The sequence below is a fragment of the Rousettus aegyptiacus genome, unplaced genomic scaffold (assembly GCF_014176215.1).
Source record: "Rousettus aegyptiacus isolate mRouAeg1 unplaced genomic scaffold, mRouAeg1.p scaffold_m13_p_12, whole genome shotgun sequence".
Taxonomy (NCBI): Eukaryota; Metazoa; Chordata; class Mammalia; order Chiroptera; family Pteropodidae; genus Rousettus; species Rousettus aegyptiacus.
In genome coordinates, this window is record NW_023416287.1 from 16,570,899 (window position 1) to 16,813,991 (window position 243,093).

General features: G+C 45.4%; 5 protein-coding genes and 3 pseudogenes across 14 annotated transcripts; 3 read left to right on the forward strand and 5 right to left on the reverse strand.

The window, feature by feature from the left end:
* Positions 1-19,619: 19,619 nt before the first annotated feature.
* SRC (SRC proto-oncogene, non-receptor tyrosine kinase) lies at positions 19,620-69,264 on the reverse strand. Of its 5 annotated transcripts, XM_016148296.2 has the most exons (17): positions 69,068-69,264; positions 50,273-50,341; positions 43,910-44,049; positions 40,610-40,771; positions 39,327-39,584; positions 37,901-38,000; positions 36,963-36,980; positions 31,440-31,472; positions 30,461-30,559; positions 30,188-30,291; positions 28,163-28,312; positions 26,438-26,593; positions 24,283-24,462; positions 23,334-23,410; positions 22,438-22,591; positions 22,145-22,276; positions 19,620-21,855 (listed from the first exon to the last, which is right to left on the reverse strand). In XM_016148296.2, the coding sequence occupies exons 5-17, from the start codon at positions 39,574-39,576 to the stop codon at positions 21,647-21,649; spliced, it is 1,662 nt and encodes a 553-aa protein (XP_016003782.2). In that variant the 5' UTR covers positions 39,577-39,584; positions 40,610-40,771; positions 43,910-44,049; positions 50,273-50,341; positions 69,068-69,264; the 3' UTR covers positions 19,620-21,646. The 5 variants fall into 5 exon arrangements, with proteins under 5 accessions (XP_016003782.2, XP_016003780.2, XP_016003781.2 ...); XM_016148294.2 differs by lacking the exon at positions 43,910-44,049; XM_016148295.2 differs by lacking the exon at positions 43,910-44,049 and having other exon boundaries at positions 39,327-39,603.
* A 13,962-nt stretch (positions 69,265-83,226) lies between these two features.
* Positions 83,227-108,782, reverse strand: MANBAL (mannosidase beta like). Its single transcript, XM_016148299.2, has 3 exons — positions 108,689-108,782; positions 99,423-99,631; positions 83,227-87,621 (listed from the first exon to the last, which is right to left on the reverse strand). The coding sequence occupies exons 2-3, from the start codon at positions 99,570-99,572 to the stop codon at positions 87,514-87,516; spliced, it is 258 nt and encodes an 85-aa protein (XP_016003785.1). The 5' UTR covers positions 99,573-99,631; positions 108,689-108,782; the 3' UTR covers positions 83,227-87,513.
* Positions 108,783-129,838: 21,056 nt separating this feature from the next.
* GHRH (growth hormone releasing hormone) lies at positions 129,839-132,888 on the forward strand. The gene is made up of 4 exons (XM_036229819.1): positions 129,839-129,940; positions 130,252-130,356; positions 131,796-131,915; positions 132,714-132,888. Exons 1-4 carry the CDS (start codon positions 129,861-129,863, stop codon positions 132,886-132,888), a joined length of 480 nt encoding a protein of 159 aa, XP_036085712.1. The 5' UTR covers positions 129,839-129,860.
* Positions 132,889-141,470: 8,582 nt separating this feature from the next.
* Positions 141,471-191,103, reverse strand: RPN2 (ribophorin II). 2 transcript variants are annotated; one of them, XM_016148305.2, is made up of 18 exons: positions 190,807-190,943; positions 188,097-188,290; positions 177,667-177,762; positions 176,931-177,106; positions 172,493-172,568; positions 171,468-171,602; positions 169,206-169,382; positions 167,587-167,705; positions 166,461-166,566; positions 156,759-156,850; positions 155,068-155,182; positions 152,596-152,790; positions 151,258-151,344; positions 149,235-149,330; positions 147,785-147,860; positions 146,067-146,196; positions 144,519-144,566; positions 141,471-141,811 (listed from the first exon to the last, which is right to left on the reverse strand). In XM_016148305.2, the coding sequence occupies exons 1-18, from the start codon at positions 190,817-190,819 to the stop codon at positions 141,799-141,801; spliced, it is 1,944 nt and encodes a 647-aa protein (XP_016003791.1). In that variant the 5' UTR covers positions 190,820-190,943; the 3' UTR covers positions 141,471-141,798. The 2 variants fall into 2 exon arrangements, with proteins under 2 accessions (XP_016003791.1, XP_016003792.1); XM_016148306.2 differs by lacking the exon at positions 144,519-144,566 and having other exon boundaries at positions 190,807-191,103.
* Positions 175,385-175,503, forward strand: LOC118610216 (annotated as a pseudogene).
* On the forward strand, positions 190,255-235,345 carry MROH8 (maestro heat like repeat family member 8). Of its 5 annotated transcripts, XM_036229431.1 has the most exons (24): positions 190,255-190,953; positions 193,093-193,214; positions 195,248-195,393; positions 197,603-197,725; positions 203,728-203,807; positions 204,558-204,702; positions 205,607-205,702; positions 207,577-207,681; positions 211,584-211,719; positions 213,170-213,288; positions 214,263-214,415; positions 216,039-216,199; positions 219,035-219,170; positions 221,237-221,436; positions 222,434-222,571; positions 222,851-222,965; positions 223,301-223,441; positions 224,444-224,608; positions 225,336-225,491; positions 227,745-227,867; positions 229,268-229,367; positions 229,622-229,687; positions 233,316-233,487; positions 235,007-235,345. In XM_036229431.1, the coding sequence occupies exons 1-23, from the start codon at positions 190,667-190,669 to the stop codon at positions 233,462-233,464; spliced, it is 3,162 nt and encodes a 1,053-aa protein (XP_036085324.1). In that variant the 5' UTR covers positions 190,255-190,666; the 3' UTR covers positions 233,465-233,487; positions 235,007-235,345. The 5 variants fall into 5 exon arrangements, 4 of the variants coding, with proteins under 4 accessions (XP_036085324.1, XP_016003786.2, XP_036085323.1 ...); XR_004953615.1 differs by lacking the exons at positions 190,255-190,953; positions 229,268-229,367 and having other exon boundaries at positions 191,222-195,393; XM_036229430.1 differs by lacking the exons at positions 190,255-190,953; positions 229,268-229,367; positions 233,316-233,487 and having other exon boundaries at positions 191,222-195,393.
* Positions 206,404-206,522, reverse strand: LOC118610552 (annotated as a pseudogene).
* On the reverse strand, positions 210,709-210,828 carry LOC118610479 (annotated as a pseudogene).
* Positions 235,346-243,093: the final 7,748 nt, after the last annotated feature.

The window sequence follows — 243,093 nt, forward strand, 5'->3', positions numbered from 1 at the left end:
GTTTGAGTAAGATAATGACTAACATTTAAATGTCCATTAAATCTGGTGGCTTGGAGGCCTCGCTGATGTCCTTGGCAGAGGAAAGGGACTTGTATGGGGGCAACTCTTACTCCAAACTTTTCTGAGAAGGGAGGCGAGAGATGGAGCTGTAGTTGGAGGAGAGATGGAGTCAAGCGAGGGACCTTTTCCTGAGATGGGAGAGACTTGCATGCTGGTGGAGGGATGGCTTTTCAAAGGGTAACCATCTTTCCAAGTGGGTAGAAAGTACTGCCTTTGAGACAGGAAGGTGGGAGGGGGCCGGCAGATACTAAGAGGAGGAAGAAAAAGAAAATAATGGCACTCCCACTGGGTCATTCATTCATTCATTCATTCAGAAAATCTTTAACAACCTACAGATTGCGAGCCTGGCCTTGCCATCACAGCTTTTCAAAATTCATCTCATCGTCATAACACCCCATGAAGAACATGCTGTCAGTGGCTTCGTTTACAGAAGAGGAGCGTTTGGAAGGTGACATGTGTTTGAGCCAGAAGTGGAAGGGTGAGCGCAAAGGTGGGGGCCAGAGAGGGGGCTTTGCCGAAGCAGGGGCTGCCGAGGGACCCCCAGCAGCAGAGTCAGGAGGAAGCAGGACAGATGGCTGTGGGTGGCAGGAGCTGAGGAGTCAGAGATGACTCTGGACTCCTGGCTGCAGCCCCGGTGGGCGCTAATGAGAACAGGAGAAAAAAAACATGTCGGGGGCTGTGGAAACAGGGTGGTGGGTTTAAGCCATCCGTGGGGAGGCCCAGCTGGTGCCAGTGTTGTGTCTTCATCCACGCGGACCGCAGGGAGGGACTGGGGGGGGCGGTCCAGTGCAGCGGGCAGGGGACGCGCTGCCCAGGTAGAAGGTGCGGAGTGAGGAGGTGAGGACTCAGGACAGGACAGGAGATGCAGAACAGAGAAAGACTCTGGGCCTTTTACATTTTGTGAGAAAAATACTTAACACACATCACCTTCTATCACTCAGAGGGTGAATCGGGAGCCAGACAGGTTGGTTTAAATCCTACCTCCACTCCTTACTTGGAGTGTGACCTGGGACAAGTCACTTAACCTCTCTGAGCCTTGGCTTCCCCATCTGTAAAATGAGGAGAGCAATAGTATCTATAATCGTAGTATAAGGATTACATGAAAACACAAGTAAGACACTTAGGATGGTTTCTGGCATATGATAAGCACTAAATAAAATGTAGTCATTGTCGTTACATTGTGTCTCACTCTGCTCTTTAGAACCTGTGGCTTTTAGGAAGGCAGACATTCAAACAGAGAACAATGATGTGATCCGAGATTTATTTTAAGTCATATCCATGAAAGAGCCCAGGGAGGGAGCCACTTACTAAGAGCGGGGTCAGGAAAGGCATAGTGAGGAAGGGTCATTTGAGCTGGGCCTTAAAGGATGCATACAAGTTGGTCAGGTGAAGAAGGAAGGTTCTTCATTGTTCTGGCCACTCTCCAGCACCCCTACACCCCACCCCACCCAAGAGTGCCTCATTCGTGCCTGGGCTTGTGCTGGATGCGTGAGGCCAAAGCTCCAGAGTGGAACTGAGCCCAAACTGGCCTTGTGTCACTTCCTAGAAGGCTGCTCAGAAGGCCGCTGTGGGGCCAGGGAAGCAGAGATGGAGGAGGGAGCCAGTGCAGAGCCCTTCCTGGGACTTGCTGAAACTTCAGTGGCTATGCACACACGTATGTATACATACCTGGGCCCAGCACAGAGCCCGGTCCCAGGGAAGGAGTTGTGTATGGAAGGAAGTAGAGAAAGGGGAGGGACGTAGGGACAGAGGGACAGAGGGACATAGGGAGGTGGAGATGAAAGGGACCCACAGAGTGAAGTGTGCTGTGATCCAGTCAGAAGGAAGAGAGCAGTAGCGACGCGGTGGCCGAGAGCTAGCCAGCACGCAGTGACACTTGCTGCATGCCTTTCACTGTGCCAAGCATTCTTTACGCGAGCCATCACATTTGAACCTCTAAACTCTTCTTATCCCCATTTTGCAGGCCAGGATACTGAGGCTCCAAGAAGTGTCACAATAAGATGTGAACAGGCATCAGTCACAAAAATCCAGAAGCTTATCTACTGTGTTATGGTGCAAGGCAGAGGCTAAGCAAAATGGAGAGGTGAGCCCCAGAGGCAAGCAAAGACAGAGAGTAAGACACAGAGGGGCCTGGATGGAGGCAGCTGAGTTCTCTGAGCTGGAGGTGGCCTGGGCCATGGGGAGAGGCTGCGGGGGTCAGCCTGCTCACTCCTACTGCCTGCGAACCCTGTGCCACCTCCCAGCCCACAGCTCTGCAAGGGTGAAACAAGGGTGAGGCCCCTCCATGCCCAGGCCCCTGGTCCTCTGCCACTCTCGTCTCCCGGTTGCACAAGGAAACCTTCCAGAAACACTGTTCGGTTTCCTGCTTTTGCTTGCTGGGGGAAGCTGCGCCCTCCACCTGCATGATCCACTCCCTACCCCAACCAGCTCTTCTTCATTCTTAAGAAACCTGAGAACAAAGTGACAGGGACAGACAAAGGGATGGAGGAACACAGACAAGGACCAGGCAGAGTCAGGTCCTTCATCCTGAGGTTGATAGGTAGGGAGGGAGAGAGAGGGGGTGGTGGGGAGGGAGGGAAGGAATGAAGGAGGGGAGGGGAAGAGATGCGGGGTCTCTTCCGGTCTCTGTCTCTCTCTCCCTCTCTGTTTCTCTCTCTGTCTCTCTCTCTCTCTCTGTCTCTCTCTCTCTCTCTCTCTCTGTCTCTCTCTCTCTCTCTCTCTCTCTTTCCATGGCTATTTCTTTCTGCTCATTTTCTCTGTCTAGCTTCCTCTCTCTCTCTCAAAAGACACACACACACACACACACACACACACACACAGAATTTGATAAAGCCCCAGAGAAAAAGAGGGAGGAAGGGAGCAAGGCAGGACACAGACAAACAGACAAACCAAGACATTCAGAACATTCAGACTTGGCTACAAAGACACGTGGGGTATCCCAAATGGGGACCCCAAATGCTTTTGAAGGAAGGAATAAGTGAGAATGAAGGGAAATCGAATCTGCAGAGAAAGGCACATGGAGAGAAAAGGAACCTTTCACGGATACAAGGAAAAGATTGTGAAAAGCCCCCCGAAACAACAGCGGCTCCTTTCTCTCTGGGAGGTGGGATTACAGGGGATTTTTATTTTATATTCTGCACATTCTTTCTGGTATTTTTCACCTTCTCTGCAGTGAGCACGTATCACTCCTGAAACCGAAGGAAAACAATAAATGTCATTCCTCAAAGAAAGAAAACATCCACAGAAGGGGAACAAAGCCTGCCAAACCTGCAGAGAAGCAACGGGAGGCGGGGGAGGCGAGTGAGCACGCACGCACTCACACGCACGCTCACACACTCCACACCTACACACGCGTTCACATGCTCGCAGGCTCCCACACACCTACACACACCTACACACACTCATACCTAACCCCGCACACAGGCGCACATGCGCAATCCCAATCCTTAGGCTCAAAGCACGAGCGGCCAGAATGAAACTCCAGGGATTCCCAAGGAAGGAAATGGATGGAAGGAAGGAGAAGAGAAGAAAGAGGAGGCAGACAAGGAAGACCAGAGACAGGTGGACAGACACACGCTCACAGCCCCCAGCACCGGGCATGACTCGGTGTGATGCTGGCCATGGGCTTTTAAAAACTCTCATTATTCTTACGGTGATTGCGGTTACAACTTTAATGGGTCTTCCTTATTACAAAGGTAATAATGCATTTTGCGTGCCTGGCAGACAATCTAGAAAATATAATGTTCTGCTTTTTGAATGAGCAAAAAAACTTATGAATGGGAGTGACCCTTAGAGACAGAGGGAGAGCAAGCCATGAGGAAACCACAGACTGGCAGCGAGGCCACACACATGCACACACACTCGTGCACACACACACACACACACACATTCACATACACACACACACTGCACAGGCAAAGCGCAAGATGGCGATTCAAAACAGCTGCAGAGAGGGAGGTGGCAAGCAGGTAGACAGGAAGATGGGTGTCCAGGGAGCCAGACACACAGACGCACACACACTTGCATACACCCCAGGAGCTCACAAAATCAGTGAGACCTGAGCCACAGGACGGGGCGCACTCTCCCACAGACACGTGCTCCTGGTCCCCTGTCTACAGAACAGGTTTTATGAATGAATAAAGGTGAGTGTGGGTGGGAGTCCCCAGGGTGAGAGCAGAACCCGTGAGGAGACAGGTGCCCAGAGACAGAGGAGCTCGGAGACAGACCAGAGACGGCGACAGGCACTGAGAGGAGTGGAGCGTGCAGGACAGAGGACGGTAGGGCGTGTGTGAGGACCATGCACGCGCACACACACACACGCACACACGCGCACACACACACACACACTTCACAACCCAGCCCAGGGTCCACCCCCCGACCCCTCCTCTCGGGAGCGGGACCAATGAGGACGTCCATTCTTCTCTCCCTGCTTCTCTGTATTTTCTAAATGTTCTGTCATGAAGATGAATGCCTTATTTTGGGGATAAGCAAAAAACATGTGCCTTGAAAGGAAAAGAAAAGAAAAATGGTACAGAGAGTGAATGGAAATGAGGCCACTGAGAGCAAGCCAGACACACTTGCATACACACACGTGCACGTGCACACGCGCGCACACACACACACACACACACACATACACAGGAGCACACCACAGACCCCAGGACTGAGGGGAGACTGGGGAGGGTGTAGAAATAGGCACACCGAAGCGCAGGGCCCCATACCTCCAAACGCACCCCACTCACACAGGGAGACCGAACTCCTGAAGGAGGCTGGGGGTGCTTTTACTGATCACCTACAGTGTACGGGCTCCTAGGGTTAGGTGGGGCTCCAACGTGGTCCCCTTAAGCCTACTGCAATCATAACGGCATGTCTGGGCTGAGAGGTGGAGTCTCCCAGACAAGGGTCCCAGAGCCCTAGAGCTCCTGGAGGAAGAAAAATTTACCAAACAGATGGAAAAGAGGGTGGCGTGGGGTGGGGGGGGGTTGCTCACCGGGCAGAGGCAAAGCCTGGGCACAAACACAAAGGCCTGGGGGAGCAGAAGTGTGTGCGTGAAAAAGAGAAAGACAGAGACAGAATAAAGGCGGAGACTGAGAGAGGAGCAAAGAGACAGACAGGGACGGGCAGGGCCTGAGTGCGAGAGCCTGAGGAGATTCTCAAATCGGCTTTGTTTTTTGCAACATAGGAAGTTGTTGGGTAGAGGGTTTGGGGGTGGAGCTTGATCCCTGATGGGAGCAGAAGCCGGGGAGCACAGAGGAAGCCATGAGAAGCCCTTCCCTCCTGCCAGGGAGAGATGGGGATGGCCTGACTAGGGAGGCCGAGAGGTAGGTGGACTGAGAGCTGTTTAGGGGACGGTCCAGGCACCTTCTTGGGAGTTCACTGTGGGGGTCGGGGGAGAGCTGGGCTGACCTGGGCAACTAGGGGAATGATGGGGATCCCTAGCTCAGGAGCCTGAGGAGGAGAGCGTGAGTTTAGCTTGATGGAGTCTGAAAAATACGGCTGTGTGAGGGTCCCTCAGCGCAGCACCCAGAATGGTGTGAGGCCACAGCTGAGAGTACTGGTGAGGGCACGAGACTCCCAGATAGTGCCCTCTCCCCCCGCCCACCCCCTCATCGGGTTAGGGGACAGGCAGAGGGAGAGACAGAGACCCAGATGTGGAGGCACACAGACACGCCGAGGGCCAGGAGGCAGGCGGAGAAGTCAGCCTGAGAGAGGAGGAGGGACGGCGGGGGGGGGGGGGGGACACGTGGCGTGAAATGCAGAGTCGGACCTGGGCACATCTGGAAAAATCGAGGAGGAAGGAGAGGGAGGCCAAGAGCAGGAGAAAGATGGAGAGAGTGGCGGGAGCAGCGAGACGGAGACGAGACAGCTATGGGGAGAGAGGGAAAGAGGGGCAGTCATTGACCGGAAGAGAGGAGTAGAAACCTGGAGAGTCAGAGAAAAGCCGAGAATCACACACAGAGAGGCGAGAGGTGAGGAGCTGAGACAGAGACAAGGAGAGGGAGAGGAAGCGGGGAGCAGTGAGCAAAGGGGGTCACACCTCCCCCTCTTCTCCCTTCGGGTCTCTCTCAGAGCCGGGGCAGATTTCAGTTCCCCTTTAGAGGCAGAGAGAGAATGGGCTAGAGGGATGGGGAGGAGGGAGAGAGTCGCTTGGACCCTGGGCACTTCAGGCAGAGGGGTGAGAAGGCCAGGGGAGGGCTGTGGGTGCTAACATAGGGGGTTATGGAGGAGGGAGCAGGCTTGAGAGGTGATGGGGGAGAGACCTGGACGTGGCCTGGGGGTGTCAGGGAGCCAAGGGCGTGACTGCAGCAGATAGGACAAATGGGGTCAGATGCATTTTTGAGAAGGAGCTGGTGTCTGGAGAGGGTAATCTTGGGGCAGCGACAATCGGGGATGGCCAGTCAGCCAAGGGGCAGCAGGAGGTGGGCTGGCAAAGGGGGAAAAGGCAGTGAGATTGAAGAGGTGGCCATGGTAGGTGGCTCAGGAAGGAGAGAGGAGAACAAGGCTTTGGGGTCAAGGGCACGCAGCCTGGCCAGGGTGGCCCAGATCGTCCCGGGAGCAGGAGGGCTGTGAAAGGAAGTCCAGCCTTCCCAAGAAAGGGGAACTTTTGAGACTCAAAAGGAGACACGATGGACAAACAAGGTGGGTCTAGGCATACAATGGAATATTATTCGGCCATAAAAAAGGAATGAGGGCCTGACAAATGCTACAGTGTGGATGAACCTCAGAAACATTACACTGGTCACCTATCCTGTGACTGTTTACGTGAAATATCTGGAATAGATAAATCCAGAGAGACAGGAAGCAAATCGGTAATTGCCATGGATGGGAAGGGGACATAGAAACGGGGGTAACTGCGTAGTACGTACTTAGTACATACAGGCATTTTATTTGAGGGCGATAAAGGAGTTATGGAATTAGAGGTTGCACAAAACTGTGAATGTACGAAATGTCACTAAGTCGTTCACTTTAAAATAGTAATTTTATACTGTTGAATTGTACACCTGAAACTTACTGGATTTCATTAATCAGTGTCACCCTAATAAAAATAAATAAGTTTAAAAAAAATTTTCAAAATAAAATAGCAATTTTATGTTATATGAATTTCACCTGAATTAAAAAAAAAAAAATTTTAGGCGTTCACCAAGTAGGCACGCGAGGAAAGGAATTTCCAGGTGGAGGAACGGAATTTCCAGGTGGAGGGACCAACGCACGTGCAAAGGCACAGAGGTTTACAGGCAGGCGATGGGGGGGGGGAGGGGTGCGGCTGAAGGGAGAGGGACCAGGAAGCTAGAGGAGAGGAGACTGGAGGAACGTGGACGAGAGCTCCTCTTGAAGGGCGGGGCGCACTGTGTTGCAGGGCTGTCGCTTGGGCTGTGTAGAGGATGGGTCCATGGAGCTAAGAGCAAAGACAGCGAACCAGAGGGAGGAAGGCATCTGAGCCACTCCAGTGGAGTCTGGTGAGGCGGAGGGGAACCAGTTAGCCAAGCAGGTGGGAAAACGGGCAGGATAGAACTAGGGAACTGGGTGGGCAAGAAGAGGCGCTTTCTTGCATCCCGACCAGGCGGGGCTGAGAAATTAGATGGTTCACTCAGTCAGCGAACGAGTACTGGGTGGGTGCCTTCTACATGCCGGGCAGTGTTCGAGAAGCTAAACACACAGCCCTGAACAGACAGACTCTCCCTGCCCTCCTGGGCCCCACAGCTCAGTGGCGGCGAGGGTGGCGTGATGAGAAATTAACCAGTAAATTAATATCTAAGACAATGGCTGGGGCGACGGGTGCGCGGAAGACAAGTACAGCAGGGCGGGTGTAAGGAGAGCGATGGAGGATCCTGTTTGAGATTAAGTGATCCTCTCTCTGAAGAGGGGACTTTGGACAAGCGGAGACCTGAAGGGGCTGAGTGAGCACAGAGATGCACTCCAGGCAGAGGGGACAACAAGTGTAAAGGCCCTGAGGTGACAGCAGCGTGTCACCTTTAAGGAAAGGCTGAGGGCAGGGTGGCCGGGGCAGAGGGAGTGGGGGGCGGGGTTCCAGAGGGGGCTGGAGGTGAGGAGGGAGCAGCAGAACATGGGAGCCAGAGATGTTTCTGTGAAGGTCCTGGTGGGTGCTTTTCCAGTTCTCTAGTAGGATGGCCCTGGAGAGAGATGGACCCTAGTGGGAACAGGAGGATGGAAGAAAAAGAGGAGGCATGTCAGGTCCCAGCCCTGCAGGGTTTGTTGATTGAAACTATGTAAACCCTGAAAGTTTCCCTAACGAACTCACTCGGCAGCAGAAAGGCCACAGGAGGGGCGAGAGTGAGGAGCTCTGACACAGTTGCAGGCATGACGCACGAAGGAAGGAGAAGAAAGCTCTGAGGAAGGCTCGGAGGGAGAGCAGGAGGGAGCTGGGGGGAGCGGGAGCGGAGAGGCGAGACCCCCACACCGCCGGATGACGCACACAGGCCTGCGCGGGCAGAGGGGTCTCAGCCGGGGCTCTGAGCAAGGTGTGACGCACGCTGCCTGCTTGCAGGCGTGCGGGGCCACCAGGCACAGACAGTGACGTGCAGACCCGACAAAGCCCCCAGGAAAGGGGACGCAGAGACAGAAGAGGAAGGGAGGGAGAGACGTGAGCTGGGTAGCAAGGGGCAGGAGGATGTGACCAGCCAGACAGACGGGGACGCTGTGACGCCTCCAGAGCCCCAGAAAGAGAAGGACACACAGACGAAATCGTCCAGACGGACCCCCACACTCAGAGAAACACAGTCAGAGACAATGTGATCCTCACGACACATGGGGATCCAGCCAGGACGGCCACCCCCGAGATGCACAGACCTCCCCGCACACACGCATTACTGCACGCAGACAGACAGATGCACAAAGAGACAGACAGACAGACCGCTGCCACACAGCAAAACACATACAGAGACCAGCAGAAACAGAAACCCAGGTCAGGACACACAGACCGTCAGATACACACACACACACACACACACACGCACACACACACACACACACACACGCACACACACACAATGGACGCACAGAGAAACAGACACACACGCAAATACAGACACTGGATACCCGGACAGTCAAAACACACACAAACACACCCACGAATACACAGAGAAGAAGGAAGACCAGTCTGGTGCGTAGGGAGAGAAGGACGGACCTCAAACCACCTGACGGGGACTGACGCACAGACCCTCGCTCTGAGACAGCCCAAAACACACGCACACTGACATGCGGAGAGAGGAGGGGTCGGCATGAAGGTGAGGAGTACCCGCGGCAGTGTGCCCGTACGCCAGCCCACCTGGGCTCCAGGCCACAGACATGTTCGTGCCCCTGAGCGCTACTCCACAGGGGGCGCTCCGGCGCTGTTTGTTGACCGAAAGCACAAACAAATTTGCCTGATGTAGGAGGGTCAGGGTCACTCTGGAAGACCCAGTGCAGACACTGCAACAGGTGACAAATGACAGGGAAGCAGGGAGGGGATTGGAGCATGGCCCAGGAGGAAAGACAAGGCCCAATCCAAGGCAAGGTGCTGGGGTGGACAGGAAGTGGGCAAGGAGGAGCAGAGGGAGCCTGGGGCGGGGCGTCGCCTGCCCTGGTGCCCAGTGGGCCGTGGTGCCTCTGGAATGTCCAGGGGGCGGGCGGGCTACAGGGGCTCCGCAGACTGGAGGTGGTCCACACAAAGGGAGAGGGGAAGCCCAGAGTGGGTGAGGTCTCCGGGCTCGGTGGGAAGGAAGGAGAGAGAAGGACTGGGAGAAGGGCCATCGGGGAGGGACAGGGAGGGTCGGGGGGAGGCTCAGGGAATGGCGTATCTGCAGAGTCAGAGCCCAGGCTTGCAGGAAGGTGGGAGAGGCCATGGTCAGAGCCATTTCAGTGGCCATGAACAAAATGCAACCAGACAGGGCGTAAGAGGGGGCTTTGGACTTGAAGATAGCCCTGGAATGGGGAGGGAGGGGACAGATTGGGGCCTGGAGTGGGAGGTGGCTCTGCAGTAAGAGAGGTGGACCTTGGCGGGTAGATGGATGGGGAGATGCCAGGGCAGGAAGAGGAGGTAAACAGGCCAGTGTGTGTGCACGTGCGTGTGCGTGCACACACAAACACACACCCCCCAAGAGCCAGCTCTCACCACCCCTCAGAGACAGCAGGGGAAGAAAGGAGAAGAAGGAGAGCCAGGGAGAGAAAGGAAGAAAGAGAGCCAGGCTCACCTGGAAAAATCTAGATGGAGCCCCAGGAGAAGGAGGTGGGGAGAGCGAGGCAGAAGTGGCGGAAGCAGGGATAAGGAAGAGGTGGGGGGCGAGCAGGACAAACTCTCTCTCTCTCTCTCTCTCTCTCCCCCCCCCTCCCTCCCCACCCCCCTTTCTCATGCAGTGACACACAGAATAGAGGCGGAATTCAATAATGACTTGGAGACAGAGCAGAGGAGCAGGAGAGAAGCAGCCAGGGGGAGAGGAAGAGAGAGAATTAGACACATATCCAGCCCTGTCTTAGGAGGTATTCAATAATTGTTGATTGAATGAAAGGACAAAGACAAGAAACTCTCAGAAGGGAAGCAATGAATAAAAAAGTTCCCAGACAGTCACATGTGTACGACGTGAAAAACATCTCTGCTGAGTTTTGGATTTAAAACAATGAGAGGAAATAGTAATAGTGGCAGAACAGCAGTTCCCTTGGGGGTGGGGGTGGTCATGAGCAAGAAGGAGGCTGTGTGGGGAAGGGAGCCGCTAGGATGGTCTCTTTCTTGCCCCGGGAGGTGGATACACAAGAGTAGACACATGTCAAATTCACTGCGATTTTTCCCTTAAGCTTCATGAATTCTATGGTATGCAAATTGTATCTCAGTTTTTAAAAATGAGAGGAAGAGGACAAGAGAGGGAAGAAAAGATGTATGTGTTAAGACAAGGAGACAGGAAGGGACAGACTCACTCGCACAAATGATGCCCAGGTAAGAACCATCTCTGACAAAGTCTGACGAAAAAGGAAACTAAAAAGTAACATGACCAAGAAAGGCTAACACCTAGATGCTCAAGTGGAAAAGGAAAGAGGTCCCAAAGAGACCTTCATGGAGAGGGGGCCCACGTGGAAGGGAGAAAATCTGCAACACCAGCCCCTGGACCTGGAGGTACCGGACAGTCGGGGCTCCTAGGGCAGGTGTCCACTGGCCACAGAATGGCCTGGCCAAGGCGGCTGGTTGGAGGTGGGGGCAAAGCAGGCACATGGGGGAGAAGGGGCCAGGGAAGGTGTTGAGTCTGGGGTGAGTCTAGAGGGGTACAGGGGTTGAAGGTTGGTGAATGACCAGGAGCAGCTGCATGGTCAGGTCTGGGGCTCACAACAGCTGGGCAGGGGGGAGATGGAATCCAGCCATGGGTAGGGAGACAGCCCAGCAGCAGCATGCAGGGGAGGTCAACAGTGGACCCAGGAAGGGAGGGTTAGGAAAGGACTCAGAAATAACTGTCAGACAGACAGATGATGCATAGATAAGTGGCCGGAAGGATGGACGGATGGAATGATGGATGGATGGGTGGGTGGATGGATGGATGGATGGATGGATGGATGGATGGGTGGATGGATGGATGGATGAATGGGTAGATGGGTGGGTGGATGGGTGGGTGGGTGGGTGGATGGATGGAAGGAAGGATGGATGGATGGATGGATGGATGAATGGATGGATGGGTGGATGGATGTGTGGGTGGATGGATGTGTGGGTGGATGGGTGGGTGGGTGGATGGATGGATGGATGGATGGGTAGATGGGTGGGTGGGTGGGAGGGTGGGTGGATGGATGGAAGGATGGATGGATGGATGGATGGATGGATGGATGGATGGATGGATGGATGGAAGGATGGATGGATGGATGGATGGAAGGATGGATGGATGGATGGATGGGTAGGTGGAGGGTGGGTGGATGGATGGAAGGATGGATGGATGGATGGATGGATGAATGGATGGATGGGTGGATGGATGTGTGGGTGGATGGATGTGTGGGTGGATGGGTGGGTGGGTGGATGGATGGATGGATGGATGGGTAGATGGGTGGGTGGGTGGGAGGGTGGGTGGATGGATGGAAGGATGGATGGATGGATGGATGGATGGATGGATGGATGGATGGATGGGTGGATGGATGGGTGGATGGGTGGGTGGATGGATGGATGGATGATGGATAGATGGATAGACAGATAGATTGCCATATGCTTATCTGCAGAGCAAAGGCAAACACTGGACAGAGTCTCAGAGATGAATGTAAAAGGAGAAAGAGAGAGACTGGGGGAAGTGGGGAGAGAGACACATACCAGCATGTCTGGAAAAATCAAGATGGAGCTAGAGAGAGGAGTGGAACAGAGAGCACAGGGGTGAGAGGAGATCCGTCTCTCACGCACACACTTACACGCCTACACACTCGCGGGAGGTGTGCTGACCAAAAGGAATTGCCCCCAGACTGGGAGCAGAGGATTAGGGTGAAGTGGCAGAGACGACACGCAGACAGCTTGCCACACACTGATTCCCACACGTACACACCAGCTCTCTCTGTGGACGCCGCACGCACAGAACCACGGCAGGTTTCAGAAATGCCTTAGAGACAGGGCAGCAACAGGCAGGAAGGAGAGAGGCAGAGTCACACACACACTCACACCCCAGCACACTAGGAGAGACTAGAGGGGTGCTGACTGAATGGAGGGACAAATGCAAGTGACTCACAGAATGAACACAAAGCCAGGAACCATGCAGAGAGGGGGGCCGGGCAGGGGGCTACTCTGTCCATCTCTGGCCCTCTGTGTCTCACACACACACACGCGCGCGCGCGCACACACACACACACACCCCACAGGCCGGTAGGAGCAGCTGCTCCTTCTCCATGAGTGCTCTAGGAAAAGCCAAGGAAGTAAAAGGAAACAAAACTCCAGACCACGGCGGTGACCCCCAAGGTGGAGCAAGGGAGACAGGGGCTGCCTACTGGAAATCCGACAAGCCAGCAGGGACTGGGAGGGCCAAGGTTCGGGGGGCAGATCAGGAGCTGGACCCCGGCTTGATCACACGCACATGCACACGCCTGACAAGCCCTGTACAGGTGTTGGGGGGTGAGCAAACAAATGGGGGACACGCCGTGGGACAGAGATACACATGCGCGCGCGCGCACACACACACACACACACACACACACACACACACATACAACTGTGCAGTCACGTCCTGCTGGGGAAAAAGCTAATTGATGTTGGGTAACACGCAGAGTAAAGCTAAAAGTGAGAGGCAGAGACGGTGACAAAGAAAGAACAAAACAAAAAGCAAAAGACAGAAACGCAGAAACAGAGGCAAAGAAAGACAGAACAAAGAAAGAGAAAAGGAGGAAGACAATGGGGGGTACGTGAAAAGGCGACGGATAGACACCGAGGCACGAGGCGCGCGGAAGTCCCCAGGCTACTCTGAGAGAGGGGTTTGGTAGGGAAAACAGAGATGGATACCAAATAAAGGATGAAGAGGACAGGTGTACTCCCCCCCCCCCCCGGCTGCCTCTGAAGAACGGCTCAGTTGCGATTTTAAGACAAAACAAGCCAATGAAGGAAAGGAAGGTACACAAATGGGTGGGAGGGACCCACAGGACCGCCCGGGCGGATTCAGGCAACAGCGAGGGGAGTCGGCAAGGGACCACGTGCCACAGACACACCACACATCACACTACGCACAAGCCACACACGACACGCACACCACACACACGCCACGTACACACCATACACGTCCCACACACGCGCATGCGCGATGAACAGACGCAGGAAGCCCGAAAGACAAATGTAGATCAGTCCCGGAGAGAAGAGGGAAGGCGAGAGATGGGAGGTAAACCCGGGAGAGTCAGGAGCCTTCTGCGCGCCTCTCTCGCCTTCTCTCGGTGTCTGTCTGTATGTCTGTCTGTCTCCCTCTCTCTTGCACACATCCACAATCACACCCCCCAGAAAAGGGGAGAACGAAGAGGCAGAGAAAGAGAGGATGTGATTACTCAATGACAGTCTCGCCCTGGCTCTGCCTAGTCCCCGCCTCCTGGCCTTCGCGTGGGGCCGTCCTGCTGCCTGGGGTGCCTCCTCCCCCTCCCCCTTCCGCACCTGTTGCTCCTACTCACCTGTGGGTCTCCCTCAGCTCCTCCTCATTAGGGGAGCTCTCCCTGACCCTCTATTCCCCCGACCCCGTCTCTATGTCTCTATGCTCCTGGCACAGTGGGCCTCTCTGCCTCTATTCTGCTCACCTGTCTTAGACAGTAAGTCAGGACCGTCCAGGACTGCTCCCCAGCAGGGTTTCCTCACCCCTGAACCTCTATCCCCAAGCTGGGGTCAGGCATACAGTAGGTGCTCAATGGAAACCTATTAAAGGAAGGAATGAATGAATCAGTGAGTGGATGACTGTTTACACAGCGAGAGAAAGTAAAGTTGGAGATCATCGAGGATGAACACGGAACGAAAAAGCAGAGGGTGAAAGAAGAGGGCGGAGGGAGGGAGGGAGAGACCTGGAGGGGACCGGAAGACAAGCGGACACATCTGGAATAATCAGGATGGAGGCCAGGGGGCGGGGACGAGCCCTGGAAGCCGGTGGGCAGAGGGTGAGTGATGAGCGTAGCACTCAGTGAGTGCACAGGCATGTGTGCACGCACACACACGCGCACACACACACACGCACGCGCGCGCGCATTCCATTAGGAGTGGCTGCTCCACAATGAGTGTTTTACAAAAAGCGTAAGGACTAAAAAGAAACACAAACCCCCCAGCCCATGGCTAGGGGAGGGGGCTGCAGGGAGCATGGCTCACACTGGAAATTCAACAAGCCTGCAGATTTGGGAGTGCAGAAAGTTTAGGGGATGGATGGGGAGCCAGACCCCTGCTCCCTGGCAGAGACAGACACCAGGCCCATGCGTGTTTCTTAGGAGAATGAATGAATGAACGGGGACCCCAGAGAAAGAGACAAGCCTGCCAGGGTGAGAAAGATGGACAGAGAGACGCAGATGGTGGGGAAAGGGGGTGACACACACATCATGGCTTCCATGCACTCACACGGAAGTCAAGGGCCAACTGCAGGGGGCAGAAGAGAGAAGAAAGGTACAGAGAGGGTAGAAGGCCCAGAGGGCACGTGCAGTCTGCTAGGAACAGCATTTACCCAGGCCTGGCACAGAAGTGCTCGGAAAATCTACAGCCCGCAGTACTTTCAGAAGCCCATGAAAATGTTTTAATTTATTTTAAAATCAGAAGAAAAATAAATGTTTAGCTCAAAGAAAATGTTTTAATATGTGATACTAATATATTTGACTTTATACCAATATCGTCATAAAATATAATTTTCAATATTGTTTATGGAAGAAGGGGTCCACAAAAGCAAAGCTAACTAGGGCCCACAAAAGTCATAACTGGGCCCTGGTTGGGTGCCAAGCCTGGGACTAGGTAACTCAAGGCCAAGTTTAGGACAGACCCTAATGCAGGGAGTGCCAAACCCAAAGGAACCCAGGAAGAAGCAATCAGGAAGCCTTCCCAGAGGAGATGGGATTTCCAGGCTGAGGGGGGAAAAAAAGACACGGCAGGCAGAAGAAGCCATGTGGGCAAAGCCTGCAGTCAGGGAGTCAGGGTGCCACGGGCAGCCGGAGCCAGCCTGGAAAGGCCTGGAATGGTGGGTGAAGGAGACGGGGCTTCTTCTACCAGAGAAAAAGGATTGTGAGCAGGGCCAGAAGTGGGAGACAAGAAGATAAAATGCCGTGACAGGGTGAGGGCGAGCGATGGCTGAGCCTCCCAAGGCCTGTGGTCCAGTGCTGGGGACTGAATGGTGAGCGGGAGGTACAGAAGGTGAGTTGAGTTTTGGGGGGCTGAGGAGGAGGTATCCAGGGGATGGTTACCAGGAAATGGCCCAGGAGGAAGGCCTGGGACCAAGGCTGGAGGGAGCATAGGGGCCAGGGTGGTTAGTGAGCAAAAAATCGCCCCAGAGCCAAGTCCCAAAAGCCCTGGGGAAGGGGACAGGGATTGGCAACAAGTTCCTGCACAGACACACACGTGCACAGATGCATACACACCAAGAGGGAAGGAAGAAGAGTACTTAATAAAGCTGCAGGGAGGTGGATGTGGGAGGTAAAGGCAGATCCACTGGCACCGAGACCCAGCCAAATACACACAGACACATGGATGCACACATGCTCCACCCTGGGGACAGGGCAATCGAAGAAAGAGATGGACATTTAATGAGACCACAGCGAGGGGGGAGGGGGCTGGACAGAGGCAGACAGACAGGCAGGTGGATGCACAGGCAGAGCTTGGCAGGGGACATAGGCCCAGGGTCCCATGAGCCACACACCCTGAGGTAAGCACAGGGCTAGGAACTGGGTAGGAAGACACCAGGGAGGGGAGGGCCGGGGAGAGCAAGAGCGAGTTGGAAGACAGATGCACAGAGGCCCTTTGTACCCCTACACCACCGCCCTGAGTCTGCGCCCCTTTCCTGGCTATTCCTGCTCTAGCTCTATGTTTCTGTCTATCTCAGTTTCTCTCTCTGCAAACCACAGCTTTTTGGAGCCCCCCCAGAGAAAAATGGGGGGGAAAAAGACAGAGATGAAAGAAAGGACAACAGAGTGTGTGTGTGTGTGTGTGTGTGTGTGTGCGCACGCGCGTGTGCATGCACACGCTGAACACAAGGTCTGGGGCAGAATTTTATGAGGGAGAAAGGAAGCGGGTGAAAAGACCGGAGGATGGAGGGACAGACAGACAGCAACAGGGGGCTGCAGCCTGGGAGGCGGGGGGAGCAGGGACACGCACACGCCCCACGCACGCACGCTGCACCTCACACACGCACATGGCTCACACACATACAACACATACTGCACACCCACACTTCATGCAACTGTAGAGAAAGGAAGGCAGGGAGGGGCCTGAGAAAGACGGACAGACCGGGTGAGAGGGCCTGAGACAGATACAAAGGCGAGCGCGTGCACTCACACATCCACGCAGGCCCACGGCAGGACTGGGCCCAGGGTACATCGTCACTGCAAATTTTACATATGAATGTATATAAGAATAAACGCGCCAGCAGCCGAAAGTGAGCGCCAGTAAATGTGGGCCGGAGGATGGAGAGACAGAAAGACAAGGAGACACAGAGGCCGATGTGCAGAGCACAGGTGACAGGCCTGGACAGACACACACTCAGGAACATGCCCCATCTGCTCTAGGTTAGAGGCATGAGGTAGGAAGCACAAATGACGGTCTTTGTGTGTGTGTGTGTGCTTTTCCGCATCTTTCTTGCTCCACTGTAAGAAATATATATTAGTTTTTCATGAGGGAAAATCTTATTTTTCTCAAAAAAAAAAAAAAATGCATGCAGAATAAATGAAAAAACACTGAAAGCAGGAAAGGCAGGAGGAGGGTATGCGGGACTTCCAGGTCTCCAATCCCCTGGAGCAGGCTGATAACTGGACAGGCTTGCACAAAGAGGGGCGGGCAGAGGGCCCACGAAACGGTGGTCTCTGCAGAGTGGATGTCTCTCGCCTTTCCCCTCTGTCTCTCATGAAGAATTGAGCAACAGCCAACTGAACAGAGGCCCAGAGTGAGAGTCAAAACCAGAGAAGGAGACGGAGACAAGAGGCGGGTGAGACAAAGCACGCTTTCTCGCCTTCCTTTCCTAACCAGACGTCACCCACGTGGGTCAGATCTGGGTGCACCAGAGAGAATTTCCCCAATCCTTCAAGCTCTTGTCCTAGAGGATGAACTGCATGAACCACTGTCACAACCCTATGAGTTCCAGGGGGTTGGGGAAAGCTCCATGACCTCTGAGGTGTGTTTTGAAGGATGAATAGGAGTTTGCCAGATTGCAGAGAGGAAAGAAGGGGCACCCCCAAAGGGCATTAATGCTGGGCAACGGCATGGCGGTGTGAGAGAGGGCCTGGGGAGGAGGCAGAGGCCTGGAGACATTCATCAATAAGGAGACAATCTGAGAGAGACAGAGACGGAGACAGAGAATAGAGAAATAGAGTCAGCAGCAAGGCACAGAGGAAAAAAAAAATTAACAACAGGGAGACACGGAGGGACACATATAGGAAGAGATAGAAGAATAGAAGCACACGGAGACACTGAAAGACCGAGAATTGGGGCAGGGAGGCAGGGCTGGGGCAGGGAATAGAAAGAAACACACTACTAAAAAGCCTGTCAAGACAGAGCCCGAGCCAGACAAAGAGAGGGCGGGAGAGAGCTGGAGAGGCACAAAGAACAGGGACGGAGGAAGATATGCAGAGAAATACGCGGCGACTCGGTGGAGAGAAAAGGGGTGCGGGGGCCTCTCTGGGGGCCGCCTCGGGACCCGAGTGCGACCCCGCCGACCAGCGTCGCGCAGGCTCAGGCTCGGGCTCACCCCGACGCGACGCGCCAGCGCGGGCGAGTGCTTTGTCCCCGCCTTTGTCCCTGCCGGGGCTGCGGCGCACCCCGCGCCGGCTCACACACTTCCCTGCGCCCCTGGTGCTGTGTGCGCGCTCCGAGCCCACACGCATCTGCACAGACACGTGCTGCCCCACGCTCGTCCGCGGAATGCAGTTACACACATCGGTGCTCATAGCCCTGGAGACCGTAGGGTCAGGCTCGAACGAGCTGGATTGTATCCGTGCAATACACACAAATCCATGCAACACGACCAGAAAAAAAAAAAAAAAAAAGACCCACTCACTTCATACCCTGTTAATACCCAGGTGCACATACAACACAGGAGCCCACAGGCTAGCATATTACCTGGATAGTGTGTATAGACAGACAGAGCCATGGGCAAGCAGGCCCACACACACCCACATGAACACAAAGGCACGCACATCCCAACGCACACACTCCCAAAAGCAAACAGAAGACTTGAACCACAAACTCACTTCCATGCTCCTTGAGAGATCCTGTTCATGCTCCCAACACATGCACACACCCATGGGTCAGGGTCTCAGGCTTGTGAAAATAATGCCGAACGGAGTAATATCCCAATTTTGACATTTTTTAATTAAAGTGTTTTCATGGCCAGAAGTGATTCACGGATTGGTGTGTGATCTGATGTAAAATAAATTTCTTCATATAGACTGTTGCAAATGAACTAACTTCCCAGGCTGTTCATTGGTTGGTGGTGGAGGAAAAGGGAGGAGAGGATGGGTCTTTGGATTTTTCTCCTAAGTGCCCAGGACTTATTGCTCCAGCTCCACCTCCCACCCAGCCCAGCACTCCTGGGAAACACGTGAGCATATCCGCAACTCTTCACAGGCCTGACCACTCCACTCAGCACCGAGTGTCAACCACCACCATCCACCCAGAGCATCTGAGTCCTTCAGTGCTCACACTTTGAGAGTTCTGGCCTTCACCTGGTATATCTCAGACATAAGCAAGGCTTCTGCCAGACGTACTCACTCCCCAAACGCAGGTGCAAATGTGCATGCACGGTCACATTTCCAAGTGGCTGTCTTCAATCCAATCATGTCATGCTGGAGCCCTCAGGCCACCAGTGCTGCCTGAACAAAGGCCCATCTGAAAGCAGTCTGGTCCTCAACCCCCCCCACCCCATCACTCTCTAGCACACAGTAGATGCTCAATAAACCACTGGCAAAACCACTGAGGTCTGTTTGTGTTTAATCAGACAATATGCAAAGTATTTACAACCAATTCTGGATCCCCCCACCCCCCAAGCCGGGGCCATGGAATGCGGGACCCCAGGCCCTGCCCAGAGCTGAGGATCCCCTAGGCCTCTGCATAGTCACCTGAAATCTACAAAACACTGTTAAAAAAAAAAAAAAAAAGACAGTATTAGGACACCTTATACAAAGGACCTTGGGCCGTTGGAAGGGGATTTGAGAGCCCGCTGTTGTAAGTGAGCCCACATTTGACTGGGACAAACAGGAGAAGACTTGGGTAATAGACATGTATGAAAGGAAAAGTTGAAATTTCATAGGCAGGCACCGCTTGGCCTCCTTCCCCACTGGCAGGGCCTGGCTGGCTCAAGAATCCCTGGCAGCAGGAATGTTATTGCTATGATGGGGGGCTGTGAGTGAAATGTACAATGTGTCTGGGGAACAGAGCAAGGGGCATTTTTACATGTTAAATATGGACACACATGGAAAAACACACATGCACACACGCACACATACAAACAGGGGCCCTTGGAAAGATGCCCACAAACTGTCAGCCACCTCTTTTAAGAGGGGCACACTGAGGCCCAGGGAAAAGTCACCACATACCCTAAGGCTGAACAGCAGACTTAGGGCCAAAACACAGTCTCCCGATGCCCTGGGCTGGGCTCACTACGTGATACCAGGCCACAGGGTCTGGACAGGAGTGGTGTAATTACAGAGGCCACAGCCACACATGGAGGCAGACACTGCAGCCCAGAAAGGAAGCAAGGGCCACTCAAGGTCACACAGCCAGTCCTGATGCATGGCAGGGGACACCCTCATCCCCTCTCACCCCAGGCTAGGCCCTCCTTTCTCTACACATAAGTTAAGGGGTGCCAACTTGGAGAGAACAGGGACCAGGCATTGAAATGACACAGGACAAAGAGGGCAAAGGAGGACCTGGGGTTCCCTCCTGAGGCTAGGGCCTCCCAACCACTTGGATCTTCTATTTCTCCTTGATTGCCTCTAGAGCCTGGGAGCTCACTCTTTTTCATGGCTGCCTAGCCTTGAAGGTCGACACTTACCCACATTCTGATTGAAGTCTGCCTCCCTACACCTTCAGCTTCACCCCTCATTCCTAGCTCAGCCTCACATCCACCTCCACTCTCTCCCGGCACAGCAGCCCCACGGAGCACGAAGTAGCAGCAGAACTCTCTGCTATCTCTAACCCATCCTCAGGCCCTTGTCCCCTGGGCTGCCACAGTCTGTCCATGATGGCTCCGAGGACACTCTTGTTGGTTCCTGAGGAAGACAGGGAGCACCGTGTTCTTTTCCCACTTCAACCCTGAATTGCTCTGTAGCCTTGGGCAAGTCAGTTTCCCCATGGGTAATATGAGAACAAAGAATTGATGCTCTCTAAGGGTCCCTCAGGTCTAAGAAGGGCAGGGTTTGAGGGGGGTGCCCACCCACCCACCACCATCAAGTCAATCTAGGCCTTGGACTGCCAAGCCTGGGAGCCATGACAGAGAGTTCTGGACCCAGTGGCTTTCCATCCACAGGTGTTTCAGAAGTGGACGGCAAGGGGCAGGGTGGCCGAGGGCCCATCACTCCTCTTTGGAAAGGCTCTTTGGCCAGCTCTGGAGACAGACCTGGGTGGCGTAGAAGTAGGAAGGAGCCAATACACGGAGTAGGTTGAGTCTGGGTAAAAAGAGCCAGCCCTCAGCCCCAGCCCTTCTTCCCGGTTCTTCTTGCCAAGACACACAGAGCTTCAGGAGGGGTACAGGGAGGAGGCATGTGGCTGGAGTGGGAGCTGGGACGCAGTCGCTGTGCCAGCCTTAGACCCCGCCCTCCAGGCTGTCCCAGGCCCTAAGCCTTTCCATGCCACGAAAGAGGGAGGGGCCTCGTCATGGGCAATTCAGCCCCCGCAGAGAGGATCAACGGCAGGCAGGCAGAGGGAGGCAGGACCCCACTTCGGGGGCCACCCAGCCCCAGATCCAAGCCAAGAAGCCAGTCTGGCCCTGTAGCCTGCTCCCTATAGGTTCTCTCCAGGCTGATACTGGGGCTCGGTGGATGTGAAATAGTCCTCCAGAAAGGCCTGTAGGTACTCGAAGGTGGGCCGTTCCTCTGGCTCCTTCCGCCAGCACTGGCACATGAGGTCGTGCAGGGACTCAGGACACTCAGGCGGGCAGGGCATCCGGTAGCCCCGCTCCACCTGATCCAGCACCTCTCGGTTTACCATCCCTGTGGGCAGAGGGAGGAGTGAGGCTGACTCTGGGGAAGAAAGTGGGGTGGGGGAAAGTGGATGGGGACAACAAAGAGGGCTTCCCACCTAGGACAGGGTGCGTGTGACCACGGATAAACCCCTCCCCCAGGCTGGAAGCCCAGCCTGGAGAGAGAACCTAAGATCAGACATTACACCTGTTTATTATAGAGACGGGGAAACTGGGGCCCAGGAGAGGGCATAGCTTGTCCAAGGTCACCAAGGCACAGAGGTTCAGGGACCAAAGATAGGTAATAAGAGTCCTCTTACCAGGGTAGGGCACTCGTCCCTTTGTTGTAAGCTCTGTCAGCAGGATCCCAAAGGACCACACGTCCGACTTGATGGTGAACCGGCCATAGAGGGCGGCTTCTGGAGCCGTCCACTTGATGGGGAATTTGGCACCTGCAGGCATGAGAAAGGTCAGGGGACACTCAGCAAAATGTCGTGAGCTCTCTGCCAGATAGGCACCATTCTCATACCCACTTGATAAATAAGGATATTGAGACTCAGAGAAGGGGTATGACTTCCCAAGGTCATAAGGCACCTGCCCAGTCCCTGCCCACCTTGCCGGGCTGTGTATTCATTGTCTTCGATGAGCCGAGCCAGCCCGAAGTCAGCTACTTTGCACACGAGGTTCTCTCCAACCAGGATGTTGGCAGCTCGGAGGTCCCGGTGGACGTAGTTCATCCGCTCCACGTATGCCATGCCTGAGGCAATCTGCAGGCGAAACCCAGAAGCCTGGCTCAGGGGCCACCCCATGCCCTTCCTAGGTCACAGGGCACATGCCCAGGGCTGGGGTCATCCCCAGGATGGAGAGTCAAACACCCTGCCCTTCCCAGTTCTTCAAGCAAGTGAAGTCAGTTAATAATACACTACTGCAACAAAAAGCAGGACTAGCGCTCAGCAGGAGGGAACAAAGAGCAAAGACAAAGAGCAAAGGGCAAAGGGAAAGCACTAGACAAGATGTAGCCAGGGAAGTGGGGTGACCCTGAAAAAGCCCCCAGATGCCCCAGACATAGATGAGTGCCAGGTCCTGCCTACTGTCCCGAGTCTCCTCTCTGAGCCTCAGTTTTCTTATCCATCAAGTGGAATAATAGCCATCCTTACCTCCTCAGATTGTAATATGTATTAGGTGAAAAAATGGTTGTCCTGTATTGTCTACAGCAAGTACTAATACATGTTTGTTGAATGACTGAATGACCTTCACAGACAAGAAAACTGAAGCCTGAGGTCCCACGGCAAGTCAATGACTCCTGAAGACCAGGTAAGGGCTCCTTCCTCTGCCTAAAACCACCACTCACAGCACCTAAAAGTGGTCCCAGTAATACAAGTGGCAAGATCGGTGAGAGTGGGGGCAATCAAGGCAAGCTTCCTGGAGGGGGCACTTAAGAAGACAGAATCAGCTGAGGTAGGTGGGACTGAGTGCTCAAAGCTAAGGGCAAAAAAGGGGCTGACTCACCTGAGCAGCCATGTCCACCAGCTGAGGCAGCCGCAGGTACTTGCCTGTCTCTCCCTTGAGAAAGTCCAGCAAACTCCCTGGGCAAAGAGAAAGCAGCTCTAGCCCCAACCCTGTCCTCCTGAGCCAGGAAGCAGTGATTACTACATCCTGTTCACCTGGGCGGGCAGGCCTCACTTTAACCAGCCCAGCAGATTTTATGTGAACCCACCTCTGAATAAAGTCTCACTCAGCATTTGTCACTCAAAAGGGAAGTAGGATGGGGAACAACTGAATGCCCACTTCCAGGTAAACAGAAACTATGACCCATCCACGTAGTGGACTACTATTCAGCAATAAAAAGGGAACAAAGTACTGACACATGTGACAAGAAAGGACCCCAGATATAAAAGATTACATGAATGAAGTTATAGAATAGACCAATCTAGGATTGCACGTCAGCGGCTGCCTAGGCTTGGGACTGGAGAGTCATCAAAAGGGGACAAGGCAGCTTTCTGGGGTGATGTAGATCTCTAATATTTTGATTGTAGTAAGGGATGCACAGACATTTGTTAAAATTCATTGAACTGGACACTTAAAATGGGGGTACTTTATTATATATAAATTATGCCTCCAAAAAAATAGAATTCTGAAAAATTAATTTTAAAATTAATAGGTCAAGCCAGGGACTTTGATATTGCCCAGCCTAGAGGATTGGGGGGATTCTCTTTCAGCCCCCAAATTGCAAATGGCTTTAGAAAACCAGCAAACTGGGGGAGACAAGATGCATTCCGGGAAACCAATAAAAACAAAATAAAGCAAGAAAGGCAACCTTTGGTTTAACTTTCCATTGACATGAAAAGTTGCCTCTATTTCATTCCACCTGTCAAGAGGTACATTCCAGATCGGAGGGCAGTGAGGCACACCCCCTGTGCCCCGCGGCGAGCAGCACCCTGACTCAGAGGGACCTCACCCTTGCTCATGTACTCCGTGACGATGTAGATGGGCTCCTCAGACACCACCGCGTACAGCTGCACCAGCTTCTCGTGCCTCAGTTTCTTCATCACCTGGGCCTCCTGCAGGAAGGCCTCTGGAGACATTGTGCCTGGCCTCAGGGTTTTGATGGCCACCCTGGTGGTGCCATTCCAGGTCCCTGTGTGGGGAGGGATGCCAGCTGCCTCAGTGGAGGCCCCCCATTCCCATCCCACAGGGACCCAGGATCCGCCTGGGTACCAATTTCAGCTTTGGCCTCCCTGGCCATGTGATAACCCGGCCAAGGCCCAGGCCCTTTCTGAGGCTCAGAGTTCCCACCTGTCAAATGGGGACAATGACAGGATGCTCCTTACAGGGCTGTTACAAGGATTAAATGAGTCTCTGCTACATGCTCAAGAAATAGTAGTTATCGTTAGGACTATGATTATTAAAAATGTCCCCAAAAGCAGCACATTCACCTGGGATGGGAGACCATGGTACAACTCATGTGCCTTCTGGTGCCTCAGGTGCTGGCAAATGAATGGGGCCCGGGCAAGGTGAAGCGGTCTCAGAACAGGCCACCCAAACAAGAGGGTGTCTCGAACCAAAAAGTAAGGCATCACACTAAGTACAAAGGCTTGGAGGTCAAACTGGCTAGTTTGACTCCGACCTCTGCCTCCTGCTGGCAGTGAGACGGTGAATGGGTCGATTTCCCTCTCTGAGCCTCCATCTCTTTGTCTGAAGAATGGCGATGCTATAGTGTCTCCCTGTGGGGCTATCTGAGCATTAGATGAGATTTTAGCCGCTGGGCCAGACCCGCTGCGAAAGCTCAATAAATGAGAGTCGCAGCTATCACTTTATTATTATCTGGTTTCTTGTGGAGCCTTGGGAGAAGCTGTGTTCTAGACCAGTGTGTTTAATTTGAGTTCTTGTCACTGCTGGGCTGAAGCTTCTCTGATAAGTGGCCTGGGGCCCACTCTTCCCAGTCTCTGGGCCTCCGTCTAAGGGTTGGGGCTCAGGCTTGTTTCTGTGGCCCTCCTGGCACAGCCCACCTGGAGATCTGTACCTGGCACTTCACAAGCCTACCTGGAGCACTGGGGAAGAAGTGAGAACCTCCCCCACTAACACTACCATATGCCTAAGCAGGGATGAGTCTTAGAGCCACCAGAACAGCAGATGCCGTGGACTTATTCGGGTTTTGCTCACGTCCTCATTTTGTGTCTGAGCCAGCTTCTCGACCTTCTCCCCTTTTCCCTCACTCAAAGCCAACATCGCCCCTTTCCTGACTTGGCCTGACCTCCGGCCTCCAGGCCTTTGCCCCCGCAGTGCCTTCCACCCAGGAAGCCTCTCTGTGCAGCTCCATCATCTCTTCCTCTGAAGGGAGGAAAATGGAAACAGTGATGCCCAGTGCATATCGCGGCTCCGATGAAAACCTTGAAGACAGCACACCGTGATCCTTCCACTGAAGCCACAAGCTTAGAACCATCATGCCTACCTCACCCCAACGTCCACGATTCCTCTGCGTCAGCAGAGACCAGTGAGCGGACGGGGGCCTGCGTTTCATCAGGGCTGCGTGGTATTTGTTTTCAAGGAAGGTTTTGCCATTCCTCCGGGGTTACACAGGAGACTGTTAACAGGCCCCAAACGTGCCAAACCTGCACTTCCCAGTGCTCCCTCCACGAGCTGGGGCTGCTCTTCCCAGGGCTAAGAGGTAATATGTGGATGCACGCTGGCCCAGTGTCCTCACAGCCCCACAGTGGGTCCTGTTATCACCAGCCCCACTTTACAGGTGGCAAAATCGAGGCTCAGAGTGAAGCCTCCTAGCCAAGACCACCCGGGCAAGCCACAAGGAATTGCAATGCCCAGCCCTGAGCAGTCCTTGGTAAACAGGTGCCATGGCCTGCAGAGGCGGGAGGTGGGGGCGGGGGGTGCCTGCACCCCATCTTTGTGCCACCCACCACTAGGGAAGCTTCATCTTTAGAAGGGCCCACTGTTCAGCAGAGGCAATGAAGTCCCAGGGAGGTAACAGGGAGGGACACATAGGGGGCTTTGAGCCGCCAGACAGGATGGACGTCTGTCTGGTTCTCAGGCGGGGACACAGAAGTGCCCCCAAGGGAACCGCGGTCTCCTCCGAGGGGGCAGGGGAGAGGCCTTACCCATCCACACCTCTCCAAAGCAGCCCTGGCCCAGCTTGACCTCCAGCCGCAGTGACTCCCGGGGGATCTCCCAGGCATCCTTGGCCAGCCCCTGAGTCTGCGGCTTGGATGTGGGGCACACAGTGGTGAGGCGGTGGCACAGGCCGTCGGCATGTTCTGAAGAGGGAGGCAGGGAGGGGGAGTTCAGGCCGGGGGTCCGCCCTGGGACCTCCCTGTCCCGCAGCGTGTGTGTACACAATGCACGCACACAGGCTTCAGGGACACACAGGATGCCCTTGAGGCCAGGTGTCCACACCTGTGTGTACGTACTTTCACCCCACACAGGTCCTCACTGCCTCATGCACCCGCTCATTCATCCATTCATTCATCAGACTTTAAGGGGTGGCCAGTTAAGTGGGTGCCAGGGACCCAGTGGGGGACAAGTTCAGTGGAACCAGGCTTCAGGGAGCTCATAGTCCAGGGGGAGCCCAACTTCCCTTAATCAACTCCCAGGACCCTGTGCATGCAGCAGCAGGTAGGCTGGTGGACTCTTGGAAGGCTTCCCAGAGGAAGTAGCACTTGGGCGTGGATCTGCAGGAGCAGGCGTGGTGAACTGGGGAACAGCCCTCCACACAGAGGGCACAGTGGCTCAGGCCTGCGCCAAGGCCCTGAGTTGGGGAGGAACAGCTGCTGAGTTAGAGGAGCTGATGGGAGGCCAGGGGGGCTTCAGGGAAGTGAATAGGGAAAGGGCAGCCCCAGGTTTAGACTACCCACGGCCATGCTTAGACTACCTGAGACAAGGTTTAGACTACCCAAGAGACCGCACTGGGGTCTTTATCCTAAGATTTCAAGATAGCTCCTGGTGGGCTTCGATTTGGGGAAACAGGGTTTTGAAGGGACAGCTGTGGTGGCCAAGGGGACAGAGAGAAGTGGCACATCCTAGAGTGCGGCAGGAAGCCCGCCTGACAGAGGAAGAGGAGGTGTGGAGCGGGGAATGGCTGGCATTCTCAGAACAGGCCACACCTGCACACAGAGGCCTCGACTACAAGCCACAGCCACACGGGCATCCACAGAGACCCACCCACAGGGGTTCACACAGGCCCATGACACTTCAGTCCACTGGGTAGCCCTGGACATCCAGATGGAGCAGTCACATTATTGCACACATGGCCTGCACATGTGAGCTCACTGCCTGCCGCTGGCTCGCTTTCTCTCCCTCTTTCCCTCTTTGCAGGCATCGATCTGGCCACCCCCTCCCTCCTCTCCCAGTAACTGGTTCAGACCGGTCCTAGGGCTGCAGAGACAACCAACACCAGACTGTGCCCCCTCCCTTCCCTGCTCACTTCTCCAGGCAGCCCCCGCCCACCCCCCCACCAGCCAGCTGCAGAGGAGGAGAAAAAGGAGGGAGCGCAGTGAGGGATGAGGAATGAGGGGAAACAGGGAAGAGACCACAGGAAGGGAAGAGGGAAAAGATGGGGAGGGAGAAGTGGAAAGGGAGGAGGGAAAGAGGGGGAAGGAAGAAGGGGCAGGAGAAATAAGGGGGGAGAAGAGCAGGAGCAGGAGATAACAGAAGCCCCAGCCCTCGCTGGGCTCTGCCCCCTCCTCGGGGTCTGCAGCTGGGCTGAGATAACTCCCCGCCACACGCCCTCATAGGGCCTAGCCCCAGGCCCAGGCAACCTGCTCGCCCCTGGCCCCAGCTGCCCAGCCCCCGGAGGCTTGCATCCAGGGCAGAGAAAGGGCACTCACTGGAGTAGTAGGCTACGAGCTGCTGCAGACTGTTGAACTGGGTGCGAGAGGTGATGTAGAAGCCGCCACTGTCCAGCTTGCGGATCTTGTAGTGCTTCACGTTGAGGCCCTTGGCATTGTCGAAGTCAGACACTGAGAGGCAGTAGGCACCTGCAAGGCAGAGCCAGGGAGGGGCCATGACCACCATGCCTGTCACCCCCACGGGCTATGGCACTAAGTGCAGTTCTGGGCCTATCCCACACAGAATGAGAGAGTGAGGCCAAGTCAGCATCCCCTGGCCCAGGGCAGAGCCAGGTCTGATCCAACCTGTCTCTGAGCACTCAGCTCTGGGGCAACCACCAAGACAGGGTCAAGTGAGCAAAGAGACACCTGAACAGAAAGCCTCACCATGCATCCTTGGCCCTGGCAAGGCCCCTGAAGCCTGAGTGAACATCCCACTTGTACAACCTGGAGAAGTTGCATGCCTTCTCTGGGCCTCAGTTTCCTCCTCTGTACAATGGGGCTACTCCCAGGGCTACTGCGAAGATTCAATGAGACCACATATAAGAAAGCCTTTGCACACGGGAGGTGCTTAACTGTTTGCTGGAGTGTAGGAATGGCCTCAAGTGGCTGTGTGTCCCCGGACTAACTGCTTTCCCTCTCTGGGTCTGCCCACGAGAGCATTATTGGTGCCCCACCACTTCCTAAAGACTCCAGGCTTGGGCAGGAGCTGGTGGTTGGCTGAGGCTGTGGCAGTTGTGGGCAGGAGATCATGTGCTGGGTAAGGCCTGAAGACTGCCAAGGCTCAGCTGTGCCAGCCATAATGGACCCCTCCCTGTTTTCCTTAAGCCTGGAAAAGCTTTGGGCTGAAAAAGCTTCTTCCTTCCCACCAGGCCTGGCTAGGAGCCTCTGCTAACCTGAGCTCAAGAGACACCTAGAGCAGCATCAGGGAACAAGGCTGAGCCCCAAAGGCAGGGGCAGTGGGAACAAAGGCTCCAGCAGCCAGAGAAAGCCCTTCTTGGGAAGTAGCAGTCAGGCTTCTAAGTGTACATACTAGAAGCCTACTGACACTCGGGCCGGTCCTCTGGTAGGGGTTAAGATCCTGTGTAAAGAAGAGGAAAGGAGGCCCAGAGAGGGAAAGCAGCTAGCCTCAGGGAACCCAGTAAGTCAGGCAGAGCTGGAACTTGAACCAGTACCCGGGTCTCTAAAGCCTACGTGAGGCAACCATGACTTGCTGCAGGTGACCCAGGCCATAGGCCTGAGCCCGAAGCCAGCCTCTGACCACATGTGCACACACGCAGGCATGTCTGTGCCCGGCGGCCTCATGCTAACACAGGCACACACTCCCCAGGCCCAAGGCGTGAAGACAAACCCACCACAATTCACTCCCACGCAGCAACACACAGATAATTCCATCCCCACGTGCCTGGACGCACACATAGCGTGCACACATAGTGTGCGCGGCCACACGACCGCTCATAAATGCACATGTGTGACATAGATGATCTGCTTTCCCATCTCCCGCTGAGCCCCAGGCCCACAGGAAGTGGCCCAGCTTTGTTGCCATGGTGATGGGGCGCCTGCAGCAGCCCACTTGCAGAGGGGCGGAAGGGAAAGTAAGCCAGTGATACACATTCTCTGGTTGGGGGAAGGGACAGGAGAGGAACAGGGGCCAGAACTGTCGGGGGAAAGGCAGAGCCAAGTCCCAGAACCCAGTCCAGCCCCAAAGCCCCCAGAAGAAGGGGAAGAATAGGGGCCCATTATATCAGCACCCATCCTGGGAACAAGTCTTTTGCTGTGTGACCCTCAGTCCTCCTGATAACCTATGTCCATTCCTCATCTGAAGAAACTGAGGCCAGGGAGGCTAAGTGTCATTTTTTGCTGCACCCAGTGTTCCTCAAATGTTCCTCCCTGCCTTTATTCTATCATGTTCTCTACCGCTCTTACCACTTCATTCCATATACCAAACTCCTATTCATTCTGCAACACTCAGCTGAAGCAAGCCACAAGAAGACCGCTCCCGCTGGCCAGCAGGAGTGCTCCTACCTTTCGTGGTCTCGCTTTCTCGCACTAGGAAGGTCCCTCTCGGGTTCTCCGTGTTGAGCAGTAACCGCTCTGACTCCCGTCTGGTGATCTTGCCAAAGTACCACCTGGGGCAGGAGGGAAGAGGATGCTGTTGGTGGTCCAGGCACTATCCACAGTGCCTCTTCCTGGGATGTGGCTCCGGCCCTGGGTAGCCAGACCTCCCACTTTGCCCAAGGTAGGGGCTCTGAATCGGCAGCAATGGTGAGCAAGCAAAAGGCCAGAGTTGATACTCACTCCTCGGCTTGGATGGAGTCAGAGGGCGCCACGTAGTTGCTGGGGATGTAGCCCGTCTGTCCGGTGCTGAGCGAGTGGGCAAGCCACCAGTCTCCCTCTCTGAGCACGGGGAGAAGGAAGGAGCAAAAACAAGGGTAGCCATCAGTGGGGGGCCCCGGTGCCTGCAATCTTCAGGGGCGCTGTGCTGGGGGCCCCTGAGGCCAAGAGGAGCAAGCGCAGGGAGCAGTGGGACCAGGCCACTTGCAGCCTGCCAGGCCAAGCTGGCCTGGAACTTTTCCTCTCTCTGGACCAGATGCCTCTTAGCCAAAGCTGACTCAGATAGGCTTTGTCCAGGATTGTGGAAGGACTGACCTTGGTCAGCCTGAGGCTCAAATTCACAGGGGCAGAGTCCTAGGAGAGGAAGTGATCTGCTTCCCTTCAGAGAGAACCAAGCCATCTCAAGATGCCAAGAGCTGCCTCAGGAATAAAGTAGGGAGCTCCTTGTCTCTGGGGAACAAGCAAGTTGCAACAGGAAAGACGATTCCTGCCTAAGATGGATGTCAAATCAGATCTTTGAAGCCTCCCTAAGCCCTGAGATTTGGAACCCCAATCCTGGGACCTGGTGAGACCTGGGTGGAGACAGGGAGTGGCCTTTTTGGGGCTTGGTGACAATCCAGGTGCCAACCCTGCAAACTAGAGCAGTACCAGCCTTTGTCACAAATCACAGGTCACACCTAAAGGGTTCCTTAGCTAAAACTGCAAGACTTCTCTTACAGCCTTCCCATCTACAGGGGAAACTGAGGCCAGAGGGGGCTGTGACTTGCCCAAAATCACACAGCGAGTCATGTCAGAGGGGCCGAGCTGGCAGAGCCCCAATGCCCGGGGTCACTTCTTTACTAACTGTCCCACAAGGAAGAGGAGATGGGGACCGGAGCAGAAGGAGCCCCCCACACTGTCGGGTCCCCTGGGCCTGTGTGGGAGTGGGGAGGGGGCAAAGTACCTTTGTAGCCATCTGAATGTGAACCAGGTCTGGCTGGAGCGGGGGTCCAGAGACACAGAGGAGAGAGGAGAAAGCGAGAGCCCAACAGGAAAGAAGAGGCAGAGATGGGGGTGGTGAGAGAGAGAGGCAGAAAGAGCCAGGAAGAGGGGGAGAGCCAGGCGGTGCTGGGGACCGGGGACAAGGCGGGGCAGCCACAGAGGCCTGACATCCAAAGCAATCAAAGGGGACAGGGAGAGGGTCAGGGTCCAGGCCTCTCCCATTCCTACTGTGTGGAGGGGAAGACTAGGGCCAGAAAAGCAAGGTCCCCACCGCCAGATAAGAAGGAACCCTCCCCCACAGGGGCCAAGAGGCTCGATGGCGTGCTGAGCTTCTCAGTCCAAGGCTGCCTTTGGACCTCGCCATGACCCTGAGAAGATACACAGCAAGCAGAATGTGCTCCCCTCACCATCGCTGGGGCCCAGAGGGAGAAAGGCCCTTGCCCACAGTCACACAGTCTGGACTTGAACCTGAATCCTGTCTCCTGGTTCTTCTGACCCACATTCTTCAGCCCATTTTGAATATAGAGAAGTTGAAGCCAGGAGAGAGTGGGGCTTGGGGAGCTCTCCAGACCCAGGGCTCAGCTGGGGAGCGGGGGGCGGTAGGAGGCAAGGCTCTACCGGAGGGGAGGGGGTCCCTTCCGGCCTGAGGCAAAGGCAGCGTGATGAGGGCCGTGCGGGCCGACTCGGCTGTGCCACACTGACACACACTCGGGCAGGGACGCAGCTCATGTGGGAGTCTGCAGGAAAAGGAGGGCCCAGAAATAAGGGGGCAAGGCCCACCTCAAGGAAAGAAGCCCTTGGATGCCCAGGACCTCCATCCACTTCCTGTTGTACGCCCACCAGGGGCTGTCCACAATGCCTGTCCCATTGACCCTCAAGGCCACCCTGTGAGGAAGGAAGGCAGCCTCACCCCAGATTAGAGAACCAGGACTCACAGATGTTGAGGGACCAGCCCAAGGACACACGGCACCCTGGCTGATGTAACCCAGCACTTTCTTTGTAGAATTGGGGAAACTGAGACACAGAGAGGAACAGAGACTTGCCCAAAACTATAAAGCAAGGACTCAAGTCACAGGGAACAACTGAGTCCAAAGCCTTCATTTCACCAATGGCGAAACTAAAGCAAAGAGAAGGGCAGGGATTTGCCCGAAGCCATACAGCAAATCAAGGGCAGAGCAAGGGTGAGAACCAGGACCCTTGAGTGCCCTCAGCCAGACACAACAGGCCTCCAGGACCCCTGCAGCCTCCCCAGGCCTTCGAGGGCTCGGATTCCCTCGGGGAGGCCAGGGGAAGAGGGAGGAGGAAGCAGCAGGCTTAGGGGTGGGGGACAGGCCTGAGGTCTCCACCGGAGGTTACAAAACAAAGCAGATTGACAAGGCCCGAGTCTGCAAGCTGGCCAGCTCCTGAGGAGCCCACAGCCACCAACTCAGAGTGGAAGGCCAGCGGGAGCATGTGCCCAAAAGCCAGCCAGAAGCAAGGGGGTTCGGCACTGCCGACGTTACCCAGACTTCAGCCAGCAGAGCCTCCAGGCCCCCAACATCAGCCCACGTGAGTCTGGGCTCCCGGTCCGGTTCGGAGGTTTTCGTTCACTAGGGCAGGGATGGTGGTGCACTGTAATCTCACTGAAGGACCCAACCAACGTCCATCTGTGGCCTGGGCCCGACTTGAGAGGTGTCCGAGGGCTTAAGCGTCAGAATCAGGCACCCCGGGCCCCATCTCAGCTCACCACTTGCAGTGCGACCATGGTACTGCCTCAGTTTCCTCATCTGTAAGATGGGGATACTCACGCCTCCCTCTGAGGAACGTACAGTACCAGCACAGGGTCTGGCACATAGTAGGTGCTCAATGTGCATGACCTGTTAGTGTAATGATTTGGTTACAAAAGAGAAACAGGTGAATCTGTATCTCAATGGTGGGTGCCCTTTCTCACTCTCCAAAGCAGCTCAGGGCCAGTCTCCAGGATGGATTTGCTGTGTGACCTTGGACAAGTATCTTACCCCCTCTGGGCCTTAGCGTCCTCATCTATAAAAAGAAGATAATAGTCACAGAATCTCCCTTGCAAGCAAAGTGTGTAAATCAGCACCAAGCTGACTCTGGGTTAGAATTACTGTGATTATTTCTGAGCTTCAGTTTGCCCACCTGTGAAATGGAGGTATCAAGCTCCATCTTCCCAAGTCGATGGTCTGGGAGGCTCAAACCTGCCACGGGTGGCTGCCAAAGGGCTGGGGCTGCTCCCGCAGGAGGGGCCCAACCAGGGACACCAACCCAAACCCAGCTTCAGAAGTAACAGCTGCGCTATCCTATCAGGTTGAGCAGAATTGTTTTGCATCTTCCCAGGTTGAGCAGAATTGTTTTGCATCTTCCCTGGAGCTAATCTATCAGGTTGAGCAGAATTGTTTTGCATCTTCCCAGGTTGAGCAGAATTGTTTTGCATCTTCCCTGGAGCCTGGTCCTTATCAGGGAATCGCACATTTCCTGCCTGACCTGTCATTTTCCCACCTGTGGCCAAAGGAGAAAGCACTGAACCAGGAGTCCCTGAGCTACGATACCACATCCTGCCTGCTGTCCACTGGCTGTGTGACCTCGGGCTACTGACCTCACCTCTCTGAGCCTCAGGATCCTCTTTTTGGACCCTAATCTTTGTGCCACCCAGACTGGTATGTGGATCAGGGGTGTGGCAACTTTGGAACCTGGAAAATGATGCCTGTTTGGGCACTTTCATTTAACTCACTTGGGTTGCTGGGACTGTCGGCAAAGCATTCTGGGGATTGCGGGCAAGCCGGGGCAGCCGAGCATGGCCCAGGCAGGCAAGTTTCCAAGCCCTGCGGCCTGGGCGCATGGTTGGTGGAGAGAGAGCAGGGTGAGGCCAGGGCAGGTCAGGTAAGGAGGGCAGGAAGGTGTCCCCTGCCCCATGGTAGATGGTGGAACTGGAGTGCCCAGGGCAAGGTGGCAGAGGTCAGTGCGGGATGGAGGGCTCCCCCACAAAAGCTGCTGGAATTGGGAGAAAGGGGTAGTTCAGGGAGTGATCCAGAGTCAGACCCAGAGGAGCCCTGTTCCTGGAGACTCGGACACCAGGGCCAAGGGCTTGGGGCAAAGAGGCTTCAGACCCTAGTGGGCTTCCTCAGACCCAGGCCCACAAGGCACCCAGGATTCTAGGACTCCGGGCTACGTGGCATGAAGATCTGGGGAGCAGGGTCTCCAGGCCTGCTACCGCGAGGACCCCGACCCAGCCAGCCCCAGCCAAACCCCAGTAACAGAGGCTCATCCTTAAACCCTCACTTCCCCTGCCACCAAGTTTATCCAGAGCTTAGACTCAGAAATTCCCACTTACAGGAGGCGGGTGTTGGGGTGAGCGACTGACTGGGGGATTAAGCAATAATGGTGGAAGGATAGGCAGGGTGGTCCCTGAGGTATGAGATCTGAACACCTCAAATTTGGGTGGCCCATCTTCCACTAAGCGCTCCCCCATTCCTGTATCCTTCCTGTTCCTCTAACGCCAGCCCCCAACTCTGCTGCCACCTGACTTCTCAGGTGAAGGAGCAGCTGAGCCTTATGGTGTGAGGACAGGCTCCCGATTCACCCCCACCTCCTGATCGGGCACCTCACTGCCACCGAGGGCTTCCCATGGACGGGGCTGCATCACTGCCTGGCAGCCCATCCCGGAAGGCCGGAAAAAGGAAGGGAAGGGACTGGACAAAGGAAGGAGTGAGGGCTGCCCTTGAACTCCGGGTGAAAGAGGCAGAATCAAAATTTCCGGAGCCTTTTCCGCCATCACACCTTGGCTCAAGCTGTGACCCCAGCTGAGGGGCCCTCCCCATCCCTGCCGGCTGAGATTCCCCAGCCCTTCAAAGGCTCCAACCTGATGCATCCTTGCTACACGGGGCTTTCCCTCCTCCTGTCCCCTCAGAGCCTCCCCTGAGTCCCCCTCCAAGGGCCATGGGTCAGGCCTGCTCCTCCCTGTTCTGCCACCATGAGCTGTGTGACCTCAAGCAAGTCATTTTACCTCTTTGGGCCTCAGTCTCCTCATCAGTAAAATGGAGCAAATACGAGTCTGCACTTCTCAAGGGCTGTGGTGATGTATAAATAAAATAATGCAATCGAAAGCGCTCAGCACGAAACCCAGCCCACACACGAAGCGCAGTGAACAGCGCTGTTTTATTACTATTCGTTCACCTTGTTCCCCAGCACCAGCGGGGCACGCCCCACCCCCACCCCCCACCCCACACCGGTGTGCTGAGCAACAGGTGATGGGGGGACGCAGAAATGTGGCAGACCTGAGAGCAGCCCTCACGGAGCTCCCAGTCTCAGAGAGGCAGATGCAAAAGGCTGGAACCATGAGAGAACTGAGGCGACCCTGGGACTAGGACATGTAAAGGGGTGGAAAGTTGGGGAAACCCCCTCCCCCAGGGAGAGCAGCTTGAAAAGGGAAGAGGACTGCTGCCCAAGTTCCAATCCTGGCTTTGCTATCTGGTAGCTGTGTGACCTTGGGCAAGGGCCTTCAGATCTCTGAGCCTCAGTTTCCTCGTTTGCAAAATGAAGACAGCCCTTCCCCTTGTCACTACAACCCTGGTGGGAATGTAGCAGGACACAGGTAAAAATGCCTGGCACAGCACCTGGCACCTCCTTTCCCTTTCGCCTCACAGGGAAGGCAGCCCTGAGCTGGATCTCGAGGGCCGAACAGGAGTTTGCCAGGCAGATGGGACAAAGGGTGTTTCGGGCGGAGGCAACAGCATGCGCGGGGCGGGGAGGCATGAACAAGCAAGACACGCTCGGAGATGGCGGCAATGTCCAACCTCCTCAGCCAGGCCTTCGAGGATGCTCAGGGATCAATTCTACTCTATCCTCTAGAAACTTCTTGCCCTTCCACGGCCCTGAGGCATTCAGCCCAGTCCAGTGCTGCGTCCTTCCACAAGCTGTCCCTCTGCAAGAGACTGACTTCCATCACCTCCCATGTCACATGACTTCACTGCTCTTCCTTCAAGGACCTGTCTGAACCTCCCAGGCCCTGTGGCCACCACCAGAGCGGGGCGCACAGCAGAGCTCTAATGCCTGGGTTGACCCTGGCCCCGCCCACTGCCTGCCACCCGGCCTGGCCTGGGGCTGGCTCCTGGCCACACTCTGGCTCCAGGAAGGCATGGACAAGGCCTTCTCCACCCAGGCCCCAGGCGGGCCCAGCACTGGACCCTGCATGCAGCTGGCACTCAGTGTGGGTCGAAATGGGGAATGAGTGAGTGAAGAAGGTGGATAGTGAAAAGAGGTGATGGGGAGTGACAGGGGGTGATGGGAGGACCCTCCCCATTCTCAGCCTGGGGTTGAGGGACACGGTCAAACTGCCTGGGAGTGGGGACATAAGCTTGGGAAGCTGGAGGGGGGCAGCCAAGGGAGCCCAAAACCACAGGCAGGAAACAAGGCCACATGCAGACTGCAGCCCCACCCCCGCCAGCAAAGCACCCCAACCCGGCCTGCCCACAAAGTGTGTACACACCTGACATCCACCTTCCTCCTAAGGGCCAGCGAGAGAGAAGCAGAGAGAGGGAGAAGCTGAGAGAGGGCTGGAGGGAGCAAGCGCGGGCCAGGAAGGGGGATCCCGAGGCTGCAAGCGGGCCGGGGGTCGGAGGGGTGGCAAGCGCTGCCAAGGGCAGCAGCAGCAGGGGCAGAGCTCTGCCCCGCCCTCTGTCAGCAGCTCCCGCAGGAGCGAACCCCACTCCACCCTCACCGCGAGGCCCCCCACTGCCCCCAATCCTGGACGTATGGCCCAAAGCCTGCACAGGACCCCCAGGACTGGCACTGTACCCCGTCACCACTATACTCTAGGCAAGGAAAGAGGAAGGAAAAGGAGGGGAGAGGACCCTGAGGCTGGAGTCCCTAAAGGTGAAACACACATCCACTAGGGCACCCTGCCCTCCACACCCTAACCCACATTTCATCCCCACGCCCAGTTCTGACCCTCTCACACTGGGTGCCCAACACGGGTCCCCCAACCTTTCCAGTGTGGGCTCCTCCCCCTACAGCTGGAGGCTCTGGCTTAACCAGCTGCCCCAGCCCCTCCAGCCCCAGGTCACTAATGAGGGCACGTCTGTGGGCACAGCCTCTGGCTGCAGTCTCTGCTTTTTGTCGTCCTGGCTCCTGGGCCCAGTACGGCCCCGACTGCGTGCCCCCCAGCAGGGTCTGGCGTCTGAGGCACTGTGCTCTGTGGACCACTTACTGAATCCACATCCCGAGGGCACAACCACCTCCGCCTGCCTCATCACTACTCCCTCGAGCCCCAGGATGGTTCCTGGGCCCTCAGCCAGCCTCGACACTCAGCTCTGCCTGCTGCTCATCGTGTTGCCTCCTGGCTCTGGGAAACTCAGAAGCAGCTCTGGCCCAAGACCAGACGAGGGGATAGGGTCCCAAGGGATGACAAAGAAGGACGGCACTCACGTGTTGTTGACAATCTGGAGCCGCTCCCCTTTCTTGAAGGATAGGTCGGTCTCTGTCCGCGACTCATAGTCATAGAGAGCCACAAAGGTGGTCACTCCCCCTGCAGAGAGGGGTGCTTTGTGTCAGAACAGCCAGGGCCATGGCTGGGGCGAGGGGTGGACAGGAGGGCCCTGTATCCTAGGAGGAGTGAGGGTCTCCCACACAGCTTCAGAGCTCAGGCCAGAGGCATGGCACATTCAGGGTGAGCAGCCCTGTGAGGGTGTGTAGGAGGCGTGTGCATCTCTTGATACGTGAGTGTTCCACTGGGCTGTGGGTGAAGCTGGCTGTGGGCTTATCTGTTTGGTATCTGTCATCCCCATAGAACCAGAAGCCCCCGCTAACAGGCATCTGTGTTCCCAGAGTCTGGCACATAATAGGTGCTCAAGAAACGACTGTGAAGTGAATGAAGGACATTGCACCAGGATAGGCCACTTCATTTCTCTCTCAGTGTGTGTGTGTGCACTTGTGCCTCTGTGAGTCTGTGATGGCATTTTATGAGTACGTGTCTGTATCCTGCATGTCTTTGAAGGGGTTCTGACCATATGTGGCTGTGTCTTCGTCTGGGAGCATGAGGTTGTTTGTGTGTATGTGTTTGTATTTGCGTACACCTGCACTGGACGTGAGTCTGTGCCTAAAAGGTGAACATTCACGTGTCTCTGAGTGTTTCTACCTGTGAGATGTGTCTGAGTATCTGATAGCTCAACACGTGTCTATGTGCTGCATGAATGTCTTTGAATGAGTTGCTGATCTATATGTGCAACCACGAGTGTGTGGCTCTGTGTGGGTGTGTCGGGTGAGAGTACACGTGTTTCTGTGTCTCACGTATGTCCATCTCCCAGACCATGTCTGCATCTCCTTAGCGTCCCTTGTCGGGGGTGCAGTACCTCACATCGCCAGCAGAGGGCGGAGGGGCGCATCTCGGCGTCGGACTGGCCTCTAGACCAGCGCAGGCTCTTCCTCCTAATCTGCCCAACCCCCTCTGTCAGACACCAGCCCCTGTCCCTGACCCATCTCTGGACTAACCAGAATAAAGAATAAAGTCTCAGACATGGTCCCAGTGCTGCCCTGAACGGCTCCCTGGCTCTCTGGACCTCAGTTTCCCCCTACAGTCCTATATCTCTAGACCCCTTTATACTCTGCGTCTGACTGAGTGTGCGCCACACTTTCCAGTGTACAAAGCCTTTCCCCACCCAGAGCCGCCAGGAAACTGCCAACAGTCCCCAAGATGATGTAACTCATAGACTCTTTCCCTTTAGTGAGCAAAAGAAACAGCAGCCCAGAGAGGCGGCTTCGCTGCCCCAGGGCACACAGCTCTCAGGCAGAGAACAGCCTGAGCTCCGCCAGGAAGGACAAAGGCATCGCAGCACCCACCCCCTGGCCCACTGACCAGCCAGCGGCCCCGCCCTCTGCGGGGAGGTGACTGTGTCCGAGGAGTTGAAGCCCCCGAAGAGCTTGGGCTCGGAGGCCGCGGGGCTGAAGGCCGTGTTGGGGCCGCGGTGGCCATCAGCGGAGGCCGGCTTGCTGGGGGTCTGTGAGGTGGGGAAGGCGCCCCCGCCCGCACCGTGGGCATTCTCGGCAGGCTCCAGGCTGCGGCGCCGCTGGCTGGCGTCCTTGGGCTTGCTCTTGTTGCTGCCCATGGTCCTGGCTGGAGATGAGAAAGGACCCTGGGGTGAAGGAGGGGTGAAGGAGGGGCTCTGGGAGCAGGCAGGGCTGCCTGAGCTCCTTAGACAACCCCCACCCCCACCCACTGTATAGATGGGTAAACTGAGGCCCAAGGAGGGGGTACCGGTTTCTTTACATAAGATAGCCTTTTGGAGCCTGTTTCATCTGTAAAATGGGAATAATGACGGCATCCACGGCCAAGCACAGAAGAGCTCATTTAGAAGCCCTAACCTCTCCCACCCGAGTCACTGTTTCTGTCCCTCATGGGCAGGGACAGTATCTGAGTCAGGTCTATATTCCGAGCACTTAGCACATAGGAGAGGGTTCACTGAGGGTTTGTTGAGTGAATACATGACTGACTGAAATTGTCTAACACCAGAGAAAAGGTGCTAAAAGTTGCAACCAAGGCAGGGATACAGCAAGAGGCTGGAAGAAGTGGTTGCTGGGAGCTCAACATTGTCACAGGGCCTTTGCACATGCTATTCCCGCTGCCAGAACGCTCTTCCCTAACCACTTCACCAGGGCGAATCATGCCTCCTGAGTTCTCAGCTGAAGCCGCCTCCTTGGGAAGTATTTCCTAAATCCTTTCACCGGTTTAAGTCTGCCTGACTTTTGTGCCTCTCCTTGATGCGACCTAGTTTTTATTTTTATTTTTTTATTTGTGTGATTATATGACTATTACCATGGGCTTTTATCTGTCTAGTTCACTGCTGTGCTACCAGTACCTAGCAAAGGGTGGCACACAGTAGGTAGTCAATAAACAGCTGAATGAATGAGTAACTATTCAAGAGTTGAGAATTCTGAACCAGAAATGTGTGAGATCTAGATATTGGAAAACACATAAAAAACCAAGCTGAAAACTCCCCAGTGACGTCTAAGGCCCCGCCACTCCCTTTTTGCCTCCCACTTCCCCATACTCAGGTCCTGGCTGGCCAAGGTCTCCCCGACCATCATGGCTGTTCCTCCCCACTCCCTCGTCTTGGCTTCCCTGATGAGTCATCACCTCACCTGTGGAAGGAGCTGTCCCAGAGGACCTGGGAAGCAGCCTGGGGTCTCAGCACGAACACCAGGTGTGGAGTCAGGGGTCGTGGACTCCAGGCCCTGCTGCACTTCTTCCACTGTGTGACCCTGGGCAAATCACTTCCCCTCTCTGGTCCTCAGCATCCTCATCTGCAAAGGAGGGATAAAACAGACTTCTGAGGGCTGTTGTGAGGATATGATTAGAAAGAGAAATCATAATGGCTCTGACTCTTAGATCATAATTTATCTGACTCTGACTCAAACAGGCCCAATGCTCAGAGCTTCCCAGATCTCCAACCTTCGCAAAGCGTTTTATAAGAGAGAGCAAGGCCGGGCAGGGCACAGCTGTTAAGGGTAGGCTCTGAAGCCAGACTCCCCAGCTCAGATCCTGGCTCTGTCCCTAATCAGCTATGACCTCAGGAAAGTGACTTAACTTTTCTCTGCACCCTGTTTCTTCATCTGGAAATGATGGGGTCATTGTGATAATTAAATGGGTCAAGGTAGAGTGCCAAGAACACAGCAGGTCACTCTGCCACAGCGGCTTTCACTGATCTTGTGTGACTCTGGACACACGGGGGAGGTGGGTTCTGACTATTCTCCAGGGGAGGCTGTAGGCCCCAGAATCAGTCCAGAATTTTCCCTGGGAACCTGCTGATGGGGAAAAGTCCCCTTGTGTGGTTGGAGCCTCAGGCAAGATTATTAGCCCTGAGCACCAAGCCCGGCTCTGTGACCCCACTCCCTATGTGAGCCTGAGGCAATCCCTGTACCCTCTGGGCCTCGGGCTACTGGAAACCACATGGGGGTGTGGCCTGCATGCTCCCTGGGAAAAATCCAGCTCAGACAATATGGGGCTGAGGAGGCCCTGGGGAGACCTGCTCAGTAGCCCAAAGGATCACTGGGGCCTCCCGAGGGACAGGCCAATGGGCCTAGGGACAAGGAAGGCCATGTCCTATGGCAACCCAATCATTGAGGTCACGGTGCACATCAGCACCCATATAACTGGTGTCCCATGGGACCTAATGACCTGGTTACCCACAGCCTGAGGCTTGATGGAGGCTGAGCCCCAAGAACTATACCCGCCACCTACTTGCTCCCTAGTACAGCATTCATAGCAGCAAGCCCTCTGCTAGTCACTACAGGGGGACAGAGAAGTGAACTGGCCAGGTCCTTCCTCAGAGGGCACATGCTTTAATAGGGGACTTGCTTGTGGAACTTCGAGAGGAAATAACAATTATAAATTTTTTTAATTTTTTAAAAATGTTTTCTAAGGCCTAAACTTTCTTTCGAATGACTCAGTGATGAAGAGTGAGCTCCCTGTCACTGGAGGTAACCAAGGATAGGAGAAATGGTACTTGGCTGATGTGCTATGGAGTGAGAGGGAGAGCCAGGGCTCAACCTTGAAGGCCCTTCCAGCACCAAGAGGATGTATGTGCTCTCTTTGGAATGGGGCAAAGGAAAAAAGATGGCTCCTGAACTCTTAAGTTTTTCCACTGACCAAGAAGACCACTCCCCACTTGGGCACTCAGAAAAAGCATAAGAGGGCCTTCAAGACCAGACCAACGTGGCCCAGGGCCTCTGATTGCAATGCTTGCCAGTTGAAGGGGTTCGATTTTTTGTGGGGATTTTTTGGTCCTTGCAGTTGATTTTAATTACATAAGTAACATGTGTCTGTGGAGAGGCAGGCAGGTCGCAATTGAGAGCCAGGGTCCAGGAACAGACTACCTGTGTCTGGATCCCAGCCCTCCCACCCTGGCATGGAACTCTGTGCCTCAGTTTCCTCCTCTGTCAGTTGGGGATATCAACAGTATCAGGCCATAGGGCTGCTGAGAGAATCAGCAAGGAGAGTGCACAGAATGCACTTAGGACAATGAGGCACATTGTCAGTCTGGCCTGTAGGGGACAAGCACCTGGCCGAGGTGCATTTCCTTCAGGCACTATATGAATGTAGGTAGGACTGTAAACCTGGATCCACTTAGTGCCCTGGATTGTGAGCTCCTTGCAGGCAGGACTGGATTGGATACATCTCCATATCCCAGTAAGCAGAACATGCCTGGCGCCTACAGGTGCTCTGGGAATACTTGCAGAAGAGACAAAAGACTAAATGAACACAGGCATATGATTTGCATTGGCTTTGTTCCTGCAATGCCGCATCATAGAGACCAAGTACCATTCAGCGATATTCAAACGCTCCCAGAGCCTGGACCTTGTACTGGGCCCTGCTCTAAGCACTTGGCAAATATTGACTCATCAAACCCCCATGATCATCTAGGAGGTCGATACTAATAGTGTCCCTATTTTACCAATGAGGAAACTGAGACACAGAGAGCTTAAGGAACTTGCCTGAGTCACACTCCCAGGGAGACAATGAAAGGAACTGGGGTCAGGGAACCACACTGGGCAGGCAGGAATTAGAGGCTGCTCTTCGGGGCTGCCTCCTGCCCTCAGGACCTCTCTCTCTTGGAACAGCCAGATGCCCTTGGTGGATGGGGCCTGAGTGGATAAAGCAGCCCAGCCCTATTCCTAGAGAAAGCCGAAAGTTTCAGGCTTTGACAAAGCAGAGTATGTCTGAGGAAGGACAGGCACATTTAGGGTGGGTCCCCCTGGTGCTGCTACCCTGCTGTGTGACCTTGGGAGAGCTGGCCTCCTGGCAGGACCTTGTCTCAGAGCCCAAACGCCAAGTCACCATGAGTTGCCCACTTGAGAGCAATAGACATCCCCACATCTCTTCCACCACTTGCACACTCCGAGGCAGAGATAGATCCTAGGGACTCATGGGGAAGTGGTGGGGGCTCTGTACTGGGGGTGCCAGAGGTTCCCAAAGGAAGGTGGCCCCTTTCCTCTGGGAAACCACCCCCACCACAGGCCCCGAAGAGAGGGCCCGCACTATCGCTACCTTTGAGAGGTACCAGGATACAGCCCAACGGCACTTCCCCCACAGTACCCCCCAACACGTCAGCCTCGGCAGGTCCCGACCTGACCTGGCATCCCCCCTTGAGGCCGCCCCCGCCCCTCGTCACTGCCTCGGGTCTGGTCCTCCCTTCCTCTCCCACCAATCTTCTTCCTCAAATGCATCCTCCCTGCACCCCATTTCCATTCCCTCAGCCCAGGCCCCTGCCATCCTGGCCTGGGGGTAGCAGGCGTGACCCCTCCAGTGCACCCTCCTCCCAGCAGAGGCATCATTTGTGAACCACCTCTATAAATGGGGGCCTCCTCTGCTCAACGCTCCCCCTGGAAACCCAGCAGTGCTCATCAGAGGGGTGCAGGACCTAGAAATGACGGTCCATTCACCAAGTGGACAGCTGTGCAGCTAAGCAAACAGAACGAGAGCCCCGTGCGGCCTGAGATGCTCATGACACACTGTTAAGTGAAAGGAGGAAGATGGCAGCCTAGACGGTCCTCTGGGCCTCTCAGGGCTTCCGTTTCCTCATCTGGAAAATGGGGGCAAAAATGCTGCTTTCGTCACAGGGTCAGCAGAAGGACTAAACGGGATAACGCATGCAAGAGGCTTAGTGTGGTACCTGGCATGCAGTACACATGAACTACAATTATTTCTGTGAAGAAAATTAGCACGTACATGAGTATGTGTATATGTGCCCATGTGCACACACGTGCTGTAGAGATTTAGAGAAAGTTCTGGAAGAATTCTAAATTCTTCACAATGTTACGCCCAAAAAGTGTGGAATAGGGAGAAGAAATTCCCTTTTTTTACATGCTCTATCACTTGACATTTAAAAATTACTTTGTCGTGACTTTTTTTTTTAATGAGAATTTTTTTTTTTAATATTCAGGAGCTTCCCCTGATCTCCGTCTGGAGGAGGCTGAAGCCCCTCACCTGGGTCCACCCAGCCCTGCAGAGCTGGTGCTACCGCCATCCCCATGGCTTCCCCCCGGAGGGCACCACCCTCGCTCCCCCCTCCTGGCCCCTGCACAGGCCGTGCCCCTCCTCCAGGCACACAGGTGCTCACAACATCCAGAAGAGTCCAGAAAAGGCTGTTGTTCAGTCATGACGCACCCCCATTCCTTCCTTCCAGACTCCGAAGAATGTCACTGCCACCTCTTCTAAGGGTGGAGGGGAGCCCAGGAGCTTAGGAGTTGAGAGTGAAGACTCCAGACAGGGTTCAAACCCTGACTCCAGTACTTACTAGTTAAATCTCCTTGGGCAAGTTAGTTCACCTTGCATGGTCCTTATCTTTAAAATGGGGATTATAGTAAAGCTAACATCTGAGAATTAAATAAAGATTAGAGCCATGTGCCAGGCACAGAGTAAGTGCTCAATAAACAGCACACAATGTTATTTGCTATTGCTATCATCGTGACAGGCATTAAGAGGGGCCATGCGAGAGGAAGCAGGAGTTAGGTGGCAGGGCTTTGGATGCTAAGCACAGAGCTGAGACCTTCACATGCAGTTGACACTCAATTGTTCTGCCAGCACAATGAAGAAGGGATTATAGCTGTGCCCACTTTCAGATGGGACCGAGGTTCAGAGAAGCCAGAACCTTGTCTGAAGCCACACAGCTAGTGAGGGCAGCAGAGCCGGGATGCTCGAGGTTCAGGAGAGGGGCATCAGAACACACCTCTGGTGCCCCCCACATTGTGCTAACAGCCCCCACTGCCCCAGGCACTTCCACCACTCCACTAACCCTGACATCATAATCCATAACTCTGGACCCTCCAACAGAAAAAAGGAAGTTAACAGGTAATCCCTCCAAATCAACAGTGTAGCTATAGCAGCAAAATAAAATCAAAGAAAGCCTTAACATCGTAAAAATATCAATTCTTCCTAAATAATTCTAAAAACTGAATGTGATCCCAATGTAGCCAGGGAGTAATGAGAGGGAAATAGCCCAACCCGATAGTAAAAATTACTATAAAATCACTGTACGTAAAACTGTATGATATCAGCACAAAAATAAAACAAATCAACAGAAGAGAACAGAGGGTCCAAAAATTGTCCTCAAACATACAGGAATTTAATATATAATGAAGGAAGCATTTCATACTAGAAAGGAAAAGGTAGACTATCTTTAAGATAGAGTTGGGACAAATGATCTACCAACAAGAAACCAATAAAGTTGGATCTCAATCCCACACTCCATGTGCCTATAAATTTCGTATGATCAGATTTAAATCACACAAAAATAAAACCATAAGCTCTAAGAAGGGGAGGAGAGAATAAATTTTCTAATCTCGGAATGGAAAAAGCATTTCTAAACATGTCACGAAACTTAAGAATCGTTCTTAAAATGATAAACAATCTACATAAAAATCTAAAATATCTGCATAGTTCAATAAATATCAGAAACAAATTCAAAAGGCAAACAATAAACTGAAAAAAAAAACTGTAACCCATATGATAGACAAGGGTTTTTTTTCTTTTACTACATAATGAGCTACCACAAAATAAGAAAAATAACCAGATAGTTTACAGCAAACCAAGTGGCTCTTAAACATGTAACAAGACGCTCAACCATACCTATAAGATTAATGCAGCTTAAAACTACACAATCTACCCAACCACAGCACACTACACATTCTTTGCAAGTGCACATGGAACATTCTCCAGGATAGGCCACGCTAACCCATAAAACGAGCCTCAATAAACTTAAAAGGAGTGAAATCAAAGTATGTTTCAGACCATCACAGAAAGAATTAAAAAATCAATAACAGAAAGAAATGTGGAAAATTACAAATGTGCAGAAATTAATACACTTCTCAATAACCAGTGAATCAAAGAAGAAATCACCAAAAAAAAAAGGAGAAAATATTTTGAGGTCAACAAAAATGAAGACAATTTATCAAAATGTTCGCATGAAAATTCTACAATTGTATTAACCAATGTTACCCCAATAAACTTAATAAAAATAAAAAAAATAAAAAAGAAATTTAAAAAAAGAAATGCTTATAAAAAATGTATGGGCTGCTGCAGAGGAGAGCTTAAAGGAAAATGTACAGCTATTAAATGCCTATATTAAAAAAGAAAGATCTCAAATTCTATCCTTCCATCTTAAGACACTGGCAAAAAAAGAGCAAACTAACCCTAAAGGAATAAAAGGAAAGGAAATAAAGATTAGAGCAGAAATCAATTAAATAGAAAAGAAAGAACAATAGAGAAAATCAACAAAACCAAAAGTTAGTTCTTTGAAAAGATCAACAAAATTGACAAAATCCTAGAAAGACTGACCAAGAGAAGACTCGAATTACTAAAACCAGAAAATAAAGAGAGGATAATAATACTAATCTTACAGAAATAAAGACTATAGTATAGGAGAATGCTAGGAACAATATTATGTCATCAAATCAGATAACTTGCATGAAACAAATAAATTCCTAGTAAAACACAAACTACCAAAACTAATAAGAAACAGAAAATCTGAGTAAAATTAAAACAAGAGATTGAATTAGTAAATTTAAAGTTCTCTCAAAGAAAATCCAGGCCTAGATGGCTACACCGGTGAATTCTACTGAACATTTAAAGAATTAATATCAATTCTTGGCTAGGGAACACTTCCCGACTCATTCCATAAAGCCAGTATTAACCTAAGACCCAAACCAGACAAAGATATCATAAAAAAAGAAAACTACAAAACTATATGTCTTAGGAATATAAGATGTAAAAATCCTCAACAAAATACTAGCAAACCGGATCCAGCAACATATAAAAAGAATTTTGCATCATGACCAAGTGAGATTTACCCCAAGAATACAAGGTTGGTTTACCTTCTGAAAATCAATTCATGTAACAGACCTTATCAATAGAATGAAGGACAAAAACCACATAATAATCTCAACAGATGCAAAAAAAAAAAAAAAGTATCTGACAAAATTTGACACCCTTTCATGACAAAACACTCAATGATCTAGAAGCATGAGAGAATTTCCTCAACCTGATAACAGGCATCTAACTCGGTGATGAAAGACTGAAAGCTTTACCCTAAGATCAGGAACAAGGCAATGATGTCTACTCTCGCCGCTTCTAAACAATACTGTACTGAAGGTTCCAGCCAGGATAATAAGGGAAGAAGATGAAATAAAAAGCACCTAGATTAGAAAGAAAGAAGTAAAACTATCTCTATTTGCAGATGACATGATTTTGTATATAGAAGTTCCTAGGGATTCCACTAAAAAATTATTAGAAACTAATAACAAATTCAGCAAGGCTGCAAGTTACAAGACCAATATATAAAAATATTTATAAATAAATTATTTTTCTATACACTTGCAATAAACAATCCAAAAATAAAATTAAGAAAACAACTTACAATATCAAAAGAATACTTATGAATAAGATTAACAAAGAAGTGAAAAACTTAAACTCTGGAAACTACAAAAATTGTTGAAAGAAATTAAAGATCTAAATAAAGGGGAAGACATCCCATGTTCATGGATTGGAAGACTAAACACTATTAAGATGGAAATACTCCCCAAATACAGATTCAACACAATCCCTATCAAAATCCCAGCTAGGCTCTTTGCAAAAATTGACAAAATGCTCCTAAAATTCATATGGCATGTCAAAGGACCCAGAATAGCCAAAGCAATCTTAAATAAGAAAAACAAAATTTGAGGGCTCACGCGTCTCAATTTGAAAACTTGCTGCAAAGCTCCAGTAATCAATACTGTGTGGTACTGGTATGAGGACAGAGTTACAAATCAGTGGGACAGAACTGAGAGTCCAGAAACAAATCCTCATGTTTATGGTCAGTTTATTTTCAACAAGGGTGCCAAAATAAGGGTGACTGTTCAGTGGAGAAAGAACAGTCTTTTCAGCAAATGGTACAGGAACAACTGGATGTACACATACAAACGAGGAAGTTGGACACCTTCCCCCATACCTTACACACACCTAAATATACAAGGTAAAACTTTTCAAATTTTTATAAGAAAACATAGGCATAAATTTCATGACCTTGGATCACAACAGTTTCTTAGATACGACACCTAGAGCACAAGCAAGGAAAGAAAAGATAAACCAGACTGCATCGACTTTTAAAACTTTTATGTTCCAGGGGATGCCAACAAGAATAAAAAGAATGCAGAGAACGGGAGAAAACATTTGCGTACCATATATCTGATAAGGGACTTGTATCCAGAACATACAAGAAACTCTTACAGCTCAATGACAAAAAGACAAGTCACCCAATTAAAAAAAAGGCAAAGTTAAAAAATAGATAAATAATAAATGGGCAAAGGCTCTGAATAGATACTTCTCCAGAAAAGATACAATGGCCAATAACTGCATTAGTCATCAGGGAAATGCCAATCAAAACCACAATGAGGTACCACTTCACGCCCACTAGGATAGCTACAATTAAGACATAAAACAAGAAGTTGTTGGCAAGGATGCAGAGAAACTGAAAACTTCATACCTTGCTGGTGAAAATGTAAAATTGGTGTAGCTGTTTTGGAAAACGGTCTGGCATTTCCTCAAAAGTTTAAACACAGAGTTACCATATGACCCAGACATTTCTGCTCTTAGGTATATACCCAAAAGAAAAAAAGAAGATATCCACATAAAAACTTGTACACGAATGAATGTTCATAGCAGCATTATTTATACTAGCCAAAAAGTGGAAACAACCATATGTCCATCGATTGATGAATAGGTAAATAAAATGTGATAAATCAATATACTAGAATATTTATTGGCAAGAAAAAGGAATGAAGTACTGATACATGCTACAGCACGGATGAACCTTGACAACATTATGCTAAGTGAAAGAAGCCAAACACAAATCACATATTGTCAGATTCCTTTGGTATGAAATGTCTAGAATAGGCAAATCTATAGAAACAGAAAGTAGATTAGTTGTTGCCTGAGGCTGAGGGAAGAAGGTTTCAAGGGGAAGTGGAGAGTGACTAATGGGTATACAGTTTCTTTTGGGGGTAATGCCAATGTTCTAAAATTGAGTGGTGATGGTTACAAAACTATGAATATACTAAAAGCTGTCAAATTGTATACTTTAAATGAGAGAATTATATGATATGTAAATTATATCTCGAGAAAACTGTGATCTTTTAAAAAAATAAATACGCCAAAGGCCACTGTTTACCTATTAGATTGGCAAAGATCCCAAAACTCTATAGCAACCTGTGTTGGTGAGAGTGAGGGGAAGCAGAGGGTGTGATATCAGGACATCTCGACACAACCTCCTGAACGACAATCTGGCAATGTCTATCAAACTTACGACAGCACACACCCTCTGATCCTGCAATTTGGGATTAATCCTACGAATATCCTCATACATGAACTCTAAGCATAGGTCTGAGGATAGTCCTTGTGGAATTGTCTCTAATAAGCAAAGACCGGAAACGACCAGAGTATTCTTCGCTAATCAAACAAAGCATGGTCTACACGTCCATACTGTGAATACTATGCAACCCTGAAAAAGAAAGCAGCAGCACAAAATATTCTCCAAGTACAGTGTCAGAGAAAACAGTCAGGTGTAGAACAGGGTATACCATGTGCCACCATATTTTTTTTTTAATATTTCTGACATACGTTTATATATGCCTATATTTCCCTGGGACACACCAGAAACACTCCTCAGTGGTTGCCTCTGTCAAAGAAATCTGGGAACAGGTTTGAATTATTTTTTACTGCGTGTGTGTTAATACGTTTTCTTTCCTTTTTAAGAAAAAACACAGGCTTACCTGATTTCAAATCCTAGCTCACTCTCTCATAGCTCGGCAAGTCACTTTGCTTCTCTGAGACTTTGAATTCTGTAAAGGGAAAAATAATAATAACATCTTCCGTACAAGGTTGTTGTGGAGGATTCAATAAGACAAGGCATGCATAGGACTCCCCACCACACCTGGCTCCTAGTAAATGCATGGTTCTTGCTGGTTATGAATATGTTACTATGCACACCAAAGTGGACTGGAACAGGTGCCACCAGAGAGCCCCAGACCAGATGTTCAGAGCACCAGAACCCCTCTGACTGGGAGAAACTGAGAAAGGCTTCCTGGGAGAGGCAGCATTTGTAAAGGGCTTTAAGGATAAGGAGTTCCACAAAGAGATGACTGGGGATGGTATTCCTGGCAAAGGGAGCTATGCAAGCAAAGGCCTGGGAGTAGGAAAGCCCTGCGTAGTTGCTCAATCACTGTGCATTTGTTGGCTCCTTTAACAAAGCGTAGCTGAGCACCTGTTACTACAGAGCACCAGGCACTGTAGTAGGAAAGGTGGACAAAAGCCAAAGTGGCTGGACCAGCCAAGGGAGAAATTACAGACAGTTCAGTGATGAGGACAACAAGGGTCTGGGGGGCAGAGCCTCACCCAGGTCCAAGTGTTCATTAAGCAAACCAGGAAAAGGAGACTCAGACAGGGCAAGGAGCTGCCTAAGGTCACATATCAGGTTCTTGACTTCTGAAAACAGCCTCTCTCAGCTCTGCCCTCTCCTCCCACAAGCCTGGAGAAGAGAAAGCCCACAGGGGCCCTCCTGGTGTGCATGTAGCAGAAGGTGGATACAGATGCTATCTAAACGGGAGACAAAGAGGAAGAACAAATGGTTTTCAGATAACAGTGGCTAGTTGATTGGTACAGAGACTCCTGTGTGCCAGGTACCATGCTAAGAAGTACACTACATGCACGAGCCCTGGTGAACCCACTGCAGCCCCTTTTTGCAAATGAGGAAACTGAGGCACAGAAGTCAAGCTGACTGCCTAAGGTCACACAGCTCATAAGAGACAGCATCAACAGGAAGACTCAGATTGTCTGGGCTCTGCAATCTCGTGCTCCAGGGCCCATCCCCCAAGGGAGCCACCTGCAGGGCCTAGATCAGCAATTGTACCCTTTCTCAGAAGGGCCTGAGGTAGAAGCTGTTCTCAGCCAGCAAAGGAATGTGTCCTGATAACAGTCGCCCAACCTGGAAGAGAAGGTGGTAGAGACTGTGGCTGGAATGTGTGGAGGTGAAGGAGGGAGGAGGCGGACAGGGCACGGCCCACTGGCAGCCATCCATCCTACCTCTGGAGAGAGAGGAGCAGAAAGGCCCCATCACCTGCCTGAGCCAAGTGGGGTACAGCATCGTGGTTAGGAGTACCCCACTGTGGCCCAGAGGAAAACTCTGGGCAAGTCGATCAAAGCCTCCTTCAGTACCATGGAGATATCCATAGTCATCTCCAGGCAGTTGCAAAGGGCAATGAGCTAACCCATGCCAAGCCCTGGGCACATAGGCCATGCTTGGTAAATGGGCCTTAACTATTGCTGCCACCATTATTATTTCCACTGTCACTGTTCGGCCCTCCAGTTCTCACCAGGACCCTGCTACACAGGGACGATCAGCCCCATCATTCAGAGGAGGAGACAGAGAGAGGCTCAAAGAAGCCAAGTCCAGTGCCCAGACCACTAACCAAGATGGCAGAGGGCCAGCTGGGGATCCTGGCTCTCCCAGCCCCAAGTTATTGTCAGGCCCTCTCCCCAAGGCAACTGGTCTCTCAGCTGGACTCTTGCTGAGAGTCCTCACACCAGGAACTATGCAGGGTCCCTTGGCCAGTCCATTTTCCACAAGGAGCAATGGAGGCCAGGACAGGGCGAGTGGCTGGCCCAAGGCCACGTAGCCCAGGAAGGACCACTGATAGAGTGAACACATGAAACCTCTGAACTTCCAAGACTGGGTCCCCTACCGATGTCCCCTTCCTCCCACCACAGCTCTGTGGGGCAGGTACCACCAGCACTGGCCCTGTCCACAGAGGATGAAGCTCGGACTGGAGCAGCGTGGGAGATGGTGCTGGTCCAACACACCCATCTCACAGGCAGGGCTGCGTCCTCTCCCTGTGACCTTCCACGCTAGAACGTGCGCTCTCCGTGGACAGGGATCTTGACCTGATTGCCTGTTTTTCCTTCAGAACCTCAAAAGAACTGCCTGCTCAACTAGGAAGTTTTTCTACAATGGCTTTTGAATATGGAAAGGATTCCTGCCTCAGAGTGAAAGAATATGAATAATGACGTTAGTAATATCTAATTATTTATTTAGCACCTACTGTGTGCCATTCCTATTACCCCATTTTATAGATGAGGAAACTGAAGTACAGACAGGTTAAATGATGTGATTAAAATACCACTTCTTGGCAGCTGAGTGACAAGTCCTTCCCACTCTGAGCTTTTCCCTAAAGAGGAGTTGCCAGCCAGGGCCACAGGGAAGGCCCCAAGGAAGAAGCCTGTGGCTGAGCTCTTCTTGGTAGTCTCCTCCCCAGAACTCAAAGCCATGGGCTGCTCTAGTGCAGGCGGGTGGATGGAATGGGGTATACCGATGAGGATGTGGAGACCCACACTTTTCTCCCTCACATCATCCTACCTGGGGTTCATGTCACCCCTTCAATGCTCCTGACATCCCTGGAGCAAGCTGTGGCCACATTCATTTTATACATGAGAATATGGGGGCTCCAGAAAGCTGCCCCAGCCAGGAAGTGGAGAGCCAGGATGCCAATCCAGATCCCAGAGGTACCAAAACCTATCCTCTCTCCACTGTACCTACAAGAAGGCTTAAAAAGCACAGCCCGAGAAGTGGGCATAGTACATGCAAAAGGCCCTGAGGCAGGAAGGTCAGTTTTATAGGAATTTATCAAGTGAGAGGTTTGGACTGAGTGGGTCCCAGTCTAACTGGGTCACTGCTGGCCTATGGTGCAGGCATGAGGTCTGAGAGCGGGGTGTCTAGCCCCAGGTCACATAGCAAGGCAGAAGCCAGCCCTCAAATGAGCGCATAGGCACTGGGAATCAAGATAAGATTCTTAGGGCACCAGGACCAAGAGTGCTGGGCTGAAATGGAGCAGGAAGAGAAGATGCTGGCCACAGACGACTCATAGATCAGGCAGGTCTCACCCTGCCAGGTACCACCTGGCCTGGCCTGATGAGGGCTGGCCACCACATGGCTGAGTGGAAGGCATCCATCGGAATCACTGTGTGACCTTGGATAAGTCATGCCTCCTCTTGCACCTCAGCATCTGGACAGAGGCCCTGGCATGCCAAGGACTCCTTAGCAGACCCCCCAATATCAGGGCATGACTACAGGGAACAATAAGGTGACAAGTGTCGCTCTCTCCCAACCTCTCCAAGGTCATCTCTCCCAGGCCCGCCTGGCTGCCCCACCCCCACTGGCTGATGGCTGATGGGCCCTGGGGGAGTAGTCACCAGCCGGCCCCTGCCCACGGCGCCCGTTGCCTGCCAGCAGCTCTGGCTGCTTCTCTGCTCTGAGAACACACAGTGCCCCCTCCTCCCCACCCACGTGCATACAGTAACTCCCTCTGGGGACACTGGTGGGCAGGAGCTCCTGCTGGCTAGGCCCCTCCACACAGTCAGCCTGAGCTCAAGCCCCCACACTCAAAGCCCACAGGTGGCCTACCCTGGATGTGTGACCTTGGGAAGGTCCAGCCCTCCCTTTACTCGTCCATGCAATGGGGCCTCTGGCAGATCTCTGAGAGAGAGGACATGTTATTCTGAGGTTGGGGACAGTGGTCAGCAAGATGGCCAAAACCCTTAAAGCTCCAGCCTGCTGCATGCTCCCTCCTCCGTACCCCATGATCCTCCCTTCGACTCATAATGACCCTCTGGCCTCGAGACCTTGGCACATGCTGTTCGCTCCCCTAAAGCTTCGCCACCAGCATCCCTGACTCCTGTGCCCCTCAGAAACTCCAGTGTACCCTTTGGGCCTGACCACAGGCAATACCTGACCTTGCCTGCCCCCCCAATGCCAAGAGGCACATCCCTCTTTTTCTGGGCTCACAAGGCTTCCACCACATGGGGATTAAAAGCTGGACTGCCTAGGTTTAAAACCCAGCTCTGACTGTTCCTAGCTGTGCGACCTTGGGAAAGTTACCCCACCTCTCCATGCCTCCATTTCCTCGCCAATAACATAGGGATAAAAATAATAACCTACCTCCGAGGATTGTTTTGTTACATCAAATGGATTCCTATTTGTGAAGTGCGTAGCACAGAGCCCAGACCCTAGCGAATGTGCCTTAGGTGTTTGCCATCAATCCATGACAGCAGCAGCTGTTATCTGTTGAACACCTACTGTGTGCCAGGCCCTGTGCTCAGCATCTTATCCGGATTCTCTCACAACAGCCTGGGAGGAGGAGCTGTTATAAGCCTCACTTTATGGCAAAGAGAGGGAAGCCCAGAGGGATCAGCTTCCCTTCAAAATATGTTAGGGAGGAGGGGACTTTTGCTGCTATTAGGAATTATTGCTCATTTCTTTTAGATGGATTATGGTTTTGTGGCTACTTTCTTAACACGAGTCCTTGTTTTTTAGAGATACACACTAAAAGATGTGCACAGGCTGCATGTCCTTTAAAATGACACAGGATTGCGGGGGGCGGGGGGGTGGAACAGGTATGGAGGGGGCGGGACAGGCCTTGAGTTGGCGGTGCTTGGGGTCCCGTGATGGGTTTGTGGAGATCGATTATACTAATATGCCTCCATAATAGAGCTTTAAAAGGAAGATTAAATGAATAATGCAAAAACAATGTTTGGCCCCCCTCCCCCTCCCACCAATTGCCCCAGCCTGGGCAAACCATTATCATTCCTCCCCCCTCGTTGGACTAATGCAGTAACCCACCTGCCTCCACCCTCATCCCAGCCTGTTCTGCACACAGCAGCCAGATGCACTCAGAACCCTCCCGCGGCGCCCATCTCACTCGGAGTTAAAAGCCAATATTAGAATGGTCCAGAGGCCCCCCCTTATCGGCCCCTCAATCTTTCTGCCCTTTTCGCTCTCCATTCTCCCCACAGCTCACGCAGTTCCCCTGGCCTCCCGACACCCCAGCACCTACTACCTTAAGGTCTTAGCACTGGCTGTTCCCTCCATCTGCATTCTCTTCCTCCCCCTCCCCCCAGCAACAAAACTCCTCCCTCCCTCCTCTGAGGTGAGCTTCTGGGAGAGGTCTTTCTTCCCCAGGCAACCTCTCTAATTACATTGCCACCCCTCCCCCGCTTTCCATTTGCTCCGAGGCACTTGTCACTCTCTCACAGACCACGTGCATATATTTTCCCTATTTGCTGGGATTTTGTTTCCCTGCCTAGAAAATGAGCTCTGTGAGAGCAGGGATTTTTGTCTGGTTGGTTCTTTGCTGTATCTCCGGCCTCTAGAACATAGCCTGGTATAGTGTCATAGTGCTCAGTAAATATTTGCGGAACGGAGGGAGGGAAGGATGGAGGGATGGAAGGATAGATGAATGAGTCCTACCCAGGGCCTCACAAAATGAAGGGGTACAGGCCTCAGCCCTGGGCCTGTCCAGCTCCACAGCTTACCCCCTGACCCCTGCACTTCCCTACCACTGCCTGGCATGTTGGGGTGGCAGAGCCTCTGACCACTCTGATATATATACGGGGCAGTGCGCGAGTCTGAGACAACTCCAGGCCCCAAGCCCGCCTGGCAGGGGCTTAGACACAGTCAAGGTACCAGGGGATGTTTGCTGAGTGAGCAAGGAGTGAGTGATGAGTGAGCCAGGGGCCGTGGCAGCCAGAACATGTCTGGTCCCGTGTTCACGCTGCAAACGTGCTAGGAATTGACAGTCCTCAAACCGGCTCTGCCAGTGTGGCTGCGGTGGGGTGGGGCACTGCAGGCTTGGGCTGGCACCAGCAGAGAGATGGAGGGGTGCTGCTGGGGACAGGACTCGAAGCCCCGGGAGGACAAAGGCTAAGCGAGTGGACTGTGGAGCTCCTACCAATCTCAGCCCTGCAGAGACGAGACTGTTCCAGCCCCTGTGGCTCCTGGGTTTCTTCATGAGCAGGAAGGGGACCCCTTTCCAGCCTTCACACTCTGACCTGCCCTGTAGAGGGAAAGATCCCTTCCTGCCAGGACCTGGCCTCTGCCTGGAAGCCCTAGAGGGAAGGGCAAGGCCCGGAAATGGATGGCGCTGATGCAGAGCGAGGCAGCAGGCGACCTGGGGTAAAAGCCTGCTCTGTCCTTAGCTGCTGCATAGCCGATCCTATGCCCTTTTCGGACTCAGTTCCCCCACATGGAAAGTGGTGTTGGGCATGGGTTCCAGGGACCGTCAATCCCAAGGGGCTGAGTTATCATTTGGCAACTCCGGCCCTGCTGCTCAGCTCTGGGGGTGGACGTGGCCAGAGCCCACACTTGCACACGTGTCCCTGCTCCCCACAGAAACAACAAGAAAGATATCCGCTGGTTACTGAACGCTTACTGCATCCCTGGCATCGGTGCTTCACATGCACCGTTTCATCTGATCCTCCCGACAGCACCGTACGGTAGGGACCATTCTGTGCCCATTTTCCAGCAGAGGCCCAGGTCCCATGGCAAGCCGGAGTCCAGGCCCTCAACCCCACCCCTGAGGTCACATTGGGCAGCCTCCATCTCCCCAAGACAGTTCAGGGCAGGAAAGAAATCTCATATACCTCGCAACTTTGGCTAGAATTTGGGGAGCAGGGTCTGTATTCCTTAAATCCAGAGACTCCCTAAGTCCTGAGCGGCCGAGACTCGACACTGTCCCGCTGTTACCAGGCTGTGGGTGTAACGCGCTGAGCCTCGGTTTTCTCGTCTGTGAAAAGGATCGGATCTTGCCAGTTTTGCCTAGGGTATGTCATTGTTTAAAGTCGCAGGAACTAGAGGACTCAGTCCAGCCCTCGGGACAAGGTGGAGAAGCTGTTGGACCTATGTGCCTCCAGATGGATTAGGGAAAGGGGGAGCGAACATGAACCTGAACCCCACTGTGGTCTACAGCAAAGCCTCATCACCAGCAGCTCAACAGAGGAAGGATAATTCCTCCTGACCCCCATGTAACCCAGTTCCAAGCCATGTCAATCCCACCTCTAAACACCTGAATCCACCTGAATCCACTTCCTTCCCTCCCACATAGCCACCTTCTAGTCTGAGCCCAGCCTTCTCCTCCAGCCTGGCTGATTGGAGGCAAAGAACCTTTCTGACATGTCTGAATCCTTCGCTCCTGCTTAACACCCCTCGTAGCCCCTGTACCTATACTCCAAGACTAAGGACAAAGTCCTCGCAGGGGCCTCCGAGGCCCTACAGTGGCCTCTACCAGCCCCACTTCACTCATTCTGCTTCCACACTAGCTGCTTCTCCCTCCTCCAGACTGCAGTATGCCTCTGCCTCAGGGCCTCTGCACTTGCGGTTCCCACCACCCAAAGCATACTTCCCCTAGACACCTATATGCCTCACTCCCTCATTTCCTTTAGGTGCTTTACTAAAATGTCACTTCCTCAGAGAGGCCCTCCCTGACTACCTGTTTAAATAGCAACACACCCAGCCAACTCTGTTCTCTCTTTGAGTCTCATTTCAAAAGCTGACTTCCCCCACCTCAAGTGAGGACGACCTTCAACTTCTTCCTAGGGTGGACTGCAGCTCTGATAACATAACTCACTGTATGAGTACATGTCTGATGAGAACAGCGGCCACTTCTGTCTCAGAGCTGAATACTCTGCAGTGGGTGCAATATTCAAAATAGTTAACAGCTGGATACCATGCAGTCAGAATGGACGCTGGGCAAAAGCACAGGGCCTAGCGTGGAGTGGGGACTTGGTAATGAATGAATGAATGAACGGATGGATGGATGGATGGATGGATGGATGGATGGATGGATGGATGCATGGATGCATGCATGGATGCATGGATAGATGCATGGATGCATGGATGGATGGATGGATGCATGCATGGATGAACAGGGCACACAAAGTGGGCTTGACACCTGCCAGGGATGCCCGGGGCCCTGAGAAGGTGGCACAGAGAAGTGAATGGCCTTCCCAAGTTCACCAGCCAGGCTCTGGCCTGAGCAGCTGCAGCCAGTCTGGCTACTCCTCCTGCACAACCCGACTTTCATTTCCCATCCTCTCAGTCTGAGGACGCTCCTTCCCCCAGGGGAACTGGGTGAAGAGGAGGGGCAGGCAGCCCTCTGGTCCCCAAAGAAGGGGGGGCTCCCAGGATCCATCTGTCCTACCACAAAGGGGCTTTGTCCTCAGTACTGAGAGCCTGAGGCGAACCGGAAGCCACCCTCAGCCGCCCAGCAGGTTCCAGCACCCCCCGTCAGCTGGGCCAGGGGCTGGCATGGTGCTGGGCACAGCTCTCTCGAATCTCACTAACTCTCCCTAGGAGCCCTGGGAGGGAGGCTCTGGCATAACCCCCTCGTTTCTACAGATGTGGAAACCGAGGTTCAGAAGGGTGAAATTACTTAGCCAAGATCTCCCAGCCAAAGAAGAACAAAGCTAGAGTTCAAATCTAGGCCCATCTGGCACTAGAGCCTTCGGCTATGGCTCTTAACTCATTGTGCTTAGAGAATTGACTGTCTGGGTTCAAGAGGGGAGAAGGGCCTTTCTAGAGACGTGAGTGTGCCCGGCCCTTCACCTGAACAGAGATATTTGCCCTGTTGAGGCTCCCCAATAAGGGAGGAAGGCTGAGCCCTAAACCCAGAACCCTTGCCCCAAACCCAGCTCATGTCCCAGGCTCCTTCGGAATCTGCCAGCTAGGCCCCAAAAAGTCACCACCACTTCCTGCCAGGTGGGCATCTACAGGGAAAGGATGTACAGGTAGGCAGACCAGGGGGAAGAGGGCCCCCCACCCTCACCCCGATGTTACCCTTTCAATCCCAGACCTGTCATATGCCTGGTCAGCACCCACCTTCTTTCTAGGCCCATCTGTTCTTGGCGCAGCCACCAGGGCCACCTCACCAAAGCCACACTGCCAATGGAGCATCTACCCTGAGCCGGGCACTACCTAGGGTGCCGGATAGAGCAGTCCCACCCTGTGGTCTCTCCTCACTGCCCAGGGACAGCATATAGACTTCCCGAGCAGGCACCCAAGGCCCTCCACTCACTGGCACCAGTCACCTCTCAGGTCAAAACTCTACCGCTCCTCTGAGCTCCAACAGGAGTTGCTGCTCAGGCCACACCTTCAGGCCCTTGCTTAAGCTCCACCTCCCCTCAGAGAACCATCTCATCCTTCCAGGTATGTCACATGTACCACTTCCTCCAGGAAGTCTTCCGTGATCCACCCCCTCCAAAGCCCCTAACCAGGCAGAGAATTCTTGATTACTATCTGGAACCTCAGTCTCTGTGGGCTGCCTTCAACTTGGCAATAGTAACTGAGCACCTGAGCTGGGTGAGATCCTTTTCTTTGTCCTCCCTTCACATCTTCAGGAGAAGGCCTCAGCAAGAGGCTTGCCCTGTTCCCAGCAGCCCCAGGCCAAAGGCAGAGCATCTTGGCAAGGGCTTGAGGCGTTGCTTGATCAACCTAGTCACCATCTAACTACCAACTACCCTGTATGTGACCTGCTGCTCCCCACCTCCCCAGGCTACACCTCCTCAAACTATTTCCCACCTCCAGATCTTTGCCCGCGCTGTCCCTTCTCCCAAGCGAGCCCGCACCATTCATTTTTCCTCCTGAGTTCCTGCTCACCCTTTAAGCCTTAGACCAGATATCATCTCCTCTGGGAAGCCCTCTTGGCATTGTAATGGGCTGCCACAGTTCACATGGCACTTACTCCGTGGCAGGGCAATGATCGGGGCCTGGGTCTGGCTCCCCCAGGGTGCAGGTTGCTCCCAGAATGCATCTTTGGAGTCCTAGCACCCAGCGCAAGGCCCAGACACCACCAACAGGTAATCAAGAGTCCAGCTGCCAGCTCCCTGCCCAGAGAACCCAGGGGCAGAAACCAGGAGCAACTGCCAATGGCAGTACCGAGTCCTGTTTTCCCCACGCTACCCACAGACCTAAGATATGGGCGGAATGGGGGGGGGGCCTTTCTGCAAATGGCCAACTGGTAACCAAACCCACGTCGTTTCTAAAACTAGGGCACAGGATAGAAACGGGAACAGCAGAATTGTCCCCAAATAGAACTGTGGCTCATCTGGTTCCTGGGCCTTTGGGAACACCTGGCAGGGGTGGGGGCGGGGCAGGCAGGTGGCCGCTCCCAAGGATCGAAAGGAAGTCTAAAGTTTGGAGGGTGGGCAGGGAAGTCAACAAACCACAATCAGCGCTGATACCCAGCCCCTTCCCTCAGGTTCGGTCCAAATCCTGGAAGGTGGAAGGTCCTCTCCTACTTACCCCCACCTAGCTCAGGGTGCTCCCTAAACTGTCCCACCTCTGAAGCTTTGCTCACACGGGTCCTCTGCCTGGAATGCCGTTCTCTTCCGAGAGTCAAAATCCTACCATCCTTGGGTACGTCCTACAAGCCTGGCATGGGCAGGCATTTGGGCAGAATGAGCTTATCAAGTCTTCCCAACAGCCCTATGAGGAAAATCCCCCTGCCCATATCTCATAGATGCGGAAACTAGGGCTCGAGAAGAGAAGCCATTTACCCAGGACACACAGCAGAGGAGGCGGGGGGGAACAGAGGGTGTGATGGTTCCTGGGATCCAGCAGTCACAGGGCACCCAGAAGGCCTGGTGGGGCCTTGGGAACTTGGCAGAACCCAGGGACAAAGTACATAGGGCATGATCCTACCCGCCCAAGCAGAACAGGAACCCCTACCAACCCCCCACCCTCACCCTCAGGTGGCTGCACACTGAGGAGCCACATTGGTACAAGATGATGGAACTGTTCCCCTCACAATATGCAGAGACCCGCTGCACAGATGAGAAACCTGAGTCCCGGGAGGGGACAGTTCCCCCACTGGAAAGTGGGATAAGCCCCAGGAAACTCTGGCTGTGACAACCCACTACAGCCTGGTAGACACTATTTCCTTTCTCTGAGTCTCAGTTTTTCTATCTGGAGAATGGGGTTGTCATTTTTTTCCTCTTCGGGTCAATACGAATCATAATAAAAGAGCAGCTACCATTTACTGAGTGCTTAACTACGTGCCGGCATCGCTGAGAGCGTCACGCACAATACCTCACTTGGTCCTTAGGGCAAGACCATGCTGTGGATGCTGCCTGCTTTTCAGATGGGGGAACTGAGGCACAGAAAGGTGAACTGACTTCCCTTTCTATCACACGGCTATTGGGTGACAACCGTTGGAGGCAGAGGAGAAGCCCCCGGGGTTGGAAGCCCGCGGAAGCTTCCCAGAGGAGCCCCCTGGCCTTCACGCTGCCCCTGACAGGGATGCTATGAGAGGCCGGAGGAGCAGTCAGGGGTCAGGCGGGAGGCAGAGAAGGGCTCAGGCCGGGTGAGGTGGGGTAGGCCTGCGGTGTTCAGAAGGCCTCGGGTCCAAATCCATGCACTGGGCGGCCTCGGGCAAGTCCCTTTGCTTCTCTGAGCCTCAGTTTCCTCTTTGGTGAAAGAGAGCCAAAAGCGCTGCCTCACAGGGGTGCGGTGAGGATCGGGCACAACCGTTCACCTGGCACTCAGCAAAGGCTCAACTATGTGCCGAAGAAACGAGTGACTATTGAAAGAATCCAAGGCTGGTCCTTGCAGCTTCACTGTTCTTTCAGGATCATGGTTGTACCTTATTCTGCACTCAGAAGGGGTAAGCATGTGGACACAAGCTGTCCCTTCTCTAATTCCTACAAGGAACCCTCCCAGCCGTCAGCCTTCCAGGCTATGTGACCTCAGACAAGTCATTTCATCTCTCTGAAACTCCAGACCCTCCTCTAGACAATAAGTCAAAGCTTTCATGGGACTCTGAGAGAGAGGTTCTTGCCTGGGGAGACAGGGGGCTCACGGGGGCGGGAGGGAGGGAAGTTCCTTCTGTCCACAGAGAGCAACTGGCATGACCCTGACTTGAAGCCTCAGTTTCCGCACCTGCCAAATAAAGAGTATTATGATTCTTCTGTCTCCTTCCCAGCCCTGCTTGAGGATGCTCAGAGGTGATTGTAAAAATTGCTTTATAAACTATAAAGTGTGGCACCCTTCGGAGTGATGATTATTACTGCACTCCCACAGTAGCAAAGAGAGTCACATGACTTGCCCTCTAAGGCAAAAGGTGTCAGAGCCATGACAGAGGGCAGAGAAGGAGCAATGGGGGTGCCAAGGAGGGAAGTATGGACTCAGGTTGGGGCAGAGAGAGTGGTCAGCAAAAGCTTTCTGGAAGCAGAGGCCACTCAGCCTCTCGAAGGGTACTGACAGAGAGAGCAGCAGGCCATGGGAACCCCAGAGGCAAAGGCCTGGAGGCTGGACATCCCAGGACAAGCAAGAAGACAGCCAGCAGTTCAGAAAGGCTAATGGGTCACCTGAGCAAAAGGGAAATATGGGAGACAATGTGGAGTGTGAACAGAGCTCTAGCCCAGACCAACAGCACCTCCAGGAGCCCTTGCTGTGGATCCTGGGCCCATTTGCCTCTCTCTGAGCTTTAGCTGCCTCTCAGGCCAAGCGGGCAAAGATATAAAGTATCCAATGCTCGATCAATGGCCACCTTCAGAGAGATGGACACATTCAGTGAGGGGGCCTTGAATGTCAGGAATGAAGGCATCAGGAGGCTGTGACAAGTCACAGGCAGGCAAGGGCTGAGGCGGGAGCTGGGCTCAGGGAGGCTGGATAGAGCCAGCCGCTTCCAATCAATCCGGCCATGGAACTTATCTGTCTCTAGTTAACCTTCACCCAGCCCCACCCCATAAGACAAGCCCACTATGGACACAGGTTCCAGGCTCAGCCCTTGGGATTCTCAGATCAGCTGGCCTGCAGAGGCCCAGAATTCCCATCTCATGAGGGAATTACCGTCATACTCACAGGCACTCAGAAAACATGAAGCAGGCTCTACACCAGCACAGACACACATTAGCTCATTTGATCCTCACGTCACCTTGTCCAAGCTGTCATTCCCATTTCACAAATGGGGAAACTAAGCCTTAGAACAATCATTTTGCCACAATCACACACAGCAAGCAAGTGGCAGAGTCAGGATTCTAACCCAGATCCATCTGGCTCCAAAGGCTTTGCTCCCCTTATGCCATGACCATCCATTGAGCACCCTGACATGCCACCACTCCTAGGAGCTGAGGGTTTCCTGCAAGATCATAGAACTCCAGATCCAAGTGGAGATCATCACCCAGAGCTGGAAGCCCAGAGAGTCAGCATACCTGCTCCTATCTAGGGGAAGATTTCAGCCAATCTGAGGCAGACTTAGTGGGAATTAGATGCCACAAATCACCCAGAAGCCAGAAGTCTGGGCTCACACTTCACCGTACTAGGTAACCATAGCCCTGGACCTTGGCCTCTCTGAGCCTCAGTTTCCTCTTCTATGAACAGAGCAAAAGTTCTGTCCACTCCATAATGGGTCCAGGAATGGAATAAGTGAACTTGCTATGACCGGCTAGAGAGGACACAATGCAAAGACATTGACATCAGACAAAGTCAAAGTCAAGGACACAAATCAGGACAAAGTAGACCAGAAGGTAATCAGCCCTTGATGGGAGAGGCCAAGATTCCCAACACTACCTCAACCTCGACTTCCAATCCCCAGCACCTGGAGCTTGAGGGTTCAAAGGGCCCTTCCCATAGTTTCTCAACATCTCCACAGCCCCTCTGACATCCTCAGCCACATACCGGCATCAAGGAAGACTCTGCCAGACCTGCCCCTGGAGAACTCCCCAGCCGAGATCCCCACCACAGAGTGAGAAGAGCCCTCACCATACGGGAAAGGAAACCAAAACCCAGAGCAGAAAGGGACTTGGCCAAGATCATCCGGTTCTCCTTCCCTCAGGCTTCTCGTTTTATTCTGGATCTTCTCTGGATAGTTCCAAGGGGAGGGGATGGACTGGAGCCCAGTTTCGAGGGAAGTCGCTTGCTCGCCACAGCAAGGAGTGGGGACATGGGGGGTCTGGCTTCCAGTTCTAGGATGCTCCCCAATCATTGACCCCTAGACTCGACCCACCCAGGCTGTACTGTGAAGAGGGGAGGTCTGCTAGGCAGGGAGAGCCCTGGATCAAAAGACAAGAGATGTTTATTTTTCTCCCAGTTTAGATAATGTATCCTGGGTCTTTCTGGCCTCATTTCCCCCATCTGTGAAGAAAAGGTCAGAATAAACCAGAAATAACAAACTCATGGCACACATAGGATGCTCTCTAATCCTCTGTCCAGGGCAGACATTACCAATTTATCACAGCGCTCTCTCTCATGAAAGCCAAGACTGGCATCAGAATGCTTTTCAACACACCAATTCAGATCTGGGGAATTTGAGCCCCAGGCCACCACAAGACTAGATAATATCTGAGCCCTCACAGGGAAGGAAAGGAGAAGAAAAATATAACATTTACTGAGCATCCAGGAGAATCGAGCTGCTGGGAGACATTAGCTGATTTAATCTTTACAAGGCAGGGATGCAGATGCTGAGGTTCAGAGAGACTAAGTGATTTGCTTTGGACATACAGCTGGGAATGGGGCCTTGAATACAGAGGAGGTATCTACTGGGCCACCCTCCCCCTGATGCAAAGCCAGCTACTAGGTAAGCCACTAAGGTACAGCCTCACCCCAATCACCCTGTGGTCCTACTAGGTGCATGCCCCATGCTCATTTTACAAGTTCAAAAACTGAGTCACAGGACGGGGGTGCCAGCTGCCAGAGGAGGAAGGACTTGAGTCCATGTCTGGTTCTTCCCTACCCCTATTTATCAAGTTAACAGGCGTGAGATGCTTTATTTCAGTCCTCTTGGGCATTCTGGGAGCCATGACTCATATTATCCCACTTCAGAGATGAGGAAACTGAGGTAACCCAGAGGAAGTACCTCCCCCAGGGGCTCAAATAGAAACCAGAACAGTTTACCACGGAGATAAGGGGAAGGGGGCAGTAGAAGGGAAGTAAAGAGCTATGGGAACCCAAAGGGAGATAGAGGTGTAAGATGGCCATACCACAGAGGCAGGAAATGAGGCTGGAGTCAAAAAGACCGGAGCAAGGGGGATGGAGGGCCTTTGCTATGGTTCTAAGGCCTTCAGACACATGGGAAGTCCTTAGTGGTGCCCAGCACTGGACTAGGCATACAGAGCCCTACAGCCGAGGTTCAGCCCTGTCACTTAGCAGCTGGGAAACTCTAGTCAAGTGGCTTCCTCTCTCTGGATCTTAATATTTACATCCGGAAAATGGGCCGATGCTGGGATTAGCGAGGCCCACCTCCCCAGTTTGGCCTCCTCACACAGAGAGGGCAGGGAGGGACTCAAGTTGCCCAGCACATGGGTGGTTTTGGCTGCCGACATCCTTTCCTAGGTCAGACCTGCCTGGACCAGCATCTTCAGACTCAGCGAGATCATTCTCTCAAAGCCTTCACCACACAGCTGTCAAGGCCAGACCCACTGAGCCACTCAACCCGCCCAGTGTAACAAACACCACACAAGGCCGGTCCCGTTTCCTCAGGACCTACTGGTGCCAGGCAGTGGCCATACAGCCCTCCTTTAACCCTCGCCTGATAGGGAGATATTTATTGTCCCCATTTTCAAGACAAAGAAAATTAAGTCTCAGATGGCTCTAGCGTATGACCCAAAGACACACAAGTGGAGAGAGTCAGAACTGGAACCCAGGCCTGTGTGACTCCTGAGCCCTTACCATACCTTTGGTCTCCAGCTGACCTCTCCCTGCTGCCCACCTCACTCCCAGCCTCCGGCCACCCTGCATTGCACTTCCCTAACCCCCGGCTCTCACCCTCTCCTACCTTCCTGCTAGTGAACTCCTACTCCACTTTTAAAGCCCAGCCTCCAATGCCTCCTCCTCTTGACACCTGATCTAGGCCCCCACAGAATACTTGCCCACAGAGCTAGTTCTACCAGGTGACTTGACCAGCTCTGTACCCTTGGCCTCCAGATTGGGGTTGTTCACAAAGGGGACACCACTCAGCCCCCTTGTGAAGGCCCACATGTCCCCACGTGATTCAGCTTTGCTAACATCCCCTCATGGCACCTCTTAACCCAATCCTCCTAATTCTCTGTGCTCCAAGCTCACAGGTTTTCCCATTGTTTCTCTGTAACAGCACACACTCCCCACCACCACAGGGCCTTTGCACATACAGTTTCCTCCACCCGGCAAGCCTTTTCCCTAGCTCCATGCCTGACCAACTCGCTTCCTTTAGGACCCCTCTGTACCCCATGCCTTTCTCTGGGCCTGTATCATATCTGTGATTATATATTCATTTGTTTGGTAACTTGTTTGCTATTTGTCTCACCCTCTATACTCAAATTTCTGGGAGGCCGGAGATCTAGTCACAAGTCCCCAATAAGGACTCACCCAGGCTGACTATGTCCATAACCCCAGAGACCCTGGGAAGTATCTGAGCAAGAGGGAAAAAAGAGCACCCTGCCCCCTTCTCTGATAAATGAACTGCTGCTCCTCCCAGCACCACCATCTCCTGGAAGCCTCCCAATGCCTCCCTACAGCTCCCACTGCCAACCCCACCACCACCACTGTTCAGCATGAGTTCAAAGCTCCTAGTACACAGTAAGTATTCAATACAGAGTCATGGATACTTGTATCTAGGCAGGTTTGGGAAAACAGGGTCAAGTGAGGACCTGGGGTATTGGTGGGGGGATCCTGTCAGCAGGTCACTGAGCCATCTCCTCCCTGGTTCCTGGGGCTTCAGAGAGCCAAACAGCCCTCCACCCCCAGGTCACAATCAGGGAAGAAGCAAAAGCAGGAATTGGCTGTAAGCTAGGGATAGTTCATGCTCCAAGAAGAGGCTAGGGGAGAGGAGAGAGCTGGGGGGCTTTCCTAGGAAAAGCAGGCCTTAAGCTAAGCCCTAAAGAGCAAGAGCAGATAAGCAGCTCACAGAAGAGAGGGCACTCTGGGCAGAGACACCTTCAGGAGCAAAGGTCCAAGGACCACACAGGAGGGCCTGGGCAGGCAGTCAGCTGAGAGAAGTGACACACTATAAATCATTTCCCTCAGTGGAAAGACCACATCACCAAGGCACACATCACCACATCACCCAAAAGGCCTCGTGGCTTCCATGCAATCACACTCACCAGTATAGGCTTTTCTGACACTTCCATGTGCCTGGTCCAGAACTGGGAAAATTCTGCTCCCATAACAATGGAGGGTTCAAGGGCAGTCAGAATGGGGTCTTTGAGATCTAGGTTTTAATTCCAGCTTCTGCGTAGCCTGGGGCAAGTCACTTCCCTTCTCTGAGCCTCAGTTTCTCCATCAGCAAAATGAGGACATACAAGGTTTCCCACCTCACAGGAGGTTCTCAGTAGATGTTAGCAGCTATCATTCTCAATGGCCCATTTTATATTCAAAGCCAAGGCCAGAGGGAACAATGAGTTGCCTAAGGTCACACAGCTGTTGGGTGGCAGGACTCTGCAGAAGCTGTTTCTTTCTCAAGGGGTTATGAGGCGGCTTTTCGGGTACCAATCCATCCTCTTCTGGAGATGAGCCCCACTAGGGCCAGCAACTCACCTCCCACCCAGTTTAAGCAATTCATCCAGTAAAGCACTCATTAAGCACCTACTAAATGCCAAGCCACTACTGCAGAAACACAGCTTCTTCCCCCGAGGATTCCCATTCCACATATGGGAACTGAGAGGGCAGTCCCCTGGCCCAGGTCAACCAGTGAGATGAGAAACCCGGGTGTCTTGCCTCCCCAGCCAGAAGGCTGAGAAAAGGATCAGCAACAAGACCAGCCTGGCCCATTCTTGAAATGAAGTGTGATCTCAGCTCACTGTGGCTGAGCCTGGACTCGCCCCAGGTCACCCAAAGACCACTGCCCCAACTATAGAGTCCTGGAAGCTCAGGAAGCCTCGCCCAGGGCCACACATGTTCTGTCACACTCGAGCCGGCCTGAAGACCCCAGGGGTTGAACTGATACCCCACGGGCTCACTCCTTTTGTTCCTTCCATCCTTCCATCAGCTCGGTAATCCTAGCCCGCCCACCTGCCACTGATGAAGACCCCCAGCTCAGAGAGGGCAGGCAGTTGTCTGAGGACACACAGCAGGGCAAGCGGTGGCCCTGTTGAGGCTCAAATCCACCCCCAATCCTAGCCCAGGCAGGCAGATGGACCCAGCCTAGTGGCGAAAACCCAAAACTTTCGGCAACTTCTGAGCAGGCAGAGGGCTGGGCCTGCCCAGCCGGGGGCTGTAGATAAGAGGTACCAACATAATCTGACCCCAGTCCCTTATAGGCCGGTGGCACCAGGCCCTACCCAAAGCCCCACGAGAACTGAGAGATCCCGGTGCTTGGCCAGGCGCCCCTAGCCCAGCGCCCCCAGACCCCTGATCCACCTCCCCTCCCAGGCCGGGGGCGCCAGGCCGGGCAGCCGCAGCCAGAGGTGGCGCCTACTGGCTCAGATTTCAGATTTGGCCTAGACCCGGCCTGGGGGCTCCAGCAGGGCTCTCTGCTCTAAGGGGGCTCGTAGGGGAGGAGGAACCGGAGGAGAACCTCGGGCAGGCAGGACCCCCGCGACCCCCGCCCAGCCCCCGCACCCCGCAGCATCATAACAAAAGGCCGCGCTGGCCAAATCCCCGTGCGCCCTCCCAGCGCTCCGGGATCGTGGCTCGGCCCGGGGGGTGGTGGAGGTTGGAGGGGTGGACAAGAGCCCCCAGCAGCCCGGCGATCGGACCCCAGGGTGGCCCCGGGCGGGGGCTTTCCCACGCCGGCCGGGGCAGGGGGCTCGCAGAGCGGAGGAGGGACGCTCACCTGGGCCGGCGGCTAGGCGAGCGCACCAGCAGACAGACGCACGGCAGGACCGACCGCCGGACCGCCAGGGGGTCGGGCAGACGGCTGCCAGGCCGCTTCGGCTCCCAGGCCGGAATGGATTCCCGGCCGGGAGAGACAGATCGAGAGAGAAAGGAAGGAGGAGGAGGAGGCGGCGGCCCGGGGAGGGAGAGAAGAGGGAGGGAGCGCGAGAGCAGGGAGGAGGGGCCCGGCAAGCCGCCGGGAGGAGGAGGAAGGAGGAAGCGCGCGGGGACGGATTCCCCGCCGGTGACTCGGAAAAGACCCATGCGCGGCCCCGCCACATTCGAGCCAGGGGGTCCAGACGCCGCAGGGGATTGGGGGGCGGAGGAACGGGGCACAAGAGCCCCGCCCCACACCCCGCCCCGTGAGAGGGCCCCACACAGGGGGACCCTTATCTGCCCTCCTGCCAAAATGCCCTTTCTAATTCCCCCCAACCCTCCCACCCTTCTCTATCCCAAATCCGCCTCTCCTGCAATTATTAGTAATAATAGTAACATCAGCACTAATGGAGAGCTCACTCGTTGCCAGTGGCTGGGTAGACTTTAGAATCTTTTCCTAACAACCATCTGGGGAGGATTATCACCGTTTTACAGATGAGGAAACTGAGGCACAGAGAAGGACTCACCTACAAGAACCTTGACTTTGGACCCTGGCCTTGACCTTAGTTTCCCAAAATGGGGACTAGGGCCTAAGGGACAGTGTGGGGAGAAGAAATATTGATTTTAATAGCTATGGGTTCGTTTTAATGTGCTTTAAAAAAAAGTAACTAAGGCAGCCCATAGAAGTCATCAAGATCTGAATATTCATGCTGAGCGGTGGGCCGAAGAAGGTATTTAGTGACAGTAGGCGTCTAAGTAAACAAAGAGGTGAAGTACGTCTGGATGCAGGGGACAGGGAGCAGAGCAGAGAAAGTGGACATGAAGGGACGCCACTTTAGCCACCGCAGGCCCCACTATCTGACCCCACAGTATCCCCACCATCTCCTGGTCCAGGCCTCAGGGCCGCCTTACTAGGGGCCGGCACCCCACCCTTGGCTCTTCACCTGTCCTCCTGGAATCACAGCACCAGGGAAGGCGGGCCTGAACCCAGCTTTAAATACCACAGCCACCTGCCTCCACCTTCCTTCTCTGAAATTTCACCGATGGGAAACCAAGGCCCAGCCAGGTCGAATGGCACCAGGCCTGGACTTCTCCGGAGAGGAGCTGGGAGGGGAACCCTAGGCTATGGGGGGCAAAGGCCTCAGGGTACAAAATAGCATCCAGGAGATCAGGAATGAGCAAGGCCTTAAGCCAGACTGATCTGGGTTCAAAACTAGGTTAGTTGCCCACCTGCTGCACCTTGTATTAAGTCACAGGAATGAACATAGTCACAGAGGACTCCTGGGAAGGTTAAAACTGGCAAGTGTGACTGTGGCTAAGGGTGTGCTGAACAAATGGTAGCTCTCATGCTTGGTAAACTGAAGCTTGAGGGGGAAGGGGCTACTTGAAGTCCCCAGTGAAATGGCTGTACTTGTTTGCAAGACTGGCTTAAAGATTAACCATAGCTCCCCAGGATTCTGGGCGGGCCCCTGGCCTGGAGGAGCAGGTTTCTCAGCCTTCCTTTACTCCTCAGATGTGTCTGAAGGTTTTTACTGGCCACACTGGGCTAGAGGTGGAATATTCATCCAGTGGTGTGCTGGAGCTGTCTCTTACCACTCCAGGTTCAATGATGTCAGGTTGGTAGCTTGATATCAGCCACTGTGAGAGTATTTACACCTTGGAAATTGGCAAATGCTGCAAATTAAGGCTTCTTTTTTTTTTCTCGTTCCAAAGAGCTGGTTGTTAACTATTTACTGGCACATCACTAGATTCATCAACTGAAAGTCCCGATCTCCTAGAGCTGGGATGACAGAGGCCTTAAAAGCGCACCGTGGACCTACAGATCTGGCTTCAAGTCCGAACTCTGCCACTTCTCGGATTTGTGACCTTGAGCATGCCGTTTCTCTGAGCTTCAGTATGCCAGCCTGCAAAATGGGCTCCTGATGGTGCTTCCCTCAGAAGACTCACACGAGGGTAAAATGAGGTGCTGTGAGCTCAGGACATGTGAACCCTCATTATCATTCACTCCCTACACACTCTCTCGGAACAGTGGGGAACATCTGGACAAGTCTTGGCTCTACAAGCACAGATGCAGCCTTCCACCTGAAACCACCACTGGCTCCAAGGGCTTGGCTCGGTGGTTGAGGATCTCAGGAGGCACTTTCAGGAGGATGTGGCCAGCACACTGGTTTCATTATCGAGCCTTGGAAATAACTATTATTTTCGACCATCCCTCTGGGCCTTTGCTCAGGCCGTAACCCCTGCCAGGAATGCTCACCCCACATCTCTAGCTTCGCAAACCTCCCTGTCCGCCAAGTTCCTGAGCAAATGCCACCTCCTCCAGGCCATGCTGCCTGACAAACCCCTAATGGAGGCGCACCCCATCTATTCAGGGTGTGTCTGTCCCCACCCTGAGGGCAGGGACTGTGGCCTGGCCCACGCCCAGCACAGAGCAGAGACTGCACAGTTGGCTAGGGAGAACACACTGATTAGGGATCCACGTACAAGAGTTCAAGTTCCAACTTCCTTTCATTGACTGTATGACTCTGCCCCCTCTGAGCCTCAGTTTACTCATCAATAAAGTGGGGTAAAAACCCCGCCAACTCCCAAGATAGTTTCTGGTCTGCCCTGGTAGATAGATATGCATTATTTTACTTAAAATATCATTAGTAAAACAGCAACTCGTTGCTTAATACCTACAAAACATTAATCATCATTAATGGACAGCAAACATTTATTGATCACCGACGGTATACATAGCCCTGGGCCAGGCCTAGAACACCAAGAAAGACAATTTCCCAAACCAGAGCACCCAGCAAATGACAGATATTAATGTCAAGCTTTATTGAGATGGTGAGCATCTGTTGTACACAGTCGTCTGTCTTTAAAAACTCTTCCCTCCTTCCCATCACATGGGTCAAAGCCACCCATAAGGGCAGGGTTGAGAGTGTAGAGCAGCAGTTCCCAACCTTTTTAGCACCAGGAACCGGTGCTCCTATGAGACTCTAAAGCCTGCTGATCTGAGGTGGAGCCGAGGCGGTGACGCCAGCACTGGAGAGCGGCTGCGAATACAGATGAAGCTTTGCTCCCTTGCACACAGCTCACCTCCTGCTGTGCAGCCTGGTTCCTAACAGACCACAGACTGGTACTAGTCTGCAGCCCAGAGGTTGGGGACCCCTCGTATAGAGTGAGGCCTGACCCCACACAACTGGCAGCAGACCCTTCCTTCAGCAAGAGCTTGCCCATAACGTGGGATCAGGGGTGCTGCCTGCACTTACCCCAGGGCGCTGGTGGCTCTGGCTTCATGGCGGCCTATTTGTAGCACTCACGCCAAGCCCCACTCACCCTTGGAGCAGTGACCAGAAAGCTGAACCTATCACAGGCACTCAGTGGGAAATTCCAGACCAGCCCTGTCATTCCCCACATGGTTTGCTATGAGTTGTCTATTCACCATCTCAGGGCTAAAGGATGGGGTGAAAAAAAGTGCAGGCTCTAGCTTGCGGCAGTGAAATGGGCTTGCCATCTCCCATAGCACTGCACTTCACAGTTTATACAGAGACGTCCAGTTCAAGTGCATCAACCACTATGGACCTCGGTTAGGCCTCCCTTGGGGGGTCCAGTCCCTTTCTCTCCTCTACCAAACCGGCCTCCGTGGGGTCACTCCATCCCATCAGCTCAGTACACCCTGAGGCTTCTGCACTTGCAGGTCCCTCTGCCTGGAATTCTCCCCGCCCCTCCCCCCGCCCAGCCTCTGACTAAGCTTCACTCTTTCTTCCTCTGGTCAGTCAATATTTACTGAGCATCTACTATGTTGCTAGGGTCTGTGCTAGGTGCTAAGGATACGGCAGTGAACAAACCAGGTGTGGTCCCTGCCTGGAGTTGCTCACAGCCTGGAGAAGCAGGAAAGCATGGCCAGTGTGTTAGGCACAGTGATGGGGCAGGTGCAGGGGGCTTGCAGGGCCCAGAGGAGGAGCCCCTAACCCAACGTGTGTGCTGGAGTGAGGGCTGGTGAGGAAAGGAAGCTGACTATGGAGAGTAAAGAAGCCTGAAGAGATGGTTTCAGGTGACAATGAGACAGAGGTGTTCCAGGCAGAGGGAACAGCATGAGCAAAGACACAGAGGCCAAAAACGCCACTGTGTTTGGAACTACGACCAGAGCAGTGTTTAATGGAGCACCACCTGATGGGCGGCTGGAATGGGGGAACTGAGGCGGGAAGGGTGGCTGGGGCGAGCCCTGAAGATCCTTAAATGCCAGGCTTGGCTTCAGTCCTGGAAGCAGTAGAGAGCCATGGAGGGTTGTGAGCAGAGAAGGGCCTGGGGAGGTGTATTGTCACTGAGTGGGAAGCAGACGCAGGGTCAGAGAAGAGCAGTCCGGAGGCCTCTACACTGATGGCAGCCGCAGCTGAGGCCCAGGTGAGGCGGAGCCCTGGCATATATCCATGTGTGTGTATGTGGGCACACACCTAGGTCCCAGGGAATAAGACCAAACTGGCCCAAAGGCTTAAAACATAGGACAGTAGAGAAACGGCCTGAGCCCCGTGAGAATCAGAAGCCCAGAGCAGCTAAGCATGTTCTCCCGCAGAGGCTGGCCGCCAGGAAGGGTGGCCAGCTGCCAGCGGGTTCCTCCAGTGCCCACCCACCTTCCAGGGAAAGGATGGAGACAGTGGGTACCTGAGCAGGTGGAGCCCGACTGCTGACTTACAAATGACAGTGTTAACCACTGAGTGCTGCCACACACCATCAAAATCCTCACGGCCTCCACTGCTGGGGGCTGTTCGGTCAATTCACAGATGGGAAGCCTAAGCCTCAAACACTTCTCTACCCAGCCTGGATTCTGGAGACAAAATGGGATGTCACAGGCAGAAAAAAAACCTGCCCATGTGGAAATAGGGGAGACACCTGGCTTCACCAGGCTCACATGAAGGCCAGGTGCAGGGAAACTCATCACGTCACTCCCCTCAGGCCATCATAGAGGCCCAGAGAGGGACCGTTTCCCAAGGTCACGCAGAGAGTCACTGGCAGACAGAGCCAGCCCCCCTTTAGCCTAGGCCTCCTTCCCGAATGTCTGTGAGAAAAGATAAAAGGAACCAGGGCCCTTGATCTGCCTGGCCTGGCAGGAGGGCAGAGGGCAGGACGGAAATCTGCAGCCAGAGCTGTGACCCCACAGATCGGAGGGGTTAGAACCCTCCGGAGGAGAGAGGAGGAGACCGCCTGCAACACGAGGGCTTCAAAGAATAACTGTAAAAATAACCATCACAGCAACAGCTCACAGCCACTGTGTGCAGAGTTCGACGAGTCATGCCCTGTTCTGGGAGCGCTGTGTGTAGTATCTCTTGTTCTTCATAGCACTATGAGGTCGGAGCTGTTGTTATCCCCATGAGGAAACTGAAGCAAGGCAAAGTGACATGCTAAGGTGAGGGAAGCAGGACCTCGGATTCGAACCCAGGCAGAATTCCAGCCCTCTTGAGTCTGAAACTCAGGCTCCCTGGTTCTGTCCTGCTTAGGCCTTCCATGAGCCTCAGCCCTTGGATAGTTCATGTCCAAGAGGGAGAGGTGGGACCCACAGAGCCCCACCCAATCACTGAGCCCCCCACCCTGAGCCTTGACTTTTACCTCAAGGAATGTCTCCATCTCTCACATTTCCCAGGCCTGTTGGGAAGATGGAATGTAGCAATGTTTTGTGGGAGTACTTTGAAAAGTAGATACTAAAGAAGAAAAAATGCTAATGTTACATTCTGCCCTCAGGAGAGGAGTTTAACTCCACACTATCTAGGCATGCTCACAGTGACTTCCTTCCAAAAAAAGAAGGTGTGGAAAAGGGGGGAGGGGGAGGTTGGGGTGGGGAAGAACTTTACAAAGTGGAGCAAACTGACAAACACTGCCTCAGCCCGGTGATCAAGGTCAGCATCAAGGTCAGCATCGATGGGGATAAGACATGGAGATAATAAGTCCCCTTGATGTGATGTGATGAGACTAGCACTTCACCTCTGCGATCTTCCTCCCCAGAACCCATTATCCCAGTGCAATCATGAGAAAACCTGACAAATTCCAATAGAGAGACTTTGTACAAAATAGCTGACCTGTTCTCAAAATGGTCAAGGTCATCAGAAACGAGGCAAGTCTCGGAAATTGTCACAGCCAAGAGGAGCCCAAGGAGATATGGTGATTAGATTAATGTGACATCCTGGAACAGAAAAAGGACTTTAGGGGAAAACTAAGGAACTCTGAATAAAGTATGGACTTTAGCTAATAATAATATATCAATATTGGTTCATTGGTTGCAGCAAATGTACCGTAGTGATGTAAGATGCTAATAATAGGGAAAACTGGTGTGGAGTGTATGCCATGCTACATTCGAGAACAAAAGACAGAATTTTAGGACAGGCAGAAAGCCAAGAGAGCTGTCTCTAAACATTGCCTTCTATAGCTGGGCAAACTGAGAACCGAAGAATGGAAGCGACTTGCCCAAGGTCATACTACAAGTTTATGAAAGCCTGGATTAAGATCAAGGTTCTTCAAGAATGTCACAAGAATTTATTAAACATTTATTGCATGCAAGGCACCAGCCTGGGGCCTCCTTAAGGCAAAGGCAAATGGAGAGATTCAAAGATTTGTCTATGAGTCAGCACCGCCAGGTGTCCAGGGACATAGACCCTGCCCATCGGAGGCTCTCAAGCCAGAAGGGGAAACAGATGTTGAAATGTCCTGAGCAGGAGGGACAGCGAGCCACAAGCTTCCATGTCCAGAAGACACAGCCCCACCACCTGCTCAGCCTCACTGTGGAATGGAGCTGGCGATGGTACCGACTCTCGGAGACACCGAGAGGATCCAGTAAGGTATCGAGGCTGTGGGACACCTAGCACAGAGCCTGGTGCACTGTCAGCGCTCAATAACGTAATTTACACTTATTCGTAAGTGCAGTCTGAGTGCTGGAGGAGCTCGGAGAGAGAGCCATTTGTCAGTCTGCCCTGGTAGGGGGTTTCTTGGGGAGCTTACCAGACAAGGGACATTTAGGTTGGGTCTTAAAGGCTGGGAAGGAGTTTGCCAAGCAAGGGAGATGTGGAAGCTACAGTCTCAGTCCCCAGAGTTCACAATCTAGCCCAGCGGAGAAAGAGACACATCAGGCCACTCTCCCTGGGCTTTCCCAAGCAACAAGACTTCCCTATTTCCTGGCCTCGATGCCTCCTTCCTGGCTGCCCTGGGCTTTGGGGTTCACCACTGCCTAAGCCAAGGGCCGAGGCAGGGATGGGCAAGGGTGGGGGAGGGCGGCAGAGCCGAACAATTTCAGGACTCATCTGGAAATGAAACCAAGCCCTGCCACCCACTCACCGGCTGAGTGTCACTTAGACAACTTCCTCCTTCTGTTCTCGTTCAGGAATTACCCAAGCAGGGCTCTGCGGTAGTTAAAGTACTGCCCCAAAGCCTGGGCCTGGAGTCTCCATGGGGCTACTCCGGCCACTCAGAGACTCCCAGCCTCTGAGTCTGCTCAGTCTTCTCATGGTCCCATTCCCATCCTCCGACATACCCTTCCTCCTTCCTGCCTCCACGCATCCGCCCATGCGGTATCGCCTGCCATCTCCTCTCTTTGCTTGTCCAAACGCACCTGCCCTCCTCAGCCCACCCCAGGCCCCTCTTAGAAGCCTTCAGCAGACATCCCTTCCTGTCCTGGTCCCTGTATCCCCTTTATCCACTCACACCTACTTCAGGAGTGAGGACAGATGCAACAGTGACCAAGACTGGCGCGGCCCGTGTTCTTTGGATCAGAAGCCAGGACCCCAGTCCAGTGCAGCCTCTGTGCAGTGTGGCCTTGGGCAAGTCTGTTCCCCTCTCTGGCTAGAGTTGCTTCCATAGCTTCTGAGGAAAGAGGTTCAACGACGTGTCCAAGTAATGGGCAGAAGGGCTGGTGAGGGTTGTCCCCACCCTACCCTGCCAACCCCAATCATCAGACTTTCTGGGTGGAAACTAATATCAGGGCCCAGGCAGGGGGACCCACCGGTGGCCCAACATCATGGTTAAGGGCTGCTACAGGGACCTGACTTTGGATCCTGCCTCAGTAGCTCTGTGACCTTGGGCAAGTAATTTGACCCCGCTCACCCTAACTTTTCTCACCTGTACACTGGGAAAGACTGTACACACCTCATATGACTATTTAGTGATTAGCATGACACACATGCGCTAGGTGTTCAGTAAATAGATATTATCATTATAATGATTTCTGGTATAGTAGATCTAAGATTTCATTAATAACGTGGAAAATGTTGACAGCCTTAAAATTAACAATGTAGATCTATATACATTTTGCCATGGAAAGAGTTCGTGCTATATTAGTAAATTAAAATGTTATAGTATTAATATTATCTCATCTCTCTTAAAAAAAATGAGTATAGGAAAAATAAAAGGGATAAACACTACCACGTTTTTAGCACTTGTTCCAAGAATGAGGGAAAGGGGGGGAGATCACAAATGAGCTTAATAATTTTTTTCTTTTGTGCTTGTCTTTATTTTTTAAGTTTTCTACAGTAAGGTCATGTTGCTGGGGCAAAAGAAAGTAATATTGATTCATTGTGGCTCTGGTCACAGTGGGTCTTTATTTCTCAAATGCTCTTTATGCCTAGTACAAGGCCTGGTCACAGAGCTCCGCAGCTCAGTGCTCCTGGGGGCCAAAGTCCACAAGGATGAGCTGATCACGCATTTGACCTTTTCCCACCTACTCTGGGATCCTGTTGCTCTTTTGGCCTCTGGCTTCACCTGATGAGAAAGAGAGAGATTTCAAAGGCAAGTATCCAGTTCTCTCCTTTGACATCCCAGGATTCCACTCTTCCCCTCCCCTGGCCTTGGCTTACTCTATTTACATCCACAAACCCTCCTAGGGAGGAAGAAGCAGATAATGAGAAGGGGGTGTTCCTCGGCCCTAGGCCAGGTTTGGGGGCTAAGGACATAGCCAGTGCTCCTCCAGGAGGAGCCCACAGTCTCATGGCTTCAACTGAACTTTATCTTAAGTGGGGTTCTTCTGAAGCAGAGCCCACGACAAGTACTCATTTGGGAAGTGATTCCAGACCCCAGGGAGGGAACAGGAAGGAACAGGGAAGGAGAGAAGCCAGTGTGAGGAGGGTTGTCCAGGTCACTGCTGTAGGCAACAGAAGCTCCTCTGAGACTTCAAATAAGTCTCAACATGTCTTCCAGAAAACATCCATCCTAAGGAGGGAGTCTGTGTCTCCCACTCCTATCTCCCGTGGGCTTCAGGATACTCCCAGGGCCATTAACTCCCTCGCTCTTCTAACCAAGCCTGCTGCCTGACTCCAGAGGGCCAGAGAGAAGACTTGAGATGGGACCCAGCTTCATTACACCTCCCCCCACCCAGCCCGGGCTTCTCTCCAGAGCTGGACCCATCTGTCCCTCATCCTCCAGAACTTTCCCTAGGACAGCCCCCAAACTCCACTGTGCTCCCCAAGATATTTTATTTATCCTAAGCAGAACATACCCTCTGTTCCCTGAAACTGGCCCTCCTCCTGAGTCTCCGCCTTAGGAATAGCTGCTCCAACCTCTCAGGCACTTCAGCCAGAAACATCTGCATCCCCAGCCTCCCCCTACCACCCCTAACCCAAGACCTGCTATCTCTACCAGCTCAAGCATCCCTCCCTACCTGTTGTTTCCTACCCCCACTCAGGTGGGGGCTGGTACATCGGGACCCCATCCTGCTCCCCTCACAATCTCCTGGCCTCTGGTTTTCCATCCCTGATTCATCCTTTAACAGCCCTCAAGCTTCTCTTTCCAAAACACATCTCTGCTCCTTCAGTTGTTACCCTGTGGCCCCTGGCCAAAGCCCATACTTAGGAGGCCACCTGGGGCCCTGACGGCCTCTCCAGTGCCATTTGCATCTTCCTCGAGGGCTGAACTGCTGCTCACTCCCCACCTGAGCCACTGTCTTACCTCTGGGCCTTTGCTCCTGCTTCCCCTCCACTTGAGATATCCTTTTTGCTGCCTCTCCTCCTTGGTTAACCCTATTCATTCTCTGGCCCCTCCCTTGATCTTCCGGCCTGGTCAAAGCCTCAAGGGCCCCATCTGCACGTCTTGGAAGGAATGCTCATTGTAACCCACCCGTCTTCACCAAAGGCCAAGAGGGCTACCAGGTTTGGGCCTGGGTCGTCTTTGTGACCCAGCACTGGCCACACTAGGGCTTGACATTGACCAGGCCCCATGCTTGTTAGAACAGGAATCTCAAGCCTGAATTCTCCAGATCCCCAAGAGCAGTGCCAGGCTTGTCCCAGCCTCTGTCTGAAGCTACCACATGACCTCAGGCTTCTAGACCAGTAACTCAGCCAGCTACCCTGTCCCAGGTCATGCCCTGAATCTGGCCTTCTCTCATACTCCTGCCAACTCAGGGAGGATCTGAGGGGGTTGGGGATCCCAGGAGGAACAAGGAAGAAGCCCGGCCCCAGGCCTCAGTCTCCCAGGGCCACGGTCTCTGACTGAGACTTCTCCCATCCAGATGGTTGAATTTGGGGCAGGCCCAGAGTTGGCAGGGAGATTCCTCCCCACAACCCAAATTTGAATCAGGCCTTTTGCCACTTGTGGTCTGTGTTCAACTTCCCACCACAGCTACCTCCCAATAATTAAACATACTTAATCATGCAATCATTAAATTCACTCCCTGGGCCTTGTTCTGGTCCCCCTGCAGCCTTCTCATTCCTGGTGGTGCTGGCATCTGTGTTTTCAGAGCCTTGGGGAAGGGCTGTTTGACTTGATTCAACTCAGCAAACACTTGCAGAGCACTTTGTGTCAACAAAAGGAAACTTGCTGTATACCTGGAGTATACAGCAGCAGAAGGGCCAGTCTGGGCAGCTTCCCTTCCCATTGCACCTTGGGCCAAGGAAAGGAAGGGGAGTCCATTGTCAGCCAGATCGCTCCATCTGCCAGGCACTGGAAATTCATGCCCAGAGAGGGTGAGAAACTCCCTCAAGGTCACGGAGCGCAGGTCTGGAGGTCTACTTGACGCCTCAGGAGTGGATGAAACATTTCCTATTTGGTAGGTGCACACTGGTTGAGAAAACACACATGGCTCCTGCCTTGGTGAAGTTCACAGGTTAGTGTGAGAGGTGGTTGAAAAACCAGAGAACGAAGATACTGATGCAGAAATACAGATTGCGCTACATGCTAGGATAGAAGTGGGGGACAGGATGGGGAGTGGGGGAGCACTGAGGTCAGGAGGTCAGGGAGGGCTTCTCAGAGAAGATGGAATTTAGCTGAAGCTTGAAGGATGATAGAGAGGCCATGGGAAGGTGGTGGGGGGGGGGGGGCGGGGAGAAGCATTCAGGCAAGGCCTCCAGGCGAGAACTGGCTTGCTTGCACGGGTCTAGGTGGAGCAGTAGGAGGCGAAGCTGGAGCCCATAGCAGGGCCTGGAGCCTCCTGGGTGGTAAACTTTATTTAAATGCACTGGGAGGCCTCCGAGGATGTTAAGTGATGAAGAGTGACAGGATCTAAGGTATAGATTTGGAAGATTACCACTGGCAAAGGCGTGGAGGAGGATTAAAGGGGGCAAGTGGAGGCAGGGAGGCCAGCAAGGAGGATGGGAAGTCCTCCAGGTGAAAGAGGCTCAGCCCAGGCAGGGAAGCTGGTGAGAAGTACATGATTCAAGTGCATTTGGAGGAAGCGCCCACAGTCCTTGCTTGGATCAGGAGGGTGGGTATGCCGAGAGGGCGGAATCAAGATTGATTCCCAGGCTTTCGGTTTGAGTGGATGGAGTTGTCATTTACTGAGATGGGGAAGCCTGGGTAGAAGCCTGCTGAGGGCAAAAAGTCAAGAGCTCAGTTTTGGCCAAATTATGTTGGAGAGACCCATTATGTATCCATGGAGATGTTGAAAAAACTAATACTTATTGAATACTCTGCACTAAATGCCTTATGTGTGGTTAACTCACTTAATCCCCTCATCAACCCCTCGGAAAACGTACTATTATTATGCCCACTTCACTCATGAGAAACTGAGGCTCAGAGGAGAATACTGTATATAGGATGAGAAGGAAGCTATGCAGAGCCCCTCAAAAGCCCTCATATCTAAAAGGCTACAGGAAGAGGCCTCCAAAGGAGGTTCTGAGCTTCCCATAAGGATTTCTCCTGGGTCAGCCAGGCCACATGAGAGAAGACAGGGATAACAAAGCGTCCAGGGGATTGAGCCACGAAGCAGCTATAGCTGACCTCGGGCAGTGCAGTTGCAGGGGTGTGGGGTGCATGAGCTGGACCATAGGAGGTCCCAGAGGGAATGGGAGGAGAGGAGGTAGAGAGAGCAAGGAGGCCTCACACTTTCCAGGAGCTAAGCCTGGCTCATAAGAACAAAGAGAGACTGGGGCAGCTAAGAGGAACTGAGGATCCCGGGACACTGCCTGCCCATCTGGGGTTAGGGACTCCAGCAATTTGCCAGAGAGATGCACGCTTCAGAATCATTTCCTTTTTGATATGGTCCAGCTGGCAATGTGCCTGAGTCATTTGTTAGCATTGAGAGCTCTCTCTCGCTTGCAACGATTCTCCAATGGACTGAGGACAGGGCACGGGGTCAGGAGAGGGAAGGGTGACTCACTCACCTCTCTAGCTCAGGGTGTTCTCACATGATCTGAGACTTGTTCAGAGCCGAAAGGCTGTGGGGCACTCTGATGTTCCTTGAGGACTGTGGCCTGTAGGAGATGAGGAGGGCCAAGGCCTCAAATGCCAGAACAAGGAGAGTCTTTCCTGGACACTGGACCAGGCACCCTCTGACCTCAAAAACTAACATCAATGTTTTCCCTACCTCAGAGGTCCAGAGTGGGGAGACCACAGCCATCATGTGAATCAGCCGTTCCCCACAAGCGTATTCTGGGCCCAGAGCAGGGAAAGGAGTTGCCCAAAGTCTCATTCCACTTGGTCATCGCCTCCTTTGATCAGTGCCATGGGATACTAACCCTTTGGCACTGTCACCTCCCCCAGGAAGCCTTCCCTGACTCTTCTCCAGGCTGAGTTAAGGCCCTCTCTACATTCTCAAAGCCCCTCAGGCATAATATCAACAGGTTCGCTACTGTCTCTTGTAAATTGCCAGCATCTACGTGGCCCCACAGAGCAAAGGCAGAGACCACATCTGATCCACCTTGGTGTCCCCAGTGCCTGGACTAAACAGGGGCTTGGATGTGTTTGTTGAACCAAACTCAACTGAACTGAACCATCTGGCACTTTGTGAAGGGCCATAGACCTAGGTCTTTCTCTGGCTTGGGAAGCAGAGAACCACATTTCAGATTCATGATTTCTACTAGGCAACCATATAAATGTATGGAGCCCCTAAATGACAGAAAACCAACAGGGACATCAGGCTTCCCGCCCTCATTCTCCAGAGGAGGAAGGTGAAGTTCAGACTGATAAAGGCACAATCCACGGGCACCTGATCAGTGGAAATGCATCACCCTCATGTGGCCTTGACCCTGTCCCACGGCTCTCCTTCTGTAAATGCTAAAGCCTAGGTTTCCTCACCTGCAAAACTGGGTTGGACCCAGGAGTCTCAGAAAGCTCAGCCACAGTCCAGTTCTATGAACTCATAGGCCCCAGGCGCCATGGTGGGGGATGGGGGGGACGGGTTGGGGAGCCATCACTCAAGAGGCTGTTTATCATCTTGTTGTACCCTCTCCACCCCCCTTGAGCTCTTGGAGCAAAACATTCCCAGAAGCAGGGTGATTCATTCACAGCACTGTTTGCCAGTTCCAGAGAAAAGGCAGACCATGAAACACATTCTGTGACTTTTAAAGCAGAGACAAAGAAATTTCAAGATGAAGTTTCTCTTTAGTGGACAGGGGCTGAGGGAGCTGGGACATACATATTTTTCCTTCCAGAGAACCAAGTGTTCCAGGTTGAACACATTCTGCATCGGATACTAAACAGTCACGGTTTGAGCCAAATTTTCTCTCAAACACAAAACACCAAAAGACAAACGCTGTTTTTTAAACAATTTGATGGGCTGAACCTGACAACCACCACTTTGAATGTTGACTGATAGGTTGTGAGCTAAAACCAAATTAGATTGGCTGTTTTTTTTGTTTTTGATGCTGATCCATGTCAGAACTCCTACTATTAAGGGGAGGATGAGAAACTCATGCTTGAGCCTCTTAAATTAGGCAAAGGGAAGCTTGCTGATTGTGTTGGATGTCTGGACATCCTACAACCTAAGAAGGCATGAAGAGAGGTAACAGGTGACTCTGTGGGGTCTTGCGGGTAGCATGGTTTAATTACAGGGAAAGTGAATGGTAAACTTCCATGATTCCCAGACAACTAACCCAAAACAACTCTAGCAGTACAAAGACAGATGAAAAGCTCAATCTCTAATTTTGAAGTCACAGGATATCTATGCCCAGAGTTTGGGATTCCAGTAAAACGAAGGTTATACTCAGCTCTTTAAAAATTGTACTTTTAGCTCCCAATCCCCAGCCAGGTAGAAGTGGGAGTAAACTCAACCTCTTTGCCCAAGTGAGAATATGTGATAGAATAAGAAAGCTCCAGGGATCTGGGTTCTAGTTTGATTCTGATTCCAAAAAGCTAAATGGCATTGAGCATGTCTCCAGTCCTTTCTGGGACTCAGTTTCTCCATCTGTAAAAATCTTAGAGAAAAAAATGGATGAGGAAAAAGAGGGAACCCTTGAGATTTTGGAGTCATACCCCCAGGGTTCTAATTTCATTTTTCTAGCTGTATCCTGGGGCAAGTTGCTTAACCTTTTTGAGTTTTCTCACCTGTAAAAGAGAGACTATAATACCTACCTCATGGGATTTGCTGACTAGTTAAATGACAATGTGTACAAAGCACATAGCTTAGTGCCTGGGCCACAAGAATAATTATTTTTAAGATGTAATTTACATGTAATGAAATGCTCAGATCTTAAACATCAATTTTGATGACTGCATATCAAGATACATAACATTTCGATTACCCCAGAAAGTTTCTCATACCCCTTCCTTCCTAGTCCATCCTCTCATGAATAACCCCTGAAATGATTTCTATCACCCTGGGTTAGTTTTGTCTATTTTAGATTCCATATGAATAGAACCAGACAGTATACATTGTATTTGTGTGTTTATGGGTATGTTTGGCTTCCTCTCCTCATCAGAATAGTTTTGGGATTCATTCATATTATCAGTGTAGACCATTGCTTTACAGTGTATAATATTTCATCGTATGAATACAGCAGTTTTTCCATTCTACTGTTGATCAGCATCTGAACTATTTCCGGTTTTTGCCTATTATGATGAAAGCTGCTATGCACATTCTATCTAAAATTTAGTACAAGACTTTCATGGATATTTCCATTTCTCTTGGGTAAATACCGAGGAGTGGAATGCTGGGTCATAGGGTATGTTAAACTTCGTAAAGAAACTCCCAAACGGTCTTCTAAAGTGGTTGTACCATAATACACTTCCCCAGCAACCTTCGAGAGTTCCAGTCAGTTCATACACTCCCCAAAAGTTGCTGTGGTCAGTCTTTTTGATTTCCGTCATTCTGGTTTTAATTTGCATTTCCCTGATGACTAGTAGTGAACTCTTTTCATGAGCTTATTTAGATTTTTTTTAAAAGGTAGCTCTTCTCCTCTTTGCTGCCATGTAGCTTTCAACCTCCTATGATATGAAGAACTGTTGAATAAATGAGAAAAACTGATAGCAAAATCTGATGAACTCTGCAAATACAAAAACCAACATGAACTCAGCCTTGGAACCCTTCCCTTAACTTTGGTTTGCCATGACTGGGGGGCTAAGGATTTGCTTGTCTTCTGAGAAAGCCACGATCATGGCTGACTTGGTCAGAATGTTTTCACAGTAAATTTTTCCCATATTGAATAATTGTTTTCACTGCTACCATTTATAAACTACCTACTATGCTCCAGGCACCTTATATACAGTATGTGTGATTTTTACAATAGCCCTGCAAGGTTGGTGTATGATCTCCATTTGGTGGACTCTGAAAATCAGAGACATGAATTCCTTTGCCTAACACCACACAGCTATATCTTCACAAGATCCGCATTCAAAATGTGACTGTCTGGCTCCAAAATCTCATTCACCAAGTTGCCTTCGAACACACACACACACATGCACACAAATATTACTCATCCATAAAAAAGGAATGAAGTGCTGATATGATACATGCTACAACATGGATAAACCTAAGAAACATCAGACAAAGTGAAAGAAACCAGATGTAAGGTCACATATTTTGAGTCCATTTACACAAAATATCCATAGATGTACACCTAGACAGACAGACGAGTGGTGGTCGCCGGGAGCTGGAGGGAGAGGGGCAGGGGGAGAAACTGCTTAATGGGTGCAGTTTTCTTTTGGGGTGACAAAAATGATTTGAAACTAGATGGTGATGGTGGTTGTATGACATTGTGAATGTACTAAATGTCACTGAATTGTACACTTTAGAAGTTAATTTGATGTTATGTGAATTTCACCTCAATATGATTAAAAACTCCACCCTACAGTCTCTTCCTCATCGATGAGCATAATTTTACCATTAGTGATTTAGCCCTCTGGGTAGTGAAACCTCCAGCAACTAGGCCCAACCTTTTCTCTCCCAGAGGACCCCTCTTGAGAATTCCAGGGCAGAATGTGAGGAAACGGTTAGCATGATTCGGAGACTGAGCACTGTAGTCAGGCTGCCTGAGTTCAGTTCCAGGTACCTCTACGTATGTCCTCATCTGTGAAACGGGACGGCAATGTTACGAGTCTCATGGGGTTGCGGTGAGGATGGGATGGAATCGTGCAAGTGAAGTGTCTGGGTACATGTCATGCTCATTCACTAAGCTGTGCTGTTGGTGCAGGCCACCTTCTCCTAACACCTGGAAGCCAAGAGCGCCAAATGCTACAAACTCCGTCCACAGTAAGTATGCAATGGGAGTGCTGGGTGGAGCAGAGGATGACCACCCTTGCTTGCCCAGGCCTGTTCTCAAGGTAGTCAGACCTCTCTAAAATGGAGATGATACACGCTCACCCCTTAAGTTCTTCCTCAGTCATGACAGTGGGGAAAAGTGTTTGGCAAACTATAAACCAGCAAGACAAATCAGAGTGACCGTAGGTCGAGACTTCTCCTTGGCAGCTGACTGAGAGCACGTGGCTGGACCTCTGTGACCCATCCCATGCCATGTGAGGCCTTTGACTTGTTTTTTTTCAAGCCACTTTGAGGACAAGGCGCTTCTTCCTCAGGCAACAGGAACTGGGGAAGGCGCGGGGCCTGGTCCCAGTGGAAACTCTAACACATGCAGGGACATTCTCAAGTGTTTCCAGTGACTAAGGGCCACAAGAAGCAGCTGGCTGGACCCTTCCTGAAAAAAGCTTGTCTCAGAATGGCTGGACAGCGACCAGGGCTGCCCCCCAGTTCTGGCCATCCTCGGTCACAATGTCCCACTTCTCTGGGGGTGAGCCTTTCCTTCACTCCCAGGGCAGGGACTAGGCACTTAATTTCCTCAGCAGCAGACAATACAGACGCTTCATATGCAGGGCAGTTTAATGACACTTTTCCTTGCTGGTCAGGTCATGAAAGAATAGGGGTGAGGAGGAGAGAGATGAGGGACGTGGGATATTTGTGGGATGTTGTAGAGGTGAAAGCCAAAAGGCTCACCTTCGATGTGCTATATGGGTTGAAAAGCAGTTGGTCTGAGGGTGACAAGCCCCCCATTTCAAAGGCTCAGAAAGTTGGACCCAAGAAACATGCACTCATTCAACCAAATCCCTTGCAAATGCCAAAGGAAAACCCGGCATTGCTGTGGCCCAGGTCTTCCACTGGCTCTCACACCAGGCACCTTTCAGAACCGGCTATTTCACTCGTGGGACCACAAACATCACAATGGCCACAGCATCTTGACCTAAACAAACAGGTGAGGCCTGGCCTGGCTTAGCTTCATCTGTACAAGCAGAGACAAAGGTGGCTGATCAGCAGATCTGCAGTGCACAAATAACGGGAGAGGGCAGTGCTTGTCGGCATTCGATAATGACTAAAATGTAGTGTAAATCCGTAAGGTGAGTGAGTAAAGGCTGGACTCTATGATTAAGTCAGAAAACATAACTCTGTGAGCTGACCTGATTTCTGAACAGACTTCTAAGACAGTCTGCTCATAGGGTATTTCAGTCCCCTTGGCTCTTAACTATTATGGAAGCAGAAGGGAGAGGAAGTGATGGGTGGTCTGCCCAGCTGGGGCCTGGGATTGTCATGATCGTCCAGCTCTCTAGGATGAGAGGGCATCTCAGCCACCTCAGACCCTGGGCCTGAGACAGAGCAAGAGGACAGGACGCTGCCCTTCCCCTTCTGCCCAGCTCCGCAGGCCTTATCTTCTACCGCTTCTTCTTGGTCTCCTTCTTGGGCCTCTTGTTCACAGAAGGAGCAGCAGCCTTGGGCTTCCTTGTCACCTCCCCACTTCTGGGTTCAGATGGCTCCGCCTCCTGCGTGGGGATGAAATGAAGAATCTTGTTTAGACGACTCAAGCTCGACACCAGGAAAATCAGATCATGTCTGAAGAGACTTTGCAAACTGAATGAAGCATGCCACAGAAACACAAGGGACGGACACCTTCGTGGATGGGACCCAGGATGGACACGTAGGCGGGACTACCCCTGGGAGCAGGGCAGTTCTCGGTGGACAACAGAGGAGGCCCCAAGGGGGAGGAGGCGGCTTTCGGAGTCTCACAGGCCTGGGTGGAAACTAGGTTCCTCCATGTTCCAGCCAAGAAACCCTGTGAACAAGTCGCTTCCCCTTTCTGTGCCTTGTTTTAACCATCTATGAAATGGAAATAGCGATGCACACTGTGGAGGGTTGATGTGAGGAGGTGAGGTACACGGAAAGCACCCAGTAAATGCATGGTTGCACCCAGTGCCTGGCTGGTCACCTGGGTGGAGTCTGGTCAGAATCTGAGCGAGGGGCACCCACTGAGGCTTGCTCTCTTGGCCCTGCTGTTCTCCCACTCAACACACAAGGCAGGGAGGAGTGGAGAGAGCCGGCTGGCAGGTAGGCAGCCACTGCACGGTTCTGTGGAGACTGGCGGAGGTGCCCTGTAGGGAGTGGTGGGGGCAGAATTCCAGACTCTCCCTAGGACTGGAGTTCTGGTTTTCATTTGTCGTGTACATTGTGATTTCTTCCTTGTAGATTTGGTTTAAACAACGGTTCTGCTGCTGCTGCTTACAAAAGGTTCAAACCCTCAGATCCAGCCCTGGCCTTCACTGTACTGATAAAGAAAGTAGTCTCTGGGGAAGGGCCCACCCAGCCACTCAGGCTCACGTCAGAAGAATCTGGAGAGGACTCAGCGCTGTTGAAGTCCCCTCCTCCCCTGGGTGATAAATTACTGTGTGCCACAGCCAGGCAGGATGTTAGTGAGGACCGTCTAACTCAGAGAACGCTAACTACAGCTCTCTGGCCTTATCCAGGCCACAGAACTTCACTTGGGCTGCAGAGTTTATTTTTAAGAATTTGAGCCAATTGGGAGATTTCCCATTCAATCTGGATTCCTAGCTTTCTTGAAAACTTTAAACATTCAGTGACACTAGCCCTGAATCCCCTCATGAAGGAAAGGGGACGAGCAGCAGCTGCCCCTTTAGTCAGGTGCCCACACCCCCATGTGCCCTGGACACTATGGTAAGAAAATATTTCTTAAAATCTGTATTCTTTTATTAAAAATGAAACGACAAAAAGCAGATGAAGACTATTAGAAGGGAACACACTTTTGCTGGAAGAGAAAAATATTTCTTCCTGTTTAATTGGCCAACTCCTCGCTTCTAGCTTGCTTTAAGTTTAAGCTCTATTTTTCCCAGCTCACCCATCAGCCCCTGGTCCAAGCCTCCACTCTACAGAAGAGGCAGGACCTCAGCTGGGGAGGGGTGGTCCCCACCCAAAAGCCCCATCCAGAGGTCTGTCAGCTCCCTCTTACTGGCCAGCATTGTCTCCTCTCCACCCTGAGACACCAGATGTAAAGGCCCAGCCCAGTCTCAGGCACCATGGGTGATCTTCCCAAGATAATGAGGGAGCCAGCCCCTCCTCTGGCCAGGTTTCTGACTGCAGCTCTGGACTCTCCCAGCCTGTCCCTCGTGCTGACACTGTTTATGTAACTTGGCAAAAAAGAAGAAGAAAAAAAAAGTTACCCCATTAGAAAAGCAAATAAAACAAAACCTCAGAGGTACCAGTGTGTCAAGTGCACAGGCTGCAGGCTGCAGAGCTCAGCAGGAAGGCTACTGTTAAAGGCAAACCCTGCAGGGCACAATGCCCTCGGAGACCTTGGGAACTGGACTGGAAATCAGTGGGTCCCTGAGCACCCCGGGCAAACTGGCCCTGATTAGATGAATGGTTTATGCACAGGGAGCTTGTTCAGGCCTGCCAGGGTCTCCGGGGATGGAGTTCCACTCTGAGCTCAAAGCTGGGTGCCTCCTCCAGTTTCCATGGGGCCTGGTTCAGAATCCACAGAGACGGAGACCCAGCAGCCGTCCCCTTTGCTTCCCTCACTCTACAGATCCTCTCTCAAGTGCCTCATCCGTTCTGGCACCTCCCAGCCTCTCCCTAGATCCAGCTGTCTCTCAGACAACTGAGACTCGGGTCTCCCAGCTACCTCCAACTCAGCTGTCCCAGACCAAGCATGGGCCCTTCACTAGCAGGCTGGGCCCTCCTTCCCACCCGTAGGCAGAGCAACCAGAGTCCCAGTGGCCCCACCTTCTCCCTGCTCCCCACTGTCCATCACCAAGTTCTGTTGATTCGAACTCTTCTACCTCTGGACTGAGCCACCTCTTTAACATCGAAGTCCCTGCTTCAGTTCCCCCAGTGCTGACTGACCTTCCTGCTCTATGCCATTCCTGTGTACCTGCCAAAGAGATTTTTCTAAAGTGCAGATCCCCCCACCTTAAATCTTCCAGTGGCTTTCCATCACCCACAGCCTCCTGTCCCACACCTGGGATGCCATCGAAGGAGGCCACCTCTCCAGGCTCATCTGTGCTCTTCTCCACCCCAACACTGGCCACAGGGCTTCCATTGGTCACGCCTAACAAGAGGAGCATCCTCCTTTCCTTGGCCTTCCAGTAAACCCCTCCCCATGGCTTTGCCCAGCCCTAGAACTCACTCCAGTCACTGTCCAGCCCTCTTTCTCTGCTCCCCTACCTCCAACAGGGTACATCCCCTCCTCCACCCCTACTCCCTTGGGTCCCCAGGAACCTTATAACACTATTATTTTACCTAGCTACATGTTCTCATGTTGGTCTCCCCTACTAGCCTGTGAGCTCCTTGGGATAGCTTCAACTGTTGCTGAATGAATGAATGAATGAATGAATGAAAGAACAAGCAAGATCTCCCATAATCATGGGAACTTCACTCTTGTTCACTTTCATGAAAATATAACTTAAGACTCAATCTCACTTTTTCCATGAGCACAGAGGACGCAAGCAGATTTTAAACCCAATAGATATACCCTAAAGTGTGGCTAGACACAGCAACCAATAAGGACAACAGCAGCAGCCACAGTAGCTGCTAATATTTACGATAAGCCAGGCCCTGTGCTATGTGACCTGGATATACCTTATTTTAACCTCATTAAGTGCCCTAATGTCTCATTTTATAGTTGGAAGAAGAGACTCTCAGAGAAGTTATGTGACTTGCCTAAAGTCTCAGCTGGTGAGTGGCAGAGCCCGAATTTGAAACCAGCTTTTAATGGTTATACAGTACGGCCTCTCCTGGGGCTCCGAGGGACCTGAAGGTTAATGGAGATGGAGAATCCGAGTTAACAGTGACAGGTACTTTCTCTCTGTGCAACCGCCCTTGGAACCGCAGGTAACCATGGAATGATCTAGATCATTCTAGATTCTGTCAATAGGTCATTCAGAAGCCTCTTGTTTGAAACTAAAGCTCCTACAGGACCAGGACAGTGGGTTAGTGCTCCTCAAGTCATGCTTTATTTTTTACAGTGGAAAGCAGCTCTCTGTAGGTGTGTGTACACATTACAGTCACCGAGTCATCTGAATGTATTATGTCTCCTCCTCACCCAGACCTCCTCCTCTCTTCCCCATCTCAGTTTTTGATATCATCACCTACCCAGCTACCCAAGCTAGAAAGCTCCGAGTCATTTATGAGTCCTTGCCATCCCTCGTGCCCATCTATCTGTGCCCAGTGAATGCAGGTTCCGTGTCAGGCACAAGGGGGTGATGACAGAGAGAACGTGCACTTAGTGATGTGCACCATGTAGGTGCTTCACAAACATCAGCTCACTGAGCCTCCCATCACCCTGGCAAGCCAGCCACTGTGAGCCCCATTTTACAGGCAAGGAAACTAAGGTTCACCAAGACTCAGTGACTAGCTTGATAGGGCGCAGCCATCTTCCTCCAACCTGCGGGGAAGCAGAGGCAGCTGTCATAAAGGATTCGGATCCTGGGGTCCTAGCCACACAGAGCTGGAGCTCCAAATTCCTGGATAACAAGAATGACTCTGAATGGACAGCTGACTTTTAATTTCTCTCAAATGCACATTGCTTGTCTAAGCCAGGCAGATGGCAGACTCTGAACGCTACAGCCCCACTCTTAAATCTGGGAACACCTCGCCTCCTCTGAAGCACGTTTTAAGTTTCCTCAGCAATCACACTGTCAGGAGTAAAAGAAAACTTCGCCTGCAAAAAGGTTCCCGAATCTGCAGAGATGTCCTCTGTGGACAGAGGCTTCATCAATAATGAAGCAGCTCCACAACCGCTTACGAGACCAGAAAATTGCTGCTATTCATCAGATTCAAATAATCGAATCTGTGCCACAATGCATCAAATCTCTTCCAGCAGGGAAAGCACACAGCATTTTATGATTTCCACTATACAGCTGAGTGTGGATTTAGTCCTATACATCAGGACAAAGCGTCATTCTACAACAGACCGAAGCCATTCTTTCCTCTTAAATGGTCCAGGGAAAGAAAAGCACTGTGCTCGGCTCAGGTAGCCCCACACACCTTATCTCACTCGATCCTCAAGAACTCTGTGGGTCAGGCATGAATGTCCTCCTTTTATAGCTCAGAACACAGGCTCAGGGAGATGAGTGAGGGTGGGCCAGCACCCAAATCAAGTGTGCCCAGTGCTGAAGCTCCTGCTGTCCCTGGGCAGGGTGGGGGCTGAGAAGATCTGGCAGAGATGGAGCTAACACTGGCCTTGAGAGGAAGACAGGACTAGCTGAAACAGGGAGCGGGGGAGGCCGGCCATGTGGGCTCAACAAGGCGAACAGAAACACAGAGTCCAGGACGCGCTTGGCAGGCGAGGAGAACTGTGATTAGAGAGAACAGCCTTGGGAGCTCATTCCAGACGCAGTGCAGCACGACACGGGCCCTTCCCACGGGCTGGTCTGTGGCTCCCGGTGTGTCCAGTCGTCTCACTCACAAGCCAGCTCACATCTCGAGACCATGTTTATACTTTCACCCTACCCACCACATAGCAATCTCTCAGAACAGGTCGTTAAGTAAAAAACACCCTGCCACCCAACTTGACTGCAGACTCCTCCGAAGGTTAAAAAAATACAGGGCAGAATTGCAAGTTGCTTCTGCTAACCTGTCTCCTGAGGTGTTGAGAATAGGTATACACTTGCCTGAGTAAATTATTTACTAGGGCAGCCTTCCCTGGCAATCGGGGGACCTAGCTTAAAATTGAGTCCCCTTGCAGAATTTTCGAGCAGGGTCCTGAAAGTCTAGGCTACTGCCCCACTGTCCCCAGGAAGGCTCCATCCTTGTCAGGGCTCCAAACACTGAAAGGCTTTTTAGCTGAGAGTGAAATCTATGTGAGCATCACATTGAAAGCCATCACTCTTGCTGTCAATTCTGGTGAGTTCTCCGCTGGATCACAATGGTGGGCATCGGCTGTCTCTGTCTGCCCACCACCCACTTTCCACTGGGGCCCTGTCCCTTCCCTAGCCATGTGGGTCTCGGTCCTGTGGCCACAAGAGTGGCCAGTTATATGTGGCCTGGCAGAAATGGTACCCATGTCCCTTTCTCACCTATGGGGCAGGGTTTGAGCATGTGGACAAGCAGAGGCCTTCTATGAATCTGGAAAGCGGGTGAAGGCAGAGAAATGGCTTCTCTTGCTTATAAATCACGAGCAATAAGGATGTAGCCTGGAGCTGCTACAGCCATCTTCCTGACACATGGCAGAGGCCTAAGGATGAAGTCAACACTCACAGGAAAATCTCCAGGAGACAGAGACACAAACAGAACCCTGAAGACTGTCTGAGCTTCTGAACCCAGCTGTGCCTTGAAACTCCCAATTCTAAGAGCCAATAGTTTCCTTCTGGGGAAACTGCTAGAGTTAAGTTCTTGAATTTTCAACAGAAAGAGTCCCCATTAATATGAGGAGAGACTGTGGCAATCCACAAAGACTTCCCTGCCTACAGGATGGCAGTAGGCTGAGGAGATGGGACCTACACACATGAAGAGATTAGAACAGGCAGCATTTAAACTAGCAGGAGAGTTTATGATTAATTGCCAGATGAGCTATTACTATCGGCTGTATAAGTTGCTGAACTAAAAGTCAACACCCACTTGCTCAATGTTGAGTGACTCAACATTTGGTGTAGAAACTGGTCCAACACAGGCCTGGGAGTCAGCTCAGGCAGGCTTTTGATAAGGCAGGGGAGATGGGCTCCTTACCTTCACTGCCTCATTACCCACCCCTTAAACTCTTGGCATTGGGCTTTCCCTCATTAACCTACTGCGCTCCACTTTGAGAAAAGCTATAGACTACCTTCCCCGAAGATGTGCCTGAGCATGAAAATATCACATTTTTGTAAATGATTTCAGGGAGCTTACAGACTTCTGGAGCCTAGCCAGAGACCCCCTAGGGACTCAGGAACTCCCTATTAAGAACGTAGTTCTACTGAAACCAAACTCTGAAGGACAGCAGCCTGAACACGGAATCATCGTCATACTGAGCGCGTTTTCCTCAACCGCTTGATTGTTCTCATTGCCCAGCCTCTGTGGCGACTGGCTTTTCCATGTGCTCTCCTTGAACCACACGGCGATTTTCAAGGAGACCGCAGGCTCCTGGTCCTCTTCCCACTGCTCTGCCCCCACCTTCTGAAAGAGAGAGAGGAATGGAGACCCCAGCTTTGTCTGCACAGCACTCCTCCTTTGGGAAGTGACCTTCCTCTCTGCCCCTAGAGGTCACTCCACAGGACCCTTGCCTCCCCCCAACACTGGCCATAGCTGTCCCAAACTGGGTCAGCTACAGTTCCTTCCCTGGGGATTTTAGAACTGGGAACTGGGACCAAACAGGAAGGCAGCCTCCAGATGCTGCAGCTGAAAGACATCAACTTTGGGAGCTATTAGTGGCCATGTTTCATCTTACCACCAGGGACAGCAAGCAGAGGAAGCAGGGCCCCAGTAAGAGACATGAAGACAGGAGACAGACAGGGAGGAAAGGCAGAGAGGATGCAGATGGATGGGCTCCCTGGTTCCCATCCCTTCCAGACGCCCTGCTGCATCCCTGCCCTGGGATAGCACCTCCATCTTTTCAGTATATTTAAACTGCATAGAAGCTTCTTCAAGTAGTTCAAGGAATGCCTTAAGTTCAGGCCTCTCTTGCATTTTAATTTCCCTTGAAAAGTTTAGCAATTCATTCTTAGGGTTTCAAGAAGTAATGCTATATTAATAAAATAATTCTCAGTTCTCTATTCCCAATATCTCACTGGCTCTCCCTTTACCACTTAGTTGTCTTGCTATTATTTCACACTTAACACATGTAGAACTGTATACCTCCTGTCCCTCCCAAAATTGGTCCGTGCTTCAAGGAAATGGTCTCTGGATTAGACTACTGGCTGCATAACAGAATCACCTGGGCACTTTAAGAAAATACTAATCCAAGGCTTCAGAAAAAAACTGAATCAGAATCTCTGTAGGTACAGTCCAGGCCTTTGAAAATTCCCCAGATGGTGCAACCATATGGAGAATCATGGACCAGCCCAGGGTTGGGCAATTCATACTACCATGCCCTAGGGCCTTGCTCACGGCAGACATCACCAATCAATTTCATTACTCCAGAGCCTAGAAGCAGCCCCAGAATTCTTTTCACCATGGCCACCAAATAATCAATCAGACTTAGCATGAAAGATGAAACGTATCTACATCCTGGACTAGACAAAATGGTATAAGGACCTACCTTACACCTTAGAATCCAGCCTACAAGAAAATGCTTGGATTAAGTATGGCCCAGGCTTCTTCAATCAGCCTCAAACAAATGTTTGTTTTCTAGGGTTTTGGTTTAGTGGTATCAATGAGAAAACATTCTCATTTGGCTTAGAATTCTAGGGACTTTGTTTTTATTTTACCAACTGGTTCTACTCTGAAAAGAAAGGGGGTGAGGTGGGAAGCATTTGTATATGTTCCTTTTTTCTTCCCTGATTACCCCCAAAAGAGCTTTCAAATAATCTGCCAAGTATTGAAAGTACTGAAGTCATAAACTAGTTGCAAAAAATCGGCTTACTGGAACAACAGGAAAGACATTCTTTTGCTTTTCAAAGGCTTTCCCATCATCTAGAGCCAAAAATATTATCTTCTGACCCAAAAAGCCACTAATAAACCTTGTTTCTATAGGCCACGCAAGAGGGATAATTTTGCCCTAAACAAGGCAAAAAGAGCAAGATTGTTCTCTGGTCCTCCCACCGCCATTTCCACCTTCTCCCACCTCCTACCACCCTCCACTTCCAGGTACCTCCCTCTTGCCCTTGGGTTGACTGGAGTCCCACAAACTGTCCCCATTCCCACAGGCTCCTTTCCTTCCAAAGAGCTCCCTAGCCCCAAGTTAAAACACCCTTCTTTTCCCCTCCTCATCCAAATTCCAAATCCCAGCAAGTTACTAGGCACAGCTTCTGAGCACAGTCTTGGCACTCACCCTCTCTTTGCAAGATTATTTACACAGAGTAGTGTTTCTTCTCCATTTCTTTAGAGTTGAGGGAGTGAGAGAAGGCTGCCTTATGGGGGCACACTGAGGAAAGCTGCTGGTAGCATCCCTGTATAACTGGGGTCCATTTGCTGGTGTGATACACCAGTTAAAAGTTAAATTATGATACTGTATTTTTTGCTATTGAGCCATTGAAAAACTAAAGGAAAAAAAAACTAAAACCTAAAACAGTAAGCCTCAGTTATAAAGACAATTCACTTATGTGAATCTTATTCCTCTAAACTTTAAGATAAATTAAAAAGAGAGCTTATGTACTATATTTATATTTTTAAAAGGTGAGGTTGTTGTCCCAAATTAACCTCTAAATGACAGAGGAGGTGGAGGGAGGGGAAACAAAGGCATACTGTGGACCCTTTGTCAACTCCCTCCCTTAAAGGATCTCAACCCACCATGCCATTAAAAACCTCAAAGAAATAGTAAAGGGCACCCCTTTTTCTGAAAGTCTGCTAAACTGGCCCTGCCTCTATGGCTAGCCTGGAAGGGTTATGAAGGCAAGAGGTAAGCAATGGCTCTTCAAAATGCCACATACCTCTGACTGTATCTCTGCCTATAAAACAAGAACACTCATCACCTCCCTCTCTCGGGACTGTTAGCAGGCTTCATCAGTGGCCAATGACAAAAAAAGTTTGTTATTTATAATGCCCAATAGCATGTCCTGTCTGTGAGGACAGAGCGCCAGAGCACAGAGATTTCATTTTTAGAGTATGATACAATTGTGGGTGGAAAAACTCCAATCATGACCTCCTTCTCGAAATACCTGAATAAGAAATGAAGATGAACAGAACACCCAGAGCCACGAACCTATGTTCAGCAAGGTTTTCCCCACCCTACGTGGCTGCTCCTCCTCCCTGCATGTTCCCTAAGTGCTGGAGCTCCTCAACGATCCGACCCAGACCCTCTTCTCATCTCAGTTCATCTCACTCCACATTCTCTCCTTTGGAGACCTCATCCTCTCCCACGGCTTCAATTACATCTCATCAACTCCCATATGTTGATCAACACTCAGCCCCGACCTTTCTTCTAATACAGACCTGCAGATCCAACAGCTTACTTGACAGAACCACCTGGACATCTTAAAGGCACCTGTTTAAAGCTGAGCTCATCATGCTCCTTCTGCATCCCTATGCCAAACCTCCGTCTTCAGGACGGCTCCCACTGCATTAGCCAAGCCCCATCATCCTCCCAGCTACACCAGAAGGACCTCTGGGACCTCTGCACCTCTCATCTCCAAGATACACGGATCTCCAAAATAAATTGTATATTGTTAAGTGAAAAAAAGAAAGAGGTGAAACTATAATTTATAGTATGCTATCTTTTGTGTATCAAAGGGGGACTCTGTGTATGTTTCAAAAAGAAACAAAGACAAATCAAAATTTAAAAATGTCTACCTATATGGAGGGAAGAAGAAAAGCGGGTGGAGGATACTGAGATTAAAGGAAACTTCTGTGACTGTATCTTGTTATAGAGTTTTGACTTTGGAAAATGTTGTACATGAATGTTTTATACAGTTTTTTTAAAGCTTTCAAAAAGAAAAAGATCCTTGAGAATTAAAAACAAATTAAAGCAAATTAACCTAACAATATGTCATAATAGAGAATACCTATATGAAGAAAAGAATTACTAAACACAGTACTCTGACCAGACACCCCTACTGGGACATATTTGTGGACCAACATATAGGTGTGCAGAACAGAGTTAACACTTAAAAAAACCGCTATCCTTAGAAAGGCCAGCTTACAAGGTTGGCCCGTGGCTGGCATCTGGGAAACTGGATTCTGGGTAGTTCCCCCATTTCCATAACTGATAAGAGTGGCTCACTGTGACTGAACTGCTTGTGCAAACAATAAGGTTTATGCTAACACCTGCTTTCCTTCTGGAAGTCTGAAATTTTGGTTCATGCTAGGCAGAGGGTGCTTATATGATCTGTCCCCAAGAAAACCCTAGGCTTCCCACATAGACAATATTTCATACAATGTGATGGGGCTACCAATGAGACTATTTAAGCTTTTTTTTTTTTTTAAAAAAAAAAAAAAAACCCACTAAAATTAAAACACATCAAATATATAAAAATATATGTTCAAAATGATATGAAAAATAAAGCTTCATTGATTCGGACTAGAGGTTACTAGAGCCCAAACTCTCTACTCTGAAAATAGGGGAAAGAACCAAGCACTTATCCTGCCTTCGTGAAGAGTATTTCAGAGTAACCAGACAGGAAAGGAGGAAAAGGTCTTCTTCATTGAAGAATTCCAGCTAATAAATGTAGAAGGAAATAATGGACCTAAACAATGATCATCAATGTGGATGCTTAAACCATTTAGGTGAGAGACTGATGGGGATTTTATAACAGATGGATCAGCTACCACCACCTAAACCCACTGATCAGTTCTATAATCGCTAAATGTGTGCAACCAGACACCACGTGCCTGTTGATGACATACAACAGGAAGTACACAGCACCGGCTATGAGGTATTCTCACCAAACAACCTGATCTGAACTGAATCAAGACTCTAGATTGAATTTTCTGCTGACAGGAAATATGGGGAATAGGGAAACATGGTAAATGACACAAGAGAGAAGCAACTGGCCAAATTCTGGATGTGGATATCGTAGATGACAATGACCTGCTTACTCCAAAAAATCAATGTCACCAGAAAAATGGGAGTGGTGGTGGCCGAAGAGTGTACAGCTATAAAATAAGAGTCAAAACAACAATAAAGCCAATCTGATCATGTCGCTCTCTGACTTAGAACCCTCTGGGCCCTGCCCACCCCCCTGGCTGCACCTCTGATCATGTTCTCTCTATGCTCTGGCCACGGTCACCGTCATTCAGTTCCGTGAACTAGCCCATTCCTTTATGCCTTGGGTCCTTGCACATGCAGTTCCCTTGCACAGCAGTTCCCTGTCTCTGGGGTAAGGGGAAATAGCCCAGCCTCTGCCCCAGGGTAAGATCAGGTCCTTTCCCTTGTCATACAACTCACAGTACCCTATAATTCTCAGGAAACATGTGTATTTGTGTAACATCTGTCCTTCCCCCCAAAACTAGAAGCTCCTTGAGGGCAGACACCACACCTTTCAGCAGAGTCTGACATTTAATAGACACTAAATATAATCTGATAATGCATGTGTAAAAAATAAAGTATTAATTGTGTGGCTCAATGCCACCAGGTGGGAACTTGGGGACACACTACATCAATAAAGTCCAGCATAGGCCCTACTGGTCTTCGCTGCTGTGATACCTATTTTTAGAGTACCCAAAACCCAGCCTGAGCTGCTGAGGCTCACAGGGAAGGACTCACCGCCTCGTGGGACTTGGAAACAGGCACAATGATGGCTAGCACACAGATGAGCTGGAAGATGGCCCCCAGGAAGAGTCCATACCGTAGCAGGTTCTCTAGGAAGGTGGGCTCAGGCACCTCGGGAGGTGAGAAGTCGAGGTCAGAGGCCATGACCTCAGCTGCCTGTTGTCTGAGGTCTCCTCTGACTCACCACTCTTCAGCAACAACTTCTAAATGCAAAAGGTAAGTGTCATGTTTCTACAACTGATTTTTAAATGGTCCTACGTACAAACACACACACACGCGCGCGCGCGAATACACAAGGCAATTGTGGTAAAATGTTAACAATTCTTGATCTAAGTGGAGGATATATGGACCATTCTTTCAACTTTTTGTATGTTTGAAATATTACCAGATATAAAGTTCAGGAAAATAAATAAGTAAATACAAACACTTCAAAAAAAAAATCTCAAATCAACATACATTTACTGAAGGGCTGCTATGCTTCAGGTTTTGCTTATTTGTTCATTTATTCATCCAGCCATTCATTCAACAAATACTTATCGAACACCAGGCAATGAAGAGTGAGCAAAACAGACATATCCCTGTTCTCTTGGGGCCTACATCTCAGGGCAGAGGCAGACAAAGAACACATCCAGATGTGATATTTAGTTCTGTTTTGAAAAAAAAAAAAACTTAGAGGAATTATTTTATTTTGTATAGGGTGATAGGAAGTGCTCTCTGAAGAAGAGATGGGAATAAAGTGGCAGAGATATGAAATGTGAGACTGAGCCATTGGAAGCATATCCCAGGCAGAGAAAAAAGCAAGTAGAAGCCCTGGGGCAGGGATATAAACCTAAAATGGCCAGACGGGTGGGGCTCAGGAGGGACAGTGAAAGGAGGTAAAGTAAGAGAGGAATGGGGGCTGATCATGTATGATGCTGACGGTTCCGATTTGACTGAGTAACATATAAAGCCGCAGAAAGGTTCTGAGCAGAGAAGTGACATGATATTATCTGACTAACATTAAATGGGTGGAAGAGGAGTACAGAGTGGACACAGGGAGACCAGTGAGAAGGCTACTGCCAGTAACTCAAATAAGAGCTTCTGGGGACATGGATGACAGGGGCAGTGGTGGCCAGAGGTGGAAGGTCCAGCCTCAGCCCACCTCTGCTTTCACCAGGGCCCTAATACCCTGACTGAGCTGAAATTACTGCCTGTAATTCTCCAAGTGCACTGAGCTCTTTCACAATCCCAAGCCTCTACCCAGGCTGCACGCTGCCAAGAATGCCCTTTCCAACTCTGACTGCTTGGCGAACTCCCCACTCTACCTCAAAGGCTGAGCTCAAGTGTCACCTCCCCAGCATGCTTTTCATACTGCCCTCTCTTACCCTGGTATGACTGAACCGCTTCCCCGCTACCAGAGCACCCACAAATGGCTTCCTTCTGCCCACTTCGACAAAAAAGGGGCAAACTTACTGTGCAAATAGACCCACCTGACTCCAAAGATCTTTGTATTTTCAGCTAAATCTGAGCTATCCAATATGGTGGCCATGAGCCACATGTAGCTCTTGAGAGTTGAAATATAGGCTGTTAAGTTAAATACACACTCAGTTTAGAAGGTAGTATGGACATAAGAATGTAAAATATCTCAATAATATTTTATATTGGTTACATGTTGAAATGACATACTGGGTTAAATTAAACTACTTTATTAATTTCGCCTGATCTTGAAAAGAGACCAAAGTTAGAAGATTCACTTTCTTATTTCAAAACTTACTACAAAGCTACAATAATCGGCGTGGTACTGGCATAAGGATCTAGGCCAATGGAATAGCATAGAGAGCCCAGAAATAAATCCTCACATATACAGTCAACTGATTTCCAAACAAAGGTTACAAGACCATTCAAAGCGAAAGGACAGTCTTTCCAACACATAGTGCTGGGAAAACTGGATATCCACATGCCTAAGCATGAAGCTGGACCCTTATCCTACACCATATACAAAAATTAACTCAAAACGAATCAAAGATCTAAACTTAAGAGCTAAAATGATAAAATTTATGGAAGAAAACACAGGCGAAACTTCATGACACTGGATTTTGTAATGATTTCTTGGATGTGACACTGAAAGCACAGAGAAAAATAAGATGGACTTTATCAGAATTAAAAAACCTTCGTGCATCCAAGGACACTATCAAGAGAGTAAAAAGACAAACTGGAAGTTTGACAGTGTTTCAAAAAGTTAAACACAGAATTACCATATGATCCGGCAATTCCACTCCTACTCTGCACCCAAAAGAAGAGAAAACAGGGAGGGGAAGAACTCAAACAGATACTTGTGCACCAACGTTCACAGCTGCATAATTTGCAATATCCAAACAAAGGAAACAACCAGGAATCTATAAACAGACAAATGGATAAACTAAATGTGGTAAGTACAGTCAAAGGAATCGTATTCAGCTATTAAAAAGAATGAAATTACGACACAGGCTACAACATTGATGAACCTTGAAACATGCCAAGCGAAATAAACCAGATACAAAAGGACAAATGTGATTCCACTTACATGATGTGTGTAGAATAGGCAAAATCATAGAAAGGAAAAGTAGAATATAGGCCTTCAGGCCCTGGGGGAAGGTGGAATAAGGAGTTATTGTTCAAGGGATACAGAGTTTCAGTTTAGCATGATGAAAAAGCTCTGGAAATAGATGGTGGTGATGGTTATAACACTGAATGCCACTGAACTGCACACTAAAAACCGGTTAAAATGGTAAATTTTATGTTACGTATATTTTACCACAAAAAAAAGAGAAATGTTTTACCCACTTCTTTTTGCTTTTTAAACTGTGGCTACTAGAAAAGTTTTAAATTACACCCCCAGCCTGAGTTAAACTCTTATGGTATAGCCCTGGGCTAAAGCGACTCCCCTAAGACCTTCCTCCACTTCAGTTCTGCCGCTTTACTGCTTTGCAACATTTTTCTAACATGAAGGAGTGACTGAAGGATAACAAAAATGACCTTCTAAGTAAATAGACTGGGACTTATGCAACTTAGTATTGTTTCTTTTAATCTGGTTACTAGGAAGATCGGGTGCCTGTGCCAACAAGGTGGCCCCTTTTTCACACTATTTCTGTCTTCTCAGGGTATGGCCTTCAAAGCCTGAGGCTCTTCCTTCCCTCATCCCCCAACCCCCACCCAAAAAATCCTCGGAGCTGGCAGATCTTCGTCCTCTGGTGTCTGGAAAGAATCCAACATCATCTGGATCCAAGTGTGGTGAATCAGGTGGGGCTACAAAGCTCAGGAATACCATTTTTGGTCAAATACAAGGTGTAATGCTCAGACACCAGGCGGACTGTTTGGGGTGGCTCATAAACTGGCCCCGAAGTGAATTCCAAGGCTGCTGTGGGAACAGCTTCACTAGAAGAAATGTACGGCCCTGACAGGGCTCTATATCCTATGCCATGTGAATATCAAGGTTTAAGAAAGCTTCCTTGTTTCTTCATAACTGCCACTCATAAATATACATTAAAAAAAAAAAAACACCCTTGGCCCCAAGCTTTCTACTTAAGACTGTAACAAGCCTACTGGGCTTGTCCATACTTAGATATATTAGTGTTACAAACAGCAACACTATTATAAATATTTGTAATACAATAAAAACATGGGGCCAGGGTTCAGGAATCCTGGGCAAAAAACCTTCACTCCATCAGCAATGAGCTACACTTTGGGCCAATCTCTTGACCTCCTGGAGACTGGACGTTCTCAGAGCCAAACAATAATAATTTTTATTCAAAGCTATAATGCATTTAGGATTTTTTTTTTTTATGGCAATTAGGCAATATATAACAAGAGCCATAAGAGTGATAATATCCTTTGGCTGAATAACTCACTTCCTAGAATTTACAGTAAGGAAACAATTCAAAAGAAGAAAAAGGCTTCAGGTATAAAAAAGTTCATGGCAGTGCTATTCATAATCCTGAAAAACAGGAAGCAACTAAAGTGTCCAACAACAAAGAAGCAGTTAACTCGATTATGATACATCATGGCATATTCCCCCTTCACTAAAATGGCAAATATGAATGCTGTGTATCAGGTCAGTGGACAGGCTTTCTGAAATAACGTTAATTGAAAAAAGAAAACAATTATATAATCACTATGACTGCAACCATGTATAAATTGTAATTTCATTGGCTAAAGATTAAAAGAGGCCATAGGAAAATGTAAATAGTTACTATTAAAGTGAGGGGGTCATAAGTTTTAATTTTTTGGAGTATTATTGAAACTGGGTACAATTTAAAAGAAAAACCTATGCCCTATCCACTTCCTTCATAAGACTTTTATAGAGTTTAATGAAGTGACGTCCAATAGAACTTTCTGCAATAGAAATATTCTATATTTATGCTCTCTGATATGGTAGCCACCAACATGTGTCTTTTGAGCACTTCAATTCAGCTAGAGGAACTGAATTTTATTTAACTTTAATTAATTTAAATATAGAGTCACATGTGGCTAGAGGACATCCATATTGGACAGCACGGGTACAACAGGAAAGTAGTTGTAAAATTCTGGAAAACATAAAATGCCCCACACACGTTATGTATGCTTTAGAACTCCTCTCTAATTTTCCCTGCACCGCTGTGCTTTACTTCCCAGCCTGCCTGCCAATATTTCTGGGTTTTCCTTTCCTGACTACAGAAGCCACAGCTTCAGCTCTCAAGTAGGTGGTGTTTATCCCTCAGGCTCCCTGTGACAGGCTTTGCTCCCCTGTCACTGTTACAGTAGTAGCAGTAAACAAATCATTTGCCAGAGCGCACACACTTTACGGGTCAGCATCTCATTCATTTCACAACCACTCTGGGAGGCAGGTATTACTAATGAGGATGAAGAAACCCGGGCTAGGAGAGGTTACATGGCTCACCCAGGGATTACTTGGCTGAGAAGTGGAAAAGTCAGGATTCAAACTGGCTGGCTCCGCCACAGCCTGAGCTCTTACCCACTAGGTCAATGGTTTTCAAACTGCAGGTTGTGGTCCATTAGTGAGCTGTGGAAGCCATTTCCTGGGCTTTAACCGACCCTTTTTATTAGCCAGCACTTTAATGAAATAAATGACAATAGAAAACATCGCATTAGCAAAGGTGAGTACTGTGTCCTGAAGCTTTCCTTTAGTTATATCTATCTACATCCAAGTATGGATGCTCTGGGTCAAAATTCAAAATGTATTTCTTATTGTTTGAGAAATACTACGCTGAGTCTAATGTTTTCTACTTGCTCCACTATAAGCTCCTGGATGACAGGGGCTCTGGGTTCATCTTGAGTTTGCTCCTGGGCCTGAGAAATATCTAGTAAATGATGAAGCCTATGTGTGTTTTCCACCTTTAAAGCAAGAGCAGATGCCTCAACCAACTGCCTCATTTAACAGTGAGGAGCTGAAATGCATGGGGCTTTGCTTAGGCTCTCCCAGTGAGTCAGGGCAGAGCTGAATACCCTGCAATGTCTCTAGTCTTGTGGTGCTCAGATTTGCTTAAAAGATTTTTACACATTGGGAACATCTCAAACCCCTACAAGAATTAAATTAAAAGTATACATCCATCTATTGCCAAACTTGACAAATAATTTCATAAGGTTACTAGACCCCTTAAGGCTCATTCCTGAATGCCAAACAACAGTTGTCCGAGACATTCATTCACTGGACACGTTACTTATTGAGCACCTACTTTGTGCTGGGCATTATTCAGTTCCTGCCATGAAGTTTTCATCCAATTAGTGGCACTCAAACACACATATATACATATAATACTGTCAGGCATGAGTATTATGTCAAAATATAGAGAGGGAGTAAAAGGGAGCTATTGTATACAGGGTGGTCAGGGAAGGGACTCTCTGAGAAGGTGACACTTCAGCAGAGGCAAGAAGAAAGTGAAGAATAAGTCATTAAAATATCTGGAGTACTCCAGGATAAAAGAACAGCAAGGGGTAAAGTCCTGAGGCAGGAATACATTTTAGGATCAAGAACAGCAGAGTGAGCAAACTACGTAGGGCCACAAGGCCATATTAGGACTTTGGCTTTTCCTCTAAACAAAAGGGAAGGTTCTTAGCAAAAAAAGAGAAAGAGACATGGTCTGACTCATTTTTATTAATGAATCTTAAAAAAAAATTTTTTTTTTTTTTTACATCTATAGCACCTGGTATTTCTAGGTGGTTTCCCATCCAAGTACTAACCAGGCCTGACCCTGTTTAGTTTCCAAGATCAGACGAGATCTGGCGTGTTCAGTGTGGCATGGCTCTACACTGGTCTGACTCATTGTTAAATGGACTCTAGTTGTTGGGTTGAGAACAGGCTTCTGGGGAAAGGAAGATCAGTTAGTTGGTTTCTACACTAAAAAAGTCACACTTGCATCAGAGTGGTAGCAGTGGAGATGGCAAATTCTCAGGTTATGGATACATTTTGGAGAGAGAGCCAATAAGATTGCTGAAGTGAAATCTGAAAGACAGAAGTTGAAAAATAATCTTTGAGTGAAACTATACTGCATGATACTGTAATGGTGAATTCAAGACATTGAGCATTTGTCAAGCACATATAACTTTAAAGCACAATGTACGCGAATGTTTTTAAAAATCATTTAGAAGGTCAGGGTATCCCAGGATGGAATGCAGAATGTGACATTTTGAATCTAAATGCATTACAAATGTAGTAAACAATTTCACTGAAGGGTAGGGAGAATTAGGTGCTGACTTCAGTAACTTTAGAAATGAATCTGTAGGACTAAAGGAAAAAAGGAAATATACATGTGCATTGTCCTCTAGTTGATAAAGTTGTTCCCATAGGGAAACAGGTTAACAATTCTGAAACCACTATATATGTATATGGAATTGAACGATTAAGTAAATGAATGGGCAACGTTGGGAGCTAGGTTTGTTACCAATGGGAGGTTACAGATAAACCTAAAAAGGAGGCTCAAATAATCCATCTGGAATGGATGAAAGTTGCAGACATCAGTATGAACTCATGTTTAGCTTAATATAGATACAGAGGGCTAGATATAGAAATATTTACAGATATGTGCACATAGACAGGTTAGTATACACACATATATCTCTTGCTCTGTCTACTGAGAGGGCCTAAAAACATGGGCCTCTTGGTAGCAATGAGCAGATCTAGCACCTAGATCTTGGTGTCTAAAACCATTTTCCAATAGAAAGAACCAGAACTCCTTGGGAAAATGGTTAATTCTAGGACTGAGGAAGGAAATATAGAAGACGAGCCTGGAGCAGAAAGTAAGAAACTGTTAAAAAAAAAAAAAAAAAAAAAAAAAAAAAAAAGAAAGAAAAAGAAAAGAAAGAAAGAAAGAAAAGAAAAAAGGAAAAGAAAAAAAACCCAGAACAATACATTGATCTGGGTATGTGAAAGGGATATAGGAGCCAATTGAAAGGGAGTACATTTACAGTAGAAAAACTCGACTACCTCAAAAATTAGTAATCCGAGTAAACACCAACAATGGTAACTTATATTGGTAGTATGTGCCCTTGCTGTGATGTGGTGAGAATGGCAGTCTACCTCTGTGGTCTTCCTCCCCAGAACTAATAATGCCAATCTAATCATAATAAAAAAACAACCAGACAAATCCCAATTGAGGGTCATTTTGTAAAATATCTAACCAGTAATACTCAAAACTGTCAAGTTTATCTAAAACAAGGAAAGTCTGAGAAACTATCAGAGTCAAGGGGAGCCTAAAGTGACACGACCACTAAATGTACTGTGGTATCCTGGATGAGATCCTGGAATGGAAAAAAGGGCATTAGGGAAAAACTGAACAAATCTTAATAAAGTGTAGACTTTAGTTTAACAATATTGATTCATTAATTGTGACCAATGTACTATATGAATGTAAGATGTCAACAGGGGAAATTGAGTGTGGGGCATATAGGAACTCACTGTATCTTTGTAATAATTTTGTAAATCTAAAATTAAAATTTTATGGATTAAAAAGTCAATATTTGAAAATAAGTAAATGACCCTCTTACAGAAATGATGGAAAAATCAGACTGGCAAGTAACCAAGCAGCACTAAGAGAGTTGGAGAACTCAGGTTTATTATCCAAGAAGTCCCAGGGAAGCAAGCACTTTGAAGATCGGGCCCTGAACTCATCTGCAACTTTGTTTATATAGCGCTTACTTGGCATGGGCTGATTGGTTAATTTGTCCTCAACCGGTAACAAAGCCCGGAAATTGCTATGAGTAGCAGGCAGTTACATTTGTTGCTTAGAACAAACAAAAGGAAAGATGAATCTTTATTTAGAGTACAGCCTATGTAGCAAGCATACCTATAGAAGCAGAACAAAGGGCTGATTAGCCTTTTGAGCGAAAATTCCTCTTCAACCCAAGACACTATAGCTCTCTAGACTTAATACACAGAAGCAAAGTCTTCTCTAATACTGAAAACTCCAGATCCCGCGTATGTTGATAGGGGATTCTTGGTGTCTAAAGAAGCGATATAAAAATTTTGTTGAAAATTCAACTGAAAAAGACTAGGGAATTGAAATCGGCGTCAGCAGTTACTCACTGTCTTATAGCAATGGGCTGTGTATACCCAGGTCTGTCCCAATACAACAAATTCCCCAAAACTGCTCAAAAATTGGGTTAAAATTTTGTCCATTTCTCAGAGCAGAGTCACACCTGGCGGCCAGTGTGCTGACACTGGTGTTCAGATGTCCTGCAAAATGTAACTATTAAGTCAGAATTTGTTGCCACCACTTAAAAGTGTGAGGTTTCATATACTCATTTTCCACTTTTCTTGAAAGGAATTTACCCGAGAAATATGCACTGTGCACCTACTAGGTGCCTTGCGTTCATTTCATTTAATTTTCAGGTCAAGTCTATGTGCCCATTTTAGAGGAAAGAGAGGCAACCCCGGATTGCCCACAGATACACAGCACTACAGCACACTCAGGCGCCGAACCCCGGACGGACTACGGAGCTCTGACTCCTCCTAACGCTCCACCCGCTGGAGGAAAGGCCAGGACGTGGCCGTGTTAAGCGCCGAGCTCTGACCCGGGTTCTGAAATAAAGCCCTGGGCGGCACCAGGCGAGGCCCTCTGCAAGTTATTCCTAAAGAGCCCTGGAAAGTTATTCAGGACGCGCGCAGAGAGAGGTTGGGCCAGCGGAACTGCACCACCGGGGACACCCGGGCCGCGGAGCCCCAACGCAAGACCCTCTCCGTTTCCACCGCCTCTGCGACTCAGCCCCGCCCCGAAGCCCCGGCCCGGGTCCCGCGCCGCCGTACTCACCTCCCGCGCCGCCGCGCGCCGCTCCCCCGGAAGTGCTTCTCCGGGACCCTGGATCCAGGAAGTGACGTGCCCAAGCAACCAGCAGACTCAGCTCCGCCCGCGTTGCTAGGGTTTCGGTTTGTTGGCTGTTTGTCCATACTTTGTGAGTTTGAGCCAAAGGGAGAGGCCTGGAGAAGCGATATCCAGACCACCTCGCTTCTCCGATGGAGAAGCCCATTTCGTCAAACGTTTACAGACGTTTGTGGAAAAAGCCTTGATTTATGCCAGGCCCTGAGCTAGACACCTGCAATTCAGAGGGTAGACAAACAACCACGTTCTTATAATTCAGACAGAAGCAAAAAAGAAACCACGCACCTACTCTATGCTTTGTGCTGGTTACTGAGCCTACAGTGCTGAACCAGACAGATGCAGTCTCTGCCCTCATGGAACTAACAGACTGGTAGAGACAGACTAAAACAATTGAACGAACATGTAATCATATAATGTGATAAGTATTTGACAAAGAACAGTGTCCATTGAGAATGCGTGAGCAAGTAGACAGGAGATCCAGTTTGGATGGAGTGTGGTAACCAGCCTCCACCATGAACCCAGAGGATTCGTGACCCCTGCTATCCATGCCCTTGTGTAGTACCCTTCCACAATGAATAGGGCTAACCAGTATAACCAACAGGATATTGTGGGAAAGTGGAGCAGAGTTCCAAGATTAAGACACAAAAGACTTGCGCTTTCTTTTTGCTCTCTATTGACCAATTATGAGGAAATTCATTCAACAAATATTTATAGAATTTCTGCGCTGAATAATGTGCTATGGAACTGGGAAGACAATGATGAGTAAGAAGGTTCTTGCCCCTACTGAGCTTACAGACTAGGGGCTAATGTGTGACAACTTCACTTGTCAATCACATAGAGAAATGTATACTAACGAACCATGAGATGGGAAGAAAGGAGAAAACATGACAGAATAAATAACATGGGAGATACAATCAAGACAGGGTGATCAGGGAAGGCCTCTCTATGGAGGTAACATTTAAGCTAAGAAATGAAGAATTAGTAGGAATTTGCCAGGCAAAAAGAAGAAAGAGCATTTTGGGAGGAGGAAAGACTGTGGGAAAGGCTTAGAGCATAAGAAGCAGAGAGAAGCTGAGTATATATATTTAGGACAAGACTTGGTATTTGCCCTGAAGGGGCTCACTGCGGGGTGTGGCTGAGGAGGGTCATAGGAGATACAGATGTTTTATGTATTGAATTGTGTCCCCAAAAAGGATACATTGGACTCCCAACCTCCAGTACCTTAGAACGTGATCACATATGGAATTAGGGTCTTTACAGAAGTAATCAAGTTAAAATGAGGTCATTAGGATAGGCCCTAATTCAATATGACTGGTGTTCTTAACAAAGAAGGAAAGTTAGACACAGATACAAGGCAGAGTTCAGGGTGATGGTTCTACAAACCAAAGAACACCAATGATTGTCAGTAAACTACCAGAAGCTGGAGGAGAGCCATGGAACAGATTCTTCCTCACAGCCTCAGAAGGTGTTGACAGACTCCTAGCCTTCAAAACTGTGAGAAAATAAATATCTACTCTGTTAGACATCTAGTTTGTAGTACTTTGTTACCGCAGCCCTAGCAAAGTAATACAGATGTGTAGGTGCTTTGAAATCTGTTGCTCTCTGTATCCAAATGTATAAGATCCTCGGTATGGCTGCTACAGGCACAGCTACTTTCTCATTCTCTGGTTGCTTCTGAAGGGCTCCAGCTGAGTCTTGCTCATCTCTGTGCCATGCTTGGCTCCATTAGCACTACTGCACAATAGAGAGCTCTGTGGCATGCTTGTTACTATCCATCATATCTATGCTAGGTACACTGCTTACACTATGAAAGATAAAAAGTTGAAAAGGTATGGTCTCTGCTCTGAAAAAAATCCTAAATTGGAATAACGTGACAGAGTGAACTGATTTGTAATTATTAATTAGAATATTCACTAGGTGCCTAGCACTTTACATATGTCAGTTGTCTCCTCCTAAGCCATCCTATCTGGTAGGTATTATTAGTTCCACTTACAGGTAAAGAAACCTAGGGCTGGAGAAGTTAAGCAACTTCCCCAAAGGCATCACGGAGACTGCATGTGTAACTACTGCACTACCCAGCCAACCCGTGCTAGCCAGACGGGCGTTCCAGGCATGAGTGCTCTCTAGGAAGAGAGAAAGATTAACAAGGACTGAGGTATCTAGGAAGGCTTCATGAGGGTTATGGCTCAATGTGGGTTCTTGATTATGGATTGGATTTGGCTATGAGAAAAGGAAAGTAGAGGAACAAGAATAATTCCTTTCCAACCTCTGAGCCTTTGCCTCTCTTGGTCTTTTTGCTCTTCTCTCCTGGCTCTTCACAAGACAGACTTGTCCTCATCCCTCTGCACTCAGCCCAGTTACTACCTTTTCAGAAAGGGCTTCCCTGATCACCATGTCTAGCTGATTGTTTTTTTCTAAAGATGGTTCCAGAAGTGTTGCCCATCAGACATGCTCTTCTGTCCCATGCCTACTTTAACTAATAGCATACTATGGAAGAGACACTGTGTCACCCTTTGCCATGGCACTTAACTAGCCTCTATAGAAGTCAACCACCATGTAAGTACGAGTAGCCTGAGACCACAGAGCTGTGAGAAGCCCAAGCCACATGGGAGGAAGAGAATCCAAGAAGTATCAGACATCAGAACCAGGAGTGAAGAAGCCATCTTGGAGAGACGGAGAGATGCACAGATGTGTGATAAGGGAAAGAAGGTGGAATGTTAAGCGTAGAATCTAGGTGGTAGGGTTAGTGTTTGCTGTACAATTCTATTGACTTTTTTTTCTTTTTTGTATATTTGAAATTTTTCACTATAAAACTTTGGGCAAAAAAGAAACCATCTTGGAATTGGATTCTCCAGCCCCAGACACCTCAGCTGACGCCACATGGAGCAGACATGAAACTCACAGTCCAGTATTTCTCAAATCCCTGACCCATAAAAATCATGAGCTGAAAAAATGAGTATTGTAATCCACCAAGTTTTGGGGTATAGATTATAGAAACTCTCTAAGTAGACCTCCCTTATCTTCTATCACAGCTCCCTGCCCATTTCTTTTATAGCATTACCATATATGTAATTAATTAACTTGTTTGCTTACCTATTTTCAGTGTCTCCCCCACTAGAGTATAATCTTCATTTTCTTTGTTCGCTCCTGTCTTCGAGCACCTAGCACACTGCCTGGGACTTGCAGGTATGAATGACTTTGTTGAGTGATTGACTGGGACCAGGAGATAGAGCCCTTCTGAAAAGTAAAGGAAGAGAATAGGGAGTTCACAAAGTAGAGGAAATGCTGGTTATTTGTTACTTGGGCTACCCAGCATCTGAGCCCCTATTTGCGGGAATCCTCGGGAGCAGGAAAAAGCAGCCCCCTCTTCCTCTGTGGTAGATGGATAGGTGGACACACCATCTCCTCAGTCCCTGCTGGAGTGTGGATGCTGGACCTAACCATGACCACTCAAAAGTCCCCACTCCAGACTCTGAATCCAGAGGCAGAAATGCCAGCTACAAGGATCAGTCAGAGATTGTGGTGAGTCCAGAGTCTGGGGCCTTGTTCAGAACAGGTGGTTCTTGCGACAAGACTTTGGCCGCACCTGGCCTTGGGCAGCTGCTGCCTGAGCCGTGTTGCAGCGTCCCATCAGCTCCAGTGTGAAACCAAGAATGCTGAGTATGGCAAATCCTGCTGAATCCAGGATGCGGGACCAAAACAAGGGGCCGCTTTCCTCTATGTGATGGGGACGTCTTCTATGTGCCAGAAAGGCCAGGGACACATTCCTCCTGGAAACGGCAGGGCCCAAAAAGCAGTGGAGATTTGTCACATTCAGGTCTCTTTCTCTGGGCCTCCAGGAGCCTCATAGAAGATAACTAACTGTGATTGTCCCAGACCCGTTCTTCTCTTGCTTTCTACAAGCTGTGTAGTCAGGGCTGAATTCCACTCTCGGGTCTATAGACACACAGTGCTCAGGTCCTATTCCTGTACTCTGGGATCTTTCAGGAGCAGGTCTGCTACAAAGGAGGAAAGGTTTACATTTCAACGCTAGGGTCATTAGACAGGTCATCAAACAGAATCTCCATCAGAAAATAGCTTACATGTCAATACTACAGAGAGTCTGCCCTTCCCAGGAAAATTCAAACACCTTAACTTGTTCTTGAGATCTAAGAGCTTCCACATTTCTGAAACCTGAAAAGCTTTATTCAGCAGACATTCACTGAGCGCTGACTGAATGTCAGGTAAACACTGGGGACAAGATCTTGGGCTTTGGTGGTAGAGACAGGCATAGAAACAAACTAAAACAATAAGATATTTTGAATTCTATGGAAGAACTATGTGCAGAGTAACATAAGAACCCAGAGAAGCATCAGACTCTGCCTTTGGCAATCATGCAAGGCTTCCCAGGGTAGATGACATTCAAACTCCAGGAGGAGATTATAGCAGAAGCAAAGACCCAAACCAGGGCTTGCACATCCAGTTCCCCCTGAGAAGAGAGTCCAGAACAACATTTCTCTGAAATCCTTCAGTCATGGAAGCAGCACAAACTTTACACGCATCCAGCATCTGGATGGTATTAATTACCTCCACGTTTATTAAGTGCCCCATTAAACTTGACACTAACCAACAGCACGGTTGGCTTCTGGGTTAAATCCGCACTAAATATTCAATTACACACAGCACAAGTAGAATCATATTTGGCAAGGATTAGTTCACTTGTGAAGGCACTTTTCCAGCTGAATAATAATGGTGTCTTTTAATTGTGTGGTATCTTCCTCTTGAGGGACTTTAAGCCGGACCATCTCCCCAGAGAGAGACAGAAACTGGGTGTCATCATTTCCATTTTATAGTTGGAGAGCCGGAATCTCACTCCTGCTTCAGGGCCCAGATCAAATTACCTCCTCTTTGAAGATTTTTCAGCTCCCCCGTCAGAATTTCTGGGCAGTACATGACAGTGAAAGAAACTGAGAGAAATAGCTGAGCCCTCACTGAGCTCAGGGCCCTGCAATGGATACTTGACCTGCATTCACTCATTTGATCATCCCAGCCACCCCAAAGGAGCATTTCCATTTCAAAGCTGAGGAAACTGAGGCATAGAGAAGTTGAGTGATGGGTCTTGGATTATACATCTAATAAGTATTAGAGTCAAGATTCAAACCCAGGCCTCCAAGCCCATTAGCTTAATCACACACAATCCTAGCCCATTAATTAATTCATTCATTCATTCAAGTATTTATTGAGCACCTACTGTATACCCAGTACTTGCTGGAAGTATAAGACTAGCTAGGGATGCAGTAGTGAGGAAAACACAGCTCCTGACCTAACAAAGGGAAGATGGATTTAAAATACTTCCCACGAACAATTATTTAATTACTTATCAGTCATCAGGCAATGTTAGCAGAATTTAACTGAACTAGATAAGACACTAGCAGGGAAGAAACAAAATCAGGTCTCCAGATGGCCCTTCCTTTTCTGTAATTTAGGGGTTAGTCGACACTTCCTTTTTTTCTTAGATTCTGTAGCTAACTAAGCAATGCCTATGGATGCCATCATTTCTCTGGGAATTTCCACACATCACTTTCCTTTCTCAATCACAGTTTTCCCAGCTGTAAAATGGGAATAAAAACAGCAAAATACTGGAAGCAACCCAAATATCCATCAACAGGGAACTTGTTTACATAAATAATGGCACATCTACACCATGGATTATGCAGCTATGAAAAATCATGAGGCAACTCTAAATGCTGGAGAAGGGTTGCTAAGATATATTGTGTGAAAGAATGAGGTACAGAGTGGTGGGTATGGAATGCAGCCAATTGTGTAAATAAAATAGGAGAAAGGAGATAAAGGAACATGCTTAGATATGCATGGGCTATCTCAGCAAAGATGCGTAAGAAACGGGTCTTGGGAGGCCCCCTCCCAGGGGCCTGAACCCTGGGGGTCATAGAGAGACTTATTCTTAATGTGTGCCATTTTGTACCATTTGAATTTCGTACTCTGCATGTACTGTACTGTCTTGAAAGATAAATTAAGCAATTTGAGGAAATTTTCATGCAATGTAGTCAAATAACCCTGCTCGTAGCCTCCTGCCTCTCAGTGTTACTGTTATAGTTTCAAAGGGGAGGTCAGATTTGGCATCCCTTGGAAAATCTGAAACTATTAGAAAACACATTGCTCCTAATGAGACAAGAGAAAAATAAGGACCAGAGAAGGAAAGAGGAGAAAGGAGAAGGAAAAAAAGGAGAGAAACAAAGAGGCCATGCATAGATAGAATGATAGGCAGAGAGAAAATCCACAATTACTTTAGTATCACTGAGACCCCAAGGCAGTTGTACTACCTGCTTCTTTCTAGCCAGCTGCCAGGTTGCCATGGTAATGCAATAGCCTGTGACAAGCTTATTTATGATCCTAAAAACATTAATATATTAAAAAAAAAATGCCAGCAAACTGCTGATAGACAGCAATGAGCAGAGAAGGTGCTAATTCCAGAGGAGGCATTAGAGTGACCTTCCTGGGGCTTGAGGTGCCCCCTTGAAAACCGGTGGGATCAGCCTAGAGCAGATAGTCACAAACTCAAGCATGTGTTCTGAGTCATCTGGAGGGCTAGTTAAGACACACAGATGACTGTGCCCATCCCCAGAGATTCTGATTGAATAGGTATGGGGTGGGACATTTCTTAAAAGTTCCCAGGAGGTGCAAATACTATAGTTTGAGGACCATAATTGGAGAACCACAGTAGTAAATGATATCTAAAGGCCTCTCCAACTCAGGGTTCTGTTAGCTGTGGTCTCTAGCTCTGGCTTGCCCTGAGCACATCCATCCCCTCTGTTAACTAAGCAGCTACAACGTCCTGGCAGAGGGCCCAACATGAGTAGCCAAAAGCGACTAGAGGCCCAAGGGCTTAGAGAGCAGTTTGCAAGGCAAAGGTCAATGCCTCATAGAAGCCATTGCACATGAAGATTGGCCAGCATTCTAGCTGTCTTTGCCAGAACTCTCTCTTGGGGTTACTTAACTGGGTGTGATGGACAACAGGTGCCATGGGGTCAGAGGAAAGGTAGCTGCCAGTCAAGACTGGCAGAGCTGGCTAGAAAGGATTAGAGCATGACAGAAGCCAAATCTTCAGGCACTATAATTTACTGCAGTGGGATCCTGATTCCCCACAGAAATAGACAGGCAGACACATCCAAACACTTAATCCCATCCAACACACACTGCATGCTGAGTGAGAAAGTTCACAGCTGGGGTAGAATGCAACATTAATGACAAGTCTCTCCAAATTCAGGATTTCTTGTACATTCAACAAAGATTTGGAGAGCACCAACAATGTGCCAGACACTATGCTAGGTGATGCACACACAGGCGGTGAGCGAGAGTGGCCCCTGTGCTCATGGAACCTACGTTTAAGTAAAAGGAGACAGATGTTACTCAAAGAGTCATGCAATTTAATTGTACTGTGGTTATGTAAGAGAATGATCTTGTTTTTAGAAAATAATACTTAAGTATATGGGGGTAAAAGGGCAAGATGTCTTCAACTTATTTCCTGTAGTTCAGAAAAAATAACAATCTATATATTACATATTGTATTATCTACATATGTATGATTATATATAACCTTATTATATATACATATATAGACACGGAAAGAGAGAATGTCACAAAATGTTAACAATTGTCATATCTGGGTATATGAGAGTATATGAGAGTTCTTTGTATTATTCTTGCAACTTTTCTGAAAGTTTAAAGTTATTTCAAAATTACAAATTAAAAAAATCACGTAAATGCATTACAAATTAGAACAGTGAGAAGTGCTATTTTTAAAAATATATGTGGTATAAGGATCTAAAAATTGAGTGGTTTGTTTTAGATAGGGGGGCTTCCTAGAAGTGACAGGTTTGAACTAAAGTCTGCATACGAGTTGATCAGAAGAAGAGGACACAGCCTCAGCGAAAGCTCTGTTACAAGAAAGAGCAGAGCACATTGGAGGAACTGAAAAAAAAAGAAATCAGGGCAGCTGGAGTGAAGACCCACCACATCCTCTGCTTCCCAGCGTGATGGTGAGGAGCTGGATCAGGGGGCCGGGGTTCTGGGCAGGGCTGCTCTTCTGGCCCAGGCTAGGGTCTGTTTTATTTCTCCCCTACGCTTTCTGGTTCATGTTCTTGTGTGTCTTCCTCTGGCTCTTCTCCAACTTCCGTTCTTAAGAGTCTACCTAAAATAAAAATAAAATAAAAATACTTGAATGCAGCTCCCCAGGCCAAGGCCCAGAAACCAAGCAACTATGGCAACATGATCTGACAGCTTCTCACGGACCCCTTCCCTTTAGCCTTTTGCTTCATTTCAGCTCCAAATCTCTGGTTGCCATCCAGCCCTTTACCTGCCACAAACAAACAAACAAACAAACAAACAAACCTATTGGTATGTCATTGAATTTTTATTTCTATAATTTGTTTCCTGGGCCTCAGGCAACTAGCTCTATCTGCAGCTGGCTCTCTGCAGTTTCCATCTGCTCTCCATCCACCACTGCTTTTCTGAGAGTTCACGTGGAGCCACCTTTGGATTTCCTGTGGGGGTTCGGCCAAGTGCAACCATGGGTGATTTTGAAGTATGAATCTGCATAATGGACACGTGGTGTCTCCATGGTATCCTTCATCTAGGTTATCCAAGCATTGTGCAGATACCGGGTAACATTGAACAAAATCCTGGTAACACCTGAGAAACTCCAGAGGATGAGTACCATTTCCTTAGGTGTTCATTGAATGAGAGAACTCAGAATTTAAAGGGAACTTTGAGATTTTTGTGAACCTAATACCTTCATGTTTAAGATCAGCTTAGAGAGGTGAAATAACTTGTCCAAGGTCACAGGACAAATTCGTAGAGGAACCGGACCCAGGAACCAGGTTTCTTGACGCCCAGTGGAAGGGCAGAGTCCAGTTAATAAACCAGTTAATACACCAGTTAATAAACAATATATGAGACACACACCCCACCCCCCACCCCGGCCCAGGAAATTAGCATTCTGGACAGCATAACAGTCCTTATCTGTGAAGTAAGCAGTCCAGAGAGCCTTAGTGGGAAGCGAGCCCCATGAATCTGTCTTGCTGCATTTAGTAACTATTTGTTGTGTTATTTTTATCTGTTTGGTTTCTCTTTAGACCTGGTTTCTATTTCACATTTATGACTCAAGCCCCTTGGGTGAGGAAAAGGGAAGTTGGGAAGATTCTTTTCTTTTGTACTCTGCAAACCATTCCAGCCTTTTTTTTTTTTTTTTTCTTTATAACATTTCCTTTCCAGGGCCCTGACAAGCTTCTCAAATCTCCTGCTTTTTCAATCCCGTTTGCCTTCACTGTAATTATCTTAGGAAATTTTAAATTCCTTATCAGGGTCTTGTGACAATACCAGCTCAAGATAAGCAAGCCTGGCTTCCATTCTGAGGTCTTGTCAAATTGCCCTCAATATGTTGACTTAATGGGAATTATTGTTAGATTTTTTTTTCTTTTTTAGCGTGATAATGGTATTGTGACTATGTTTAAAAAAAGTCCTTATCTTTTTGAGATACACACTGAAATATTTGTGGATGAAATGATATGAAGTCTGGGATTTGCTTCAAAATATTCTACTGGGGAGCGGTAAAGAAAAATATGCCCCCTTAACACATGTTCACTACTGCTTTTCTCTTGAAAGTTCTTTTTGTTGCATCTTGCTCAGCCCCACCTTCAATCTAGGAATCTGTTGACTTTGTATCGGGGACTGGATTTGCCTCCTGGAGTCTTAGCAGAGACGAGAGTATGGGTGCCAAAGCCAAAGAGGCTTCAGTTCAAAACTCTGGCTCCGCCCTGGTGAGTACAGTGACGGAGGACAAGCTATTAGTTACGTGTCTCAGTCCTGGTTTTCCCATCTGCGAAGCGGAGATAATAAATTAACAACAATAAACTGCTTTTCTAATTTGTTTTTCTCGCCCACTTTTTTTTCTCATTCTGCCTCCACCTGCCCTGAAAGTATGTACAGTCTCCGAGGTCCCACCCATGCCCCTTTGCTCTTCAGAGCCTTCTCCCACGGCTTCAACTCCCTTCTCTGCACCAGCCCAGAATGGACCCAACTTCCTGTGACCCGGCTCCTCCTGGAGGTCCCATGAGTCCTGAAAATCCACCGCATGTAAACCAGGATTCATCGTTCCTCCTCTCATCCTGTTTCCCACCAAAGCATTGATCGCCCCTTGAGGCCCGCAGCTGGAAACATCGGCTCCACTTCGACGTCTCCCCAGCCCCGCCACCCACCTCATTCGGTCTGTCCCATCTTCCAAAGCCCTCTCAAATGCACCTCCAGGTGCCCCTGCTGCTTACTTGGTCGACCTTGGCCCAGGCCCTCAGGACCACAGGCCTGGATACCTGGAAAAGCCTTGTAACAGGCCACTCCACTTTTCAGTCCCCCTCCAGGCTGCTGGCAAAACTCTCCTCCCCGAGACTGTCACTCTTGGGTTTAAAGGCCTCTCATGGGATCTCTACACTGAGAATAGAAAAAGCCCAAATTCCTTAGCACAGCATTTGACACTCTGCACAACTTGGACCTGATGTATTGTTCCAGAATTTTCTTCTTCGTTTCCTGCTGATAAAGCTGCAAGCCTGGGTTTCTCAGACTATGGTGTCTCACCTGCATGCAGAATCACCTGGAGACTTGGTTAAAAATTCAGAACCTTGGGCCCTTCCCCAGACAACTGAATCTGGGGGGCCAGACGTACGCAAAGGCCAGAGACCTTCAGTCTAACAATACCAAGCAACTTGCCATTCACCGATCATATCTCCAGGCCCAGTTTAAATATTATCTCCTCTGCAAAGCCTTTCCTGCTTTCTCACGAGCAAATCCACCACCCACTCTGCTCCTACAGCACTTGGCATACACCTCTATTATAGACCATGGGTATCACACTGTATGTAATTATCTGTTTGCCTGCCTGCCTTCCTAGCTAGAATGACATCTCCACCAAAGCAAGTCCACAAAGTTCCTGGAGCTCCCAACACAGTGAATGGCACGTGGCAGGCACTTGATAAATATCAATTAATTTGAATTGTATCTTACTATTTCTTGGCTCCTAGACACTAAACATAATGCTTAGCACCCTACAGGTGTTATCACATTGATGTTTGATGGATTAATTATCAAAGGATGGGTGAAAGCCTGAATGAATGATAAAATATACAAATAATTTAATGATGAATTTTCATCATTGATAAATATTCTGGAATGCTTATGCCTGCCTGGGACCATCCCTAACCTGAAGGATGTGTGAATTGGGTCAGCCTGGGATTTTGGTTCCAGATTCACTGGTGAAATCACCAAAGTTCTGATTGTAATTAGAAATGTCTCTATTGCCACAATGAGTGCATACAAATTTTCCATCACAATTTCCTTATCATCAGCCACAGGAACTCCTCACTTATTACATTTAACACTTCACTTTGCAGGATTCAGAGTCCACAGAGACCCTACTGGTAGTTCTCAAAGAGAAATCTGATATCTGTTGTGAGGAGTTGGCAGAAATTAGCCATAAGACACTGAGGCTGGGGCAGGGGTTTCACTGTTGCAGCACAGTAGGGCTTGTCAGAGCCAGATGAGTGACACTCCTAGCCCTGGCTTCCCCTTTACTGTCTGTGCGCGATTTTGGACAAGTTATCTGACAGCTCTCAGACTCAGTTTCTTCCCCCAAACAATGAGGTCACTTTGTGCTCCTCACCCTTGTGGTTATTAAATGAGATTATATATGTTACGTGACTAGCACATAGTAATCATCCAGAGATGTTACTGCTTTGCTGCTGTGACCGTGACAACTAGAAACCTGCAAGCAATTGGGTGCTGCTCAGGGGGACTGACCCAGAAGCTGGAGTGATAGGGGCTAGGCAGAAAGCCGAGTCTTAGCAATGGATCAGGGATGGATTCTGGGGTTTAGAGGAGAGTTCCAGCTCCAAGGGTGGGGCTGAGGGTGAAAGCTGATCTTTGCTGTGGCCTGGGTGTTCTAGGACCAAATGATGCAGGGTGAGGGGCAGCTAGGACGATGTGGCTAGACTGGGAGCCTTGGTCCTTCAGGGGAATCCTAGTTACTCTGCTTCCTGTCTGGAGTGAGGGCTCTTAGGCGCTGACCCTGGAACCCTGGTTAGCTACATCCGTGGGAGCAGCCTTAACTGCACTGTAACCACAGAGGGGAAGTGAAGCCGTAACCTGTCCCCTGACACTGGGCTCCCATTTCAGATATGAAGCTGGAAACTGGAGTCCCAGACTAACTTTGGGGTTTTCCTGTAAGACATTCAAATTATGAGAACTTCTTGTCCCTTTGTCTGCAGGTCTTGTTGTCACTAAGATCCTTCGACTCAGATTCCAGGTGGGAAGGGGCCACCCAACAGATTCCCCCTCCTCACCAAGTCATGTTCTTGCCTGACCAGCCAGGTTGGAGGGAGGCTCCACACACTGAGTGTTCTCCTAGGGATCCCAAGACACAGGCTGAGCCTCCCCTAACTGGAAACAGCTAAGAACCCAGGACAGGAACTGAGTGGAGAAAGATAGGAAGGCCAGGGGCTAAGGAGGGGGTGGCCTAATACGTGTAGTTGCCCTGGACCCCTTTGTGCTCCCAGGATTTCAGAGAACAAAGCCAGCACCTGGGGCTTCTGGCGCTCAGAGCGAATCCTGACCTCGCCAATGTCTGGGGAACAGCGACACCTCCTGGCTGCCTGCCGCCACAGCCCTCCTCCCTGGTGGGAGGGCCACAAGGCCTTCAGAGACCATCTTAGGTGTCTGATGCCTTTAGAAGCCTGGAACAAATCAGTTTGGGCTCCGACTCAGTTGGTCTGGAGTCGAGCCGGAATATGTCAATTGTATCTCAATAACGCTAAAGAAATAAGAGAGAGAGAGAGAGAGAGAGAGAGAGAGAGAGAGAGAGAGAGAGAGAGAGAGAGAAAGCTTCAGAGGGATCAGAAATACATCTGGACCCAAGGGTCTCAGGAAAGAAGACACTTTTCCATGTATAAAACCAGTTAATCACGGGCAAGGCCAGTAGGGAGCAGCGTGTGGGGATGCTTCTCAGAGAGGTGGGGTCCACAGGGGATCTTCACCAGGGAAGGCTTGCCCGAAGGACCAGCTGGGGACAGCCTTCCTGTGCCAGCCTGCCTGCCATCCGCATTGCATGCACCTACCAATCCAGAGAAACAACCCGGTTGACGTTCGTAATGATCAGCTTGGGAGCCCCAGAGATTCCAAGCAAGGCGACTGCTTAAAATACTCACAGGAGTAACATTTCCAAGCCACCCAGTCGCTTAATTGATTTGCTAAGTACAATCAACTTAACCTCTTAAAAAATAAAAATAAATAAAATAAATAACTAAACAAAAACAAAAACAAATCTCTTCTAATGATCTTCCCAAATGCAAATGCAGATTTTTCCAGAGAGAGATGCGCTTCTGAATCACCATCCAATCACAGGCCCTTCTGCTTGGGTAGGACAGGAGGCAGGAGAAAGGAACCCATCTGACAGAAGAGGAAAACAAAGCTCAGGGAGTCAAGTGACAGCCAGGCCACCCGCCCAGACCCTGGTCCCTTGCTCTGGCACAGCTCTCGTGAGCACTCATGTGATATCTGCTGCTGCTGACACCGTAAAAATAGGCCTTGAAGATAGGGGTAGGGGGTGGGGGTCAAGGGAATCTGGGAGTCTGGGGTCCAGGCCTTTCTTCCTTGCACAGTGGCCTCGGGCTGAGAACTTCGACATGATCCAGGGAGGGCGATGAAAGCAGCTTTTACAAAGCAGGGTCTAAGGCCCTCAGACAGGCCCCTTTTGTCGACTTCCTCTGCCCTCCCCGCCCCCATGCCCACTGCCTTTAGCATCACCCTCTTTGAATGGCTGGCTCCAACACATTGGAAATTTGCAACACAAATGCTCGGCTTGTCTCTCTTTCAGTGGAGTCCCACTGCCTCCAAGCCTTTTGGGGCTTTTTAAAGCTTGCCTTTCTCTGGGGCACTTTTTTTCCACAGCTCAAGTCCCCCAGTCCCTAGGCTAATTAACACTGGGTTAAAACCCATCCTGGGAAGAGAGCTGGGTGGCAAGAGAGGTGAGGTGTTCCCACCGCCTCTCAGAGGATAAGGATGTAGCCACAGAAGTTAGAGGGGACTGGGCTCCACTCTCCTTCCTCTATCCATTTCCTGAATAGTTTTGAGAATTTACTGCAAATAAAGTTTGTCACCCAAGATGGCTCTCATCTTACTCACTGCCACCACTACCTGGCTTTCAGGGCCTAGCTCTGATCATAAGAACTAGAGTAAAAGCTATCACTTGCCAAGTATATCAGACAATTTACAAGCGTATCTCATCCTCACAACAATCTGGGAGGCAGGTATTGTCACCCCCGCTGTACAGATGTGGTAGCTGAGGCTCAGAGAGATCAAACACCTTACCCAGAATCACACAGCTTGCAAGTGGCCGAACTGAGTCTCAAATTCCAACCCATTCACCACCCAGCTCGTGTTCCTGTCTTAGGCTTCTCTCTGCTTCTGTCTGATGCTCTCCCAGCTTTACCATGACTTTTAACTTCTCTCCATTCTTACATCCTTCTTAAGGTCGACCTGCCTAAGGTAATTACTCGACTCCTCACACGCATGCCTCCTATAGCTATCTGAACACAAGCACAAGCTGCTTTCCTCTTAGCACCCAAGAAAACATGATGCAAGGGGGGGAAGGCCCACCTCACTCCCCTAATGACAGAAATGGGACCAGGCCTTTCAGAGGTGGTTAGCTAACTCAGTCAGTGCTGTGTAGGCCTAATTAGATGCTTAATATGTGTTTGCGGGAAGAAGGAATAAATGCTTATTTAAGAACTGGCCAAGGAGCCCTCCATTACTGCTGGTAGGAATGGAAATGGTACTGCCACTTTGAAAAGTACTTTGGCAGTTTCTTAAAACGTTAAACCTTCACTTACCATATAACCCAGCAATTCCATTCCTAGGCACACACCCAAGAGCAAAGAAAGCCTATGTTCATGCAAAATACACACGTCCGTAGCAGCATTATTCATAACAGACCCAAACTGGAATCAGCCTACATGTCCAGCAAGGTGAATGAGTAAACACTGTGGTGTATCCATACAATGGCATACTACTGGCAATGAAAAGGTACCAACTCCTGATACATGGGTCAACCTGGATGAATCTCAGAAACATTAGGCTGAGTGAAAGAAGCCTAACCCCAAAGAGCACATGTTATATGATTCCGTTTCCATGAACTCTCCAGCAAAGAAAAAACTGTAGAGACAAGAAGCAGATCAGTAGTTTCCTGGGGCTGGCGGCAGAAGTGGGAATTGCTGGCGAATGGGCTGAGGGGAACTTTAAACCCTTAAACCAGGATTGTGGCGAAGGTGGCACAACTATATAAACACGAAAACTCACTGAACCATAGACTTGAAACAGGCGACTTTTACAGTATGTGAATCATACTTCAATAAAACTGTTAAAGTTCTTTTTTAAAAAAGTAGACAAAGGAAAACTGGTGGGGTAAAGAAGGGTCTTAGGAGTTCATCAGCTTGGTGTGGATCAGTGGCTAACCTCTCTGTGCCTCTGTTTCCCCGTTGACAACAACGACGATAATAGCAATGGTAAGAGCTGGTTCATGAGGCTGACTCTATGCCAGGCCTGTACCATATGCGCTGTCACCTTTAATCCTCACCAACAGCTGAGGTCACAGAGGAGGAAACTACGATCAGGCATTCAATTGAACTCAGGGCTGAATTCCGATCCCCATGGCTTCTCCAGCTGACTCCGTGTATCCTACATCTGCACTCTGGCCTGCTGTCCCGTCTGGTTGCCCAGCTCTATGTGGTCCCCACCCTATGTTTGCTGAGATAACCCCACACCTCCTGACTGTATGAGAGCCCATTGGCCTGGGGGTTCCCAACTGTTTCATCTGCCACTTACTGCTGCGAGCGGGACTCTTAGTCCTCGGAGATCTGGCCTGACCTCTTTGTGTCCAGGCCAGCAGGGTGACATGCCACTCAGTCCCTGCTTCTATAGAAAACATCTCATGTTTGTTCTGTACCAAGAATATGGCTCAGTGCAGGTTAAGAAGCAGGATCATTGAATATCATTGTTAGGAGATTCCTCCAGAAGCCATTGGTTCTAACTGTGACCCATAGAAGTGTCTCAAAGACAGGCAAAGGAAGTCTCCACTCTCCTCTCTTCAACCAGAGCAGCCCCATTTTTAAAATCTATTTTATATATTGTGCTCTCACAGAAAATTTCTAAAGAGAGATCTATGATACTTTTTTAAAAAAAGGTTCGAAAGTTGTTGCTCTCTGCCAATGCTCAACTTTCCAGGTATAGAAACTAAGGCCCGGAGGGTAGAAATAACTTGATGAGGGTCACAGAGGCCATGATTGACAGACACAGGAGGGGCAGCAGGTCTCTGGACTCAAAGCTTAGAGCTCTTTCCACTATCTCTGCAACAGCCAAATGAGAAACAGCGTTTCTGCCTCCCGCACTTTTAAGCCATTCTTGAGGATCCTTTAGCTATAGGCTCGAGAAATCTCCCAGGGTTTTCCATCTCTTGCCTCTCACTTCACACCTCTCTGAGGCAACTACCAATTTGGCTGCCTTGACACATGAGGAGGGATGCTCCCCAGGCTGGCTGCCGACACCAGCCTGTTACCGCAGCAGGTGTAAATCAAATAGAAGAAATTCTTGGTAATTGGATGACTAGGGAGATGCGGAACAACTTTCCTCGCTATAGAGAGAAAAATACGTATCTGTAATAGTGATTCCCTTACAATGAAATAAAGTTACACACGAACAAAACAATATTATACGAACTTTTTAAAAAGCGCATTTATCTCTGGGAGTAAACGATCCCTTGGTGTTTCACTGTTGTGAGTGCTCCAGCTATTAGAGCAGCATTATTATACTCTCCATTCCTCTCGGAATATTATAACTTTGTATTCTGTCTGCTCTTTCAAAGATAAAGGGATAGTCTGATACAAGTCTTAATTTATAAGGAGCAAACCTCTTTCCCCTGTTAGGGCTTGTCGATGTGATGCTAAAAATGGCCCTTTGGTTGACTTGTGAGTAATTGATTCTCTGACGCTGACGACACTTAGGAAAATGAAGGTATAAATGGTGGAAGCGCCTCTCAGCCACAGGAACAAACGCCGAGACCGAGGTCCGTGGAAGTGGAGCAGCACCTCACAGCAGAGAAAGACCTGTCGCATCGCAGGTGAGAAGGGGGTGGCTCTGGGGGCCGGGCTGGGTGGGACCAAGAAAGATGACCTTCTCACCAACTCAGAGGCACCAAATCAAAGAGGCCCGCTGCCATCTTCTTTGCCCACGGACTGGTGAGTACGTTTCAGAAGTGTGAAAAACACACTCTTGATAATCGTCACCACTTTGAGGTTGTCTGGGCTGTGTGGCACCTCAACCCATGGAGAAGTGGCAGGCAAACGTGTTCCAGGTTGTCGGAGGCAGGTGAGGTCTCAGTGCTCCTTCAGGTGTGTGTGAGCCGTCTTCTGGGGCAAGACACGAGCTGTCTAGATTCTCCTGTCAACAACGGGATTCTGCCATGGATTGGAAAGGAGCCGAGTGGCTGTGCAAATCAATACTGGGCATTGATCGCTCAGAACCAATTCAACATAATTGCTTGGAAATTGATAACATTTTGCCTTCTTGCTCAATTGCAGCTGCCCGCCTTCCTCCAGGGTTTAGACACAATTACCTGCCCTTGGAGCGCTCCATTACCCCCATGCTTGTTTCTCGATCTTTGCTTTAATGATCCTGAAGTATCTGTGTCTTTTATCATAAGCCGCCTCAAACCCTTTCTGAAAGGAGGTGAGGTGTCACTCTTTTGAGTGACAGTTCAAAGTGCATCCTCGTTAAAAATTTAGATCTCCTTTGACTTGGAACACTATTGGCGGAACAGTTCGCAAACTGGATCAGGGCTCTTAAATTACAAAGCAGAATATTTAAGAAAGGTAAAAGATTTTTTTTTCCCTAGGTGTGCAAAAGTGGCCTTACTGGTTTGGCACTTGAGAGCTGAACTCTGTCGTTAGCTGAAGACACATCTGCAGAGGTCTCAGGCATCCTTGGCATGAGGGCTGGTGAAAGGTGCCAACCAATGTAGATCGAGTGCCCATTCATCCAGAATCTAAACAACCTCACATATATCTAATCACAGAATTAGTTTGTAAAGTACTGGAAAAAGCTAACTGATGCTCATAATAATAAATAATAAACCCTCAAACGCATCAAGAAGTTGTCGATGATGGTTTTGGATTCGTGCTACGTTTACATCAGTGAATTCTAGCTCCTTAGACCAGTCATGTGAAATGTGTCTGTCAACAGCTATTTCATCTTTGGTGACACTCTTCTATTCTTATCATAGCATAGGCTGGGACGTTCTTATTGTTTCCCATCATTGTCCACGGGGATTTTTCAGTCCCATGGATTGGGTCCTCACGGCCCGGAGGGTGCAGTGGTATCTTGACCCATTCCTGGAGCACACAGTTTATGGCAAATGCTGTGCCTCATAGTTCATCAGACTACGCAGTTGCTCAGCCTCATTCTGAAGGAGCAGGAGGTTTATTCGATTTACTATGACTTGCCCCCAAAGTCTGCCTTCTTACCAGGTTACTTTCAACTCCCTTATGGATGTGCATAGGGACGTAGAACCAAGCAGGTGTTCCTGTTTGTCCCCCCTTTTCCTTCCCCAGATCCCCGATGACAAAAAGCAAAAGCTTTCAGTTTTCTCAGACCCATTTCCCACGTGCAGGTGATGAATTCTGAAGCACCCCATGAATGGGGAGCTCTGTGAAAAGGGTATTGTATCTGGGAGGCTGCTGCGTGGAGCAGGAAGAAATCTGCTGGCCTGGGAATTGCGAGGCCCATTCTGAAGTGCCTACTCTGAAACTAATTTGATGGAGGACCATGGAAAAGGACCCGCTCCTCTCCGGGCTTCTTTCCTTGGCTGTAAAACGAAGTTGGTGATACCTGCTCTGGAGGTCAAGTGCGAGGGTGGACCGTGCGGGCCAGGAGGGCACAGGACCTGAGAATCACTTGTGCCAGCCGAGGGTGAAGGGGCAGGAGGAGGTGGGGAGGCCAAGGGAGGGCTTAAGCCAAAAGCAGGGGTTTGGGTTTTGCTCTGGAAGGAGCGGGGGGTGGGGGGAAGGGCAGCCAAGGGCTTCTGAGCATGGGAATGGGGTGCTTAGGGGCCTTGATGTGCCCAGGTCTTTAAAAGATCAACAGCAAGGAAGTTGAGAAAGCCCAGGCTGCTGCTGGGAGACAGAAAGGCAGCGGTTGTGTCACGGGGCCGTCCTTGCCTCCAAAGACCTCCCTGCTTAGAAAACTCTGACGGTGGACCAGGATCAAGAAAGGGGGAGCCACACGTGACGTGGTGTAATGAGGAGGACAGGAGACTAAAGACTTTTGGTCTGGGGACTGAAGGCCTAAGGTAGATGCAAAACGCATCTAAAAGGTTCATCATGTGGATGAAGGTGCAGAAGCTCTGGGTGTATGACAAAGGGGCAGCCCTCAGGGGCAGATACCATGTTCTCATTTTTCTCTAGCCGCAATCCTTACAGGAGAGTAAAAACTTAATAAGTATTTGCAGGATAAAGGAACTTGGATTTGACAATGATGAGAAAAACTTCCAAACAAGAAGAGCTGCCTGGAAGTAGAACAGACTGGCTGTAAGATAGCGAGTTCCCTGTCACTCACTGGCAGCAAGTACTTGAGCAGGAACTGGAGGATTGTTTTGGGGTGGGGTTTGGAGGTGGGGAGGGTGCACATCAAGGAGGAGCTGATAACTGAGGCCTGGATGGCTGCTCCCTCCAGCTCAGCAGGTGCCGTGGCCTCATGCCACATTGAGCCATCCACGTAGGTGCACCCTGGGGTCTCAAAGCATCCCTGGGTTAGTCAGGACCCAGAGTCTGGGAGGAGGAGAATGATGTGCTGAGCGGGCAAGTGCGCCCAGGTGGATTTCTGCTGGTGCTGGTACCGCCTGCCAGTAATAACTCCTCAGCGGGACCAGGGAAGAAATGGAGCCATGTGGGATGATCAGGGGAAAGGAGAGGTTGCAGCTCTCTTGCTGGATGGATCTGTATCCCCCATGGAGTGGATATCCTGTTGGGAGAGGGGGTGCTCTGGGAGGCGGGAAGACCCAATTCCTAGGTAGCTGAGTCACACCAGGCAGGTCTGAGTTGACAGCGAGACACCTTGCCAGCCCAGGCGGGCTCTTTGCCCTGTTGAGGTTCTTCCCCTAATTGCACAGCTCGGTGTCAGCAGGCTCCAATTAAGGGTAATTACGTGATCAATGAGATAATTCCACAGGGCTCCCTAGGCTCCCTGGTCTTTTCCAGGGCTCAGACTCTTTGGTGAAATCTAAGCGTCTGGAACAAGATTTATAGCCTTCCCTTTCCTCCAACTCCCCCAAAAAACAAAACAGCACACCCTAATATTGCTATCCAAGCGGGTCTAGATCATCACAGCAAAAGTTTATGGCGAGATCCCCACATGCCAAGCTACTCACTTCAAATGTCTTATTTCATATAACGCAGAAGGTATAATTATCGACTCCATTTTATGGACAGGGAAACTGAGGCCCAGAAAGGAGAAGCTACTTGTCCTGGGACATACAGCCAGTGATGGCAGAGGTCGGATATGAACCTGGATTTGTCTGACTCAGAGCCTGAGCTGTTAGCCCCGCTCACTACCGTCATGCCACACTGGCAGGGGGCGGGGTGACTTAGGGTACTAAAGGAAGGTGCTTGCTCCTCCTCAATCCCTTGCTGAGGCCTGAATTCCATATATAAGGGAATCCAGTTCCACCATTACCTTTAATTTTCTGTTCAACCTTGTGATGCCAGCGGGGTAGCTTTATCATGCCTGTTTTATAGATGGAGAAAGTGAGCTCAGAGCTTATGACTGGCAGAGGCAGAACTTGAACCCAGGTCTGCTTGACTTCCAGAGTCTGGTTTGTACCCCCTATCCTACCAGCTTCCAAAGGACAAGGACCAAGGCTTGCGCTGGGCCCAGCCAGCAAAGGGTGTCCCTGTGGCTATGGCTACATCCGACCTTCCCTCCTGTTACTTCCCAGGTGTCAGCACAGAGGTGAAGGATGCTGCTCTGGGTGTTCTTCATCATGATCCTCACCCTCAGCAACGGCTCCCACGGCTCCCCATCCTCCCTACCCCTCAGGTAAGCAGTTCCGAGGAATCCGACAGGTCCCAGATTCCCACCACCCCTGCTGGTGGGGAGGTTGCTTAAAGGATGCAGAATCTATCCATCGGTTGGCTCCAGCCATCTCCTCAGGCAGCCCCTACTGTTCATCTCTGGGAGGGGGACACTCTGAGCTCCAGAGAGGTCACCCTGGGGGTCCCACCCTCTCTGGGGATGAACAGGGCAAAGGGCAACAGATGGACCTTACAGAGACCTGGTGCATGCAGCCACCTCTGTCTCCTTGCCTGGGACACGACCCTGCCCATTGACCTCTGACTCCTCCCATGTAGGATGCCCCGGTATGCAGATGCCATCTTCACCAATGGCTACCGGAAGGTGCTGGGCCAGCTGTCTGCCCGCAAGCTGCTCCAGGACATCATGAGCAGGCAGCAGGGGTAAGCAGAAGTTCTAGTGATTCCTTCATAATTCAAACGCAGCAGAGTTTGGAGGGACCAAATTTTCCTTGCATAGCATCTGTCATTTCTGGACTTAGCGGACTTGCCATAGCAGAAGGGCCCCCCGTGTCAAACTTCGGCTTACCTCTAGCTGTTAAATGACACCTACTCTGTGGTTCTCCCTATGCTGGGCTCCAACAGTAACAATACCGATGGTAATTATCTTTCGATCGCAACTCAGAAACAACTCAAGAACATTTACATAAACTTGGCACGGTGTGGGGCACATAGTAAGCCCTTGGTAGTGTCAGCCATTATTCTTTGTTTCTTATTGCTCTTCCTAACAACCCTATAAAGTAGGGACTCTAAGAACTCCATCGTCCAGAGCCAGTACTAGCTTCTAAAGGACACACGTCAAAGAGTGGCAAAGCTAGGTGGAATCCAAACAGCGTGGCTCCACAGCCTGTACGTTTTTCAGTTTTTATTTTGAAAAAATCCCAAACTTACCGAGAAGTCGCAGCAATGGTACAAAAGACTTCTGCATACCTTTCCCATATTCAACAATTCCTAATATTTTTATCATATTTGCTTACTTTATATCTATACCTAGATATAGAGCTATATATATACACACACAAACACATGTACACATTTATTATTAATACTATTATCATTATTATTTTGCTGAACTATTTGAGAGTAATTGCAATCATCATGAGCCTTTATCTTTAGGCACTTCTGCAGGTGAAAGGATATTTTCTTAATCACAGAATAATTATCACTTAGAGTCCATATTCAAATTTCATCTGTTGTCCCAAAATGTCCTTTGTAACAGTTATTTCTTTTCCTGGTCCAGAATCTAATCCAGGATCATGGGTTGCATTTAGTGGTCATGTCTCTTTAGTTTCTTTTCATCCGGAATAGTCCCTCAGTCTTTTATGCCACTGACACTTTCGTTTAGGAAAGATCAATTGTTTATAGAATGTTCTTTGTATTGGATTTGCCTGATGCTTCCTCATGATGAGATTCAGGTTTGCAACGGAAGTGATGTTGCGTTCTTCTCAGTGTGTCATATCAAAAGGCACCCGATGTCAATTTGTTCCATTATTGGTGATGGTAATTTTAATCGTTTGGTTAACATGGTGACTGCCAGTTTCCTCCTCTGTAATATTTTCTTTTTGTAATTAATTAACAAGTAATCTGTGGGGAGATATTTTTCAAATGTGTGTTTCAGAGCCTATACTCTTCACCACTATATATAGCACCTTCCTAAACATTGCTGAATCTAATTCAGTTGGGCGGAAGCATCCATACCATGTATTGGAACAGGAGTAGGGGCACGCCTTGCTCTGCTCGCTTCGCCCTGGCCTTTTCCAGGCCTCTCCACCTCCTACCCAAATAGCAGCCTCAGCTGTTTCTCTTTTCTTCTAATTGAACAGAGAGAGAAACCAGGAACAAGGAGCAAAGGTGCGGTCTGGCCGTCAGGTGGACAGCATGTGGGCAGACAGAAAGCAGATGGCATTGGAGAGCATCCTGGTGGCCCTGCCACAGAAACCCAGGTAGGAATATACATGCATGTGTATGAACACATATGTGTGTGTGCACGCGTGCATGCGTGTATCTAGGGAGCTCAGAGGCTTCCTTAACTGAGGGTTGGCAGGAAAAGGAAAGAATTTCCTCACCAAAGGTGTGGGGCTCTGCCAACCAAACTGGGAATGAGCTTCCTCCTTACGCACATCCAGATCTGGAGGAAGGGGAGAAAATGTGTGATCGCAACTGGATCTCAGCCACTGCTGTATCTCCAGTGTGTAGAGAGAGGCCAGGCTCAGTATCCGTGTCCATAAACGTTACTGATTCAGTTATTCTGGGATGGGATCCAGGGACCTGAATTTTAACAAGTGTCCCAGGGTATTCTGTTGGGGATGATCTAAGAAGTGTGCCCTGGATCCCTTGCCAAGTCCACAAAACTGTAAAGCCAAAGATCAGCCCCTTCCACCACCCTCAGGTAGACTAGTTGTTCCCCATCTCACTGCCTCTCACAGACCCACTGGGAGTCAGGGAAGATAAGGAGTGAGTTGTTCCATTTTATAGAGAAGGAAAACTGAGGCACAGAAGGGGCAGCAGCTGGGCCCAAGGCAGGGAGTGGCCCTGAGACCTGCTCTGCTTCCCTGGACCCCTGCTTCACATACCAAGTTTCCCAAGAATGACATGGCTGTTAGAAGAAGCTGCTACGTTTTTGAGGCGAGCACAAACGTGTCCCAGCATGACTCTCACAGGCACTTGTGGAACTATTAAGCAAACCCAGTTCTCAACAGAGCTCTCCATGTGCTCCCTCACCTTCTTCCCAACCTAATTAGACACCAAGAGCTCAGAGATCTCTCACCAACTCCAGTCCTGTGGAGATACGAGCAGCGGCAGGCTGACATGCAGACCGCAGGAGGGACGAGAACCAGGCTGGGAGGCGGGATGCACACCTGGGCCCCAGGTCCGGTTCTGCAGCCAGTTTCCTCTCCTGTGAAAGGATGGGGTTAGCATCAACCACCTCTAACGTCCCTAAGACTAGAATTCTAAAAATAATGCCTCTAAGAATGATGCCTACCTCTCATGCTGGGATGAGGTCATCATTCACCTGCTCCCGCCAGGCCCCAGTGGGGTGGAGTGGCCCCAAGAAGGGCCAAGTCCTAAGAATGTAGGCTTTGTTCCTGCCAATTACAAGCTGGAGGCTTCCCAGGGTTCAGAGTCACAGAGCAGCAGGAAGTAGCCTGGAAGCTGCTCCAGCCATTGTTCCTCCTCCAGCTCAACTGCTGCAAAGACCAGGATGTCACCGGTGGGCCTGAGAAAACACAATAAGAGCGAGTTCTTCTCTCTTGATAGTGCAGAGTGGAATGATTTGACAGATGGCACACTTCTGCACCCACCACACTTCATGTCCACCTACTAGCCCTGTGAGGTAACTGAGGCTTACGTTTATCCATCCTCCCATCCCTGAAAAATCATCCGATGACTTTTAGGTGTCAGGCTGTGAGCTGGGAGTATAACAATAAATGGGACAGCAGTGGTCCTGCTTGCATGGCAACCATAATGCACTGAGGCCGACAGAAACTAAACAAGTACTAGTACAGTGGATTATGATATAATGGTCAGCGCTGCGAGGGGTGTGGCCTAATCTAACCCTGTCTGGGGATTGGAGGTGATTTCTTCAGCAGGCAGTGACTGGCTTAGGATCTTAGCGGAAGTGGATTGGCAGAGCTGGAGCTAAGAGGTTGTTTTAAAATTTTTATTATTTTAATTTTTCAGCTACAGTTGACATATAATATTACATTAGTTTCAGGTATACAATAGAGTGATTAGATGTTTATACAACTAACAAAGTGATTACCTCAATAAGTCGAGTACCCATCTGACATCATCCATGGTTATTACAATATTATTGACTATCTTCCCTGTTTCATCCCCATGACTGTTTTTATAACTGGCAATTTGTACTTCTTAATCCCTTCACCTTTTTCACCTAGTCCCTTCCCCCTCCTCCCATCTGGTGACCATTAGTTTATTCTCTGTATCTGTGAGTTTGTTTCTGTTTTATTTATTTTGTTTTTTAGATTTCACATATAAGTGAAATCATATGGTATTTGTCTTTCTCTGTCTGACTTATTTCACTTAGCATAATACACTCTAGGACCATCCATGTTGTTATGAATAGTAAGATTTTGTTCTTTTTTATGGCTGAGTAATATTCCATTGTATTTATATATATAGCACATTTTCTTTATCCATTTATCTATTGATGGACACTTAGTTGCTTCCACATCTTGGCTATTGTAAATAATGCTGCAATGAACATAGGAATGCATATATCTTTTCAAACTGGTGTTTTGGATTTATTCGGGTAAGTAGCCAGAAGTGGAATTGCTAGGTTATATGGTAGTTCTAGCTTGAATTTTTTGTGGAACCTCTATCCTCTTTTCCCTGTGGCTGTGCCCATTTACAATCCCACCAAGAACACACAGGGTTCTGCTTCAAGAATGAGGTTCTCCTGGAGCCCAGTCAGTCTCGACACTGGAGCATCCATCCGTCACCCTAGTTCCAGGTGTCCTGCCCCAACTCTCCCTTTCGTCAGTCCTTCCGATTGAGCTTTTTCTTTCTTTCTGCAACAGGAATTCCCAAGGATGAAGATTCTGCCTATGTGTTATTCTGCCTGCAGCAAAAGCACAACTGCATCCAGTTAATCCTATTTAAATTTTGACCTACTTTTTCCTTTATAAATACAATAAAATTCCCCCATCCTGGTCTGCATTTCAATTTTCTTTTATCTTCAGCCTAATTTTTTATGTGTTTTACATAGTTACATTTCCCAAATTGGTATTACACGGTATAATAATAAAAAAAAAAAATAGCTAACATTTACCAAGCACTCAGCGTACTAGACGGGCAGCTTCATGCCTAGAATCTCATATGCTCCTCTCATAGCCTAATGGGAAGTATTGGCATCCTTCTCATTTCATAGACAAGGAACTGAGGCACAGAAAGTTTAACTGAATTGCCATGGCCGTGACCGACAAGGAAAGAGCTGAGATTCAAACCCAGGCATTCTAGCCCAGAACCAGGCTCTTAAACATATTCGTCTACCCTGAGTCAAAGTTATCCTTCTTCCACTGGTGACTTGTTCATCTATGAGCAATATCATTTATTCATTCAACAAATATTCATAGAGTACCCGCTATGTGCCAGGCAGTGTTCTGGGCACTGAGAATAGAGTCGTGAGTAAACAAACAAAGCTCCTGACCTCACAGAGTTTACATTCTAATTAGGGAAAAAATAATAAAAATGGATTAACACAGAATATGTCAGATGGTGGCAGTTGCGAAGGATAAAAATTTAAGGGGATGGGAAGTGCTGGGGGGCATTGTTTTATCTATAATGTATACATGTGCTGTGCAGTGGTCAGGGAAAGCCTTGCTGATGAGGTGACATTTGAGTAAAAGACTGAAGGGAGAAAGGGCATTGGCCTTGTGAATATCCGGGTAAAGAACATCCATGTAGAGTAAGAACCTAACACAAGGCCCTGAGACAAGAGTGGTGAAGGAGAAAGAGCAAGGTCGGTGTGGCCGGTACAGAGCAAGGGTGTGAGCAGAAGGAAAAGAGGCTGAGATGGAGCAGGAGGCCAGCTCCTGAGGACTCTTGGAGGCCATGGTACGAACTTTGGGTCTCACTGTTGGTGAGACGGGAGCCATCACAGAGTTTCAGCAGAAGAATGACATGAAATGACTTGCATTTAAAGTGACTCTGAGATAGGGTCCGATTCTGGATATGTTCTTAGGGGAGAACTCATTTACTGATGGCTAGCATGTGGGTAGTGGAGAGGGGTTAAGAGTGACTCCAAAGTTTTTTGCCTGAACAACTGAAAGGACAGTGTTGCCATGTAGGAACTTCGGGGTGGGGTAAGAATTAGGAGATAGCTTTAGACATGTAGAGTCTGAGATGCTATTAAAGGTCCAAGCGAGGAGGTTGAATAGGCACTTGGACTTACAAGAGAGGTCTCGGCAGCCAGTTTGATTTGGCAATTGTCGCCATTTAGATGGTGTTTAAGGTCAGGACTTTCCTGGGTTAAATCATCAAAGAGGAAGTACAGAAAGAGTAGAGAAGACATCCAAGGACTGACCCTGGGGCACCCTTGCATTTAAAGTTTAGAGGAAAGATGAGGAACCAGCGAAGGAGACTGAAAAGGAGCAGGAGGTAAGCTAACAGGAAAATCACAAGAGAGAGACATTCCTGAAGCCAATTGAAAACAAAACAAAACAAAACAAAAGAGTGTTTCAAGAAGAAAGGAGAGCCCTGCTGTACCAAAAGCTGCTGATGGACCAAGTCAGTTGAGAACTGACCAGTGACATAAAAGCCACTGATAACCTTGGCGAGAACAAATGGGTGGAATGATAGAGGGGAAAGTCTGACTCCACCAGAGTGGGCTCAAGAGCAAATGATAGGATAGGAGCTGGCGAATATAGACCTGGCTGTCTAACTCGGTGGCCGCCTGCCACGGGTGGCTATCGAATACTCGAACGATGGCTAGTGCAAACTGAGATGTGCTTAAGTGTGAAATAGACACTGAATTTTAACGACAATATGAAAAAACAATGCAAAATAGCTCAGATTTTTAAAATATTGATTACATGTTAAAATAACATTTTGGATACATTAGGCTAACGAACATTAAAATTAATTTTACCTGTTCTTTTTTATTGAGTTTACTGGAAAAATTCGAAATCTCTTCGTGGCTTACGTTACATTTCCAATGGCTAGTGTTGGTAGCGATCACCCTTTTGAGAAGTTTTACTGTAAAAGGGAGCTGAGAACTGAAGCCACTGACCAAGAGGTACCCATGCCAGTGAACACTCAACTTTGTCTATGCATGACCCATTTCACCTAGGCCAGATAGTCCCCCCTATCACCAGCCCTGCCTGGCCTCTTGTTAGAATCTGTGAACTTCCTTGGGAAATCAAAACACTCTATATTTTGATTTGGCTGATGGTTACGCCAGTGTAGTTAGATGTAAAAAATTCATTAGGCGGTGTACTTGATATTTGTACATTTTACTATAAGTAAATTAAATCTAAAAACGAAATGGAAAAAATTAAAATTAAATGAGAAGTCTGGACGGGGGGTCTGTTTTGATTAAAAGTACAAGAAGAATCGCAGCATTTCAGAGTTGATGGGGGCTCAAGAGCTGAGCAATGCCGCCCCCATCGTATTCCAGCTGGGGACACACAGTCCCGTGGGCCTGTCTCCCCAGCACCAGAACAGAACCATAAAGCCAGCGTGGTTCTTCACAGGGTTTAGACCACCTGCTCTCCCTGAGAGCCCCCCTAGTTTACCCTCCAAGAAAAAATGTGAGGCGTGGGAAAGGCTCAGCAAGGGGCTACTGCTCCAACTCCGCTGAGAAGACAATGCAAACAATGGGGACACAAAAGCCCCCTCCGGAGGGGAAGGCAAGCTATTGAGGGCCTGCAGTCCACTTTAACCAAGAGAGGCGGGCAGGCCGAGAACGTGCCAAGGAAGGAGAACAAAGGAGGGGACTGCTGAATAGGGGACGTGCCCGGGCTGGCCCCGAGCTCCAACTCCGTCCTTCATACCCACCTGCTCATCTCTTCCCTCTGCTCGTCCAGACAAAAGCAAACACTGAGGGCTCTCTCAACGTCCAATTAGTTTTTCAAATGAAATAATGACCACTGGGACCGGCAGCTACTTGTGGTTTTCGAGGTGAATGCAATTATAAAGGCAGAAACCATGATAGAAACAATTCCGGTGCTTTATCACCATTAATGATGACACTAATGACATCTTAAAAGACGTAACCCCTCTCTGCATAGGTGCCAAGAGCTTCCCATTCCCATGCGGGGGTCCTACTTAAGACCAAGTACTATTTTTTCCTTTTCACTAAAGAAATGCTCTAATCAGTGGGGGACTGGTCGCTTTTAAGGATAACCCCTCATGTTTGTATTAACTTAAAGTTCACAAAGACGTTTCCCATGCATGGCTTCATTTGCTCCCTACCACAGCTCTCTGGGGACAGGCAGAGCAGGGTGCTGGCCTCATGGACAGGTGAGAGGTCAGGTGACTCAGCCAGTTCCTGCAGCTCTGAGGGAACACAGCTGAGCATTGATTCCTGATTCCAGGGCGGTGCTCTTGTGTTGTTTCAAGACTCCAAACCCCTCAGACGTGAGCTGGGGAGTCAAGTGAATTAAGAGAACAAACAAACAAATAAATGTGGACCTGGTGTAAACTCTTTACTGGGCTCCTGCTAACAACATAGGAAATAACAGGAATAATATCTATACTAATCAGAGCAAACAGTCAATGTTAAGTGCCGGGTACTGTGGTTTGCGTGTGTTTTGTGTGTGACCTCATTTAATCCTTATATAGCTCTCAGAGGTATTATTTCTATTTTTACTGATGGGAAACTGAGGCCCAGAGAGGTTAAGGAAGGTGTCTAAGGAGATACATTAAATTAGGGAATTCAGAGCTCATCAGTTGGACTCTAAACTGCCGTGCTTAGCACTCCTTAGAGAAGGCCCAGCGCTACCGTGTCAAAGAAAACCCAGAGATGCGCAGTAGTTAAGGTGGTTAAAACAGATTTTATTCAAGGCTCAACTTCAAATACAGCATAGGCAAGCAGGAACTTACAGGCAAGAAGCAGGGTGGGGATCAGTGGGTGGAGATTAATTAAGAGGAAACATCAAGGGTCAGTGGGATTCTGGCTGAACTGACCTACCAGGATTCTTGCTGAAGGCAGACCGGGATGATCAGATATCACCTGGGAACAGTAGAGGGTGAGAAACCCAATCAGATATCAAGGTGATCAGAAATCAAGGATAAGGTTTTCTGGTTAAGCTGATTTAGCAGAGTTCTTGCTAAAGCTAGATTCTACAAGGAAGTATACACATGGGCCAAGGAGAAGTTTCAGGAGCCTGACTCAAGTTTGGCCAAGCAGAGAATCTTTGTCAGTAGTGAATAATTTGAGCAAAACTCCAGTGGACTTCAGAAGTTACAAGTTAGGCCTGCTGTCACCCTTCAGCCTTCCCAGATTCAATACTGGCCTACAAGCAAGCAGGTTCTCTCCTGCAGCCTCACTCCAGAGTTGAGAGCTAAGAGCCCTTCAAGAAGCTTCACCCGGTGGGAGGGCCAGAAAGAGCATAGGAGGTGAGTTTCTGCCTCCTCTATGTCCCAGCATAAAAATCCAAGTTCCCTAAAATTTGTCACTGGTCTTAAAATAAAATCTACCCATTTTCCCAGGGCCCTTAAAAGCTCTATTTGTTTAGGCTGCTGCTGTTACTCTCCTTGCTAACTCCACCCTAGTTGACTGGCCTACTTTTAGCTCAAATATGCCAAGGTCATGCCTCAGAGTCTTTGCATATGTTGATTCTCTGCCTAAAGTGCTCTTCCCCAGCTCTGCAAAGGCTCCTTCTTGTCTTTCAGGTGTCTGCCTCTCCTTCCCAACCCCTCTGTATAAAAACTGCTTCCTTTGAAGCTTGTCTCACATTTGTAATCACTCTGCTCCCTTCCCTCCAAGTTGTAAGTGGACCAAGGGCAGTGAATGTATGTCTTGCTCACAGCTGTAGCTCTAGACATGGCGCAGAGGCTGGGCATGTAGTAAGTATCTGCTGTTGCTTTGTTCTCCAGCTCCAAGTCTGCAGGCCAGCCCTGAACCAGGCTTGCTGGCCCTGAGCCTTGCCAAACCCTTCTCCGGGAAGCTGTTTCCTGGCCTTACTGTTCCTCCAGCCACTCCACTGCTGTTCTCAGGCCCTAGTTCCCCTTCTCTCCACCGCTGTCCACCAGGCCTCATTTAGTCTGTCTTCGACTGTACAGGCCTGGTTACAGGTGTGAAAGTCCCAGCAGGGTGGGCTCGCTTGTCCTCATTCCCTCCCCACCACTCTGCAATCCTGAGGTCCCAGGATACCTGAGGGACACAAGGAGCCACCCAACAGCAATGGGAGACCAATAGCATCCTTTCCCCTTAAGGTGGGATAAAAAAATTTTAAAGGCAAAGCTCCTGGTCCTATATGTCCGCAGGTGCCAGAACAGGTATCAATCGAGTGAAGCTGGCAGGTGGAACAGCACATGTGGTGTGTGGAACTGATGCCTGTGAGGGGCGGGGCTGTGGCAGGCTGGAGAGTACAGGCCCTATCAGGAGGAAGGAGCTGCTCTTCAGCTTGTGCTCATTGTTGTCATGCAGGAATGGGGCTCAAAACTGCCAACTCCAAATTTTTCAAGCGAATCCAAAACCCCAAACCTAGGGGTGGCTCCGTAGTGTAGCGGTTAGCATGTCTGCTTTGCATGCAGAAAGTCCTGGGTTCACACCCCAGGTGGAGCCATGGACCATACCCCAGGTGTGCCAGGCCCTGGGTGAATGCCCCGAGTCTGGATGGAACTCCAGCGTGTGGGAGGGGATGCCCCACCTTCAGAGATCCAGTTCTTAAAGGGAGCAACATCCATGGGTCAGGGGTGGAAGTGGGGATGGGGAAGATTAAAGAGGGGAAAAAAATCCGAGACCTAGACTTTTATATGAACTTTCTTAAATTGTGTTAGCAACCAATTCAACTTAAAAAACAAAAAACAAAAAATCCACTGACTCAAATAAAACATATCTATGGGCCACCAGTTTGCAATCTCTGGGAAAGGTGATGCCTCCTTCCTATCTTAGAGGCACCCCTGTAATTGCCTACATTGCCCTTCAGCCTGCAGAATCCCATTCAGAAGTAGCACAAATTCCAGAATCTCCTTCCCCTTTTCCCCAATCAAAATCCCAATTTCGTCACAGTAGTGAAGTCCAGCTAAATTGCAAAGCAACCTAAACAAAATAATTTCTACCCCAATTCAAAACTGTTAGGATTACTCACATATCATAAGTAATCTAAATGTATTTGTTTCAATTAATAGAATTATAGGAAATAAGTCAAAGTACATAACTTTCAGCCAGTGAGGAAAGATGCCAAGCACTGAGCCAAGTGCTTCAGATGCTCGGAACTCCTTCAGTCAGATAAGGTAGGTACTGTTATTATCTCTTTTACAGAGGAAAAAAAAAAAGGTTTAAGGAAGTTAAACCACCTGCCCAAAGTTCCTCACCCTGGCAAATGGTAAGAGCACGTTTGCCTGACAATGAAGTCTAGACATTTAACCACACTATTCGATATTACTCTTCTAAGTGATGCTATATAATCTCCATGTAATGGTGGCCCTGGGCATGACTTCAAGAAGGGCATTCTCGAGATGTGTGTGATCCTCTGTGAGCCCAAGGTAACTTATGTGGTCAGCCTTCTTTTAAGATAATCCTTTCCCTTCCCCACTGCATGCTGAGACAAAACTTTCAAGGCAAAAGCAGAGCCTTCAGATGCCAATGGTGTTCCTATGCGGACAGTTGGTACCCTCTGCTGGAGAAGAAAGAGACACTGGCTTTTCCAAGCAATTCTCAGTTAAGAGGTGAGAGGGACCGATGGGAAAGGGCCCGAAGAAACACCTTGGCCGTTGTGTCAACAATACTCCCCAACTAAGACCCATGTACATACCCCCGGGTCCCATCAGTCCAAACGTACTAGAATAAACACTCAATCAGGCCTTTGTTCCCGTTATTCTCTTTATTCCAAAAACAGATTTATTACAGATTTCAACTTTTCAAATGCAACATCTGGGTAAGTTAGGAATATTTACAGCATCTTGCTATGGCACATGCCAAAGAAACAGAATATCTGGATTCACAGGTATCTGCTCTGTGTTAGGGCAATAGAAAAACATGCAAAAGTATAACCACAATTTTGACTTTTTTTCTTTTTAAATAAAGGTTTTTTTTTTTTTTCCTTTTTCTCTCATTCCTCTTTTCAAACTGTGAATTGTTCTCGACTCTTCTTGACATTCATTTCAGGTTTCATAATTTCCTTCCTTCTTCTGGAACTAATGTGCTGTTCTGGAAGGAAAAGGGGACAAATACAAACTTACTGAAGGCTTCAATTCACTGTTAAAGTTCCTAACTACTGACAACAGAGAGACCAAGGTACTCTCCCACTATAAGATCCCATTAATAAGGGAATAATCATTTTTTCTATTAATTCTATTTATTTATGCCCCATCTTATTTCAGAGAAGAATATAAGATAGCTAGTTCAAACTAAAGCTAATGACAACTTAAATAAAAATAATGAAACAAACATGATAGCAAAGAAAGAAAGCGGCATGTGAAAACTTAAGGAGATGAGGTAATTCCAGGCACACCTCTCACAGCGCAAGGCCAAAAAGACAGTGTAAATTTCTACTAGAAGAACAGAGAGAATGGTTTAAAGAATGGTCATTTTCAGTTTCCCAGACTCAAGGTCTGCCAACCAACACATGTAGCTTGGAAGACAATATTCTGCCCACTCAGTACAGAAACCTGCACCATCTTCCTGTCATATGGTCATGTTCTACCAGTAGTCAGAATCAGTGTCTGAACCTAAGAAAGAATGATTTTCAAAAATGGGACTCAGCTCAAAGAGACATTTTAAGAGGGGATAAAAACACTCTCTTTATTCCTTCTTTCCCCAAAGCTGGCTTTCGCTAGACTCCAAGAAGTAATGGGGAAACACAGGAATGGAAATGACAATCTAGACAGACACTGTGCACCCAGGAGGGTGACAGCCAGTGATTCAGGCGGCTCTGGCAAGCATAGGCAGGGTGCTGACACACACATCGTCCTTAGCAGGCAGCTATCTCCCGTGGTGAGGGCTGATGTGATGGAGCAATCTTCCAGAATGGCGGGCTCTGAACCAATTAATCAACAGTTCCAAGAGGCACGCACAGGCACAGAACTAATGCTGAGGGCCGAAATGAGTGCCCCGGATTCCCTGCCAACATCCTCTGGTTCCTGGGTACTTTAAAACGTGTGTGTTCCCAACTGTTCACAAGGAGGACAGCATGAGTATGAAAGAAGAACAGCTGGAAGGGTAGTGGCCCACAAGCCTCTATCTTGGCTAAGAAGTTATGCCTGATCAAATCAATGCCTGTCCTCAGATGGAAAGTACTTAGCTATTGGACTTCCCTTTAAAATACAAGGTCCCAACTCCAGGAAGTCCCAAACAGCCAAATGATCAAGTGACTTTCTTGTCTTTCAAGCAGTATGATTTGGGGGTAGTAGGCTGGGAGTGGACTATCTAAAAATCAAGAAAAACAAAAGCAATCCAGAGTTACTTTAAAGAATTAAAGAGCTCAATATTTAGCAGAAAGGACTACTTCTGAAAGCAAATCTCAGACAGAGCAAGCACAATTGAGGACAAAACCAAACGGCAACGGCCAGGAGATGAGGGTGGGGAGAAGGGACTGACTGAAAATGGCCACGGGGGCACTTTCCGGAGCGTGGAAATAGTCTGTAACTCGATTGAAGTGGTGTTTACATGACTGTATAAGTTTGTCAAGATTCACAGAATTATACACAAAAAAGGGTGAATTGTACTGTATATGAATTAAACCTGAAAACAAAACAAAAAATTGTCATTTCTTTCTGTGTGGAGGAGTAGACATTCCAGCTTATACTCACACATCAGTGAAAAGGCTCTACCTTCTATGCTTTTGCTGATTTTTCCTATTTTCAGAGGATTAAAAATTAGATGGCTTTGTTGCTCTGGCAGTGAAAGCCATTTCCGCAGCAAGGGACAGGAGGGAACATGATTAGAAAATTCAAATAGCTCCCTCCTCTTTGTCGGCCTAGTACAAGGATCAGCAAACTATGATCCATGTGCTAAATCCAACATGCCACCTGCTTTTGTAAATAAAATTTTATTGGAACATAGCCATTCTCAATTGTTTACATAGTCTGTGGTGGCTTTCACGTGATAGTGGCAGAATTGAGTAATTTTAACAGAGACCACATAGCCTGTGAAGGCTAAAATACTATCTGGCTTTTTCCAGGAAACTTTTGCTGACCCCTGGTCTAGAGGAGCTGATCAATGAAGCATCAGACACTCCCTCCCTCCCTCCCTTCACCTTGCTTCCACTTCCATCTTCATCCTAGGGCTAATACTCGAACAGAGAACGGGTGATACTTCACGTGACATTTTAGTCACACAGGAAGCAAGCAGCCCTAAACCATATTCTGAGCTCTAGGAACCTGGGTTCTGATGCTGGCTTTGATCTGTGGTGTAAGTCTCACCAAACCACACTGTCTGGCCCAACTAGAGATTAGTGTTACAAAAAGGCCTAGAGTGACAAGGTGTGCCAGGATTTGCCACGGGTCCATTGTGTAATGAATTTAATGTTCTGAATGGGATTCCCTTTTAAAAAGTCTAAGGTTAAATCTGTCTCATCCTCAACTCCACTCTCCTGTAGACACAGATGGGCTCTTGTCTACAAAGTACCCATGGGACTTAAGGGAGTATGGAATCCTACAGTCAAAGCCCGGTCAAGGCTGCTCTGTTGCAAAGTTACCCCATCGGCTGGGCTAACTCAGGGGTCTTTGGTTTTTGTCCTGATGCAGTTACAACCTGGTCCAGGAAGTGGGAAAATAGACTCAAAATTCAGCTTTGGCTTAGGGAGGGGTGAGGAGGAACAAGTGGGCTGCAAACTAGATAAATAACTGACATGCATGAGGTGGGCAAGATGGGAAAGGGGCCCTGCTTCTGGGACGAGTTCGCCCTTCATCTTTACCGTAATGTCCTATATTTTGCCAATCTACTGCTCTGCTCTGCAGCGATCCTGCCAAAGGAAAGAGGGGTTGAGAATCAAGAAAGGACAGTGAGAAGAGAAATAAGCTGAGGAAAGAAATGACAATCACCCGACCAGAGCTTCCATTAGGGTCACTGATTTTCCCAGTGGCAGAGTTCATTCTAGGACTCACAAAGACAGCAACATTGAGTGGGCTTCCACCTTCTATATAAGATGTGGGGGGAATGAGAATCATGGTCTCTCTCCCCAGAAAATGTACACTATTTTAGGATTCCCGATTAGGAACTCCTGCAAAACAGGATCTAAATCAAATGATTTCCACCCCGTCTTCCCTTGATTTTGTTGGTCTTATGTGGGCAACTTTCAGAAAAGAGAGAACTCAGCAGAGCACAGCCTTTTGGCTCCCTGGGGCCTAGACTGGCCACTGCATGGGAACAGGGCTCTGCTTAGAAAAAACAGTGAAGTCCCTGGCTATTTCTCAGATGCAATGCGTAGCTGCCAAGTTAAGGCTGCTGGAGGGGCAGGAAAAATGAACCAGCTGCCACTGCTGGTGCTAAGGGAAGCTCTGGTAGAATCTGGATTACTACAGGGAAGTCCAGCAACACATCGGGACCAGGCCTCCACGGTGAGACACTCAGAAAGCTCACGATGGAGACTCGGGCAGAGGTGAGACAGTGGCTCTCCCACCCACTGGTGAATAGTCTCTGAGAAAGCCTCTCTCTGATCTGACCAACTCAATCGACAGCCATGTTTGCAGGCGCACTACTGAGTTACATTCTTCCAGCAAAAGTCCTGGAAAGGAAAAAGCAGGGCACGTCTGAAAATGCTAACTTCCAAAGGTGAAAGCAATTTTGACCTTTTCTTATTGACCTTTACGTGGCTGAAATCACCCAAGTTCTAATAAATCAATAGGAAATGCCTATGTGACATTTAAATTTACTTCTAATCCAGGTTCAAAAGTCAAACTGCCATCATATTGAGATCTGACCATTGTGTGAACCTAAGACTGTCTGGTTCTCAGGAATGTGGTGTGGGCTACTGAGCAGTGCTCCCCACTGGGGGCCCCTGTAAAACCTCTGGCAGTTTCTGGAGCAGAAGAGCATGGACTCCATGCTTAGGAGGAAGAGCTCCGGGAGCTTGCTGGGAGTTATGGGCACTAACTCCCTGGGGTGGGAGGAAGGCCAATCAGAATTCTCCATGGTGGCAGAGAACATTTTTTATAGCTGGCACATCAACAACAACCTTCTGCCACATCTTCCACTCTATTTTAATCTCCATAAAGCAATTATTTTTTTCTCTTGTTCTAATGTGTTGGGATATAAATAGCTCCGGCTTTAATACATTTAAAGCTGACCACTAATGTCTTTTTCTGACTTAAAAGACTTCTCTATCAGGCTGAATTAACATGTCATACTTGCCACTAAGAATATGAATCATTTTGCCACTTATCGTTGTTCAGAGTTAGGGGTGCAGAGCCAACAAAAATATTTCGAATCCCACTCTAAGACTGTGGCCCAGCCCCAGCCTTACCTTTTGATTGCCTGCTGGGCCAGCATCCTATTGCCAGCCAGAAACGTCACACTGCCCAAGATGGCCAGGTACTTTAGGGTCTGGAACATGTTGAGCTGAGTCCAGTAGACATACATGAGTCCCAGCATAGCTACAAGAACAGGTGTCATGATAGCCAATTAAATAAAATAATGACAATGTGCCGAGGCAGAGGACAGAAGCAGTAACTTTTGGATCCTAAAAAGGTCTATACTTCTAGACCAGCTTGTTTTATTCCTTTTATTGGATACCAGAAAATAGATAACTCAATATACTTGCCTCTCAGCCTTGGCCACCAAGAAATCCAGAGGTAAAAACCAGACCTCAGCTACTTTATCTATCTTGTTCCATGTTCTGGCTCACCTCTCTTTTCTTTAATGTAGGTTTTGTTTTTGTTTTTCTCAACCATTATTGTCATGTTATATTTCAAACTCATTTTATTCTCAAATTCTGAATGAAAGCAGGCAGGATTAAATAAATGAATAATTTCCTTTTTATCAAAAAATGTTAAGGATAACCTGCCACTGTGGCTGGGAGGGAAGCGAGGAGGACTGGGCAGGGAGGTTTAATGAAAAGGACTCAGGCCTGGGCATTGAGAGCCTGGGGTTCTGATCTCCAATCAGGGAGAGTGCTTCTGGAAAGGCTCTGCTCTTCCAGCCATTTAATGTCTCTGAGACTAAATTCTCTCACCTGTCAAACACGGATCATAATTCCGGCCCTGGTCACCTCCATTAGGGTTGTGATGAGAATCAAATGAGAGAATGTGCACAAAAAGCACTCTGGCAAGAAAAGTCATAGCTTTAAACAAATTTATATTCAGGTTTTGTTCCCGGCCTGAACCAGGAGGGCTATCACTCAAATCCAATAACTGGGCTGGAGAGAAAGGTCATCCTGTCAATTTTGCCCAGAAGGATAATGGATGAACTACAGCAGGGGGTTCTTAACCACTTTCGAGGTCATAGACTACTATGAGAATCTGATCAAAGTTACGGACTCTTTTTTCCAGAAAAAAAAAAAAGATACGCTTTCGCCTAGAATTTTAAGGGATTCATCTATGGATCCCTACGGAAGCCGCACACTATGGGCACAAGATAGTGACTCCTAAGAGCATCAAAGAAATGAGAAACAAATGTTGAAGTCTCAGTGAAATGTGAGGCACTACCAATCCAATAGTGCTCAAAGTCCCTGAAATGCTTAGCTGATTTGTGAATTTACTGTTTCGTTATGTTTAGATCCAAAGTTCTCAAGAGAACCATGCAGGACACTGTGTCTGACTGTGGAAAGGAGTGTTTTCTATTAGTGTCCAGACACAGCCGCCAGCAAATGTGACGATCGATACGGTGGAGAAAGATAACCTTTGGAAAATGCATTAATGCTCTTCACCCAGGAAGATGGCTCAATGTAAAGATACGATAAGTGAGTAATCTCTGGAAATGAACAGGGCTATTAAATGAGGGCAAATGGCCTGCCAACAGCAGCCCAGTACAATGAAACACAATATAATGACAGCTGTTCTAAGTTGACGGCCCAAACAGGTTTATCATCATATTAACTGTCCTAAAAGGCCAGGAGGAAGAGGGAAATGTTACACTATTAAGTCATTATAGTTAATAGGTTGTGGGTCTACTTAACAGGGCTTTCGCTGTGAGTGGCTAAATGTCAGAGGAGGTTAAATGGAATTAGTGGCCTGGGGCGCTTACCAGCATGTCCCAGGTGAAAGATAACTGTGCTAGGAGCAAAAGTGAAGTTGGAGATGTTGGCACCAATCCGGATCCACTAAATGATGGAGAGAAATAAATTAAAAAGACATTAGAACTTGAAAGGGAGGCAACACATGGCAGCTCAATGCTAATCCAATGACTAGCCCTAAGGGCTTAAAAGTTCATACATACTTGAAGGACAGGGAATTTTTCCAAGTGACAACTACCCTATTTAAGTCCTCAGGAAAAATTGTTCCCTTTTTTCTTTAGAAAGGCATTCCAACACCTGCTCTCAAATGTGCTGGGTAATTCAAACCTGAACATCATTTTTAATGACAGCAAAATTTTCTTTTTTAAAACAAGTGAACCCATGAAGCTGAAAGGTCAGAAACTGCATTTATGATGAAGTAACTGGCACCCCTGCTAGTTTCTCCAGGTATTGGTTAGATAAACCCGCTGGCAGCTGGTAGGATGCGTGTTCTTGCTGTGGGTTCTGTGCCTACTGAAATTCTGATCACTCAAATATGACAACAGGTCCCCGTACCCTAAGGTCTCATTTCTGAAAGCTTGTGGCATGCCTTTCAGATTGAGATCGACCAATAATTCTTTTATTAAAATCAATGAATAAATTAGAAACACAGGCAACTTTCCAAAAGTAAGATCTAATGATTTTCCATACGGTTCTCAAAATTCTCTAAAGTTTGAGGATATGTATCTGTTTATAATTTTTGAAGAGACTAAAATCAGAAAAAAAAAATTAAAATAGTACTTTAAAGTAGAAAAGGTAAAATTTTCCTTCCTCTATACTCCTTAGAAAGTCTTCTCCTTACAGGTGACTAACACTAAAAGATGTCTTTTTAAGGTTTTTACACAAAGATGACCCTACTAAACATGCTATCTTACCCCTTGCCTTCTTCACTCAACAAGACATCTTGGCAATCTTGTCATATCAGCACATAAATCTATCCATTTTTTAAATAAGCTGCATATTATTCCATTGTATGGATGTACCATAATTTATTTAACACTTGCTTTTAAGAGGACTTTCAGTTGTTAGTTTTATGCTTTAAAGAGTGCTGAAATGCACAGCCTTGGTACTCTCTTTTTATATAGCTATCAGCATTGGGCCTTGTTTGTTTCACACTTGACCTTTCTGAACACTCCTTTCTGAACACTCCTACAGAGTATCTCAGTCCATACACTTTTATGACTTTTAATGACTATTAGGTACTCTCTCATGCCTCTTGTCAACGGAGTGGTTTATTTGGCTGCTCCCCCATAGTGAGGAATTCTAGTTATCCTAAATTTTCTTGACCATTGGTTCAGGTCACAGCTGCTGGACCCCTTCGGAGCTGTGCTGAGGCCAGAGCACAAAGCCTCCTTTGCAAAGGTTACATCTGCTGAGTCTGGCGCCAGACACACGCTGCCCATGCTAATTATGGCTACTCACCAGAGCAAAGAGCAGGAGCAAGGGTGAGAGGATCAGGGCAGTAAATGTATTGGACACCACTGTGGGGGGCCTCTTCTCAGGCTCACGGAACAGGTGCTGTCAAAAGAAGTCACACCAAGAATATTTAAGAATGTGCCCTTAAGCAGGGGCTGCCATGTATATCTGAGACCAAAACGCCAATGACAGTCAAGAAGAGGAAATGTCTCCCAGAGGTTAAAACACCCTGGCAATGAGTGGCCACTTGGCCTTTTGCCTCTTCTCAATGCTGGCTTCTGATCCCAGAATTTTCCTTCCAAAGACACTGCACTAGTCCCAGCTCACTAGTTAGCCAACCCTCTTTTTCCTAGAGAACACAACCCATCAAGTGGCATTTGCCTAGTATCAAAGAGGGTGCCTAGGTGTATGAACAGCTTAGGCGATACATCTGAGGCAGGCCTCTCATCATGCTTCTGGGTTCCTAGGGTGGCACTATCATATGTTGCTGCCCTACTGAAGTTGGCTAACTAGTGTTAACCGTGCCCTCTTTTAAAATTTAACAGAGCTTCAACCACAACTCACCTCTCCTGCCTCCAGAAAGAAAAAGAGTCCTTAATAAACTTTCTCTTACTCAATCTGCCTGATTTCCAGAATTGAACCAGAAAGCTAGGAAGCAGTTTGCTGACATTTCTTTGTTCAGCAGAACAATTCTAGATGAAGATCTCTGGGAAGCTCATCCACATAGTGTCACCTAGAAGAAGCAGTGATGGACTGTATTTGGGCCCAAACTGATATATATTGGCTGTGTGACCAGGGGCAAGTTGCTTTACTAATTCTGCCTCAGATTCTAACTGGAAAATTGGGGTAGGAGGGCAATGACCATTCTAAAAGACTTGTGAGGATATTTAGAGGACCAAATGAAACAGAGCTCTTGACTAAGCTTTGTAAGCTGTAACATATGCACACTTAACTTCTATATTTTCTTCCAATGTATAAACTTGCGGCTGTCTCTCCTGCTTGTCAATGTCTAGCCAACCCAGTTCCATGATAAGGCAGCCCCACTTGAGACTTCTGTTCCCAAATTTTCGCCTCAGCTCCTCTTTTGCTGCCAGTGCCATTAAAGGGATTTCTAACACTGCCTGTGGCAACTGCTGCCACCTACTCTACCCTAAAAATCAGTCAACACCCTTCATCATCATGGTTATAGCCTCTACTATGTAACTGCATTTTACAATCTTAAGGCTATCAGAAGGAGTTATAAAAAGAATCTTATTACTCTACCCTTTGAGCCCTTGTCCTTTTTTTAAATAGAGAAATGAGAGTAAATAGTCTGCTAGGAACACTTCAATATTAATTCATACATAGGATTCCATGCTACAACAAAAGTATGATCATTTCTCATGATTGCAAAATAGTCCACTGGGTGGATATCCCTGTTTTCTTAATGAGTGCTCAAACTACTTTACAATTATGATGTTTATTTTGTCAAGTGCTTTAGAAACTTTTCAAAGCCTTTCTTTCCTTATCTATGGTCTATTTTGAGCCACACACAGTCCTGTTGGCTAGGCCAGGCAGGGGTTGCTAATATTTGCATGCAAGGAAGGTTAACCACAGGGAAGAAGGACTTGCCTCAGGGAGGAAAGCCCTGTTCTCCCAGTTGAGTTTTCCACCTGCTGACCCCATCAGCCCTGATTTATGCAGGAGCAGAGAGGAAGAAAGCCAAACCCAGCTTTGCTGGAGCTGTCAAACAGTGATCTCAAGGCTGAACCTCCTGCATATTTAGGAAAAACAGACTCGGATTCTGAGATTGTCTCTAAATATCAGCTCTCTAGGAGCTGGTCACTGGGCTCTTTGAGGATGTTCTTTAGGATGGGTCTGATATTTGCTCTGCTGAATTCACAGGGTGATGAGGACCACACTATAAAACATCATATACACAAGTTAAAGAGGGAACCAGAGCCACCGTCCAGGGGTCTGCTGCCCTCTCTCATTGTGCCCATTTCACATTTCTCCTCTGTGGTTAGTGGATAAGCCCCTTGAAATATACCTGAATTTCCTGTTTCGGGGTGAAAAGATTCTTAGACAGGACAGTTGATGGAGCATCTTCTTCAGGGAACTTGATGACCACATCAGCCTAAAAAAACAAAGATAGTCTTTAAAGCACAGGGGCAGAGAAGGGGGTGAGACTCATCAGCAGGATAGTGCCCCTTAACTCACACCCAGGACCATACTGAAAAAACCTCCAAGCAGTCCAATCACTTCTGATCCATTAGTTGACAAATTGAGGCAGTAAAAATTTCAAGAACAAAATAAATTATTTGTTGAAAATGCTTTTCAGAGCAAGAGTTCCCATTTTCTACTGGTCTGGTGAGCCCTACAGAGCTGCTTAATACAAAAATCTCAGCTGGTACTCAGGCTGTTACAGCTGCAATCAGAAAATGGTCGGTGTCCCTGGGAAGTGTGATTTAGTCAACAGAAAAAAAACAGAAATGAAAATGTGCTCTCATACAAAAAGCAGCCCAAAGTGCAGGAGAAGAAAAGGAGCTTTGAATACAACACAAGAAACGCAGCTGCCCCTTTGTCTTGCCAAGGGAGCCAACCACCATTCAAGGCCTGCAATTTGGCCCCTGCTACCTTTCCAACCTCACCGCCTACTGCTCCTGACCAGATTTAGGTGCTCCAGCAAAACGGACTCACTCACATCACACTGAAAGCACTTCAAGCTTTTCTGCAGGCTGTTCCCCAGTGATCATCCCATAGCCCCAGATAGTATTCTGAGAAACCCTTGCCATTCTTCAACCCTTAGCTCAAATGTCATGTCTTTTAAGAGGTTTTCTCTTATCACATCCATCAATAGTGAGATATATGTAAGTGAAAAGCACTATGTAAACTATAACATGCAATGCAAATGTTGGTTATTAGTTTATCGGCATTTTGCATATCCTACAATTCACTGTCCCATATCATCCTGAACTGTTATTTGAGTTCAAATCTTAATCCGGCCCCAGCCCCATACCATATCTCAAAGGCTAGGGCCATTATCTCTTACATCTATGTAAACTCCCGTTTGGTACAGTATGAAAACCTCCTTCCAGTATAACTTTTTGGCAATTTGCTAGAACCCACAAGGGCAAATGTATACTTCATTCATTCACCACTCACTGTTCATTAAGCACCTACTATGTGTCGGGCTATGTGCACGCCCCTAAGACTACTAATGGCAAAAGCACACAGTCCCTCACTTCATAATGCAAATTTATTGCCCTGTGAATGGCACAGACAAGGCTAGGGTAAAGAGAGAGCCCATGACCCTGCAAAGAAGCAGTCTGTGTCTGACTATGGCACAGCCACTCTTGCCTGGGTCAAGGTACATTTAGGCACATACCACATTCCAAAGGATTGGGTTCTTCAAAGTGGCATCTCCGATGATCAAGTAAAGAGTATAGGTACCAGACGCGGAGTCAAATTCAATCTTTCTCTCGGAAGTATCCAGTTCAAACTTGTACACATTCTTGCTATCTGGCTCAGCAACAAATACCACTTCCTGGCCAGTCTTCTGGTTATGGAGTCGAACAAACGTCTGGATGGACCAATAATACAATCTTTCATCTGATAATTTCAAAACTCCCTCTGACCCAATATCAAATCAATAAGACAGCAGACTGGGAGCTCTGGGATTTGCTGGACTAGCCCAGGAGAGCAAAAGGAGTGGCCATTCCACCCTGGCTCCTAGCTCAGAGAGCAGAGATAACTTTTTACTAGTATAAGAAATTTAACTTAGGGATCTAGCTAATTCTTGACTACTTGGAGACTGAATACCCAGTTTGTGGATGATTTAAGTCCTTTGCTGTTGCTGCAATTTCTTCTTCCTGCCAGCCTTTTGGCCACTTTGCTGCCCAATTAAGTTCTTCACCAGAGGGTGAAAGGAAGGGAAATGAGGTGGAACTGTAAGAGGCCCATTTTCAATTTCCTAGTGCCTCCAGCTAAAGATTTAGTAGAGGAGGCTTGGGGATTGATAGCAAAGCGGAGTTCTAGTCAAGGAGAGCAGCCTAGTGTCTCCAAGAGAGTCCAGGCTGTGAAGACAGTTTTGGTTCCACTATTTATTAGCTGAGAAGGTTGCTTAACCTCCTTGTGCCTTTTTTGATCTTTAAGATAAAAAGAGTAACTTCTACACATAGTGTACCTGTGTGAAGATTCTCAGTAGCGTAAGCAAAACATTTATCACAGAATCTGGTATATACTTGCTCGTCAACAAACAGCAACTGATATTATTATCAATATAATGGCACCATTTTAATCCCCTTGCCTTCCCAATGGCATAAAAAACTAACATTTCTGCATATTAGAACTACAGCAAAACTTAACATCAACTTGGAGCTTTTCTTTTGTGTTTCAAAATAGAGAATTCAACAAGGCAGGCAGATTGGTTCCATACTACAGATCATAGGCACATGGATTAAATGAGCTACATGGTCATACAGCTAGCTTTGGATCCACAGGAAAAAAATGCAAATCTCATTTGTTACTCTATACCTGGGCAACAAAGAACAACCATGGAAGTATTTAGGGAAAGTGGCCCAGAGATGAGAAGCATCCCGACTATAGCAGTCTTGGCCAAGAATGGGTTTTAAGAGCCTGATGCCTGATCTTCCTCCTGTCACAGCCAAGCGCTGGCGGCAGCCTTGTTGTTCTGCAAAATGCCATCTCTACCTGGGAGGTCTCTAAGTCATGGTTTCCAAAACATAATCTTGGATGAGACAAGTGCTCAGTTAAAGTTACATTTCCTCACTAACTCTCCCCCTGCCCCAACCCTGATCTCACCAATTTAGTCTTCTAATTTCTCTTTGTACTCTTTCTTGCTTTGTGCTGTTTGGTCAGCAAATTGCATTCAGGAAGAAGCAGGGAAATGCCAAGAGGCTGAAGGTCGGTTAGCCATGGCCCTGACCAAGTGCACTGACCAAGCGCTCTGGAGCCCAGGGGTGGAGAGAAAAGAATAATAGAGAAGTGCCAGGAGGGTGGCCCTGGGGGCAGCTGCCCTAGGGTCTAGGCACAAGTGCAACATCGGCAGCTATAAGAAACAGAGAGCAAAAAAGGTTTCCAAACAAACTCACTGACCTTGGTGGTCTGTTCTTGGCATGCACACAAGTCTGCTGGCCCTCACTAAAGTATCACTACAAAACACCTAAACCAAGACCAGCAGGTCCTGTCTTTCAGCATTCAAAGTATTTATGTGAATTTTCCTTTAAAATACAACTGTGGATGGGGCAAGGCTGAGAGCAGTTACTCTCAATCAAAGGAGATGAGAGAGGTGGAGAAGGAGGTGTCTGAGAGGATAAGGGGCCATATCGGATACCGGTTTGAAAATCTTTCAAATAATAATTATTACACTATACATGGAAAACAAAAATGAAGCCTACTGCTTTCATAATACAAAGTAGGCACAAGTTAAAAAGGGCTATTCTTCTGATTCCCACAAATAGAAAATCTGCTTTGGCCAGAAGAAAAACATACTTTGGGCTAACTGCCTATGTTTTCCTTTTTTTTCGAAATTATTTTAATATATTTTTTTCGGTCAGATGGGAAAAAGCCTCAATTAAGTATTAATCTGTTTTAAATATATCTTCTCAATAGCAGCTAATCTTTTTTTAAGAGAGTATATTGCAGACTTAGGGTTACAACCGGTAACCCTGAGAGGGGGCAGAGTCACGTGGGAGAACCTGAGGAAACATATGGGATCACAGTGAAGATCTGAAAGCAGGAACTCAAAAATTCCTGTAGTCAATGTTATACGCACATCAACAACTCTAATGTACATTAATGTTTAAGGTCGAAAGAACTGTCTGGGCTTTTTCCTGACCTGGTGAGGGGTGAGTTCAGCACCGGTGTTCACATCTACCAGCTGGAAGAACAAAGCGAAGTTCTGGTGGCTGTCTGCAATGAATGTGCCCTTGGCCTTGGCTGGGTAGGTCACCCTGAAAGAGACATTTATACAGTAAATCTTCAGACAGGATCTGTACATATCCAGGAACACAGTAAAGAATACAAACTTCACTTCATTGCCTAATCCTCCCGCTCCCATTGCAACACTTTTCTGTTTGGACAGACAGAAATGGAGAACTGTCTGTGGCCTGAGGGCAAATTGGACTGATAAAGCCAGGACTGAGAAACAACAGAATAAACTTTATCAGGATCTGGGGAAAATGTTATGTGCAGATACTCCAGGCTTTCACTTCAATCAAGGTCCTAAGGATGTCAACTCAGCCAAGTTAGGCACCAGTGGGGCTCACATGTCCCCCTGCAAACACCCAGGACTGGAGAGCTGGGCTGGCGAAACCACAGGGAGAAATAAACACAGGGTCGACATCAGCAGCATATGTGAGCAGGGCTGGGAGAAGAGGGGGTAGAAAAGAAGGGTACTTAGGGTTTTTTCTTTTTTTAATGCCGTATTTTTTCCTGGACATTGTTTCAGTTTTTGTTTCTGCCTGAAATTGCATTTTAAAAAGTAATTTTCACAATAGGCAGACTAGATGAGAGAACTGCTCTTTTCACAGCTATTTTTGAGGATTTTAGGTTAAGATGGCCAAGGGATAGAATAAGCTGAATGGTTACAGAGCTCCTATCTGACTCTATTTTATACTTAGGCTCTATATTTACTTATGAGCAATACCAGCTCATCTATATAGAATATTAAACTTTGCAAAGCACTCTCACGGACATTACTTCAGTGCATTCTCAACAGTGCTCTCGTCTCCAAAGTCACTGTGAAAATATCCAAGCCAGAGGCAGGAGATCCAGACCTTTCACAACACTTAAAAGGAGTGAATGCTTCACTTATAGGCTCCGCCTAACATCCCCCATCTTCAAAATGGCCTTGAGGGTTTACTTACTTTCTTTGGCATCTATAGCCGCCCTAATTGAGTAAAGTTGCAGTATGACTATACTCAAAGGTACAGATGAGCCCCCCCAAATAAGAATCTGGGAGTGAGCTGACAAATGTGTTTCATACAGTGTTAAAGATTCTGAGTTCGGCAGAATCTTTTGCTGTGACTGATCAGTGATGCCTTCCATGGATTTGAGCAAGGGAACTGTAACCTTCAGTTCTAAGGACCTATGAAACTTCTAACTTTTTTCAGACCAACTGTGGGCCAAAGTAAATTGCCACAAGGCCACTAAAAGAAAATTCAGGACTGTGAAGATAATAAGATTACACCAGAATATAAATTAAAACACTGCTTCTTTTATTGAGAAAGTTTAAAAAAAAAAATTGTCATCTGAACTAAATATAAATAACATGCTTCGTGACATAGCTGACTGACTCGGACTTACCTCATTATGGACTGGGTAATACACAGTTGCTAAGGGACTGACCACTGGTATAGATAACCCCAAATCTGCTTGATGACAAACAGCATCCTTGGTACTGTGCCAATACAACTCTAGTCTCTTTAATTTGGAGTGCAGACTGGATCACTGTTGACACAGAAGTGACATTTGGAGGGGCTCAGCTCAAGTCCAGGCTCCCCCATGCTCAGGAGGCATCCCACCTACCGAGTGGTTTTGGGTGCAATACTCTGATCCTTATCCACAGTGGAGAGATCGACATTTGTGATGCCAACTTCAGTGGAGATCTTGACTCTGAGCTAGAGAAAAATACAGAAGAAAATCACCAAGTCAAGTGGTGAAGATGCCAAGAATTAACATGCATATTCAAATTTTCTTCTTAAAGATGAGTAAAGGCATGAAAAAATCCTAAGACAGGAGCCTTCAATGATTTTAGTAAAACTGACCCGGCCGGGAAGTATTTCTACCTTTCCCTTCCTGAGGCCTAAAAGTAACTCCTTGATTCTTATCCTCTCTTCCCTTCTTTGGCTTTGGTTGGATGGTACGTATTTTAAAAGAAAAAAGGAAAAAAAAAAAGTGAATCTTCTCATATGTCCTTTAAAATAAGGGGAAAAATCTGTAAGTAGTAACCCCCAAACAATTAACATCAACAAGTACTAAATTCTAATGATGGCTAATGTTTATTGACTGTTTACTACATGAAAGACGCCAGCTTTATAAAGATTATCTCATGTAATCACCACAATAACTTTGTAAGCTAGTGCTATTTCACATGAGGAAATTATAGCCGTGTGACTTGCTTTTTGGCCAATAAAATGAGAATAGATGTGAATAACGGCACTTCCAAGTGGAAGCTTTAAGAGTCTCTGTGATTCTCTTTTCCTTTGATAGGGACATAGAGAGAGGCTTGTTCCTTCACCCTCGGTCCTGGAGTAAGGACAACGTGAAACAGAGCTTCAGGTTGACACACTAAAGATATCTAACGTGGGCAAAAAAGAAACTCTTGTTGTTTTAAGCCGCTGAGATTTGGAGTCTATTATAGGCACAAACCAGTCCAATCTTGACTCTCGCAATGTTTGAATTCTATACATTCCTTTTCACAAAGAGGAGCTAGTCAATGCCAGTAAAGAAATTTTTTTTTAAAACTCGGTTAAAATAAGTGGAAAATTCCAAAAGAAAACATGATAAAAGTCTACTACTTATGAGAAACTTTTTATTTAAAATCTAGGTTTGAATGCACAAATTATGCAAACCCAAAGCACTTTTTATGTGCTAACATCTGTGAGATCTCCAAATATTTGATAAACTTGAATATAATACTTAAAAGAAATCTTTGCCAAATCTACTAGTTTATAGACTAAGTCAGGATCAAAGAATAAAGAGAGAGTTGAACAAAAAATTCAAAAATAACCAGCATTTTTCTAAAATGCACTATTAAGGGGTGACAACCTCAAATCAGGGGCAAATAAGAAAAATTAAAAGGGGACAAAGATAGCTATCAAATAATTCCGTTTAACACTTTCTGCCTCCATAACAACTATTTTGTGACAACAGCCTCAATTATCAGGTTGAATAGGGGTGTTCTGTTTATCTAAAAAAAAAAAAAAAAAAATTGAATGTAAAAGATTACCAGAAGCTGTAAGGATTTTATTATCTCCTACTTTTGAATACACAACCACCTACTGGCAAAATTATATTTAGTACCATCGCTTGACACTGATCTAGGCAATTGCATGCATTATGGTGGAGGGGAGGGGAACAGTCAGCCTTCAAGTTGAATAACCCCCCAAAGAGAGACCTAGGAGCCTCTAGTTTGGCTCTTTGGGCTCCCAGCTGAGGCAAACAGTTTTACAACTCATACAGGGCTCAGAACCAAGAAGCAAGCTTTGCTATATGAAGCTCAATGTGGAGAGGCACACCATTTCCATCTGAAGAAAAACTGGAGTGAAAGGTTCAAGCAAAGAAGTAGCCAACAAGCTTTGATGAGGCTCCTGACTTTTAGCAAGACACCCCACTGAGATCACTTTCCATACATCCTGCTAGAACATCTGGAGCACCCAGGTGCAGGGGATATAAAGAGATGGCAAGATGTACTTCCTGTCCTAAAGGGAAGCATATCTGTGAAGCTAAATTATAAGAGACCAGGCTGCTGCTTTAATAGAGGGATGTACAAAGTGCTACAAAAGCACAAGAGGACAGACTGTGACCCAAGTCAGCCTAGGGTACCCTTGGTCGGGGAGTGGGAAATGTGTAGCAGGAAGGCTTAGGCAGTCCTCCAGTTGGGGAAGAGGTAGTTTAGTAATACTCCATGATATAAAATAAATCTGTCTTCATAGTTAATTCTGCAATCTTCATCAACATTAACCTGATTTCTCTCTTCACTTCTAGGATTCATTCTCTTAAAGACTCACTCATTTAATTTGCAAATGTGATCTGGAAATCATCGCCTCACCTAAGTGTCCATAAATAGGAGATCAGTTATATAAATTATAGTACATGCACAGTATGAATTACTATGGAACAATTAAAAAAAAAACAAGGTAAGTGTCTACAGATAGATACAGAGGTATTACCTCCTACTTTTGAAAACACAGCTGGTCAATGAGTCTAAGCAACTGGGTGAATTATGGGGGGCTGGGGGGCTGAAGGCCATTGAGTTGAATAGCCCCTCAAGGGGAAAGCTGGAAGCCTCTACTTTGTGACAAAAGCAAAGACAGCAAAGACTACAACTGTTTATAGAATGACCCACTTTGTCTAAATAAGAAAAGCTATGCATAAATTCATTGATATATGTACCCTTCTTTTTCTTAAAGTGTACAGTTAATTGTTAACGATGGATTCCCTCTGAAGAGAGGGACTGGTTGAAGGACTGAGAGAAGGCTCTTATATTTCATTATATATCTTTTTGTACCTTGAATTTTTAAAATTACACGCATATTTTAATCCTACTTTTTTAAAAAGAGGGATTATCTGAGCAATGAGATTGTGTGCCAAATACTTTCTTCTGTATAAACATTTTTGTATTAAAAACTACCACCCAATAAATGTGATTTAAAAAAAAAATTACTTGCCTTTTCAGTAGATGGATATATACAAACAGATGTTTAAACACTTGTGTAAGGCTCTTCAATGTATCCTAATTATAGTAATAAGGAAGCCATCAACTTTTGGGTTTTTACTTAAAATCCTGATTATAGACGTGCAACAATAACATGGTCGCTAAGGCCTGCTCATCAAGATTCAACTGTATGTTTATTCTAAAAACATTGTAAGAATTCCCAGACAATACAGACACATGGAATGACAAAAGGGCAAACTGCAGTGAACTGAACTCATTTTAGGTGTGCTCTCAGCCCTAAATTACAGCTTTCTTTATTGCATAGAAACACTGTAGGGCCGTTCTTAAATAGGGAACAGTTTAAAACAAGTCCTTCTGCTCCTAAAAGGTTACTACACATGAGTTTCTGTAAACATTTAAAAGAGTAGCATTTTCATGCTACTCTTTAAAGCAAATTGAGAAATAAAAATCATCGTAACTTTTTTCAAAGCCCTGTTGTAAGTTCAGAGTAGGATACCTGTTGGTTAACTGCTTCTTCCTTTAAATTAACACTGCGGGAATCGTTTTTATAACAGGAAGGGGCTTGTTTAGCCATTTTAAAGACAGCTAAACCTCATGCTAGTCCTTTCTTTGCCTGTGCTACATGCCACATACACCTCAAAAACTGCTTTAACACCAGGAAATGCTGAGATTAACAATCTCCCCGTTTAGCTCATTACTGTCAAAAATGATGGTGCATTAGGGGCAATTAATGCTACAGACAACTTCTAAAACCCATGCTTCCCTTGACAGCAAGTCCAATGTCAATGAGTGCTATTACAGGCCTTCCATACCAAACCACTGTTAATGCACTCTGACCAATGTCAAGCATCTCTCAGGAGAGTAAACAGGAACTGCTGACCTGCTCTGAGGCTCTAAGTGTGACTATTACTAAAATTACAAAGTAAAGTTGTGTAAGTAACAGAGGTCACAGCATGCATGCACACAAACACACGCATATAAAGCCCTAATGAAATAAAGAGGGGGAGAGGAGATTTTGTAATGTTTACTCCATCACTGAGAAGAAAAAATATGGCAATGGCCTCAATGAGGGCTTATTATCATTGCACGAAAAACAGCTATTAAGCCATTTCTACTATTTTGTATTTAATTTTCCCAACCACAGAAACACTTGGACAAACACCAGATTTGATGTTAGTACAAAAAGCCAAACTGTTACAGTAATTAAGACAGCACAGAATTGGTGTAAGATAAAAATACAGATTAATGAAATAGAATTTCAAGTCAACTGATTTTTAACAAGGATGCCAAAACAAATTAACAGGGAAAACAGTCTTTTCAGCAACTGGTGCTGGGACAACGGGCTATTCACACGTGAAAGCAGGAAGTTAGACTGCTACCTGACACAATATACAAAAAGTAATACAAAACAGATGAGAAACCTAAATGTAAGAGCAAAAACTATAAAATTCTTATAACATAGGAGTAAATCTTCATGACCCTGGATTAGGTAATGGTTACTTTGATTTAATACTTAAAGCACAAGCAAGGAAAAAAAAAATAAAGAAACTGGACCTAAAATCCTTCATGGTTCAAAAGAAAACAAGAAAGGGAAAAGACAACCTACAAACTGTGAGGAAATATTTGCAAATAAGTATCTCCTATGGGACTTGTACCCAGAATGTATAAAGAACTCTTATAACTCAAGAATATGAAAAGAAAAATAATTTCATTAGAAAAGAAACTAAGAGGTATACATATCAGAAAGAAACAAAAAGAAAAAAAAAACCACTTTTAATGGGAAAAGGATCTAAATAGACGTTTCTCCAAGGAAGATATACAAATGACCAGTAAGCACATGAAAAGTAGTTCAATATCATCAGCCATTAGGGGAATGCAAATCAAAGCACAATGAGATACCACTTTACATTCAGAATGGCCAGAATGAAAAAAGAAAGACATTAACAAGTGTTGGTAAGGATGTAGAGAAATTGGAACCCTCATACGTTGCTAGTGGGAATGTAAAATGGTGCAGCTACTTTGAAAAGCAGTTTGTCAGTTCCTCAAAAAGCTAAACACAGAGTCATCACACAACCCAGCAATTTCATTCCTAGGCATATACCTAAAAGAACTGAAAACAGGTGTTCAAACAAAAACATATACATGAATGTTCATAATAGCATTATTTATAATAATGTGAAAATACCCCAAATGTCCATCAACTGATGAATGGATAAATAAAATGTGGTATATCCATGCAATGGAATATAATTCGGCCATAAAAAGGAAGAAAGGGCTGATATATGCTATAACGTAAACCTTAAAAATATTATGCTAAGTAAAAGAGGCTGGACACAAAAGGCTACATATTGTATGATTCCATTTATATGAAATGTCCCAAACAGGCAAACCATGGAGACCAAAAGTAGATTAGCAGTTGCCCAGAATGGGAGGAAGATATATTCCTATAGAATAAGGAGTGTCTACTAGCAGACTTGGGATTGCTTTCTGTGGTGATTAAAACGTTCTGGCATAAAACAGTGGTGATGGTTGCACAACTCAGTAAATATAGTACAGATGCTGAATTGTGTATTTTTAATGGGTAAATATTATGGTATGTAAATTATATCCTCAATATAAGCTATTTAAAAAAAGCCACTCTACTTTGTGTTGAGTAAAAGGCTTACCCCGATGATCAATTACCATAGTCATTGTAAGGGAATGTAAGAAAACATCTTTAGTTCACTCTATCCTTTTCTTCTTCTAAGTGGTCTGAGATGGAAACTAAGCACTGAAAAGATAAATTTGCTCTCCACTTGCAGGGAGTTTCCAGTCCAATGAAAGAGTAACACATATGAGCAAAGCAACAGTAACACAATGCAATAAAAACAATCATAGACAGGGTGTAAAATACTGTGTCAACAAAAATAAACTTTAAGTGGATTGAAGCCCTAAATATAAGCTGAAAAAAAAATTATTAGTGAAAAAAAATGATTAGAAGAAAATATTGAAGCATATCTTTTTAACCTCAGAGCGGCATAGGACTTTAAAAAGAAGGCATACAAAAAAAGAAATAAAAAGACACGAAAAGCACAAATAAGTTAGGAAAAAAGACTTTGAAATTAGGCTTCGTTGACATTAACTTTTATGCATTAAAACATGCCATAAAGCAACAGCGGGAGATCTGATGCTTATAAATAAGGATTAATATCCAGAATGTAGTATCATATATTACCAATAAAATGTCAATAATGAAAAGACTAATAAATCAAAAGAAAAACAGATAATGAAAACTGAAATGTCAAACAACAGGGAAATGAATTCATAAAATATGATTTATTCATAAAAGACAATTACTTTTATAATTATCCACATTTTTGCATACAGCTCTAGTTCTACATGTACAAATATGGCTAACAGTCAATTAATACTGAGTGAAAACAAGCAAAGTGCAAAAGGATATATACAGAATAACATAATAAATTTTGAGATATGGAAATTAATGCACAACATATTGTTTAAAAGTACATACATGTATAACAGAAATAAAAAAATTGCCATTGGAACAATAAACCCCAAATCTGGGGAAAGAGAAAAGAAAAAGTGTTTAAGAAATATGAAGAGCTTAAATTCAATCCACAGGAATTTTATTTCTTATCAAAAAAAAAAAAAAAGGAAATACAGCAAAACATTAGGGTTTGAAAGAAATAAGTGGCAGGTAGGTACATGAGGATTCATTATATTATTGTCTGTTCTTTTCCATGTATTTGAAATAGTCCATACTAAAAAATAAAATAAAGTTCTATGGAAGCACAGATGAAGGAGCAACACTTGAACTAGAACTTACAGGATGAGTACATCAGCATTATGAACAAGGGAGGGGAAGAGCATCTAGTTAAGGAAACAGGAGAAGCTCAAAGGCATGGATGGCCATGTAAAGTATATCTGAGGACCAGTATGCAGTCAAGAGCAGCTGGAGCTGAAGGGATGGGGATGCACCCACACTGAACATGTGCATAGGCCATGTGAAGGACCTTCTAAGCCATGCTGAGGAGTCTAGACCTCATTCGCAGGCAACAGGGAACCAAAAAAATATTTAAGCAGAGGGACAATGTGATTTTACCATTCTAATGATGCTTATGGGAAATTAAATGAAAGGGGCAGAGATTGAAGACAGTGAAACTAGTTACAAACTACCTTATCAGTCTAGACAGAATATATACCCAAGTAAGAACACTGGAACTGAAGAACAAAGGGCTCATGCAAAAGACATTCAAAAGTGGAATCAACAGGACCTGGGACTGACCAAAAGTCAGAAGTGATAAAAATGGAAGAGGTTAAGAACAACTGTGACATATGGGTATGGCCCTTAAACTGGATATGTTGTTAACAGGATTGCAAAGGTAGAAAAAAGAAGACAGTTCAGGCAGGAAAAAAAAAAGTTTGCCCTTAAATGTGTTCAGTTGCAAATAAGGCCCCCTAAGGAAGGAAACTAAAGTCAAAAGAATCTAGATTTTAAAGGTTAAAGGTACATACTACAATAGTTTCTATACAGATTCTGTGTTAGTGAATGGGCTAGGATCAGATGTGTCATGCCCAAAAAGGTCAGACATGAGGTAGAGAAAAGGCAGAAAGGCTAGAGTCCCAGAAAATATCTTCCTTTCTGCCAAACTTAAAATATAAGTGTGTACTCTACCTATGTTAAGTAATGCTCTACTTTTGAAAAGGTCAAACTTTCCAGCTGCCTTGTCTTTTCATTAAAAAAAAAATGACTGTCACAGAAGCCAACCTGAGGAGCTCTCCAAAGGCCAAATCTGGAATAATATGAGCAACAAAATAAATGATGATTGCAATAGATCATAATCTACAGAGTAAAATAAATATCCACAGTGTAAAGTGTTGAAAATAAATAAAAAAGTGAGGGAACCGCTTTTTCTAACAGTAGAATTCCTATTAGTAAATGTAGAAGGAATAAAAAAGAGAAAACCATCTCTTGGCAAATACCATATTAATAACTGTTGCAGGCAAGATCATCAGGATCTTTGCAGAGTCTCAAAGTATCACTTCATCAGATACTTAATTACAAAGCAGAAAAATAGCAACTTTACCATGGAGAAACCCAGCAGACACCACCTTAACCAAGTGATTAAGGTGAACATTATCAGCAATGAGACACAGCGACATCACGTACTTCCAAACAGGAAGCACTGACAAGGGCAGAGTGTCACTTCTGCAGTACTCTTGCAAAAAATGCATAACTTGAGGAAACTTCAGACAAACTCAAAGTGAGGGACATTCAAGTAGCCAGTACTCTTCAAAAGTGTCCAGGTCATGAAAGACAAACTATCTTAAATTTGGAGAAAGCTAAAGGGACATGACAACTAAAGGACTATGTGATCCCATGTGATCCCAGGCTGGATCCTGGACCAGATGGAGAAGGGACATTATTAAGATAACTAGTGGAATTTGAATTGAAGTCTATGGACTAGTTAACAGTACTATATCAACATTAATTATATAATACATATTAGTTATATAATACATATTAATTATCATTTGGGGAAGCTGGGTAAAGTATATATGGGAATTCTTCATACTATTTTTACAACTTAAGATTGTAATTATTTCAAAATAAAATTTTTTAAATTAAAAAGTAGGTAGAAAATGACATTTGATAGTGAAGAAAAGGGGTGTCACAAACAGTATATATTTAATTATTCAGGAAAGGCACAGTACTACTCCAAGTTCTCCTGACCCAACAGAGTATATGACAATGTAGTCAAGCAGATGCAGCAAAGACACAGTGGCAGAAACATTGGGAAATGAGAGCTGAAAGGAGAAAGTATTATTATAAAAAGGCCAGCTGCTGCAGCTGCACACGGTTCTGTAGCCTTAGGCTAGCTCTCTCATCACTAGGCACACTAACTAAACTGGTACTGTACAGGGGATCTGCCCAAGCACAGGCTGGATGACCTTGAACAAGTTATTCTAACCCTTTGAGCAGCATCTATAAAATGAAGATGACTCCACCCATCTCCTGGGGTTGTTGTAAGAATAAAATAACGTATGCAAAAGCACATAGAATTGTGCTTCTCATGTCATAGACATTCAATAAAGCATTCATACTCACGGTCCTAATTCAGAATAAGAAAAGGTTAAACCATATCCCATAGTTTAAGAAACTAGGAAAATGTGTAATTCATCTTAAACGTCTATCTAAAAAGGTTAAAATGAAAGCCACAGTGCCTAAAGGGGTAAACTTCAATTAGCTGAGAAAACCACTAATGTGAAATATCTCATTCCCACAAAGCATCAGATAAATGAGGCATAACTTTCCATTTTTAAAACTATTTGGATCTTCAACACAACTAGAGTCAGTTAAACATCTGAAACACAGTTCATTATGAAAGATTATCAATTTTCTTTTGCACTTTACCCAGAGACCCTTTCTACAATGCTCACTTGATGTTTTTCATTGCCTAATTAGCATTAAGCCCTTTTCTAAACCTATCAAGGCCCACCACACAAAACATTTTGAGAATATTTAAGAATGCCTCAGTGGAATTATGGGTGATTTTTATTTTTTCTACTTCCTCAATTTTATGTAAAATAGTAATATTAAATTATAATAGTAAATGAATAATTTATAAATGAAAGAAAACTTGCTACAATCAAATTCTTGGCTAAGTCTGTCAGACAGTATTTTTCGAAACAATCTATCTTTTAACATAGTCACGTTAATTCGATGGTAGAGTGAAGCTGATGTACCCATTAATTAATGCCGTATACCTATTCGGTCATTTCCTTGAATATATTAACATGGCAACAGGGATGACAAGACAAGCACTTACCTCTACACTGTTTGCAATATACCGGTTGTCACCCTCAACTTTGACAGAGAAGTCATAGTAACCACTGGAAAACTTGACATTCATGAAGTTCAGTTCAAAAATATCCCTGTTAAAAATGAGTAGGATTAGCAAGCACTCACATGAGAAAGTCATGGATACAACAAATGGGCTGCAGAGGAGGCATTCCTTGAGGTAGTTCAGGCATACGCCACTTCTTCACTTTTGCTTATAATGTGGAAAAAACTTCAAAATCATCTAAAATGACCTTTTCGAGTCTACAGTCTTCTTTTCCTTTGTTTCCCCCACGGCTCCTAAAATCCCACCTTGTTGTAGCTTTCTGCATTAAATGTAAAACAGGTGAGTCTACAGGATGGTCCCAATTACGTAAAAAAAAAAAAAAAAAAAAAAAGTGAATTCTTTAACTACATGGCTGAATCCCCAATGTCTTTTATCATTCCACCGATCGCTCTTAAGAATGATTTTGCTTTCTCATTTCACATATTGCCTATATCTTTATAACTGTCTAAGAAATGCATTTTCTAAAACTCAAAGTTCCCGATCTCATTAACTTACTAATTTAACATTTAACAAAGCTTCACATAAAATTGACCTTTAATTTTAAAAAGATTTACATAACGATAATATGCAGCCATTAAAAATAAGATTGTAGAATATTTAATCCAATAGGGGAAATGTTCATGACACATTGTTATAGATAAAGCATAATCCTAATTCAATTTTTAAAATATATTTATATGCATAGAAAAAAGCTGACAAAGAACAGATAGCAAAATGTTAATCAGCGGTTATCTCTGAGTGGCAGAATTATGGGTGATTTATATTTTCTTTTTTGTGCTTTTCTGCATTTTTCCTACAATATACAGGTATGACCCATCAGTAAAAAACAATAAATATTAAATTTAAAAGTGGTTACTTATATAACAACGACAAGCCAGAGACAACTATAGGATTTTGATACCAGTAGTTCAAATTTACCTAATGAAATTTAGATAAATATGGTTTTATGATCTTGGTAATAGCCACATTAATCTGGGTTACACTGGCTGTAAGCTAACTTTCCAAGACAAGTATATTGATGCTTGGTAAAAATATGCTCAGGACTTACCCTACAGGGGTGAAAGAGGTCTTCTGGAGGACTGTGGCTTTGGAAGCAACAGATTTAGCATGTTCTAGTTTAACAGTGGCTTGAGTCAGAGGCTGGGACAGAACATTGGTGACCTGCAACTGGAAATAAATTTTAAAATTATCTGTAGCAACAAGGGCTGAGGGAGAACAGAATTTTGTTCTGGGGTGCTTTATCCATAGGTAGTGAGCTCTGCAGGGGAAGAAACATCTCATTTTTAGAAATCTTCACTGATCTTTGTTCTACTGCCTATCAGAGATCAAATATAGGAAAATATAATTAGATTGGGAAGGGGATAGATTATAGGATATTAGAGGTGGGAAGATCTTAAAGATGACCTTGCCCAATGATCTCATTTTTCAGATACAGAAGCTGGATCTCAGGGACAGAGAATGACTGGCCCCAGATCACACAGTTATGTTCTCTTCTTTCTGATCTCTGTTCTTTCCACCCTACTAAAGTACCTTAAAAAAATTATTAACAAGAGAAATACATCAGGAAGGTACAGGCAATGAAAAAACTGAAGAAATATGGATAACATTAATACCTATCATTTGTTGAAAATCAACTATTTGCTAGATAGATCCTTTACCTATATCCTCCCATCGATCATCTGAGATAGCATAATTTCTATTTTACAGACAAAGAAATTGAAGCCACAAGAGATTAAGGGACTGCCAAAGGCTACATGGCCAGTTAAGTTGCTGGTGTAGGACTCAAACCCCAGCCTGTCTAGTGTCAAAGCCAATATTTTTTCTACTTTGCCTCTCTCATCATCCCGACTCATGATGAATTATGTAATTAGGTTATTTCTCATCCTAGTCTTTGCCAAGAGGATGTAAGTTGTAAGTAGGGGGAAAAGAGGCAATTCTGAAGTACAGGGGACTTTCTCAGAATATCTGTAGGGGCCACCAAATGAGAACTGATAGAACAAATGGAACTGTCTACGTGGAACCCCAAGGTTTAGATATAAAATGCTTAAAATGCTTAGCATATCAGTGGTTTCCAAATAACGGCAACAAAAGTCTCCTTTGAGATGAAACCTCTAAGCATATTCAAGAATTGTGCATTTGCTCTGTTTGAAGAATTAACACAAAAGAGAAGTCTACGCTCACTGCTGAATGACAGGAAGGGCTACGCTATGGAGAGACAGAAAGATACACTGTCAACACCAGGGAAGACGAGCCATATTTATTTTAACAACTCTCAGCATCAAAATTACCTGGGGATTTTACAAGCTGTCTTAAAATAATGTATTTAGCAAGTTTTGGTACTGAAAAATGCATTTTAGAAGACTTCTCTATACATCTGGAGTTATAAACCCAGAAATGCAATTTTCTTGCACTTAATTTATTGAAAGCTCTACTATTTAAAATTCCTTGTGGGGGGGAAGCTTTTTTTGATAGATTTGAAGGATTCTATGACTAGTTCACCCCGTGGTCATGTCCCCATTTCTAGGCTATGGAAAATGAGCCTTGCTCTACATGAATGGGTATGTCCTCATGGGGTGACAATTGGCCGTGGAGCAGTCTTTAGATTTCTGAAAACCCTACAGTGGAAACGGCAATCAGGATGGCATGTTCAGGGCATGGAGGTCGTACCCGCAGGATGACCTGATCCTGAGTGTAAGAAGGAGAGCCCTCGGACACAACCACAACTGGCACGTGGTAGCGATTCTGGGAGAGCACAGCAGCGGCAGAGGCCACACTGAAGGCTTCTGAGAGTGAGTCAAAGTTCTTCTTGCTGAAGATCGCATTCATTAGCTGGACAACCTGATCCTGAAAGAAAAGAGAAATGTAGCTTGGGTTCCTCCTCCAACAAGAAGGTGGGGGAGCAACTCCTCCCCTCCCCACCTGGGCCAAGTCATTCCTTATCTGTTTCTAGGTGTTTGTTCATATGGAAAGTATTTCAGCCATTAATCCATGTTGGTAGAGGGGGGAAAAGCAAATATTCTTCATGTAAGTGTAAAACTTGGATTTGGTGGTTGTTTCCCCCCCCCCATCTTCTAGTACAAACTGAAATTAATGCATTGATTTGTCAACTATTTATTGAATGCTTACTATAGAAATACAAGATAATTCTAGGTAACTACTGATATGAAAGTATATTATAAAATAATTATACCAGTAACCATTTGTTCAATATACATGCCAGGCACTGTGACAGGTGTTATACATGTATTAACACAAACCTTGACAAAAATCCTTAAAAGGCTGATATTATCAATGTTTTTCAAATGAGGAAACTGAGGCTAAAGGAAGCTAAGTAACTTCTCCCAGTTATAACAGCATGACCAAAATTCACATGTAAGTCTGTTTGTCTCCAAAGTCCTTCTAAAATAAAGTTTGTTCTTTCCTGATTCCCCTCCCCATCCCAGTTAAGCTACCTTCCCTCCCAGTCCACCTCTGAGCAGTACATTGAGGCTAAATCTGTATTTACAAGACTAAACCTTATAACCAAAACTTAGATTAGAAAGAAACTAAAATAAATCTCCACTACCAATTAATGGGCTGCTTAGAGGAGAAAACTGAAAGCAATTTTTTTAAAATAGTGGAACCTAAAAGACATTATTAAAATTCTGGAGGTTGTTTGCTTAGGAAGAAACATTTTCTACTTCAATCAGTGTTGTTTTTTAAAATCTACCATCTACAAAAGTGCTCCCTTGTTCCCGACAGTGTTATTCACAGTCAATACGAAATAATTTTCTTTAATTGTACCAATTACATTTTTCCATCACTAGGCTGTTGACATGTTAAAATAGGTGACTGTTCACCAGAATGGTTGTCAAAAGCAGTGACAGCAAAATTACTCCAGCCAAGTACCTGGTTAGTAGAAACTTGGGAATAAAGCAAGAAAAAGTTTAAGTTGTATGTGAAGAACATCACCAATTTATCTACTGTGTATAAGTGTCCCTAAATAATTTGTATCCTAAGACCCACATTTCCACACTTTAACACATATGAAAAGAGAGTATATCTCTACACCTTTAACACTTAGCATGGAGGAAAAGACAACATAAGAATACCAATACATGAATAAATTATTAGATTGTATCCTTTGTAGGAAATATGAAATTAATTCGAATTACCCAAGACATAATATTTTATCGTTTACTTGAAGAAATTCAGCACAGAACTCATAATGCATAAAAGAAATAAGAAGTTCTGACTTGAAACCCAAAGCTCTCCTCTTAAAAATTAAAACAACGGCAGCTTGTATTTCAGGTCCTTTCGATCAAGGGCTGGTAACCTTCTCACAAACAAGGGGCACAAAGAGAGCCTGACTCAAAAAGACTCCCCATGCACAACACAACGAAAGGTTCTTTCAGGTTAACAAGAGCTCCTCTCGAAAAAGAAAAAGGAAAAAGGAATTAACTCTTGGTAGATGTCTGGTAGACGCACATGCCTCTCAGTGAACTGCGTCAATCGGCAAAGATTAGCTAAGATTTAGCCATTGCTGAGAATGAGTGGGGAGGGGAGCACACAGGAAATTTTGAAGTACAGGGCACTTCTTGAGAAAAATAGGATTTGCATGGGCCACCAATGTAGAAAGCATTTATGACACAAGCAGTAAGAGTATCAGGAAGAAAAGGAAGGTGAAACAAGAGTAATGCATCTGGCTTTCTTGTAACTACCTTGCGACGTGTTCATACCCCATTTAAAGCAGATGTAATAATTGTTGACATATCTATCCCACTGGCAACCAGTTTCTTGAGGAGAGGAGTACATCTTTTTCTCATTCCCAAGACACTGAGTGACTACATCCAAGGCCAATTGAACAGCCTTCTCTGAATAAAGCTACCCTTAGCAGAAAAAGTCAACAACCCCTTTGGGATTCATGTCTGCGGATTATTAGACAGGTACCTCCTTTATGGATGGCTCAGTCCCCACATGGTCCATAAGCTTGTAGGTGGCAGCCACGAATAATGCTGTTGTTTCCAGTCCTTCTTCAAACTGGAGATACACACCTCCCAGTTCATCTAGGCGAGCAACAAGGTCCTGTCACAATGAAATGGAAGCATGTTCGAAGTTAAGTGATAAGAGAAATGAGATGCACAAACCACTGTCACCTGAGTGTGACTTTGAGAAATCGCATTCTAAATCTGGAGACCACCTCAGTCACTTAGTATTTACCAAAGAAAAAAAAAGGGGGGGGGGTGCTTAGGCAGAGAGTATATCGTACAGGCACTTGGAAAGGACAGTATCTACTGCAGCTCTGTGAGTTCTCCTTCCCTGACCCTCTGTACTCAAGCCTAAGCCCAGGAGTGATACATGGAAGACACCAGCTGCTCTGGGCAGAAGGCCAGTGGGCCAGGCTGCAGTGAACCCAGGAAGCATCGTGGCACAGATGGATTCCATGGCCATCTATTTGGATACAACCTACAGAGCAGAGCATTTCACTGTCTTATTCAGTGCTCTAAAGATGAAGAGAGACATATTGCTCTCATGGGCAACAGGATGAGGTAGCTAATATGCTTGTAGGGCAGCCGGTGATGGCACCGTCAGGACTGCCTGTCATCACTGGCTGTGCAGTCCCTGACAGCAGTCTCTGAGCAGCAGGAGGTCCTGGGCAAAGGAAAGGATGGAGTAATAATAAAAAACCACAGTGACCACTTGCTGAGCATCTATTATGCGCTAGGCACTTTAGAATCTCACTTGTTCCTATGATCACCAACAAAGGAAATTGAAAGTTAGGCATTAAATAATTTGCCTGAGATTACTAAGTAGTAAGTAGCAGAAAAAAATATTTGAATTTCAGATTTTTAGGCTCTAAAATCTGTGGACAATGAGACACTACCTAACAAAGCATGTAAGTCTATCTGCAAGGTTCTTCTAAAGGGTTTCAAAGACAGGAGCTGAGAAATTCCTTTGGCAAAGTAAATTCACACCTCAATCTCCTCCACGATGGTTCTCAGGTCAGCTTGCTGGGATAAGTGGGATGCTGTCTGCAGAGCCTGGACCGTTCTGGAAGGTAAAGAGCAGAACTCATTTGACAAGTCTCCTTTCATCTACTCACCCCTTCCTCTATTGAGACACCTTCACAAATATCCCATTCTTTAGAAGTATAAAAGTCTCAACCTTTAAGGAGCCTATTTACAACAGAGTTGAAAAAGACGTGACAAAGACCATTACATTACAAAGACAACATTACAAATAGAGGAAAGGCAATCTGGACAACAAAACCTGCAAGAAGTACTGTGGGCACAGAGAAGAGTGAAAGTATAGGTTCATCTCCTCTGAAAAATCGGTTTTGTCCCTAATGACACCACACATAGAACACTGAGACTAACTTGGGTTTACAACAAACTCTTATAGAGAACAAGGTTCAATTGACCAAAGGTCTATTGGGCAGAAGCTGTCTGTCTGTTAATTTTCTACTTTTCTTACTCTGAGACCGAAGAAATATTGTAGAATCTACATATATACATTGCTGGATAGAATTTGGTGCAACTCATCTGAAACCAGATCAGTTCAATGTGAACAGGAAGTGTTCTGTAAATGCATGTGGAATGGCCAATGCTTGTGCTATCATCATCCTGCTGGGTAACCTGAAAATCACTCATCTTAAGGCATTAAATAAGATGAAAGAAATAAAAGATTTGGTTCCCAAACCAGAGCCTATTCTCTTTTTTTTTTCCTACCATTTATTTCTGATTATAAAAGTACATATTTGTCAAAACTTCGAACAATACACTAAGAAAGTAAAAATTCCTATAACACCTACTCCTAAAAGATAACTATTCTCCAATTTATTAATACTATATTGTATGTATCTTTCCATGAGTACATACAAATGTACTTCATAATTATTAACAATGACACAGTACTGCACTGCTTAGATATACTGTACTTTACTCACTTAATCTCCAATTGATAAACAGCAAATGTTTTACTAGTTCACACAATGCTGTAACTGATAACCCTTACTCATACATAGATATATATATATATATGTATATTCACAATTTTTAATTTACTCAAGTTAAATTCCCATAATAAAATTGGCCATTTGTAAGTGAACAATTCAGTGGCAGTTAGTATATTTCACAAGGTTGTGCAACCACCTCTATCTAGTTCCAAAATATTCCCATCAGTCCAAAATACAACCCTTTACCTATTAAGCAGTTTCTTTCCATTTTCCCCTTCCTCGGCCGCTGGTAACCACCAATCTACCTTCTGTCCCTATGGATTTCCTAGTCTGGATATTTCATATAAATAAAATCATACAATATGTGACCTTTTGCATCTACCTTCTTTCACTTAGAATGTTTTCAAGGCTCATCTATGTTATAGCATGTATAATATTTCCCTTATTTTTATCCACTATGAGTGGATATTTCTGTAAGATAAACTTTTTAAGGTAGACCATGGTAGCTAGCACATAGCATTCCATCTTAGGGGCACACAGAATTTTTTATTAGGTTCTATTCTCCTAATACAGATAACTTGAAAAATGTAAATGGTGCTATTTTGGGTGGAATGGAGAAAGCTGAGGACCCCTGGTGGTTAAGCAGACTGCCGCTCAACCTTGGAATGATTCCCTAATTCCCAAGAGAGGACTGGGTCTTTGTGCAAAACCATTTATTAAGTCAATGTGTTGGCAAATGCGGAGTGAGAATTTGTCTGCTTTCATCGAGATCATAACAATTTAGATTCCCTCCATGGAAAACTAATTCCATTAGGATGACAAGTTGGAAAACGGAGGAGTCACAATTCACTAAGAGAGAAGGCTCACAGTATTCACTGACTCCTATGAGATGCTTGTTGTTATAATGCACTTGAAAAATGAAACCTGAATTTCCAAACAAGATAAAAATCCCACATCTGCCCATGATAAATGCTGAGCCCAGCTAAGGCTGCTAGGATACCCTAGAAAGAATTTTTCAATTAAGATATCGTTTTTCTCTTCTTTGGAATGAATGGGCATCATGCTGGTAACAACCTCAGAAGTTTCTAGAATGAAATTAATCCACTTAAGTGTTTGAAAAGTTTTGTCACCGGCTTTAATTACTGATTTCCCAGCAAGCAGTTTCCTTCTCTCTGGAGTAGTATATGCGAACACTCAGAAAGCAGATCCTGTCTTGCCAATATACAGCAGATGATTCAAAGAACTTGGGTTATAAGAGACCACAATGGCACCTTTTCAGATGGTTCACTCAAACCTACAAACAAGTTTTTTCCATTCTAGTCAAGTTTATGAACATTCATCACCTAGAATACGCCCACTTAAATGCAGAAGACTCATTTAGAAGAGTCCTAATTTATGTCATATTTCCTTAAATAGGGCAAATTAGTAGTATATTATATAAGGTTTGATCTTCACAATAATCCTATGAGGTATTATTCTCTCCGTTTTACATATGAAAATACTGAGGCTTAGAACCTTGCTCATTCATGGTCACAGAGGCATTAAGCAGAAGAGCCTGCATTTGAACACAGTTCTATCTGATCCCAAGTGTGTGCTCTTTATACCTGTATGCTTCCTACAAGAGAATAGAAACACAAAATATAGTTTCAGTCTTTATTAACTCTTTGTTGGACACCTACCATGTGCCATGAGTACTGCAAATAAAGTTTACAATCTAATAGACATATAACTACAATTCAAACAAGGAGGTAACCAGCTCTCTAAGAAATCGACCTAAGAAGGAAGTGCTCTAGAAGAGAAGTAACTCCATTTGTGGCATGCCCACTAAGAGCCAGGCACTGCACTAGGCTCTCCACATGTATTTTCTCATTTAATCCTGACACTTGTTCTATGATGTAAGATTATTGGTCTCATTTATGGTCATGCCACCCTGAACTAGCCCAATCCCATCTGATCTTGGAAGCTAAGTAGGGTCGGGCCTAGTTAGTACTTGGATGGGAGACCTCCTAGGAAGACCAGGTGCTGTAGGCGTAAAAACTGAAAAAATAAGGGATTGTAAACTGACAAGGTCTTTGTAATCTGTTAGGTCAACCAAGGGTTGCCTCGCCTAAAAAAAAAATTATTGGTCTCATTTTATATATGAGACTCAGAGACTCGCCCAAAGGCACACAGCAACGAAGGAATAGAACTTATGTTCAAACTCTAGTCTAACTGACTGAAATGATGTACTTTCTTTTACTTTTCCCTCTTCTGGGGTTTTGAGGAAGGAGATTTTCTTTTTTGCTTGGAGGAAAATGGAAAGATTTTTCTACAGATGGTGGCATCGGAGTGGGGCACTGACTATGATATCATGACATGAGACGGTGGTGACTGGGGAAGCATTCCACAAGGGATTATAAGAAGAGATGAAAATAATATAACCTGAAACTGAAGGACCACGAGGGCCAAGCATTGGGCAGAGTGTGCACCAAAACTTCAGCCCTGGGAAAAGCGTCAGGCCCAAAGTCACTAATTACTGGCCACATGAATATGAGTAGAGTGTGAAAGTGACAGAGCGAATGTCATCTGACTGTGAACCTTGCCCTTAACAAAGCTTCAAATTTAGAAACATTTCCGTTCTTAGAAAAACAAAAAACTAAAAACAGCTGGGGAAACAACTAAAGTATTCTGCAATAGGGAATTTGTGTCGCCAACCTCTTGCTAAATAATTAACAGGAGTCTAGGTGCTCCACTCTCTTTCGGGGGTTGCAATTAAATGGGGACATAGAGAAAACAAAAATACATATACTATTTTAAATGAGAAGTGTCAGTGATTAAAAAAACTACATATACTCTTACTTTTAAGTTTAGTAAATGTCATTAAGTCCATTACATTTAAATTTACAATAAACAGGAAAGTTGTTCAGTGTTTCTTTCCGGTAAGGTGCTTCTGCTTCATATAAGCCTTTTGCAGAGTAGTAGACTCTGATTCCTAGAATACTCTCTGCTCTGAGCACCCACCTCTCCCACCAGGCACTGTCCCTCACAACTTCAAGGAATCCCATTAGCCCTCCTGCAGAGCAGAGCCTCCACCGCCAACAGCTCATTGTGCCCTGGCTGAGCCTCAACAAAAACAAGAGATACACACGTCTCACTGGCCTCACTCACCCTCGGTCATCTCCCACTCTTCCTTCAGGCTCTAACTTCAAAAGCCAACTTGGTCTCGATGTGGCAGTGTTTATGCTCTGACTCAGTATTTTCCTTCTGTCTGAGCAGCTTGGGAAAGACGGTTTCTAGGTGAGCTGCATGAGGACTGGGACCTTACCTGCCTTAGTGTAACATTATACCTAGTGGTGCTTAGCAGAGAACCTGACACACAGTAGGAACCCAGAAAATATTTGCTGAACCAATGGATGAACCTTCTCAGGACAGGACCCGACACAAATGAAGCCTGAGAAGCACTGGAGATGATAACTCACGCTAGCACAGTCTCTTCCTTGCTGAGGCGAGCAGTAAGGGCACTGAGTGCTTCTTGGGAAGCCAAGGGAAGGCCAAAGCCGCTTAGGGCTGCAACCGCATGGTAGATCTGGGTAACAGATGAGTCTTCACTGACAGCTGCCAGAAGCAGATCTTTGGTCTCATTTGAAACAGAGATCTAAGAAAGGATTGGCAGACACAGTTTTAGAACAGGTGCGGATAATCTGTGGCAGGCATGCCAAAGATGGCACGAAGAGCAACTGCCAAAGTCCCACCACCTGCCTGGCACATGATTATTCCCCCTCAATTCCTCAGACACCATAATTAAGTGTGTTTAAAACCTTAACACAACAATTGAAAAGATTCTGGCAAGTCACTTGTCTACTTATATGGTTCTCCCATGTTCAGTAAAATGAGTTTTCAGAAATCTGGTGTGGGGCATTCTTTCTTTACTTTGAGCATTTTTAAGTGTTAAAGGGAGATGGAAAGATCAAGGCTTCCCCAAAGAAAGGCAATTATGAGAAAAAGTTATTCAAAATCAATGAAAAGTAAAAAGTCAGGGGGGAAAAAAACTACATTTCCTTTAAAAAAAAAAAAATCACTCAAGAATGGAATTCCTACCCTAATAGATTTTTAACGTAAGAAAAAAAAAATCTAACATGACCCTCCCCCCTCTAAAACTACACTTTCCAAACTTTACAGTTTAAGATAAATATAAATGTAGGATGCTGGACTCACCTCACACCCTGAGAGGGCCTGGCTGGACTGGGCAGCATAGAAAAGGGAATCCACATTGCTGGGATCAAGGTTTGACTTAATGAAGGTACATGCTTTCTAAAGAAGAGAAAAAGTCAACAATAAGTGGTGATATACACAGTGATTGGAAAAAGCACCCATGGGTTCTAGATGACAAATAAAATTCTAAGAAATCTACGAGAGCTTAAAGTATGAGCTACACACGATTTCTTTTTTTTTAAGCAGTTATTTTCCACAGGACACTATATTACCCCAAATTGCTGACTTCAAAGAAGGAGCGACAACCCTGAAAGACCTCTAGTCTTTCTGAATCCTAGAAAGGAAGGAAAGAAGCCACTTCCACTGATCAGTTGCCTGGTTATGACCTGCACTGGTGTTTATGATGCTCTTCCTCTGAATGAGCATGAGGATACTGTGATAGATAATATCACCTGTTTAACAGAAAAAGAAACTGAAGCTTGGAGTTGGTAAGTAGCCTGCTGAAGGTGTCAAAGCTAAGAAGTGGCAGAGTGGCTCCTTTGATTTCAACTGTACTGGGATCTCCACTTAGATGTCTACAAAGCTAAGTCAGGTTGCATACATCTAAAATGAGCTTGAAACCTTCTATTCCTTACATGGACTTCCCAGCTCCTGTACGGGTGCCGCCATGCATTCAGTTACCTACAACAGAAACCTGGGGCTTGTTCTTGACTCTTCCCTTTCCCCGAGCCTATTGAGTCTATTTCCTTTTCATTCTCAAGCCCAACTCCTATCCTCTGGTCCTCTCGTTGCCTCATTTCAGGTCCTTGCCATTTCTTACCCAGATTGTCACAATCGTTCCCTAACTGGTCTCAGGCCATGCTGCTTCAAGAGTGGTCTTTACAAATGTGACCTTCTTACTTTGCTTTTAAAACCTTTGGGTGGTTCCATATTGTCCTCAGAACAAGATCCAAAGTTGCTGGTACAGTATAACATGCCCTTGTGACTCACCATCACTCTCTGTGCCGGCTTCCTCATATCCCTACCTCCAATTCCAAAATCTTACCCTCCAGTCCAATGCAGATGCCCAGATATACCATGCTCTTGCCATTTATGTTTTTTGACTCTGCTACACCCCCCTGAAAGGAGCACCCATCTGTTGTCCTTCTTATCTGCTGAACCTGGTCTACTTCATCTCTGCTCAGACGTCACCTCTCCCAATGATTCCAGAAAGCCTTCACTGACATTCATCCCAGGACTACAGAGTTGTTCTCCCTCCTGAGTGCTCCCCAAAGCACGCTATACTACCTCCCCCAGTGACTAGCTCTCTGAGAGCAGAAACTTGATGAACCGCCACCACAGTGCCTGGCACAGGACAGACACATAATAAATCCCCTGCTATTTTTCCTACATTAAACTCTGAGAAATATTATTTACTAGTTATACTGATAATTTGATTCAGGTCATATAAAATTCAAAATTTGATAGTAATAAAAACGGGTAAAAAGTAGGTGCTTCTGGGGAGTAGGACAGGGACTAAGGTGAGGTGGGCCATGCAATAGATTGTTGGTTTTCACTAATAGCTGTTCTATACTACCTGATATTTTACTGTGTGCATGTGTTACTTCAACAAAAACTTTTTTTTAAATTTCATGAATAAATTTCAAAAAAACATTTTTATGAATAAAATTTAAATAAGAGTCTCAAAGCAAATGAGTTTCAACTGGAAGTTTGAAAGAAACCAAAGAGAAAAAGAAAAAAGAGAAAATACTTCACACTGCACAAATTAGGGTTCTGGAGAAAATCTATTCCAGTCCATCCGTAGAACGTAAGCTTAAGACTTGTGCTTTGTCGCCATCTGGTGTTTAACAGTGGAATGACAGCACCAGAGGCCCCAAACAATTAGTACAGTCACTGCTACCACTTTTCAAGCACTGAAAATGTGTTAAGCCCTAAGTCCTAAGTTCTTTATGTGTATTTCTCATTTAATAAGAGGACCAATTTACTATGTCCTTTTATTATTTTAAGTTTAAAGAAAAGAAAATTGAGGCCTTAGAGATGCAAAGTAACTTGTTCAAGGTCACTCAGCTCTTGACGGAGGAACTGAAATTCAAACCCAGGCAGCCTGGCTCCAGAGTCTGAGTCATACAACCTCCATCTCTCAAGGGACCACAAATGATCTGATCTGGAATAAAACCAGCATCATGCCTAAGTAAACAGTACCAGTGGCTTCAAAGTTTATGATGCCGACAGCGTGGTTTCAACAGCAGAATTCGAAAAAGACCTCATGAAACAAGCTCAGGCCTCAGTAAGCCCACTTGGTCCTGAGGTTTCAACCTGCCACTTTTACCAGATTTGTAATTCCGACTCCAGCTGCCTTCCCATGTTCCAGACTCACCTTTCCAGCTGAAGGCTAAAAAATGCCCATTCCCTATCTGTATCCCACAAATTTTCTGTGCCCCGTGTTAATACTCCCATTATCCAAACATCCTCCTAAGCAAAAAACATTAGTGCTTTCCTTTACCCAGCCTTCCCTACAACTCGCTTAGCTGAATCAGGAAGCAAGTCCTACAGAAAAGACAGTAAACTCGCACTCCATCTGCCCTTTCCCTTCCCTTGTTTCCTCCATCAACAGTCCCCAACTACTCGTTTCCTCTCACACTATGCTCTGTAATCTCGCCAGACCTTGTTCCCATGCCATGTTATCAAGGAGTAAGTACCCTGGTGAGAGCCCCGCACCAGGTCCTTTGTAACTGGGCTTGATTTCCCACGTGGGTTTTTTTTTTTTTTTCTGAGGCTCACAGAGTCACTTGTATTGCAAACCATAGTTTTAGGGTCTCATGTACACTTCTTATACTTCCCCACACATCTCTGCTCCAGCTGCCCTGGGCAATCAACTCACTGCCCCTATAACACAACAAACACTTGTAAGGCCCCAGGCTTAGTACAGGTTGTTCTCTCCATCTGGAAGCCTGTTCATATAATCAATTCGACTTCTTCCTCTCAATAGGCAACTCCTATAATGTACTGACAAAACTTAAGACTTATTTTAAAAATAAAACTTCCCTTGATCCTTCCTTCCCCTCCAGCTGCTACCTTCTCTCTCTCCTCATATAGCCAAATTTCTCCAGAGAGCTGCCTATGCTAAAGTTTTCATTCCCTCACATTCACTCACTCCAACATGGTTTCCAGTGGCCTCCAAACTGTAAAAGCCAAAGGACATTTTCCAGGGCTCATTGTCCTCAACACCAGACAGAACTTCCTCATTCTGAAACGTCCAGCCTCCCTTCGCTTCTAGGACTCCACGCCACTCTCCTGACTCTCTTCCTACTTCTCCGGTAGCTCCTCAGTGTCATCCTCTTCTGCCTGGCCATTCAACAATGGAGTTTTTCAATTCTTAGGCTCATTTCTCATCTATCCTCTTTCCCTCCCTAGGCAATCTCATTCATGCCCATGGCTTCATCCAGAAACTCTATATAGCTAATTCTCAGATTTGTACCCCCAGCTCAGACTTCTCTCAATGGCCACTTAACATGATTCAAAGGCCATTCAAAATCAACATGTGGAAGACCAAATTCATGATCTTTCCCACACAAACCTAATTCTCTTCCCGTTTTCCTTCCTATCTTGTGAAATGGCCCAACCATCCATGTATGCAGCAAAAGTCAGAAATCAGGATGCTATCCCTTGCCTCCCTTCTGCATTCAATCTTGCCCTGTATCCCCCTGCCATGGTCTGTCTTCCACAAAGAAAAAGAGAATTCTTTTCAAAACAAAAACTGGATCCTGATATTTGCTTCTTAAAATCAATTGTTCTTTAGAGAAAGAGCAAAGTTTTACTTATGGCCACCAAGGCACTGAAGCTTGGCCCCAGCCTTCCTCTTTAGCTTCACTCCTCTTTCCCCTATTCTCTGTTCAACACACAGCCTCCTTTCAGTCTCTCAAATGTAACCTGCTCCCTACCTGCACAGGTCCTTTGCACATGCTATTCGATCTGCCTGAAGTCCCTTCCTCCCATCTCCCAGTTAATTCCTACTTTCCTTTTAGAATTCAGATCAATCATCTCTTCCTTCATTTAAAAAACAGCTACTGAGTGCCTACCACGTGTCAGGCGCTATTTTAGGCACTGGAGATACACAACAAATACAATGAACAAAGTTCCTGAGCTCAAGGAGCTGTAATTTAGAGGGACTTAGAGTGAAATTCAAGTTCAGGATTTCCTTGGGAAAGCATTCCCTGACCAGGTCAAAGTCTCCTATTTACAATACCAGTTATCTCATCGTCATAAAACTTACCACTGTTAACAAATATTCATGTACATATTTGATTACATGACTAATATTATCCCCACTACTAGAGTACACATTCCAAGTGGACAGAGGCTCTTCTTTGTTCAACTCTAAAGCCAATGCCTAGCGCCATGCCCAGTACACAGCAGAAACTCACTGAATGAATCGTGCAGCAGCCAGCACAGATGGCAACTCCGCCTCAACGAGGTTGGGGCTTATGGCCAGTTTTCTCAGCAGGCAGGGTGAGTGAGCCACTCCCACTGCTGGACTCCCACGGTATTTTCCACACACTGAACATGTCTCTTTGTACTCAGCACCTAGTCTCACTATATTGGTACCTGTCTCTCACTAGATAATGAGCTCTGCTGTCTTCTCAGCACTTAGCACAATGCCTGGCACGTAGCAGATGCTCCACAAATGATGTTGCCCGAAAGAACGTCTGATTCTCTGCTCTCCCCAACAACAACCAGCGGAGTGCCTGGCCTTCAACAAGCACTCAGACCTTTCTGAACTAGAAACAAGTACATTTACCTTTATATGCACTCAACATGTGTCAGACTAAGCACTTTATCTTATTATCTTATATAATCCTCACAACAATTTATTATTATCCCATTTACAGATAGGGAAAGTGCTTTATTGACAAACAACCTGTGAAGACTACATAATGTTTCCTGATTTCAGTCATGTATATACTACCATCATAATTTTTACCATAGTATGTATTCCACTTACATAGTATTTTCATAAAAATGAATATAAAACAACCCCCATTACTCTTAAGTCTTACAAAAAGCTATTATCTATAAAATCACCACTCTCATGTGCTTGTTTTTTAAACACACACACACGCACACACAGTACTTGACTGCCAAAATGTAAAATGTTCACTCTTTACTCTTCAGACTTCAAGCTGGATTTGACTCTGAGGGCCAGTTTGTCAACTCCTCTAAAATCACCTCGTTCTACACTCTGCTATTCTCAGAGCTGCTTTCTATTCTGATATTCTTACTAAACCCCATTTCTTCCAGTTTTGCTGCTAAAATATCTTTGTGACAAAATAACAAAAATCTCCCCGAAGGCCCTATCTGTGAGAGCAAGCAACTCAGTGTGGCTAGCAGGGAGTTCTCCCTACTCAGCTAAAAACAAGTTCAGCAGGACACATACTAACCACTTTGTGGAGGTGGCAGCAATGGAAACGTTCTCTCAATGGATGTATTTAGTGTGCACATCTAATAAGGAAATTCAACAGCTCTGAACCATCCATACAACTTCCTTAATTCTGTTACTTATAATGCATACATTGCATAATCACCATAGCACATTCTATACGCGATTAGAAGAATGAAGTGCGTGATTAACTCATTTATTTTCTGATTAAGAGGTACATTTTGAGAGCTCATTTCTATTAAGCTAAAGTTTACAATTCATTTATTCGACAAATATTTGTTGAACACCCTCTGTTCGTCAGACATTAAGCAATGGGGATGACAGTTTGAGAAAAAATAAAACATCAATCAATGTACATTAACCACTATAGAACAGTACTACCAATAAGAGCTAATACTTATTGCATACTTACCACATGCCGTCACCATGCTAACTACCCTACATATATCACTTACATATATCAGCTGAATACTATTACTATCTCCCTCTTACAGATGAGAAAACAAAGGCTCTGAAAGGTTCAGTAAGCTGTACGGGTCACTCAGTTGCGCAGCTGTGAATCAAGATCTTGAAGTTGTCTGACTTTATAGAGTCTGGATTATAAACATAAGACCACAGCTGGTCTAGTCATCAACTATCCCCAAATCACGCGGGGCGGCAGCTGTCTGGATGGCTTCAATCTTACATCATCAGCCCTGAATGAGGTACCCTCAAACTCATGACATCAGCCGAGGACACCTTTGGAAGTATGTGTTCAACCTAAATCCACATGGAACTCCGAATCATGAAGACAGATACAAAGGTATTGGTCTGGTTAAAGTGAGTGCCTCAGTCCTCCATGATCCTCTTAGACTGAATCCCATGGTTCCACAGAAGTTTGAATACCAGTAGAAATCTCATCCAGCATTCAAATACACCAAATGTAACATTAACCCAATGTTCCAGTTTTATCTCCTACACCTTATAATACAAAACCTCTACTAGTCAAGAATACTCTGCTACTCTCTCAAATTGTTATCGCTCTACCCCAGGCTGTCTAGACACTGCAGGCCTTCTCTACAGGGCAATATCTACACCAGGCATTGTCTGAATTTGCATGAATAAATTATAACTAGAAGCAAACATGTTTTAATATTAGTAATGCTGAGATAGCTACAACTTGAAGGGCCTTTATGGATTGGTCACTACGAGGCATGATATGATTTCACTTTATCTTTACAATGATCCAGTGAGGAAGTCATCATAACTCCCATTTTACAGAGAGGTGGTACAAAAATTAAAAATATAAGCTAATTAGCTCTGATGCCTGTGCTCCTTCTTTTGAGATCAACTAATTTATTAGGAGGTACATTCACTTAGAGGTTTTATAAGAATGTGATTATAAGGAAAAGTCCGGTTCCTTAATATAGTCATGACAGAAAGGAAATTGGCAGGAAAAAGAGATAGCTATCAAGAAAAAATAAGAATTAAGTGTAGATCTCACAGAGCAGGGATTAGCAAACTTTCTGTAAAGGGCCAGAGAGTAAATATTTTAGCCTTTTGGGACCAGACAGTCTCTTTAGTAACCATTCAACTCTACTCTTAAAATGCAAAAGCAGCCATAGACAATATCTAAATGAATGAGCATGGCAATGTTCCAGTAAAACATCATTTACAAAAATAGGCTTCAAGGTGGATTTGACCCTGGGGACAACAGTTTGTCAATCCCTCTATCATATGGTGTTCAGATGATGGTTGGCAGATAATGGGCAATTGACTTTATCTCTTTGAGCCTCTATTTCCTATTCTACTACAGAATAATATTTCTGACTGTATAGAATTAAGACAAGTAACTCAAGATAAGATAGCCACTGTAGTTGGCATATAGGAGGCATTCGATAAATAATAGCAATGACTGATTCTAGTCTGGGACAGGAACGATAAAATATAAACTAGGATGGCAGAAATTCTTGAAGACTACTAGATCACATAAAAACAAACAAACCACACACATACACACACACAAACATTTTGACCCACTGACAAAAAATGAGACATTTTGAGCATCAAAAAGAGTAATAACTGCAGTGAATGAAAGACATCAACCGAGACTACCAGTTCTGGCCATGACGGAATTAAAAGTATTGAACTTACCTTCCCATGCTGCCACAAATAACTATAAAACTGAACAAAATATATAAAGTTGAGACACTCGGCAACCGACAGCACAAGGCTGTGATCCTTGAAAGAAAGTAAAATATATGGCAACAATAGCACAAATGATGGGAAATTAAATATAGAAATATACTGTTATAAGGTTCCTTCATTATTCCTGACATGGTAAAACAATAATTCAAAGTATACTCTGATAAGTTAAAATGCATATCACAATCTCTAGAACAACCACTGAAAAAAATAAGTAGAGCCAAAAAGCCAATAGAAGAGGTAAAATAAAATGTCAAAAAAATACTCAGTCTGAGGAAGAAAAAAACAGATAAACAAATAGAAACAAATAATAAGATGGCAGACTTAAACCCAACAGTATAGTCACATTAAATATAAATGGATTAAACTCCCCAATTAAAAAATAAAGACTGTCAAACTAGGTTTTTTTTAAAAAATCCCTACTATGTATCATTTATGAGAGATAGATTAGTCTGACAACACCTGAACCTACTGACCTAACTTTACTATAACTTAAAAGTGAAACAACTAGATATTACACATTCATTGATAGGAAGTATACAGCACCATCTATGAAATATTTCAGAAAACTGACCCTGAATATACTGAAAACTGACCCTCAAAAACTAACTATCAGTTTATAAGAATGAAAGAGATAGGGAAATATGTTCAAAAACAGCATGAGGATGTACTCAATCAAAGGCAGACTGTGGAAAATTCTCTGGGACAAGTGATCTGGCTTTTTCCACAATAAAAAGTATCAATGGGCATAGGGTGTTATAGATGAAAAGTCTTGAGAGATATCAACAAATCCAATGTGTGAACCTTGTTTAGACCCTGATTCAAACCAACTAATCAAGAGAACATTTTTCAGATAATTCTAGATAATTGCACATAGACCAGGAATTAAAATACATTAAAGAATTATTGTTAATGTGGCTAAGTGAAATAAAAGGATTGTCTTTATGTTAAAAATTCCCTTTAGAGACACAAGTAAAATGGTATGCTTGGTATTTGCTTTAAAACATTCCAGCAAAAAAAAATAAATAAGCAGAGGTAGAGTAAATGTAATAAAAATGGGAAAATGAATAAATGTTCAAGTTAGCACATGGTACAAGGGGATTCATTATATATTCTCACCACTTTTGTTAATGTTTGAAAACTTTCATAATGAAAGGCTGAAATAAAAGACCTGCTGTTCTTTTAACTTCCACTAGACTACAGCTTTCTGAAGGCAAGTGATTATGACTGGTTCACCACTGAATGCCCAGGGTCTAGCACAGGGGTTCAGTAAACAACTGCTGGATGAATGAAACTAAAGTATGCTAACTTATGGACCAGTGGGGTCAGGGTATTCACCACTCTCCTCAGAAAAGGAACCTTGAAGGAAGCAAAAAGCAACCCTAAGGCAAAGGGGCTCAGGAGTTATCATTCACTAAAACACATTCCTTCTCTGAAGAAGGATTACACTTCCCTGATCTGTCAATCCCAGGTATGGCCATGTGACTTGCTTTAGGCAACAAAATGAGAAAGATAAAAAGAAGTGCCACACACCTCTTCTGAGCAAAAATTTTAAGAGCCATGCTTTCATCTGCCCTCTGCACACGCTCCAGATAGACTGGTCCAACACGCTAAATCCTAGATTAAAGAAATGTGGAACAAAGTCCCAGCTAACTCACGATGGCCATACGGTATAAGCAAAAAATAAACTTGTCATAAACCGCTGAGACTTGGGGTCATTTCTATGCCAATACAGGGTAGGTAGAATTCTAAAGATGCCATCTTTAGATTTCCATCTACTTCTTACTCATTTAAACACAAATCTAGGAAATGCTATGAAGGGATTCTGCAGACGTAATTAAAGTACAAGTCAGCTAACTAACCTTAAAATTCAGAGATTACCCAGGCAGTCCTGACCCATCCAGGTGAACCATTTAATAGCAGAAAGTTTCTCCAGCTGGTAGCAGAAGAGAAGTTAGATCTGAAGAGTAAGGACATGCCATTACTGATTCAAATGAGGAAGGGGTCACATAAGAAATGTGGCACTGAGAAGCAGAGAGCAGCCCTTAGCTAAGAACCAGCAAGAAAATGGGGACTTCAGACCTACAATCATAATGCAGTGGATTCTGCCAACAACCTGAAGGAACCTGAAACAGATTCTTCCCTAGAACCTGACCAACACCTGCATTTTGACTGTGAGAAACTACACTGAGAGTCCAGCCAATCCTGTCTGGACTTCTGACCTACAGAACTATCAACTAATAAATGAGTGTTGTTTTAAATTGTTAAGTGTATGGTAATTTGTTATGCAGCCATAGAAAATTAACACACGAAGTTTATATATAAGAAACCTGGCCCTAATTTCTTAGCCAAGCTATCCATGCTACTATAATAAATTCACTTAAGACTGTTCCTAAATCCAGGAAAGGTTTTAATCTTGATGCATTTTCTTCATCAAAGGTACAAGAGGCACATCAAAATCGCCTGATGCAGAGACAGTGACTGTTTAATAAATCTGAATGCCTCCCATCTTGAATTCTTTTATTATTTAATAGCCACACGCAGGGCATTTAACAGGTACATGTAGTATTTATAGTTTTACTCAGAACTACAAGTTTCTAGAGGATCTATGACTTGCTCTTTATATTCTGCTAAAACACCTAGCATGGTCCTAAACATGCATTGGGCATTCAGAAAAAAAGATGCCTACTGATATAAGTATTTTTCATATTGGATTACCCTTGGTCATCTTCAAATAAGCAAGAGCTAGTTATGAAATATATGAAAAAACCATAGTGAAGGGATGAGTCCAGCAAGACAAAAGTAGCCTTACCTTTACATCTGGCACCTGGGCCCCAAGGCTGCTGAGTCCCACGATGGAGTAGAAAGCAGATTCCAAACTGGTAAAAGGGCGGTCCAGTGAGGCTTTCAGTCTTTCCACATCGTGCTTGGTGAGGTAGTGGGTGGGCGTCAGAGCCTGGGTGCTGGCTATGATTGTCAGGGCCAACAGGAAGACAGTGCTTGAACCTTTGGGGAAAATGACTATTAAACACACTCCACACTATTCCAAAGTTCTATACATAGTTCCAATGACAGTGCACACCTACCATGCCAAAGAAATAAGAAGTTATAGAAATGGTACATTTTACTTTTCATTAAAAAAAAAAAAATCACACACACACTTTTGAATGGGGTGTGTCATGAACTGTCTGCCATTCAGGTAACAGCAGCGGCAAGGCTAACATTACGGTCCTAACTCCTCTGCCTGTAGTGTCAAACTTAGCTGGAACCAGAACACTTTCAAGAAAGGCATTATTATGATTATTGTGTCCATTTTACAAATAAGAAAACTGAGGATCAGAGTAGTTTGCACATAGCCCATCTCGGACTCAAACCCAGGTCTAACTGTAGTGTTCACACTCCACTATTTTTTGGAGAATGTTTAGAAGGGGTGCTTACATTGGGGCATGAACGTTACTTCTATTTAAGTCCTTGTGTGTGTTAAAGGATGTAAATGCTCTTTAAAAAAAAAAAAAACTAGAAAGAGATCTATATAATGTGCAGTATTTATTCATCAAAAATTTACTGAATGTTTACTATGCACCAAGCATTGTTTTGGTGTTAGAGATACAGCAGGAAACAAACAAAAACCCCAACCTCATGAAGCTTACATTCTAGTGGGAAAATTAAAATATCACACAAAATAATTAACATGTTAGGTAAAAAAATAAAGCACAAAAGGGATATCTGAGAAGAGCTGCAATTTTAAATATGGTAAGCCTAACTAAGAAATAATGATATCATAGTAGAACTGAAGGAAAAGAAGGAACAAATTATGAAGATACTTGGAGGGAAACAAGCCCAAGAAGAAAAGCAAGAGCAAAGACCCTGAATCAAGAGTGTGTAAGTTTTCCTACATCAACAAGAATATTATGGCCAGAGAAAGCAAAGAGTGAGATACAGAGACAAGGTAACAGAGGTAGCAGAGACCAAATCCAGAGAGCCTTGAAAGTCATTGTTAAGAATTCTGGCTTTTGCTGAGCAAGTTGAGAATCGCTGAAAAATTCTGAGCAGAGGAATGACTGGACTATTTTAATAGGATCACTCTGTGGAGAATAAACAATTCTGTATTGAGACTATACAGGAGTATGGACCTAAAGAGGGACACCAGTTAGGAGAGACTGTTGCTATACTCCAAGTAAAAAAATGATGATGGTCTGAGCCATCTGACAGCAGTAGAGGTGGTAAGAAGTAGTCACAGTCTGGCTAGAATTCATAGTTAAAGCCAGAATTGCTAATGGATAGAATGATGTGAAAGAATGAGAAGTCAAGATGCTAATGCTGAATCCCTAGTGCCTTGTGTCCATGCATGTACTCAATATATTAAGATCTAGTGAATGAATGACTAGCATTTACCAAGCTAGACTGTAAATTCCCCTAACTCAGCATCTGCTAGAATCCTAATCTTCCCACCTCACATTAATGATAACGATAACTTTTTTGGCTAAAATTTACACACTTAATATGTCGGGTATACCCATACTATGCTAAATATTTTGCATGCGCTGAGTCTAAAACCTCTCAACATCCAAGTGGGTTCACAGACCAAGAAATGGGGAGTCAGAGGTAGTTACCTGCCCTAAGACACATAACTAGTGAGAATCGAGCTGTATAGGCAGTTTGAATCCAAAGTTTGTTTTTTAACAACTCTATTACCCTCACCTTGTAAATAATGGAGCAGTGAGCCACTGACTTACTGTTGTTACCTTGGCAAGAGACTTCCCTTCTTGGGATTCCGTCCTCCCTCCCATCTGGTCAAGTGGAAATAATAGTACACATTTCCCAAGTTGTGAGAGACTACAGGAGACTGCATCACGCAGTTAATGAGTAACGCAGTTAACTTCACTGAGGACTCAGTGCCACGCACTTTTCTAAGCTATGCACAGAGATTTAATACTCAGCAGTTTATATGAGGGAGACGATGTAACTAACCTATGTTACAGAAGAGAAACCGAGGTGCAGAGGGATTAACTCGCGCTGGGGTCACATAACGAATACGTGGCAGACTGCAAGTTTGCACCGGAAGAATCTAACTTCAGAACTTATGCTCTAAGCTCCCGGAGAGGTCATTTTTCTGTCCCCTTCGCTAAGAAGGAAACTATGGCCCAAAGAAGGACGATTTGGCCAAAAGCTCACTTAGGCCGTCTGGCCCGGGAGCCCAAGCGAATCAAATGAATGAGTGAAGCCAGACCTAGTGTTAACCACGGCCGCCGTCCCCCGACTGGGCCTCGGGGCGACCCGTAGCTCGGCAACGTACCCACCCCCACCTTCCGACGGTCCCCGACTGTCCCACTCGCTCGCCAGCCCTCCCTCAGGCTCTCGATCCCCGGATAACCCGAGCCCATGCCCCTAGCCCGCAGGGCAAGGGGATCCCGCCTGGCCGGCTCCCGAGTGGCGAGCACTAGCGTCCCGCGGGCAACAGCCCACTCGCTGAGGGGTGCCGGCCGCGGGGCCCTGTCATCGAGCCATGCGCAACGCCTCACCCGGCGGCGCCATTCCTCGGAGCAGATCCCACCGCGGCCTGAGCCGCAGGCTGACTTCCGCTCGGGAAAGTTGCTACAAGAGAGCGCTGGAGGGGAGGCCGGAGACTCGCAGCAGGCTCCGCGTGGTGGGATGGGCTCTAAGCACAGGTCAGTCCGCGCCGTCCGACTGGACCGGGCCGCTCCCAGTAGCCACGACCGGAATTCCAGTCCTTGCGCACAAATGGCCCCACAGTCCTTGAGTATAGGCTAGGTCTGCTTCCCCCCGGCGCCGGGGCCCACTTGGAACCGACCGCTTCGCAACGATCCTATTCCGGGACCTACCGCGACGCGATTGGACGAGGCTTTGGGAGGGCCCGAGACGGGGCTGCCTCTGATTGGTCTGTCTCGTTGATTGGCTGATCGCACTGTCACTCAGTTGTCTCTTCTCAGCCCGGCCAATTTTAAAGGAATGGAAAGGGTTCAGTGAGGAAGCGCCAGCTATAGTAAAACGTGGTTGATTTCTGTTGTGTAGAAACTGATAGCAATTTCCTCCAAAAACTGTTTCATTTGTTAATAACTGACCTATGAGTGACGTTTTGTCTGATTTGCAAAGCGTTTTTGTGTACTCAGTGACTCCTCAGGCTAAGCTTTGAGGAGCATATTAACTAAAGTTTACAGAATTCGGAAGTAACAGGCTCAAAAATGAAACTGGCTCATTAAGAACTAAATAATAACTAACGCCACTTATTGAGCGTTAACAGGATAGCCCGACAGTGTACCAAGCGCTCTACTTAGACTATTTCATTTACTACTTGCAAGGCAGGAACTCCAGGTCTGGAGCTTGCTTGCACCTGGGCTTCGGATGTTCCAAAAGAAACCACCAGCAGGACCAAAGGGGGTGAAACATGTCTTTTATTACTCACGAGGCAGAGGGGATCTGATGGCAGCCAGCTACAAGGAAAAGCTGCTGCTGCCCAAGAGCAAGCAACCTTTTATACACACAGGCAGAGGGAGGGATCGCTTACTGGGGGAGCAGCCCCCGGTGCTGCGAAACAAAATTCATCGTTTCCTAATCATTTTATTACATTTTACTATTGTCTGTGCTTTTGTGGTTGCTTATCTCTATTATATCCGTGTAGTAGAAATACTATATGATGGTGTGCTATTACACATTTCTTCCCAAAGTAACATTGGTAGCTCGATTTGGCCCACAATGGGAATATTTATACCATAGAATTAGCAAATGCTGCAAACTAGGGCTTGATTTTGGAAACAATAATAGAAACAAAACCATTTTTTAAATGGAGCTGGAGATGTCATGCCAGAGGAACTACCTTGCACGTCTTAAGTCGCAAACCTTGGAATGTTAAAACAGGGCAAAAAAAACCCATAAACTAGACCTAAGCAACCAAGTTTTCCAAAGAACTGTTTGCAAAGATAATAAGAAAGCAGTATTGATGACTAATTGATGAATACCGAACTGAAAATGAAAAACATTGTTTGGAATTAACACCGCTATATTATGTTATCTTCATTACTAGCAGTTCCTCCCTTGTGTTAATGCAACTGTTCCCCTTCCCTTTTTCATAAATATCCATTGCCTTTGTTTCCTAATCAGAACATTATTTGGGCTTCTACCTGAATTAATGATTCCCAAATAGCTTTTCTTACCTATCTCAAATAAATATATGTTTGCCTCTCCCTTTGAAAGGCATTTTTATTTTTAGGTTAACAATTTATTGCTTCGTTATTGTCTAAGCCTAATGGTGGATAAGATGTTAATAGAGGTTAAACTTTAAAATGTGTTATGTTTATAGACTTTATATTATGAAGAGCACAAAAACTTGAGGAAATATTCCTCTACTATCTGAAAACTATTATCCAATAAACATCATAAATGAGTGAATGATATATTAGGTGTTGTGTGCTTTAGAAAAAGAAAGAGTTGGGAAGGGATTCTATCTCAGTCTCTTTGTAACAGTGGCATAGTATTTCTTACCTATCCATTCATTCCCCATGAGGCTGACAATATGCTATATGCTGGGGCTACACCTACAAACATGTAGACAAGATTTCTCTCCTCTTGGAGTTTATAGTCTAATAGGAGACAGTCAATAAACAAACACGAATGAACTGGATAATTGTAGATGACTAAATACTATGGGACTGGGATGGGGAGAGGCTACTTAACCTAGATTGGTGATCAATATGCCTCTAAGAAGGTGACATTTAAGCTTTTACTTGAGTGATGATAAGGCAGAAGCAGCCCTGAAAAACTAATTTTTCTAAACCCCTCTTTATTCCTAGGCTCTGTAATCGGGAAGAAGTAGTGATCCCTTGTGCTTCTGACAGTGATTCAGAAAGTGTGGATTTGCAGCTGAGCAACTTAGAGGATATTAAAAAAGGCCCAAGTAGCCTTGAACTTACAGGTGAAAAGGGAAAAGGATAAGAAAGGAGTGGGGATGGGTATCTCTTTTTAAGTCAAATGACTAGGTGACCAGAACTTGACTAGACTTTGACAATAAATTTGGTCCCTGACTTTAAGACCTTGGAATATGGTTGGCAAAATGAGGTAAGAACATTATTCTAGACATACAGGAGACTAGACTTGGTCCAGATACAAACAATCCTGCTAACTTGCACAGAGTGTAGGTGGAAGAAGGATTCTGAGATGGCAAAGGTAGGTGTGGGTGGAACCTGGATTGGGCTACAGAATAACTAACTACCTTTCATGTATCCTATAAACATTTATTAAGTACCATTTTCTAGGCACACAAAAATGAACAAAACTGACATGGTCCCTGCCCTCACAGAATTTACATTAGAGTTCTGAAAAGAATCAAACTAAATTAACAGACAATGAAAGTAAAATAAAGTAATTATAAGCTGTAGTAAAACGTCGTGAAAGAATCAAACAAGGGGCTGAGACAAAAAATAAGAGATGGGAACCTACTTTAAATCATGTTTGTCAGAGAACTCTTGTCTGAGACAGTGGTATTTAAACCTAATGGAGGCATCAAGGATATGAAAGAGCAACCTATGTGAGAAATAGAGAGAAGAGTATTGCAGGTAAGTAGAACAGCATATACACAAGAAAGGAAAAACTGTGGTGTATTTGCTCATTTGTATATTCATTCAACAAATATTTATTGAAGCCCTACTGCGTTCTTAACACTGATCTAGCTGCTGGAGATATAGCAGTGAATAAAACAGACACAATGTATTCATAGATAAACAAATGACTGCAACTCAGTATATTATGTGGAATTGGGGTTGGAATTGGGTTAAGGAGCAAATATAGAGTAGTCTGTTAGTGGCTAAGGGGATGCAAAATGGGCAAAAAGGGGATTCAGGAAAGTCATCCTGGAGCCGAGCCCTGAGGGATGAGTAGGAATTAGATAGGTAACAACAGGTAAGGGAAGGTTGGGGAGAGGAAAGAGAAACATGCAAGCAGAAGGAAAACCTGTGCAGAGATAAGAGGTGAGAACAGGGCTTCTAGTGGATGACAAGAATGTGGCAGCGAGTGGGAGGAATTTACAGAAGAGGCTACATAATTCAGGAGACCAAAAGGAGTTCAAAAGTGGAATGGCAGAAACCCTCAGATGATAAGTACGTTAAGAAAGAAATAGTAGGACTATTCGTCCAAGAGGAATAGGGATTTGGTATTGGAAAATAGAGAAGGTAAAGATATAAAGCTATATGAAGTGGAAAATGATGCCACCATAATCATTGTCACTCAGTGAGCAAAGGGATAATATTTGGCAAATATCAGTCGCATTAGTTAGGTTCTATTATTATCTCCATTTAGGAAATGAAGAAATAGGCTCAGAGAAAGTAAAATCATACAAAGTCAGAATACTAGAAAAGGCAGAGCAGGGATCCAAGCCTCAGCGGACCGATTCTGTAGCCCGTGTTCTTAATAAGAGTATATCCCAGGTCTAGAAGGAGATACCTCAAGCACTTACTTGCATCCTGGTCCAGTGGGAAGTGATCAGCAAGGGACTGCTACTATCTTTTGAGCATTTGTCACCACAGAGTCATAGACTTTTGAATTTGAATAATATCTACCATTTAAGTACATACTATGGACCACATACTGGAATAAGTCTTTTGCATGTATTTTCTCACAATAACCCTGTTTTACAGGTGAGGAAACTAAGGTTCCAAGTGGCAAACTAACTTGATGAAAGTCATATAACTAATAAGTGGGAGAGCCAGGATTCCAGCCAATCTGAAACGGATGTAGAGTCCATCTTTTAACCACCTAGCTATAGTTCAGTCTTAAAGGAGGCCCTTTGAGAAAACAGACTCAGATAGGGAAAGGGACTTGGTCAAAGTGTCAGAGCAAATAGTGACATGAGACCAGGACCTATCTTTACTGACGTCCAGTGGTTCTCCTTACTAAACTGTATAACTTTACGTAGCACAGAGGCAGCATCTGATGTCTTTCTTTCAGTGTTAGACTCGGACATCTCTGATATCTTTGGACTCCCGAAGGAATCCCTCACAGATAGCTTCAGACACCTGACCCACCAGGGCCCCCTCAGCGAGACCACTGTTGAGAAGCTGATCGGATCCATCCAGGAGTTTTTTAATGGGGAGCTAAAGGTATGACAATCTTTACGAGTTATCCAACTTATTCCTCGTTTTAACAAATACTTTAAGCATTTATTACTTCTTTATTAAATAAATAACTTATAGGCTATAAAATTAATTTATACATTTACACATATTTTTATAGTTATATCTTTATAAACATTTATAAATTGTTTTTATATTTATACTTATATTTCTTAAAATTATAGAATTCCTATAAAAACAAAACCATAATAAAAAAGTTAAAATTTACTTTTCCCTAATCCTACTCTCCTGAGATGACTACTGTTAACATTTTGGTATATATATTTTCAGGGTTTTTTGTGTGTATGCATACAAATGCATGCAATTATAGAAAAATAAACATCAGAGATGGTGGGAGAAAAAAAATTTTTAGATCAATAGCTATAAATCTGTATTATTCAACTTAATACAGTGCTCCTCTGCTTAGGTGAAACGTTCATTCATTCATCAGAAGCATACATAACAGAACAATTTATCTTAACCTGAGGGTAAAGGAAGGCATTTCTGAGGAAGTAACACTTGAGCTTAGATCTAAGGAATGAATAAGAGAAACTAGGAGAAGTTAGAATTGAAAGGAATGTTTCAGAAATAAGAAATGATGTGCTTAACAACCTCGTGACACAAAGGAGCAGAACGTGTTTAATGATCTCAAAGAAACCTGGTATGTTTAAATCACAGTGTCGAAGATATCTGTCATTCGTCCACAGACACTTAGGTTGTTTTCGTATTTTGGCTACTGTGAATGATGGTGCATGAACACGGGAGTGCAAGTATCTTTGAGACCCATATTTCATTTCTTTTGGGTATATATACACACACTCGAATACTTATGGTTTGTGAAAATTCGTCAAGCTTTCCATTTTCTCTATAAATAATGCCAATAAAAATTAAAGAAAAAAAAAACCACTTAAAGCCAGAACGTTAGTCTTCACTTTTGACTCAGACTATTCTTTATTCTTCATGTCATAAAAGGTTTCTTTGTAATGAATAAAGGGCTTGGATTGTTAGTGAATTTGTGGGGGGAAAGTCCATTTCCTGCCTTGACCTGGATCCACAGCCAGTCAAGGAAGTAAAAGAATAAGAAGGTAATTTTGTCAGAGTATTACAAATGCCACGATAGCAATATACACGTGTAGTTTATGAATATACTTAGGAAGAGAACCTGACCCTGCTTCAGGAGAAAATGCATGATCTGAGTCTTAAAGGAGATATAGATTTTAGTCACTAAACAAAAAGAAGTGTAAAGAATTCAGAAGCTGCAGAGACCCAGAAGCAAGAAAGGGCAGCATAAAAGTTAATTTAGCTAAAGCTCAGAGTGCTGTCAGGTAAGGCAAGAGATGAATTTGAAGAGATTAGCTTGGGCCGTATTGGGAAGGGCCTTGACCTCGATGGGTGCAATTACAAGATTTTTGATAGGGAGTTTACCTGATTAAATTTGCATTTTTTTAAAAGATGAATTTAGTAGAACTAGGGGTATAGATTGGAGAAAGGCAAAACTGCAGCACAGAAACCCAGTGTTGGATTGTTATACTAATCCAGGTGAGAAAGTATCAGGCCGTGAAGTCAGCTTCTTGCTGTGTATTGCTACTTGCTCTCTAGAGAGCTTATACCAGTTTATACCATCTATATGCAGAGGGGGAAAAAACTGAAAGAAATTTTTTCAAGACTGTGGAATTACTGTTGTCTTTTATTTTCTTCTTTAGACTTTATTTTTTCCAAGTTTCTCTAATAAATATTACTTTTATATTTAGAAAAAGGAATAATACAAAAAAGATATTATTTTTCGAATCAGAACTTGCATTTTAATAGGCTCATTTTAAAGACTCGAAATAATGAATCTTTCATAACATCAAGAGAGCTAGAAGCGGCAGCATCAGATATCACCATTAGAAAGCTAAACCAGACAGCAATATACAGGGTGGGTAGGTGGGGAAGCAAAGATTAATTGGGAGAGCTATCATGGAGCACTTAGTAATCTAGCTTAGAGGGAAAACAAGGTCCCAAACCCAGACAGGGCCAGTGGACAAGGAATTTTATTCCTCTGTAATTTATTCATTTCTTAAATAAAAGACCGATATTGGATTGAATGAGATGTCAGATGTTTAAAAGATTCCAAGAAACTTTCAAATGTCTTCTACAATTATTAAGTGAGGTTATAATGTATAATTGTATTTTCATCATTTTTCCACTAATTCAGAGTGAACTTGAGAAGCTGACATTCCTAAGATCTTTGTCTTCTCTCAGCCGAACTTTACCCTATGATGAAACCACAGAATCATTCATTCACAGCTACATAGCAGACATTGTACATATCCTAAATGTAAGTATTGTGACCTTATCACAGTTATTGGGAGCATGCAAATCCAGTGACCTGGCTAACAAATTTTTCAGTGGCTTTATCCCCTTCTCATATCAGTATCTCTGCATGAAGGAGAAATACTCAGGGGTACTCCACACAATAATCATCCTTGAAAACTAATTGAAACAAGAGTAAAAAGGAGAGGAACAGCATTTGAATTACTCAGTAAAAACAATGCTACATTCTCATTAATGAAGCACTAGTTTTGAGGCAGACTCTATGATCAAATGCCGAGGTTCACGTACCAGTTCTGCCACTTTTTAGCAATGCGACTTGGGGAAACTACTAACTTCTCAGTGCCTCAGTTTCCTCGTCTATAAAATAAGAACAGCTGTATCTACTTCACAGAGCTATTGAGTGTATTAAATAAGAAATAAATGAAAAAAAAAAATGTAAGCCAGGTAGCATGGTACCTAACACATATTTTGCATCTGAGAAACATGATTGTATTCTTTTTATTAGTGTTTTTCATCCTATTATTCACTAACTCCAGCCACACTCTGCCACTAACTCATTCAGTCATTGCCTTTTTAAGTGCCTGAAAATTCCAAGCAGTATCTTGGGAATTGGAACTACAAAGAAAAAGAAGCCATAACTCCTGTTCTTGCAACCAAGTAAGGTGTAATCAATCAACTGTCACGGGGACTGTGACGAAAGTTTAAATAGGTATAGTGAGGGCTCAGAGGAGTGAGCGAGTGGTCAATTCCTTGCCAAATTCTCCAGAAGGGCTTTATGAAGGAGGAGACACACGTAAGCGAGCATGTAACTTTTTGATGCTTTCGTTTTCTCATTGTGAAATGTCCCCTCCAGTTTCTCTAAAGCTCTAAAATTCTGAGTCTGGGATTTCTTATACACTCCAGGAAAATAAGCAGTTCTTTTCAACCTACAGATCTGTAAGGCTAATTAGAATGATAATTAGTTTTCAGAAGTGGAGGCTAACCAGTTAACAGGTTTGTCCAGCAATAGATAGTTATCAAGGGTCTTCTGTATCTAGAACACTCTGGTACTTTGCCAAAGGATACACATTTTCTGAAAGTATTAATTCTTGCCTTCTGAGAGTTTACAATCGTCTTGGAAATGACCACACCTCATAAATAGGTTGAAAAGTATTCCAAACAATACATCAAAAAGAACAGAATGATGTAATGCAGATTTCAGAATGAACGCAGCTTTCTACTTGGCTGTACTCCATGGAAAGAGGAGTATAGGCAGCCATAGGACCCAGCCAGATGGCGTGATTCCAGAGTCCTACTTCTACAAGAATTGGCAGCAATGGGTTGGCACATTGTTTAACCAGCCTGTTCAGAAGATCCACACGTGCAAGTCTCAAACAGCAAAAGCACTGTGCACCTGGACCTGTCCAGCCAGTAGTAAAATACCCACTGTCAGATATCAACCAGAGGGCAAGCAGAGGGTTTAGTCTTGAAGAATTAAGGGTAGTTGGTGTTCATGAGAGAATTGCTTGGATCACTGTATCATTGTACAAGTCTACGAAGTCCCTGCAAGTGCATGTGCAGGAGATAAAAGGGTGCAGCTCCCAATACCCAAAAGGCTGTTTTGCGGAGGAAACCATCGGAGGAGAAAGCCAGGGTCATTATAAAAAAAGAATTTTAAGGCATTTTCCAGTCTTCTCATGACTTATGCTGATGTATGACTCTGCAATATCGAAATAAAAGGAACCAAGGAGGATAAGGAAGGGGAAAAAATCTGTTACAACACTTCACCAAAGAAGACATATAAATAAGTACATGAAAAGACGCTCCATCATTGTGATTAGGGAACAACAAATTACAACCACAATGAGATTTAACTATACCCCCACTAGAATGGCTACAATAAATAAGAAAGATGATACCAAGTGTTGGTGAGATATGGTGCAACTGGAGCTCTCATTCACTGCTGGTGGGAATGTAAAATGGCACAACCACTTTGGGAAGCAGTTTAGCAGTTTCTTTAAAAGTTAAGTATACATTTACCACGTGACCCAGCTATTCTACTCCTAGGTAAAATGAAGCACATGTCTATACAAAGACGTACACAAATGTTCATAGCAGCTCTGTAATAGCTACACATTGGAAACAGCCCAAATGTCCATCAGCAGGTGAACGGATAAACACATTTTGGTATATCCATACATCAGAATACTACCCAGTAATAAAAAGGAATGAGCTTTTGATACTCACTACAACTTTGATGAATCTCAAAATAATTATGTTGAGTGAAAGATGCTGGACCAAAAAAAAAAAAAAAAAAAAAGGATTTACTGTGTGATTCTATTTAGATAAAAATCTAAAACCTGCAAAACCTATAGTGACATCGGACGAGTGGTTTCCTGGAAATAGAAGCAGAATAGGGAGGGGCAGGAAAGAGAAATTACAAAGTAGAAAACTTTTGGGAGTGATCTCTTTGTTTATGATCTCGATTGTGGTGATGATTTCATGGATGTATACATATGTCAAAAATCAAAAACTATACGTTTTAAATATGTACAGTTTATCGTGCATCTGTTACCTCAAAATCAAAAAAGCTACATAAAGTCTGTTGAGAATTTTAAAAGTAAAAAATTGCAACTGAAATTTAGAGTAAAGTAAAGACAAGATTGAAGTCAAATTAATTCAGATAGCTCTCCTGATCTAACCCTCGAAGGATGTGATGGATAGAGTTGAGAGAACTCAGTAGGTAGGGGCTTTAAATGATAAATTGCCTGGCTAGGCCAAGGCCAGGGTTCAGCATCCTGCAATATGGCAGAATAGCCAGTAGTGCCCAACAGCAGGCAGGGGCACCAAGACCTACTGTAGTAGAATTTTAATATAGCCAGACTTGTCCCTGGTGCCTCATAATTCTCTACTAGCTTGGGTCTCTACCCTAATTCTGCATCTGAAGTCCTCCACAAAACCCTACTACTATGTTGTTGTTTGGTAAGTAGTTAAAGAGTGCACTCAGCATTGAAGAGGCACTGTGACAATGTGATATATAACTTGAGCAGCAAGGCAGGAAATGGATGAGAATGATGTTTCAGGAAGAGTCTTTAGCGGTATGGATAATAAATGTTGAAGGAGGTCAGAGGCTATTTCACAGTAGACTGAACTAATATGAAAAGACTGTCCAGTTGTCCTCGTAAGAGTTTGAGCTCCCTGAAGCAGAAGAGTAGAGAGGAAAGGGAGCTACTTTAGGAAACCAGAAGACACAATTTCTAGTTCTAATTCTGTCAAGCACAACCTGTGTGATCTTAGACAAATCACTTAGCTTCACTAAACCTCTAGCTTCACCCAGAAAATGGAGGTAGTAATATCTCTGGCTTTCATTAAGACCTTTGAGACAAAGTATCTCATTTTGTTAACATTGGTTAAGATTATTCTTGGGGCGAGCAACAACAATCAACTCTGGCTCACCTAAGTTCAAAACAAACAAACAAAACAAAGGATGCTAAGTTATTTCCCTTAGAGTCTAAGGAAGAGGTTTAACAATCAAGCCAAGAGCAGGTTCCAGGACAGCTCCAGGGGTTTCGAAGGCAGGGCCAAACCTCCTGCGGCTTGCAGTCTGTGTCTATCACTAAAATTCCAAATTCTGGGAGAATCTGATTAGCCCAGACTGGGTTTGTTCTCCATGCCTGCATCACCAGGTGTGTCTTGGGGCAGCATCATAAAGTAATGATAGGACTTCTGGGTACCCTTTCCTGTGTATTGGAGGCAGTTCCCAGAGAAGGGGTGATTGCTGTGATCTGGGTAGGCACCCCATGTGGTTCTACTACACAAATACTTTACAAACAAAAAATTGCCTCTCACTTCTGAGTTCCCTGTAGTGGTTAGTATAATTGTGGGTAAATAATAAGCCTTTCAGACCTCACTAATTAAAAAAGGAGAAAGAAAACAAAGGTTATTCTGGCAGAAGTGGTCTAGTAGATTGAGGTCAGAAGGGAATGCAGGCCTAGTGGTTTAATTAAGAGGGCTCTGCCTTCATCCACATGTGAGATATGACGGCAGGGATGGAGAATCAAACCGCAGAGCAGGGAGGCCATCACTATGATCGATTGGATGTAGGAACTGAATAAAGAAGAAATAAATCTTAAACCATCTTTTCTATGAGCCCTGGGAAAGGGAACTGTTAACAACAGTTGAAGTCTGGGGAGGAGGGTAGATAATGAACTCACTTTTTAACACCAAATTGCCAGGTTGTAGTTGTGATCTTAGTGGCCACGCCCATGAGGTAACTAAATTTGGACGAGTAGCGCACTGGGAGGCTGAAGGCAGAGCCTTATGCTTTGTTCCTTCCAGGCCATAAAGCCATAAAAATAACTAAGTTCCTTAAGGAAATAAGAAAGAAGATCAGCAGGACACCAGCAAGATCTGACCAGAGTTGGAAAATAAGAGGAAAACTCCGAAAGGGGCAAGAAATAGAACATGGTAATATTTATTGAGCACTGCCTCCTGGGCACTACCTCAGTTCCAAGTGAGGGTTGGTTTGTTTTGTTTTGTGACAGGTAAGAGAAATCCATTAAAACCTGCTGAAACACCAAAGGAGAGATTTGTTCTTAGGCTAACTGAATACTCACAGAATCCTATGACAGGAAGAGCGGTCTGCTCCAGGAAGGGAATGAAACCAGACGAAGAAAAAACAAAAACAAAAGCATATACTTTCACATACTCAGGGAGAATTTTCTATCGATCTCTTATCTTTGCACCTTTGTATGCATTTCCAGTTCTCTATCTCTTTCTCTCCCTTCCTCCCTCCCTCCTCCTCCTCTACCCCTCTCTTCTCAAAATTGGCTTTCTGTTACCTTGTCCATAGGGCCCATTACTCCTAAACTTTAAATTTCTCCTTTGGGTCGATCAACCAGACTGAGATTAAAGCCCTTTGTCTCAATTCCAGATTACTGAGAAAGAATCTAATTCACCATGGTATCTACTCCTGGAAAAATGACCTGTGGTTAGTGGGACAGAATGGCTTAGCAGAAACATGACTGCGAGATGCTCCTGTGTGGGCTGGGAGCAGTTCCCAGAGAGACTGGGTGGTCAATGCAATGAATTTTCCACTACAGCTATTTATATTTGCTCTTCACATCAACTCCCTGAGATAGATGATAGATAGATAGATAGATAGATAGATAGATAGATAGATAGATAGATAGATAGACAGATAGACAGACAGGTTTTTTGGTTTGTTTGTTTTACAGCAGCAAAAGAATAGCTTTCTTAGAAGAGATAGTAAATCAACAGTACACTTCCAGATGTGAAAGTCGGCCTGAGCAAGAGAAGGGTGGCTCAAGGGCTCTGAGATGTATTCTTATCTCCTCCATGCAGATAAGGAAACTCAGGCATCGGGGAGCTTATACCTTCAGGTCACACAGTGAGTGAGTGGCAGAGCCGGAGCACACTCCCAGGTGCCATCTATAGAGCTCCAAAGCCTCTGTTTTTTCCTCTCTTTCACTCTGCAGATTTTTCCAGCAGAGGAAGGCAGCTTTCCCTCTGCCAATTTGGAATTTGGAAAGTTATTCCTTTTCTAGGACAAGTAACTTAGAAAACTATTAGGTACCGTAGTACAGATGACTGGTTTAGTAAAAACGAAAGTTAAGATGCCTAAACTGGAAATAACCACTAGTAATAAAAACAGTGAATAACAGACACTATCTCAGTTATTGAGGACTTCTAGGTATTATGAATTAGCTCATCTAATATTCACAGCCACCCCCATGAAGGTAAGTAGCATTGTTATTTCGTTTTATAGATGAGGAAACTGAGATACAGGAAGGTTAAATAACTCATTTCTGCTCAAACAGCTAGTAAGAGGCAGAGTCAGACCTCAGGGTCTGGCTCCAGAGGATAGACTCCTGGCCTGGCCACTGTCCTACCAGGAACAGAGCCCACTGAAGGGCTTGCTGTTATTCTTGCAGGCCACCCACATCTCTGATCATTTGGCCTAGTAACCTGGCACATTCTCATCTCTGAAGTTCTTTCTCATTGCAGATGCTGGTGGAAGAGGAGCCCCTGCATTCTCTCTTCAGCCCTGTGCGCCAGGAGGTCTTTGTCACCATCACTGACCTCAGGTGATACCCACATGCCCCTTACACATGCGTTCTGGTTCCTCATTTGGGGCCAATACCAGAACCAACTGACGTGTTCCATATTTTTACCTTCTCAGAACCATTTAGATAGAAAAGAAGTCAAATCCCTGTTTTGTGTAAGAACTTTGATATCATGTATCCAACCATCCATATCTAAAAGATCTTATTGGAACCTCTTTGGAATTCAGTTTTGTCCAGAGTATACTCAATGGAGAGTTACTTCCATATACGCTTTATGACGGTGGAGTTCCATAGTCCAAGAAACTTGGATGGGCCACCTGCTGTTTACCCTTCTTGGAGATTTGTGTTACACATTAACTGATTAAATGTCCCAAGAAGTCCTGGAGTTAAAAAAAATTTTTTTTAACTTGGTTTAATCCTCTATTTTCCAAACTAATAAACATTCGCCAGAACACACTTCGGAAAATTGTGGTTTACTATATTAGACTGTAACAGGCTTCTCTCCATGGTTGGGCTGGAGGAAAGCCTGGAAAGATGCTACTCCAGTGACCTCCTGGGGAGGCAGAGAGGAAAGGAGAAGAAAGATAGAGGTTCGGAGCCTGAAACTCTGCCTCTAACCTTCCGTGAGATGTAACCAAACAGATTGACTTCCGTCAGAATGATATACCCATCAGTCTACCCTTTCCTTTTGGGTTACTTCGCTTCCTGCTTATTAATGTCAAATCGAACTCTTGCCAGCTTGCTTGCTATTCCCAAACTGTCTTTTCTTAGTTACCAACATGTCCATTTGCTGTTTGGCTCTGAAGATCGAGATGACTTGTTCAGTCTTATCACCAAAAGTATAATTGCTCTGCCCTCAATAAAGACTCTTACCCAGCTGCAGGAAGTCATGCCAAGTGGGTCCTACGACTCAGAGGTAACGCACTCTTCGCTGTAATAACTTAGCATCCCCAGGGTCGGCTGATCTTGGCCTTTTGAGAATACAATTGATTTTTTGGAACTAGCCAAAAACCATTTAAGCGAAGTCTAGTAAATAAAATAGGTGGTTAAATTACCTTTTTTTTCCCCCTCTTCATTTTGTCTTCTTTCTTTCCCCCCTCATTCCTTCTTTCCTTGCTTTTGACTTTAAAATAAGGTGGAGTGTTCACATACTTAGCAGGTCTTTAGGGTTCTCGTGTGCTAAACATCATGATAAGCAGCAGAAATACAGCAAAACACTCTCCCATCTAAGGAGCTTATGTCTAGTAGCAGAGATACAAACCGCTGGTGAATTTAATATCAGGTGGTAGTAAGTGCTATGAAAAAAATAAAACAGGAAAAAAAGAGGATAAAGAGGACCCTGGTTGAGAGGCTTTTTTATACAGTGCAGTCAGAGAAAGCTTTCGAGATGAGGCCATAGTTGAAGAGAGTATGGCTATCTCTGGAGGAGAAGTTTTCAGGGAGAGAGAGGAGGAAATGCAAAGGCCTTGATTTCTTTCTCTCACTAGTAGACTGGGTGATAAAGTAGTCGACAGAGGGGACTTTGTTCCCCTTTGTTTCAAGATATCGGAGTCACAATTCAAACTTTAAAAGTACCTTGATGACCCTAAGTAAGACCCCAGATATAGTTAGAATCAGTTGACTATGTTCCCCGTGATGCCGAGGTGTCCATGTAATAATGAACATATATTGTTTCACCTCGGGTCACAGACTGCCTACCAGTACTTTCACACTGGTTCTGCGCCTTTGAGTAAAGTCTAAGGTTATGAGGAGAGTCTTAAAAGTGTACGATATTGGGGAACTTCACATAGGGGGGCATCACTGATGCTTTGCCTTTTCAGTGTCTCTACAGGCAGACGTTTCAGGCATTCTGTGAGATGCTCCAGAGTTTGGTGGTAAAAGACCCACATTTGGAAAATCTTGACACCATTTTGAAGGTAAATAGGATATCAGGAGAGAATAGGAAATTGTTCCTATTTACTGTGAAAGTAGAAGAAGAAAATGTGGCAGGATTAAGCATAATAGTTAAGAGTATCAACTATCCAGTTGGAGTAAGACGGGTTCAAATTCCAACTATCTGCCATTTATTAGTTATAAATTCATCAAGAAATAAATTCATCAGCATCTCATTTTTTCGCCTTTAAATTGAGATAATAATTACTATGAGTATTGAATAAATGGACTTTAATAAATGCTTTATTTATTTTTTTAAGTCACATTAATTAAGTTTTTTTATGGTGACATTGGTTAATGAAATCCAGTAAGTTTCAGCTGTACATTTTAACAGTAAGGCATATATATATTTACATTGTGTGTTCACCTCCCATAATTAGATTTCTTTCCGTCACCACATATTTGACCCCTTTTACCCCATCTGTTTCCCCCTCCCTCCTCACTACCCTCTGGTAACCATGAGTCTATTTCCATGTCCACAAGTCTCTGTTCATCTCATTCATTTGTTGCTTTTAGGTTTATATCTCACATATAAGTGATATCGTGCGATTTTCAACTTTTTCTGTCTGTTTTATTTCTTTTCCTTTTCTTTTCTTTTTTCTTTTTTTAGGTGAGGCAACCCTTGGTTGACCTCACAGATTGCAAGGACCTCGTCAGCTTACAATCCCTTATTTTTTATTTTTTATGCCCACAGCACACGATCTTCCTAGGTGGTCTCCCATCCAAGTACTAACCAGACCCAATCCTCCTTAGCTTCTGAGATCAGACGAGATTGGGCTTGTTCAGGATGGCATGGCTGTAGACTCTGTCTGGCTTATTTTGCTTAGCATGATTATCTCAATTTCCACCCATGTTGTCGCAAATGACAGTATTTCATCTCTTCACATGGCTGAGTAATATTCCATTGTATATATGTACCACAGGTTCTTTCAATGAAAGCTTTAAATGGTTGCTGTAATTAATGCCTTAAATTATTACTGCTTACTACCATAGAACAGTTTCGATGACCAGAGAACAGTCAGCCTCATGAATGAGTATATAGGCAGCTGCCTGCCAGGCAAGATTTAAAGGTTGTTAACACCCACCTGCCCCTACCTGTCAGGTCCTCACAGATGCCATTCCATCATTAGGGATTTATTCATTGGAATGTATTCACTAAAAATCATGCATCTTGCTCCATTGCCCCTTTTCAAGATGCCGATATCCCAGAAAGCGGTAGCCCTTTAAACTATTATTAATCATTTGTATCTAAGTGCAGATGGACATTTATCTTTGCCACAACCAGTCTTAACATTATTTCTCATTCCTCTTCTATTTGTACCTCAACACTCCAGCCAGATTGGGTTTCTCTTTTTTATGCAGTTGTGCCTTCTCCTTGCCTGCACTGGCAGCTTAATACGAGCTGTTTTTTTCTACCTGAAATGTCATCTTCTTTGTGAAACTCCTAGTCATGGATATTAGTATCTTCTCCTTGAATCATCCCATGACTGTTGCAGACAGATGCAATTTCCCCATCCTCAGAGTTCTTTAATAGCACATCATTAATTTTCTTTCTTTCCAACTTTCTAGAAAGTTGAAAACATACAGAAGAATAGAATAAATAATAGAAGAAAGTGGGATAAAGGGAAAATACGTCTCGAAAATAAGTGGACTGCAGACCATTTGATCCCCTGGGTCTTTGTGCCTTGTCATCCCACCACTTTCATTTCCAACGAAAACTGGTTATCGCCTAGGAAAATATTTTCAGACGTAGTAGTGACAGGTGGAACTTCTCTCTCCCCATTTTCTTCCATACAGAATAAGAGTGTTATCTCAGCTCTTCCTGATAAACCATCTAGACTCTCTTCATTTTTAATAGCACATGGATCCATGGCTACAGTCAGTCAAAGACCATGAGCGGGAACGGGCCACAACCAGCATGGCGCAAGTTCTAAAGTGCTTGTCCAGACATCTCGACTTGAAGGTAAGCAACCCTTCAGTTGCAGAAGGAGAAGGATCTAAAGTTATCCTGTTACTATATCCCTCCTATTTATGACCCCCAGACTGGTAATTCCTCCGTGCTCATGTAATATCATAGCCTTTAGCAATATTTACATATCTACCCCTCTCCTAAAATTCAAGCAGCTTGAGGCCAGATACTTTCTTTATAAATCTTGCATCCCCATTGCTTAGTACAAGAGCGAGAACATCATAGTAAATATTTTTGAATGAATGAGTAAATAAATGTAACCTAAAAATATCTGAGGGCTCACAGTGGCCTAGTCTCTGTGCACTGTTGTATTTGAAGTCATAAAGTCCCACAGGCAAATATAAGTAAACATTTACATATCTCTCAGTATCTCAAAGAAAATGGTTCTGGCGGTTCCTCTTTGTAAATCCTCTCATTTCTGTTTTTCACTCTCACTTCTCAGTTCTTCTGAATCCTCTCCTAATGTTAGATCAAGCTATATTCAGAGACTGCAATATGTGGATCAGCCCTACAGCCAGACCACAAGGAAACCTGCAGGACAAAGGCAGATTTCTGCTGGTATTGCTAACAAACCATTTCCCCACACTGTGAAGGAAAAACAAAAAAAGTCTTGAAGTGACATCCTACACAAAATAAAATCATTCATTCCCTATGGCTAAAATCATGGGGTACCTATGGATCAAAGCCTGGGAACTGCCAACACGCCTTTCACACTACATATTTTTACTTTTTCTCCCTACATACTCTTATCTTTTCTCACTGTATGCCCACATCAAAGGAAAATGGGTAAACAAAGTCTTTAAACTTTAACTCACAGAAACTAAGAATGATATGTAAACTGGATTCCCCGACACAACGTGCTTTTATTTTCCTTGTCTTGGCTTTTTGTCTTTGCTTTCTCTTACCTTTGCTTTCTCCCTTCTCTACTAAACTTTCCTTTTGACTCTAACTTTGGTGGGCATTTGACTTCTTTCTTGTGCTCAGCAAAGAACTCTTGGTACAGAGCTTGAGTTCCCCACCCCACTCCAGGAAATTTGCCCTGTCCTGCATCACTCTTATAACTCCTTAAAAAAAAAAAAAAAAATTCCCCAAACAAAGAACCTTCTTTCTAGGTCTAGTCCTTTTTTTCATCTGCAAATCTCTTTCCTCTTTCCCAGGTAGATCTAGACACTGGAGCTCCTCTTGTCCTCCATCTGTCATTTCTCCAATCTGCATAATAAAGCCAGGAATTGGAAGAGAAATTGGGAGAGTAGGGTAGGAGTGTGAGGTCCTTATGCCAGAATTTTCCTTAGAGAATTTATCCTGGATACAAATAGTCTATCAGTCATGCTTAAAAGGACAGTATTCCACTAACTTTCTTATTTCTCACATTGAAAACATATCCAAACTTTTCACTTCTTTATTCAGGTAAATTCAGTCCCTCAAACTATGCTACTTGCTTTTTTCTCTCTTTAGTCAGTGAAAGCAAGTAACTTCTGGCCGGCAATGACCACCTTATTCTGTCATCATTGACTGCCCTATTGTTGTTATTCTGGTGACAATAACACATTGTTTTTCCTTCTACAACTCAACCTCTTATTTTGGCTGCAGATTAAAGACAAAAAAGAATTTCAGATGACTCCTTTCTATACGTAATCTCTTTCTGGGCCTTGTAGATCTTCCTTCTCATTCTATTCCTAGGGAGAAATTGCTAATGTATGGTGTGGCGTCTGTGAACATCAGAATGTTGTATGCAGGATTTTGCATGGTGCAGTCTTCTGGATTTGATATACAATGAAATCTACCCAATTTAAGTGTACCATTTTGACAAATGTATATTCCATGAGTCCCAAACCTTTTTCACATTCTCAAATAAACCTAAAAAGATAAAGAATTTGAAAAGAGAATATTAAAGAATCATGTAGTGGTCAGACTAGGAACATAATTCTCCAGTGGCCTTAAAGTTCAGGATTTTTTTTTTTTTTTGTATTATGAGTATAAATACATTTATTATAGAAAAATTTTTAAATATTTTTAAGAATAGAAGAAAAATGTCTTGTCATCCAGAAATAGCCACCATTAAAACTTTTATTTATTCCTTCTGAGTACTTTCTGTGCATGAGGATTGGAGTGGGGGCTTCTACTTCATTTCTTTCCACTTTGTTCTCTATATGTATTGCAGCCAGAGTTATCTTCTTAAAACCCATGTTACTCTTTTGATCCGATGATTTCCAACTGTTCTTAGAATACAAGATCTTGTATGATCTAGCTACCTGCCTCTCTACCTTACTTCAGCCACACTGGCCTTCTTTACAGTTTTATCATATAAAGCTCTTCCGGCTCTTCCTCCACTTGGAATAACCTTCCTCAGTTCTTCACAAAGCTAACCTTTCCTCATCCTTTAGTGCTCAGTTTAAATATTTCCATCTCCGAAAGGCCTTTGCTTACAAATAGATCTACCCTCGCTCTCTATCTCATCACTCTCTTTCCTTCCTACGACTTCTTCTTAGAGTCAGAGGTTATCTTGTTTAATTATTTCTTTATTGATTTATGGCCTATTTCCCTCTAATAGAATGTAAATTTCATCAGTGATTATGTTTGTCTTCTTTTCCATGGTATCCACATTGCCTACCACAGAATATGTTACATAGTAGGTGCTCAATTAAATTTTCATTGACTAAATATAGGTCAGCTCATGTCCCTTCTCTGCTCAGAACCCTCCAGTGTCTAACCCTCCAATGGCTTCCCATCTCACCAGAAAGAAAACAAAAATCCTTACAATATTCTGTAAGTTGCAATGCCGTCTGGCCACATCCTTATCTACCTCCTATTTCTTTTGCTCTCATTCGTTCCAGCTAACCTAGCCTACTTGTTCCTCAGAAATGTCACACGTACTCCCTTCTCTTTGCGCTTGCTATTCTCTGCCTGAAATGCTTTTCTCCAAGACATCTACACAGCTCAATCCCTCATTTTATCATTAATGAAGTCGTCCCTGACTATTCTAAAATAGCAATTCCTTTCCCTCTGCATTTTTTTTTTTAACACCTGCAGCACCAGATATTCCTAGGTGGTCTCCCATCCAAGTACTAGCCAGGCCTGACCCTGCTTAGCTTCCGAGATCAGACAAGATCGGGCATGGTTCAGGGTGGCATGGCCATAGTACATTTTTCTTCATCATAACATTTATCACCATTTGATACATATACTTTATTTTGTTATTTTATGTTCTTCCAACTAGAATATCACCTCCATGAGCAGGATATTGTAGTCCCAGTGCCAGTCATAGTATTTTAGCCGTTAAGTACCATAGTCATAATCAGTTTCTAGCTTATAACTGACACTCAGTGTTTGTTGATTGAGTGAATGAATGGTATATCAGTGAATGAAAGATGTTACACAGTTTTGTGTATGTGTTGCTGCATTTACTATAAATAGGTTGTAAAGGCTATCATTTACAATATCTCAGTGTATTTCTCTGAAAAGCCATAGAAGAAATTTTTTTCTGCCTCAATCCAAAAACAGTTGTACTTTTTCTGCACGGTTATTTGCTTCTTATCTTATGAGCATTGTGAATCATATTATATGGGACATTGCGTGTACCTCTACATTAGCTTTGAGAAAGTTCAGAGCCTGTCTCCATGGCCTAGCTCAAGTAAATGACGATTATGTATTCTGCATGCTAACCAAATTCTTCTTAACTTCATTTATCTTTTCTACCTTCTTATTTAATATCATTTGTTGAATATATTGCATCTCCACATGTTAAATGTTAACCCTAGAAAGATCCAAGAACTGATTGTAACTCTTGCACTTCTCTTGAATGGGGGCGAAAGTGAAATTACTTCACGACAACTTAAATCTAAGGTACTGAATGCGCCTGTATTCTAATGACATTTTTCTTTTTCCTTCCTGACTAGCTCCCACTGCGATTCCAAAGACTTGGACATCTAGTGGCTCTGATGGCAATACTGTGTGGAGACCCACTGAAAGAGCTGGCCAAGGAGGCTGCAGAGGGCACACACTACCTGCTGCATATCACCCTGAGGCTGAAGTGTAAGGCACTGCTGATGGCAGTGAAGCCCTGAATAAATTCTCTAGCACAACACAAGCACCATTCCTGCTGTGCCCTCACTCCCCACATTCTAGAAAAGCTTTTTTGCAGTAGTTTACAATAAGAAAGGTACATAGTCCACAGGCAGAGATGCAGCAAACTGACTTAATAATTAGAATCATAACATTGGATCAGCGTCAGCCATCTACATGGAGTTAGAGTATCTAGACATGTGGCCCTGTGGACAAATGGGAGTGATTAGTTTGGTCAGAAGTGCAAGAAGTTCTTACCATCATTTGGGCCTTCTTTGTTGATTTATTTCATGAATGTTTACTGAGTACTTACTTGGGATACAACGGTAACCAGGACAGAAGTTGTCCAATCCTTGTGTAACGTAGTTTAGTGGGTGAATCAGACAATTAAAGAACCAACAAATAACTGTTATTATAAATAAAGATAACTGCCGTGAGAAGAAATTACAAGGGTAAGTATCAAATTTAGTGTAGGGTTCAGAAAAGGCCTCCCTGAAGATAATTTGAAAAATAAAGAACATTAGCCAGGTAAGATGTAAAAAGAGCATACTAGGCAGAAGGAACAGTGCGAGAAAGGGTGCTTAGCAGATTATCAGCCTGAGGAGTTTGAAAAATGGAAAGAGGGCCAGATGGTCAAGAAGGGTCATCGACCTTCCCAGTTAGAAGAGACTAGAAGATACCTAACCCAACATTCCCTCCGCCACGCCCTCCTCCATCCCCCTGCCCCAGTGCTTGACTCTGTCTACTCTACCTCCACTAAGTAGTTGCGTGGGCTTACTCACCCCAAGGATAAGGAAGCTCTGTGCTTCCAAAAGTAGCAATCTCATCTCTGGGCAGCTCTGAGTATGAGGCATGTCTGCCAACACATACTGCCAAGGAAATAAAATTGATTATTTATTCAACAAATATTTATGAAGCACTTATTCTTCTAGGCATATACTGGTGAACAAGACAGACAAGATCCCTTCCCCTAAAGATCTTATTTTCTAGTTGGAGATACAGTAGCTTCAACCAAATGATAAAGACTTCTCATATATAAATTTCTAGTGAACATGACCCACAATAAAACATGAGAAAAACAAGGTACTATGAAGAGCTATTGGCAGACTCAATCAGGAAAACTACACACGTAAAGAGTTACAAAATTGTGTAATTTTTTGTGGCGACCTCTCTAAAGTCCTCACAAATGGGGAATAGTTTAACATACTTTGGTTATCCTTCAATCACTCAAAAGCTGTGCTCTTACAAAAAGCCTTCAGATTAACACATACTCCTGTCCCCAGGCATTTTTATTCAAGTGTCAAAGACAAGAAGATTGAGATCTTGGGATTCACTTAAAACCTGAAGATCAACCAGACTTGTAAAATCAAGAGGAAAGAAATAAGCCAGAAAGTATCAATATTTCGTATATTCTTCTCAGATATCACTCAGGACAAGAAAAATCACCAGAGTTTGAGAAGAGCAATGAAAAAATGTCAAGAACTCCTAGACCTCTACAGTATTAAACAGTTCTACAATTGTCCCTTCAAAATTGCTCAGGTAATCAGAATGGCAAAAATTATAAATACAAACAACTTGAAATGTTGGAGAGGATGGCAAACAACCGGAAGTCTCATACATTCTTTCATGGGAATGTAAAGTGGTAAAACCACTTTGGAAAAAGTACTGGTAATTTTTATATGGGGCCAGTGTCACTATTTGGATATCTCTTTAGACAAGCTGTGCTCCCATTAATTGTTCTAACCTTAGCCAGCCTCTTGCAGATGTAAACCCTTCTCACAAAAAATAGCTTCAAGAAAATGTAGTTGATCCAACTAACTATAAACTTTTAAATTAATGTGTTTATTCATTATTCATCAAATATTTAAACATCTACTAGGTACCATACACTATGGTAGAGGATGGGGGAAAAAAGAAGACCTAGAAGTCTTACTTATGTAGGGTCAAAAGTATCAGGTAATTAAAATTCTGTGTCAGTTTCCTCATCTGTACAAAGGGAATCTGTAAAAAATTGGGGTAATTCAATTGTTATAAGGGTTAAATGAGATGCTTGTGTGGAAAATACTTTGCTTAGTGCCTGTCACATGGTAAGTGCCCGGTCGATTATACCTATTATAATCTCGTGAAGGACTTTTACAATGCAAAATGCAATGAGAAACATAATAGCATGTTCTTTTAATATATTGTCTCCAGGCAAGGTATTTAGCTGTGCCTGGGACCCTGTCAGCTATATGGCACTAGGGCCTTTCCTTTAGTCCTATTTCTATAAAAGCGTGACTCTTTCCGAGGATCTCAGTTAAAAAGCTTCTTTCTAAAAGTCCGAGCTGTAAAAGGCCACGCACAGACCCAGCAGTGGACATTTGAGTTGCTTCTAGTTTTTCACTTTTATAAACAAGACTGAAGTAAACAGCCTTGTGCTTCTTTGTATACTTCTCTGATTGTTAACTTAGAATCTATTCCTTGTTCAGGGCTCTATCATACCTTGGAAGTTCATTACGCATAAATCATTTCAGGTCTTTGAAGTTTTTCTCAATTCAAATGAGCTCTGCCAGTTTGTAATGACTACATTGGATGGCCTGAAAAATCTGAAACATCCCTACACCCAGCAGTCAGCAGGAGAACTGCTGATAACGTTGGTGAAATATGCAGAATCCCGATTTGAGAAGGTAAAAAGCTCAGTGGCCATTTCCTGGGTTTGAAATGTTAGCAAGACCTCTCCCCTCCTGCAGCTGCTGAGGTCTCTTCTGCTGCTCCTATCTGCTGAGAACACCTACTGAGGGAGACCAGGGTCAAAGCTTTAGTCCATTTGGTCAATGTTGAACTTTCATCCATTCAACTAGAGAGGGCAATTTTTAAAAAATTAGGATGTGGTCCATATTTTCCATAAGAGTCATTTTTCTGAGAAGATATAATTAACACATGTCGGCACGGTAACTTTAATATAGATCCTCATCCTGGTTAATTAATGGTGTCAAATTTTTTTAAAATTAAGCAATCAATAATCCTAGAAGGGGCTGACTTAGTAAGTTTAAAATCAAGAGAATTTATTTAAATGTGTCTAAAATCGTTACATCAAGAAATAACATAATTATGTCATTTAAAAATATGGAAGGATATACAGGAAGAGATAGAAGTAGTGTCTCTGGAGAATAGGCAGGAGAGAGCCTTGAAATACCACTGGGCTTTTAAAATTGTGTGCATTTTCGTAAAAGTAAAAAGTAATTTTTAAATAATGAAAACCCATTTTTTTTTTAATCTATTAAAATAGCAAGGAGAACAATATAATGAGAGCATGGTGAGATGGACACTTGTATCAGTTGGGTGGTATCAGCTGTTAAAAAAACAACAACTGTGATGAGCTTAAACAAAGCATTTATTATCTCATACAGTAAGTCTGGAAGTAGAATATGTTTAGTGACTCAACCTTGTTATTAAAGGGACAGGGGCTTTTGCATCTTTCTACTGTGACTGTTTTTGTAGTCATAAGATAGTCTCTACAGTTTTAGACTTTATGACCAGATAAGACTAGACTATCCAGCAAAGAAGAGGTGTTGTCTTCCTTTTGCCCCTTTACTCTTCCCTAAAAGCCCCCAGCAGATTTCCCCTTCTGTTTTCTTTGCCAAAATTGCATCACCCGCCATCCTTAAACCAGTTTCTGGCAACTGGTGGCAATGACAGCCATTTTATATGAGATGGTTGAGGACTGCCTCCCTGAGAACCTGACATTTCCACAGAGACCTGAAACCATGCGTCTATCAGCAGGAAGAGTAGTTCAAGCAGAGAAATGGACCAAAGCCCAATGGTCCATTTCCTTTGCCTAAACATGATAGACATCTCTGGGAGGAAAGCAAGTATGACTCCTCTGCCATTCTCAGAGTCAGAGTGAACGAAACCCAGCTTCCTTGCAGTGCTAATTTTATTAGTTTATATTATTATAAAATTAGTAAGTAATCATCAAGGGAAAATTAGAAAAAAATATATAAGCAAAAAAAACCCCTCATCATTCAAAGACACATTATTAACCTCTTTGTATAATGTTCTTCCAAATCCTTTTATGTGCATATACATACATACAGATATATATTTAAGTAGTTTTGATAATAAACTTTTTTAAAATAATAAACATTCTGTTTTAAAAGTCACCTCATTTGATAATAAACTTTTTAAAAAATAATATACATTCTGTTTTAAAAGTCACCCTCAGAACTTTTGAGAAATAACTACAATAGCCTCAGTAACTATCGATGTCCCACAAGATTAAGGTCTAGTGATTTCTTTTCTCTCTTCAGGTGCCAGAAATTATAGGAGCTATCTGTGCCCGGCTATCCTTAATCACCCATCCTAGAGTCCGCCAACAAGTCATAAATACCGTGAGTTTGTTTCTCTCCAGGCCCAAGTACACAGATACAGTGATCAGCCACCTTCTGTGTCATCCAGTACCATATGACAGGTAACAGAACCTGGTACATCCTCTGGATTAAATTGGGGTGTATGACATAGCTCTGAGTATTGCGGAAAATGGTTGCCTTCAAAAATCTAATTATATTCTTAGAGACAAGATATAGACAGATGCTTGCAATATAAATGAGAATATAATGCATAAACATAAGGAAACAACTCAACAACTTCAGAGTGAAGAATATCTTACAAGATATTTGGGCTGAACTCTTCAAAAAAGTTAACGTCATAAAAGAAAAATGGTGCTGGGGGCCACTGTTCCAGATAAACAGACAGACATTACCAAATGCAATAGGAGACTTTGATTGGATTCTGGATGAGAAAGACTCTGAAAGAAAATGTTGAGAATGTTTAAATATAAGTTATTAAATTAATTTTCTTAGGTGTGAAAAGATAATATGGTTATACAGAAGAATTTCCTTATTCTTAGTAGATAGATACTGAAGTATTTAGGGATGAATGTCATGATGTCTGTAATGCACTTGAGATTTAGCCAAAAAATAAGTATGTAAGAATATACATAAAAAGAATAGAATCATAGAGAAGAATAAACAAGATGTTTTGTGTTTGGTTTGGTTTGGTTTGGTTTGGTTTGGTTTGGTTTGGTTTGGATTTTGGTTTTCAGAGTTGGAGGCACCCAGGAAGTTCCAGAACATGCCTTTATGGGGAGGCAGTGAGGTATTAGAAGAGGGCTCCAGTCCCCACCCCACCCAACCCCCACCACTTTAACTAGAGCAAAACCTCTTTTATCTGCTTTATATATTGTGATTTTTGTATTTGAAGAAAAGATTTCTCAGCTTTAAACTGTTCGAAACTCACTTTCAATGAATGGTTCTCACATATCTTGGTGTAGTGCTGACGTTTTCTATAAGCTGAACTTATACATTCTACTATTAAATCAAATAAAGGAGGACTTCTCATTGAGAGAAAAATGAATTATATAGATTTTTAAAAATATTCTTATTTTAGTATATTTCTCTAATACATTGTTTTTAAATCTTTACTACTCGCTTCAGCTTAGCTATACTAGATTCTTTTATAAAATATATGATTTAGTACAGAATATCAAATATATCTATTTTAACTATAAGTTTAGCATTATTTTATTGTGTTTGTATTTGTACTAGCTCTTGGAGGACTTTGAGAACTGCTGCTTTAGATCATATGAGAACATGGAACCTGTTAGAAAGAAAAATGAGTTAGGAAACTTCATTCTGATTATATTTTAGTCATTTACCTGAAGTCCATTAGTTCGTTTATGTACAGATTGGGGTGACTGTTCTTAAGAGTCTGTTCAAAGCATCTGCTGTGTCCAGGGTGCTTTTAGGCACCAGGGAAGCAATGGACAGGATAGGGACCCTGGCTTCAAGCAGCACACAATCTGGTAGCAGACACAGATGAATAGCAGAGGATGCCAAAGCAAAGTAAGTTCCGCGGAGGACCTTAGGAGGGAACTCACTTAGGTGAAGGATTGGAGAAGGATTTCCGAAAGAAGGGCTGCCCCAAGCTGAGTTTTTAGTGTAAATTAGCCAAGTAGATGGCGGCATGGGGGAGTGGAAGAGACTGCTAGACAGAAGAAAAGCAAAAATAAATGCCAGGAATGTATGAAACAGTTGAATAGATGCTCATTCCCAAATGATGGGCAAAAAATAACAAACCATGCCACATCTACAGAACCTGTATCACTGGAAGTGAGACCCATTCCATATTTTCAGCAAACACTCCAAATGATTTTTTTCATATTAAAATCTGTGAAGGTTTATAGGCCAATGTGTGTGTTTTCCTAGTTCAAATGCATTCCCAGCATACATAACCAATGTGCAGAACCAAAAGCATTTTGAAACACTTCTTTCACAATAAACAGCTTATCACAGTACTTCATTTACTCCCTCAGGAATGCAGAGAAAAAAAAAAAAAAAACTAAAGGTAAGTAAATATCGGAATTTCTTAATTTCACCCCAGGAATGAATGTCGATAGTCTATAGTTATGAGGCTTTTCAGCATCTCACATTGCCTTTCTGGCCTTCACTTTAGCGGTCCTTTAGACATTTACTTTGTTTTATTCATAGATTAGAATGACCAGAGTGAGGAGGGAAATGTTGGAATAGCCCCTCAGTTTTTAGAGTGATTCTGATGCAGATAGTTGGAAGACCACACTTTTAAAAAAACATTGACTCTTGCATACAAAGATACCTAGGTAGATTCCGGAAACAAAAGAATGGGTTAAAGGCATGAGTAACTCTCAGTCTTCACCCCCCAACACACACACCTTAATGCTCCTCCACAATGTTTATATAAACCTCAGGCCCCACCTTTGAGTCTATAAATAAGAAATTCTTTAAGTGTTATGGGAACTTTCATGAGTGACATGGTGAAGAAGCAGCAAAGCCTCCATAGAAGAGAAGACATTGGAGCTGGACCTGGAAGGATTTTGATGAGCAGAGAAGCGTTTCAGAATGGACCTTCCAGCTTAAGGATATGACATAAGCAAAGACATAGGGTTTTCAGAGTCACTGTCAGTTTGGTAAAAGTGAATGGCCTGGGGTAGCTAGAGCACAGAGTATGTGATAAGGAAGTTGTGAGACTGAAAATGTAGGGACCAGTTTGTGAATGGTGTTGAAGTCCAAGCCGAAGTGCTGGGAACGTGAGTTTATAAAACCTTGGGAGTTATTGTTATGAAATTGGATGGTAAGTTTTTTGCTACTCTGAAGGACTAAACCAGAAGAAAATCTCTTACAGATTGGATTCCAAACAGACTAGGATGATTGTGATCATGGTAGGCCTAAGATAAGCCGTTCTCCTGAATCTTCCTATCTGGGATTTCTAGGTGTCTGGCTGAGTTGTGGAGAACTCTGGAGGTGGAGCTGCCCAGCACAACCTGGATTCTGTGGAGGCTCATGAGAAAGCTGCAGAAATGCCATAATGTGCCCACCCAGGAGAAGATGGCCTATGTGGCTGTTGCTGTAAGCCATTGCACTCTGCCCTTCCAACTTCAGCTCAGCATGCTCCCCCTTCTTGGGATGACTGGCCAGACACCCCATCTAGAGAGTGTTCCTTTTGGTTCCTTTAAAAGTTTTCTTTTGTCACCATTAGAAATCTCCAGTGTGTCTCTACCAAGGAATTGACATGGAGGGAGTTGGGGAAAGTGAAGGAATTAGTTTGGTTTAATATGTTTTAAACATTCCTTCTCTCATCCTTTAATGAAATACAAATCATCATAGTTAAGAATAATACAAACTCATGAAAAAATTTTTCAAATAATACAAAAGAGTACAAAATAGAGAGCAAAGGTCCTTTTTTAAGCAGTGGTCGGCAAACCATTTCTGTAAAGGACCAGATGGTAAATATTTAAATAATGGTTATACCATCTTCCTTAAAATGAAGTTTTTAGAAATGTTTATACATATGTGAACTTTTTGTGTATGTTTGGGGTGCTATTCCCTCCCCTTTTTTTCTCTTTTAAATAGACTTTTTTCAAAAAGCAGTTTTAGGTTCACAGCAAAATTAAGCAGAAAGTACAAAGTTCCTATAAACCCCCTGACTGCTATGTGCACAGCCTTCCCCATTGTCCACATATACCTTTTTTATTTTATTTTCTTCCCTACCAGTTTACGGTTCAGCTTTTCCCGCCTAAATTATTTTTATACTTTTTTTTTTTATCTTCCAAAATTATTTCAACATCTCTAGTCTGCTATTGTCTCCTCTCCTGTTCTCTCTGTTGTGGGTTTATGCCTTTTTAAAAATCCCTATAATGTCATTTTAGTGCAGTTTTAGGAGTTAGGGCAGAAAAAATATATATTTAATTCTGTTAGTCTCTAAAATTGTATATGTATATAAACTATAAGGATCATAGCACATATACTGTTTGATGACCTGTTTTTCATTTAACAATGTATAAACTTTCCATATCAATATCCAGGGCTTTCTGTTATCCTTTCCATGGCTGCATAGTAATTTATTTATTTTTAATTGCCATTTTAAAAACAGGTAATATATGGTACAGAACTTACATTTATTTCATTTTGACAGTTTTCAAACTTTTGCCATTAAAACGGTACTGTAGCAAACTTAATAATGTAGACATAAATTTTGTTATACGCTACTTACCCAATTATTTTCTTAGGCTAGAGTCCACTGAAGGGGAGTTTCTAGGTCAAGGTGTGGGCTTATTTCAACTTCTGGTAGTGTTCCCAGATGTTCTTCTAGAACACTGCCCTTCCACCAGCCGTGTATGGGAATGCCCATTTACCCACCACACCCTCATCACACAAGCATTACCAGGCTTCTCATTGTTGCCTAGCTCACAGATGAAAAAGTAACATGTTTTAATTATGATTTCATTTATCTACCTATCTAGGGGTAAATAAAAAAGATAATTATAATTTCATTGTTGGTGAGGCTGAACATTTATACATGTTTTTTAATTGTCTCTTTGTATTTCTTCTTTCTGACTTGTGTGCTCATGTCCTATATACCCGTGCATCTCAGTTTTAACATGCACACAAACCACGATCATGTGAGCATCTAACTGAAATACAGATTCTGATGCAGAAGGTCTGGATGGTACTTGCAATTCTTCATTTCTAACCTGCTCCCAGGTGAAGCCAGTACTACTGGTGTGTGGCCCACACTTTGAGTAGCAGCCTTTATATTTTTTCTGAGATGTAAGAGCATTTTATATATTAAGAATATTACATTGTACAAATACCTTTCAGGTTATTTGTCATCTAACTTTGTTTATGATAAATTACCCTAGTTTTATATGTGTATACAGTCAAATATGTTAATAGTTTCCTTTATAGTTTACTTCTGGATTTCAAGAGTCCCCCTCAGCCATTGGTATCTTTTAATAACCACTTCGCTCCTCTTCCTTTTCCCCCTCACTATTGTGTCCCTACACTGAGTGCCACTCCTGTACTGCCCATGGGATAGTGAAACCAGAAAGTATGTTCTGGCACAAGCAGAAGTAAAGCAATGGTAAGGACGAGGGCTAGCATGTTCAGCTCTGCTCGTGCCTTTTCTACCACAGGTGACAGATGCCCTTTATGAGGTGTTTGTGGGAAACAGACTCCGAGCGGCTACGTTCCGACTCTTTCCTCAGCTTCTCATGACACTACTCGTCCAGATTCACCACAGCATTGGCCTCACCATGTCTGATGTCGCCATCCCAAGTGGTCTGTACACAGAACAGGAAATGCCTTCAAAAGTCTCTACAATCACCCCTTTGTGGTACTGCCCATTGTGATTTCATTGACTTTAACTAACATTTACTAAACACTGGGCACAGTAGTGGATACAAGGATGGCTAAGCTGTGTTCCTAACTATGGGAGAGACTTACAGTCTTCTATCCTCATGCGACATCAAGATGAAATGCCCAGGAATTATTCTGGGCTCTTGCTGGTTGTCTTTGGTTTTAATGGTGCCAAGGTAGATTAGACTATCTGGGTTCAGATGCCTTGCAAAATAATGTGTGATATTATGCCAGCTCTTTCTTGATAAATCAAGAAACCCCTGAAACCATACTGATCCATAATTGAACAATATCTCATTTATGCTTTATTGCCTAGAGAGGTACCTTTAGTTCCCCATTAGGGTCTCAATAGACATTTCTTAGTGTTGCTGTGGCACATGGATTTCTTTCAGAGGAAACGCTGAAATGTGGAGTATTTAAGAACGCTTGACTAAGAGTCAGGAGAAATGAGTTCTAATTCTCATTCTTTAACTAGCTGTGCACCCTGGGCAAATTTCTTATTGTTCTTTGCCTCAATTTCCTTATCTGTAAATGATATCAGACTAGATGCTCTCCCAGGACCCTTCCAGCTTTAAAACTCCCTGATGTTATATCCAGGATACTAGTTCAATAAGTAGTAAAAAAAAAAAAAAAAAAAAAAAAAGGCAGTGGGGGTACATTTTATGGGGTATAAATGGTATCTAAATAAAGCTTTTTTAAAGCAGTGGGTTATCTGTTTACCATCTCATATTATTTGTTTTATCATAGAAATCTTTCCAAATCCCAGGGAAACAAAATCTGGTTAGATTTCTTCATGCCTATAATTTGTGTGAAGGCCCTTTCAAGTTATTAGAGCATTTGAAGTCTTTGGGGAAATCTAGAAAGAGAATTACCGTCCAGCAGTTCCCAGGACATGTCCCTCCTCAGTGAGAGCCGGGTGATTGTGTGCTGGGGTAACCTGTTCTATTCACCTGTACTGTTTTTGTTCTATTTAGCTTTGCCATACAGGCTACAAAGGCTCTCCTCTTCAGAACCTTGTGCTGGCAGGAATTCCACATCATGGAAAAAAATAAAGGATGGACCCTCCTGGCAGGAAAAGCTAGTCATCTTCAGGGAGTATCTCTCCTTGCCAAGTAAGGCTTCCTTGCCATGCATTGCTGCTCTAAATCAGCATTGTTTTAAGGTATTCTTTCCCCTTTTAGTTATCACAGAAACCAAGGTTGGATAATCTTCTCATTGCAGGGTGGGCAAAGACCTGTAATGCCAGGCAAATTTTTCAGATGCCGTGGCCCTGCCATACCTCCCTTGCACCTGAAGCTAGGCAAACACTTCAGAGGGCCCCCAGCCCGGGAAAAATGCTCTCCGTTTAGGAGCATTTCTAAGAGTTGTTCTGTTGGTGTTCTGTTTTACAGTGCATTGCTGGAAAAAAATCACCTCATTGCTCATAAGGTCATATACTTGTTAGTCCCTCTTCTTAACAAAGGGAACGATAAACATAAACTCACATCTGCAGGCTTTTTTGTGGAGGTAAGACTGATTGTTTAGAAGCTGGGTTCAGGAAGCCTATAAAGCAGCATTACCTGTCTTCCTAGACCCTATCTGATTCAGTGAGAAGCTAGGATCCATTTCAGATGTGGGATAGAAATAGTTTCAAGTTCAAGCCTATTGAAATTCTTCTTTCCACATATTCATTATTCAGCATTCCTTATGTTCCTGCAGCATAAGCAAACACCCTGAATGTATGTGCTGTATAGTGGAGGTTTCAAAGGGAAATATGTAATTTGGAGTTAGTGGGAAAGTGGCTCCTTTCATGAAAAACAGCTTAAAGATAACTTCTTTGACTGATTTCTGGGTTCTTTCAGCTTCTCCAGAGTCCAGTGGCTAGGAGACTGCCCAGCATATACTCAGTCGACCGCTTGAAAGACTGGCTACAACATGGAAACAATCTCTTTAGAATCCTTGCCCTGAGGGGACTACGCTATCTTGTCAAACATCAGAAGATGGTAGGAGGGGCCCCCAGACCACTGATTCTTAAGTCATAAATAAAATGCACCCCAGAAAGATACCCAAGAAACTGGTAACAGCTGAGGAGGAAAGTTGGGTGGCCTGAGTGTAGGAGTGGATTGGGAGTACATCCCCTTGTACCATTTGAATTTTATGCCTAAGAAATATGTAAGTCCAGACTGTTAAACATTTAATGAAATTAAAAAAATAAAAAGTCCAAGTCGCACACATTCATAATATTTGAAACCTGCAGTCTGTGTAGGAGGTACCCTCATTATCACAACCTGGGCAACAGGCAGGTGTCTTTTTATGCCTCGTACCATGTTGCCTTATCTAAGACAAGAGTCGCTGACATCCATGTCGAAAGCTTATTTTCCACAGGCCGAGCCAGAAACTAAGCCTGAGTCAGAAGAGAAGATTAAATTAGGGGGAAAACAAACAAACAAACTTCAGTTCTATTTCTTTTATTTAAAAAATATATTATGGTTGATTACATACATCAATATTGGTTGGCTTATTGTATTTACTTTTTACATGTATGTTTTAAACTTTAAACCCCTGAGGATGTTCCTTTTGAGGGGTTTCAAAAGAGCAGAATCCCAATGGGAAAGACCCTTAAGGGTCCTTTGTCATTTTCTGCTTGAATTCCTACAAGGAATCATTGAGGCTCTGTTTGAACACCTTCCATGCTGGGAAACTCACTATGACTCGAGCTAGCCATTCCATTTTCTCTTGTTGTTAGGAAAACAGTTCCTTACATTAAGCCCAAGTCCATATAGCTAGATTAACGTCACCTAGTCTCAACCTCACCCTGCTCTCTTCTCTACATATCAGTCCTGGAAGAGGGCATTCATACCCTCTTCACTTCTGTGCCCTTGACTAACCAGTGCCAGCAAAAATTCAACAAACGCCAGGTACTGAGTAAAGGCGGGGAGCCCTACTTTGGTACCAGATGAAGTGCTCTCTGGAGAGGTTGTGATGCGCTCTCTTTCGGCTCACAGAGGGAAGACATCAAGAAGCTGTTGCCGACCATCTTAGACCTCTTATGTGAAACAGACGAGAAGATCGTTTTGTTGGCCATCCAGATCCTCCTGCAGCTTGTTAGAACAATAGACTTCACCACCCTGACTGCCATGATGAGGACCCTGTACTCCTTGTTTGATGATGTAAGACAGTGAGAGTGGAGAGACTGTCCTAGGGGGAGGGTAACAGCATAGCAGCAAATAGAGGTTGGAATAGTAATAAATACGCCCTATTTTATACAGTGCTTTGTATATTTAGAGCACTTTCAAATCTCTCCTAAGACCCTTCCAGGTAACCTATGGTGTTGGTAGAGCTGATATTATTGTTTTTCAGATTTAAAAAAAAACAAAAACAAAAACAAAAACATGAGACATAGAGACTTGCCAAGGTACTCCCCTACTTCATGAAATGGGGACAGAGCTTTTATAAGAAAAGACATTATCTTTCCTTTCAAGGAATGATTGGAACTGGGTCAAGATGGTAGACTATACATATGTTCCCATCCCAAATTGCAAAGACTTTCCGAAAAAGAAATACATGAAGCACAATGAACCATGTCCTTGGAGGAGTCAAATATACCAAGGCTGGGATTTTGAATTTCAACAAAACAGCTGTGTGAATGGTTAATACTAGTATCAGGCACAAGGTGTGACGACTACAGGTGGGACTGTGCCCATATCTCACGGTGAGAGAACAAGTAGTACAAAGTGGCGGGTCTTGCTATTTCCACATATGTTTAGTTTCTTGCCCTCAGCTACCTACAGCTCAATAGCTTCACAGTAGGACTGGCACTTCAACCAACTAATGCTCTTATAAGTTAAGTATGAACAGTTTCAGTGAGTTGCTTTCCTTTGGATGTTCCCTTCATAGGTGAGACCTGATGTTCAACATTTCTCCATGACCCTCTTTGGAGCCGCCATAAAGTCCGTGAAATACACAGATAAAAAAAAGGTAGAGAACCAAGTCCTGGACAGCTTGATTCCACTACTTCTATATTCTCAGGATGAAAATGATGCAGTAGCTGAGGTAATGCCTACTATCAACTTATTTCTGAATTTTACTTCAAAACCAAAGCCAAATCTGCAAATAATAGTTCATATCTTTGAGACAGGAGACTTTGTGGTACCATCTTTATTCCCTATTGCCTCTGGTACAGTCTACCTTTCAATTATTTTGCCTAAGTGAATTGTGCAAAAATCTTACTCTTTCTGTATAGCAAATTATGGCTCTTTGTGGGTAAGAACGAATGTATTATACCTTTTGAAGCCCCACCCCAACATTTGGCCTAGGTAAGAGCCCTAGATACGGTGCCCAATTCAACAAACTCTTTTTGTTAATGACAATAATAATACTCTTTTATCTTTCTTCTTTCAGTCAAGAAGTGTCTCATGGCCTTGAGACAAAAAGACTTGTATTGAGGTTAAGTAAGAAATAGTAGCTTCTCTGATAACGTGGGGAAGCCTTTACTACCTCTCCTTAATCTTCCAGGAGTTTCTGCCATAAGACTTGTGGGTGGAATGTCATCATCTTTTGGTACTGTCAGAAGCCTGTCTATTCCAAGGTGCTAACTGTAACCACCAGTTACAGCAAACCAGAGAAGTAGGTTTGGGCTTCACAGATTCTGGAAAAATGCTGAAATTCTTACCTACTTGTGCTCCTTCTTACAGAAACAAAAGCAGGTTCAGAAACAGGATTTAAGATTATGATGGACCTTGGCACTTTGTTATGGGGGAAGTTTTATAGCCTTGTAGCCATAAATATGAAATATTTCAGACCCCAATAAAGTATGGAGCAGAGCTTCCCAACCAGATATGCTTCAGATATGTGGAGGTATTGATAGCCGCCACCAACCTGCCCCACCAGCCTTTGGCAATCAGACAAGGCCTAGAGCAGCTGAGGCTCTGGGTTTTTTCCCTTCAAACCTTCAACAACATCTAGCCACCTCTTCAAGGTTCCTCTGAGGGTTTCTTAAGCAGAGAGGAGAGATCTAATGTTCAACAGGTTGGGAATCACTGACACGAAGGACATAATAAACACCCACATGTCTGCCACCCACGCTAAGAAATAAAACAATTAATTGTGCACCTATTCCCAATCAAATTCTCCTAAGATTTATTATCCTAAATTTTATTTTTATCATTTCTGTGGTAATATTTTCCATGTTTTAAAACCTTGTATGTTTTTGGAAGATAAGCAGGGTTGGGCCTGGTTAGTACTTGGATAGGAGACCACCTAGGAAGACCAGGTGATGTAGTAGGCATAAAAAGATTTAAAAAATAAGGGATTGTAAACTGAAAGTTCCTTGCAATCTTTGAGGTCAACCAAGGGTTGCCTTGCCTAAAAACAAAAACAAAAACAAGATAAAAAAAAGTGTATGTAAAAAAACTTTGTGTTGTATCACTTATAAACTTTATTGTTTAACATTATAAGATTTATCTATGTTGTATAGCTCTAGTTCATTTACTTTCACTGCCATATAGGATTCTACCATAAGAATATCCTACAACTTGTCCCACTTTTCTATTCCTAGACATTTAGATTATTTTCAGTTTTTCATTATTACAACAATGAGCATTCTTGTGCAAATTTCTTTGTGTACATGTGTGAGAGTTTCCTGAGTGCATAAACCCAGACATGGAATATCAGGGTATTTTTAATTTTATTAGATATTTACAAGCTACCAAACAAAGTAGCTGAACTGATTTGCATGCCCATCAATCCCCAAGGGAATTTCAATGACCCAAATATCTAGTGGACCTGGAACAATATACTTACTTGGAGACTCATCAGAGGTGTTATATGGTGCATGGGAGACATTCCCAGAGTAATGCACAAAGAAGAGGCCCACTTGCTAAATTTTGCTCTAGTGTCTGAATCAGAAAAGGATCTATACACTCCAGAGTTCCTTCCAAGCCAGAGATTCCACAAGGACTGTGAGAAGAGGAACTACACTTCCCTGTGTAGAGCGACAGAAAAATAACATAGGAGCAGCAAATGGGCATCCTGGTCTGGGTGTTACACTTTTACCCTAGACTAGTGCTTTCTGCAAACTCCGCAGAAACCCACAGGTTTTACGGGTCCCCTTTAGGGACTGTTTGGGAGGGAAAGTTGATAGAGGGCAGGACTCTGGCTCTTTTCTACCCCTCCCTTCACTCAACCATGATAATTCTGAGTATATCAACTTTTCATATTGGACTTTAATGTCAGTTTTATTTGAAGAAGGGTCACCTCAGCTAAAAAATGTTCGAAAATGTTAATCTCTGATCATCTTTTTCATAGGCGAGCAGGCGAGTCCTAACTATATGTTCCCAGTTCCTGAAGTGGAGGCTGCCCCATGAAGTGTACTGCAAAGGCCCCTGGTACATCAACCCTAGTGAAGTTGGAACAATCTGCAAATTCTTTGTACGTGAGAAATAATGGCTTTGTTAACTATTTAATATGCTGAATCTTTTTTTAGATGTAGTTTTTAATCAGCAGTTGATATTTATGAACCATTTTGTACTGTGAATCTATAGTTTCCTCCCAACTGAGTCACAAATACACTTTCCGTTACTATCCTTCCTCACGGAAAAGACCGGTGAATTCTTGGGACCCCCACTCTCCTGGGCCAGTCTACAGGGTCAAGCTGATAGTACATACTCAAGTAACTACTTGTGGAGTGAACTGAAATGAAGTTATGTGTTGCCTTTACAATGATCTCTATCCTTTCCTTAGATATAGTGGATTGTTTTACTCTTTATTGGAACATGGTTAGGGAGCCCCAAGCAAGGGCTGCATGCTATTATAGGCCATGTAGCCTGATGGCAGTTTCTTGCAAACTTGACAAAGTCTACTGTGGCCAATCTGAGGGACAGGCTTGAGCCAGGGCAGCCTCAGAAAGTCCACATATTTTTTTTTTCTAAACAACTAACTCTAGAACCACTGGGGTCCTACAATAAAGACCCTAGGACTGACTATTCCTGAGGCTCTTCCATGTCTATAGCCTGTTAGGTCCCAGTATGGGCTCCTCTGATCAGACTTAGAGGGCTAGGAAGCCCTATTGTAACCTCATGTCAGGCTTTCCAATGGGGATTATCTCTGACATGCAGCCAAACCTCTAAGTGATGGATTGATGACAGTATTTATAGCAGGAAATTCAGTGCTCTCGGTGGGTAAGACTACACATTATCCACGTTAAATCATAAGTTGTATGAGAGCAAATTCTTATTCTCCTCTTATCCCTGAGGCGCCTAGCCTTATAAGAGATCCACTGAGAGGTAGATTCATTCACCCAGTAAGCATAGCACATCCAGTGTGCAACAGGCTGTGGAGAACCCAGAAACATGCTAAGGATTAAAACTTCCTAAGGGGAGTTTGCAAGCTAGTAAGGGAGAGAAAACCTCTGTGAACATTAAATAGAAACTCAAGGTAGAAAACAATATGTGCCAAGAAAGGATTACCTGCAAAATGCTCAGAGCAGGGTTAGATCAGGAAAGCGAGAGCTGCCAGGGGAGAACTCAGGGAGACTCAAGGCTGAGCTTAGAGAATAGAGAAGACTTAGGTACAAAGAAGTGAAGATGGATTTGAAGCTCTTACAGGCACAATATGCAGCATAAGTGGGTGTGAGCAAGGTGTGTTCAGAAGATTTAACTTGTCTAAGGGATCGTTGTGACATAATATTCATTAAGCAACTGTAATTATTTCAAACATTCTACTATATACGTATATCTGACATAGTCTCTGATTCTGGAAACTATAGTGAGGCTGATAAAAATAGCGCTGCTACTTCACTCCTTTATACTCTTACTTTTCCCCCCGCTTAGGGAAAAAAACTCACAGGGAAAGTGAACATCCTAGCCCAAACAATGATGTTCTCCAGGAATGCAAAACTTCCTATCAGAAGAGCAGCAGTCTTATGTATAGGTACAAAGAAAACCCTTTTATTTCTACAGTCACTTCTATCCTATTCTTTCCCAAATTATGTTATCAAGTATCCTCATTCTTTATGAAGGTGACCTTGGAAGTACTTCTTTGGAGAAAGGGACTATGTTATCTATAGGTAACTATCAGGCACTTGTAAATTCAGTTTTTAGAATCTAATTATCAAAAAGCCAGTTCCGCTAGCCGCTTAGAGCCAAAACCGGGTCACAGACTCACTGACTTTGTTCTACATTTAGGGCTCTTTTCAAAGTACGTGGATCACAGTAAGCTCAGGATGAAGAGTACTGACTGGATAGAGGACGGTAAGTGATAAAATACTTGGTTTTGGGGTGCCCCATACTTTGGAAGATATCTGAGGCAGTGACTATAGGCAGGCTCTGTGGCAGAGCTGAGACTCTGGAGACCAGAAAGCCTGACTTTTGTGCTAAGTGGAAGCCCTTGGAGACTTCAGCTGAGTGAAAGGCCCATCCCAGTCCAATTAGGAAAAAACATGACCCTTTTGTCTGGAAACCAGCTTTGATGAATTGTCTAAGGGACAGTTCCTGAACTTGTCTCTTAGGAAGTTAGACACTACCCAAAAATACTATCTCAGTAAACTATGATGACACCTCACTAGTACCCCAGAGATGACTGCACCACTGTTTTTAATAAATGGTTGTCCTGTAATGTGGTAGGACTTAATAATAAAACCGTTTTATAGTGATATAAGGCAACCACCATGCAAATGGTTTTCTGAATTTTCAGTGAGTGAAAATTTTTTATAATTGTGCAGCTTTGAGGATTCAGCCCTCCAAGAATTACTTATTCCCACTTAAGAAATAGTCCTACAATTTAAAAATACATGAAATGCTAAGTCTCGCGATCCAAAATCATGTATTTTGAGAACCAAATTAAAATCCTGAATAAGTCACTGGTTTTAAAATAAAAATATATAACTGATAAAATAGCCTGAGGCTAAAGCTTATTTAAGAAAAATCATGCTATTTTTCTCTAAGCTCTCCTACTTCTCCACAGATATCAGAAGCAAAAAAAAAAAAAAAAAGTCATATAGATTATTTTATTCTATGAGGTAGAATTCTACATGGTTGATTCTATTCAATTAAAAGGAAATTATTTTCTAATTTAAAACACCAGGGAATCAAAGTTCCTTTTCTATTCTTAAGTTATCTATATAGATCTAGAAAATGTATATAAGTTATATACATATATATTAGAATGAACCATATAAAATTGCCATTTTGTAGGACAAAAACAGGCAAATACCAGCAACCTCATGTGGTTCAACCTAATGGAATAATCCTACCTCTCCTTTCCCTACAATGGCTATACTGATTTAGAAATAGGGTAGTAACACCCAAGCACTCTTTTTTGAACTAGTTTATGTTATTTTCCATAGGCAGTTTTAAGCAAATTTAAACAGAAATAACAACATTTAAAATATCAATTACTTTCATGACAAAATAGGTTTTGATTCCTTTGGATTCCAAAATTGATACCTGCTCTCTCATGTATTCTATGAAGACAGATCATAATACTTACATTGAAAGAAATGAAAAACTAATCAAGTATTCCATTTTGAAAATAAACAGGATTAATTTAAAGACTAAAATGCTACTTAAGAAATAAAAAGCTCCTATGGGGGGAGGGGAGAGGTAGATGGGATAAAAGAGGTCAAATAAGTGGTGACAGAAAGAAATCTAACTATGGGCAGTGAAAACACAATGCAATATAGATATGCCATTGGATTGTACACTTGAAACTTACTGAATTTCGTTAACCAATGTCACCATAATAAAAAAGGCAGGCAGGCAGGCAGGCAGGCAGGAAGGAAGGAAGGAAGGAAAGTAGGAAGGAAGAAAGGAAGGAAAGGCGATCTCCAAACTATGAAGAGGTCTTGAGCCTTTTTTAGTCCTTGGAGAATTAGAAATTAAGGAGAGCTTTTTAAAATATGATACAAACACAGGTCCATTATGTAAAAGAATGACAGATTTATCTATATAAAAAATTTAAAAACCAACTTTGAAGAAAATGTAACAGACAAAATGGAAATATAAACAATAATATGGGGGAATGTATTTGCAATATGATAAAAGGTTACTATCCTTTGAAAATATCAGTACTTCCTAGTTTTTTTTTCTGAATTATCTTTTAAGACATTTATGTAGAAACTTCCTTGGAGGAAAGAGATAGTTTCTCCCTCTCGAGCAGCAGGAAGATTTACTTACTATGCAGTATAATAAAGATAAGGTCTTTCTCCACAGAGAATGAAAAGATTTCCTTGCAGCCCATTATAAAAGATTTGGGTTTCCCGGCAGAAGGTCCTTGGCTATGACATAAACCCACTGCACGTACAGTATCCAGCTAAACTGTTCCTCACCACCTCTGTGGCACCTGAGGAGCAAGGGGAACCAAGGCAATCATGACGCACATGCATCTTGCTGTGCTGCAACAGTGTCATGTGTCTCTGACCCAGGAGTCTTGTGTCTTCTTTCAGAATCCATGACAATATGGCATGATACCTAGTTAGCTTGTAAAAGGGGTAAAATCTTGGACCCTTCCAAGTTCTTGAAAGAAATTACACAATTAGATGGTGAATTTCAGCAGAAAGCTGGAAACTATTATAAAAACAGAAATCTTAGAACTGGAAATATAGTAACTGAAACTGAGAACTCAATAAATGGGTTCAAGATCAAATTAGACACACCTAAAGAGAAGATTAGTAAACTAAAAGATACATAAACAGAAAATAGCCAGAATGATGCTTGACAGAGAGATGAAAAATACAAATACAACTGAAGCTGTATGCACATCCATTTACAATTCAATTACTCTGCCTATTCTAAAAGTAACAATTTTTGAATTAATGTTTATCATACTCATGTATGTCTTTAATCATTTACTACAAGTATATATATGTCCAAGTATTTTTGTATGTGTACCAAACAACATAGAACACCATTTGTACTTTTAAAAACTTTATATAAATTATATTATTATGTGCTTACATTTTGGCTTAATATTTGAGTCCTATAAAAAGCTCATTTTACTAAAAAAATAAAATAATAAAATAATCAAAAATCAGTACTTTCTCAAAAGAAAAGTGGCCAACAATATGAATAAGCAATTCATAGAAGACAAATTGGCCAATAAATATATGAAAAATATTCAATATTACTAGTAATCAAAAGTTTGTGAAACAAAACCATGATGAAATACCATATGTGTTTTTCTGTAAAAATGGCAAAGATTACTAATTAACATTGATATGTTAAGAGGAAACTAACATCGTATGCTGGTATGAGCATAAATCGATACAACTTTTTATAGGGAAGTTTGGAAAGTGTATCAAAACCCTTTAAATTAACATATACTTGGACCTACAAATCTCACTTTTATGAATTTAATCTATAAAAATAAGCAGAAATCATTACAACGTGAATCCTTACCACCCTGTCCCCCTACCTTTCATTTTAGTGTTACTTAAAATAGCAAAAATGGGAAACATCCAAGATTAGAAACAAGGAAATTAGTTGAATAACTTATAGCATATCCAGATTGTAGAATTGTATGTAGCCATGAAAAATATTATAGGAAAAAAGGAATAATGATTTAAGAGTAACCTCTAGGACCAACATAGGAACTCAGAAATTAACATTATTAAAGAAAGCTTAGCAGATCCAGGTAGATTTTATGTAGACTACCTGGCAGTGTGATTACTATAAAGGAGTAAAATATTTGGCAACTCAGAAATGAGTAAGTTTTGTAGATCAAAACTGGAATTGATCTACAAGTGTACAAACTTTCAGGCAGCAGCTTGGAAAAAATTAGCCCTTCATCTCAACTGCTGTAAGGATTTTGGCTATTTGGTGTCTGGACCCGTGATCATTTCCATCCATCTTCACCTCCAACCTGGGTTTTCTTGCCACTTAGATCTGAAAGATCTGCTGAATGACCCTGAGCCCTCTATGCGCATCGTTGCCTCCCAGGCTCTATTCCGAGTCCAGATGGTGGGGGCTGAACCAGATCCCAGGCAGACATTTTTCAGGTTGTGGAAGCTTATGGGTTGTCTTCCTACATAGAAATGCAAGGCAAGCAACATCAGGTAAAAACTAATCCTTTCAAGAACCAAAGAGGCATCTAGTGCTTCATTTTTTTTTTTTCAGACTTAAGGCAATGCCAGCATGAAGTTACCACTACCCATATAATCATCTCAGAACACATATATATATAAATAATGTATATATAGTTGTCAAAACCTTGAAGGAATTAGAATATGTAAGGGAGAGCAGCTCTTGGTTTAAATTGGCAGAAGTAGTGAAAATCTACTGAGTGTTTGAGGCATACCAGACATTCATAAAGTTCCAGTTTGATAAACATATCTAAGACAGCTTCAAAAGAGAGTCTAAATGTTAATGTTGCAATGTTTGTATTTTTGGCTTTTGTGTCAAGGCCCAGTCTACTTGTCAACAATCTTAAGAATAAAGTAACAACCAGTTCTTGTATTTTGATATTGATATATTTTTATAAAATTCTTTATGGCCTGTCTCCTTCCTTTCCCTTTCCCTTAAAAACCTTCGAGCAAGAAAAAACTTCTGATGTGTTGTAATGCTAAATCTATCCCAATATATGTGAAGTTTCTACTCCTTACTTCCCCTTTTACCTTGTTCTAATCCCCTCTCCTACAACTGCCATCAGATCCTTCAATGTTTCTAGGATTGGAACTATTATTTGTTGAGTACTCACTGTCTGCTTTAAGTAGAGAGGCAGAAAAGTTTCTTACAAGCAGAAATTTTCTGAGAAAAGAGATTAATTTGTACTGGGTGATTACTTTGATAAGCTACATGTAAAAGTGTGGGAAACCCCCAAGGTGCATGCTAGATTAATTAGAAATGGTCACTATTGGTTTAATTCTCAGGCTTTTTAAAATTTTATTTATTTATTTTTTTTGGTTGAGGAACATAAGCGAAAAGCCAGGGCTCAACTATTTAGGCAACAGAGAGGCCTCTTGAAGTGGTATGGGAAAAGTGAAAGGAAATGAGGCAACTGGCATATGAAGAATAGACACATCCAATGGTGACTTGCATTAAGTTTTTGTTTTAAAGTGAATAATGTGAATTTCTTACCACCTGGTCCCCCTACCTTTCACCACATCCCTCTGCTGAGACATTGTAGGAACAAATTCCTTCATGATTCATGGTGGGTTGAATGTTTGAGGAATGTGACAGCATGTCAAGAGGATAGGATCCCTGCCCAAGAAAGGTATTCACATTTGGGCCTATGAGTCAGGAGTTTGAGCTGAAACGCAGGCCCTGGCTGTCTGATGGACTGAATCTTCACCTTCAAGCAGAGCCAAAAGTACACCTTGGGTGGCAACTTGGTGCTAACCTTCAGTGCAGCAAGCACATTTGAGTTACATGCATTCCTCGCTGCTTTCTCCTTGGTCTCACAGCATGCATCCAATTCCACTCCACAGCACGCTTGCAATTCCACTATCATTTTGTGGATTATCCAGTACAAATGAGTAAAGTTTTTTGAGTACTTACAGTGAGCTAGATTAAGTAAATTATATGATTAACTCTTTTAATCCTGATGCTACTCCATGTGTTATTTCCATTTTGCAGATGGGGAAGCTGAAGAACAGAACATGAAAGGACTTGTCTGAGGTCACCCAACTAGTAAATGCCAAACTCAGGCATCTGGCTGCAAAGTACACATCCTTGGCTGAACTGCTCTGCTCCTCCCCAATCTGGTCCTTCTCTCTCATGTGAATAAATGCAGATTTATTTTATAATTAATCTCAGTTGAACTCATGCCCCACTCACATACTCAAACAAATGTTGTAAAGTATTATTGAAGCTCATGTAATAAATACAAAGTTTGAATACTTCCTACCTAAAAGTTAGTGTACCTCATTTTATTTTTTTAATAAGATTGGATGCACATCTTATATAAAATAAAAATTTCTGGACATTTATCTTTGTTATATGTTGGAATAAAAGTTCAATATAACTGAATATTTTGGCTTTATTTTCATTACATACTATTAAAATTATTGTTGATTACCTATTAATGGCTCAGCTGTGTCTTTATTAAATTTTCACATTTAAAATTTTGAGCATTGCTTTTCCTTTTTATACTGAGAAACTTATAAGAAATGCTTTTTTCTCTCTCTTATTGAAAGAAACTATCATGTAAATAAAAGATAGGATTGAGGGAGGGGAGAAACTCTCTGGCATCGTCCCTCACAAGTAAAACTGCACTAGGTACAATTGTAAAATAGATCTTATCTCTCTGCCTATTTCAGCTTCCTCCTCCTTCCTTCTCCCAGGTTCTATCTCTTTTTTTTTTTTTTTTTTTTTTAAATCTATACCTCTCAAGAAGGGATCTGGTGAACTCACTGTTAGTATAAGTGATTAATAATGCTAGACTTAATAGAGTTAACTCTTCCAGAGATTTTGTTGTTTAACAAAGTAGAGTTCTTAAGCCAAAGGCATGAACCTCTAAGAAATTTTAGGCATTACTGAGAAGGATGGAGAGAGGATGGGTTGAGGGTGATGGTAGAGAATAGAGATTTTCCTGTCATCCCTGAAATCATATTATAAAAGCAGCTGCTTTCCCTACTTCTTCCCAAACTCTCTCCAGATCTTTAATCTGGAGGAAAAGGATAAGAAAAAATAATTAACAATTGCCTTCCGTTAGGCAAAACACAAAGTGATGGACTCTGTCCTTCCTGAAAATTAGTGATGACTGCCCAACTTAAACACTGAGTGCCAATTGCTGAATGATTTAGTTATGTCTTCTACACTGTCTCTCGCCTTATAGAGTTTATCGTCTGATAGTTCTAAGGAAGACGGCACTAGTCGGAAATGGCTCCTATGGATATTGATAGTTAATTCATATATCAGGACCCGTGAAACGGAGGCCACCCTGGTCAGCCTGCAATTAACGGAAAACACATGTTGAGGAATCCTAACATAGACCAAAGTCCTCCAATTCAGCTTTAACTATTTACCATACCCTAGAAAGTGGACCTGCTATCCTTCTAAGGAAATTCCCCACCTCCTAGCCAGCCACTGTTCTAGGTAATTAGGAAACATCAAGGAATAAGATCTGTGCCTTGGTGAGATTTATATTCTAGCAGGGAGAGGGAAGTAATATAATGTATAATAATATACAAGTAAACATAAAGTATGTTAGAAGCTGGACTATGATCTGGGGAAAAGATCAGGGTATGAAGAATCAGAAGTATGATGACTATAGGGTAGAGGAGAGTACAATTTTAAATAGGGTGGTTAACAGGCTTCATTAAGCTATTTGAGCAAAGAATTGAAAGAAGTGAGGGAGGCAGATCTAGGGAAAGAACATTCTGGGTAGAGGAAACAGCCATCTCAAAAGTCCTAAAGCACTAGGGTTGCTTAGGGTATTCAAGGGACCACAAGGTCGGTATGACATAATGTGGGATGAAAAAGGAGAGAGTAGCAAATTAAGACAGAGAGAAAGTTGTATAAGGAACCAGATCTAAATCCTTAGAGACTTGTAAGCCATGACAAAGAGTTTGGCTTAACTCTGAAAGAAATGAGGTCACTGAAGCATTCTCCAAACTTTTGGATTTTTGCCAATTGCATAGGTTAAAAAAATAGTTTTCCAGCGGTTTAAATTTGCATTTTTCTTATTAGAAAGGTTGAGCATCTTTTCATGTCTCAATGTCATCTTTATTTCCTTTTCTAAGACTGTTCAAATCCTTTCCCAGTTTTGAAAAGGTTAGTCTTTTTCATGTTGATTCATAGGAGCTTTTTATATATTGAGGAAATTAGCCTTTGGTCTGTTACTTTAGTTACTAAATCAGTTAACATCTGAAATGTTCTAAACACCTGGGTTTTGTTTTTGTCTATTGCATTTCAAACTTTAGGACCTTAGTCCTAAAGTTTTTGTTTGTTTGTTTGTTTTACTCTGGAGAGATGGATGGAAGGGGAAGTGGGTAGAGGTAGACGGAAGGAAAAGTGTTCCTAGAGTGGCTTTTCTAGGATGGGAAAAATTCAAGGAGTGTGGGGAGTGAGGAAGAAGAGAACAGGATGACGTCAGGATTCTCTCTGAGCACTGGGCAGCCTCTCCTGCTGTTTCTTGAGCCAGGGGATCCCCATAGAAGTACAAGTTGGGGAGAAGATGGCAGATTCAGTTTTGACCTCATTGGGGAATCAGGGGTATGCATGCTTCATGCACTTGTACCTCTGGGGTGAAGGAAGCAGAAACCACTTGTCCTGTGGAGTTTTAATCTTCATTTAACCTCCATTTCCTACATGGTCCATTATTGAGATTTTTTGGTCTTTTTTTTTTGTAAGTCAAATATACAGAGAAAAATAGTTTCTAAAATGACAAAATGCTTAGAAGTTATTAGGTGCGGTTTATAATTAACCAATCGTACTAATAAAAACAGGTAGTAAAAAAAAGTATCTTAAGTATCATAGCATACAAAGGTGATGATCTATTTATTTTATAGCATATTTATTTAATTTTTAGTGCAAGTGCATAGTTCATGGAATGCAAAAAGATACACAGTAAAAAGTGACTTTCCCTATTCTTATCTCACCACTATTGAATTCCTCTCCCTTATAAGCAACCACGATTATTCCCAGTTTCTTACGTATCCTTTGCAGAGATATTTATATAGATGCATGTATATACATATATATGTGTGTGTGTATATATATATATACACACACACATATATATATATATAATCTTCAATCTGTTTGCTCCGAGTGGACCCATTCCTAATCTCAGCTATTCAATTTAAATTCACACATTTGAAAATGTTATATTGATTGAGATGACGCATGTTGTGTGGAAATAAAGTAGATCAGAGTTGGTTGGAAAGCAGCCAATTATTGCTGGTACAGTAGGAAAACAGTAGAGGAAACAGTAATAATTGTTATTTGTATAGAACTTTCACATTATCATCTTTTTACCTTGCATTAATTGTATAATTTAGATATCGTTGTGATCGCCATTTTATAGGTGAGAAAACAGGCTCAGGGTTGCCAGAGAGCACAAAACCCTTCAGTAGCAGATCTAGGACTTAGATTTAAGTTTCTTGATTACTATTCTCTGTACTTTTTTCACTAAGATCCTTAGGTAACTGCCTGAGCTATTTCAAAGAAGAAAAGGGAATAGTTTCTCTAAATTGAAATGAGGAAAAAAGCAACAGGGATAATCTCACCAAGATGGTTTGCTATTGCTATCTTTGGGTGTTACACACATCCCTGTCTTATGGTTTGACTTTTCCACCATGACCTCTGCTTAAGGGCTAATATCTGGGTTGTTTTTTCGCTAATTGTATTGTTTTCCAGCTTCCTTGGGATTACAGGGGAGCAGGATGAAACCCAAGTTAATGTATGGATTCAGGAAACAAAAGTGATCCTAAATTTTGGTTCTAAGAAGAATAAAGCTTCTGTTAGAGGGAAACATAAAAGAAAATGCTATTCCAAAATACCTTCTTGTGATAAAATTGAGTGCCCCAGCCATAGATTTTGATTGATTAAGGCCTTAGAATGAACATTTTTAAGTTAAATTGGGCTTTTCAGTTTTTCAGTTCTTTAGCAAAGTCTAAAGGAGGTATTAAAAATCACTTCATTATCCTTGTGACTAGGGCTGGTACTACTTTCCCTGCAGAAATCCCATGGTTGTGTTTCCCCTATCCTTTTAATAGGACCACGACTTTAATTTTTCCTTTGAGGAACAAGAACTTTAAGAATGATGAGGTGAGGATTTGCCCTTCCCCCAACTGCTTTTTTTTGACAGTTAGATGTTTAGGTGAGTAGTTTTTTTCCTAAGAGGGGCATGTGCTCATCAGGTACCTGTTTAAGGGGCACAGAAAAGCTGGGGAACAAAACAAAACTTTTTTTTGAAAGAATTTCAAAATGAAATAGCCATATCAAGAAAAATAATACGAAATTTATTTTATTTTCTTACACTTATTTTCTTTAGAATTGTTTATATTTCGAATTACTTTTGGAAGTGTACACTATAATCTTTTTAGTTTGGGAGCCTCTGAAAGTCTTAATCAGGCTCTGGACTTATGCTCTGGGGAACTCTGAAATATTAAACCACAATAGGGAGGCTAAACATAGAGGCTATCACACAATGGGATTAAAATAGAAACAACCTTTGTGATATATCTGGATCAGAAATAGAGGCAGAGAAAATCTATTTCACTACTCATACTTCATTTTCTATTAAAAAAATCTCCAGTTAGTGCTAAATGGGCATGCCACTAGATATTAAGAAAAATAAAAAATAAAAAAGCATGAACCCTGATAAAAAGTAGGTGAGCATACTGATAAAAGGAAAAAGAAAAGTATGCACGTGAGGTTGGATCAGACAGACTTATACTCAATGCTAAGCTACCTAAATTTGATTCAACTGGTAATAGTGTAACCTGAAGAGTTTTGAGAAAGTGACATGATATAAATGCTGCTTGAGAAAAAGTAGACTAGTAACTAAATATAAAATGAATTGGAAGAGAAAACATAAGATGTTGAGAAACTAGAAACCTGGTGGAGGAGGAATACATAAGATTAATGTGTGGGATGAAGGAACAGGGGATTCAGTGATAAGACAGCATGAGTTGGGTCTTTTTTGTGTGTGTGTGAATATGGCTGTCCTGTTTATTGCCAGTGACATAGTTTAGTTACCATGCAAAAGAGGGGAGGAAATAGTACTGCTTTATTTCATAAGGGAAATAAGGGTCAAGAGTATTTTTAATCTTGGCCTCATTTCCAATGCCTATACTTCCTAATAATTCAGGACGATCTGAGAATTATAACATGGCAAAAGGAAAAGCAAGTGATTGAAAGTGAAGAGTGACAGATGAGGTGAATCAAGAGATAGGAGATGAAAACGGACAGGATGTGACCTATTCAAAGTCCAAGTTAGAGACCAGATTCAGCCTTGAAGAGAAGAAAAAATAAACAAAAAAACAAATCATGTTTCTCAGTTTTGCTTTGGTGGATAACCTTTGAGACATGTTTCTTTTGTTCTTGGATCATTTTCAAGCCAGTATGCACCTCAGTTCAAGTCTGAATGATCTGAAAGTAACAGCACAGGAAGAATCAATATCTTCCACATAGCAGGCATTCGGTAAACATTTGCGGAATGAAGAAATGAAGGTTTTCCAGGTGTTAGTATGCCTGAAGTGGGAAAACAATCAAGAGAATCAAATTCAGTAACAAAGAAGAAATGGGCTATAGTACATATAACTGCAACTCACTGAAAACCAAACTATGTTTAGAATCCCTGAGATCTATTTCTTTTTGTACTGGTTTCTTTGCAAGGCCCAGAATCACTCTCTGCAGTTCTGATCTGGATTTAAAAAGAGATTGATTAGTTATGGTAAAGGCCAACAACTTGAGGCTTCTCAAGTCTTGTGATCTTGCCCAAGATCAGCTTATAAAAGCCAGGATTGCACAGGGAACTTACTTTTACTCCATTTTTCCTCAAATTCCAACCATGATATTTGCATCTGACAGACCCAGCGATACTTCTCAACAATTGTTCCAAATCTTTACAACTCTCAACTCCCTACTGCAAGTTGCTCTACTTTCCACTCAGTAGAGCACATATCAGGTCTGCTTAATCTAGATGTAAGGTGATCACCTTCCAGACAGGAGCTATGAAGAGAAGGCCATGCTCTGGATTCTCAGCTTGGCCACTCTTTCCAGGACTTGGCTTCATCGATTTTTTTTTTTTTTAATCTTCAGTCTCTCTTTGCCTGCTCCTGTCCCTGGTTATCCACATGGTTTTATTTTTCCTATCCTAGAAAATACCCTTCCCTTTGCCTCTCTCTTCCACCAAACTTCTTAAAAAGAAATTTTTACTTCTTAATTCAACTTTCTGACATTCTTCCCATTACCTCCCTGGGCATAGTAATATGGATTCCACTTGCACTGTGCTAAAGAAAAGTGCTCTTGCAAAGGTCACTAAAAACATATGAATGGTAATATATGAGGTTTTAAATTCCTCAACATATTTGAATTCTCTGCAGTGTTGGATTCCATGGAGTACTTCTTTCTTGGCCTCTGAGCTACTGCTCATTTTTATACCTTTGTGGCCAGTTTTTTTTTTAATTCACTTCCAAAATTCTTCCCATCCCTGAAATGTTGGTAATTCCTGAAAGTTCTACCCTTAAGTCTCTTCTCATGCCATCACACTCCCTTATATGAACTTCCTCCCTTAGCTTAAGGTACTGTCTGAACGTTCCCAAATCTTCATGTCCAGGCCATGTCCCCATTCCTGGAACTCTCTTTTAAGTAAGCACTGTAGCTTTATTAAAAAACAAATGAGCCACTACAGGACTTTCATCCATCTTACCTCCACTAATCCTGACATTTCTTTGCTGACAGGAAAGAGCATTAGGAGGGATAACCCTTGTTACAGACCCCTTGGCATTGGAGACAGACCCCCCCCCCCCACCCACAACTGCCCATAAGCAGTCCTCTGAGTAAAAACTCATAGGAGGAGAGTCTCTGCAGAGACCATGTACCAAGAGAATAATGAGATGGTCCTGAAGTCAGCTGCAGTAGTTTCTAAAGGAAGCAGAGCCGGAAGTAACACATGGGGAGTTCAGTTTGAGTTTTTGAAGGGAATTTGAGTTTTTACTCATTTGAGATGCAGCTTACAGCTGGTTCCCTAGTTCCAAGAGGCCACCTTCCAGGGTTCAACAGCCTCCTCTTAAACTTTCTGCAAGCATCCCAAACAGTTCTAGAACAGATCAGATCCTTCTGCTTTTACTCCTATTATTGTTAACAGCATCATCTTTCACCCTCTTGGTCCGGATGGTAACCTATGTTATTGGGGACTCCTCCCTCTTCAGCAGTGCTCCCTTAAGTTCTAGGCCAAAGACCTCTCTCCAGGCTGGCTCCTTCCTAAGCTGGACAGTCCGCCATCTCCATACCTCCAGTCTCTACCCCATCCAATCCATGTGTCACACTGCAGTCAAAGAAATCTGTCCAAAACACGGATTATTCATCACCTTCTTTCGTTAAAACCTTCGCTGATAACGTCCAGGCTTTTAGTAGGGCATGTGAGGTGCTTTGCAACCTACCTTTATCTGTCTTCCATTTTCGTCCTTGGTGATTCATTCCCTCATCCAAGCAACAATGGGCTCTTGTTTGCATATTTTAAAGGCAAGAGGAATCTACTCAAGGATTTTGAGTGAAGGAGTCACATGCTCTGATTTACCTTTTAAAAAGACCACTCTGGCTCTTCCTGAAGAAGAGGTTTTGGTGGAGCAGAAGGGTAAGCTTCGAGACCAGTTCCATGCCCTCGGGCTTATGCTCAGGCCATTCCTAAGTCTGGAATGACTATCTTTACTGGAATGGTACTCAAGGGGCCAGAGAGTTGAAAAAGGGCCCCTTTACTGCATTTTTCTTAGCCCAGATCAAGCCTCATTTAACGATCAAGAACACATGAGGATGTGTCCCTTAATATCCTTGCTTCATCAACCCTTCAGTTATTCAGTTATTCAACAGACCACTCACTGGGCTCTGGAGACACTGAGGAGAGTCCACTGAGGCAGTCCACTGTCAAGAGTCCATTTTTTCTGTTCCATCTAACTTAAGGATCAAGTCTCAAACCATGTTTGGTGCCGCGGAACAGTGACAAATAAGACCCATGGGTTGGTGAGACAGAGACGCCTTCGCCCTAAGAAAAA

Bases quoted from the DNA above. Each gene is read 5' to 3' on its own strand.
- SRC (XM_016148294.2), bottom strand. From the start codon at position 39,576: ATGGGCAGCAACAAGAGCAAGCCCAAGGACGCCAGCCAGCGGCGCCGC. The intron at 22,277-22,437 runs GTGGGCAGGGAC...TCATGCCTGCAG, and splicing joins TGAATACACAGCCCGGCAAG to GTGCCAAATTCCCCATCAAG. The intron at 21,856-22,144 runs GTAAGAGGACTC...CTCTGCCCACAG, and splicing joins GGGACGAGTGCCCTACCCTG to GGATGGTAAACCGAGAGGTG.
- MANBAL (XM_016148299.2), bottom strand. From the start codon at position 99,572: ATGGCCTCTGACCTCGACTTCTCACCTCCCGAGGTGCCTGAGCCCACC. The intron at 87,622-99,422 runs GTGAGTCCTTCC...ATCCCCACGCAG, and splicing joins TTTCCAAGTCCCACGAGGCG to GAGGCGGAGCCATCTGAACC.
- GHRH (XM_036229819.1), top strand. From the start codon at position 129,861: ATGCTGCTCTGGGTGTTCTTCATCATGATCCTCACCCTCAGCAACGGC. The intron at 129,941-130,251 runs GTAAGCAGTTCC...CCTCCCATGTAG, and splicing joins CCATCCTCCCTACCCCTCAG to GATGCCCCGGTATGCAGATG. The intron at 130,357-131,795 runs GTAAGCAGAAGT...CTAATTGAACAG, and splicing joins ATCATGAGCAGGCAGCAGGG to AGAGAGAAACCAGGAACAAG.
- MROH8 (XM_036229431.1), top strand. From the start codon at position 190,667: ATGCCCCTAGCCCGCAGGGCAAGGGGATCCCGCCTGGCCGGCTCCCGA. The intron at 224,609-225,335 runs GTAAGACAGTGA...TTCCCTTCATAG, and splicing joins TGTACTCCTTGTTTGATGAT to GTGAGACCTGATGTTCAACA. The intron at 225,492-227,744 runs GTAATGCCTACT...TCTTTTTCATAG, and splicing joins AAAATGATGCAGTAGCTGAG to GCGAGCAGGCGAGTCCTAAC.
- RPN2 (XM_016148305.2), bottom strand. The intron at 171,603-172,492 runs GTGTGAATTTAC...TCATTGTGACAG, and splicing joins CCATCGTGGAGGAGATTGAG to GACCTTGTTGCTCGCCTAGA. The intron at 166,567-167,586 runs GTAAGTCCTGAG...CATTTTTAACAG, and splicing joins ACCTCTTTCACCCCTGTAGG to GGATATTTTTGAACTGAACT.